At 29.9% G+C, this 249,769-nt stretch overlaps 19 protein-coding genes, 1 long non-coding RNA gene and 1 other non-coding gene across 26 annotated transcripts; 10 read left to right on the forward strand and 11 right to left on the reverse strand.

Moving 5' to 3' along the window:
• The first annotated feature begins 628 nt into the window (after window positions 1-628).
• Window positions 629-23,433, forward strand: LOC8269524. Of its 3 annotated transcripts, XM_048375179.1 has the most exons (35): window positions 633-948; window positions 1,448-1,538; window positions 2,313-2,407; window positions 2,508-3,022; window positions 3,147-3,357; window positions 3,466-3,777; window positions 4,080-4,230; window positions 4,361-4,498; window positions 5,631-5,712; window positions 7,053-7,336; window positions 7,453-7,566; window positions 8,504-8,751; window positions 9,493-9,741; window positions 9,842-9,994; window positions 10,573-10,710; window positions 10,835-11,074; window positions 11,552-11,679; window positions 12,098-12,221; window positions 13,181-13,342; window positions 13,466-13,613; window positions 13,715-13,815; window positions 14,306-14,467; window positions 15,668-15,715; window positions 16,020-16,127; window positions 17,291-17,365; window positions 17,796-17,846; window positions 18,660-18,803; window positions 18,889-19,019; window positions 19,808-19,895; window positions 20,277-20,336; window positions 20,404-20,629; window positions 21,539-21,690; window positions 21,809-21,879; window positions 22,466-22,622; window positions 22,946-23,433. In XM_048375179.1, the coding sequence occupies exons 1-35, from the start codon at window positions 784-786 to the stop codon at window positions 23,108-23,110; spliced, it is 5,487 nt and encodes a 1,828-aa protein (XP_048231136.1). In that variant the 5' UTR covers window positions 633-783; the 3' UTR covers window positions 23,111-23,433. The 3 variants fall into 3 exon arrangements, 2 of the variants coding, with proteins under 2 accessions (XP_048231136.1, XP_048231137.1); XM_048375180.1 differs by lacking the exon at window positions 633-948 and having other exon boundaries at window positions 2,084-2,407; XR_007216190.1 differs by lacking the exons at window positions 21,809-21,879; window positions 22,466-22,622; window positions 22,946-23,433 and having other exon boundaries at window positions 629-948; window positions 20,496-20,629; window positions 21,539-21,675.
• A 247-nt stretch (window positions 23,434-23,680) lies between these two features.
• LOC8283229 (subtilisin-like protease SBT2.6) lies at window positions 23,681-27,944 on the forward strand. Its single transcript, XM_002524314.4, has 9 exons — window positions 23,681-24,113; window positions 24,191-24,338; window positions 24,470-24,864; window positions 25,069-25,164; window positions 25,292-25,361; window positions 25,505-25,787; window positions 25,950-26,281; window positions 26,526-26,793; window positions 27,106-27,944. Exons 1-9 carry the CDS (start codon window positions 23,974-23,976, stop codon window positions 27,786-27,788), a joined length of 2,415 nt encoding a protein of 804 aa, XP_002524360.2. The 5' UTR covers window positions 23,681-23,973; the 3' UTR covers window positions 27,789-27,944.
• A 92-nt stretch (window positions 27,945-28,036) lies between these two features.
• On the reverse strand, window positions 28,037-29,645 carry LOC8283230. Of its 2 annotated transcripts, none has more exons than XM_002524315.4 (4): window positions 29,557-29,645; window positions 29,115-29,438; window positions 28,356-28,526; window positions 28,037-28,271 (listed from the first exon to the last, which is right to left on the reverse strand). In XM_002524315.4, exons 1-4 carry the CDS (start codon window positions 29,578-29,580, stop codon window positions 28,212-28,214), a joined length of 579 nt encoding a protein of 192 aa, XP_002524361.1. In that variant the 5' UTR covers window positions 29,581-29,645; the 3' UTR covers window positions 28,037-28,211. The 2 variants fall into 2 exon arrangements, with proteins under 2 accessions (XP_002524361.1, XP_048231138.1); XM_048375181.1 differs by lacking the exon at window positions 29,557-29,645 and having other exon boundaries at window positions 29,115-29,205; window positions 29,295-29,417.
• Window positions 29,646-33,467: 3,822 nt separating this feature from the next.
• On the forward strand, window positions 33,468-37,593 carry LOC8283231 (glutamate dehydrogenase 2). The gene is made up of 9 exons (XM_048373683.1): window positions 33,468-34,469; window positions 34,560-34,673; window positions 35,717-35,938; window positions 36,040-36,114; window positions 36,197-36,313; window positions 36,409-36,659; window positions 36,769-36,844; window positions 36,916-37,002; window positions 37,209-37,593. Exons 1-9 carry the CDS (start codon window positions 34,362-34,364, stop codon window positions 37,392-37,394), a joined length of 1,236 nt encoding a protein of 411 aa, XP_048229640.1. The 5' UTR covers window positions 33,468-34,361; the 3' UTR covers window positions 37,395-37,593.
• Window positions 37,594-39,591: 1,998 nt separating this feature from the next.
• LOC8283232 (light-harvesting complex-like protein 3 isotype 2, chloroplastic) lies at window positions 39,592-41,908 on the reverse strand. The gene is made up of 3 exons (XM_002524317.4): window positions 41,405-41,908; window positions 40,101-40,238; window positions 39,592-39,991 (listed from the first exon to the last, which is right to left on the reverse strand). The coding sequence occupies exons 1-3, from the start codon at window positions 41,793-41,795 to the stop codon at window positions 39,741-39,743; spliced, it is 780 nt and encodes a 259-aa protein (XP_002524363.1). The 5' UTR covers window positions 41,796-41,908; the 3' UTR covers window positions 39,592-39,740.
• An 8,020-nt stretch (window positions 41,909-49,928) lies between these two features.
• LOC107261664 lies at window positions 49,929-52,010 on the reverse strand. Its single transcript, XR_001535577.3, has 3 exons — window positions 51,433-52,010; window positions 50,997-51,041; window positions 49,929-50,158 (listed from the first exon to the last, which is right to left on the reverse strand). It is a non-coding gene; the product is annotated as an uncharacterized LOC107261664 (long non-coding RNA).
• Window positions 52,011-56,097: 4,087 nt separating this feature from the next.
• LOC8283234 (polygalacturonase) lies at window positions 56,098-57,971 on the forward strand. Its single transcript, XM_015722506.2, has 4 exons — window positions 56,098-56,769; window positions 56,903-57,192; window positions 57,323-57,551; window positions 57,656-57,971. Exons 1-4 carry the CDS (start codon window positions 56,344-56,346, stop codon window positions 57,872-57,874), a joined length of 1,164 nt encoding a protein of 387 aa, XP_015577992.1. The 5' UTR covers window positions 56,098-56,343; the 3' UTR covers window positions 57,875-57,971.
• Window positions 57,972-61,925: 3,954 nt separating this feature from the next.
• On the forward strand, window positions 61,926-63,955 carry LOC107260743 (polygalacturonase-like). The gene is made up of 4 exons (XM_048374677.1): window positions 61,926-62,795; window positions 62,907-63,196; window positions 63,295-63,523; window positions 63,623-63,955. The coding sequence occupies exons 1-4, from the start codon at window positions 62,364-62,366 to the stop codon at window positions 63,839-63,841; spliced, it is 1,170 nt and encodes a 389-aa protein (XP_048230634.1). The 5' UTR covers window positions 61,926-62,363; the 3' UTR covers window positions 63,842-63,955.
• A 2,901-nt stretch (window positions 63,956-66,856) lies between these two features.
• Window positions 66,857-67,621, reverse strand: LOC8283236. The gene is made up of 2 exons (XM_048373731.1): window positions 67,236-67,621; window positions 66,857-67,100 (listed from the first exon to the last, which is right to left on the reverse strand). Exons 1-2 carry the CDS (start codon window positions 67,552-67,554, stop codon window positions 67,084-67,086), a joined length of 336 nt encoding a protein of 111 aa, XP_048229688.1. The 5' UTR covers window positions 67,555-67,621; the 3' UTR covers window positions 66,857-67,083.
• An 8,285-nt stretch (window positions 67,622-75,906) lies between these two features.
• LOC8259403 lies at window positions 75,907-76,584 on the reverse strand. Its single transcript, XM_002524322.4, has 2 exons — window positions 76,229-76,584; window positions 75,907-76,141 (listed from the first exon to the last, which is right to left on the reverse strand). The coding sequence occupies exons 1-2, from the start codon at window positions 76,548-76,550 to the stop codon at window positions 76,125-76,127; spliced, it is 339 nt and encodes a 112-aa protein (XP_002524368.2). The 5' UTR covers window positions 76,551-76,584; the 3' UTR covers window positions 75,907-76,124.
• A 5,955-nt stretch (window positions 76,585-82,539) lies between these two features.
• LOC8269478 lies at window positions 82,540-89,790 on the forward strand. The gene is made up of 13 exons (XM_048373927.1): window positions 82,540-82,785; window positions 83,240-83,604; window positions 83,813-83,879; window positions 84,084-84,488; window positions 86,138-86,268; window positions 86,381-86,489; window positions 86,631-86,776; window positions 86,943-87,016; window positions 87,134-87,251; window positions 87,367-87,569; window positions 87,709-88,898; window positions 89,013-89,283; window positions 89,419-89,790. Exons 1-12 carry the CDS (start codon window positions 82,777-82,779, stop codon window positions 89,262-89,264), a joined length of 3,069 nt encoding a protein of 1,022 aa, XP_048229884.1. The 5' UTR covers window positions 82,540-82,776; the 3' UTR covers window positions 89,265-89,283; window positions 89,419-89,790.
• Window positions 89,791-90,195: 405 nt separating this feature from the next.
• LOC8269479 (DExH-box ATP-dependent RNA helicase DExH18, mitochondrial) lies at window positions 90,196-96,105 on the reverse strand. Of its 2 annotated transcripts, none has more exons than XM_002524324.4 (3): window positions 93,440-96,105; window positions 92,554-92,655; window positions 90,196-90,640 (listed from the first exon to the last, which is right to left on the reverse strand). In XM_002524324.4, exons 1-2 carry the CDS (start codon window positions 95,845-95,847, stop codon window positions 92,601-92,603), a joined length of 2,463 nt encoding a protein of 820 aa, XP_002524370.3. In that variant the 5' UTR covers window positions 95,848-96,105; the 3' UTR covers window positions 90,196-90,640; window positions 92,554-92,600. The 2 variants fall into 2 exon arrangements, with proteins under 2 accessions (XP_002524370.3, XP_025014072.1); XM_025158304.2 differs by having other exon boundaries at window positions 90,196-90,664; window positions 93,440-96,104.
• A 1,034-nt stretch (window positions 96,106-97,139) lies between these two features.
• Window positions 97,140-103,399, reverse strand: LOC8269480 (protease Do-like 8, chloroplastic). Its single transcript, XM_002524325.4, has 13 exons — window positions 103,087-103,399; window positions 102,555-102,682; window positions 101,796-101,878; window positions 101,589-101,687; window positions 101,338-101,404; window positions 100,881-100,956; window positions 100,686-100,752; window positions 99,576-99,793; window positions 98,592-98,659; window positions 98,271-98,350; window positions 98,046-98,132; window positions 97,801-97,908; window positions 97,140-97,444 (listed from the first exon to the last, which is right to left on the reverse strand). The coding sequence occupies exons 1-13, from the start codon at window positions 103,245-103,247 to the stop codon at window positions 97,316-97,318; spliced, it is 1,371 nt and encodes a 456-aa protein (XP_002524371.2). The 5' UTR covers window positions 103,248-103,399; the 3' UTR covers window positions 97,140-97,315.
• Window positions 103,400-115,042: 11,643 nt separating this feature from the next.
• LOC8280798 (protein FEZ) lies at window positions 115,043-117,060 on the forward strand. The gene is made up of 3 exons (XM_025160008.2): window positions 115,043-115,672; window positions 115,810-116,111; window positions 116,195-117,060. The coding sequence occupies exons 1-3, from the start codon at window positions 115,489-115,491 to the stop codon at window positions 116,906-116,908; spliced, it is 1,200 nt and encodes a 399-aa protein (XP_025015776.1). The 5' UTR covers window positions 115,043-115,488; the 3' UTR covers window positions 116,909-117,060.
• A 15,039-nt stretch (window positions 117,061-132,099) lies between these two features.
• Window positions 132,100-134,088, reverse strand: LOC8283500 (3-ketoacyl-CoA synthase 11). Its single transcript, XM_002536078.4, has 2 exons — window positions 133,251-134,088; window positions 132,100-133,035 (listed from the first exon to the last, which is right to left on the reverse strand). The coding sequence occupies exons 1-2, from the start codon at window positions 134,034-134,036 to the stop codon at window positions 132,253-132,255; spliced, it is 1,569 nt and encodes a 522-aa protein (XP_002536124.3). The 5' UTR covers window positions 134,037-134,088; the 3' UTR covers window positions 132,100-132,252.
• A 5,311-nt stretch (window positions 134,089-139,399) lies between these two features.
• TRNAL-CAG lies at window positions 139,400-139,480 on the forward strand. The gene has a single exon. It is a non-coding gene; the product is annotated as a tRNA-Leu (tRNA).
• A 6,489-nt stretch (window positions 139,481-145,969) lies between these two features.
• On the reverse strand, window positions 145,970-147,808 carry LOC8278105 (60S ribosomal protein L34). Its single transcript, XM_002534012.3, has 4 exons — window positions 147,561-147,808; window positions 147,390-147,469; window positions 146,379-146,488; window positions 145,970-146,283 (listed from the first exon to the last, which is right to left on the reverse strand). The coding sequence occupies exons 1-4, from the start codon at window positions 147,637-147,639 to the stop codon at window positions 146,190-146,192; spliced, it is 363 nt and encodes a 120-aa protein (XP_002534058.1). The 5' UTR covers window positions 147,640-147,808; the 3' UTR covers window positions 145,970-146,189.
• A 1,021-nt stretch (window positions 147,809-148,829) lies between these two features.
• LOC8278104 (golgin subfamily A member 6-like protein 22) lies at window positions 148,830-152,998 on the reverse strand. 2 transcript variants are annotated; one of them, XM_025159931.2, is made up of 5 exons: window positions 152,347-152,996; window positions 150,995-152,259; window positions 149,677-150,090; window positions 149,351-149,589; window positions 148,830-149,245 (listed from the first exon to the last, which is right to left on the reverse strand). In XM_025159931.2, exons 1-5 carry the CDS (start codon window positions 152,463-152,465, stop codon window positions 148,988-148,990), a joined length of 2,295 nt encoding a protein of 764 aa, XP_025015699.1. In that variant the 5' UTR covers window positions 152,466-152,996; the 3' UTR covers window positions 148,830-148,987. The 2 variants fall into 2 exon arrangements, with proteins under 2 accessions (XP_025015699.1, XP_015583798.1); XM_015728312.3 differs by lacking the exon at window positions 149,677-150,090 and having other exon boundaries at window positions 152,347-152,998.
• Window positions 152,999-174,542: 21,544 nt separating this feature from the next.
• On the forward strand, window positions 174,543-176,645 carry LOC125369979 (myb-related protein 306-like). The gene is made up of 3 exons (XM_048373502.1): window positions 174,543-174,977; window positions 175,155-175,284; window positions 175,547-176,645. Exons 1-3 carry the CDS (start codon window positions 174,845-174,847, stop codon window positions 176,328-176,330), a joined length of 1,047 nt encoding a protein of 348 aa, XP_048229459.1. The 5' UTR covers window positions 174,543-174,844; the 3' UTR covers window positions 176,331-176,645.
• Window positions 176,646-198,889: 22,244 nt separating this feature from the next.
• LOC8258904 (mini zinc finger protein 2) lies at window positions 198,890-199,811 on the forward strand. Its single transcript, XM_015728286.2, has one exon. It carries the CDS (start codon window positions 199,106-199,108, stop codon window positions 199,400-199,402), a length of 297 nt encoding a protein of 98 aa, XP_015583772.1. The 5' UTR covers window positions 198,890-199,105; the 3' UTR covers window positions 199,403-199,811.
• A 24,369-nt stretch (window positions 199,812-224,180) lies between these two features.
• Window positions 224,181-226,018, reverse strand: LOC8258905 (zinc-finger homeodomain protein 9). The gene has a single exon (XM_002533966.4). It carries the CDS (start codon window positions 225,540-225,542, stop codon window positions 224,535-224,537), a length of 1,008 nt encoding a protein of 335 aa, XP_002534012.1. The 5' UTR covers window positions 225,543-226,018; the 3' UTR covers window positions 224,181-224,534.
• Between the last annotated feature and the right edge of the window lie 23,751 nt (window positions 226,019-249,769).

Below are 249,769 nucleotides of genomic sequence, written 5' to 3' on the forward strand. Positions count from 1 at the left end.
GTTAGTTTTATTAAAATTTAAGGAGATTTTAATGTAATTAAAAATGCATAAACTGAATTATATATTATACCAAACTTGAGGAGATAAATAATATTTAATTTTTTTTCAGAAAGTAAGTTTGTATTTTCATTTCTAAAAATTATAACTTTTCTTTTTAAATAAAACAAGATTAATAATCTGATGAGAATATAATAAATGTGCTATTTTTAGAATTAGAGTTAATGTTTATTTAAAAATATAAGTTAAAAATCAATAAATTAATAGAAAAAATTATAAAATTACACGTGTCAAAAATAAATGTACATATCAAGATAAAAAATTTATATGACATGTCAAAAAAGTTTAAATTTTAATTATTAATTAGTGTCGCAATGATCCCAAATATCAAATTAGAAATGGATAACATTCTTTTATGAATTTAACGAGAAAATTAAAAATTGAAATTTTCTCATATCTATTTTTTTTAAAGATTTTTTATTGAATTATTCCTTTTGTTCTGCACTTCTTTCAAGTTATAGCAAATATCTATCAAAATGCTAATTGTTTATTTATTTATTTTAGATGAGCATAAGTACATAAAATTTGATAAATATATGGGCATAAACAAAATAAGACAAACTTAAGGGGGTATGACAGCAAAATTTACGAACCCAGTGGCAACTAGGGTTTAACCAAACATTGAATACCAATGAAGAAAAAAGAAAAACCCTAGCCAGGGTTTATAATGTGAATCAATTCAAACTTCTTTACAATTGGATTAATAAGGGACTGGTTTTGTAAAGAATGAGCTTAACGGAGAGCAATACAATGGACACGTTAATCTCTTCTCTATCAAGAAGCTTTAAAAAAGTCCCTTTATCAGCTATACCAGCAATTCTTGATTGCATTTTAGCATCAACAGGCTTATCTCCATCTTCACTTTTTGATTCTTTCCTTCATGTTACTAAGGTAAATTTTATCACTTCATCTTTCAATTTATGTTAGGAAAGGGTTTTTCTTTTTTTGGGTTGATTTTTATTTGTGCCTTGTCTCAAGATTGTTGCTGCTGCTGGTTTTTTAAGGGATTTTTGGTTAATAAGGTATTTAGCTTAAAATGATGAAGTTTTCAGTTCAATGTCTTTATGGAAACCTTTGAAGATTATTGTATCTTGGTAGTTGTAAAACAGGAAATGAAATGATTGCTATTTTGTGTTCTATGGAATTTCAATTTGTTATGCACTTTCAAGTTGCCAGGGAATGTAAGTAATTGTAATGAACTAGGATTATAGTTTTAAGATTGTAGGTTCAATTGAGTTTATTTCCCTCACTCAAAAGACTTTCTGGTTGGCTTTTAAAAAGTTGGTTTGCCCTTTCTTCCTTTTTCTTTTTATTGCTTCTTAATTATTTTATCAAGGTAATCTTAGTTTTGGAGTTTTAAGTTCACACCCCAACTCTGTGTTTTTCATAGGAGTTTATCAAGGAGGAAAAGTTGGACTATAGTCATTGTGACTATCTTATATCAATGGTGGGTGCACTTTGTCATCTTTTGAAAAAGCCTGGTGAGTTTTGGCCCTTGGTCTAGCTTAAAATACGACTTTTTCTTTTTCTGTTTCTTTTCGATTTTGTTTATCCAAATTCTATGACTTCTTAGTAAAATATTTACCTTTACTATTAGTTTTCTTCACTTACCCCAAAACTTCATGTAGTAGCTTTTATTTCATAAATGTGCTAGCAATCTTTGTAAAAGCCACTTAACCACAGCTTGTCACAGAATTTAGTGTGCTTTTCCTTTTTTCTTGATGCTCTGCATAAAATGTTTCATATGAACTTTTGTACCTAATTGGTAGGGGTAAACCGTCACTCAGCCCAATAAAGGTGCCCAACATGGCATCAAATTCCAACTGATGTGACCCCTTTTATTCTTGAAATAACAATGAATTTATAGATAATGCAAAAAAATAAAAATAAAAATAAAAATAAAAGATAATTATCAAGAAGAGGTAAGGCATCCTTTTCTAAGTAGTAAAAGAGATAAATAAAATGACATAATTATTGACCAAAAAAGAAATGACGGAAATAAGATACTAAAACTCTCTGTTTATAGTGGTTATCTACCAGAGATACCTTTTCAAATTCTCGATGTAGGATGGCGCGGAGGAGGTAGAAAAAGGATTTGTCCCACGTTAGCTGCTGAAGCAGTTTCTGATCCTGAAATAAATTAGCAGTATCTCTAATCAACTGCAAAAATTTGCTGCAAATATAGCAGTACACAGATAAGTAGTGCACAGTAGTTAAGCATATCTATCTTATTACTGATCAACGCATATCTTCAGGGGCTGATCCTGATAGCATGCAATCACTTATCTGGAAATGTTTCATTCCATTGATGAAGATGGCTCATGCACTTGAACGTGAGATGCTTAACCAGGTAAAATAATCTGTTGTTGTCATGTTTATTGGATTCACGATCTCATCTGTATGTACTTGTTGCTAACTGCTTATTTTGTTGCATGCTTTTCTGAATTCAGATTGCAGAGTCATTCTTTGACGTTGTGAATGTGACTAATTCGTGGGATGTATTAGAAGCAACTTTGGTTCCTTTTTTCCTAAGATCAGCTGGTCTTGCAATGGATATGCTTCAAAATGAAGAATCGGATATCTTTGAATGGGCTCAACATTCAGTTTTGTTAAGTGGCCTGATAGATGATTCCAATTTGGATAAAGAGTTCATGCTGTCTCTTTCTGGGTCTTTTCCATTGCCAATATCATGTCATGTCTTAGCCATAATACTGGATTCTACTTTACAAAGTTGCAATGCTGCATCAAGGACAGAATCAATGGTGGAAAATGGGTCTTCTTATGCACAAAAGCTGTTCTATAAATTACTTTGGGATCTATGTAACATGAGTGAGCGATTGCTTTTGCAAAGTTTGGAACACCGGTCCTGTGCTACTGGCTTTCTTCTCCCAGTCCTTTTTAAAGCATTTGTTTCTCATCACTCTTTGGAAATCTCAGTTCGGGGGAGGATTTGTATTCTTTCTAGGTGATCATTTACATTCTTCTTCTTTCATTTGCAAGAGTCTTAACTGTTTTGTACTTTATTTTATTCCATGCACATTCTATTTCTTTATTTGTTTCTTTAGTGAGTAACTTTGAATGGAATGCAGAAACCTTTTCTTTAGGAAAATGTGGAAATGCTGCAGATTACTCTTTCCTGTAGGACCTTTAGAGAGAAGAGATGCCTATTCTGTAATCTCTCTATATTTTACCTTTTTCTCTTGTACGGAAGGGTGTGAAAATGCTGGTGGAAGTGTTAGAGCAGAAGAATTTGATGTTAGAGCTGAAAAAGAGTTTTGGGATGAAATAAGAAAAGGCCTGGTACTTAGCAGAACTTCTCCCAGTTTGTCTCACTATAATATGCCAGTAAACACAAAAGTCGTGATCATACCGACTTATCTTTATTTATATTTGACATGGTCTTCCCAGGTTGATGCTGAAAGCTTGGTCAGGAAGCAATCATTACATATATTGAAAAGAGTACTACAGTTAGGTGCTGGAACCCAGTCCAATTCTCCTAATACAGAGAAGAAATCGCAGGAGAAATATTCAATTCCTAATGGTATGACAAAGAGGGCAATATGGGCTGACAAGGAAGCTAAATCACTGGGTGTAGGGAAACTTTGTAACTCCATGGATTCTCCTTTAGATGGTCGGCAGCAGTGGGAGGCATTTATTCTTCTCTATGAAATGCTTGAGGAGTATGGTACTCATTTAGTTGAAGCTGCTTGGGAGCACCAGGTGTTTAATCAACTTCTCATATTCTTCATGTCAATAATTGGTTCACTTTGAATCTTTTATCTCAATATATTTGTTTCTTTAAACGTCACAAGATCCTTATTCTTAATTTTCCTAAAGAAAACAGAAAAGAAAAGAACAAACCCCTGAGTTGGATACCATGTCAAAGCATTTTTGTCATTGGCTAATCTATGAAGAATAACCTTAACGAAACAACAAAAAGAAAGCATTGGGTCATTGCTGCAGCTTTCAGTAAACAGCTATTCAATATTGTATCTGCTAACTGCTAATGGTTTTCTTTTCAGGTAACCTTGTTGCTTCAGTTTTCAGTTTCATATGATAATTTTGCAAACTCTATCTGTGGAATTCAGCAAAATCAGACTGCAGTTTTAGGTGAAGTCTTTAGTTGGTTAACGATTTTATGGCAACTGGGTTTTCGTCATGACAATCCGCAAGGTACATGACTTGTTAGCATAACCTTGGGGACAGATCATCAATCAATTCTGTCTGGAGACTTATTTTTCTTAGTGCTTTATACAACTATTCCCTGATTCCAGGGTTAATTTGCTTTTTGTCTGAAATGCAGTTAGGTGCTTAATAATGCAATCATTCTTGGGAATCGAGTGGATGAAGTATCATGATGCTGCAAAATCAGTACCTGAAAGTTTTATTCTTGGTTCATTTGTTGAAGGATTAAATGATCCCGTGCACCACAAAGATTTTGGTGTGCTCCAACTTTAATTGCGCATGCATGTGATTTTCATATATAAGCATTAACTTGAATAGCTTATGGTTTTATTTACCACCAGCACCTTACAGAATTATAGAGTATTCTCTTAAATCATATAGGCTCTTTCTTTAAGATTTGATATGCTGGGATCACATTGAAGACATTTGGAGCCAAATAATACAATATGTGACAATGATTGGTTTTCTATTAATTTCAACTACTATTTTGGTATATTCCACATGCAAATTTTGTAGTTCATAAAATCTGCGGTCTAGTTAGTGAGATTGTAACTTTTCTGGGTTGGGAGTATTTCCGCTTTGCACTAGCTCGGAATGGTTCATGTACTGGAGTGGACGGAAATATTAATCCTGCTCTTTTCATTAGGTTGTTTGTGCTTGTATTAAATTGTTCTCTCCCATTTCCTTACTATAACTGTTTTCAAAGGAAGGACAAGGAAATTTATAGGGTATGGATAGCAAGTGGTTTGAGCATTTTGTTAGTAGGATATCTTATCCATCAATTTGTAATATTTGGTGTTTCCTCTTCATAGAATTTCCTAGTTTTTCATACAAATAGAAAAGGAAAAGCAAAAATAATTAAAAGATAAGAACTAAGATGGAGACGCACTATGGTGAACGGCTGTGCTATTAAAGGAATTATTCAGAAATAAAATTCTGAAGATCCTACATTGATGGGAGATAGAAAGAGTGCTGAAACCTTGTTATGCCTTCATTAGGAGAGAGAAGATTTTTCTCTTTAGACTCTTCATGGTGCCTGTTCAATCATTTATCCTCTCTGACCTTTCAGTCAGTTCCCTAGATAGGAAAATAGCTTATGAGTTAATTCTTATAGTTGAGGCCGCCTGATGTAATTCATTTTATAGTTATGCCTGTTTATTTTTATATGGAACTCTAATAAACGTACTATTAGTACTACCCATAGTTGAAGTTGCAGTTGTCCTTTGATTCTCAATACTGAGCCATTCAATATGCCTTTAAAACAGTATCATTTTAATCAATGCTTCTCTGCACTCCTAATAATTTCATTAGCAAAAAGAAGAGTTGGGATATATCATCTTTCACTGAATTGGCTTCTAATATGTTCTGTTTTTTTTTTTTCTCGTCAGGTGTAAAAGGAGTTTACACTTCAAGGACCATTGAAGCTGCAGCCAGGTTTCTATGTCAATATACAAGATACCTGAATGCAAGGTATCTTTTCACATGCTATATGAGTTATAATCTATGCTAGAGATGGCAAGGGGCTGGTTGGATTTTGCTTCTTTCACATCTCATCACCATCCTCTATCCTGGCAAGCAAAAAGCTTTTTCCTTGTTATATCTTGCTGCTACCTCAACATTTTCTTTTTTTGAGTCCATAATATTATTTATATATGCATATGTTACATTGTTATACTCTAAAAACTATATCAAAATATCTTGAAACTCAAAGGCATTTTTATGCATAATCCAAAATAATATCTTTACATAGTTCCAGATTATCTTTTAGCTGCTGCATAATAGCTGCAAAAATAGTCCTTGTAACCTGTGGCAGAGACACAGCAGGGGCAGTGGGGGTAAGTGCTCTCCACTGTTTCCTCTTAATCCCTTTTTACATATTTAGTACAATTGAGATCTGCCCTGCTCAATTTTTAATGAATGCCCCCTTTTTCTTATTGAGTTGCATTTGCCTCCATCCATATCTTAGAAATCCCCACTAAGTATATATTTAGAATTAATTTAAATTCTAGAGTTTCTTACTGAAAATGGTACAGTCTACCCATAAGAAACTGCGCCAGATGGGTTAATTTTGTTCTCAAATACTCTATTTAACTATATTTTGTTTAATTAAAAAAATCCAATTAATTTGCTTTAATTAGAATTAGAATTTATCATTTAATAATAGAGAATAGGAAAAAAAATACTCTTCTAACTTTGTACATTGTTTTTTTTAATTTAAGTTCCTACATATTTTAAGAGCTATCCCGTTGTATTATCATTCTTAGTTTTTTATTTACATCACTTTAACATCCAGGGTAGCTTATTTGATTCGCAAAGTTTGATTTTCACAATTTTTTTTTCTTTGTGAATTCATTAATCTTGATATAATAGTCTTATAAATGTGAATTTGATAATGTGCATCACATGATTATTAAACTCTTGTGTTGATGGAACAATTTTGCATGGGTTTTATATTTAGAAGCATACAATCTTCTTGTAAACTGATTCTAGAAAACTGTCATTTTGAGTGCCTTTTAGCAGATTTTAAATCTACTGCATAAAAGAGAAGGGTTAAACAAATGGGATAATTATATGAGTGGGATTTATTTTTGGAAGGATTATAATCTTCTTATAAATTAATTCTATAGCTGTCAGTTTCAATACCTCCTAATGGACTTTAAATCTACTGGACTCATGGTGTGGAAGTATGGACACTGGAAGAAAAAAGAACCTACTTTGTGGAATTAGTCAGAGTGATTTTTATTTATAGGAAAAAAATTCTTCTTTAGAAAGAAGAGGGCTGATATATGTGATTTCTTGTTTGATTACAGGAAAGAAATTGTCTTTTTGCATAGTTTAGCATCAGTTGCTAAACATCAATCTTTTGGTAGAGCTGGATTAATGGGTCTTGCTGAATGTATTGCTTCAGCTGCTTGTGGGGTAGGATTGCGTGATGGAAATGAAGCTGAATGGACTAAAGATGCTTTGTGTGATGAGGTCTGGCTGGATTCTTCTTCAAAAAAGGTTCATATTAACAAAACAGACTTGTTGGATGTTTTGAGATATGTCATCGAAAGCAGCAAACAACATTTCAACCCTAAATATCGTTTTCGAGGTCTCTAATCACTAATCTGGTTAGATTATAAGATATATTCATGTGATTTATGTTTTACACTGCAACATCCAAAGTCCTTAATACAATTATTGTTATACCCTTTGTGATATTTGCAGTTTGTGAGAAAGTTCTGGGGGCTGCTACTTCAGTTGTCAGTACTGTTGATGTGCCACTTGAGGTTCTCCTGCATTTCGTCTCAACCTTGCCACGAGAATTTACTGATTATGGGGGTAAGAGAGCAGCTATACATCAGAACTGCCTCCAGTTTTGTTCCTCTGATAGATGTTGTCCTTTGTTGAGCTGTTTTGATATTTGTTGCTGTTTTTAATCTCTCCCATCATCTTTTCCTACTTATATTATGTTACTATTTCACATGCGTGGCTTGGTACGGTACAAAATTTCTGTATTAATGTAGTTTTTGTTTGATTGGAATGTTTTCCTTCTATCTTAATCTGTCATGAGGACCACTTTAAAAATGAAAAATATATCGGTCAATAAGACTAATATTTCTTTTAGAACAAAGTTGATTTATTTTTTTGAGAAGCAAACTGTGTCATATGTACTCCTTAACGGAAAAGCTTGCTTATGTTTTCTTAATGCATGCATGGCGTTTTGTAATTCTTTTGCTGTATGCTACTGAAGGAAAATGCTTGTTGATTAGGGCCGGTGTCTTATAATGAGATGTGTAACTTCCTTTTGATCATTTCAATGGGCTAGGTATTCACTCTTCAAAGAACAGAATAGTTATGTTTACAAAGTAACTGAATTATATTTGATGAAATATCAGGTCATCAATCCAAATTCCTTTTCAGTATTTGTGTTTATAAGGTCGAATTGTCTAGTATATATTTTATGAGGTTATCAAGTAATTGCAATATTTTTTTGTGCTTTGAAGAAATGATATGGAAGCATGCAATGTGGATAAACACTCATTTGTAGTGGCGTTGAGAAATCAAGTTATTTCTTTATGTAAACTGCAAACTTTGCAACTACATTCTATTTTGTCAAATTTCACTAGCACTCGAGTTTTTATCGTTATGGCATACGCTAGAACTTTGCCACATCAGAATTATGTTCAGTTCATTTAATCATCTCCTTTCTGTATCATATTTGCCATGCTATCTATGTCTTTCTTATGAATCTCTCGTCTCTGTCTCTCTATTTTAGGTCCCTTAAGAGTGAAAATGCAAGAATGGCTTTTGGGGGTTGATAAGAAACATTTCAGTTCTGAGATTCAGCTTCTGAAAAGTCTTCAGGAATTCCCGGAAAGGTTTACAAGTTCTCAACATATGGTTGATGCTTTTGTTAGTTTTGATGATGAAGACTTGGATGCATGGGATTCTGAAGTGAAAAGATGGGCAAGGGTGCTTTTTCTTGTAATCAAGGAGGAAAACCATCTCGTACCTATATTCAAGGTTTGCTGTCACCTGCTAATGCTTTCTACTAATGATTGCCTTGTGTGGTATACTCCGCATATATTTTAATATTGCGGCTAGGAAAATTGTTAATTTTTTTTTAGGCATTTTATTTTATCAGTAAGCATACTGTTACTTCTATGTTTACGCTATCATGTCAATGTGGAATCCTGTGAGTATTGGGGTTTGTGTGGGTATTGGGGGTTTATAGAGGGACAAGACCCTATTTTCCAGAAAGTGGAATTTGGTTCTTACTTTCTGATGAGACCCTAACTAATAATATTAGAAAAAAAGGAAAATTCTATTATTTAGGCTTCTCATTCTATTGTTTACCAACTTCCTCTTTATATAGAAAATGATGGCATTTCTATCTGTCTTTAAGATGTGTCTTCTCAGATTGTTAAAGACATTATTTGCTGCATTTTTTATCAAGAATATAGTTTTCCATTTGAGAACATAGTTTTCCATATGAGGTAGTTTTTCATATGAGGCTACTGATGCTATGGCAATCTCTTGATGGGTTTCATTTCTAAGGGCAGAAATTTACCTTTTTATAAGGAAAGGAGCATCTGGTTTAACAAATCAGTACAAATATGTCCTACGTTTTCAATTGGCCTGTGACCTAATGGTTCTTATTATGTAGACCATTGAGAATGTATCATGATGTGACATTGACCTCATGGTGAAAACATGACCTTTGTTATATATCTATTCTGATTCGCTTTTGTATTATCTGTCCAGTTTCTTCGCAATTGTGGAGTTGACATCTGCAAACAATGCAAGCATGCTGGGTGGTCACCTGTAAAGTTTCTTGTCCTTACTGTGAACCTGATTGCAGAGATTCGAATATTGTGGGAGAGAGAAGTTGAACGTGGTTTCAAAATTAGATCTAATTCAGAAAATAGCTTGCTTGGGACTATAGATCAGTTGGGTTCTGAAGAAGCTTCTGCAATTAATGAAAAATTTTCTGATCTTTTTCTGTCTATACTGGTACTGGCAAGCTGAACTAGTGTACTCAGTTTATGGTTCTATATGCCTTAATATTGACGGTACTGGATCCTTTTTTTTCTCTTGTTGTCACGGGTTGCAGGAGGAGCTGGTCTCTTTTGCTAGTACGTCTTGTTCTATATTCTGGACTAGTTTTGTGAAGGACACAGATCTTCCTAGTTCAGTGAGAGGAAAACTTGGAGGCCCTAGTCAAAGACGGTTGTCATCTTCTACTGCTACTGCTGTGTTGGAAGCTGTATGTTCTCTTCCTTGTATAATTTCTTTTTAATATTGTTTCTCTTGTTATTTTGTTTTCTTATAAAAAGACTTGTTTAATTTTAGTAGGTTTTTTTCCTTCTTTACATCCTTTTGTGGATTTTGCGGTTCCACCACCAAGCTGACTAGTTAACTATTAACTCTTCATTGTTTCTGCATTCTCTTATGTTTATTATATTTTGGTTAGATCATCTGTTAGATATATTAAAGATATCTGGATTCTGTTCAGCTCAGTAGCTCCACTTATAACTTCAAGAATTTACTTAAAATATTTTGCCAAGCTTGTCCTTTTATTTTTCTTTTTTCCTTTTTTTTTTTCTCTCTTTTTATCAGTTGTCTTTTTGAGCATCAATGACTATTTGTCTCTAGCAGTATGATTTTTACATATTCTTAGGTGATTCAATTTTCCATGTGTTCTTTTAATTCCTTCTCTTTTTTTGTTTGCTTACTTGAACTTTTTGTATTTCTGCCTCATCTTTTTTTTTTTTTATTAATTGTAGACCCATTGTTAATTGAAGCATGCATTATTGGTAATGTTTTCTTTCTGTGGATGAATAGATAACATCAATGCGAGCAGTTGCATCTGTCACATCCTGGTGTTCACTTTTTAAAAATGATGTTCAGCTCAAGTTTGCTTGGTCTTTTATGTGGAAATTCTTTTTGAAGACCAATTCATCTCTAACATATGATACTGAGGTGTGTTGTAATTTGAGGATCTTAGCAAAATGTTTTCAGTTTGATCAATTTTTTGCTTTTGCATGTTTTATTAGTTTATTTTGATTTGGTTGTACTAATTGATGATGTAAGTGTGTGAAATCAGAGTGGAGCAGAAGTTTGTCTTGCAGCATATGAAGCATTAGCTCCAGTACTGAGAGCATTAGTTTTCACATTCTCTCCACTCGCTTTGGATCTTATTAGAGATAGTGATAAATCATCATCATCTGCAGAAGAAAAGGCTTGGTTAGATCAGTTGGTTCTTTCTTTCCTTCAGAATATCAATAACCTTATAGCAGTTGGAGTTCTGGTGCGATCACGAAGGGCGGTTTTGCTGAACTGGAAGGTGATCAATCTGTAATTCTTATATTCCAGTTCAAGTTGTTGGTTGGTGTTAGGATAACAAATTTGTGTTGGAGTCCCACACTGGAAAGATATAGGTCAAGTGAGGGACATGTAAGTGGGAGGAGCCCAAAAACGCATTGCCTCAGGGTTTGAGTTGAGCTCTGATGCTCATGAGTATGATATCTCACAAGGCCCTTGAAGATTCTTCCCACTGTTTTGGGCACCCCACTTCCTAACAATCTTGATACTAGATGAGGGAATTGCAATTTTGAGTAGGCTCTATTACATTCAATGAATGTGCTCCATTATGCCCTTTTTGATTGGCTATCAACCTATTATTTTGTGCTTTAGCATGATTGATGTGATCATAATGGTATGATTCTTTGCTTTCCAATGACAAGTGTCAATCTACTCCAATATGAACTTCAATAATTGGTTAATTGAGAGAGTCCTAATTGATATATTTTTACTGATACAGTGGCTTTGCCTAGAATCTCTGCTGTCAATTCCTCACTATGCTTTTGAGAATGGGCCTCATTTAGTGGACAACAGATTATTCTTCTCAGAAGCAGCAATCAGATTAATTTTTAGTGATCTTGTTGAGAGGTAAAAAGCAAGATGGCTACTAATACTAATTTGTTGGATATGTTATCATTTTCATTAGACAAGTGCAACTTTTATATGCCAGTGTTGATCGTGGTCTAGGTCGTGCTTTAGGGCTTTCCAATGATTTGTGGTTATTCTTCTTACAAAGTCAAAATTCCTTTTATCAGTTTGTTTGTTTAATTATTAATAGAAAAAATCAATGCTCGTGGTCTTTGTCATCCTCTTTCTCTCTCTCTCTCTCCCTCTCTCATAATGAGATTTGTGATATTTTTACCAATTGGCCTTTAATAAGGGAGTCAATGCATGCTGATATGAGTTATGCCTTTATGAATTCCAAATTGGGCCTGTATTATGATAAAAGTAATGCTCAAATAATATATTGTTTTCTCTTGTAAAATTTCTCTCAAATTACTTGCAGTCTTGAGAATGCTGGGGAAGGTTCTGTTTTGCCAATGCTGAGATCTATCAGGTTGACCTTTGGGCTTTTGGCCTCTGGAAATTCAGGTTCACTTGTTTCCTCATGCAACGGTGTGGATGCCCAGGTTGGCGTTGTACTGGTCTTTCGTCTTTGTTATATATAAATTGGGAGTATGTTGTGTATATAACTGTGCCTGATGCAAGCTATCAAATGGTTGTGAATTGTGATGGTGTAGGCAGGTTGATGTTCAAATCACTCCATAAATTTACATGCGAAGTTAAAATTCAGTAAAAAGGTAATAGGGATAAGACACTTTAGAGCATGAAAACTAAAAAGGTGTATGTGGGAAGTCCCAACTCCATGACAAACTTTGTACTTTTACCAGTATCACATTGACAGGCCTGGCACATGGAGCAATGACAATAACAAAACAATAATAAAATATATACAATGATTTGCAAGCTTATGTGATATTTTAGACCTTTAAGCCGAAAGTTTAATCTAGTAGATATATAGGTTCTTGCGGCATATAAGGCTATACTGATTTTTGTATTTAACAGTATCATTATCTGCCTTGGTTTAACTCTCCCTCAAGTGAATTTAATAGGTCTATGAAGGCAATTTAGGAAACATAAAACTTTTTTTTTTACTTGTAAACATAATGGTCATTTGGATGCAATTGAATTCTAGTTTCTAATGTACAACAACCATCTTCATTTTCTTGCTAGTGAACTATATTAGAGAATTCAATTTTCAAGTAAAATGACTTCTTTTACAATTGTCTCCAGATGGAATGCTATTGCATTTCTCTGATGAATCATTTCACGTCTCAGCGAGCTTTCCCAACATTTAATGCTGATTCTTTCAAAAGAAAAGTTATCTTGTGTTTTTAATTTGGCATGCCAGCCAACCTAAGCTGTTTGGAATTAAATGTTTATCATAAATGAAATCCGGCTTGATGTCTGAAACAAACTGCTATTCTCCACTATTGGTCCACAAATTTTGTCTTATGTTTTGTTTTACTCAAATGACTAAGCTGAACTTTTTTATTTTGACTTATTATTAAATGGCTCCTAAATGTAGATGATGTGGCATTTGGTTCGTTCCTCTTGGATGCTGCATGTCAGCAACAACAAGCGGAGGGTTGCAGCTATTGCTGCATTATTGTCTTCTGTTTTGCATGCTTCTGTATTTGCTGACGAGGCCATGCATACAAATAACAATGGACCTGGACCTTTAAAGTGGGTACGTGATCCCTCTGTTTATTTCTGCGAATACAACTGACAGTTTAGCCCTGTGGACCTACATATGTTCCACTTCATGGTGATGGTTAACAGTTACTGTTATCTGTTGATATCATTGTTGCAGTTTGTTGAAAATATTCTTGTGGAAGGTACAAAAAGTCCTCGTACTATTCGTCTTGTAGCGTTGCATTTAACAGGGTTGTGGCTTTCACAACCAAGGATGATGAAGTACTACATAAAAGAACTAAAGCTGCTCACACTCTATGGTTCTGGTGTGTAACATACATCTTGTCTTTAATCATAATATGAGTAGTTTTCTTCTTTGCTTCTTTTGTATGTAAAGTACTTCAATCTGAGAACTTGTGTGGAACAGTTGCATTTGATGAAGATTTTGAAGCTGAATTAGCTGAAAATCGTGATGCAAGGACTGAAGTTTCATTATTGGCTAAATGCCCAGATTCTGAGCTGACTGAAGTAAGCTATATATCGATTTATTTTTCTTGCATAATCTGGTTACTTCATACAGATTTCATTTATGATGTTAATTGTTTCTTGCCTTTAGAATCATAGATAGTCAGACTGAAATGAGACCTTCCAGTCCTGGTGCGGCTTGCTATTATCCAATAGTTTCTTATCCAATTTGTAGGGATAAGTTGACTGCACTAGAGTTCACAACTGCTTAATGGTTGTCAAGCTCTTCTACTTAAATTATTATACATGTCTCTTTTGTCTAGCTATCTTTGAATGGTTCAACACTTTTAAGGATAAGACTTATTCATATCTTTATTGGCTTCATGAATATCTCCTAATTCACCTTTGTTTTTTCAATGTGTTCATGGAAACAGCATGCTGAGCAGTAGAGTAATAATTTTTCCATTATAATCAAATTGCATGGCATGTGCCACTCGGGATTGCTAGATGCAGCTATGAAATATGTTGTTCTGATTCATGACTTCTCTCATAGGCATTTATCAATACAGAATTGTATGCACGTGTATCTGTTGCAGTTCTACTCAACAACCTGGCTGATTTGGCCAATTTGGTGGGATCAGCAAATGAAAATGAAGATTGTTCTGCTGCTCTTGAATCTGGCAAGATATTTCTGCTAGAGCTTCTTGATTCCGCGGTACTGATTAGATTTATTACTCAAATTATGGAGTATATTTATTGGATAAGTTAATCTTTTTGAATAAAGAATGCCTTGTACTGTTCGATATTCATTCAGAGATCTTATGCTATTGGTCCTGTGTCCTGGCAGTAGATATCCTATTTCTTGCAGGCAATTATGCATGATTCTTAGTCTTTTTCATCAGAGTATAATATGCAATGAAAGAAATAATTAAAAATTTTAATTTAATCTGTAACTTCATAAATTGGTAGGTTGATATGTCAAATAGGAGAGGCTTAATTAATAATTATTAGTTGGTCAGTCAGTGTACTATTGATCGTTACAAAACCAGTTGAGCTAAGAACTTAAGCTTAAAGGTGCAGGGTTCCCCCTCATGCGAAGGAACCATTGGAATTCAATATGTCAAGCTGGAGAGGCATAGGCCCATCTGTAACTTATGTTGGAATTTAGTTAATAAGAATGGATCGATAAGACTCAGAATATGGACTACTTAGGCAATGACGTCATGACACCATAACAGAAAATCATTCATTGCAAATCTTTAACCTTGCAGGACCCCATAATTTGCTCTAATTTTCCTAACTGTTTGATGGGAAAACACAGATCCTTGCTTTAGGGAGTATATAAATTATGACTTATGGTTAAGATGGATTAAACATGTCTGGAACTGTAGTTGTATATCAGGTTTTTCCCTTTTTTTTGTGCATGAAGAAAAGATTGAACTGTATAGCAAATAAACGGATGTGGAGGGAATGGATACTTGAATATAATTAGTGAATGCTTGGACCTTCTTTTCAATTTATTCTCTCTGGTTAAATGGTTGATCAAATTAAACCAAAAGTTAATTTTTTCAACTATGATCAGCCAATAGCAAAATAAACTATTTTAAGGTTATGAAACTTTTGCTCTATGGGCTACCAGGTAGCTGGTGCACCATTATTGATCTTACAAGCTCCATGGGTTGGAAAGCATATTGCTGATGCTGATGCATTTTTCAAATTTTTTGTGTTTCTAAGTTTAATCTTTGTTCTTTGTGTTTCTAAGCCTTCTTATCCTATGTTAGCCTAAAACTGTCACAGCCCATGTTGTCACACTTTTAAATTCATTCTTTAGATTGGTAAAAAGGCTTCATAAGTAATATTCTCATATTTCTTTATATAATTGGAAAATGGTCTTGACTTCCTAATTTTAATGCAGGTAAATGACAAGGATCTAGCAAAAGAGTTGTATAAAAAGTATAGTGGGGTGAGTAATGATAAGTTCTGTGCATGGTTGAAAATTCAAAACCATGAATATTGGGAACCGTTTTACTGATATTTAAGAATATGTGAAATAAATTGAAACCATTATAGTGATAACTATGGTTCATATAAGTGGAAATGCAGTTAGTGAATTTCATCATATATAAGAATGTGTAAGCAAAAAAAGTTGTCAATAGTTGTCGCATCAGAAAATTGAAAAAGAATTTCAATCTTAGTTAGATTATATCATTTACTTTTAAGTTACTTGCTTTATGCTGTACTGATTATTTGCACGTTTGTTTTGACAGATCCATAGGCGTAAAATTCGTGTCTGGCAAATGATATGTGTTTTGTCGAGATTTGTCACTGACGATATAGTTGGGAAAGTTACATGTAGCCTGCACATTGCCCTTTATGTAAGTGTTGTTAAATACTAGGTTAAAATCTGCTAGTCTTCTCCCTACAAATAATTTAAATATGAAGTGTGAATTTAATTTAATCAGAGAAAGTGGCCATGCATATGGGAAGACTTGTTTCAGTATTCTCTTTAATAACTTTAGAATGTCAATTCTGCATGATTGTAAAGGCTAAGTTGACATTGTTTTTGAAAAGATTTGTGCAATAGCCATTCTTAAATTTGTGCTCTATCTCTCTCTCTCTCTCTCTCACATACAGAGAGACAAAATATTCATAGAAACACTATATGTAGCATTTTATTTGTAGATATAGCTTTTATCCAAAACCTTGTGAAACTGATCATCTATGATGAATCTTATACTAGAATAAAAGCCTTGATTCTCTGATATAGCACATTATTGTTGTTTGTCTTGTTTGGAACTTTAGGTAGGATGCAGAGGATAGAACTCAAAATAGGTAATATTTTTTCATGACTGGTGACTTGTAGATTTGTGTGTTTGGAAATGAACAAATTGAAAACAAAGGTATAATTCGCACAAGTATCCATCCGAGGCTACTGTGTAGTTTCATTCTTGCTTCTTCAAATAATAAATCTCATTTGTATGCTATTGTCTGCTTAAGGGAGGAAAATTGTAGAGATTTGATTGATACTAATGTCTATTTACCAGAAAAATGTCAAGGTCATATTACTAGTTCTTGAAAGAGGAAGGATGACAGGGTATAGGGGAGGGGGTGGGGATGGAAATTAATGATACCTGAAAGCAGTAACCCTGAGAACCCTAGCAATTAATGGTCATTCCTTCACCAAACACCCCTTTCTCCTTCGTTATCATCTTTTGTGGTGGTATGGCATCTATGGTTAGAGTGCATTGCTGTTATCCTCAAGAATCACCATTTCTCACCAAATTATTTCAGGAAGTTTGAAAATATAGTTCTGCTAAAAGCCATGACCTCCAAAATGACAGCATTAGCAGCTATGATAAATTGTTCAGTTATTATTTATTTGACTTTGGAGTTTGGGATTGGTATTTTTATTTTGTGAACATTTCTTTTGCTTTCTTGAACCTTGTTCGGATGCAACAATCAAATATATTTTTTTTAAATTTTTTGTTTCATTTTTTTACTTTATGGAAGCTCAATGATGTGCTTTGTCCTTTTTCAGAGAAACAACTTACCTGCAGTTCGGCAATACCTGGAGACATTTGCAATTAATATTTACTTGAAGTTTCCGACATTGGTAAGAAATGTTATGTTAGTTTAGGGAAATTTATGAGCATTGTACAGAACTTCTGGTGACAATGTAACAAGCTGAATTGATACCCAGGAAAGGCACATTTAACCACCATAATCACTAGACACGTGCATGTAAATTGTGGTAATTGGCCAACAACAAATGCTTAAACTTTGGCCTGCACATTAAAGGTAAGGTGGACTATGAACCATGTAAAAAGGCCTCCACCAGAGGTCAAATTTGGAAATTGAGGTAAGATGGATGCCTCAACAGTTTTTTTGTGTGCATAATGATATGCTTTGCATAATTTTAATAGAAACTGGAACTGGTAATAGTGTGTGTTTGAATTTTTATTATTATACTTTATTTTTTATATTCTCTTTTATTGGCTGTGCCTCTCTTCTAATCCAATTTGTTTGCTTTGTTCTCATCTCAGGTTGGGGAACAACTAGTTCCTATATTACGAGATTATGACATGAGGCCACAGGTAAATATAACATCAGTGTCCTCTCTTCTTATTTCATAATTGGTATTAGGTAGGTAATGGAACCTACAATTGGATACTAGTGAATTGATACTCATACAGGAATTTTAAGCGACTGTCTAGCCCCAGAACAACGAACTTTATCATGGAGCCCATTGCAATCAGTGGATACTTCCTGAAGAATTTTTCTGTTTTTTTTTTTGTCTAAACTTAGTAACCTTCTTTGCAGGCTTTCTTAACTATCTTAAATTCATATGAATATAAGGATTTGGAAAGAGGATAACAAATCTATCAGATTGCAATTGGTTCTCTGGTCTGTTTACTTGTAAATACATGTCTACAATGTCAACCTCATGCCGTAGGTTGCTCACTCCTTGGTGTTGTGTATATCCATGCCTGACATGGGCAGATTGTCTCTCTCTCATGTAAATTTTTTCCATATATTTTGGAGGATTTTATCCATGTAACTATATCCATTTTCACTGTCCAATATGTGTCTGAATATTGATAGTTCAGAGGGTTGGGTTGAATCTCATAGTTTTTTAATTAATATTCTCCTCCATTTGGTTGGTGCTATATGATAAGAATTAATATTGGCATGAGAATAGATGATTGACCTTTCTATACCTAATGGTTGAATTAATTGGACTGCATTGGGTGACATGAATTTTGTTTTATTGTTTTCTTAATTCTTACCATAGATGCATCATCTTGTTAACGATTTTTTTAAATTTAGTTTTTGCACGAGGTGCCAATGCCTCAGTGCCTTTTATTTGGTTCTTAATACATTTACAAGTCTCAGAATGTCAAATGCAGGCACTATCTTCTTATGTGTTCATAGCAGCAAATATCATTCTCCATACATCTAAAGCATTTCAATCCAGGCATTTGGATGAATTACTTCCTCCTATACTTCCATTATTGACCTCTCATCACCACAGCTTGCGAGGTTTTACTCAGGTCCTGATTGCCACAATGAATTTTCTCATTGATGTAAGCCCTATGGCTGTCAGTACGTAATACATCTTCCTGCTGTCTTTTGCAGTTGCTTGTGTACCAAGTTTTATCTAAAATTTTATCTCCACTGGACTGCGGAGCCTCTGAAACTACGGATTTGGAGAAAAGGTGCTTTGAAGATTTGAAATCATACCTGGCAAAGAACCCTGATTGTAGGCGGTATGGTATTTATAAACATTATCAGATATGATATTTGAAACATTTTACTATCCTACAATTTTTAATTGCTATAAACCATTTATGTAGCTTCCATTTTCTGTAGAAGCTCAAATACAAGAAATATCTTTGATGCTTTTGTCAATTGCATTTGTAAGTCTTATTTTAATATGAAGAAAAATCTTCTTCTCTAGGCCGTATGTTGAACAGGGTGCATCACCAAGAGGATTTGAGTTTATTTAGCACATAATCTTCAGCATGCCTATATGTTTGAAAACTTCATAACAGTGCATTAGTACTTGTGGCGTTCTTTTTATATGGCCTTGTGTGTGTGCGTATTCCAAAGATCAATTTATAGAGTCGGCGGAAGTCCTGCATATGAATACTTTCCTAGACCAGTTTCATTTGTCTTCAATGAGTTTTACAACTTAGTTCTAATTGATCAGAGAGTTGAATTATGATGTTTCCCTGTGTTTAATTCTGAGATTCTAATTGTTAAACACTTCATTCGGATGGCAGCCTTAAAGTTTCTGAGAAGTTATTTTGTTATTTTCTGACAAGCTTAACTATTATCCTACTTACAGGATAGCTAGCAACATTATGTTGCTCGTGTTATTCCTGCCTGATGGCAGAAAAGTATAAAATCATAAGCTCCTTCTACTTTTATGTGTGTACCATTGAAAGTAACGTATGCAATCTGAATTAAGGGGTATCTACAGTTACATCCTGTTCAGGTTTTGGTGGTTGTACATTTGAGTTAGTTTGATTAACCTGTCTTTTATCTCTTTCAGCTTACGAGCATCAATGGAAGGATATCTTGATGCCTATAATCCAATTGTCTCTGGTACTCCAACTGGAATTTTTATCAACCGGGTTGAGGTCAGGGATATTTTGCATCTGATTGATTTCATATTAGGCTTGAATAAATAGAATTACTCTGGAACTTTATGTGGTGACTTTCAACTATAATTTTGATCTTGGTATATTTTGAATGTCTGGATGCTATTTCATTCTATTTATTCCTTTCCTATCTCTCCGTCAATAGTTTAATTCATCTCTGTATATAGTACTAGTAATTTTTTTATTAATTTTTTGTTCTTATATCCTCAGAAATTGGATTCTGATTTCCTAGATGATATCTAACTTGTGGAGATATTTCCCGTTTTTTATTTTTATTTTTTCCATGTGAAATGTTCTAGATGAATCAGCATCCATATATAATGTTTAGGCTTCTGAATACTACACTTTTGCACATTGAAGGAACTTGAATTTGAATGCGTCCCAACATCCCTCTTGGAGGAGGTCCTCAGCTTTCTAAATGTAAGCTCGCTATCATTTATTAAGGATTTTTCTTCTGTTGCTGGCATCTTACATTTCAGAGTTGCAGGATGTTAGGGAGGACCTCAGATGTTCAATGGCAAAGGATGTTATAACTATAAAAAATGAGAGCTTCAAAATTGATGAAAACCCTACCTGCAGGAGAACATTACCTAAGGAACTCCTTGAAGAAGCATCATTGGATTTTCAGAAAAAAATTACTCCAAGTAAACATGAGAAAAAAGATGCTGATTCCAGCTCCATTTTGGGAAGCAATGCGTACAAACAACTTTTAGGTATGTACACTTTGAAGTTAATGTTAAATTCTCTCAGTCCAAACATCTCAGGAAAGTGTGGCTCAAAATTCTCGTCAAACAACATGGGCTTTTATTATTTTGTTATTGGACTTAGCTTTGCCCCCAATATTTTATGCTCCTAATGGTCATTCTCATCCACCAGTGTGGGATTCTTTTGCTTTCCTCCCTTTTCTTCTTTTCTTTCATTTCATTTGTTATTCTTTTCATTTCAAACAGTTAATTTAGGGCATGGAAAAATATATGTTTGAGTTCTACATATTGCAGTTGTAGATGATCTCTTACTAGATGTGTCTTGTGGGGTGGGCCTTTTTCTTTGAGACTCTGTTTGCATTTTTCTCCTTCACCAGCAATTTATGGCTTTTTTGTCCTTCTAATTTTATAATACAACTTAAAGATCTAGTTTTTTGGCTCTCTCCCCAGAAATGATTGGAAGTAGAAAAGGGGATTTCTTTCTGCGATTATGAGATGAATTATACAAAGTTTTTTGTTGGTCTTGTCTACCTTGTATTTGGGTAACAATGTTACTTAACTTTCAGTTCTGCACGCTCTCTTTACCAAGACTCTTAACAACATACTCACTTGCTAGGGCCGTTAGTTCGAGTGATCTGTAATTCATTCCTTAAGAGCAGAACAAGAAACCTGAAATAAGAGGCTGCGAAATACTTTCTACTAGGGAGTTGTAAATATTGCTGATTAAATGGAATGGAGGAATGGTATCAGGATATAGCCAAAATAGTTCATAAATAAGGCATGATGACTGATACTCTTAAAAAGCCTAGACTTTTTGGAAACATCCCAAAAAGGCATTTTAAGGACCTAAACTTTTTAATAGATTCTTCTACTGAATATTGTGATAGCTATATATAGTTTCCTCTATGTTGAATGCAGAAATGGAAAAGGAAGATGAACTTCTTGACCAGTCATTACAATCTAGAATTTTGACCATGGAAAGAATAAGAGCAAGTCGACAACATCTTATCCTTGTGGCATCATTCCTTGATCGAGTACCCAACCTTGCTGGCTTGGCACGGACATGTGAGGTATATTTTAGATGCTCATACTAGTACTTACATAAAGCTTGGCGGCTAATTGTTGCATTTCCTTTTAAGCATTTAGCATTCTTTATCTTCTCTTCATGCCAGTTATTCTTTCTTGCAGGTATTTAGGGCATCAGGTTTAGCCATTGCAGATAAGAGCATACTACATGACAAGCAATTCCAGCTCATCAGGTTCTAATGATGACTACCATTTTTTTGTCTTCAAGTCTTGTCTTTCATTGTAGATGCTTCACTCTGTTCTGCAGTCCATCCATTTTTCTAGAACAATACCAATGGTATGCAGTATGCACAGTAAGCCATAGTTGTGTACATGCCTACAGACCTGCAGGCTGCATGCATCAACTTTTGGTTAGACTTCTTTCCCTAAGACGTTAAGTACCTCGGGAATTAAAATTCACCCCAAATTGGGCTTCTGCAACTGTGAATATGGGTGTCTATTTACGAAAAAGAAAGCAAACTAACTGGCTCTGATTGGTTGGGGTAATACAAATATGGAGTTGAGGAGTCTGAATTATATTGGGAATTCATGGGATTATAGTCTGCAACTCATATTAATCATGGTTAAGATTTTGATTACCTCTATTTATGATTGAGGATGGACCGACTGCCTTTTGTTGCCAATCTGTCTTACAGCACTGAATGACTGGATGACTTTAATGACAGCAGTTGGGCTCTTTTAACTTTTGCAAATTTTTTCTCGCAAATTGATTTTGGCAGTTTTTATTCATCAATCATTTGCATGCATTTTGTTTTGTAGTGTAACAGCAGAGAAGTGGGTTCCCATTATAGAAGTTCCAGTAAATAGTGTGAAGCAGTTCCTTGAGAAAAAGAAACAAGAAGGCTACTCTATCTTGGGATTGGAGCAAACAGCCAATAGTGTGTCCCTCGATCAGTTTGCCTTTCCTAAAAAGACGGTGAGTCACTTTAAAAGTTAACTTTCAGTTCTTTGCGTGAGGGTCAGGGGAAATAACTTTCTTAAGCAGCCCATGCCTATGTAAGAACTAAACTAAAGAAATCTTTTTCTTTTGGAAAGAAAACTAAAGAAATCTTACCATCTTAATAATTAAGAGTAAGAACATTTCCACCGTATATTTGTTGAAAAGGTGGGTTGGGGTTGAGTGGGGGGAAAGGCATGATGTTCCCACTACAACGTTTTGGTACAGTGAAATTTTTCATATAGTTTTTTTATTCTTTCATGAAATCTATAGGAAGTTTGCTTAGTATATTGTTTTGCTAGGTCCTGGTGCTTGGGCGTGAAAAGGAGGGTGTTCCTGTTGATATTATCCATATACTGGATGCTTGCATCGAGATTCCTCAACTGGGAGTGGTCAGGTCGCTCAATGTTCATGTTAGTGGAGCTATTGCTCTTTGGGAGTATACTCGACAGCAAAGATCTCAATAATTCTTCAACTTTGATGTGATCTTCTTTTAAAGATATTTTAAGAAGCACATCTACTCGACATCTTCAGTGCTAACTAGAGGGTGACTTTACTGTTGTAATTTTTTGTTTACTATTTGTCCAGTTCCAAGGTTGTAATGTCAGATTAGTCCGTCTTCTAATTGTTGCCCTTGTATGGAAGGCTGCTGAAGAAAAATTGCATTAAATTCTAGTAACTTGAAATCTGAGACATGTTGAGTTCTTTGTAAAATCAAACTCCAAGTGGTGAGAAAATTATATGGACTTTTAAGAGGATAAGAACAACCTGATATTCCTTGGTGGATTAATTGGCCTATGATGTATTTGATTTGGTTTTATAAATGGGAAAAACCAGCATAACCATGCTCATCTGCCGAAACCAACGGTCGTGGGTTTTTGGTAAAACATATGTTAAGGACCCTTAGGACCAGAACGATATGAGAATGGCCTCTATTGTATTTATTCTTTTTTCTTTCTAATTTTATTTTTTGTGTGCTTTTCTTGCTTTTATACTCCCTCAGACACACTATGATCAGGATTATAGAGCAGTATCATGTTGTCTGCATTTTCGAGGTAGACCTCTTTGGGGACTTTCAATTCCCATTATCAAGAGAGTGGAAGGGAGGAGATGTGTTAAAGCACATGAATTAGAGTTGTTAGAAAATGAGAAAGACATGCATTGCTTATCTGTGCAACAGGAAAGAGTTTGATAGAGGTAAAGAAGCTGCATGGTTTCGATCCATCACCTAAAGTAACTCCCATCAAATCCGAAGCCCAGAGTTACTTTATACTTTTACCCCACAGGTTAAGTTGAAGGTTTATCTCCCTCGGAAGTGTTAGCCATCTCAATGGCTTCAACTATCACCTTTGCTTTCTTCATTTTTGTCGTCAAATTTTTTGAGCTTCTACAGATTGAAGCTAAAGTTTTCATGATTTTAATGGATGAGGAACCTGTTTTCGCTTTCAAATCCAAGTACACTAATCCCAGGTTTAACCCGTTTCTTTGTTTTCTTTTTTTCCTTTTATGCCGGTCAATATGCATCTGATTGTATCAGGTTTGTGTAGGATCGAGGAGGTTATGGATTACAAAGAGAGTTTGAGTAATAGCCATGACTTATTTTTGGAATCTCTTCTCCAGAAAGGCACTTATACTAAACTCTATAGCTACACTCATTTGCTGAATGGAGTTGCAGTACACGTTGAGTCAGAGGAGGTAAATCCATGGTCCAAAGAACTTTACTTGATCCTGTAATATCTAAACATGTTTGCAGTTTCCACTGCCAAATTTAGAACCATTTTTATAAGCCTGAATTGGGGTGACAAACTATAAATGACATTTTGCAGGTGTCTAGCATTCTGAAGAATGCAAGAGGAGTCAGAGCCATCCATGAAGATACCAAAATGGAGAAGCTTACAACACATACGCCTGACTTTCTTGGGATTCCTGCTGGTATTTGGCCAAGTTTGGGAGGACCAGAGAGATCTGGTGAGGGGGTAGTAATAGGTATGATTGACACCGGAATAAATCCGTACCATCCTAGTTTTACAAATATGTCAATGGGGTCTATAAATAGTACCAAATTCAGAGGGCAATGTGCCACTGGAGAGAATTTCCCCCTAACAGCATGCAATGGAAAGATAGTAGGGGCGCAATATTTTGCTCGTGCAGCCATTGCTGCTGGTGATTTTATCACTAGTCGTGATTTTGCATCCCCTTTTGATGCTGATGGTCATGGAAGGTAAGTAACTTGATATCTATATCTTACGATGTAAGGTTCTATTTGTACTTCCGGGCTGGCAGTTTTTTCATTTTACTATTAATGGGGACCTAGAAATTGAAAATTGCTAGTGTAGCATTTAAGCTTCACTTAGTTTATAATCTGCATTGTTCTACTATCTGTTTCCAATAATTTAAGTTCATTGTCTCAAACCCATGCCTACAGCCACACAGCATCTACTGCTGCTGGAAACCACCAAATACCAGTGATTGCTAATGACTTCAACTATGGAAATGCAAGTGGCATGGCTCCTGGAGCAAGGTAAAAGAAGAACTTAAGCTTCTGTTTTGCAAGCCTACTATTTCTAACTCAAAATTACAATTCCATCATGAATTTCAAGTAGATTTTTTGCTAATTTATTTATTATTTTTTCTTGTTTCTGAAATAGGATTGCTGTGTACAAAGCACTGTATACTTTTGGAGGTTATATGTCAGATGTTGTGGCTGCTGTTGAAAAGGTTTGGTAACTACACATGAATCAATTTAATAACGATCTTGAAATCAATCTTGACAGAATTTAGTATAATGACAATGGATCTTTATATTTCATTGAAGTAGCTTAAATGTTTAAAAAATTGGTTTACAACATCAATGAATCCAGGCAGTGGAAGATGGTGTTGATATACTAAGCCTTTCCATAGGGCCATCTAGTGTCCCTCCTGGTCCTTCTGCTTTCCTCAATGTGCTAGAAATGGAGCTCTTATTTGCTACAAAAGCTGGCATTTTTGTTGTTCAAGCTGCTGGCAATGGTGGCCCTTCTTCCAGTTCAGTCCTTTCTTTTAGTCCCTGGATCACCAGTGCTGCTGCCTCCATCACTGATCGCAAATATAACAATACAATCATTCTAGGCAATGGAAAAAGCTTCTCGGGCACTGGCCTTGCCCGTAATCTTTCAACTCTTATATGCTGTTCTAATTCACTAAACATTGAATAATGCAAAAGCCAATTTTGTTTGTTGCAGTTGAAAGTTTTCTCTTACTAATCATTAAAATAAACAATAATTAGCATCCCAACTCTTAGAACTGTTTTGGTTATATATTGTGCAGCTCCAACATCGGGAGAAGTTCCCTTCCTATTAGCTGCAGCAGCTGATGTCTCTCATGGGAATGTAACCAGTGTCGTAGAAGTTGAGAGCTGTCAACATCCAGAACACTTTATCAAGTCGTTGGTATGGGAAAAGTTAATCATTTGTACATATACCTTCGACTTTGAATATGAGGATGCGAGCATTGCAACTGTTGAAGACACTATACAGCAGATAGGAGCTGCAGGCTTTATAATCACAATGGATCCTGACATTAGTTCTGAGCAGATCAAGGGTACCACAATGACCATGCGAGTTCCTGCAATTATCCTGAACACCATGCAAGCTTCCTCGGTATAATCAGTATTATTCAACTCATTTTCTATAAACAAAAACAAAATTAGCCTCGTGCCATTATATATAAGGACAGGGACTTAGAAAGGGTTTCCAAAATCAATCTTGTATATATCTGCTGAGAAATCAAATGCTAATCTTTCTATCATTTTATGATCCATCAATCACTCTAGGTGGGTAGGCTAACTGATGGTATTTCTCAATAATGCCAATAGCCATGAGTCTTTTTAAAATCACTTTGCAGGCTTTATGGGAGTATTACAACTCTAATACAATCAGGAGCAGGAGTGGACAAGCAGTGGCTTTTTCTGCAACAGCAAGAATTCTGGATGGAAGGCAAGCATTCTTTACTGGACAGGCACCAATAGTAGCATCCTATTCCTCTAGAGGTCCTGATGTGAACAATGCACTTTTGCAAACTGCTGATGTCCTCAAGCCAAATATAATGGCTCCAGGATCCTCTATTTGGGCTGCATGGAGCCCGGACAGTGAGGGAGATCCTTACGTCAAAGGTAAAGATACAAACACCTTTTAGGGCTGCCTGTTTGAAGTGCAAGCAGTGAAATTAATGTCCTGGGACTAGAGGAGTCGGAGAAGAAAATACCTTCCCAGCGACTTGGGAATTAAATCCTGATCAAGAATATAAGAAGCAGATCCACTTGACAACTTAGCCAACACTCTGGTTTAAGCAGTACTGTTATAAACTAACATGTCAACCAGATATAGCTGCTACATAACTTCAAATGCATCATATGTTCTTCAGCCTAATGAACTGTTGCTGTTCCTAAGAAATAGCTAATTTTGTCAATTTTCATTCCTCTCAGGGCAGAACTTTGCGCTTGTGTCTGGTACTAGCATGGCTACTCCTCATATAGCTGGTGTTGCAGCTTTGATCAAGCAAAAACACCCCAAGTGGAGTCCTGCAGCTATCACCTCAGCAATGATGACAACTGCAGATACAACTGATTGCTTTGGCTCCCCCATTTTAGCACAGTCGTCTAACCAGCTAGCACCTGCTACCCCATTTGATTTTGGTGCTGGATCCATTAACCCAGCTAGAGCCATTGATCCAGGACTTATATTTGATGCCCGTTTTGAGCACTTTGTCCAATTTCTTTGTGCTGTTCCTGGTGTTGATGATGAATCTGTAAGACGAGCTGTAGGAATAGGTTGCCCTATCAGAGGAAGGGCATGGTGTTCAGATTTGAACACAGCAAGCGTGACAATTTCCAATCTAGTTGGGTCACGAAAGGTAATTCGACGAGTAACAAATGTGAGTCGAAGAAATGAAGTCTACAGAGTGACTGTGAGGGAACCACTAGGTGTAAATGTTACTGTCAAACCACAAGTTTTCTGGGTAAGAGGTAATGCTTCAAGGCATTTTAGGATTTTGTTAAAAGCAAGGAAGGCAATGAGAACTTACACATTTGGAGAGATAATATTGTATGGAAGTAGAAATCATGTTATTAGAGTTCCGATTGCTGTTTATGTTAGCACCACTTTATAGTATTGAATTCCTTATATTTACAAGCCTCTTGAAAGTTCTGGGACACAGATCATCTTCAGTCATAGTTTAACAGTCCTGTAGTTCTCTCTTGCCCTCTCTTAATTTGTGAATTAGAGATCTCCAGATGTATAATATCTTTGCTTTATTTCTTCATAAGTCTAGACAAAAGAGAACATAAATCATGTTAGCTAGAAGGGAAACATAGTCATGAGAGTTTGCTTTTTTTTTTTTTTATAAAAAAAAAAAAGAAATAAAAAAAAAAAGAAAGAAAGAAAATTGCCCTTCATTGCCCATCATGATGTGTTCAAATAATTAAACAAAAGAAAAATGAATTTTAGATTTTGTATTCATCCTTGAAGCAATGTTTCCCTCAATGTATATATATCTTCCTGAGGACTATCTCATTGAAGCCCTACTGAAGCTTTATCTGCGCTTTTGCAGCACTGCTAAAAACTTTGATATAAAACCTCTCTTCTTTTGCACCTGAAGCAATAGGAACATAACTAACATTTGATCTGCCATATCAATAAAGTAAAAAAATAAGAAACTGCATCTCACTTATCTCACCTTTAGGTTATTCATCACAGCATTGCTTGTAGAACCAGAGTGCTTTGTCTTCTTATCGTTCTTGATTTGGACACGTGTCAAGGATCTGCAGAACTTGAATTTCGAGATTTTCCACTTGCCTAAGCAAGCAGGAGTGTTGTCATACTTTGGCTTTCTTTGGACAACGGCAATCTACCATAGGAAACAATCAACAAGTAAATTTTCATTATCATCATTTTTCCTTTTTGTGGAAATATCTATTCATGCTCAATCTCTCTCTTACCAAAAAAATGAGACCTGAATCAACAGAATATCTCTTTTCCTAGAAAAGTTAAAGTAATGCAACCCAGGAATAAATGGTGCCAATCTCATGAAAATAAATACATTCGAGGACTAAAGATGAGGCAGTTCAAAATATTAAATGAAGAAAAATAAAAGATGTGGGTAATTCTCTTTCTCACTACCTTGTTTAGAATAAATCATGTGCAAGAACTCAGTTTTTTTGTTACTTTGAAATTGACAGAAGAAAAAGAAAAGGACACAGATAAAGAATTAAATTACATCCGAACTGTCCAAACATGATATTGAATAAAGAGAATTGAATTCTAGTATTTTTAGAAAATACAGTCATAAAATAAGAAGCTATAGAAAAGGTTTTCCCTCTAATACTTAACATTTTTATGTGGTAAAATAAATATCATATATACCAAGCGAAACAGTTTTTCTTCTTTTAGTTGAATCGTGTATTATATATATGAACAGAGAGGTATAGTTGAGTACATTTTCTGTAGGCTGCATGACATTAGAAGAGATCGGCTTTGGAATTGGATCCAAGTGAGATGATTCCACAGGACGATGATCAGCCGACTCCCTGAGACGTTGAGAGTAGAGAAGAAGCTGAGCTCTTCTGCTGAACCCTTTACCAGCATTAATACTGTCACCATATTTGTTTGCAGTTACCTCTTGTTTGATATTCTGATGATTATAATAGTGGCAATGGTGGTGGTGGTGGTGATGACGGTGACTTTTTGATGTAACCTTTCTCTTTGTTGGCTTCTCCACATAGACACTAATTACTACAACCTTTTTCTTGCACAACTTGGCCTGAAACTTGAAATTGTCAGCTATATATTCATTTCTCTCTTTTTTTTCTTTTTCTTGTTGCCACATAAACACAAACACAAGACATAAACATAGACAGAGAACGAGAAAGATGATTTACCATTTCCTTCGGCATGATCATCATCGTGTCTTAGAAGAAAGTTTTCCTGCAGTGGGTTTTAGATTAAAAGAAACATATTTAAGTATAAGTGTGTGTATATATAAAGGGACACCATAGCTAATGCTACCTTATTTGTTGATATCATTAATTATTATAATTTTTTAAAATCTAAGAAGACCGTGGAATATTAATTTTTATTTCAAAATAAAATAATTATTGATTTACATTCGATCGTAAATATAATATTATAAATTACTCAAGCTCAGTCTTTTTTTTTATTCAAAAAAATTAAACGTGTTAAATTACTTAATTTAATTAAAAAATCAAAAAAATTTAAAAGTATATTATATAATAATCTCTTATAGTTGACGGTTTTATTAAAACTTAAAAATAACTTAAAACTCTTTCATCTTATATATGATATTTACAGAAAGAACTGAACTCGATTAGAATTTAATTATTATATCATTTTCCTAATTCATAACTTGTGTCGTAGGAATGCATTTATGTTATTGAAATCATCAAAATAAAAATCAAAGCGAGAATGCTGTGTTGGAGAAGCGGATGGAGATGCTATGCCAAACCGAGAATGCCAAAGCAAAGTCTTTGGTTGCATCGATCATCTCGAGAAATTGTTATGTCTTAAAGCTTCCAAATTTCCAAACTTAAAAGATTGAATTGCTTGATGCAACCTATCTTACAAGTATTCTCGACTCTTTATAGATATTTTCTTGATCACCCACTTCAAACTTCTTCATGAAAAACACATTTGTCAATTTAGAAATTTAAATTATCATGTGATGCAGTTCAAACATTATAAAAGAATTTGGAATAGAGTTTAATTTGCCCTTTGAACTTTGCACTCAGGTTGAAATTGATCCTTTTTTATTTCTATGATCAACCCAATTTCTAATTTTTTTTCAAATAGATTCAATTTCTTCCTTTTTAAAATGAGTCAATTAAGCACGTTATAGTAAAAGCATGAAAAAAGTACCAAATTGATTATGAACAATAAGTTTGAATTTCAAATTGAACCAAGTGATCATTAAGGGGTCAAATTAAACGTTATTCTATTTTTAAGTTAAAAATTAAAATAATAAATTTAACTTTTTCTAAAAAATTATTACAGATCCATTAAACCCATCAAGATAAACTCGCTACCGCCATTAATATATTTCCACCACTACCACCAATACCTTTAGCAAATACCTTTAAATTATCAAAAGTAAAACATAGATGAATATTTACAATCTAACACTGCTATTATCCCCTTTTTATCAGCCTTTATACCATTACCTCTACCCACTAATTTAAAAATAATATATGCACAATCTCATCAACACTCACAAACACATAACCTATTATTACAGAGGAATGAACACAATTTCAAAAATCAAAGTTCTTAGCAGCACCAGCATCAAAATCACACCACCACTAATTTCTTTATTTGCTCAACCACCAAATTCAATTAGATAACTAATCAATAATTATTAATTTTTTTTAAAGGATCAAATTGAGACAGCACAAAAGAAATTGAATGCCCAAATTGAGCTGGCCTTAAATGTCAGGTGGTCAAATTGGATTATATAGCACATGCAATTCACTCTCTCAAGAAATGGTCGAATTCGACCTATTCAAAAAGTCAGGAGCTAAATTGGTTATAAAAGAGTGAAAACAAATATTAAATTGGGCCTGACCGTATAAAGATAAAATTGAAGCTTATTCCAAAAGTGTCATTGACAAAAATAAAAGTAGATGTTAATCCGCAAGTCATAAGTTCTTTGTCACTGAGCCATGTAACACTTATCAGAAACGATAAGATGCAAGATTCAATTGATAGTAAGTCTCAATCGCCTCCACCACGTCTCCCGAATTGGCTCTTCATCTTCCTCTTTAGAAACAAAATCTGAAAGTCTCTTCTTGAGGTCGTTGTTGCTTCCATGGCTGGCAGCAGCCTCCAAATTTATTTATTTTTTCTTTATCTGTTTCTTCTTTTGGCTAATGAAAGAGTCTGATTTCTTGAATCCAGGATCTTTCCACCATTGATCTTAAGATTTTACTCTTTTTTGTGCTAGTTCGGTTGTTTTATTGAAAACCTTTAGTTTATTCTCTCTTAAAGAGGTGTTATTATCTCCCGTGGTGGAGCTTTCTTCTGACCATCTTCTCTACGAGAAGGATTTTTCAAGAGTCAACACCACGCATATGATTCAAAAAAAAAAAAAAAAAGGGAGTAGTTGATGTGCTGAGGGAGCATTTTGGGTGTTTGATTTTCTTTATTTTATGTTCATATCTCAGTCTCAAATTTACTATATATTGAGTTGTTGGTGGGTAGATTTACCGGCACAACCTTTTTATGCCGGAAGTGAAGCTTTGAAAAGTGATGTCGATCGCACGCGGGAATCATGAAGGCTTTCATTGTCGCAGCTGTTGGTTGCTGATATAACTATTGTTGCAGTTGAATATCTCTGGTCTAGGGTTTCATTAGCTTAGAGAGGACATTATAGTTTAGGTTGGTCCCTTAAAAGAACTGGAGTGAAGATTTTATTTTTCTACAATACAACATTGGATCAAAGGAAGAAAGGAGAGAAGGATTCGTTTAGTTGTTACAGGCATTAGATAATTTGGCAATATGCTCTCATCATCAAAAGTTTGACTACATCTCTAGCATTTTAAGTATTTCCCACCTCGGAAATTGATGGTGTATTTATTAATTAGTAGTCAACTGCCTATTTATTGCCAGAGTTGTTGATGCTATTTTTATTATAAAAATTTTAAAATTTAATTTTTAATATAATTAGCAAACTTTCATAAGTTTATGATTTAATAGATTTTTATTTCTTTTTATAAATTAAAATTCTATTTTAAAAATTTCAATAATAATATTTCGTACAATCCTCTCATATGTCATTAGTAAGCTTATTTTTTTATTACAGTATATATAATTATTGCACAAACTCACAATTTTTCTCTTTTTGGAAAATACTAAATAGCATTGGGAAGTTTTAAAAAGACAAAAGGAATAAATTATATAATATATATATATATATATATATATACACGTCGTGAAATATGATGAATTTAATACTTCTTCGTCCTAAAAAGATGGCCTCTTATTCTTTTTTGCTCCGTCGCAAATCACAGTTAACTTTCCTTTTCGAATTCTTAGTTTAGTAAGTAATTGTTTAAAATGACTTTCATTAGTTTACATAGATATTATTATAAATAATTGATTTTATATTTTTATACTTTGAAATTTCAACTTATATATATATAAGAAAAAGTGATAAAATTAATTAATGACTTTAATTAAGAAATTTATGTTTCGTAATTCAGGTGTAAATTAAAAGTGAATTATCTTTTTAGAAAAAAGAGGATATAATAATACTTATTATGCCCTATTTCAGAATAAATGCTAAGGTTAAACTATCTTCTAAGATTTGACTTTAGAAACACTTTAGTCTCATGTGTTTCTAATTAAGCAAGTGTGGTCTTTAGAACATTTGTAATGCCTTTTATTTTAAAAAATATCATTGACACAATACTATTTTAAATTTTTTTAAAACATTAAAGATATATATTTTTTTAAAATCTAATACACTTTTTATATTTTTTTCTTTTTAGTTTAATGTTTTTCATAGATTTTTATAATTACAATTTCTTATTTATTTTTTTTACAAATTTTACTAATAGAAAAAAATTAATCATATCAATTAATAAAGCGTACAAAGATTTATTATATATTTAGTAAAATTAAAATAAAGAGTAAAATTTAACTCTTTAAATTTGTGAATCCAACTTTTATTATTCACTAAAAAAAATAGAGATTGTAGTCTTATTTATAAAATAATTATTTTATAATAATAATAAATAATTTGATGCATATATTATAAAAATATTCTTTAAAAGTGCATGATAATAAATGAGTAAATTTGCCAACACCGACTATAAATTCTTTTATAATTTGTTATTGGATAATTAATTTATATTTAATTATTTAAATTAATTTAATGTATAAAGAAATTTTTAAATAATCTGAAGCCTTGAGAATATCAAAATAGTAGAGACTGTTCCTGAGGTCAAACCTAAGAGGAAATGACCCTTCAGAAGGAAGGAGAGGAAAAAACAAAAACAGAAAGAAAGAAGAGAGCTGCGTAGATGCTAAAGAAGAAGAAAGAAAGAAAGAAAGAAAAAGATTCTGGGTAGCGGTTAGATTGAATAGATTTTTGGCAGGCAGAAAGAAATGAAGGGTTTAGATCATATATCATAATAAAAGAGTATGGACACAAAATCCCAAGAAAAGAAAAAAACCATAAAAGGCAAGGGAATAGTAACTGCAACATACACGCGTCTCCAAATTCCACAAACCATTTCATGGAATTCCAATCCTTTTCTTACAGTCATTAGAAACACCTTCTCAAGAGCCTCAAATCCACTTGTCCGTTTTTAATTTTTTTCACCTCAAAGTTTCCTCCTCAAATGCAACCGGACCAGATAATTAATTATATATATAATTTCCGTAATTCAATTCAACCATTGCGTTTAATACAACCCAAAAGCAGCCAAGAAAAATCTTGCCAAACCCTATTATTAGCTGAAGTAGAGAATACACTCCTTCTCCCTCTCTCTCTCTCTGGCTCTTAACTCTTTCCTGTCTTTTTCTCATATATTTCACTACTTATAACCCCCCTACACTACCTCTCTCTGTTTCATTGCATCTTTTCTTTTCTTGATTTCCGTCCTTCTGCTTTTAGTTTCACTTTCTGTTTCTTGGGTTGTTACTGTTTTTTGTTTTCTTTAAGGCAACAATGAATGCTCTTGCAGCTACCAACAGGAACTTCCGCCATGCAGCTCGTATACTTGGTTTGGATTCTAAGCTTGAAAAGAGCCTTTTGATCCCTTTTAGAGAAATAAAAGTAAAAGAAAAAGATCGTGTTCATGTTTTCCTTTTTTTTTTTGTTCTTGTTTAAAGGATTTTATTATTTCGAGCTGATGTGTTTTTGCAGGTAGAATGCACTATCCCAAAAGATGATGGTAGTCTGGTTTCTTATGTTGGATTTAGAATTCAACATGACAACGCTCGTGGCCCTATGAAAGGCGGTATCAGATACCATCCTGAGGTGATGTTTGTGTATATATATAAATGATCTTTTCTTTTTCATATAACCTAATTCCATGAATTCTAATTGCAAGACAGATATAGAGATATTACTCTAAAATTTCGGGTCATTTTTGCGTTCTTTTTCTGTAAAAAGGAAAAAGGAAACATTTTGATTTTTGATCATAGATCAACCTCAAAACGATTTGTTATAACCTGGATATATGTTTACTGTTATGATGGAATTATTGGACATTTGGTTTCATGAGATCATGCCTCTCTCTTTATTGAAATGTCTGGGTGCATGATATGTCTGTTTGCAAGTTTTGATGATGATTTGTCAATCTCATGGTGGATCATTTGTCAATTACCAAATCACCTAAACAAGTTGGTGGTGGTGAGGGGGAAAATAGAGAAGAAAAAACCATTTATAGTTGCTATATTTCTCATCTGGATAGATCTATAAGTTATTAAATTTCAATCGAATTTGTTTAATTAGATAATTATTTCGACACCGACAAAAATTAGTTATTATACGTTTATATGTTTATTTCGATACCGACAAAAATTAGTTATATATATTTATATGTTTATTTCGATATCAACAAAAATTAGTTATTATATGTTATTAATGTTAAAAAGATTTCAGATAACGCAATTATATAATTAAAATAATTATTTCTACAGAAAAAATTTAGTCTTTATATGTCTATATATATTAAAATAGTTTTTTTTTTTTTTAGATTACGTAATCTTGAAATTATGCAAAAAATTTGGTACATATACGTCTTATTTTGTCGTTTTTTTTTAAGTGCAAAGTTATTACTTATATTTATTGTTTTAGATTTTAAATTAAATGCTAAAATGTGCACCATTATAGCCGTACTTCTTAACGAATGAATCTAATGTTACACTTGGAAGGCTAAATGTGCATAACTTGGCACTGTTGTTTGTGGCTTTGATTGCTCATATCAGTCTTTTCAACTCTATGAAGGTTTTACTTTTGGTCTTTGGCTGCCTTTCTAATTTTACACTTTTCTCTGCTGCTTTTTGGTTATGTTCTAGGTTGATCCTGATGAGGTTAATGCTTTGGCCCAACTAATGACATGGAAAACAGCAGTAGCAGACATTCCCTATGGTGGTGCTAAGGGAGGAATTGGCTGTGAGCCCAGGGAATTAAGCGTAAGTGAATTAGAACGGCTTACTCGTGTTTTCACTCAGAAGATCCATGATCTTATTGGAGCCCACAGGGATGTTCCTGCTCCTGATATGGGAACTAATTCACAGGTATTCTTTCCAATTCATGCCTAATGAATTTGTGCTGTGACCTCTTTTTTCAGACCCCATATTTATTTTCATGCTTGTTCCTTTATCTCAACATCGAACAGACAATGGCCTGGATTCTGGATGAGTACTCAAAGTTTCATGGTCACTCACCTGCTGTTGTTACTGGCAAGCCAATTGTAAGCACACTTAATTGACAAGAAACTACACAGAAGGAATTGGAAGGAAAGCAATATTCTTTTTAATAATATGCCATTGCAGGATCTTGGAGGATCATTAGGAAGGGAGGAAGCAACTGGTCTTGGGGTGGTATTTGCAACACAGGCTCTACTAGCTGTGTATGGAAAATCAATCTCTAATCTGAAGTTTGCTATCCAGGTTTGTTGCTGATCAAGATTAAAAAATCTTGCTATATCCACCTATATTAATTGATGGTCTAGTTCATTTAAACGTGAAAATATTTTGTCATCTAGGGCTTCGGAAATGTGGGGTCTTGGGCTGCCAAGTATATCCATGAGAATGGGGGCAAGATTGTTGCTGTCAGTGACATCACTGGTGCAGTTAAAAATCCAAATGGACTTGATATCCCAAATCTACTGAAGCATAGGAAGAGCACACGAAGCTTGAAGAATTTCCAAGGTGGAGATGCTATGGATCCGGATGAGTTGCTTGTTTGTGACTGTGATGTTCTCATGCCTAGCGCATTGGGTGGAGTTCTCAACAAGTATGCACCCCACTAGTTCTTCTCTTTGCAATTCCTTTGACTTGTTTCATTTTGGGAAGTATTTAATAAACATATTTGAGCTTCGCTTCTGCATGCTTCCGTATTGAAGGGGAAATGCTGCTCATGTGAAGGCAAAATTTGTGATTGAAGCTGCAAACCATCCCACTGATCCAGAAGCAGATGAGGTAAATTTAGCACAATGACATTGCTTAATTATGCCAAGACACTTGGAAAAAACAAGTCCTTTTTACTGCAGATTTTATTCAAGAGAGGAATAGTTGTGCTTCCTGACATCTATGCAAATTCTGGTGGTGTGACAGTGAGCTACTTTGAGTGGGTCCAGGTAACAAGCTTGCTCAGTTTTGATTTTTTCCACTTGTATTTATTACGACGGCTACCCTAAACCCTAATATATTTTCATCATAATCATATTGAATACCCATCAATGTTAATATTCTAAGCGAAAATAATCAACCCTGCCAATTGGGCTTTTTCAGTTTCGAATTGTATTCTGTTCATAATTAGATTACTTTGTACATACTGGTGCAGAATATACAAGGGTTCATGTGGGATGAGGAGAAAGTGAAGTGTGAGCTGAAGAAGTATATGATGACATCTTTCAAACACATCCAAGCAATGTGCAAAACTCATGACTGCAGCCTCCGAATGGGAGCGTTCGCTCTCGGGGTTAATCGTGTTGCTCGCGCTACTCTCCTCCGGGGTTGGGAAGCTTGATCATCCTCTTATCTATCTCTTTCACCTCCAATGGAATCTCCATAGAGCTAAGTTTTCTTTTTTTCTTTTTTTAAGTTTTTGCTCAGACATGAATTGCTGTGTGGCTATTCAACAGCTGTAAGCTTTTAATTAAGGAGGTGATTATGGAAGACATAACAATTCAACTTATTGGATTATATTATTATGCTTCTTTGTTTCATTTCATAAGAATTGATAGGTTAAAATGGATTATATTTTTATTTTTGAACACTGAAATTTTTCAGAAACTTTTTAATACATTTCAGAAATTTCAAAATAAATATTTTATTATTTTTATACTTTTTATTCATTTTCAGAAACTTTGTAACGAAGGACTTTCCATTTAACTGGATCCTTTAGGAGTTTTAATTTTTTTTTCATTTATTTTACTTTCTATATATAGATAATTATTAACTTTTTTCTATTATATAATTTTTTTATTATATTAATATTTTTAATTCTTACTTATTTTATATCTAAAAATTTTCATATATACATATGTACTTTTTATATATTATTCTTCTATTAGTTTATATTAAATAGTTTTTTTTTATTTGTAGTAAAAACTATTTTTAAAAATTAGTAAATATTAGTTAGTAATTTAGTAGATAAATCACATACTGTAATATTTAATATGCACCAACATGGCTAATTATATTATTTATACCTAATTTTTGTCTTTTATAATGACAAAGATGATGATATAATAAAAATTTAGAATAATTATTTATTATTTTTTATATTTTAATTTTACATAAATAATTATTATTTATTTATTTTTAAAAAATATTTTATATATATATATATATATTTTCGAACATTTCGTTTTTTAATTTTTTAAAAATTTTATATTTTTATATTGGATTATCTAGCGTCACGTTTTCGGTTGCACAATAATTTTTGAAATAATTATATATTTTTATTTTATATCGTGTGGTATCACATTTTTTGTTTCTATTTTCTTCCAACCTAAGTAATAATTTTTTTAAATTTTTCTTGCAACCTAAATAATAATAGACATTCCATCACTTTATACTATGATTGCAGTCCATATCTAATATGAGAACTTGAATGATATATCTATATATATAAAAAATTTTGAAATCTAAATTTTTTTTAATACGTGTCATAAGATTTTTTTTTCTGACATCTGTACTATTTTTGATATATAGGATTCAAGTTTATGTGTAATTTTTATTTTTCTCTATTGATTTATTAATTAATAAGTTATATTCCTAATTAAAAACTCATTCTAATCCTAAAAAACAACATATTACTAATAAATTAGTTTTCTAATTAGATAATGATTATTCTAAAAGATAACATATTAATTATATTTTAATATGATATTAACTAACAAATTAACTTTCCGATTAGATAATAATTCTAATTATAAAAAATAATATTTTTAAATATTATATTCACTAATAAATTAATTTTAATAATACAATAATTTTTTATTTTTTAAAAATAGTAATATCAATTATATTGATAGTATTAATTTATATAACATTAGAGTTAATAAATAAATATTATAAAAATAATTTATTGATAGTATTAATTTAAAGATAATATTAATAAATAAATATTTTATTAATGTAATAATATAAATAAGATTTAAAAAAATTAAAAACATTTAATAATAGTTAGTTTGCTATTATTTTTAAAATTATTATAAATCAATATTAAATATTTACTAATTAATCAAATTATGTTTATAAATTTAATTTTATAATTGAAATAATAATGACATCCGGACAATGCATGAGTAGACTAGTTAATCTAATTAATTTTGCACTTCCTATTAAAAAGTCACTTTTAATTGAATTATAATACAACCAATATCCAATAACTTGAATGCAAATAACTATATCATTGGCCTCTTTAACTTTCACAATGTAGATAACTTGTATTTTTGTCAAATTAGCTCATTCCTATAAAATATTCATGATACATTTTTTTTAATGCTCTTATTATAATTTTTATACCTATTGAATAACTCTCCAACCATATTTAATTTATATATTTTCAAAGCCCAATTACTTCAAATATGTTATATATTATAAAATATTCAATCTAACAAATCAAAGATGCAATATAAATCTAACAAAGTGCATCGGAACCTGACTTTTCTCCTGAGGATTCAAGAGTTTCTGGGTTTAGTCCTAAGCAACTCCCATTTTTGAACTAAGGATCAGCTTTGCATTCACTCCAAAGAGAATCTAATTAATCAATGCATATAAGATTACACTGCAAATGCACAATTACAACAACATAAACAAAAGCTGAATACAACAATTAATGATTGCCATGCAAAACAACTTCTAGCTACTCTGTTTTGGAACTGCTAGGGGTCTCATCCTGCCAGGTTGCCTGCCATTGCTTGTCATAAAAGGTTGTCTCATCCACCAACTTTTTTAGAGTTTCTATATCCTCATTCTTTCGGATCAAAAGTACTCCTGCGACGGCTATAAACAATAGTGTCTTGCAGAAAAAGTTGCCCATTTGATCAACTAGACCAACACCAGTCAAGCTATCCACGAAGTAGGCCATAAAGAATCCGACCATTGCAGCACGTCCTGCGCAAAACTCATAAAAATTACGTTAGTTAAGAACTTAAAATTATATGTGTAGAAGATCACAATTCCCTGATGCGCACAGCAGAAACAGAGGACGATATAAACGAACCATTAAGTAGTTCTGCCTCAGGTAGATGGAACCTTTTCATCCACGCCCACCATGGGATGATTGAGGTGTCAAAAACTACAGGGTCATCATTGGTGGAAGATTCCGGATTGCTCTCGAGCCATTTTCTCCTCCTTACCTCTGGAAAAGATAAACTAAGAAAAACTGTTAGAAAATAATTAATCCACCAAGAGATATAAGAAATAAAAAGAATATCAAGAAACAATTACACATGAATCTCAAAGTTCTCGTTGAAAATAGATGAAAAGCCTTGACAGTGAATTGGAGGCTTTTAAATCCCACTAACATGTTGGCTATCCCAAATACAAGGAACAATCTAGTTTCAAACAATGCAATAAATAAGTTTCCATCTGATAAAGCTTGTCTTATTCTTTGAGGAAAACAGAAAATGATGAATAGGCTCTACAATGTCTTTAGATAATAATAACTCGAACACTATATCCAGGTTGTTAATGCCCCCAGAAAATATAGAATTTGCAACTTTTGAGGAAAATTATGAAGAGCTTGCACGCGTGTGCACATAAATTGGAAGAAAGAAAAAGAAGTTTGGAATTTAAATGAGATGCTACAGCCATAACCCAGAAGGGGGAACTCATTGGTGGATCAAGATTATGCACAACCAACAGCAATGTTATTGCATTCTCTCTTCTAATAGCAATTATTCAAAAACCAGACCATTTACCCAGCCATCATAACATGGTAACAAGCTGAAAACAATGTACCACGCAACACCAAGCCCCAGTTACACAGCCACTCTCCCTCTTCTGAACAAATATATCCACAAAGAAACCTTACAAGAGGGCCATGACAGACAAATTAACTTAGTTGCCTAATACATGTCCAATTTAATGGTTACAAGACAATGCAAATTATGGTTAAGAGCTGAAAGATACTAAAAATTGCTTTTACTCCCTTTTCTCCTCTTCCCTACAACCCCAAACCACAAATTGATGATCGCCTATTGCAAGTCTATTACAGCACAATTGAATTTCACTCAATTAATCATAGATCAAGATATTTTACTTTGATGAACTAATAATAACATCTGGAGTAAATTTTTCAGTCTCTATTACCCTCTTTCCAATCATTTCTTTACAGTTTTCACTGATAATTTGTACTTAGTAAAGTTAGTAACTTCAATCTTCACAATCAATTAACTTATTTTTAAAAACTACAATACATAGTTCTTCTTCTTCTTCATTCACAGTAACTAACTATAATCAACAAAATGAAAACATAAGTAAAATAAATTAATCAAAACAAAGAAACCAAATCAAAAACCTCACCAGCATCAATAACAGAGTCCCAATCAGTGCTTCCATCTTTCTGAAACTGTTTCAAGTCCCAAGTCCCACCAATCCATCTAGGGTCCACAAATTTGCTTTCTAACTTGACTTCTGCGTCCTTCACCGCACCATTACTGCCTAAAGAACTCTCTACGGCAGCCGGAGACGGTTCAGCAGCCTTAGGCTCGGCTTCTTTCGGCTCCTCTACAGCAGCAGCAGCAGCTGAAATTCCAGCACCATTATCAGTGGAGGCTTTTGGAGCAGAGAAAAGAAAGGGTGGGTTTATGGGTGTGAGAAAGGAAGTGGGTTTGGTAAGGAGATGGGGTTTAGAAGAAAGGGATCGGAGGAATTGGGTTGGTGGCGGAGAGAACAAAGCCATTGAAATTGACATGGGTTTTTGTTAATGGGCAGAGGAAGAGTAGTGATTGTGGGTAGTATTCAAGTGTTAGAAGCGTCTGTCAGTTCATGGCTGTGTTTAATTCAGTTATCCTCAGCCTCAGAAAATGAGTCCTTTTTAATGTTTGGACTTACTACACTACAATAATGAATTTTTATTCAATTATTTAAAAAAGAAAAAAGAAAAATAAGAGAATGGTAGGAACTTGGAACATTTGATAGACAATTTAAAATGAGGAAAAGGAAAATGACACCAAATGTTAAAACATTTAAAATGATACTTTTGTGACTCAATTATGTAATTTTGGAATTAGTAATTATTTCAACCATTAGTCTTTAATTACTGGAATGAATCAAACTCAAAATGAAAAAGCTCATACAACTCGTAGGAAATTGTTTTTTTATTTTTTTATTTTTATCTTTTTAAGAAAAAAAGTTATATTCTTTTGGCTTTCAATGGATGAAAAAGCCATTAAGACAACTCAGGACACTCGCGGGGATCAGACCTATTCATGGGCTGGGCCTGGGCGGGCTCGGGCTGGTCTGATCGGGCCTGATTGGATTTTGGACAAGTCCGAGCCCGTCTAGGCTCGAGAATTTTTTAATATTTCTGAATCTAAGCTTGAGTCTGAACTTTTTTAAAAATTTGGTCCGACCCAGCCTGGTCCGGCCAATTATTAAACCTGCCTTAAATTGCAGTTACATTTAGATTTATAGTTTTGTTTTGTTTAATATATTATTAATAATAATAAAATTATAAACATAAATAATAATTAACTAAGTGGTATATAGTACGGGCCGGGTGGGTACCCAGATCCATGAACAGGTCTAGCGGGGACAAAAGAAAACACTTATCGGACGATAAGAAGAGAACCCATAAATATGTTACTCCATTTAATGTTAACTAGTACCAGTAATGGCAAACATATTTTGGGGCTACTTGTAAGAAAGAAAAAGTTTCATGCCATTTAATGTATTTTCTAGTTTAACATGACTTATAATTTTCACAATGTTAAGTACCAACTTTTCAGTTTTTACAATTTAAAATACCATTTAAATATTTAATATTAATATATATATATAAAAGTTGAAATGACATTTATTAATTTATTTATAAATATTAATTCATAATAATTACTCTCTTTTTCTTACAATGTATAATTTTAACATTAACAACTTTCAATATTAAATTTGTATTTACAATTCTTATGGAATTATTTTTAATTATTTTGCTTTCATATTTTATTTTCTATTGCTCCAGCTATATATCACTATATTACAAAAGTGTGCTTGACAATATAATTATTCATTTGATTTTTTTTTTTTTTTTTTTAAGAAGATACTATCCTTTGATTATCATTTTTGTTTTATGAATTTTGTACTCTCTTTTTGTCTTCATAATTTAGTTACTTATATATTTACTTGTGTCTTTATTCATATCTGAAAATTTCATTCATCCACTTACCTTTCAATTTTATTTTTTTTTAATAATTGCAAAAGGTTCAAATAAGTAACGCTATACATCTTTCTATTATTATATAATTAATCGCTTCAATTTTATTTTTTCATATACTATATGCTTCCATACTTTAATTTTAGTTTTATTTTAAAATTTAGTTACTAATACTATATATTTATGTGTAAATTTTAATATTCAAGCAATTTACAATTTGGATAAATAAATTAACATTATGGTCATTGGCCTCTTTCTATTTAAATTTAAAGTACAAATAGTTAACCATGTAACAATTAAATGTAATTTTTCCAATGTATTTTGCCAGAACCAACAGTAAATTTCAACCTTTAAACATTTCATGATATACTTATTTATCTTACTACAAAATTTTATTCTTATAAATATATTATAATATTGTGTGAGATGCAATATCTATTTTTGCGCATCTTAAATAGTTATGTTATTTATGTTTGAGATATAGAAAGTATTTAACACATATGTATCTATTAATTATTGAGTTTAAGTTATAAAATATAATAATCTTATACATATTAATTATTGAGTTTAAGTTATGAATAAAATAATTTAAATAAGAGTTGGCTAATATATATTAATTTTTACTATATAAAGTATAGTAATTTTAGATATTAAATATGAAAAAATCAATTTATAAAAGAAACATATATAAAATGCATACTAAAGGATAATTGATCAAGTTCTGCAGAAGGCGCAGGCATTAGATTAATTTACTTGGTTAATTTACTATAATCTTTATGGTACGACACTGGAATTAGCTGAACTAGAAGGCGTCAAGATTCCATCTTTATCTAATTACAAAAGTTATAGTAAAATATATGGTAAAAATATTAACATATTAGATGATTGTATAATTAAATTCTAAATTTTAAAATAAAAATAAATATTTTATAATAAATGCTTATGATATTTTTATTAAACAAAATACATATTAAATTTATATTACATATGATATATTATATAAATAATTTATAAAGATTAATTTATATATATTATAAGTCACTTGATAATATAATACATAATCACCTTCAATTATAATTATCATAATAGCATAATCTGAAAACAAGAAATGCAATTCAAGATGCATGTATTAATAGCACAACTTCAAACTATTAAATTAAATTCAATATATATTTATTAACACGTTTAATTATAAAATATCAACTTAGAAAAGATATTTAGTATGTATTGTTGAAGAAATCGTGAATCGCCCCTTCATTGATATGTTTTTGTCATATATATAATACAGAAAGAATAGAAAATAGGAAACTAGAAATGAGAAAACTAAAGCTGTAATTCTAATCTAAGTCCTAAACTTACGCTTAACCATATCAAAAGAATATATCTCAATAATATCTCAATATCCCCCTCAAGGTGGAGCATGAGGATCATAAATGCTCAACTTGGAAAGCAAAAACTGAAATTGTCGTGTTCCCAAAGGCTTGGTAAAAATGTCGACAAGCTGAATCGTGGTAGGAACATATGAAGGAAGAATAGTTCCATCCTGGATTGCATCACGAACAAAGTGACAATCAACTTCAATGTGCTTTGTCCGTTCATGGAAGACAGGATTCTGTGCAATATGTAAAGTCGATTGGCTATCACAATAAAGACTAATAGCAGTAGTATGTTGAATCCCCAAGCTAAGGAGAAGACCCTTCAACCATTTCAATTCACAAGTAAGAGAAGCCATAGATCGATATTCGGCCTCTGCTGAAGAACGTGCCATAGTAGGTTGTTTCTTAGTTTTCTAAGAAATCGGGGAATGACCAAGAAACACAAGCCAGCCAGTTAGAGAGCGACGAGTAAGAGGACAAGCTGCCCAATTAGAATCACACCATCCTGTCAAAGAGATAGAGCTATTAGCTCGAAGCAAAATGCCTTGTCCAGGAGAACCCTTCAGATAGTGAACAACGCGCAAAGCAGCCTCCCAATGTTCATGTCGCGGTTCTTGTAGAAACTGGGATAAAACGTGTACAGAGTATGCCAAATCAGGACGCGTGACCGTTAAGTAAATCAAACGTCCAACCAAACGATGATAAGGTTCGAGATTAGATAAAGAGTCTCCTGAAGCATGAGCAAGCCGATGGTTTTGCTCAATGGGAAAAGATGCTGGCTTGGCACCTAGAAGACCAGTCTGAGAAATAATGTCAAGAGAATACTTTCGTTGATAAAGAAATATATCATCAGTACTTCGTGCCACCTCAATCCCAAGGAAATATTTAAGAACCCCTAGATCCTTCATATGAAAATACGTGCTTAAGTATTTCTTAAAGGCTCTTAAAGCAGCAAAATTATTCTCAGAAATAATTAAACCATTAACATATACCATAACATTAATTTGAATATCACCCTTAGTTTTAAGTAAAGAGAGAATAATTAGCATAGGATTGAAGAAAACTAAACTCTTTTAAAGCAGTAACAAGTTTGGTAAACCAACACCTCAGTGCTTGTTTCAAGCCATATAATGACTTTCGAAGACGATAAACCATATCAAGTTGAGAAGACCCAAAACTAGGAGGAAGCTTCATATAGACTTCCTCATTGAGGTCCCCGTGCAAAAAGGCATTATGCACATCCATCTGATGCAATTCCCAATTTTTAGATGCTGCAATGGCTAAGAAAGCACGAACTGTGACCATCTTTGCAACGGGCGCAAAAGTCTCATTATAATCAATCCCGGCAATTTGATGATTACCAAAAACAACCAAACGAGCTTTAAGCCGTTCAATACTGCCATCAGAGTTATACTTGATTTTATAGACCCATTGACTACCAAGAGCACGTTTACCAGGTGGTAATTTTTTCATAATCCAAGTACCATTATCCTCTAAAGCACGAATTTCTGTTTGCATATCATGACGCCATCCTACATCTCTTATAGCCTCTTTAAATGATTTCGGTTCACAACCTATAGTAATAGCGGTAAGAAATTGCCGATGGCTAATAGAAAATTTTGCACAATTAATATAATGTGTTATAGGAAAGGGCGTACCTGAGGAAGCAGATGTCGCGGGTGAACTTGGAGAAAGAGTAGATGGACTTTTTGTGAGAACAGTGTTAGTAACATAGTCACGAAGTCGAATGGATGGAACTTTTTCACGGAATCCACGTCCTATGTTAGGTTCATCGGTAGCATCCAGAGCAACTCCTTCGGCCCCCCTGATATGGGTGTAACTGGACTTTGTTCAACATTCTATCCAGACTGTGATTCGTTGGCTGCTAGAGGAATAGTGGGAGCAGGCTCTAAAGTGGTAGTTGTTGGGCTTTGGGTGGTGATATGTAGTGGGGAGGATTCATTTGTAGGCTCAAATTCATCAGACAATGATTCAGGTTCTCCCAAAATATCAAAATCATCATCACCCAAATTCATGCTTCTAAAATTATATTTAGAACGAATAGTAGCAGGAGCATTTTCAGTAAATGGAAATTGATTTTCAAAGAACTTAACATCTCTAGAAATAAAAAAAAAAATTTCTAGATAAAAAAGTCTCCACCCTTTCTTACCAAAAGGATACCCAACAAAGACACATTTTCGACTTCGACTTGTAAATTTATCACTCTTAGCTCGTTGATTATGGACATAACATAAAGAACCAAATACTCGTTGTTCACTAAAAACTGGCAAAGTATTAAATAGAATCTCATAAGGTGTTTAATTGTGAAGAACACTCGAAGGTGTTCGATTGATCAAATGAGAAGCTACTAAGACACATTCACCCCAAAAATAAAGAGGAAGGTGACTTTGAAAACGCAAGGCCCTTGCCACTGTTAAAATATGACGGTGCTTACGTTCAACTCTGCCATTCTGTTGTAGATTCCTCATACAAGAGGTTTGAAATAAAATCCCACTTGAAAAAAAAAATAATCTGTCAAACAATTAAAATCCGTCCCATTATCACTCCGAACAATCTTAAACTTTTGTCCAACTTGTCGATCAACCATAGCCAAAAATGACATAAACATTTTAAATACCTCTAATTTATCAATCAATAAATAAATCCATATAGCTCGAGAAAAATCATCCACAATAATTAAAAAATAACGAGCCCCACAAGAAGCAACTGTATTGTATGGACCCCATAAATCACAATGAACCAATTCAAAAATTCGGGAGGCCTTATGATCACTAAGAGAAAGAATTACGAGATTGTTTGGCACGAGGGCACACATCACATGCCTTATTCAATTTATCACTAGAATTACGTAAGAAAGGTAAGGACTTTACTACTTTCTCTAAAGGATGTCCAAGACATTGATGCCAAAGTTCCAATAAAGATGAAGAACCATCCACTGAGATAGCTTGTACTGTAGACGATTGTCTGAAGTAATAAAGTCCATCTCTCCGTTCACCCATTCCAATGAGCTTCCTCGTATGACGGTCCTGTATAACACACATATTAGAAGCAAATTATGCAAAACAGTGCATGTCATCAATGAGTTGTGTAACCGAAATTAAGTTGCAGTGCAATCCGTCCAAGAGCCTCACACTTCCCTTTTTAGTAGCAATAATCTTTTGGCCATCGGGAGTCCAACAGGACATGCGGCAATATCATGAACATCAAACAAATATGATTCATCCCCTGTCACATGATTAGAAGCACCGGTATCAATAATCCAAGAAATCTTAGAAAACTCACCATGTAAACGATCGGTAGAGGATTGAGTATTACCAAACATAGTTGCTATAGTCTGACATTGTTCTGTAGTCAAATTATAAAGAGAAGTATGAGTGTTTGACGTGCTGGCTGTATTTCTTTGCCCATTGACCGAAGCTCCAACCATCGCGTTGCAGCCATCTACCGCCACCGCTCACATAGTGGTTCCTCTACCACGACCAGTCACAGGTGAGTCTGTACCACGACCACCACCTCCTTTGCCGCGAGCATGAGTCACTCCTTGAGTGCGAGGTCTATCAACCCACCATTCTGGATACCCAAGAAGTCGAAAACAAGTAACAATGTCATGTCCAGATCGATGACAGTGAGAATACAGTAGCCCAGATTTGTCAATCTTATCTGGTTTCGCTCGGCCACACCTTTCTGGACGAACAACAAATCCTACCACTTCTGGTAGAGATTCTCGAGCATGAATAATTCCACAAACACGTTCTTCTTGAGTAATTTGTTGATAGGCACGATCAAGAGAAGGTAAAGGTTCTTGAGACAGCAAAGTAGTACGTAGTTGGGCATAATAATCAGAATTTAAACCCATCAAAAATTGATGAAAACGCTTGTTACTTCGTCATTTTTCATGTTCCTTACCTAAATTACATTCACATTTTCTACACTTACATGTAATAATAGGTTCATGATTAGCCAATTCATCCCACAAAACCTTAGCTTTCCAAAATATGTAGAAACATACATGATCTTGGATTGCTCACACTTAGCTAAATCAGTTTTTAACTGTTGAATTCGGGGTCTATTAACAATAGAGAAGCGAACCCACAATTCATTCCACAAAAGTTTAGCGTCATCATAAAAGGAAACAATAGACTTAACCTCTTGATCAATAGTGTTCATTAGCCAGGAAACAAGCATTGAGTGAATGGTAAGCCAATCTTCCATTGTGAAAGGTGCTTTGGGTTCCAAAATCGTGCCATCAACGAAGCCGTATTTTCGGCGGGATAGTAAAGCAAGACGCATAGACCTTGCCCATTCATCATAATTGTCGTGTCGAAGACGAACCAGAGTGATGAGATCTCCAGGTCTGTCTTGTTAGCCAAGAAGAAAAGGAGACGTATGGTCATTTCGAGAAGATATAAGTGAAGGTGGAGTCTTTGTCGTATCATTACCGTCAGCCATTGCCAGACGTGTATCTTAGCCGTGTGGCTCTGATACCATGAAGAAATCGTGAATCGCCCCTTCATTGATATGTTTTTGTCATATATATAATACAGAAAGAATAGAAAATAGGAAACTAGAAATGAGGAAACTAAAGCTGTAATTCTAATCTAAGTCCTAAACTTACGCTTAATCATATCAAAAGAATATATCTCAATAATATCTCAATAGTTGCTTTATCAAAAACTGAAAATCAAAATAGAACAAAATAAAATAATTGTAGGATTTATTTATAATCTAAAAAAAAGGAACAATTAAATCTCAGTACAAACACTTTTATCAGTTAATAATTTGATTAATTACAATAAAATTATATATAAAGATAATCCATTAGTAATTTTATTTATTATAAAATGAATAAAATTATTAATAGGTAAAGAGTTCAATTAATTATAAAATTATCAATTACACTCGTTAAAGAATATGAATAAAAAATGAATTATTTTATAAAGAACAAGAAACAATGACTATATAAATATAAAACTAAACACTTGCATACCAAATAACAAAGGGAGAAAAAAACATAAGTAAAAAGAATTTGGTCTATGTTTTGTTAACTACTAGTTAGTTTATTAATTTAATTAATTAATTAATAATTATTAATCGAAATATTTGCTATACTATGAGAATAAATAAATATTAAAATATTTAGTTATACTTAATTAGTTAAAAGAAATTAATTAATGTCACGATCCGATTTGCGGATCCATGACCGTGACTAGAGAAGGGGTAGGCTTAAAGCCACATCACGGTAAGCCTTACTGACCAATAATTCAAAAAAATACTAATAAAATATCATTAATCACGACTGACATGCCATAAATAATTCTAACTAGTCTTTATAACATCCCACGTTCATCATGGACCAAGATAATCACTATAAATTAAAAGTACTCTACTGTGGAAGGTCCAAAGTATAAAATAACTAAAAATATAAAAGTACAGATTATTTACAATAAACCCGATGAAAAAAAAGTTGGACTGTCACAATGCAGGACGGTGATGAACGCTAACTGTCACCTGAAAAATAAAATTGAGACGGTCAGTCTCGGGAGTGAGTTAAGATCAAATAATCTTGTGACTATTATAGTCTTCTCAGTAAAATAATATTTATTACCTCAGTATAACATGCCATTGTACATCAAATATGAGTCATACCATAATCATACCATAAACTTAAAAATAAAATACATCGTAACACTTATGGGACGAGTAGCTCAGTAGAACTCTAACCCTAGTTACTAGCAGTCTTTCGGCTCTCTTAATTCTAACAGGTCTGGCGCGCAGAGAGCAAAGCTCAACCAGGGTCCTTACATCCAGCCTGAACACTTGATTCCCAACTAAGTCAGTGCCCAGAGAGCATTGCTTGACTAGGAACCTTTCTCCGGCAGTCAACTTTCACAGCCTAGAGAGTTATACTCGACGAGGGCAAAAATCTATAATAACCTTGTTATATGTCTCTAATCATTACCGGGGCGCATGCGGTCCTGATGTAACCCATTAGGTGGCATGTTCTACTATAGCCTCATCCCAATATCACAATCAACACATATATATTAATCATGGTCTAGCATAATCATTCAACAAATACCGAAATAAAAATTTAGAAATTCGGAGAAAGCAAACATGCAATTTGTGTATAGGAATAATAATAATTGTATTAATATAACATTAAGTATGATATCAAAATAACGATATAATATCGCCGATAATAATATTAAAATTATTCTTAGTAATTAATAATTAAATGAAATTATTTATATTGCGATATTGATAATCATATTAAATATAAATTACTAAAGTATCATATTAAATTTGGACTTGAGAATAGTGCAGAGATTATGTGACTTTAACTCACAGTTCTGACGTGCTCTGCAGTCCGCTCCTATGCCATCGGGTGGAGCTGGCGAGAAAGATTGATTATCAATTCACAAAAACACTCAATTAATAAACATTCTTAAATTTTTTCTAAGCCTAGACCCTTAGATTAGACTGCCTGAAATTAATTTAGACTCGAGAAATCTATCGAAAATTCGCTAGAACTTTTCCTAAATTACGGATATTTATCCCCTATAAAACGGGTACAGAACCTGCCAAAGACACATCAAATATACTACGATTAAATAACAGGAGTCGAGCCACCAGAACTGCATTATTTTTTTCGACTCCACAACACACCATAACATAATTAATTAAATTCAATTAATTTCTAAATTACTCATCACATGCGATTAATAGCCATAATATTTTTCTAAAATTACAACATAATTTTTAGAGTCTAAATAAAATTATACTGAGTCGAAATTGTAATATTTTGCGTATTCGGAAAACACCGAAGTCCGGAAGCTGGTCCTGCCACCGGTGTCGGAAATCAAATCCGAAAGCGCCTACATGAAGCTCAAGTTATGGGAGTCCGAAAGTACAAGAATTCCGGCTAGAAAGTGACTGGAAGGCACTGGATCAGGGCCGGAAAGATGCTGCTCTGATGACGCTTCCCGAGGCTGTCGGCGGAGATTTTTGCGTCAAGGGAGGTCGTTTCCGGGGCTTTTCGAAGGTGGACAGTTCGAATCCAGCGTCGGATCGCTGAAAGGACGCCGACAGAAGGTTGAACCGATGATGGCAACCTCCTCTCTTGACAGCGCCGACGGGAAAGAGGGAGGGGGAGAGAGAGCTGCTGGAAGACAACAGCGAGGTGGGTAGCACGCTGGCGGTACCGGTGATGGCTTGAACAACGTGCACAGAGAGAGGAAGGGAGAGGCAGTCGACAGAGAGAGGGAGAAAGAAGGAGGAAGGAAGAGAGAGGGGAGAGGGAGGAAAGGGAGAAGGGAAGGAAAGAAAAAGGGATAGGGAGAGGGAGAGAAGGAAAAAAAAGGAAAGGAGAAAAATTTTATTTTATTTTATTTATTTATTTCTTTTTAAAAAACACTAAGTATTACAATTAATTAGTTTGTTGTCATACTACTTTAAAAATAGTTAATTTATTCCTATAACCTAAAGTGCTATCACCATAACCTTTTTTTAAGTAAGAAATTATATGAAGAAAAAATTCTAACACTAAAAATTTATATTGTGGAAATAACATTTACTTTTAAAATAATAAAAGATAAAAAAAATATTATTACGTATATAGAAATCCAAATGTCTTTTGCTAATTATTAATTTAATCCTTTTCATAATTTTTATATTAATTAAAATTTTGAGTACACAACATTTAATTGGTTAAGAGACATATTAATTAATTTATTATCTTACTAACTTACATAGAGTAAATGATGAAAAAGAAATAGAAAATTAGAGAATTAGATGAACCAATATTAACATAATCTTAATATTTTAATTCTTGATTGTAATTTTTACGTTTAGATCAATTTAAAATAAAATTTAAAGTTAAAAGAAAACTATCAAATTCTTATTTTCTTGACAACCAAGTTTCATAAATATAAGGTATAAGCAATTGATTCAGTATGAAAATTTTATTTCTATATTTATTTTTTTTAAAATTTGAGTAAAACTAATTGATAAAAATAATATATGGAACCATATCATTTTAAATAGTGATATCATAATCTTTAAGAAGAGTCATTGGACTTTCGATTAATCTATTTAACTAAATTTTTCTAATTTTTTTAAAACGATTATAACAATTCATAAACAATTGAAACTTAAAATTCATATACATATCAAGTAAGCAAGCATAAATGAAAAGAATTGCATAAAAAGTAATTCAACCAAAAATAATAATAAAAGAAAGAGAATACATTTATAATATTTCAATTGACTTAATATAAAAAATATAATACAAATACTACTTCATTCAATATCTTATTTGACTTAATATAAAACATATAATAAAAATATTATTCCACTCTAAATAGGAGCAAATGCCCTATATAATTAAATTTTAATATTAATTATTTAACTCAATAGTATTTATTTTCCTACAATCTTTTAAATGGAAGAGTATGTGTTTAGTTTTTTTTTTTTTTTAATAAAAGACATTTTTCTTTTGTAATATATAATTTATTGGTTTACATACATGGCTTGTTTTCAAGATACTAATCCCATATCATTTTTAGTTTTCGTTGTTCATATAAAGAGTCAATGTAATACTTTTTTTGATACACAAATATATATATATTATGTTATAGACTTTGCATCTAAAACATTGATTTGCGAGCAATAAATTCTAGATTGAGGCGTGAGAATTCGTATCTCAGCCATAACAATATGGTAATACACAAATTTTTTACTTAAATTATGCTTTAGTGATATTTATTCTGCTGTAAAGAAATTAAATTTCTGTATCCTTTGGCTCATGCATCAGCTCATTTTTAATATATGAGATACAGATACGTAGTATTTACTATTTTAGTATTCTTTCTTTCTATATATGTATATATATGGTGTAATAAAAAAAGAAAGAAAGAAGTAAATCTACCATATAGGGTATTTTTATAATCTTCCAATATAAGGAGGATATTTTTGTTTTTGGTCTTCCTATATAGTAGTATTGATAGTTCCAAATTATATATAGATATTTAAGATATTTTAATAAGTGACCTGATATTTTACCATTTTTACTATAAAAACGACTCGTGCACTTGTGAGTACTAACTTAGACACAGGAAATATAGTTATGCTTTCTCTCTATATATGAGATATTCCGAGAGAAAAATTTAACAATATTATATCTAATTCCTTTTCTTAATTACTGGCTTTAGAGAGGCAAGCAATCTTATCAAACAATTGTTGGTGCAATTGTTGGTGCAACAATGGATCGTGAAAGCGTTTGTTCAAACCAACAAGTATCAAATCAGAAGTCATCAAAATCGGAAAAGAAGCAAGAAGAAAGGGGTGCAACATCGTCAGGATCTCAAAATAAGGCACAAGTGAAAAAACAGGACGTTTTCACATACGATGGCAAGACTCAGAAATTCGACAAGACAACATATTCTTATATTGATTAATAGACAAAACTTAACGCTTATAATATTTATGTGAGTGCCCTATTTTAAGGCATTACCAATCTATTATCATGGAATAAGACGAATATTTTATTTTATTTATTTCTTTTTTATTGTTTCTTTCTCCCTCAAAGCTAAAATTTACACTTATTTATCTCATGGTTGCTTTAGCTGAATTTGGCTTCTTTACTAGACTGATAATGAGATTTCTTAATCGATTAAAAGAAAAGAATGGTAGAATTTTTGTTAATAAATGGTTTTATGAAAGAATGGTAGAAACTAGGAACATTTGATAGACAATTTAAAATAAAAATGAATAAATAAAAGACAGGCATATTTCCAATTCATATTTATAATCTACTTATTAATAATGATTTTTAAACAAATGATTAGATCTCTTAACTTTTTTCTTAATATGTTATTTTAGTGTTAACTTAACAAATTTTTTTTTTGTTTTGAAAGATGTAACTTTCTTTTTCAAACATAGTAATTTCATTGAAAATAAGAAAATGGAAAGACTTTTTACATCATGAAAGTTTTAAATCCTAAACGAAGACCGCTAATTATAACTAATGCAATATAATCATATTTAAATAATCATAATCCTCGTCATTATGATCAATATTTAACTTGAAAACATGGTCTTAGTTGATTTAAAAGTTAGATCTTAATATATTGGATAAAAAGATATAAACCATTCATTTTAAATTAAATGGTTAAGATTTTATAATGTAATTTAATATTTTTATTAAGAATATAGAAGATTTTAATTTTTTTTATTTATAAAATACTTAGGATTCAAGAATTTTATTCTAATTGGAGACTATTTTAAAATTTGCATTTCTTATGTTTACTTTCTTAAAGATTTAAATTCTTATCTTAAATTGTTTAAAGAACAGTAAACTTCAATTAAATTCTCATTCCTTATGATTCCAACTTTATTTTTCTATTATAACAGAATTAAACCCTAAAGAAATTTAAAAAATAATAATTAAATACCTTATAAGGAAAAGATTTTTTTTTTTTTTAACAGACATGAAGGAAACTCTTAAAGCAAATTACATGTGAAAAATATATATATTTATAATTATAAATTGGGTTTTATCAAAATTTTAGGGGGCCAAGCTCTAGCTTATACTTTAAAAACTCAAGTTTAGCCAAGCCTGACTCAAACTTGGCTCGACCATAATTTGAATAACCTCTATTTTTCAATGATGAGGATGATCCGTCTTGGTCCCAAGTGGCTCACCGTGACTTAAGTTTTCCGTAGTATTATTATCGTCTTTTACTTTTGCCAATCTATCTATAGATTAATTTACGAACCCTAAATTTTAATCCAACATTATTTATGATTGCAAATGAGATAATATAAGTCATTAATAGAAAGTTTAGGGACGGATTAGACTAAAAAGGTTATTTTAGGTTAAATTGAACATCAGGAAAATAAATAGTTTAGGCCACATTAACCCTTAGCCTAAAAAGCATCATAAATTTTTTTTAATGATAAGTGTAACTTTTAACTTTTGGAAGCTTTTGGCCTAACAGGTCGTGAGAAAAAGGGCTATATAAATTGGACTGCTTGGCCATGCACTCATATTTGGTAGAAAGAAAAAGAGAGAGAAAGAGAAATAGCTAGGCATGAATAATTGGTTATGCCAAGTTATAATTGCAGCTTGTTTAAAATAATAAAACTTTTTACCTCAAACTAGAAAAATCATTTAAGTAATTCTATAGATTAACAATTTGGATAATGAATACAGAAATAAAATTAATGATAATAATAATAATAATAATTGTGAGGCAAGAAATCATCGGGTCATGGCAGGGGGCCAAATGGTCTTAATTAATCACCTATTTGTATAGCCAGCCAATCATGCAGTCAGGAAAGCCATATAAAAGTTTGTGTGAATTGAAGAGCAAGCAAATACGGTGTATTAATTAATGTATAATAGGTGTGCTTTGCATCACATCACTGCGCAGCTTTCTTTGCAAAGTTTCTCTTCATCTTCACTCTATTCCTCTTTATCCATAACCCTTCCTTTCTAATTCTTAATATTTTGTTCTTATAAATACCCTTTTAAACCTCCTCCAACTTCCCATCATCAGAACTGATCATCTTTCAAACTTCCCGCTACTTACTGATCAATAACTCATATTATTAAACCCCATTCTTAATTATAGTTTCTCAGCTTCTGCTTATTTTCTCCTTTCTTATTCAGAAAAATTAATTTGTAAGCACATATGGCAAGTTTATTCTTCTTGATTTTCTTTGCCTTGTACGTTAACTCATCATTTGCCACTGATAACTATAACGTGTTGAGTTATGGAGCTAAACCGAATGGTATAACTGATTCCACAAAGGCCTTTCTCGATGCATGGGCTGCTGCCTGTGGCTCTACTGATTCCACCATGATTTATGTACCCAAAGGAAGATATTTGCTGGGCTCTATGTCCTTTAAAGGTGGCTGCAAAAGTCATTCTATCACCATTCGGATTGATGGCACTCTTGTAGCGCCAGAGGACTATCTCATTCTTGGTAAAGCTACCAGTTGGCTTAGCTTTGAAGGAGTCGATGGCGTTTCCATTATTGGTGGGGCACTTGATGCTAAGGGTTCAACCTTGTGGGATTGCAAAGCTAAAGGCACCGACTGCCCTACTGGAGCTACGGTACTATATTTCTGCATTTCCACCCCATTTCTTTTCCCATTGTGTGTGTGTGTGTGTGTGTGTGTGTAAGATCATACTATTTAATATTAGAATTAGAATAATGGCTGTTGAATTCATTCTTATTTTGTTGCAGACACTAAGGTTTACCAACTCAAACAACATAAGGATTAATGGCTTACTGTCATTAAACAGCCAAATGTTCCACATTGCCATCAATGGCTGTCAAGATGTGCACGTTGAAGGTCTCAAAGTAATAGCTTCCAGGGACAGCCCAAATACAGATGGTTTCCACGTTCAATCATCCAACAATGTTGTGATAATGAACTCTGTAATAAAAACCGGCGATGACTGTATCTCCATTGGCCCTGGCACTAAGAATTTATGGATCGAAGGGGTCAAATGCGGTCCTGGTCATGGTATCAGGTAAGATATTCATTCTAGACCCGTAATGAATTTGATCATGAGTCATCACCATTTATATAGGCCATATATATATATATTTATAAAATTCATTTACCATAACTTAAACTTTTCTTAATGCATGGATTTGCAGTATTGGAAGCTTAGCTTGGACCTTAGACGAAGAAGGGGTTCAAAATGTGACAGTCAAAAGAACCATTTTTGCAGACACCCAAAATGGATTCAGGATAAAGTCCTGGGCTAGACACAGCAACGGTTTTGTTCAGAGGGTTCGATTCATGGGTGCTATTATGCGTAATGTTCAGAATCCCATAATTATTGATCAACATTATTGTCCTCACAATATAAATTGTCCTAATGAGGTACTCAAATGGATTAATTTAAATAATCATTTGTTAGTAAATGGTTATGAGAAATAATATGATGGGTTTCTAATTACTGACTTATTTCACATGAATATTTACAGGTATCAGGCATAAAAATTGGTGATGTGATATATCAAGGCATTCGAGGAACGTCGGCTACACCAGTTGCTATAAAGTTTGATTGCAGTTCCAAGTATCCCTGCAGCGGCATAAAATTGCACAATGTAAATTTGACATATTCGAATCAAGTGGCTCAATCATTTTGTGCCAATGTGGTTGGAAGGACAATTGGCCTAGTCCAACCTGATGGTTGTTTGTAAATAGAAAATCCAACTTTTGTATTTAAATATTTTTTATACCATTCATTTAACATCATGGGTAGATGTACAAATATTTAAAAAAAAAATATTTATTCATTTATTTAAATATTCTTATAGGCCTCTAACTATGCTTTTTTCAGTGTATTTTGGTCCTCTCTATCTTTCGAATTCATTATTTTAGCTTGAGATATTCGGAGCATAATATGTGTTTGGAAGGAGAGAAAATGGAAGGAAAAAGGAGAAAAGAGAGAAAAACTGAATGTTTGTTGTTGATAATTGATGATCAATACAATCCTTGTTGTCTCATCTATTTAAGCATATAAGAAGGCCAGCTAACTAAACTCACACCTAAGTAACGGAATTTGGAGCCTAAACTAACCAACACAATGTTGACAATTCAGCTATAATGTAACTAATCCAGGAATTGATCCCCTGTTACACAATTAGAACGTATACTTTGCTCCTCCTTCCACTTGCCTTGAATCCTTGATCATAACATTTATATATATTATATATATTACATCCTTGTTAATATCTCTTAATTTCTTTGCTTCAGCAAAAAAAAAAAAAAAAAGAAGAATTATTTAGAACATCTCCAACAGTGCTCTTTATTTTAAAAGTATTATTTCTATAATAAATAGCATCTTAAGAAATATTTAAATATAAAGAGTTAAATATTTTATTTATATCTTATTTTTTATTTCTATGACCATAAAATGTTTTAATATCTCTCTCATTTTCTTCTTACATTTTAGCAATAGAAAAACAGAAATTACAAATATCAATTAATTATGTGCATAGAAATTTATGTATTAATAAAGAGTGAAATTTGACTCTCCATATATAGAGAGTCAAATTGACTTTTTATTTTATATTTAAAAAATAAAGAGTTACAGTGGAGTATCATTTTATGACATGATTCTTTAGAATAAAAAATTTACCATATATAAAAAGTATATTAGAAATGCTCTTAGACTATCTTTTAGTGGAAGCAGCAAGCTGTTAGCAAACTTACTCTATATATGCCCATAGAGGATATAAGACGCTAAGAAGAAATTAATATTTTACGGATAGCTTTATCCTTCAAATATCTTTGGATAATTTTATATGCACTTTTCTACCTATTTTTTATTATATCATTTATAGATAAAATTAATTGTACAATAATTATATATTTTTATATTTATATTGATTGATTTTTAATTATTAGTAATTAATGGTATAAATAAATTAAATAATATAAATATAATACTTAATAAATAAATTACATGTCAATATTTAATTTAATTTAATTTATCTATAGTTAACGTATCTTACTTAAAAACTTTAGAAATAGTAGTGTTGAACCATAAATGTTTAGGATGACTTAGTTCATCACTAAAAACTTTTACCATCAGCTGGCAGTAGCGTAATTGGTTATTAGTTGAAGACACCGTTCATTGGCGTCTTATTTAAAGACGATTGGAAATTATGTTCTTAATTGATGAGGTCATTTACTGTAAGCAATTGTCGCTAGATTTTAGTTGCTAGACCGTCGATAATAATCTCAATAATTTTTGCATAAAAGCCATTGATAAACTGCCAAATTTACTCATTAATTGATTTCTGTTTGCAATTATTGTCGCTAAACTGAATGTTTTATAGTGAAAAAAAAAAAAAAAAAATAATTATCCTATATATAATTCCACCTTTGAACTTTTGCCTGATTAGTCTATGATATTCCTCGACTGCCATTTTAAGTTTTAACTCATGAAACATCTTAAATCTTATTTATAATCTCTTTTGCTCTTTTATGGCATTTTAATTAACTCGCATGTATTAAACTTGGATTGACAGGGATATATCAGGGTCACATGTATTAATCAAATCAACCCATCTGGATTTATTTAATCCACTTCAAATAAATAAAAAAATTATTATGCATCTATTTAATTTAATTCAGTCAAAAAGTCTGATTCACCATCTTATGGATTGATTTTAGCTTTCATATCTAATAGAATCAAGAATTTTGGTTCGTATATTGTTTAAGAATATGAAAACACAGAACTAAATATTGCATAAAAAATAATATTTTATTTTCTTATTTTAGTATATAAAGTTAATGGAAAATGTTACTTTGAAACTCATTACAAAAAGAAAAACAAAAGATCATACTACTGTGACCTGTTAATTTCATCTCATCATATTTCAATTTCTTTAAACTTTTTGTTAAGAGTACTTAACTTATCATGACAGATCTTTTACAAAATAAAAATATATTTTTTCTTTTAATAAATTAAATGTGATGTATTTCTTACACAGAAAAAAAAAAAAAGGTTTGATTTCTATGGGATATAAATTTATTTAGTTTGCTCATATTATATATTTGTCCAATTATATACATTCTTAATGTTTTAAAATTATCAAATTAGATAAATAATATAAACCGACCAAATTGATTCGAAGCCAAACTCACATGGTTTTATAGTTTGATTAAACTTTACCATTACTTTGGTTTGACTAAAATTGTCTGTCACGTACCAACCAAATCAAACTATGAATACTTCTAATTACATAAATAAAATTATTAAATTGTAAATTTAAGAAAAAAAGGTGAAAAAATAACTTTATTAAATGCAAAAGATCCCTAAATCACAACTTCCTTTATGCTCAAAATCAACCAAAACCTAATATCTTCAGTATTTGTTGCTGCCATCGTCGAAATGAAGATAGGAAGTGAAAGGTTTGTTTTTTGATTGAAGTAAAGCAAGTTTGGATTGAATAAAGCAAGCAAAAAATTAGCGTGAACAAACAAAAATAAAATAAAATAAGTAAAAAGAAAAATTAAAAAAAAAAAGACTTTTGAGTTCAAAACCGTAGCTTATTGACAACCATGAATAATAGTATACCTAATAGGAGTGATAATGTTATAAATGGTCACTAAAATTTACATTTAATTTTATTTTAATTGTAAAATTTTAATTTGTTTCATTTCGGTTATTTAATTTTAATTTTATTTCAATTCAATTATTTTGAAAATAAAAGATTGATACATGGCAAAAACAACTAATAAGAAAAGTTTAATTAAGTAAGAAAAATATGACATGTCAATGTTTTATTGATAAGGTGACTATATTACAATCAAAATTAAAATTAAATTATTAAAATAAATTAAATTTAAATTTTGTAATCAAAATATAAAATTTACTGACTATTTATATTATTATCCTAGTAATAGAATAAGAAAGAAAAGAATCATCCTATTACAATATATGGTATGAATCTGAAAGTGTTTCAATATACAAACAGAAATAAATACAAATTTGAGTTTTATGAACAAAACTGGCAGCTATACATAATTATGAAAATGATGCAATTTTTTATAGGTTGTTTTTTCTTTCTAAAAAGATTAAGAAATTCTCCATTATTTTTAACTATTTTATTACTAAAATACTTTTAATAGACTTTTTAATACTTGCAGGATAGTCTAAATATTAGTAGATTTATCAAACTATTTATAATTTTTGAGATTTAAATAAAAAAGATTTATTGAATAATTTACAATTTTAAGATTAAATAAGTGGAACTAATTATAAGTGTTGAAATTCATATTAATCAATTATGGGTATTTTAGACTTTTAATTATATTAAACTAACAACTGGAAAAAGAAAATTGAGCTAACCTGTTAAAGTTGGACGGAAGGAATAATGATTAAACCAATTTTTCCATTGTCAGAATTCCCACATAATAAATGGTTTATCACTTATTATTAATATATGCTTTTATTAAAAAAGAATATTATTGCAATATGTTTAGTCTATTAAAACACATAAAAAGAAGCTAGATTAAGGAGTACAAACTAAGGAGTACGGACCTTAAGAATGAGGAAATATACACCTGAAAAGATAAGAATTAAAAGAAATGACAATTCTTGAAAGTCCGAAAGGGATATAATTATATCATACATGTAATCTATAGGGGAAATGAAATTAAAGAAATTCTATGTTTAATCCATTAATGTTCAAGCAACCAGCCTGCTTAAATTAAGATTAATAGGTTGACGATTAGGATTAAGAATTAAAAAGAAATTATTATCATCAAGTTGGTGGCTGGCTGTGCCAAATATATATATATATACTCTTCATTATCATCACCTGTGCTGACTTCTCTTGTATATAATGGTCTACTATTAACTTAAAAATTATAGCCAAAAATTATGATTGCAGTCAACTAGAGAGCAAGCAATACATGTATGTTTCTCTGTATTTTGGGCGCACCTTTCTTTGATTTTCCATTTTAGGTCTAAGCTCTCTTCTGCCTTACTCTATTCCTCTTTTTCCTTTGAAATAACCGTTTCTATAAATACCCTTTTAATTATAAACTTCCACAACATCAAATTAACTCACCTTCTTAACTTCCCACTACTTGTTCAATCATTTAACCACCTTCTTAATTGTTAGCTTCTTCCCTTCTTTTTTTCTTTTTTCTTTTTTCACTTTAAAAATTAACATGGCAACGCCAATCTTCTTCTTCATTTTCTTTGCCTTGCACATGTCCATCTCCTCGTTTGCCACCACAAGCTACAATGTGTTAAGTTATGGAGCAAAACCGAATGGCTTAACTGATTCCACTAAGGCCTTCCTCGATGCTTGGGCTGCTGCCTGTGCCTCTACAGATTCGACGATGATTTATGTACCTAAAGGAAGGTATTTGCTTGGGTCTATGTCCTTCAAAGGTGGCTGCAAAAGCCGTTCTATCACCATTCGAATTGATGGCACTCTTGTAGCACCAGGGGACTATCGCATTCTAGGTAAAGCTAGCAACTGGCTTAGTTTTGAAGGCGTTAGTGGCGTTTCTATTGTTGGTGGAGCACTTGATGCTAAAGGATCAACCTTGTGGGCTTGCAAAGCCAAAGGCACGAACTGCCCTTCTGGAGCTACGGTACTGTATTTTGCACTATCATGCAGCCTCTTTCTTGGCTTTTTTTTTTTTCTTCTATTATTTATATTCTTAGTAATCGGAAGTTAACTGAATTCTTGTGTATTGGTGCAGACACTGAGCTTTACCAACTCAGACAACATAAAGATCAAAGGCTTATTGTCACTAAACAGCCAAATGTTCCATATCGTAATTTATAGATGTGAAAATGTGAATATTGAAGGGATCAAAGTGATAGCTGCTGGAGACAGCCCAAATACAGATGGTATCCATGTCCAATTATCCAACAATGTTGTGATCATGAACTCTGTAATTAAAACTGGGGATGACTGCATCTCCATTGGCCCTGGCACTAAGAACTTGTGGATTGAAGGGGTCAGATGTGGTCCTGGCCATGGAATCAGGTCAGATACTGGCACAAATAAAAACCATAATTCATTATCAGTTCAATTCTCGCATAAACTAATAATATTAACGGCTTCCGTTTTGCTTAATGATGCAGCATCGGAAGCTTAGCAAAGGACACGGAAGAAGAAGGGGTGCAAAACGTGACAGTTAAAAGGACTATTTTTGCAGACACCCAAAACGGTTTTAGAATAAAATCATGGGCAAGACATAGCAATGGATTTGTTAAAAGAATTCGATTTATAGGTGCGATTATGAGTAATGTCCAAAACCCAATTATCATCGACCAACACTACTGTCCTCACAACATAAATTGTCCCAATCAGGTACCTATTTTAGTTTCGTAATTATTAGTTGATTACTTAGAATTCAAATGATTGGTTCTTAATTATTTGAAATTTGTTCATCTATATATACACATACAGGTATCAGGTATAAAAATCAATGATGTGATATATCAAGGCATTCGAGGAACATCAGCTACACCGGTTGCTATAAAGTTTGATTGCAGCTCCAAATTTCCATGCGGTGGAATCAGGCTACATAATGTAAACTTGACCTACTCAAATCAAGCAGCTCAAACATTTTGTGTCAATGTGATTGGAAAACGAATCGGCCACGTTCGTCCTGATGGCTGTTTGTGAAAAGAAAAGAAAACTCAACTTATGTGTATTCACAGTTTGTTTGTGTCAATTTGCCATCGAAAAAGATGTATAAAATTAATTTGTATTCTTTAATCCAAAAAATATTATATTCGTTATTCATCCATTTAATTTTCTTGTGGCAATCATGTATAATATTTTAAATATATAGACATTTAAGTAATCTAATTTTCTTCATTAATAAATATATATAAAGAAAAAAAACATAATAACCAGTGTATTGAACACTAAGAAACCAAATAAGAATAATTAATGATCAGGCCAAACTGGGTTCATCTGTTGACATCTCTACAATGGTCAGCGAGTGCACATTGCAAATCAAGCACTTTATATTTGGCACCAAAACCCTCATTCGTAATAACTCTTACCATTATTGGCTTGATTATTTCCTTCCTTACCGAGTCAATATTTTCCTATACAGTTTAGTGCTGTAAATATTATGTACATTTTCCTGTATCAGAGATACGATCTTATATATTCTTACATATATATTCCTATATAGTACTCGTGCATATAATTGTGTTTTGCTATAAAAGGGGTTTCAAAGAAAAGCAATTTGTGTTTGGGAATTTGCAGCCATGGCAGACAAAATGCTTGATCACACGGCATAAAAACATCTAACGTTTTACTATGTCGGAAAGGGCACAGGTTCATATCATCAAGGTGCAGACCAGGGCGCAGGTTCGAGTCAGCAAGGTGCAGGTCAACAAAACTCAACCCAGAATCAATAAGAAGAAGAAAGCAAATTTCCATTGAAGAAACAAAGTGATCTACAGATATGATGGCAAGAAATTACGCCAGAGAACAGTTTATTATGCTGAAAGATTTCTTTTGGAAGGTTTATTATGTATGGGCGGGACTATATAATTAATAAAGACAGTTTATTCATGTCTGCTGCGAGTTTAACAACCAAGTGCAGGGCTTAGGATACTGCTAAAAGGGAAATCATTTTTTGATTAAATTAAATGCAATGAATCAAGGAAATAATCTATAGTATGGGCAGATTAATAAAAAAGAAAAAGAAAATGATAGGTTGAATTGAAGATTTAGTGATACTGTAAAGATTAATTAAATTTATTCCTCCTGCGTATAAATTGAACTTCTTGCAAAAGAATTTAGGACTTCTTGCATTCATTTAATCTTATCACAGGTGAACAATCTATTGGTATCTCTTATATAAATTAGTATAAATGTTTTAATTAGAAAAATTATGATTCTGCGAAAATATGGAAGATTTTATGTGAATGATACAAAACAAGTTGGCTAAAGTAACAGAAAAAATATATAATTTTCTTATGATCACAAAAAATTATCTTACAAAAATGACAATCTATTTATACTTTGTCATAATTAAAATGATTTTTCTCAACCCTTTTAATTATGAAAATATAATTTGACAAAACTATTGATTGATTTTGAGTAAATTAACAACTTATTAAGAAGTTGTTAAGCTAATGGATATAGCTTTCCTTAATCACAAAAATTATTATTGTTCACAGAAATGATAATCTCTTTTTTCAGAAATCAAATTAATTTCTCAGATTGTTAATTAAAAAAAAAGGATATAATTTTACAAGAAGATGATTGATTTGCGTAACTCGGGAAAAAGTTGCTTAGTTAACATGAAGTATAATTTTTCTTAATCTAAAAAAGAAATTGATATTTTACTAAAAATGATAATTTTACTTATACTTTTCCATAAACTAAAATTATTTTTCATAAGGTTTTTAGTTGTGTAAATTTTCAATACTAAGTCATTTTAGTGTCTCCTTTTCAACTAGTAATCTGTAATTAAATGTTAATATAATTGTAGTATATTTTAATATCTTTTAATGACATGTGGAATTCCTAGTGATCTCTTAAAAAAAGTTAATCATTTTATTTTAAAATAATAAAATTATAATTAATATAATATTTCTAGTGTCGTACTTATTAAATTTTAAAATTTTTTCAAATTAAAACTTAAGAGTCGTGAATTTAAATTTTTAAACTAGTAAACTGAGATGCTATTGATGCTTCTATTTCAGTGGAATATGGCACGACAGTTATGAAAATAGTTTTGCGAGATAATTTGAGAAGATTGGTTTTATATGTATCTAAGAATGTCATTGGTGTCTTTTCTTATCGAGCTGTCGAAGTTTTTTGCTTTAAAAAAGTACTTAATTGAATAAAGAAATTGCTGGCTTTCAGAATGTTGGTCGAATCGGATTCGAAAATGGTTTTCCTTGATTTTTCTGAGCTTGAGATTATTCCCCAATCTTATAGAGCCATTTTTAGAGAGGCCAAAGTGGTGGCTGTTTACTTTGCTCGGAGACAAGCCAATGGAGTTGCTAATGCTTTGGCAAGATCAGCTCATCTTAATCCTTACAATGTAACATTTACTCTTTTTTTTTTTTTCTTTCAGTAATCGAAAACCCAAAAATTTCAATGTTTAACTGCTTCACATACCAATTCCAGTCCATAATATGGAGACAGATTTTTTCTTATTTTCAATAATTTTAGCTATTGATATTCAAGGCCCATAAAAGCCCATTCAACATATGATTGATATTCAAGGCCCATGTCATCATTCTAATAAATCATCTCTTTCTGTTTTAACTTTTGACTCTTTGGGAGTTTCTAATGCAGCCGCGAAAGGTAAAAAATACTACAAAGCAGCTGGGATGGACTGTATCCTAAAAGAAAATTCTTTTTTTACAGGTTGTTAAATCTATTCATCTATCCACTAAATTGGTTTATTAATTTTAAATAATAAATTATATATAAAATATTTATACATATCATTTTTTTTATTAATTATAGTGTATAAAAAATTTGAAATTATTCCAATTGATACTCCATATCATAATTTATTTTCAGTGGTTGCTTTGTATAAGGTCTAAACAAGCACTTGTATTAATCATACTAATTGGGTCATCTGCTAAATAGATTCACTCACACTTAATTGCTTATTTTAGAGTTAAAAAAATAAAAAGAAAAAGAAAGATAATACTGGGATTTAAAATACTAATGCACCATATTTTAACTGAACAAGATAAGTTTGGCTAAGAAGCCAGCCAGATTACATGTGATACAATCAAGAACTTATTCAGATTTCTTTTTTCTTTTTTAAGTTATACTAGATGTACTACTACACTTCCTTCAATTTGACCCATCTTCTCCAACCGCTGACGCTAAATTAAAGAAGCAATTAAACAGAAATTAAACCATAACAAGTTCAGTTTTCATGGAGTTGTGATACCTGCAAAAAGAGAGGACAAGAAAGAGAAACAGATGAGCAAAAGTGAAAAAAAAAAGAAAAAAGTACAGAAAGATTAAACTAACTAAAGATCCGCCTGCAAAAATCTCATGTGTATGGGAGGAGGAGACAGCTTACTTCCGCACTTGAAATGGCGAGGAACCCTTCTGCCACAACCTTCAATGACTCGAATGGCGCGGTTAACATCAATAAGAGCAGCCAATTTAGGGGTGACAACAGGGCAAACGCATTCTATATGTGTAACCCTTATGCGCTGACAACACTGAGGCGATGGTGGCCTACCATACACAACTGGCTTGCAAGCATTAAGCCCAAGCCTCCTTTCTTCTTTGCACTGAGCAGCGCTAGGAGCTGCATTAGCTGTCTTCACCTCTACTATGCTCAACACTGCAACTAGCAACACAAACAAGGAAACTAATCTCCTGGTTGCCTTCATGTTTTCTATATTATTCTTTTTCTTTTTTTCCTCTCTTCTATGGTATAACCTTGATCACCTAAGCATTTATATAATATGGTAAAGAAAGACTTATTTGTCCTTACGTATTTCTTTGACTTTCACTGTGTTGTAGGAGCTGACAACGTCAACATGTTAAGTCCTTTTCATTTGTAAATGGAGTATATACATATATACGTATTGAACCCATGAGCATTACATTGGTATTAGTTGATAAATAATTCTAGTTTTTAAAAGAAAGTGTTCTCTTTCATTATCAATTCAGATTAAATGGCATATCAGAGCATATATATATATATATTTTAATTTCGAATAATGTGCAAGCTGATTCAACTCAGCAGTTAGATTAAAGAAGTACAATTAATTATTGAGGTCCTCAGCTATTTCCCACAATATATACCAATGTCAACTATGAATTTGCAGCTAGAACTAAGTAGAGGGAAACTTTACAAGGAAAAGGGTGGTTAACCCAAGGGAAGGGACCTCTCTGCTTATGGCTAACCCAAGGGTAGGGAGAGACCTCTCTCTATACTTAATAGGTAATTGGTTCCAAAAATATGTTACTTTCGACTGGCTGGCTATATACACATGTATATGTTATCAAATGATCGCGAAAACTAAGTGCATAAGCAATACCACTGAATTGAAAGCAATAAAAATTACTATCATATGATTTCCTAAAAAAAAAACTAATGATTCATTGGTCTAACTAGTCGGATAATATATTTTAGCTCTTCTTAAAAAAATATAATAAATCAGTTGAATAGACAGATTCAACTACAACCGATTCATTCAATTAACTATAAATTTTATTTTAATTTAATTGGCAATTCTGATTTTAAATTTTAAGCGGACTAAACTAATTATTGATACTCCAATTATATTGGTTCAATAAGCCAGTCTAGTCCGACTAGAAAAATGTGCTGCTTGTCGAATACAATCATCATATATAATTGAAAAAGTGCAAGAAAAAAGAAAGGAAAATAAAGAATAAACAACTTTAATCATGAATAATTTATGACTAAAGTGCAATGGAAAGCACATATATATATATATATATATATATATATATATATATATATATACAGTATCTAACACCCTGCATTTCACACTAACGTAAATCGAGAGAAGAAATCTTTTGAGAATCAAAAAGAAATTATACCAATTTATCTTATTTAGGTATCTAAATTAAAAACAAAAGGAAAAATGAGCAAATGTAGGAATTGCAATTTCCGTCCAATTCGGGGAGAAAGTGATCTAAAAAATAGAATTACTAATATTTCTTACTTTCTTAAAAGTCATCGGTGAAAATAACAATTAATGCATCAAAATGAGGTATTATAATTACTAGCATCTCCTTACTTGACTAAAAATCTGAATAAGAAAGATTAGGATTAAAAGAACTATGGAAGGTTGAAACTTATGGGATATATGTTGAAGAAAGATAATATAATTTACTTTCGGGGTTGGCTAACCATAAACCAGCCATTGTTCTATTAGCATCTTTGATGCCAACTTTATAAATAATTTGAAAAATTAAATTTCAATTCTGACCTGTCTTTTCTACCTATTTTTCATTTTTTAATGCCTGCAATTGGTTGCCCCCATTCATCACAAGTCCATATTCCTAAATAAATATATTAATTAGTTCCTTCTGCTTTGCAAATTAGAACTCGACCATTGACTTGACCCCGTAAAAGAAGTTTACGCGGAAAGGGAAATACTTAAAAGATGGTGAAAATAAATTAAAATGTTTTGCAGATCAGAATTGGTGATCTTATTATGGGATAATTGATGCTTATAAGATGTGTCAGTTTAGGTTTGGTGCAAACATAAATTTAAGGAAGGAAATTGACAGATATATAATATATATGTTCCAAAGGAATATATGGAAGATAAATAGGCTGCTTTAGCTGTTTTTGTTTTTGTTGAATTTTTGTTTCCCAAGTTCAACTTTGTGGTGACTACGATGATAAGAATTTTTGAACGTTCACATTTTGGCATGTTAGGTGGCCATTGACTTTCATGGATCATAGTGTCTTTTTTCTTAATAATTTATCGACATAATTAAATACTAAATTAGATAATTATATATAGTACTTAATTATTAATCAACCAAGTACATTATTTTTATTTATTAAATATTTATATATATTTTTAAAATTTAGTTATTATACATGATAACTCTGGTCAAGTATTGCTTTCTATGCACCGGATTTATTGAAAATTAAGTGACTAGACTGGAGTTAAGGATCATGGTTGAGAGCCGAAAGGCTGCCAGTATTGAGGTCAGGGTTCTAATGAGGTACTCGTCCCATAAACATTTAAATTGTATTTTTCTGAATTATGGCATGACACATATTTGATATAATATGATATTTTATTATGATTAAACAAATATTTTACTGAGATTGTTGTATTTATTTTAGGATTATATGATTTTAACTCACTCTCGAGGCTCACAGTCTCAATTTTAATTTTCAGGTGACAGCTAGATTCTCCGTTGTCTTTCTCTTGACAGTCTCACTTCCTTCTCCTTCGAGCCTATTGTAATTAAATTCTAATTTTTGTATTTGAGACTATTTAAATTTTATACATGATAACTGTAAAATTTACTATATAATTTTAATTTATATAAATAATTAAAAATTATATATAAATTTATTGACTATCTAAATTATTAAAAAATATATAAAACTAATAAATTCTTTAAAACATAGCCAATTCATTCATGAGTGTCCACAACTAAAAAAAGAATAGATTTATAATGATAGAATACCATAATAGTAAAATCATATTAATGTGACCAATCATTTTGTAAGTAAAATATATTTAAGAAAAAATAGCTCATCAATTTTTGTGAATTGAGATTTCTAGCTGCATTTTGTTCAGCCATTGTTTTAGAGACCTTATCATGGATGCAACTAAAATTTAATGTGTAGGGTTAAATTTGAATTATGTTGGAATAAGAATATCCTTTTAATAATACTAGAGAGGACCAAAATATAAATTTAATGTGTGTGTTTAATTTAAAAAACTTGTTGACGCTATACCTTCTGGCTGTGTAATTATTGTTTTGCCTACAAATTCATCAAATGAGATTAATGCATATTCAATTAGAGACAATGATATGCTAAAAGAAATTGTCTTATATTCAACTGTAATATAATAAGTTATATTTATATTAATTTTTAATTATTAAATTCAAAATTTTAATAAAATTTCAACTATTTAATTTATAATTGAAAATAAAAATTATATTAAACATAAACAAATCTTAACCCAAAAGAAATCTATATTTCTTCGTTTCTATTTACTTTAGTATTTATTTTTCTATTGCTTCTTTTTCATTGTTGTTCTATGGGATCAAATGGGTTACATTTTTTACCCTCACAATAATTTTAGAAAATATAACAAAAAGTAAAAGGATTAGTATTAGAAAATTTCTCTCAATTGTCTCCACAAAATATATATAAAGAAATAAAAAAAAAGAGGGAAAAATAATAATAATAAAATAAATAAATAAATAAAAATGACATAGAATAGCCTTGATTCCAAATGAACAAATTCTTTATTGGTTTTGATCGCCCAGTATCATAAATGTAAATGGCTCGGCTAATATATATTATTTTTAAGATCTAAATTTTATTGATATATATACTTAGATTTAATATATATTTTGTTATATGATATTTGTATTTTTGTTTAATATATGAAATTCAAATTTATATGTAAGACATCTATTTTTTTTAATTATTGTTATTTTTAAAATGTTATAAATAAATATTAAAAATAAAATAATTTATCAAATATTGTCTATAAATTTAATTTTATAATCAAAATAATAACAACGGTGGTATAATACATGGATAAACAATTAGTTCAATATTATGTTGAAAAAATATGAACTCAATAAAATAATATCGTTGCTTTATGTACCTTCGGACTTTACTTCTCAAGTAATAAATAATCACCATAATTTTAGTATATAAATTTTTTTATTTAATTAAATCCAATTGGAGTTGGACCTAAAAAGAATTATAACTTTAACATTATTTTTTAGTTGAAATTTTTGAAAAAAGTTATTTTATTGGAGAGAAAAAAACATAATAGAGAAAGTAAAATAAAAATAATGAAGTTAAAAAGATATTTTAAGGCTATAAAATATATTAACTCACCAATATAAAATTCATTTAAAATTTTATTTATTTTGTTAGAATTTAATTTGACTATAATTAATTTTATAAATTTAATTATTTTAAATTTTAATCTAATCTTAATAAAAACATATAAATTTTAAATTTATAAATAAAGTTAAACCAACTGTAATATAAAATTGAATTATAACATATCATTATCATTATTGTACTCATTCCATAGATAATAATTATCAGAATTAGGGGAGAAGTGAGGAAGTTATAATCTCTTTGTTTAATTAATCTATTAATGCTTAAAGAAATGCACGTATGAAACCCGGACTTTGATTGAGGCAGCCTTTGACTTGACTCGATCAATTAAGGCAAAACAAAATGCATTTTGGACTTAGATTAGAAACATTTTCTCTCTTTGTTAGGTGAAATGCATTTTGGACTTCTACAAGTGTGCCACAGTCTGAGTTGTTTTAGATTTTTAGCCAACAGACAAAATCATTACTGGTTTGAAGAAAATAGCAATCTTTTACCCATATGTACCTGTCATCAATATGTATATATATTTTTTTTATCTTGTTTTATAATTTAATTTTTATATATTTTGTCTGGTATGGAAGAGATCTTTTTGAAATTTTGTGACAACATTTTTATTTGAAAGAAAAAAAAATATGGAAAGATGAAAAAAGAAAAAAGAAAGTGGAAAGAAAAGATAAGAAACTGACAGAAAAAATAAGAGAAAATGGGAAAAATGATGGAAAGAAATGTTGGATTATAGATGGAAAATTGACGTATTTATTTTTACTATTATAATAAAGTAATTATTTTTAGAATGATAGTAATAAAAAATAAAAATAAATATGTAATAATAATAGTAAAAATAATGTTGATAAAAAATATAGAAGATCGTATAAATAAATAATATTTGTTGTGTTATGTGTGCTCTTAATATTTCTAGTATCTAAAATTAGATAATCATCTATTAGATAATAAATTTTAACCATAAATTTTGAATTTAATGCTTAAGATTGTAAAATATGAAATATCATTTACAACTTGAAACATGAGAGAACCTTAATATTTAATGGATTGATAAAGAAGACGTGGTTGACGAATAATGGTGAATTGAGATTGTAATACCCTAAAATAAAATAATAATAATAATAAATTAATAAATAAAACTTTTTTTTTCTCTTTTCCTTCTTCCTCCTCCCTCTTCCTCCCCCCCATCACCTCCCCCTCCTCCTTCACCTCCCTTTCTTTTTTTTTCGCCGCCTACCACCTCTTTCAATTGCCGCAGCTTCCTCCCCACTCATATTTCTAGCCGGCTGTTGTCTCTCTCTCCCTTCCTCTCGCTGCAACAAGGAGGAAAAGTCGACTCACCTTGTTGCCGCCATGAAAACAACCTCCTGTCAGTGTCTCTTTGAAGATCTAATGCCAGAAACGAGCTCTCCGCTGTCGAGAACCCTCGAGTTGAGATCCCTAGCCGTTTTTCCTCCGCTGGAAGCAGTGTATAGCCTCGCTGGAGCCAAAATTTTCCGGCCTCAATCCGATGGCTTCCAACGAGTTTCCGACAAAAGCATTTGCATTTTCAGACTCCTCGCAATTCAAGCTTCACGTATGCGCTTCCGGATTCGAAATCTGACACTGTTGGCGATACCGGTTTTCAGATTCCAGTGTTTTTGGACGCGCAGAATTTCAGATTTTTTACTCGATATAATTTTATTCGGACCTTAAAAATTATTTTATAATTTTAGAAAATATTATTACTATTAATTGTCAATTATAAATAATTTAATTAAATTAGATTTAATTAATTATAACTTAGTTATAAATATTAAAGATTAATTAGTATGATTAATTATTATTCTGATTTGTGATAGATGTGGTTGGGTATAATTAGTTTAAATACCAGCAAATTGCTTATGGGTTGGTTGAGAATTAAATGTTTATGTCGGGCAGATAAATAATTTTGTGGTTTGAATTGCGTTGCGGAGTCGGGAAGAATAATGCAGTTTTGATGGCCCGACTCCCGTTGAATAATTGCGGAATACTAGAAGTGTTTCTAGTAGGTTTTGAACCCATTTTTTAGGGATAAATATCCATATTTTAGGAGAGATTCTACCGAATTTTCGGTAGAAGTTCCGAGTTAGAATTTCTTAGGCAGTCTAATCTAAGAGTCTAGGCCTAGGAAAAATTAAGAATATCTTATTAACTAAGTTATTTTCATGAATAGATAATTTGTCCGTCCAGCCAGCTCCATCCGAGGCATAGAAGCAGACTACAGAGCGCGACAGAACTGTGAGTTAAAGTCATTTAGTCAACTGCACTTGTGTCATGTTTAAATTAAATACAATGCTAATGGGTTTATAAGTACTATGATTATTATTAGCATTATTATTATTATTAATTTTATTTAATTAATAATTATTACGAATATTAGTAGTATTATTATTATAATTTTTTTTATTTTCAATATCCTTATTGTTATTTATTATTATTATTATTATTGGCTATTATCTTATTTTTATTTTATTATTATTATTATTACATATAATTTTCATGTCTGCTATAATTGTAACTTTGGGATGAGACGACAGTAGAATTGCATCAGAACCGTGTGCGCACCGATATTGATCAGAGACACGTAGTAAAAGATTATTTTTGGGATTTACCCTGGTCGAATACAACTCTCTGGGCTGTGAGAATTTGACTACTAGAGAAAAATTCTCTAGTCGAGCATTGCTCTCTAGGTACCGGATTTATTGAGAATTAAGTGACCATACTGGAGTTAAGGATCCTGGTTGAGAGCCGAAAGGCTGCCAGTATTGAGGTTAGGGTTCTGCTGAGGTACTCGTCCCATAAATGTTTAAATTGCATTTTTCTGAATTATGGCATGACACGTATTTAGATATAATATGATATTTTATTATGATTAAACAAATATTTTACTGAGATGGTTGTATTTATTTTAGGATTATATGATTTTGACTCACTCTCGAGACTCACAGTCTCAATTTTAATTTTCAGATGACAGCTAGATTCTCCGTCGTCTTACTCTTGACAGTCTCACTTTCTTCTCCTTCGGTCCTATTGTAATTAATTTATAATTTTTGTATTTGAAACTATTTAAATTTTAGACTCTCTGCAGTAGCGTACCTGGTATATTATGTTTGAATTTGGTCTGTAATAAATTATGGAACATTGCTAGTATCCAACTGGAGGATTAATCTAATTATGTATAGATTTATGAATGAAATGTTGGGTTGTTTAATAGTATATATATATATATATATATATATTTTTTTTTTTTTTTTTTTTGAATTGTCAATTAATTAGGCTTACTATGAATTTTGGTGGCCTTAAGCCTATCTATTCCCTAGTACCGGTCACGGTCCACAAATTGGATCTTGGCAGAGATACTCTCACGTTCAACTTCAACATCACCTATCATATTTGTTGTTTTATGTGTGCTTTTAATGTTTCTAGTGTTTTAAAATTAAAAATTATTTATTAGATAATAAATCTCAACCATTAATCTTGAATGATGTTCAAGATTATAGGAATATGGGATATCTTTTATAAGTTAAAACATGAGAGAATCTTAATGCATATTGTATCGATCAAGAAGTCATGGTTGAACAAGAATCATGAATTGAAATTATCTCATATTCAACTTCAACATCACCCATTATATTTATATTGTGTATGTGCCCTTAATGTTTTTATTGTTCAAAATCGAAAAATCAATTATAGGATAAGAGATCTCAACCATTGATCTTGAAATTAATGTTCAAGATTGTAGAAAATGTGAGATATCTTTTAAAAGTTGAAACATGAAAGGATCTTAATCTATATTATATTGATGAAGAAGTTATGATTGACAAGAAGAATCATGAATTAAGATCCTATCATATTTGTAATATGTGCATCTCCATTTTAGATAGAATAGCTAAGATTTTAATAGAAATTTGAATTAAACCCTTACTTATGAAATTAATAATGAATGTTATTTAAACGTATGAAGGATTTAATCCAAAATGAATTGGTGATATGTTATATTTTCTTAGTTGGCTCATAACATGCTTTTATTATCCCTAGAAAAGAAAAGACAACGAATAAAAAGTTAAAAACGACTATGAACTTTGATATTCATCTTGATAACCAGATTTATTGGGAAATTATATTAATTAAAAATGAGAAACAGATTTATTGGGTGAGATGTACGAGTACATAACAGGAAGTTAAACCTTGTGATGATTCATTCTTCCAATCTCATCAAGAAAATAATGGTCTTTGTTGACCTTACATCACATAAAACATCGATATCATAGTCTATCCTCTTTATTTCTCTGATATTAGTCACAAAATCCCACCAAACTTGGGAAGGAAATGAAACAGCTCTTAAGGGAAATTTAGACCTGCAATCAGAAAAGAAAACCAAATAAATACAAAAATTAATCCACAAGCAGCAAGGAGAAAAGATGGTTGCTAGAAGGAATTCTTACTTCCACACTGGAAGTGACGAGGAACTTTTCTTCCACAATCTTGAAGGAGTTTAATTGCTTGTTTAACATTGATAAGAGAAGCCAATTTAGGAGTGATAGCAGGGCATATGCATTCGACATGGCTAACCCGAACACGACCGCAACAAGCTGGGGATGGTGCCTTCCCCAGCAGGATATCCCTGCATGCATTCACACCTAGGGTTTGCTCCTGCTTGCATTGGCTAGGGCTTAACCCAGCTCCTTGGACCATTCTAGCTTCATAAACCATCACTGCCACTAAAACAATGGACATCAATAAAGAACCACCTCCCATTCTTGCCATTTTCTTTCTACTTTCCTTGTACTATGCAAAATGGATTGGCCTGAGGAATATAAATAGGCACTTGTCTGTATGTATGGCAACTTGGCAAGTTGTCCAAAGGATAGAGGCTGTTGCCTACACATTGACTGAGAAGTCCACTGACATTTGGATTTATCCCCCGATTTGTCAATGCAGGTGTGCTGTGAAATTCCTGAAATAAGTGGGAAAGGCCAAATGTTTTTCCAAACGGTGGGTCGGAAAACTTTGTTAAAGTTATCTTTGCAGGTTTCCTTTCACGTTTCCTGGCATATAATGTGAATAGAAAATTAGACAATAGAAAGTATTCTTTTTAATATTTTTAAAAAACCAATCAAAGAGAAATGATTTTTTTTTAAAATTAATAAATTGAAATATTCCAGAGGACATCTTCAATAAAAGTATACATAGAAATGTTTTTGTATTATTAATTATTTAGCTATTCAAATGATCATCATATTTATACTTTAGATTTCATCTGTTAGGAAATTACTAATGGCATTGGGATAATCTTTCAAAATTTAATTGTTATTTCTATAATTTATTATGAAAGTTACAGTTTCATATGAATTTTATATATATATATATATATATATAGAGAGAGAGAGAGAGAAGCAAGATTTTGAATATGTATTTTTTTTATACAGTTTTTATTTTTATTTTTTAAGATATTTTATTTGTGGTACACAATTTTGTGGAATCTTGGAATTCTAAAAACTAAAACTAATGAATAGCCTGTTGATTGCTTCCACTTGGCCCACTAGGAACACGGATTATTGGTCAACGGGTTTGGCACTCCAATAACTGAAAGCTGGTCGGCCGGGTAAAGAAATTAGGTGTCTTACTGACGTATTAGTATATTTATATGAATTATTGTTGTAGATTATCTCCTTTTTCTCATTTTTTTTTAAAATAAAGTATTTAAAAGATTTTATTTCACCTAAATAAATTTTTATTTTATTTTATGATACTTATATATATATATATATATATATAAATACATATGAATATATAAAAATATATGAATATAAATATATTTTATGATCCAAATGTGAATTTTTATTTTTTTACTATTTTATGAATTATATATATATATATATATTATAAAATATATATTTTATTAAAAAATAATAAAATTTATTATTGATATGGTATCTTTACTAATTATTATACTTTATTATAATCTATTTAAGAATATTATAATCTTATATTTAAATAAATAAAAAATATTATATTCATTATTAGTATTATTTAAGATCATATTAATTTTTTATAAATATTTATAAGTTAATATTTTTATGAATATGTCATATATCATTTTCTCATTGAAAAATAATATGACATGGCTTCATAAAATTTTGCCATGTAGAAACTCATGAGAACACTTAGTATATTTTACATATATCATATAGATTTTATTTTAACTCTTATTCTCTTATTTCTAAAAAAAATAAAAAAAATTAATTCTCATATTTCATTTATTATTTTTTCTCTTTTTACTATTTTTTTTATTTTATTTTATTCACAAACTACCACCATCTTCTTCAACTGAATTTTTTCATTATTTTTATATCTTTTATAGATTTTTTTCTACGAACAAATAAATTTATCTTTTTTGCTCTTTTTTATGCTAGATTAGTTAAATTTAAATCAATAGTCTCTTTAAATAAAAAATAATATTTTAAAAGACGTTTTTTCTTTTCTAAATATATATATTTTTATTTTCTAAAGTTATTTTTATGCATTTTGATATATTTTAAAAAAATTTATCACATATTTTAATATAATTTCTTTTAGATAGCACTTTTTTTATTATTTTTTGAGGGCATTTGTATATTTTTTAATATGTTATTTTTTCTTTTTCTCTTAATGATATATTAATAGATGTCTAAAAATATTTTTATGTCAAAATTAAATATATATATATATATGATAATCTAATAAAAAAGTAATATATGAAAAAATAGAATAAAGTTTCTTTTAAAAGAATTACTCACTAACTATTTATAAAAGAAAACAAACTGCCTATTAAATATACACTTTTTTACGTGTTAATATTTTATTAGGTAATCATTTTCCATCAGCAATATATATATATGTATATAGCTTTTTGAAATTATGACCAATAGAACAACTGACTAGTTGGCAAAACATAGTTGTTAGATTAAGAAGTCCGTCAATGGGCTTCAAACATGTGAAGATTGTCTTGGATATGGTCTATCCGCTGAAGCCCATGAGTTAATAAAGTGTCTTGCTGTGCAGCACTCCTTTGTTGTTCTTGTTGCTATTGTTTATGACATCTATGCTATGCTACAGCTAGAACCCAACACATAGGATTCAAACATCCCCAACTGTGCCGAAATATCTAATTAAAAAAATATATACAATAATGAATCTCATTTAATTGTGGTTTCAAATCTACATCCACTTATGATATAAGCATTGTATTTTTGTCAAGAATAATATTTTTCTTTTTCAAATAAGGAAATGGTCATAATACAACTTGAATCCAATCAAACCACCAAGCCTATTTCATACTCATTATAATAAGATTTGATCTGTTAAAACTGGCAATTTTGAACCCGCAGCTTCCCTATTAATAGAGCGGTGCTTCGACTACTGGAACTAAAATCTCTAAAAAATTCAATACAATAAAATGTATAACATATATATTTTTATGATTTCTATTTTAAATTAAAATAACCATATTGTGTGTAACAGAAAAGGATACACATTTTAGTGTTAAAAAAATAAAATACGTAAAACAACAACAATCATTTCTGATGAATAAAATTAATTATTTAAATAGTATTTTTAATAAAATTTATAAATTATACAACAGCATTATTTGCTTAAAACAATCATTAAAAAGTACTATTAGACTCTTCATAAGAAAATTATATTTCTTATTAGGATCCATTTAAAAAATTAAATTAATTAATTTTTTATCAATCAATTTTTTTTTTGTATTATGAGTTCACAGAAATATTGTTAATTAATAGTGTATAAGAATGATGATTATCTAAATAGTCATTCAAAATATGTAAGAATTTTATCTATAAAAGTCTATAACTTTCTAAGGAGTAATTACTGATATAAACTTTACAAAAGTTGTAATTGACTATCTCTATATTCAATGACTTTTAATAATTTTTAAAAGTTCGTATCAAATACAACCTAGTTTTTCAGAGTCTATTTAAAATAATTAGTGAATATATCTTGACATTTCAATTCCATCAAATTCTTTGGGCTCCCTAATCCAATACACTCCTCTAAAATTTCCATTAAGTATTGAAAAAAACAATAATCCCGTTCTTAATTGGTACTAATTTCGTAACAAAACAATGGAAACTATCAAAATAAATACTTAATCGATCAGAACTGAAGAAAAGAAAACAAAAATAAATATATACAATTAATAATTAGAAGCAATTATAAATTTAGAAAGAAAGTACAAGATAAAAAGAATAAAAATATGAGTAGTCCACAAAGTGTTTTTAATAAGAGAAAATAGGAGTAGTAATAAGTAGGAAAAAGAAAATAGAGGACAAAGTTTAATTAAATAAAGAAAAAGTTGTAAAAAAAGAGATTAGAGAATTTATGATCCATTATTTATATATATTAAATTCTTTATTTTTAGAAGTTATTATAAGATAACATTTCAATAGATTTATTTTTTAAAAATAGATTTTTTAATTTTTAAATATAAAATAGAAAATTTGTCTAACTCTTTACAGTTGAAGAGTCATAACTTCATTTTATATTTTAAATTTAATAAATATATTATAAATTTTTATATAATTTTATTATAAAAATTTTTTTAAAAAAAAAAGAAAAGAGAAATTTAAGCTATTAATATTTATGAAAGAACTATACTAATTGAATTTAAAGGAGAGAAGTTATATAGTTTATCCATTCTATACTAATTGAATTTCTTCCAAATTAGTAAAATTTTAATTATTGGTCATTTTTATATATTCAATACAAGATTAATTTTTTGTACTAATTTTATTTATAATTAATTTTTAAAAATTCTATAAGTTTATAAGAAAAGTGCAAGAAATTTTAAAAATGTCTATAGAACAGTAAATTAGTTTCTTTTAACTATTTTATTTCTCTACAATTGAATCTATTAAATCCTTTTTAATTTAAGTGAAATACTAATAATGTCAACTAATATGGAATGAAGAGAGAAAAAGATAAAAATAAAGCTCATAAAAGAAAAACAAAATTCTTAAAATATAAAAATCCAAAATCTTGAAATGGTATACTAGAAAGTTAATAAAAATGTGCAATTTTCTTTTCTCCGGAAGACCAATACGCGGCATGGAAGATTAAGGGAATTTCTCAAAAATATTTTAACAAAAAATATTATTTTTACATAATTTAAAAAAAACACTATTTTAGATTATTTTTTTTCAAATTTATGATGTGATTTTTTTATTTTTAAATTATTTTTCAGTTATTTATTAGCTATTTTCAGTTATTTTACTAAAAAACAATGAAAGAGAAATTAAGAATTAATAAAAACAGTAATTTTGAAAAAATTAGAAAATTATATTTTTAATATTTTAGTGTAGTAAAAGTAAAAAGTACAATAAATTTAATAAAAAAATCAAACACATACGTAATTTTTATATTTTTCCAAAGATAAAAGCTAAAAGGAAGCCAACTCAAATACAAGAGGTCCAATTATAGAAAAGCCCATAAAACAAAACATACATTGCATGTGATTTATATTTTGCATGTTAAAACTTTTTTCAATAATCTCTTGTATTCTTAGGGCAAATAAGCCACAGACTACAAAATAGAGATAATTATTCTTTTTACACTCGTGGTAAAGATCAAAACTCACTTAGTGCATACTCTTTTACCACTTGAGCTTATCACCTGAGCTGGGCTAATCAAATGGTTCAGTGGTTGCGCCCTATATCCTAGTAAAGTTCAAACCGTTTCCAGAAATCATTGGATAGACTTACGACTTGTCTTGTATTTCTATTTCGCGGGAATGGAATTTTTGGCTAGCAGAACTAGCAGTGGTGCTGACTTGGATCTCGGGTGATGGAATAAGGCGGTCAATTCTAGATGAGGGATCACCTGTAGGAATGATATTAGGCTAATTCATGTTCCACATGGCCTTCTCTTATGAGATTTATAGTTATTTTGAAAACCAACCTAAGGATATAGCTAAAGAAATACCTACATCTGGCTTGACTTCGAACTTAACTAACCCCGAAGGAGCGAAACTTTTCATCCTTTATTGGCTAGACAATCAGTCTCTTCCTTCAGATGTTCTCACTTGAACAGGGGCATTATATCCTTTGCTTGCTGGGAGAGAGAGAGAGAGAGAAAGCTTCCAGATCTATTACGCTTTCTTCAAGGATGGCTGCTTCTAAGTCCACCTCTCGTTGTCACTGCTTGATGCATGGAATGGTGGCGTTGGATGATGAAATTTTAACTTCCTGGTAGATTGGATAATAGGGCTGTTATACTCGTTATTAAATTTTTTAGCATGAATAGAGGCACCAGAGTCGAGGATCCAGGAGGGCTCCAATTCAAACCGGCCTAGTGGATCGTGGAATGGGGCAAGACAAAAGTCTTCCTCTACTTCAAATACAACATAGCTTTGCCAAAGTTAATAATCAACAAATAGAATAATTTTTGAAATAAAAAAACAAATAGAATGATTTTAAAGAAGACCAGTAGTCGCTAGGCACCTCTGCAATTCCTAGAGAACACGTGTCAATACTCCGTTGATAGTTTTCCACTTGTAAAAGTTCTTTTATCATTTTATTCCAGAAACAACCCTCCTCATTATCAGTACCTCCAAATGTCCAGCCGTAAAATTTGATAACTCTCAAGGGTGTTTCAGCCCATAGAAAAAATGGACACTTGAGAACATACTTAAATCCAGTTCATTAACTGCACTAAAATCCGATCATATAAATATCTCCACGCCCTCCCTATCAACTTTCAACTCATTTTCTCTGTACCAGTCTTTGTTCGACTAGAAACCCACAAAAAAAGAAAACTGCTATTCTTTTGTTATTTCTTCGACAGCGATAGAGATTTGGTTCTGAAAGCGAGGGTTTTGATAATTCTTTTTCTTGTTTTTCTCTAGCTTTCCATGAATGATTATGATAGAGTTTTGGCACTGAAAGTGGCTGCATTGTGGTTGATTTCGAGCTCAAATTAGGGATTTCTTTTGGAGATGGATCTGGTGCGAGAAACCTTAATCTCAAGCCTTGATAAACATAATTACTGTTTGATTTTGAATGGACATTTGTCACATCTTTGCTTCTATAATCCTTCACAAGTTTATCACAAGAGCTTATTAGAAAACGATTTCTTTTAGCGCTGTTATGTTTTAAAATGTTAGGCTACTGACTTCAGCTTTGATTTATACTTGAAAATGCTTCACATTTTGGTGTCTATTCTACTATTCCTTAATTCTACAACTTTTCCAATAATTTTCTCGAGGAAATTTTCTGTATTAAAAGCTTATAAAGCAATTTTTGCTCATGATTTTTGTGTTAAACTACTATTTTTACTCTGTTCTTTATTTATCTTCTGCGAAAAGATTTTCAGAGGAAAATAATTAGGCATGTTAGCTTGTTTTGTGTTTCATGAATGGCTTGAAGGTTCTGAAACTTCTTCTGCTTAAAAAATTGCAGGAAATGCTAGAATGCGTCAATAATGACTTAGAAACAAAACTCATCAAAGCAATCATACAAGACGACAAGTCGCAGCTCTTTTCTCTTTCAACAACCTCTAACAATACCTCTCCAATTAGTATCTCCAAACTCCTCCACCTCTGTTGCTCCTTCGATTCAGTCAACTGCGCCACGTCACTAGTCAACGGATCCCCGACGTCGGTGAACGAGGTAGACGCTTCCGGTACATCGCCGCTGCACGCGGCAGCAGAAGCTCACGCATCTCGTTGCGTAGAGATGCTGTTGAGAAAACGCGCCCGTACGGACCTGAAGACTAGAGATGGACACGGATTGCTTCCTCTGGAGCTGTCATTGTACAGAACCAGGTAGGCTATGTTTTCGAAAAAAAAAAAAATACAAAAAACGCATCCTTTTCGTTTTTTTGTGGACAGGAAAAAGGAAAAGGTAAAAAGTTATAGCTATCTTTATGTTGTATACCTCTGCATAGAGAGCTGTGCTTTATTTTGGGAATGTTGGTTATTCTATTTTCATCATTTGATTCTATAACCTTTTTCTCGTTCATTGTTCCTGTAGAATGGATGTGATTTGGGATCCAGATAATCACTCTATTGAAGAGTTACTTGTTCAGCTTAATGAAAAGGTAATAATAATATTATTTAATATACCATGGTGTTAATGGAATGAAAAGATACGTTATCCTTGTTAGGTTTACTTCTATATCATCTTGAAAAGTGTTTTGAATATCAGGTCGGATGGAATCAAATAATTGTATAATTTTATTTTCCTCTATTGAATTTCTAAATTAATTAACCAAACAATAATTTTCTTTTCTTTTCGTTTACAGGATTTGACGACTATACAACTTCTGAGTGAGAAGACTAAGGAAATCGATGACGTGGCATATGCATGCGCCGTTGGCGGGCGTGTAGTGGATTTAGCTGCTTTGTTAGTTGTGGCGCCGCAGAAAATGAATGAGTTGATTTTGGAGTTGCATGATGCTGATTCAAATTCCAAACTGAAAACCACCATTTATCAGTGTGTAATTAGAGAGGCATTGAGCTGCAGTACTACTGCGACGACTACATCGTTAAGTGCCGCCAAGCGGAAGTGCTCTCCGACAAAAAGCGAGAGCGACGGGAAACGGAAGCTTCTCCTATGCCAGATCGAGTTGCTTCAGCTATTCGGCGCCGTTGCCCAAATCACTTGTACGGACAAGAAGATGATGTCGCCCTTAATCGTGGCGTCTCAGGTGATATTACATTTTCCTTTCGCCATTTCTTGATTTTTATTTTCTGAAAAAGAAAAAGAGAAATGGGAACAATCCTCAAAAGATAAATTATCTTACCCTATCTTTTGATTTGGAGGGCAGAGAAATTTTATATTTGGTTAAGATAAGGAAGGGAAAAAGAAAAAAAGGAATGAAATTAGAGTAAAATATGTCAATTACAATCTTCTCTCAATTTGGAGAGGAAAATCAATAGAAAATTTTCATAATTTTACTAATATGTTATTCTTTTAAAAAATGTATCACAAGTGTTTTCTAAAAAGTTTATTAATAAATTTATATTAATTAGTGATTTATCCACACTTTACAGCACTGTTATTATGATTTTTTACTATAAATAATAATTTTATATATAAGTATTTTTATTATAAATAATAATATAAAATGAGTTTATAATCACATTTAACAGAATTTTAATATTTTATAATTATTTATTTATTTAAAGAATTAATAATAATTTAAAATATAAAAATATTCTTAAAAAGTATTTTGAGAAAGTAATTGTAATTAATATAAATTTAGAAATATAATTAAAATACTGTATTTTAAATTAGGGTTATGAAAAGGTAACTTATTAGTTAATAATTTAATGCAAAAAATTATTAAATTATACATTATCTTGAAATTTTATATGACATGTGAAAAATATTTTGTCTAATAGCAGGGAGAAAACAAATAAGAGAAATTATTTTCTATTCCTTTTCAAGTAGCAAACCAAACATGGGTAGAGAAACACAATTTTTTGTGTGTGTCATCTCCTTTCTCAGTTCTATTTTTCCTTTCACCATTAGTGCCGCAAACAAAGGGAAAAGATAAATGATTTCTTTGAAAAGATGTTCTGTTCATTTGGATAATTTTACGAAGGAATTTGTAAATTCATGGGCCCACCACGATATCCGACTCTTTTTGGATTTATTTGCATTAACGAACCTGAAGGGATTATAAATAATAGCTTCGGGAATAACGTGTACTAGAAAGGGCAAAATGGTACAAGCCTATGGGAATAGCTTTGCTGGTCCCATACGATCTTTTGACATGGACAATGCAGCATAAACAAAAACAATTCTTAGCTTGTCTCTTTCCTCTAAAGTGATTTTCATATTAAAGAAAAAATGTATTACTCTAATAATATTGGTGGATTAATCTTTTCAAGCTACAGAATCTGGACCCTAATATTGTTGCCTCTAATGAGACTAGAAGAAATTCTACCAACTGTAATGTATCGAAATGGGTTGGGACTCATTAAAATAATACAACTTTGTCACTTATAGCTGTCCTTATACTGCTATATGAACTTAAAATATTTATTTTCCTTGTTCCTGATTTGTCATCTTTGTCACAATTGTATAGAACTTGAGCTTAATTGCATTCTGTTAGGCAGCACTCTGTTTTTCAATATTATTCCTTATGTTTGTACCTTTGAACTTGAATTCTTGTTGTTTTCAAGAAAATCACATAACATAATCCTAGATAGTGTCATATAAAGATTGCAGTAGAATAAATTATTAACGGATAGTCCTCACAATACTAACTGTCGAATGCATAGGAATTTTTCTTTTCTTTCAGTCTTTTTCCATTTTAGTATTAACCAGAAACTTTCGTCATTCTCATAGGCTGGAGATGAAGCCATTATTGAACTGCTTCTGAAGACTAACATAGACATTAATGACGTGGATGCCGAAGGGAACTCTGCTCTGCATTGGTGCCTCAGGACATCTAAAGGATCATGTTCAAAGCAGATTAAGTTCTTTCTCTTTCTCCCTCCCTCGTACACACCAAGCACATACATACAGATGTGTGATAGACTCATAAAGGCCTCCTTCATTTATATTTTTAATATATATTTATTTTCTTAGGATTATGTGGCTGCTACTGAAGCATGGTGCTCAAGTAAGCCAAAAAAATAAATTGGGACTAACTGCAGTCCACATTGCTTCTGGTAATGGTAATACACAGGCCCTTAAGGTACATGCATATTTAAATAAAAATTTGTCAGGCTTTCTTTTCCAAGATTATTCTTTTGGCCTTTCACGCTTGGCAATATATAATAGAATTTCATTATGAGAATCATATATCCTTGACATTTCTGTGATGCTGAGCTTATAGATCCTTCTATTGGAGGACCCGGATAGCGTCAACTCTAAAACAGAAACAAAAGAAACCCCACTGTTTTTTGCAGTGAAGAATGACTGTAAGGACTGTGCTGAGCTTCTTTTGCACTGGGGAGCAAGCACAGAAGTCTTTAATTTGCGGTGAGAAATTATTATATCTTTTTACTTATAGTCCATCAATTGTCTTTTTAACAGCTGTAAAGCCTCTCTCTTATTTTGATAAGATAGAATAGGTTGGCCCTTCTGTCTAACACAAATTGCTAACATCTTTTTTTGTAATGTTTTTGTACAAATTCATAATTTGCAGCAAACAAAGACCCGTAGACTTGGCACAGTCACAAGACATGCGTTTCTTGCTTAACCCAACAAATATCAGCCTCAGTAAGTTGAAATCCTAACGACAATCAGAGATCCTAAAGACATACAAAGATGTGAATAAATATGAAAAGAATCTATATTTACTATACGCAATCTAATGTGCTTCTTTATAAAATGCAGCAAATTCTTCTCTTCCTATTCGACAGAGATATACAGCATGGTTACAAGGAGATGAGGTGATCTCAGAGACATGTGAAGAGCTATTGACCATGAAAAATGAAAGCAACACCGCTGACAGGTGACCTTGGTTGAACCTCGTAAAACTTGAATAATATAGCTATGAGACCAAAAATTTACATGAATATGTTGTGTCCTCCGATCTCATAGTTTATTTTATCACTTCTGTTTAATAGAACTTGCTCCAATATGAAGACAGCAATCTGCAAATACTTTGAATCTCCCACTGGATGTGTTAGAGGCAGTAAATGCTTTTATGCGCATGCTGGGGAGGAGCTTAGGCAGATGAAGGAGAGAACAGATACGATTCATTCGCCTCCTGCATGGGACCTGGAACGGAAAATTTTTGTAGGAGGCCTACCTCCTTCAGTTAATTCTGGTTAGGAACACATCAGAATTCTTTTAAGTTACATTTACAGTCTTAACACCCTAGGTATTGGATGATGATTGAAGAAACCAAAGAGCTTCCGTTTGTTTCTATATTATGGTGGTAATTCTTCTTTGGATTTGTGAAACAGATTTATTGCAGAAATTATTTGGGGAAAAATTTGGTTCAGTGGATGATGCTATAGTTATTGGAGTTCAAGCAGGAGACAAAATACAGTCTCGAGGGTTTGGTTTTGTCACCTTTAAACACAAAGAATCTGTTTCAAAAGCTGTTGAAGAACACTATGTTGCTATTATGGGAAAGCAAATTGAGATCAAAAGTGCTATTCCCAAGTATCTTTTACTAGCTGAGCTTCAAAAATCACCAAGACAACGTGAACAAGGACAGACTGACCAGCATCTACTACAAGAACAGATGCTCGGGGAGAATAATACAAAGGGGATGGTCGACTGGCTGATATTTGGTGGAAAGGCAGAAGTGGACTTGCTCAGTGGGCAAATGCCCAATGAGAAGACTGAAAAGAACATGCCTAGTTATAAGACCATAGAGGAGGCTAAATCAAGGCAAATTTCTTGGGTTGATACATTAGTCAGTGGTCAACCAAAGGTAGACTTGAATAAATCTAAAATCCATAAAGAAAACATACCAAAATGGCTCAGAACTTTCAAGAAGTGGCTCCCCGACTTCTTACAACAGGTTGCTAAGAGGGATGGAGAATATGCTCTCTCATCTCTGAAAGCCGATTTCAGGAGTGCTTTTGGCCTAGAATTGGATCATGCTTCTCTTGGGTTCTCAAAGCTTAGCGATTTCATGAGATCTTTCCCAGACCTTTGTCGCATTATGTTTGTAGCTATAGGCAGACATAAACCTGCCAATCACATGATACTTCTGCCTAACCTTCCCAAGTCTCATTCTCAGCGACTTCAACCTCTAAAGATGCCAAGGGCTTCCAGTAGTGATGGTAAATCTGAAGATGCCAAGGGCTTCCAAGACCAAGATGTTCCATTGGTTTCAAATAAGAATGATCACTTGACTGATTGCAGCTCTAAGCTACCTCATCAGATGCCTCAAGAAAATCCAGGGGACACAGATAAATCCACGTTTCTTCAATTTTTGAAAACAGACTTGATCTTTCATGCACGATCTTGGCTTTTTGGTGAATGTGATCGAAGCACAGATGCTGTTGAGGGAGAAGAACAAATGGAGACTTTCAAGGGACCGAGAGCCAGGCCTCAAGAGCGACACATGGTTTTGGAGGCCCTTGCCAGAAAAAGGAAGAGTTCATCTGTGTTCTTTCTTCGCGAGTTTGACTTTTATTTTGTGAGTATCAAATGAAGCTGACATTTGTGCCATTTTTAGATTTTGCAATACAATTATTATGGTTATGGTAACGTTGCATGTAATAAGAATGTTGCGTCTGGGTGGTGCATGCAGAAGCACAGGGCAAGCGTCGTCCAGAGCAGGTGCTTTGGGTGCAATAGGCGTACAGTGCTCTGGGCCAACTTTCCGTGCCAGCACTTGCTGTGGTGTGCTAACTGCAGACTTGAAATCATACTGGCAGCCAGTGGTTTTGAGCACAAGTGTGTAGTATGTGATATCATAGTGCAGAAAATAGGCCTGATCTCACCGACCGAATACCATCAACCACATGTGACGGAGCCCAGATCGATTAACTCCCTCCTCTAGATCCTAATTACATGTGGAAGTAAGGCCCTATCAAACACAACCTCTTCCTGACGCTCGTTCATTTTTAGAATTTTTTGCTTCAGTTATTAGAACCAAAACAATGCATCTCTCGTTTCTTTTAGCTCTTGCTGACAAGAGAGCTCTTCATTGACAGGTAATTGTCAAATTTGTTGAAGCTATTGTCTGTAAAAATAGTGGGCAAAAGGTGCAGGTCATTAGTAACTTGGTACGCTTGACCTGCTGACTGCTGCACCTCAGAAATAGGAAAAGGCTTATGGTTGATTTCCCCGCAAAAATTTATACAAACTGATTTCTTCATGAAACCCCAGGAATACTTTTGTGGTGAAAGTGGCTGCCTGACATTGTAAGTATACCTACCTTTGGCCAACTGTCGACCCCTTCCACCAATATACAGAGTGTACAGTTCTATACTTGTTTCTGACATTTAGGGACGATCAACCCACCACTCAAAATTCGTGAAGTGAACTATTCATTTTGAGTAATAACAAATTTTTTGCTTTAGCCATATTAGAATTAGTTTAAAGTTCTAAATCATGGCTAGAGTCCCTAGATCAATTATGAGTGCTAAATCTGCTTTATTACTATCTCCCTTTTCTGTCAGCTTTATTTGCAACTTCTGATTATGGAGCTAGTACAGTTAGCACACAAATACTTGGTGCCTTTTCTTTCGCTTTACATGGTCGCCATGCCTTGGATACAATGTCTTCAATACCCACTCTCCTTGCAAATATTCAGTCTGCTCAGTTTTAGTGTGCTAGAAAATACCAGCCTTGAGTGCGAAGAGTACTTGAGAATTTGTTAATTGTAACTCGCTTTCTGTATTTCAAATACAAGGTAGGCTGTTGATCATCCTATTCCTTCCACGGGGTAGCAATAGCAAATTACCAATATTGCTCTACTTGGTCAAAAGTTAGATCTATATGGCCCTCAAATAAAAATTATGGGCCTCTTTATTTGAAAAGTTCAAACCTGACCCTTGAAACAAGTTCAAGGGGTGAATTGACTGTTTCTCCGTTAGTTGTCTGCTAGCTGATTGAAAAGCTGTCTAGAACATATAATGTGGTAATCAGAAAATCTTACATAATATTGATCCTCAATTTTTTCTCGTAAAACCTGTGAATAGAGATTGATGTTACTTCTTAGGTTCACAGTTGAGAACAGGAATTGATACCATATCAACGAGGAGCTCTTCCTGAAGTGCAGGTACAAGGGCGAGAAAAGATTTCTCTTCACAGTTTATAAGCCATAGGTTGCTGATCACCCCCTGTGACCCTCTCTGACTATTCATTAGATTTCCAAGTTCAGTTTCGTATTTTCCTTGTTAAGAACCCTGGCATCATCACATGTAGGGCCATCTGCCATATAATGGAAGTTGAGACCTGCATACATCAATTTGGACTTTGAATTGAAAGCTACCAGATATGCAGGTTGGCATTGGAAGCTACTGGATAATCGTCAAACAACAGTAGCTAATCAGACAAGTATCAAAATCTTAATCGAGTGCATGAGAGGCCAAATAGAGAATCACCTGGATATTAAGTTTCAATTACATCAATTCTTCACAAGTCTTAAGACCCAACCAGTGTCGACTGTCTGGCTGGGCAACTGATCTACAATATGATACCTTCTAATGGAGCAAACTAAAATATATGATAATCCAAAACAAGTATTCTTAAGGACCAGCAACTAGCAAAGTTTTACATAAGAGGATAAATGATCCCTAATGTTTTGTGAAGTATACAATTGAATTCTCAACCGAAGACCCTCAAATTTACTACACTTTAATCTGTCAATTCCTAACTAACTTTATGTGACCGTCTAAACTCAATTGTCAGTAGGCTGTACAATGAAAACAGTATAAGTTTACAAATTAAAAGGCTATTCCATTCAAAAGTTAAATGCCCATTTTATTGGCATATTTAAGGCTTAAGGAATTAGAGAAGTGAAGGATACTTGCCAGTTGCCACAATAAAATACTTTAGAAATGTATGCAAGTATCCTGCACCCTTAAAGGTGAACCAAATACCTTACATATCTAACATAAGCATTCAATTGACTGAATAATTGGTAAATGTAAAACAAAATGGGTTAAATATTATTTATCCTTCATGGTTTGGTCTAATATATGAACTGGTTCTTGCATTTCTTTATTACATTAAAATCTCTTTGAGTTTTAATAAAACTATCTACTACCACCTTCATTGTTAGTGGACGAACTACACTGGTAATTTTAAAATTACAATTTGATCCTTAAACTTATATAAAGTATCAAATTCGTCCAAAATTAATTTTATCATCAAATTAGAGTAAAATCTTATTTTTAGCACAAATTAGTTTTAATGTCTAATTAAAATAATAAATCTTAATATTTTTTTTCTTGCTCTAATTTTTTATTTTTAAACAATTTAATTCAAGCCAATTTAAACATTTTAAAACTACTTATATTTGCAATAATATTACTAAAGTACTATATAATTTAATTTTAGTTATTAATATAAAATAAATATTTTTAGTCATTCTATTGTTATTTTTATTATATATTATAGTTAAACTATATAAAAATTAAGAACTAAATTAAATAATCATGTTTTAATCTAGTAAAATAATCTAGACAACAAATTGACAAGTTCACTATCAATAAAGAAGATAATGATAATGTTGTATATTAAAAATGAAGCTTTTTATCAACCATTCAAATGAAATCAATATAAGTAAAGTTTTTATTTTTAATATAGTTTAATTTAGTGTCTAATAAAAATAATAAATTTTAACTATTTATTTTATTTAAGAATTTAAAATTGAACTACATAGTAATTTAATAATATTAAACAAAAAAAAAGTGTTTTTAATATGTCTAAATTTTTTTAGAATTAAATTATGCTAAGAAAATTAAAAGATATAAAAAAAATAAAAAAATTATTAAATTTATTATTTTAATGAGACGCTACAAATTAACTTATGTTAAAAATAACATTTTACTCTAATTTGATAATAAAAGTAATTTTGGACGAGTTTAATACTTGATAATAAGTTCAAGGATCAAATTGTAATTTTAAATTATCAGTTTAATCATTCCAATAACACTCAAGGATAGTAGTTAATTTTATTAAATCTCAAGGGGGTTTTAATATAATAAAAGAAAATGTAGGAACCGACTCATATATTAGATCAAACCACATAGGATAAATAGTATTTAACCGAACAAAAATGTCCGAATAGTAGAGTTGCTAGTATTGCTGAGAAGGTATCAAACAAGAACCAAACTTACCTGCTCCCTCTCGTGACATGTACTGGAACAAGTAGTTGTAAGATTCATTATGCTGCGACCTTCTTTGAGCATTCTTCCGGTGAATGTTTATCTTCCATTGTCCTACAAAACATGAGGAATTCTGGAATTCAATCACAATTTTGTATTTAGAATTAAGCCACAGGCATGAAATCCTTAAATCATCAACGTTGGCCCTACTTAAGCATCATTACTAAACTAAGATTTTGAATCTCCATAATTTCCACCGAATTATACTACACAAACAGCCCGCTCTCATCTATGTCTCAGCAGTCAACAGTGATGTTAAGATCCCATCAGAATCTGTACATCCATCTGCCCTGACAAACTATTTACATCAGATTGAATTTCCTTTATAGCCCTACTTTTTTGCCAACTGATCTATCTGTAATGTCGTTTTACACAGAAATTGTTGAACTTATTTTTTCTACATGGTAAACTTGAACTTAGTTGAATCAAATTTTCACTGCTTTTCGCTATTCATTTACTTCGCAAGCAAGAAATTCTCAGCAGAGATACAATAAAGAAAAGTATCCAGAAATAGGTCATACAAGGAATAGCAGTTGTTAGCTCACGAAAATTATGCATAAGAGAATTTATCATTACAGACAGAGAGATGCAATGCTGATGTTATCCATTTGATTCAGGGAATATATTCTCCTAATTATATATGGCCAGTCACTTAGCATGTTATATGTACCAGAAAGTTGAAGAAGTACACTAATGTCTATTGCTAACAAGCAAAATAGCAGAACTGAGCATAAAACACCAATATATTGAAGATTTGAAGAGAGTTCAGCCAGTATAAGTGAAAATGCTGAGATATTGTCAGTTCAGGGTACAATGAACTCAACTCATGGTAACTTACTCCTTATATCTTTTGATGAGAGAATTAGGCCTCTTGTAACCATCTTTCTGTTGCTTAGCCCTTGCTTTCCCTGCCTGCCTTGATTCCAGTTTCCAGCGAGCTTTGGTGAGAGAATCGCCCAATAAATCAGCAATTTCTGTTGCCATTGCCTCAGCTTTCTTCTTATATGGAAAAGTTTCCTCTTTGAACTGATGAGATAACCATAGATACATGGACAGAACTTGATGTTTAGTTTCAAGATTTAGGAGTTCAGTGTCATTCCGAGCAGATCCTTTTGGCATTCCCATTGCTATACCAACAGGGACCTTCTGACTGTAGGAAGATGCAAACCTTAGAAGATGGTACATTGCTTTCGGGTCTCTAATATTTACAGGAGCAAAACAAAAATTAAAACGATCTTCCAAAGATAAACCCTGAACCTTCTCCAACATATTTGCTACCTTCTTTATGTGATCATGCCGACACAAGAAGTATGACCCATCAAGACGGCAGCTTTCACCGAACTTTTCAAGCATCTGGGGAAACGTAATATTTGGAATTTTCCCAGCAAACAATTCAACCTGCTCAAAGAAAGGGAAGAGGCCCACTTTCTTTACTTCCTCAAAAGGCTGCTTTAAACACTCAATCAAGTAATTTAGGTCATCTAAATGCAGTGTGGTTGTGAGTCCATCTGGATAGCGGCTTCCTCTCCTGCCAGCTCTTCCAGCAATCTGCTTCACCTGTGATGCTGGAACTGATACGATCTTGTCACCATTGTACTTTGAAAGACTATTAAAAACTACCCTTCTAATATTAAGATTCAAACCCATCCCCACAGCATCACTTGCCACCAACACATCGAATTCATTATCTTGATCATTGAATAAGTTAGCTTGCTGTCTACGAGTCTCGGGTGGTAAGGCACCATAAATAACACAACAGCGATGTTTGGTGTGTTTCTCAATTGTCAATTTTACCTCAAAAATTTCTCTTCTTGAAAATGCAACCACACAATCCCCAGAACGTACATTTTTTAGATCTCCCAAAAGGGTTTTGGCTTCAACCACCAATGGTTTGAACCTTCCATAATGGTTTTCAATCAATTCATCCCCAGTTTCTGAACATATCTTTCTAACAATATTCAGAACACTTGGATCTCCACACAAATGAATCTCATCAGCTTTCAGACCAAGCAATGCTCTTGTCCATGCATAACCTCTGAATGCATCTCCCATCATCTGAATCTCATCAATGACAGCCACATCATATAACTCGTCACTTGACACCATTTCCACGGTACAAGCCACATGGTTTGCAAATGGGACAGTTTTCTTCTCTTGACCTGTGTAAAGACTACAGTAGACACCATGGGCATTCACCTTGTCAAATACTTCCATTGCCAAGAGCCTAAGTGGACTGCAATAAACACCCTTCTTAGCTTCCATAAAACGTTGCAATGCATTGTAAGTTTTACCACTGTTTGTCGGGCCGCAGTGATATATAATTTTGCGTTTCATCACCCGTGCAAAAGGAAACCATGTGTGTGGCTTTCTAAGGTCTGCTGACTGTAACATACCCTGAAATCGCTTAATCTCGTCAGGAAACTCTTCAATGCAATATTCAACAAATATAGGAAAAAGGAACCTAACAGCAGCATCAGAAGGACCAATGGAAACCAAGTATAAGGCAAGTTCAGCAGAACTTTTCTTACAGAAGAAGTTCCGAAAATTACGTGCAGCAGTAGGGAAAAAAGACCTGCCAATATAAATTGCAAGAGCCTGATTGGCAGCCCACCCAGAATTGGCAAAGTAATAGAAAATCTCTTGCAGAGTATCCCAATCAGACCGTTTGAGCGTGTCATTCTTTTCAGCATTACGAAGCTCCCGATATAATTCTATAGCGTCACGGAATGCTACATTTTCTTTCCGAACAAGATCGTTGCTATCTTGGTTACCATTTTCATCGTCAACAACTAAAGGATCAGAAAAAGTACTTTCATTAACACAACGATTTTCATTGTCAACAACTAAAGGATCAGAAAAAGTACTTTCATTCACACCATCAGCACCATCTTCCATGGTATTCTCATCAACATTTTCTAAAATATCAACAGTGTCGTTTTCTTCCAATTCTGAATTGGCGCTATTCTTATTATCCCCATCTTGGTCAAATGAAGAAAATGTCCTCCAATTGATGGTAAACTTTGGGTAATTCGAAGAGGGTAACTGAGAATTAATTAAGTCTACAAAACTTGTTGAGAAATGATGACAGGTCACATCAAAAGGAGAAAGATGATAACTTTGTAATACCCAGTTGTTAAATTGTCTAAAAGAATGGAAATTTTGATTATACAGAAAGACCCTACACCTCGAAATCTTGCTTTTTGATGCATAGGCTCGAAATAGAGAAGCAACAGGGCCTCTTGCCATTAGAAATTCACAAACACCAAAAAAAATATATGTATGCACGTATGTATGCAAGTCTGTGATTTCAAAGAGAAGATAAAAAAGACGAGCAAAATTTTAGAGAATTATATCGAGCATACCTGAATTAGTATAACAAGAAAGAGAGAGGAAATGGAGGGAAAGTGGTGGACGGGGTTAAGCCACCTTAAACCCTAAACCCATATGTCGGTTCTTCCTTTCTATCCGGTCCTCGGACAAACTTCAATAATGAACCCATTATTTCTCTTTCGGGTTCAAGAAAATAATGGCTATTCTTTCCATTTTTATTTTTTATTTTTAAAAATAATTTTACTAAAATTTGTAAAATATTATATAAAATATTTTTATTTTCTATTTAGATAGCATTTAAATGTAAAGAATTTTAATTTTAAATAAATAAAGTAAAATTTTTATTTTTATTTGAAAACAAGCTACTCTTTATTAAAAAAAATATAATATTATACTTGTATTCTAAAATTAGCTATAATTCAGAAAATATGAGAAATTTTTTTTTATTTACAAAATATTACACAAATAAACATTCATGTGATTTTACTTTCAATTTTTTCTTTATGAGAGATTTACTCTCAAAACTCTAATTAACAATGTGAGAGCATTGATTTGTCTTTAATGTTCTGTAAAGGAAAATCAAAAGAAAATAAATTGGAGAAGTAGGGATTCAGAATTTCAGATTCAACAAATGTGAATTCAAAATAAAGATAAATACTGTTGCTTTTTCTTTCTTACCAAATGATAAATAAAAAATTTACTTTTTTTCTTTTAAAAAGACAGTCTTTTTCTTTATCTATCTTAATTTATATAGTTGATTTTTTCATTTTCGGTTATTATTTAGTAAGTAATTGTAATTAATGTAAATATTATTATATATAATTAGATTTTACATTTAATCTTCATATTTTATTTTTAACATTGTACTTTTTATAGAGAAATTTAGTAAAAGTATTTTTAGAAAAATATATTTAAAATTTAATAACATTGATTGAGAATGAATTTTTGGGACAAGAAGAATACTATTTTATTTGTTTTTCTTCTTTATTTCTTTCGTCTTGATATTTTCTATTTTCTAGACATAGTATAAATCTGCGTTTCAAAAAGAAAATAAAAAGATAAGAGAAAATCAAAATGGATAGGTATTCTATATTTTTCATTTTTATTATTTCTGCTTTTCTAGAGAAGGAAAGAAAAAAAGAAACATGATTTACTATATTTCTCCTAAAATTCAGATTCCGAGAAAGAAAAAAATTAAAAATCAAATATAGATGGAAAAAATGCAATGCCAAATTAACCCTCAGATACTAAAAATTACAAAACCTCATATGCATCAATGGAGCATCTTCTTGACTGGTATTCTGTTTTTCTCATACAAATAATACTTCTTTTCTAACAAATTAACGTGTATATATATACATAATAATAAGATCGGTAATTCCTATCAAGAACTCTTCTCTTCTAGCATAATAGGTAGCTCTAAATTCTCACCTCCTCTCTGAATCTTCAGCATTACTGTGTCCCCCACATTATAGTCATCCAACAATTTGTATAACTCTGCTTTGCTTTTAACCTGATGAAATATAGCATCAAGATATCATCAACAAGTATGCTCTTCGATTTCGAGCCTCTTCAATTAATGAAAAGTAGTTAACTATCTCGTCTTGGTTGATAAGTTGGGTGTGATCTAGAATCAAAAGCCAGAGTCAAATTTTCTCTGAACATAATCTATCAGTTTATTGCACACTAAATTTCTGCAGTACACCTTTTAGGTTTTCTAGTCCAGATTATTTATACAGGTTGATATTGCATGTTTTAAATGGATGCCATGGCACTGGCAGCTTTTAATTGCACCAAGTAAATGATTGATCATGCATTTTAGAAATAAGAGTAGAATCGAAAGACCAATTTCAGCAAGATGGAGCTCACAGGCATGTTATCCACTGCAAGAATAACATCTCCAAGTACAATATTTCCAGCAAAACCCCTTGTAGTTGGAAGTAACCCTGCCTTTGCTGCAAGACTATTGCCTGGAACCTACATCACCATGAAATAAATTTAGGAAAATCATCAATGAAATGAAAGCAAGATGTTAGACTAGATTATGCGGAAGCATATCTAGAAAAAAAGATTAAAAATCTATAGAATAGAAGTATGCATATCCAATGTAATACCTGCAGAATTAGAGCACCATTTCGAACATTAAGTTGGTTTGCAATCAGATCAGGAGCAATTTCCACATTCAAAGCAGCTCGAACAACCTAATGAAAATGAACCTTGATGCTCAGACAAGTGATTATCCTTGATTGGCAGGATTTACTCAGAACAAGCTGTCTATAACAATTGTGAGTGCAAGTGAAGAATCTGATTGTAGCAAATAGTAGCAAGAGAAAACTTACTTTACCAAATTGAATTAATTGAGGCACAATTTTGAGCACTGTTGAGGATGGTATGGCAAAGCCTACACCAGCAGATGTTCCTGCATCACAAAACTTACAATTCAACTTGTTGAAAACACATGGTTCTTATAAGCATAGCCTTTTAACATCAACTCCTTACTCATTCACATCCTTCAACAAAATCACTTAAACCTAAATGTGCCAACTACTGACCAATAATTGAGCATTTCATTTTGCAAATCTCAAGTAACAATTATTTTGCATGTTCTATTCAGATTATGTTATACAAAGAGTACAATGAAAAAGATTTACAAATTATACCTGTCTGAGTAAAAATTGCTGTATTAATTCCAATTAGACTTCCTTTAGAATCCAATAAAGGACCTCCACTGCCATAATAAGAAGAAAAAGGAAAATAGCATCAATGCAAAAGTCAGGAAGCAGTATTGTTTCACTGACACGTAGTAAAGTTTCCACAGTTCCAATGATATCGAGAGCCAGGGAAAACTCTAAAAGAAAAGGAAAGGACAATTAGAGGGAGCCACTTATGGCAGCAATGTGAGAAAAAGTCTTTCATGGTTATATTCATACCAATTTAATTTTACATGTATGCCTTGCCTTGCATTATTTGCAAATATTTACTGGGGACAATTTCCCCATCTTGTGCTTGGTGGTTAATCATTATACTTGAAGGCTAGATTTCTTGTGTTATAAATACATGCATTGGATTGGAGATGGGCGTTCCACAAATGAAGATATAAGGAGTTAGATTGCGGTGCATGTATAAGAGAGAGTTGAGCCTTTTGGCTTATGGTTTGTGTGGGAAACTTTATCTGCATTTTAGGAATATTAGAAAGGGTTACTTTCTAAATTTCAGAAGGACTAATGATGTAGCGCAGCTTGTGCTAGGATTATTTTTCCCATGTGGTGTTGAACTTTGCCCTCAGAGAGAGGAGCGCTCGTAGTGGGAGGAAGAATATTATTGAAGGGCCAGCATATCCTTTGAGGTATATTCTTCTTGTTAGTATGGTAATCGATATGGTTATGCCTATAGAAAATGAGAGGGACATAATATGTTTTATACTATATTTGTGTGAGTGAGGGATTAACAATTTGTCCCTGCAAAATTGTATTCACATTTGTAGTAGTAGATGATGCAGGTCAATTGAGAGACTGGACCTCGTAAAATTCTTGTGTTGTTTGAGTGTTTATTTATTTGTATGTGTGGGTCTATAACATAAATCTGTCAACTTTGAGAATGCCTGTGTTTAACAGGTGTTCAAGTAAGATAAATAAAAAACTAACCTATTTCCCGGATTGATGGCTGCATCTGTTTGAATTCCACCACCAATTGTTACTCCAGTTTGACTAAATATATCTCGATTCAATCCGCTGATTACCCCTACTGTAAGAGTGTGATCAAAGCCAAATGGGTTCCCAATTGCAAGACATTGCTGCCCGACTCTTAGAGAAGAAGACTGCCCCACTTTAATTGGCTTCAACAGATCATCAGATGCTTCTACCTAGAATTTCAAAAATATTGAGAAAACATGCTATAACAGGAAGTCAATCTACAAAATAGAAGCTGCATGTTCAAGACACACTGACCAACCCCCAATGACATTAGAATATGGCTATAGTGCCAATAATTACTTAATAGTTTACTTAATGGTAAGCACTGGGCAGATTTAGTGTATGGGAATTGAAAGGAATCACTCTGCTTAAGACTGGAAAAAACATAGATTTATGGGTGTGCGCAAATGTGTGTGTGTATGTATGTATTTAAGCATCATGTTTCTTTTTAAATTCCAGTGTTCAACCATATCCGATGTGTGAAATATGTATTTGTTTAAACTTGAAATTAAGTTCCCCTATTATCACTGTTTTAAAGACAGTCAGGCTGTACCTAATTACAAGATAAAAATGGAGAAGAAACATATCATACTCAAACATCTTGACAACAACTTCACATAAGCAAAGATCACATGAATCTTAATATTTGTCCCTAAATGTATGGATGAGCTGGAGCAGAGAAAATTCATGGCCACTTGCTAAGCAGCCATGTATGAAATCTGTGTGTCTGCACCGTGAAATTAAGAAGAATATCTGACACATACAACAGCAACAATGTTCTAGGAGGTGCAATGTATGTCAGCATGTAGAATAGGAATTAATGTCAAAGAACAGTAAAGCAACCAACAAATGAATTGACATTAGAAACGCATACTAGAAGCACCAGATATCTCCAGGATATCTCGTTTTGACACAGAATCAATGCTAATGACCAGATTGGTACTCAATCATTTCCATAGGCAGCTAAATTCATTTATTCTAATGTATTTTTATTGCAGAGAAATCTAGAAAATTAGTTGTGTTAAAATTTTTAAAGTTCAAGAGCATAGAGAAAAGAAACACCTTCAAGACAGCAAGGTCCTTAGCACGGTCAGCACCAATCAATTTTCCCTCAAAGTTCTTCTGTACCCTTCTCAAAAACCACAGAAAATTTGTTAGTCACATGCAACAGTAATCATAAATAGATTCTCATCCATGCAAAACATTTTGCACAATGCAGTTAAGTTCACATGTCAAGTCAAAGGGAACTTATCTCACCCTTCTGACGCAAGAATATTAACTCGAGCAACAACTTGCCCAGAACCTGGATTTCTTGAAAGGGCATTGCCTATCACTAGAAATTATGAAGAAACAGAAATTAGCTTCGAAATTTATAATCATGTACTAATCTTAAAAGCTAACCAGTATTTTATCATATCAAATATTTTATTCAGCACATGCATCATTTCGCAAACAAGACTGCTTTTCATACTCGAAAGGTGAAGCAACAAAATTTTAAGAGCCATGTTGAACAGTAATTTGAAAGCTGTCAATTATACAAAGACAACAAAAATAATAGAGAAAACAAGAAAACTAGAACGATCTTATATGCTATTCTGCAATTTCACTCAATGGAATAGATCACTGCAGAAAGGTGCCTATCTATTGTTTCAGGACACCTACTCTCCTAGCAAATTAACTCATACAGCAGAGTATGGTTCTCTGAGATCCTTACCATGATAATTTGTCACAATGTGTCCCTGTCCATCCCAAACTACTCCAGAACCATTTCCTTCAGGAATCTGCAAATGGCGACAAGAACTACTTTTTCACTGAAAGTACTATCTTAACCACTAGGAATGTTGAGAGAATTGATTCTTCCTTAATTAGCAGAAAATCCCATTACTTTACTGTTCCTAGCCTTCTAGATGTATAAGTTTTGTTTGGACTCCAACGAATCAACAAAATTGAAGAGAGAAAAATTACCTCAACTACACCAGTTATGTTTAGTTGCGGGCGCAATGTTACATCAAAAATGTTGACAACAGAGTATGTATTCTTTTCAAAGAGTTGAACAATTCTTTCCTGCCAACAAGGCAAATTGTATAAGCATGCAGAAGTAGGAATGAGAAACTTGCGCTAAATCACTTATGATTAAAACCAAGAAAGTAGCTGATGCAGTTGAAAATGTACCTCAGTAGGGAAGAGAGCGCCAGAAAGAGAAACAGGAGGAGTTACTTCTTCAACTGTCACAGATGGATCCCCTAGTGCTTGAGCTATTCATCAACGATATCATATGTGCAGCAGCAAAGTACTGATAAGTACAGTTACAAACCAGTACAAAGAGAATGACAAAAATAAACAGTTTTACCGAAAAGCTAATTATGATTTTGGAACAAATCAAGTAACATATTATTCATTTAAGGCACATGGAATGTATGGAAATGACCTGGATTCAACTGGATACAAGGAACTAAACCAACTAAACAATTAACAGAGCACAACAAAATTAGTTCCTGTCTTTATTAATTAAAGTAGACTTTATTATGTCCTTCTTCTTAGCATTTCTGGAAGAACAAATGACTCTGCTGGCCAATAATCTACAGAGAATTAAATCCCCCTTATGACACCTGAGGAAATGTTAACATTACCTATGTTCTTCAGCCCATCCCTGTTATCAGAATGAACTTATCAAAATATGATACCATCGTACATGCTATAAATATAATTCACTTATAAGTTGGAGTGACATTGATCATTAGAGTCCTATTAGACCAAAGAAACAAGTAACTACAGGAAATAACGCGAATAAATTTCAAGCACAGAACAATGGTTCCCTATTATTTTCAACAAGCCAAGCTTTTGGAGAAACAAGTAACATATTCAGAATATACAATTCAAGACCTCAAGTAAATACCAAGCTGCGACAAGAAAGCTGAATTGTATGCGAACCTGATAAGTACCTTGTAGGATGATACCCTAAATACATGAACAAACTTGAAAGCAACATTCGACGTGTTGTGCTAGGACTAATTTTGCATTTTTCTTCAGACGCATACTTGCCCTCATCTTTAATAGCCCTACAATCATCAAGAGTAAAATAGCATCACAGCACTACTAATATTTAACAAGAACATACATAACTACTGATTAACAGCTAAATTTCACATCCATTTTTCCATTTTCTTTCCGTAAATAATAATATACTAGATTGAGTATTCTAGAATTTTATATTTCAGCATTTGTTTCCAATATAACAAATCTTATTGTATCTTATACAAATATAAACTAAAAAGCTTACAAATTTCACAATATACACAAAAGGTTTAAAAAAAAAAAAGTTTCTTTCCATAGCCAAAATTGTATAAATATACAAAATGCTTACTGCCCAACAACCAAAAACACCCTTAAAACTAATATGTTCAAAGTTTCGTTAAGAAGAGGGAAAAAATTATCAGAGAATGCAATTATTATTAATGCAGACCTGGAAATGGAGATGGAGTGAGAAGAAAGGACGTCGTTAGAGACACAACACAAAAGACGGCGGCGACCCAAGAAGAAACGTTTCGGGATAATAATGGTTCCATGATGATGAGGTAAAGAATTTTGTAGTGGCCATGAATAATTGCATGCCATCATTTGCATTTTCCAAATATTATCTAAAATTGGATGAATGTAAATAGTGTAAAAATGGAAAATTATAAGAAATAATAAAAAGAAACGGGAAATGGGTTGCAAAAGTTGCAAGGAGTTGAGTGCTGAGCGAGTGCCAACCGCCGAGCAAGAAGATAAGTGTTGAGCTGAGTCTGAGTAATAGCAAGAAACAAAAACGACAGAGTTAAGCTCGTCGGTCTTAATTCACCAAAATATCCCCAACAAATATAATTTCTTGCAAAGGATAATTATAAATTTGGAATTTATATTTTTTATTTTTTTTTATTTTAGTATTTTAATAATTTTTTTATTTAATTAAGTGTTTTTGAACGAAAAGAAAAATATTAATACAGTGTTTTGGTCTGTGTTTGTTGCTTACCTGAATGCTAACTAGGTATTATGAGACTCATTTACTCACTTAAATATCATTGCTACATTATATTGGCAAAAATAAAAAAAAATTGCAAAAAGATAAAAATACCTTGACATATCTTAGCTTTACTTTAATGCTATTTATAATTCTTTTCACTATAAGCTCTCGATCTTCTATTCTAAGCAAAAAAAATTGGGAGATTAAGTTTTGCAATCAAAATTAAAATAAGAAAAATATGATTTAATCAATTCAAAAATTAAAAATATTCGTATAATAAAAAAATTATATAATAGAAAAAATTTAAGAATCATCTATAAATAATAAAAAGTAAAATAAATAGAAAAAATATTAAAATTCTTTGTCAAAGTAGGAAATGTAATTAAATGGAAAAAACCTTTTAAAAAATAATTCTTAAGAGTTTCTAAAAATAAATAAAAAATAAAAAAATAATAGTAAATATTTTTTAAAATTTTTGAAACGTGTCGAAAGAGTTTTCGAAGAGTTTTAATATCTGAAACATATCTAACAAGAAAAACATAGCCCATTTTAGAATTGCTATGCAACCTAGCATAAAACAAATAGCTATAGAAACTTCTTCTTCTCTACCATGCCTCTTAATAGATATGATGTATTCCTTAATTTAGTAGTTTGGACACCTATGATAACTTTACCGGCCATCTCTATATGGCTTTGAACCAACAAGGAATTCTAATCTTCATGGAGAATGCATTAGATAGAAGAGAAGACCTTGCAACAATACTTAAAGCAATTGAAGTATCCATTGTTTATGTTATTGTTTTTTCAAATAATTATGCATCTTCTGTGTGGTGTTTGGATGAACTTGTGAAGATAATTTTCAATGCATGGGGAAAAGATATTAACCAGTTTTCTATAAGGTTGATGTATCAGATGTTGAAAAACAAACTAGAAACTTTGTAGATGTTGAGGAATAAGACCAAAAGCACAACCAGCAAGGACCAACAGTCCAGGACCTCTAGGAAAAACCAACAGACAAAGACTGTTGGTCATGGCCTCAGACTAGATCATCACAGGCAATTAGATCATCACAGGCATCAAAATAAGGAAGAAAGGTCACTTCCACCCTTCCCAAGCTAGAAAGGAACGTTAAGAATAGGATCATAGATAGCAAAAGAACCGTTGCAGTATACTTGTATATAGCATATCACACATGCTCAATAATCTCAGAATTCTTGTGTATTAACAATTCATCAAAGAATAATATCATTCAATATTTCAACATGGTATCAGAGCAGGAGTGATCATGTCATCACTTACCCAAAAAACAATCAAAAAAAAAAATCAACCAACCAAATTTCTCATCATGTCTCAAAACGACCTTACCAAGCTCACCAACATAACTTTAACAGGCAGTCAAAATTATTTTCAATAGTCGAGGGCAGTATACATCAGCTTCAGTGGAAGAAGAAAAATTGGATTTATCATAAGGACTCGAAAGAGACTACAACCAATCAACCCAGATCAACCAACAAAGGAAGAGAATGAGGCTATTGAAGATTGGCAGATGACTGACCACATGGTCATGTCGCTTCTAACCTACACAATCGAGCCTCAGATTGCCAGGCTATGTCTACTACTGGCATCATCACAGGCTATATGGGAGCGACTAAAACAGTTATACGGGCAAGAACAGAACTTTGCGCACATATTCCAATTGAAACAGGAATTGGCACAAATAAAACAAGGAACTCGGTCCAGCGCGAGTTACGCAACCGAAATATTAACTCGGTGGGAGGAGCTACAAAGCTACCTCCCACTCACTACTGATCCAGAAGAAATAAGGCAAAGAGCGGAGCAAGACCTTGTGTTTACTTACCTGGGCGGGCTCGAGTCGAGCTACGAGGCAGTTCGGTCACAGATTTTGCTATCCAGCAAACTCCCCAGACTTGACTCAGTCATCGCTCTTGTGCAACAAGAGGAAACCAGACGTGCCACTATGGGAGCCATGACAAACCAGAATGACACAGAGAATAGGGCCTTCGTCTCTCACCCGCGAGAGTCGGCTCGGGTGCGAGGGACGCCCAATAACGTCACAAGATGTGACCACTGCAAGAAGCAGGGCCACTCTCACGAGTAGTGTTGGCATCTACACCCGCACCTATGCCCGACGCTCAACCGAGGAGAGCGCAAAAGGACTGGAGAAAGAAGGGACATAGACGAGCGAAGAAAAGAAGAAAGGTTTAGCGGTGTGAGTATGCTGAATGCATCTAACCCTAAGGGTTATGATGCGTTCAGCGGGTCGGACGTGGAAAGCGGGTCCGTTTCAGCCCGACCCGCTTCTACTCGACCCGAGCCTTATGCCCAGTATTTGTACATGGGCCAATCAAGGCTCAACCCACTGACCCGGCAATTCATGGGCCAGCACTTCATAGGCCAGTCCAGCCTCCGAGCCTAGCCCATCAAACCGACCTGAGTCCGGCCCATCTGAAAATTCTCAAATTTCCCAACTTCTCTCCCAACTTCAGTCTATTCTCCAACAGTCCCGTGGGACAGGTTTAGTATCTCAAAACTATAAATCTACAAATTGGATTATTGATTCTGGTGCAACTGACCACATGACTTGGGACTCGACACAATTGTACAATTTTGTCCCTATAGATTCCCAACATGTGATAGTTGCAAACGGAAGTCGAGCAGAAATCTCTGGTTTTGGCTCATCAAATTTGTTCCCTAATGTTAATTCTATTCAGGATATCCTTTTATTACCTAACTTTACGTCAAACTTATTATCTGTTGGAAAAATAACTCGTATTTTAAATTGTAATGTTATTTTCTCACCATCTTCTGTAATCTTTCAGGATCGCACCACCGGGAAGATGATTGGTGAAGGATACCTTCACAATGGATTATACTATCTCACCAATCCTACCAATCAGTGTCTTACCTCCACTAAACTTCTCAATCACAGCATTCTCCTACATAGGCGGTTTGAGCATCCGGCTGATATAGTCTTAAAACAGTTATTTTCTCTTAAAATAGATTCTGGTTGTTGTGACACTTGTCAATTTTCAAAACATACTAGATTACCATTTTCTGTGTCCTCTACTTTTTCAACAAAAATGTTTGATCTAATTCATTCTGATGTTTGGGGACCTGCTCCCTGTACCTCTTATAATCATTTTCGTTACTTCGTGGCGTTCATTGATGATTTCTCCCGCATCATTTGGGTCTACCTGTTAAAAGGCAAGAATGAAGTTTTTGAATGTTTTCAAAATTTTTCCAATTTTATTCAAACCCAGTATAATGCCAACATTAGAAGCTTTAGATCTGATAATGGCACCGAATACATCAATAAAAATTTTTCCGACTTCTTTTCCACTAAAGGCATCTTGCATCAAACTACCTACACGTACACTCCCGAACAAAATGGAGATTGTGAAAGAAAAAACCGCCATCTTCTTAACGTCACCAGGTCCCTACTTTTTCAAAACAATGTTCCTCACATCTTCTGGTCTGATGCCTTCCTCACTGCCGCCTATTTCATTAACCGCCTCCCTAGTCCAAAACTCAAAAATCTTAGTCCTTTGGAAATTCTCAAGGGCAGAAAAATTGAACTAGGACACATTAGAGTTTTTGGGTGTACAGCCTTTGTTCATGCTAAACGCTCTCATAAACTGGAACCTAGCTCTGTCAAAACAGTATTCTTAGGGTACTCTTCAACAAAGAAGGGCTATAAATGCTATGACCCGTGCACTCACAAAACCTACATCTCTAGGGACGTGTTTTTTTATGAAGGCACACCCTATTTCACCAATCCTCATCCCCCTCATAGGCCTTCCTTGTTCTTTCCAGATACTAACTCTCCTTTTTTTGACAGTTCAGTTCTCCCACCTCCGTCCAGTGAGGACACAGCTTCCGCAGCAAATCCCGAGACCAACCCTTCAGAGGGAGACAGTATCATTCTCTAGGGGCACTTCTTCAGGGGGAGAAGGATCACCACTTGAAGAAGTCGCCCCATGCAGATCATCTAGACCCATCAGACCCCCAGTCAGACTAAGGGACTATGTGTCCCACAAGGTGATGTATCCTATTCAAAACTTTATTAACTACCATAGCATATCTAGTTCATATAAGACCTACCTAAATAAAATCACCTCCTATACTGAGCCATCCTCCTTCTATGAGGCTAACACCGATCCTAAATGGTGTCAAGCCATGAAGGAGGAGCTTCAGGCACTTGAAAAAAATGACACTTGGAAATTAGTCCCTCTACCTCAAGGAAAAAAACCTGTTGGGTGCAAATGGGTATATAAAATTAAGTATAAACATGATGGAACAGTTGAGCGATACAAGGCTAGATTGGTAGCAAAGGGGTTCACCCAAACATATGGGGTAGATTATCAGGAAACCTTTGCACCTGTAGCAAAAATGAGCACGGTTCGCATTTTATTGTCTATTGCTACCAACTCAGGATGGGGCTTATATCAGATAGATGTAAAAAACGCGTTCCTCCAAGGGACCCTTGAAGAAGAGGTCTACATGACTCTGCCTCCAGGTTATGAGACTACCAACAACCAATCCATGGTATGTAAACTAGAAAAGGCCATCTATGGTTTGAAACAATCTTCGAGAGCATGGTATGCCAAGCTAAGCTTTTTCCTCTTAAAACTCAATTTTATTAAATGTGCATCTGATTCTTCTATGTTTGTCAGACATACTCACTCTTGCACTATCATTATTCTCATTTATGTTGATGACATTATCATAACAGGCAACAACAATGAATAAATTGAGAAAGTAAAACAAAAATTAAAAGAGGAATTTGACATCAAAGATCTCGGACAACTGTCCTACTTTCTTGGAATAGAAATAGCCAAATCCTATAAGGGTCTATTCCTGTCCCAAAGAAAGTACGTTCTGGATCTATTAAAAGAAACAGGAAAACTAGGAGTAAAACCAATAGATTCACCAATGGAGACTAAAACTAAACTTAATCTTGAAGATGGCAATCCTTTAGACAATATAGGGCACTATCAACGATTAGTAGGGAAACTAATCTACCTCACCGTAACCAGACCTGACATCACCTATGCTGTAAGTGTGATAAGTCAATTCATGCATGCACCACGTACTAGTCATTTAGATGCCATCAATAGAATCCTTAGGTATCTCAAGAGAACTCCTGGTCAAGGGATTTTGATGAAAAATAATAATTCATATGACATTATTGGCTTTTCTGATGCAGATTGGGCCGGAAGTTGTAACAGGAAATCAACCTCTGGCTTCTGTACATTTGTGGGTGGCAATCTAGTAACGTGGAAAAGCAAGAAATAAAGCATAGCGCGGATCCGGTAGGCGAATCTGAGCAATGGCATCAACAGCTAGCGAACTAATATGGATCAAGCAAGTTCTTACAGATATGGGGATTAAGATCAAAGAACCAATAAAGATGTACTGTGATAATCAAGCAGCAAGAAATATTACCTCAAACCCCGTTTTTCACGAGCGCACTAAACACATCGAGGTAAATTATCACTTTATAAGGGAAAAAGTTCAATCTGGAGAAATTGAAACTCTATTCATCAGGAGCAATGAACAATTGGCAGATATCTTTACTAAGGCTCTAGACAAATCTCATCATCATAGGCTTCTCACCAAGATGGGTTCCATTAATTTATTTGAACCCACCTTGAGGGGGAGTGTTGAGGAACAAGACCAAAAGCACAACCAGCAAGGACCAACAGTCCAGGACCTCCAGGAAGAACCAACAGACAAAGACTGTTGGTCATGGCCTCAGACTGGATCATCACATGCATCAAAATAGGGAAAAGGAGCAACATTTCTTCCCTAAGGAAGAAAGGTCACTTCCACCCTTTCCAAGCTAGAAAGGAACGTTAGAATAGGATCATAGATAGCAAAAGAACCGTTGCATTATACTTGTATACAACAGATCATACATGCTCAATAATCTCAGAATTCTTGTGTATTAACAATTCATCACAAAATAATATCATTCAATATTTCAACAGTAGATATAGTTGCTAAATATCAAGAATCTATGGAGAATACAGACAAAGTATCAAGATGGAGGACTGTATTGAGAGATGCTCCCCATCTGTCAAGTTGGCATTCAGGTAACCACAGGTAATTCTATATGCTTCTATTATGACTATAACTTGTAATTGTTCTTTTTTTTTTCTTTTTTTGTTTTCCTTTCCCTGTTAGGCCTGAATGTGCCCTTGTTGAAGAAATTTTCAGGTTGTTTTGAAGAAAATAAGGCATTCATGCTCGAGTGATTTTGAAGATCTTATGGGAATAAATTCACAAATCTGATTTTTTTTTTCTTTTTAATACTTTTGGAAAGACAATGTTAAGAGGATGGGTAGAAACTGATAATTGGTAAATGAGAAAAACTTTTGCATCTTATTTGATGTTATAAAAGAGAGTGAGTGATTGTTACTTTACTAGTGTTAAATATATTAAATATATAAGGCTAATTATCTAAAATGAATTTCTTAATTTTTAACTTCTATTTCTAGGGTTAAAAATTATCCCCTTTTGATCAAATCTATCAAGAACAAGTGAAGCATGCGCCCTTTAATAAAACAGTGAACACCACCTTCCAAGAATTCATCAACTCCTGGTAACTTCACCATATAAAAATTCATTAATCTCCCGTTAATATTTTGGCCTCACAACAAAATCAAACACATGTGGAAATATCCAGCCTTTAAATACACTAAAGCACCATCAAAATCAAGAAAAACAGTTCTTTTATTTGGAGAAATCAAAGGCAGCAACTTTTTATTAAAGAAGAGAACTCTACAAATGCTATCCTTTTCCACATCATGTTCTTTCTCCTTTCGATCTTTAATTTCATTTTTCAAAATCTTATAGCCTTTGTAGCAGCTATTAGGTGTGTTGATGAATTAGAGAATATCATAGCGAGATCGTGTTTGCAAGAATAGATAGTTTTGTTAATGAAACAAAGCTGGCATTAGAGGAAGCGCCAATACAATGGGTTTTTATTGGAGTTTTTTTTCTTGAGAGCCTTTGACACCATTTTCCCCTCAACTGTACACATAAAGAGAAAGAAAAAAACATGGACATAAATGAGATTCTAAAAATTGGAAAAGATGTACAAGTATATTCATATTTTTAAAACAATGAGTTTAAATAATAGGATGAGTCAACAAAGTGTTGCTGACTCATCTATTTTTTTTCCACCTAATTATCTAGTCAGCAAAATCAGAGCGAAAGATTTCTGGATTGTATTTTAGAAAGAAAAAAAAAACTTTAATACTTTTTAAGAAAAAATTGTTAATATAAATTAAAATTGTTAAAACCTTAAAAATTAAAAAAAATTTAAGTAATTAACCCAAATATATATCGAGCAGTAGTTAATATATACTAAATATATATTAGTTGCCAATTAGAATATGTAAAATAAATATCAAAAATGCGAAATAAAGATTAAAAGATAGTTTTAGAAACCAAATGTATACTAAATATACAAGTAGATACCAAAACATAATATTAGATATTAGTTTTCAAAACTAGTTATATATATCAAATATTTCCAATACTAGTTATATATTAAATATATATTAAATTTATTAAATTTATAGTAATTATATAACTAGATATTAAAATATGTGAAATAGATATCAAAAGTATAAAATAAATATTGAAATTTAGTTTCAAATACTAAATAAAATAAATACCAAAATATAATTTTATTTATCAAATTCAAATACTAGTTACATATAATAAATATTATGGAATGAATACTAAACATATATTAAACTAATTAATATTTTAAAAGTTATGAAAACATACACCAAATTAATAATAACATATATCTATTTTCTCTAAAAAAATATACTTAACATATATTATTTATTTTCAAAATAAAATTTTAATTTACAGTATTTTTTTTTAAAAAAAATTGTTAACAATAAAACTGATATTTTCGTAAAAATCCCCTTAAAGAAATTATAATTATTTTTTGACTTTGTATTGTCCGACTTAGTTTGCTTCCAAGCCCGGAACACAAAATTGGAATCTTTAACTTCATAATCAAAAGTGACACATATTACCAATTTTTTTTAATTTGCATCCCTTTCTTCATTCAACCACTGGAAGAAACAAACTCAGTGTGTTTCTAAGAAGAAAAAAAATAAAAATTGTCATTATTAGAGTCTGAGATTGAATTGCCAACCATGACTGACCCATAACAGTATTTATTTTGCTCAAGATGGCTACATGGAATTATCTAGTGACATTTCTTGGCTGTTGCCAAGATGATAAGGTTTGAATAGTAACTTATCATATGGGAAAAAAATAACTATACTTTAAACTCTATAAAATTATATACTAAAAGCATGATGCTTTCGAAGAGATTACTCTCATGTCTCAGTAACAGATACATATACCCAATCTATCCCGTCCAAAAAAAAAAAAAGAAAAATTGAAAGCATTACACTGAGATCATCTTGATCCATAAAATTTAATTTATATTTCTTAAATTATTGTTGGTTATCAATTGTATATATGTCATCATCTTGATCCATAATGCTTAATTTGTTTTCTTAAATTATTGTTGGATATCAATTGTATGTCAGTTGTAGGACTTATTTGCTAGGACAGTTGCTATTATTGACCCCTACCTTGACAACATGAATTTTTCTTTTACTTTATATTTTTTTATATTTCTTCAATTGAACCAATATATGAAGGAGTTGATATCTGGGTTGTTAACTTGTTGTGCAAACAAGCACAAGACTTAATTCAAATTAGGTTATTTAATAAATATCCCTAGAGAGAGAAAGAGGTTCAGGACACCAACAAAACAAGAAAAGTAAAATATTATGATAACACATAATTTATGCTTAGGCTTCGATTGACTTGTTCATGACAATCTGCTTAAACTTTTATTATGTGGCTAACTCTGCAGGTCTACTGATTTCTTTTCTGTCAGCTAAAAGCTTAACAAACATGAAAACAATTAGCCTCACATGAGTAAAGAAGATATGAATAGTTGAAGAATACATTCGCCAGTAATGATGAGATAATTGAAGAAAAATTTATGTTAAAAAAGGGGATGGTAGTAGGCTGCTTAGCAGATAACTTTAATGTGGATTTTGTATATTATATGTTTAGGAAGCCAAAACGAAAAGGGTCGGGACAAAAGAGACTAGAAGAGTTTTGAGCACTTTTATTTTTATTTTCTTTTTCCTTTTAACTTGAGTTACACTCATGGGATGCAAACCCTAATGGTTGTAAACAAGGCCAAATACCATTTGGGGAATATCACAAAATTTTGGACTTCTCCTTTGGCATTTTGACCAAATGATGTAACATATTTTAATACTATTGATGGTTATTTAATTTCCTAACTCAATGTAGCAGACATGGTTAGCAAATTTAAGCAGTAATTAGTTTAGTTATTTTAGATAAATTTAGCACAATTTTGATAATTTTCTTACTTCTCTAACTCCAAGGGCAAAGACTAAAACTACCCACAATAAGAAACTCCATAAATTATTAAAAGAAAAATTAGTTACTACAGAACTGTTGATCATAACAAATTATTATTTATTATAATAACTACACTGCATAAGACAAGTTTCAAATAAATTTGTTTCTTAGCATTTGCCACTATCATAATTTGTTTTTCATATACGTATACAGTATTGAATTTACTAGCATTAGACCGGACATGTTCTCTTCCTCTTTTTCTCATACTTAGTCTTACTAGCAGCACAATTTCTTAATGTGGCCTTGCCAGCATTAAACTTATTTTTCCCTGTTTTATATCAGTCCTTGTGATAATATATAAGGCCTGAGCTGACGCTGTAGATATGACTTATAATGTAATTTGGCATTACTTGTCAAACCAGAAATATACAAAAAGTAGTTGAGCTGCTCCTTTCTTACAGTTTGGTGAAGGGTTCTAAATTTAACCCTTCTGAACACAGTCATCTTACTACAACTCCTCTGGTTCTATTACACATCATAATAGTCTCTACATTCATTAATAACGATGATGATTGTAATTCTTATTTTGTTTTCTCCCTTTTTTTTTTTTTTTTACCTCTGATTGAGGTGAGGAGTAAGGGTGTTCATATATAGTCGGGTGTAATAGAGAGTGTGTAAATACATTTCATTATATACACCTATTACGTTCATTTTTATAATGAGAATTTAATAGTCATGGTACGTGTCATAGCTATAACACACGTTATAATGAATTTGAAAAAAGGAAAGAAAGAGTATAATGTGAACTTTAAATTTCTCTCTTTGTCTTGGAATTATATTCTTTTCTAATTCAAATCAATAGTAACATTTTGATTCTAAAGTCTTAGTATTTCCTATCAATTCACACATAAAAGATACTTTGATTTTTATTTTCTCATTATATGAATATTTTAATAGTTTAATAAAATATACTCAATGGTCCAATGTAGAAAATTCTGCATCAAAATTTTTGAGAATTACTCAAATTTTTCATATTCTGGTATTCCTCCAAATAAAAATCATTATTTTACCAAAGTTTATTATTATTGTTTTTTATCATTGTGAAAATAGAAATAGGCCAATCTTTTTTTTGGAATGGAGACAATATTAAATTTATATTTTTTATCAGATAAGAAAAAGTTAAATAATGTACAATAAGAAAAAAAGGTAAATAATTTACAATAAGACTAGAGAGGATTCATAGGAAAGAAAAGCCATATAACTTCAGAGTCTGAGGTATATTTGAAGGCCTATACTTTCACACATTACTCTAATCAATTTAATTAACCATTGGATAGGATCTTTGGTCTCCCATATGATTACAAGTAATTTAATTAATCTTCTAAAGAATCTTCATATATAAAATCCAACAATTAGACACACTGACAAGTCACGTGTCCATATGTGGGCAAGAGAATGGAATAGAAGCTGAAAAGAATGGAATAGAAATTAGAAAGGGCATCTTTAGATCCTAGGAAACCGAAATTGATAATTATATTTTTCTTCCCTCAAAAGGGCTATCAAGGGAATTTTCAAAGTATCTCATAGATTGAATATAAAATCTAATTAAACCTTTTATGTATTGTTGGAAGTTGGTCCATGCAAGTCTCCCCATAACATAATAGTCTACAAGAAACAATTCAAGCAATATAATATATATTAAGTGGAAAATTAAATAGTATGTGACATTGGAAGCTTGGTTTGTCATTTTGTCTTTGATTTAATTTTTTTGAAGAACAAAAGGAAAATCCATTAGAATTGAAGCCTCAGGAAGTGTGAAAACAATTTGTTATGCAAATCCCAAAAAACTGCTAATTTTGTAGTCTCTTGAGATCCTTAAATTGGACTTAAATTAGCTCCTTAATTATAAAATTCAAGAAAGCAAACAGTAGAGCTTCATTGAAAACTACTCTTCTTTCTTGACCTGTGTTCTTTTGTAGCGGTTCTTAAGTGATCTTGGTTTTCCCATAAACACACCCTAATTCAATTACAGTCGCCCTGAAAGGGCGGCCTAAGCTTCGGGGCCAGGCACCTTTTCAGGAAGCATATATCTAAGTTTGCATTAAGTGCGACTGTACTGTGAAAACTAATTTCTCTTCACAGGCTTTTATATATGTTTCAAGAACTTCTTCACTTGCATTAAATTAGTTTCCGATATTTATTACTAGTAGTTTTGGTTTAGTTTATCCAGCAGCTTCGGTTTTCAGGTTTTTCCTGAACACTAGGTCACTACTTCTAAGAGAGGTTACACAGAGTTCCTGTAACTTCTTGCCTCTTCTTCAACTCCCTTTATTCTAGAGTTAGACTTGAAGGATTAAAGAAAGAAAATAAGGGTTTGATAGAGATTGAAGAGAGGATAATATGGAAGAGAAGCATGATGTTGACAAGAATATTGATGATGTGATGTTGCCTGGATTTCGGTTTCATCCAACTGATGAAGAACTTGTTGGTTTTTACCTCAAGAGGAAGATACAGCAGCGGTCTTTGCCTATTGAGTTAATTAAGCAAGTTGATATCTATAAATATGATCCCTGGGATCTTCCAAGTAAGGTTTCTTGTTTCCCTCTGTTATATGAATTCAAAATTTTATTATATGATCTATACTTACTGTTCGCATAAAATCTGTGCCGAGTATTAGTTTTCATGAGCAATTTCTTGAGAGTTTTCCTTTGTTGCAAGAAGAGCTGGCGACTACAGGGGAAAAAGAGTGGTATTTCTACTGTCCAAGAGACAGGAAATACAGGAATAGTGCGAGACCAAATCGAGTTACAGGAGCTGGATTTTGGAAGGCAACTGGAACAGACCGTCCAATTTACTCGTCTGATGGCACCAAATGCATAGGTTTGAAAAAATCCCTTGTTTTCTACAGAGGTAGAGCTGCTAAAGGGATGAAAACTGACTGGATGATGCACGAGTTTCGACTACCTTCTGTTGCAGAACCATCACCCCCGAAGAAATTCCTTGACAAAAGCCTTCCTCCTAATGTATTGGTTATACATTTTTAGCCCTTAATTCTCCCTGATTACTGTTGAAGATGTTTACTAATATGTCATGAATTCTTTGACAGGATGCATGGGCTATTTGTAGGATATTCAAGAAAACCAATTCTATGGCACAAAGAGCTCTAAATCATTCTTGGATAACCCAATTGCCTGAAACCACAGCACCTGATATACTCAACCAAGGAGCAGCAGCAGCAGGACACTGTACTCAGTACAGTTCAGAGAACATTTCTTGCACAACTGAAATTGGATCAGTTTTCCAGATATGCTCAAACACTGACTTACAACAAGCCTCTTCTTCCAACTTCTCTGCTATAGACATATCCTCGTATAAACCTATTAATCCTGCAATCGAAAAGCCATCTCTATTTCCAGTTTCTAATGGAGACCATCATCATCATCTTCCAAACAACAACTTCATGTTTTCGCCGCTCGAAATGTCAGGTCAAAACAAGTGTAGTACCACAATTGATGCTTCTAACTGTATGCTATTGAACCCTGCTTCTGAAAGTATAGACTTTCAGGAGCCAGAACATCATCAGTATAATGGGTTCTCAATTCGTTTGCCACAAGAAACACAAGGTCATATGGATGCAGGAATAGATGAAGCATCAGCATTGAGGAAGAACCAAAGTGGGATTCATCATGATAGCAATCAGTGGGGAAATATGAGATCCATTAGCTTCCCCTTCAATTTGCCAACAAATCTGCCATGGGATTCACCACCATGTCCAAGTGAAATGTCATCTGCTTATTCAACAAACAAATGCTATACTTAAATCCTTTTATCACAGAGGAAATTGGATTTAGATATAGCATTCTGTGTGCAAAATATATGCAGCTTTGGATAATTAGTTGGAGTATAATATATATATATATATGTGTGTGTCATATATGCTTTGTTATTGTACAGTTTTCATAATATTCCAATTATACGCACTTTGTTTAACTTGTTCACTTCCTTACTTCTCTGCCGAATCCTTACTATTTCTGTTCATGGATGAATAACCCAAAGCTCTACAACTTCACCTTTTTTTATTATTATTATTATTATTATTATTATTATTATTATTTAAAATTGTTAAGCAACCTACCGGTAGATATCATCATTTTTAAATAGTCAGTGCCTATTAGGGATTATTAATAGGTGTTTCAGATTTTTTAAAAATTTTAACAATTTATTTTTGTTAAACCTAATTTGAAAAACTACCTTCAAAGCTTCATAAGAGATAGAAAATTAATCCTCCACTTTTGCCTAGTTCTTAATTTATGAAAAATTAACTCTTTCAAATTCGAGATCTCTATCTCCAAGTATAAAAATCTTTATTAATCAAACTAAGTCTTGATTGATTATTATTCATATTTTGTAGTTATTCAATGCTAAAAGTTAATTATTTATTTAAATTTAATAATGTCTTTTATATATATATATATATATATATATATATATATATATATATATATATATATATATATATATATATTTATAAAGGCCTTCAAGTAACTACTGCTGGTATTATTTTTAAAGCTAAAGATTTAAAGATTGTTTTCCCTTTTATAGAAAAACCCAAAAAGAGAAATCTCAATCTTATTAAAGCCCACTCAATTTATAATTTTGAGATAAATGATTTGATCAAAGGAAAACAAACCCAGCTTTCCACTTGAAACAAGATATGGGTTTAAAAAGAATCCAAAATCAAATGCAAAATGATTTCGTCCAAAGAAAAATCTCTGATTTGCAAAAGAAGATTGAAAATGAAGTTTGTTCTGATCTTCCTAATGCTTTTTGGAGACGAAAACAACATATGGTAGATCTACCATATGAAAAAGATTTTTCTGATAAACAAATCCTACCAAAGCAAGACCCATTCAAATGAACGAAACCCTAGAAAGTCATTGTAGATTAGAAATAAAAGACCTAGAGCAGAAAGGTTTGATTACCAAATCTAGATCCCCCTGGTCATGTGCAGCTTTCTATGTCAACAAAAATAGTGAGATAGGAAGAGGAACACCTAGGTTGGTGATTAATTACAAACCTTTGAATAAAGCCCTAAAGTGAATTAGGTAACCAATTCCAAACAAAAAAGATCTTCTTCAAAAGCTTCATTATGCTTTTATTTTTTCAAAGTTTGATATGAAATCAGGATTTTGGCAAATCCAGATTCATCCAAAAGACAGGTACAAAACAGCTTTTACAGTTCCATTTGGCCAGTACGAATGGAATGTAATGCCCTTCGGATTGAAAAATGCTCCTTCTGAATTTCAAAAAATCATGAATGACATTTTCAATCCTTATTCAAAGTTTTGCATTGTCTATATTGATGATGTGTTGATATTTTCAAATTCTCTAGAGCAACATTTTAAACACTTAGAGACATTTTTCTATGTTGTTAAGAAAAATGGTTTAGTAGTTTCAAAATCCAAGATATCCTTATTTCAAACAAAAATTAGATTTCTTGGACACTATATCTCCCGGGGAACTATTACCCCAATTGAAAGTTCTCTAGCCTTTACTTCAAAGTTTCCAGATAAAATTTTGGAAAAAACACAATTACAAAGATTCCTTGGTAGTTTAAATTATGTTATAGATTTTTATCCAAATTTGAACTGTCTTGCAAAGCCCCTTCATGATAGGTTAAAGAAAAACCCCCATGCATAGACCAATGAGCATACAAAGATTGTCCAAAGCATAAAAAAGCAAGTTTCTGAAATACCATATTTACACCTAGCTGATCCATCTGCATTCAAAATTGTTGAAACTGATGCATCAAATCTAGGGTATGGTGGGATTCTTAAGCAAGTTCAAAACAACAAAGAATGTATTGTCCAATTTACTTCTGCACACTGGAATGATACACAAAAAAACTATTCAACTATCAAAAAAGAAATTTTTTCGATAGTTTTGTGCATTTCAAAATTCCAAAGCGATCTTTTAAACTAAAAATTTCTTTTAAGGATTGATTGCAAATCTGCTAAAGAAGTTTTACAAAAAGATGTTCAAAACATAGCTTCCAAACAAATTTTTGCCAGATGACAAGCTATTCTTTCTGTTTTTGACTTTGAAATCGAATACATAAGAGGAGATTCGAATTCAATTCCAGACTTTCTAACTAGAGAATTTCTTCAAAAACAGGAATGAAAATGCCAAGAAAATCAAAAGCAAAAGAAGAAAAGTCGACAGCAAGCTTAAAGCCTGTCCAAAGTCCAAAGAAGGAAATTTTGCCTTCTTCTTCAAAGCCCATCATCATCCTCCTTCAACAAGGGTAAAGGTATACTTTCTATCCTTTTTTCAAAATCTGAGATAGAAATTTTCTCTCAAAACCTATCTCAAAGCTCTAAAAGTATTTCAAAGCCCAACTCTCAAGAAATAGTTTTGTCACAAACAAAATTTTTTAAATCCAACGAATATATAGAAAAGCAAAATTTTTAAAATATTTTAACTATTGAGGAAGGATTCTGTACAGAAAGCCCCTTAAAACTGATTTCAAAGATTTTCCCTCCATGATGGTATTTCAAGCCCTGGAATATTTCAAAGCCTCAATCCTATTACCAGTCTATCCTTTAGGTAACTGGTTCTGCAAAGTTCAAACACTTCAAAAAATACAAAGACCATAAAGACTCTGCATATTCCACATGCACCATACAAAGAATCCATCACCCTACAGATTGGGGAATGGATTTACACTCTTCAAGATCTTTCCCAACTTCCCTCCAAAGAACCTACCCATCAAGCCTAAACACTTCCTTCAACTATTGGGATTACCAATAAGCTTAGTTTAATACCTTTCTTCTTCAAAACGAAGGACAAAGCCATTCTTGGCTTTTCTACTTCGATACAAGCTCAATTCAAACTCTAAAGATCCCCTATTGGTTTAAACAATGGTGGAATTTTTATGGCAATGTTCCTGAGACCATAATTCTAGAAGTTCTACCTCTGTTTAACCTTTTCAAAGCCCACTACAAACCAAACAAAATAAAAAGACGTTTTCCCCCGTTACTTCTATTTTGTTCAAACTTTTTTCTACCCTGGGTATGTGTTTGGTATTTCCATTTCAATCAAGCAGCAGATGGAGAAATCATCCTTACCCGAAGGTTCACAGTCAAATGGTGGGATAAATTTAACCACCAAGATAAATTATCACTAAAGTTTGTACAAGATTTCCTTTCAAAAAATAGCTTGTTGCCACCTCCGAAAGAACAAACCACTTTCTTGGCACAGAAGTCCTTCATAATTTCAAAGCTAGCAGCAGCTCAGACAGAAGAGGATTTCTTACAGTTGATCAAACAATTGTCGGAAACCACTTCTTTCAAAGGAAAATTAAAAGCTTCATTTTCCTCTTCTAGCACCAGCTCGGCAGCAATAGACCTAGATGGTGACTCAAATGAAGATGACTGTTTTGGGATTTTCAAGCCCATTAAATGACACTTCTGTAAAGTCCGTGGGTTGAAAACCAGAAATGGCAGCCCAAAATATTTTGTAATAGGCCAAAGAGGCCCAATAAAAAAAAAAGGAGTCATATAAAGAAAAAGAAAGAAAAGAAAAAAGAAAGAAGACAAAAAGAAAAGCAAAAGATTCTTTTTCAAAGCATGGCCGACAACTTTCTCAAAAGGCGTAAAGCATCTTACTTCATTATCACAAGACTACAAGAACAAGTGGAACCCTCTTTATTCCACTAAGAAGAGTATCCAAAGCTTGAAGGAGAGCATCCAAAGCTTGAAGACCTCTATAAATAGAGGAGTTCCCCTTAGAAGAAGGTAGACTGAAAAATACGAGGAAGAACCTCTTGTATTCTTCAAGTCACACAAAGAAGAAATATAGTGAGAAAAGAGAGAGTATAGTGTGAGAGTGATAGTGAAAAGAAACACTTTCCTCTTATATTCAATTTCTCCTCTTGTAAGTTATATTTCATTTTAAAGCTTTCATTTCTAAAACTTTCAAAGTTTGTATATTTGTTTAAAAGTTTATGTTCAAAGTTTGTGATTATCAATAAAGTTTATCTTCTTAATCTACCATTTTTAAGAGTTAACAAGCGTATGCTCTGTGCTTGCCTCGTCTGAGGATCCTGCACACCAGAAACTTATTGATCTGTTTCTGTTCTTTTTTCTATCTTTACCATTTTTAAGATTTAACAAGCGTATGCTCTGTGCTTGCCTCGTCTGAGGATCCTACACACTAAAAACTTGTTGATCTTTTTATCCTTAGTCTTGTCACGGTAAAAAACAAGGCTCCAGAGTGGAAGGTCGGAGAAAACCAAACCATCCAGTCTGAACATCCTCCCCTTAGGAAGATAACCATTCCTTATGGAGAGAATGAGATAGAGGCTACACCTTACAAATTGATAGGAGAAGATCTTGAGAAGAATGTCAAGAATATTGTTCAGCAAAATAATTTCTCGAATACCTATCTTAACATAATATGCAAGCAGCTTGTTAGGATGGAAAGCCAGATCCAAAAACCTCCTATAGTCTTCACCTCTCCAATCCCCAACACTGAACATCCAAAAGAGACAAGTCAATCGGAAAAGCTCAAAAATTTACAGTCTTTAAACCCTACCAAATCTCAAAGCCTAGCCAAGATCAATTTCAAAAGCAAACTGAGTTTGCTAGAGCAGTCAGAGAACAGCTTAGCAAATTAGCAACTTCTGAGTCCTCTAAAAACCTAGTGCCAGATACTCCTCAAAGCAGCAGGAATATCAGTACAATAGATCAAGCCCAAAGCGATGAATCCAATGATTCAGAGCTTGAAAGTGTCACTGAAAAACCATCCAACATCAACAGATTGGGATGGCAAGCCCCTAGATTAACCTGGCATACTCCTAGGAATACTGCTCCAGATCTAGGAATAGAAAATAGGAACAATATCCTAACCCAATCTAGATTCAATGCCTCCTCCATTTATGAATGGAATATAGATGGAATGTCAGAATACAATATTCTTGGTCTCTTACAACAGATGACCATGGCAGCCAATGCTTACAAAACCCAAAACGGTACCTCTGATAGAGCCATTGCCGAGCTCCTTATAGCTGGATTTTCAGGCCAGCTTAAAGGATGGTGGGATTACCATCTCACACAAGCACAACAGCTCCAAATCCTAGGTGCCATCCAAACCACAATAGAAGGGACCCCCATCTTAGATGAACTAGGAAATCCAATTGAGGATGCTGTGTCAACTCTAATCCTAACGATTTCCCTCCACTTCATAGGAGACCCTTCTCTTCTGAAAGATAAGAATGTTGAACTCCTTAGCAATCTAACCTGTAAAAAGCTTTTTATCAATTTGAAAATATTTTGAAATCATGTTGATTTCTACCTCTAGATTTTGTGTTATTGCAGATGGTGATGGTGAAGAGGGGGTAGAGACGATCTCTATATCCTCATCTTCTTTCTTTGGTTCACGGGGATATTGCTTTGGTAATCAACATTCTGTAGTATATTGTTTGAGCTTGGTATATCAGATGTTGAAAATCTGGGTTGTGTTTGAGATGGAGTTGGTTCTTTGTAAGGAGCATAAATAATAGAAGGTATTTTTGATACCCTTCCAATATCTCTAGTCGATGTTGAAGAATCATCATCAGAAAATCTAGAAGAGGTTGATTTCCTGTTGAAAGTAAGCTTTACTTTTCCATCTGGGAATTGGGTTATATTTTTTAGATTTGTATTTGGTTCTGTTTACTTTGGGGATTCAGGTTGGGTTGCACCTTCAAGAATCCATTCTTTTGGAAGAGTGATGTCTTTCCATTGGATGGTTTTTAGAATTGTTGCGTTGGATTTGGAGAGATCTGTTTGTAGGAATAAGGTTTCTCCTTTTGGTGAATAGAGCTTGTGTTTTGAACCAAAAGCAGAAATCATAGCTTTGTAATGTATTTTGAAAATCAATGCTATTGGAATAGATCCTTCAAGCATTTTGTAGTTATGTGTCTTTATTTAAAGAACAATGCTCTTTAAAATATTTTTATCATTTAATGAAATTGTAATGTTTGGAAAACAATCGAAAGAAATTGGTCCTTTATTGAGGCTCGACTCAACAGTACCTAATAAAGAATCATCAAAATTTGTAAACCTAGCATCTCTAAGGACTGCTAAGATGGAAGTATCTAAACCTTCTCTGGTAAGGGGCTTTATTCCTACCTGGACAAGGCCTATATGGATATACTTATAATCTTTTTCTTTATGCTTCTGGAGGGTCTTTGGATTTAAAAGATAAATTTTTTCAAAAGGCTTTGAAATCTGAATATCCCTTTCTTCAGTTTTGATTGTAAAATCAGTTTTGAACAGAGGAAACTTTGAATACTCATAAATTTGTTTCTTTTGAACTTTGAGTATTTCCCAATCATCAATATGCTTTGTAAAATCTTCAATAGTGATTTCTTCACTATTTACTAAACCTTTATACCTTGAAGATTCAGAGGTAGAAGAGTTTGAAAAGGAAGAAGATCTACAGAAAAATAGTTCTAAATTCATTTTAAAATAAACCAAAATAACTTTCTAAACAAACATGAACCAAGCCACTGACACGGGACTTACTCATGCATAAATGAACAGTGTTTGTTTAGCAGTAATATGATGCAGATTAAAATGAGTTTAAAATCTTTTTTATGCAGATGATGCTTCTTTTCCGGAACCCAATTGGCTCTGATACCAAGATAGAAAAAAGAACAGAAACAGATCAACAAGTTTCTGGTGTGCAGGATCCTCAAACGAGGCAAGCACAGAGCATATGCTTGTTAAATCTTTAAAATGGTAGATAAAGAAGATAAACAAGTTTCTGGTGTGCAGGATCCTCAGACGAGGCAAGCACAGAGCATACGCTTGTTAAATCTTAAAAATGGTAGATAAAGAAGATAAACTTTATTGATAATCACAAACTTTGAACATAAACTTTTAAACAAATATACAAACTTTGAAAGCTTTAGAAATGAAAGCTTTAAAATGAAATATAACTTACAAGAGGAGAAATTGAATATAAGAGGAAAGTGTTTCTTCTCACTATCACTCTCACACTATACTCTCTCTTTTCTCACTATATTTTTTCTTTGTGTGACTTGAAGAATACAAGAGGTTCTTCCTCGTATTTTTCAGTCTGCCTTCTTCTAAAGGGAACTCCTCTATTTATAGAGGTCTTCAAGTTTTGGATGCTCTCCTTCAAGCTTTGGATACTCTTCTTAGTGGAATAAAGAGGGCTCTACTTGTTCTTGTAGTCTTATGATAATGAAGTAAGATGTTTTACGCCTTTTGAGAAAGTTGTCGGTCATGCTTTGAAAAAGAATCTTTTGCTTTTCTTTATATATATATATATATATATATATATATATATATATATATATATTAAGTTCGATACCTAAATTTATTTTGATATATATGCTTAATTTTTATTTTGACATGCATATTTACTTTTAATACATGATATTCAAGTTTTTTGTAATTTTTATAATTTTTTCTATCAATTTATTGATTCATAGATTACGTTCCTAATTAAACATCGACTCTAATTCTAAAAAATAGTATATTAATTATATTTTAATATAATATTAACTAATAAATAATTTTCTAATCAAATAATGATACTAATTCTATACTAAAAAATAGCATATTAATTATATTTTAATATTATAATAATTAATAAATTAGTTTTGTAATTAGATAGATAATTTTAATTCTAAAAAATAACATATTAAATTATATTTTTAATATATTCAATAAAAAATTAATTTTTTAATAATATAATAAATTTTAAACCTAAAAAATAGTAATATCAATTATACTAATATATTAAAAAAATTAATAAATAAGTACTTTTTAGATTAATTTTTATATTATTGCATTAATAAAATATTAGAATCTTAAAATTAAAGATATTTAAAAATAATTAGTTTGCTATTATTTTTTAAAATTTTATAAATTAATATTAAATATTAAAAATTTATTAAACTGTGTCTATCTATTTGATTTTATAATTAAAATAATAATAACAATTATGCAACGCACCGAAAAATAATTAGTTATAAATAAAATCCATGCTACTAGTTTTTTGGAAACTAACTCTTTGCTTTATGGTTCAAGTTATCATACCATATGTGTGGATACTTTTGTCACCACTCTTTAGGTCTCTTTTTTAAATTATAGAAAAATCAATTATAAAATTAGTATTATATAAAAAATTATATATTGAGTAAATGTTTTAAATATTTTATAAAAATTTATTATTTATTCACATGTTGTGCGACTGTCGTAATTATTTTAATTATAAATAATAATAATAAATGAGCTTATGTATCAAATAAAATAGAATTTTAATATTTTATAATTATTTTTAATATTTTTAATAATAAAAATATATAAAATATTTTTATATTTTTCTTAAAAAAATTTATACATAAACTTGAATTCTATATATCAAAAGTAAGTATACGTATTAAAATATAATAACACATGTCAAAAAAATTTTATGTCAAAATAAAATATAAAGTCATTCTTGGTTTTTCTATTTCGACACAAGCACAATTCAAACATCAAAAATCCCATATTGGTTTAAACAATGGTGGAACTATTCGAACTACAATAAAAGGAACCCCCTAGATGAATTAGGAAATCCAATTGAGGATGTTGTGTCAGCTCTAATCCTTACGATTTCCCTTCATTTCATAGGAGATCCATCTCATCTTAAAGATAAGAATGTTGAACTTCTCAACAATCTGACCTATAAAAAACTTAGCAATTTCCAAGCCTATAAAGTTACTTTCCTGACTAGAGTAATGCTCAGAAAAGACTCAAAACAATCTTTCTGGAAAGAAAATTTTTTAACTGGTTTACCTAATATATATATATATATATATATATATATATATATATATATATATATATATATATATATATATATATATATATATAGGTATTAAAATTTAAAAATTAACATAATTGGTAATTTTTTTAATTAGTCGTACTCTAGAGAAATTAAAAATTAATATATTTGATAAATAATAAAATAAATTATTTATTAAAACTTTTATAATATAATTTTTAGGAAGTCTTCATATACTAAAAAAATTACATTATTAGTGTATAAAATTCATTTTTTTGATAAATTAAGAATTTCATCAACAAGTAACTGGTAATTTCATAATCAAAAGTATTACATTTTTATGATGGACATTAATATTCATTATTCATAGAATTGGTTATTGTAATGGTTTTCATTTTTTATTCTATTAATTTCAAATGTTGATTGTTTTAGTAAAGAATATTTATTTATGATATATATGTTTATTAATTTTTCTTGTTAATTTAATAGTTATAACTTATATATACTCGTCATATTATTATAAAATATTATTTTCAGATGAAAATGATGTTAATATTTTAAAAAAATAAGATTCGTTGTTTTTGTGATATATATTAAAATATTTTTATAATTGATATAAACATTCATTATTCATAAATATAATATTTGTTAGTTTATTAATGGATATTCATCATTAATGAAAAAACATCATATTCATTAATTAATTCAAACAGGCACATATAACATAAACATAATATAAATTGTCCTGCAGTTAGTAAAAAAAAAAGTCAAACTAAAGTTATACTACAAATATCTTTTTAATAAAGTAAAATTAATAAATATTTAACATTTAACGTTTAAACAATAAACATTTAATACATATTTTTTATGAATATAAGTTAATAAATATTTAGTATAAATTTAATAAATATAAATTATTTAAAAAATACACATTAAAACTTGAGAAAATTACACCCTATATATTTTTTTAAAAAATAATTACAAAAATACCTCTGATTTTAATTCCTTACATTTTTACTCGTTTCACTTACATTTTTACGCTCTTCTTTATACACCACCACACACACTTGAAAATCTCAACTAAATACCCATAAATCTTCATCACCACCCAACGATTTTATACACACATCACATCATGGATAGTTCATCACTTTATAACAAATAAAGTAAGGCAGAGGCAATGAAGGTGACTGGAATGGCTAGTGTGTTGCATCAAAGGCGAAGGTGGTGGGACTGGTTGGAAAAAGCGGCGTTGCTGGCCAGGGTTGTAAGGCGGAGCTGCTGATTAGAGTTGCAAGATGGTGCTGAGAGTGGATCTTTTTTAATTCTGTTTTTTTTTTTAGATTTGATTTATTTAGTTAAGAATTATTTTGTGATTTTTTGATGGATTTACTAAGTGATTTTCTATGATGTGAAGATGATGTTGATGGAAAATGATGTTTTAAACTTTTCTTTTGCTTGAAAAGAAAACACCAAATGGGTGTTATCTCTTTTTCTCTTACTTTCCTGATTACTAGTTGTCTATTTGATTAACAATGATATTCTTTTCTTTTTTCTCTCCTTAGATCAACAATGAAAGAAAAAGCATGAGAACTAGCTTATGCAATGACCAACTTTCCTGAAGTGCATTTTACTTGACTGGAGAGTAAAATAGAAAAAGAAATTGAACTGTTTCAAATTAGGGAGGGAAAAATAAAAGCATAATATATAGGACCAGATAGCTACAGAGAGACATGAGCAAAGAAAGTTAAATGGCTTTGTATGGGCAAAGGAGAAGAGAAGGAAAAAAAAAAAAAGGGATTTTATTGTACAGTGGTCTAAGTGCAGGCCCTGCAAACAAGGGACACAACTTATGAAGAAACTTTAAAATTTGTTAATTTACATATTTTTTTTTTTAATTTCACGAGAAACTTTTGCTTTCTATCTTGCCTTTCTTCTCACTTTCAGTCCCTAAAATAAGGTTCATAAATCACATTTTCTATTTTTGATTTTTTTTTAAGTGAAGATGCTATGAGACTAATATTCAAATAATTATTAAATTATTAAAATATCCTTAAAGAATTATTATTAAATTAAATAAAAAAATTTAGATATATATATTAGTTAAATGATATTTTATGAGATAATTATATCAATGGACACTTAACTTTCAATTTGGTCTTTTTTTTTTTTTCATTGCAGTCATCTAATCGCTAGAATAATGATATATGTATAAAACATTCATTCTTAGATTAATACATATTTTAAAAAATTGACAAGTCATTATCCTAGTCACTAAACCATTTAACCAAACTATTAACTTAATCCAAATCAAATACAATTTTAGGCTTCAGAAATCCTCTAAACTTTGATAATAAATCTTGGATGTAGTTTTATTTTCATTGTCTTATCATCTTCTATTCTTTTCTTTTATCTATTATTACAACAAAATTTTCTTTTTTCAACTTAATTATTCAATATTAATTACTTTTTTTTATTTTTATCAATATATTATTTTTAAAATAAAAACATAAAATAACAATAACAATAAATAAAAAAGAAAACAAGTGAAAAATAAAAAATAGAAGAGTGTCTAACCACTAAACTAGAAATATTTTTGCATTTTTTTTATTTAAGCTGTCATTTCCTTTATGTTTCTTACAGTCCACATATTTATTTGAAGACGTACGATTAGTTTCTATTTGGTGCAAAAATTTCAATATTAAATAAGTGTCTAACCACCAAATTAATTAAATATAAATGCTAATTACAAAATAACAAATATATAAAACTTACAGTATATAAGAGCATTTTTTCCTAGTTGTCTACGACGCTAGGCCATTGAAATTGATTTTTAAAAATTGGGATTCAATGCTTCGTTCAAAGCTTTAGAATTAGGGATTTCATTTTATTGCATTAGAGATTCTATGTTGTAGATTTAGGAGATTTAGATATTTTATTTTTCTCTTCGATGAATAAATCACCAGATTTTAGACAAATAACCAATTTGTTACCCAATTTAAAATTAAATGACTTTAATGAAATAAAAAAAGTTATATGACCAAAATAAAATTTAGTGTAAGTTAAGTGGCATAATTATTCCAATATTTTATTGATGTCCGGTTGATATTAAAAAGGGTATGATTGGTATGGTTGATATTTAGTTGATTTTCAAATCTATGAATAGTTGTCTTCAGTTATTTTTCTAAAACTATTATTTATTTTTCTTCTCGATATCAATTGTTTTCTCTATTATCTCTATAATTTAAGGTTTTTATTTTATGTTACAATAAACAACAAGAACCCAACTACCTTGAATATATATATATTTTCACAAAAATAACTTTAAGTAATCTTTTTTTTAATACATATACATAAAAATTGAAAATAATAATAATAGATTACAGTGACAAATTTGATCGGTATTTTTTTAATGAAAAAAAAGAAGAGAAATTGATCCAAAAAATATGTTCTAGAAACATGAGGAAAAATAAAATTTAGTACTTTTGTGTTATATAACTAGTTACTTTAAATATTTTTTTGATGTTTAGTTGATGTTTTGGTTTATATTTGTTTGATTTTCAGATCTATGAATAATTATCTTTAATTTCTTTCTTGAATTATTATTATTTTTCTTGTACATCTCAACCTCTCTTTTCTTTTCTTTATTTCTTTCTTTGATCTCTCATTGTAGTTCTTTTTATTGCATAAAACAAAAAAGAAGTATTGTCATCTTGATTTTCTTAAAAAAAATTTTGATTTTGTTTTTCATAAAAAGTTCGACTTTTTAAAACGTTTTGTAAGAAATTATTTTTGTTAATATATATACACGGAGTCTTCTAATTTTTAGACTATATTTATAGTTTTGTTATGAAATTTTTATGCTAAATTTTACGCTTTTTAATCTTTTTATAAGTCATTATGTAATAAAATAATTTTATTGATGTTTGATTGATATTTGGTTGTTGTTTAGTTGAATTTCAGATATATGAAGAAGTGTCTTTAATTTCTTTTCTTGAACTATTATTTACCTGTTGAAGATAATTTAGAATATTAGAAATTAGTTTTTTGCTTGAAAAAATAGTTTTAAGTTCTTTGAACTGTTATTTATATGTTGAAAAAGATTCCAAATATTAGAAATTAGTTTCTTTCTTGAAAAATTATTTTTTAGTATTTAGATTTACTTTGTTTTATGTTTGATTATGGTTGTTTTATATTTGTTTTTGTTGATGTAAAAAATACTTAAAAATAAAAAAGATCAAAATTATGACTACAACTAAAAAGTGATTTATGTAAATTTTTATGCTATAAGATAAAAAAGTAAAATAATAACAAGTAAAGAAATTATAAAATAATATAATTAATTCTATAGTTAATTGAAAAAAAGATTGTAAAGAAGAAAAGTAATAAAAAGAGATTTGTGTAAACAACCCTTAAAACATTGACGCACGAATCCAATATGTGGTCCAGAGACAATGATATAAAGGCCCAACTTTCATAACGAAAAACAAGTCCATAAATTGCAGCCCAAAACTAATTGAAGAAGCCACGTCAGTGCGCTACATTCTTGGCTGGTAGCTTCATCATTTTAGGCCGCTTGCCCACCTAAGTAAATTCACTTGTATCAGATTATAAAATTTAGATGTTTACATATACTTTATTTAGAAAACATATAAAATTTTTATTAGGTGTTTCTTTTTGTATGTTAGTATATTCAATTTTAAGTTATTTTTATATTTATTATTGCAATTATTATTTATTAAAAATGATTTGGTATATGGCTAATAATACGCTATAAAAAGAGGTAAAAAAATGCAAACATACTAAGTCCTAAAGCTCTCATTCTTTTTTATGATTCTCATAATCACTGGAATAATAAGCATCTTTTTACCTGGCAATGTGGCAAACTTCCTTGATAACATTTACGATCGGCCTTTTTAATAAATTATGGATAAATAAATAAAAAATGTCCAAAAATTGATTAAGAAGGTATATGGACTGGACAAGTTTAGCTGACTTTTTTTTATTGGTCGTGTGATATTAAACTATGTTACGGTATCTACATGATTAAATACTTTAAATATTATTAAAATAATAACCATAATTTTTATTTTTACTAGAATTTATTTAATATATGTATGTTTTATTAATTATTAAAATTAAAATTTATATATTTGTATTAGCATTTTCTTAAAAAAAAAAAAAATCTTTAGATTCATATTTATTAATAAAGTTTAAGCTCGATTAAATTTGAATTTAATATAATATATTAGACTTCAGTTTGAGTTAAACTTTCAAATTTAAATTTTAGACTCGTTTGACATATTTGGACTCATTTGAATTCCTTTGCAGCCCTAAGAACAACCGGCAATATTCAAGGCCTCATGTGCGCGGTTGGCAAGCTATTAAATGACAGTGAGCAGATAAATTAATTACAATGTCTCTATAGGCACTTTTACCAGTGAACTCTTAACATCATCTGCTCCGCCCATGATTAATTTGAAGTTTGTGCCTATATATATAAAAGCTGAAACTGTAGTACACCTTGTGAGTATTACAAAATTATTCTCCAACTCTAGGTGAAAATTTCACACGTATATTAAATTAATAAATAAATAATTCTTATTTATTAATTTTAAATAATTAAATATTTATATTATTTAATATTAAAATATAAAATATTTATATATTTTTTATTTTTATTTATTATCATATATATATTTGATGTAGATAAAAATTACTAATCATCCTTTAACAATAGACGTACATGTTTATATGCATATACTCGAAATTCTGTTGCTATTATTTGTCTAGAGATATGCAAGTTTTTATAATTGAAAAAAATTCATATTGTATTTACTCTCAAATTTAACTTTATATATCAACTTGAATAAATTTTCAAATCAAATTTAATCCTCCTCCCTTTATTTGTAACTAGAATAAAAATTCATTTTCACATTAATTAAAAGTAAAATACTCGTGCTCGTGCTTATTTGAACGTTGAGACTCACATATAGGAAAAATAAATCTTCAAATATAATTGGAAATTGCTTGATGAACCCGCCTTTGTTAGTGATTGTCCCTGTCTCATGTGCTCTGTTTAGTTTTGAAAAGATTAATTCACATGTTATGCATTAATTGAGCATTACATGTTTTTCTTTTCTTTTTTTTCCATATTCATGCCTAATATTGGTAAAGAGACACTTGTTTTTCTGCCCAAAAGATGTTCAAATATATAACATACTTAGGAAAAGTTAACCCTAATCAAACTACGCATTAACTTCAAGAAAAGATACATATAAGTGCCGACCCTTGATAAAATAAGGAAAAAAGAAAAGGTACTCAATAAATTATGGGTGTGGATTTAGGTATATGAACAGGAAATTCATTAATTTCATCCACCCAAGGGTTCTTTTCTTTCTCAGGATTGATAGTCCTCAAAGCATGCCAGACTGCACTGTTGCACTTGAACCCTGAACCGAATCCTATTTGCCACACCCTATCACTTCTCTTGATTCCTCTTTTTGCTTCAGTATAAGCCAATTCATACCATAAAGAACTACTTGAAGTGTTACCAAATCTGTAAAGAGTCATTCTTGAAGGCTCCATATACCATGGAGTGAGCTCGAGGTGTTTCTCTATCTCATCCAAAATACCCCGTCCTCCTGCATGAATGCAGATGTGCTCAAATGCCAATTTGAAATCAGGAATGTATGGCTTTATCTTCATTCTAAAGATCTTTTTCGCAACTAAGGTTGCGAAAAACAGTAGTTGTTCGGAGACAGGAAGAACTAATGGCCCGAGAGTGGTGATGTTTGCCTTGACGGCTCCACCAGCAACCGCCATGAGGTCTTTTGATAGGGAGATGCCGAGAAATTGGTTCTCATCTTCTTGTTGCATTACGCAGTTATAAGATTTATCATCAGCAGCTTTATGGGTCCGAACGGTATGGATGAGCTGATACTTTGAACGTTGGCGATCGGATGATCGGTTGGATAAGAGAATGGCAGCTGCTCCTAAACGAAATAGGCAGTTTGTGATAAGCATGGATCGTTCCTTGCCAATGTACCAGTGGCGCGTAGTGTTTTCTGTGCTTACCACCAAAGCATAACAGTTGGGATTTACCTATTATAATATATGATAGCATAGACATATGTTAAATAAATAATGTATAGACCACAAGGGCATGATCAGTGTGAAGTAGCGCTATAACTTATACCCATAAGAAGGACCCAAAGGACAATGCCCTCAGGGCCTTGATGATGCAATTTGCAGTTAGAAAAAAAAGGAGAAAATAAAGAAAAAGAAACCAAAAGAGAGAAGACATTTGATTAACGAACCTGCAAAAGGTGTTTGGCTAGGTCGATAGAAATGAGTCCAGCACTGCAGCCCATACCACCAAGATTATAGCTCGAAATGTTTTCTTTGAGCTTGTACCGATTGACAATTAAAGAGGAAAAAGAAGGACTGGGATTGAACAAACTACTGTTCACAATGAGTATCCCAATCTCTCTAGGGTTAACTCCAGTTTTTGATAAGAGCTCATCAATGGCTCCAAACATCACCATTTCTGACTCACTTCTTGACTCGGCCATGGACGAGTCGTGAGGAATCTTCATCAGGCCTTTAGGTCCATATGTCATTTGACCATAACCTGATTTCTCCAAGATTCTCCTTTGAAAGGCTAAACTCTCTTCTGTGAAGAATCCACATGCTGCAGACAGCTGCAAGAATTGCTCTCTAGTAACCTTATGAGATGGTTCGGGCTTGTAACAAGAAAAATCAACCAAGTAGACTTTCCTTGGCTTGCTCATATAATAGAGAGTGATGATAAAGATCATAGAAGCTGAGCATGTAACTGCTGCTAGGAAATTGAACATCAGATGATTTGATAGCTCAATTAGATCTTCAACACTGAATGTTGAAATTTGAGCTAATAACATGACAAGGAGTGCTATTAACAAGAGATAAATGGCATTGGAGATTAGGTAGTGGTAACCAAGCTTTACATGTTTGAGCTTGATGGACAAAAAGAAGTTAGGCAGGTTGTTCTTCTTTTTGTTATATAGATCTTCATCAGCTAATATTGGTTTGTTTTCTAGGTTTTGATTTGATTTTACTTCCATTTTTTTGTTGGAAGAATTGGGACAACTTAACTTCCTTCAAAATCTATGTCATATCATACTATATATAGAAATAGCTATCAAGAAAAAGTATTCTTAAACAGAAAATGATATTCTATTTCTAATATCTTCATTTATATTATACATACTTATTAGTTTTAAATAATAAAGTATGTGTTAATCATTTAATATCAAAATATAAAATACTCATATATATGTTTTATTTTTCTGTACGTTTTGGTGTATATACCTAATATAGGTAAATATTTCTCATATGAAAATAGCAATCAACTAGCTATGGATGAGCACAGTTCAGTTAGTTAGAGATTCTAGTTTTTTAATTCTTTAACTAAAACTAAACTAAATACTAAGTTAACCATTAGTTCGATTAATTAAAAAAGTATTTCTTTAACTATAATTTTCTGGTTAATAAGAGAAAATAAAGAGATTTATGTTCTCTAATATATTATTAAACAATGAAAATTTCAAGAAGTTAGTTATAAAAATCTTTACTTTTATAAAAAAATATAATATAAATATTTAAAATATATTTTTGAAAGATTATTTAAAAATTATATAAAGAAATCATATAAAAATAATTAATAGTAAAAATATAATCGACCATTTAAATGTTATTATTTTAAATTAAAAATCAAAAACCTATCTATTAACCAAATTTCTAAAAACTAAAATTAAAACCAAAGAGACCAATTTAAAAACTAAATAAAACCAAAGAGACTAATCTACATCTATATATATATATATATATATATATATATGTATTAATTTCTGAAATCTAAATTTTTTTGACACGTGCGTTTAACTTTTGACATATAGAATTTTAATTTTGACATGTATACTATTTTAGACACATAGGATTCAAGCTTATGTGTAATTTTGTAGTTTTTTCTATTAACTTATTGATTAATAAGTTACATTCCTAATTAAACACTCATTTTAATATTAAAAAATAACATATTACTAATAAATTAGTTTTCTAATTAGATAATGATTATTTTAAAAGATGATTATTTTAAAAGATAGCATATTAATTATATCTTAATATTATTCAGTAACAAATTAGTTTCCTAATTAGATAATGATTCTAATTATAAAAAATAATATTCTTAAATATTATATTCATTAATAAATAATTCTTAATTATAAAATAATTTCTAATTTTAAAAAAATAGTAATATCAATTTTATTGATAGTATTAATTTAAAAAAAGTTAGTTTGCTATTATTTTTAAAAGTATTATAAATTAATATTAAATATTAAATAATTGATCAAATTTTATTTATAAACTTAATTTATAATGGAAATAATAATAACAGTTGTGCAGCGCACGGATAAATTACTAGTTTGATTAATTTTTCAGCTATAATCGGTTTTTCGATCATTTTGTTTACTCAATCTTTTCTCTCAACCCTACTATCAAGAGAAAATAAAATACTTTTAACATAAAAGGTATATAAATCCTATTTAGTAAAAATGGCCGTTATTTATAACTTATAATTTTATATTGGATATAGACATTCAAATTAATATTCAAAATTTTAGTAGTATAAGACAAGAATAATAAATTTATTTAGTAAATTAATGTATCAGTTATATTTATAAATTGATAATACAAACAAAATTTATTTATTTTTCTAAGATTAGAAGTATTTGATTGAGAAAGTAACTTATTAATTAATAAATAAGTTATATTTATATATATTATAAAGGAAAATATAATAAATTACTGATTACATATTTCCTACGCTTGGTCAAAAAATTTACATATCTCAAAAAAAGCTTTTATATAATATCAATAAATGAATTATTTTTCATTTAAATGATAATTCTAATTTAAGAAAATATATAATTGTATTATTGATTTATAAAAAAATATAATTAATATATTAACTAATGATTACATAAATTTTACATTAAAATTCACCTTGCAGTCTTTTCCTAAATTTCCATGCATAAAAAGGTCGATGGAGGATCAAATAGATGTGATCTTTTTTCGTCAAAATTGAAAGAAAACATCTTTTTTTCTTTTCAATTTTGTTTTGATAGAGTGTATATATGTCGCCCTTTGTTTTAATGATTTAGGTAAATAAATAAAATTGCAATAAAATTCAAGTGAATTTATCCTTTTATAAAATGACGGATAATTATGGAAGGTGTGTACAATGGGCATAATCAAATAAAACTCTTTCCTCTCTAATTCAGGCATAATCAAATAAGGTTAATGATATGGGAAAGAAAATAAATGGAAAGGCAGCGCTAAATTGACAATGATTTTGAAATTCTAAAATTGTTGAGGTATTTTAGATGCCTATTAATAATGTCTGGAAAAATTACTTTAATTATGAATCCTGCAATATATCCATAGATATCTAAATTTAATTAATTCCCAAGGTTTATATGTTATAAGGTCAATGAATCTACAAATGATTTTCAGAGAAAAAAAGAAGAAGAAGAAGAAGAAGAAGAAGAAGAAGGGGTTAATGAGTATATCTATCATACATTATGATTTTCTTTCATACATATAATAACTATAATTTTTTATTATATAATTTTTGTAACTTGTTTCAACTTATATATATTAATTTTTAAAATCTAAATTTTTTTGATATATGTGTTTAATTTTTTATATATATAATTTTTATTTTGACATGTGTATTTATTTTGACATATGAAATTCGAGCTTATGTGTAATTTTATAATTTTTTAATTAATTTATTAATTAATAAATTTTATTAATAATTAAATATTGATTCTAATCCTAAAAAATAACATATTAGTAATAAATTAATTTTTTAATTAAATAATAATTATTTTAAAAAAATAGTATATATTTTAATATTATATTAACTTATAAATTAATTTTCTAATTAGATAATAATTCTAATTATAGAAAATAATATCTTTAAATATTATATTTACCAGTAAATTAATTTTTAATTGTTTAATAATTTCTAATTCTAAAAAGAAATAGTAATATTAATTATATTAATAGCATTAATTCATATAATATTAAATTTTATTAATTAATATTTTAAAATAATTTTATATTATTATACTAATAAAAATTAAATTTAAAAAATTAAAAATATTTAATTTAAATAATTTATTAAATTATATTTATAAATGTAATTTTATAATCAGACTAATAATACCAATAACGCAGCTAGTAATATCTAACTCTAATAAGTAGTGTATCTTATCTTTACTTACGTGCGACATGCCTACGTGGAGTTCTTTTTGCCTACATTAGCAGTCTATCGTTGGCTAGACAAAAAATTATAATAGAATAATAGTCAATTTGATCCCTAAATTTATTTTATCCATCAAACCCCACCACCGATCGATTCACCAAATCATAAATCACCATCAATTTGATCCTAATTAGGTTTAGTCAGAAAAATGACAAGGACGATGACGGGGTTGGAGAGGGGAGTAATTACTGGTGCGTCTCGGTCTTAGTCTATATTAATAGCGCAGTGGTGGCAAAAGCATTGAAGAAAGAATCAGCATAAAAGTGTTTTCATTTCTCTGATAATAAGAAAAGAGTTTTCAATTTTTATTGTAGCAAACATGAACATCTGAAATTCAACTGGGGATTTGGTTTTCGTTCAGACAGAGAGTCGGATTGAAGATGGTGGTTGAATTAAGAAGGTAGCTTTCTGTTGAGGAACAAATAATGAGAACTGATAGGTCCCATTTTGATATATAAATCTTACTATTATTATTATTATTGCTGGTTTTGCATTTGAAGCTTGTACAACTCCACCTGTACTGTAATCACTTCTCTTTATTCCAATTTTTTGCGTATTAATTGCTCTTTAAGCCTTTTAGTATATCAATTTATAAACAAAGGACATTTGTATGCTTCTGATGTCAATAAATGAAGTGGTTAGAGTGATGGTAGTTATGGTTCTGGTTTGTTGGATGAAATGGTGGTGGCGGATGGTGGATAGGAATTAAATTGATTTTCATTTTGTTAAAAGTTTTGTCTATTCAACACTGTTTATTCTGGTGGAGGAAATGGATCCCACGTGCTCTAAAAAAAATATTTTTTTATTTAAATTTATGTTAAAATATGTATATATTCTAACAACAGTCTATTTTTTTCTTTTTAAATATAGATATTCTATTAATGAGAATAGCTTTTACTATAAGAAAATAAAAATAAATATCAAACATTAAGAAATATATATAAAGATATATTATTTTAAAATTATTGTTCATGAAATAGTAGATTGCAACTTTGGAGGAAGAATGCTCTACTCAGTGGTATTAAGTCACATATTGATTTTATAGATGTTTTTTTATGAGCTTTATTATTCGGATGTCAAATTGAATTTTTTCATTCTCTTTACTGCTCCCATAGAGAAAGAATTCAATACCTCCATAATAGAATACCATAAAACTCACTTAAAAAGAAAATTTAATACCATTATAATGGAGGACTATAAAATGAGAACTTAACGCCACCAGTGGAGTATTTCCAATACACTTTTCATATATATATATCAAACTCTTTATTTTAAAGAATTATATCATAAAATAGCATTCCTATGTTTTCTTTATTTTTTATATATAAGTATGTAGAATCAAATTCCACTCTCTATTCTATAATTAATAAATGCATAACAAATTTCTATGCATTTAATTTAATTAATATTTGTAAATTCTATTTTTCTATTAGTAAAATTTAAAAAAAAAATTAAAACTATTAATGCTTATGGAGATATCCTATAAAATACACTTAACAATTCTCCAACACTAAATCATACGAAATCACCTCTAACATTAATCCAAATTCCATCTCAATTTCAAGCATAACATTGAACAACAAAAAGGCAAATAAGGATATCTCAAGTTTTCATGCAATAATAGAAATTTGAGATGAAGGAATAAAATTTAAAGTGAATGATTTTTATGATTCAACTGATTCAAGGAATAACATGAGGAAACTGATATTCTTTTAAGTGATAGCAAAGATAAAAGAAAATAAATGATATTAAAATATTATTATCTAATTTAGCTATATATTTTTTATATATTAAAATTTTAAATGATTAATATATATTTTATTAATTTTAAATAACTAAATATATATTAATCATCAAATGTTAAAATGTAAACTATTCATATATAATTATTACTCATTTTTACCTTTTACAAAAATGGAGGTAATTCAATGTTATTTTATCCGGTGCCGCAAACCGAATTAAACGAGCTATGAGTTAAGAGATTGAGGTGTAAAATTACCTACGGAAAGAGTGCCACGTCAGCTTAAATATTAGATTAACAGTTGTATTTTAATTTCTATGATATTATGGTAGACTGTAGAGAACTAAACGTGAGTCAAGATGGCCGAGTTGGTCTAAGGCGCCAGTTTCAGGTACTGGTCCGAAAGGGCATGGGTTCGAATCCCATTCTTGACAAACCATTTTATTTTTGTTCGTTTTCTGAAGGCCACAATTTTGTCCTACTTGTGCTGAACCAGCAGGGATATGACTATCGGGACTTAAGTGGCAATTTCCTCGAGCTTTCCTGTATATTTCAAATCTTTCTAAATTAACCAATATATTTGTACAAATTATCAATTAGCTCCAAAATGATGAGAGTCCATTACACAAAAATTGTATTAAAAATAATTAAATATTATCTTAACTTTTCTTTATCAAAAGTTTCTTTTTCTTTTCTAACTATTAGCTTTCTCGGTCACGAATATTCGCCACTTTAACACTTAAAAAATAAAAACATTAAATTTTATATCATAAAATTTTTTAGTATTGAAATAATAAATATTTTGTTATTATAATAAAACTCACAAGTCTATTTACAACTTATGAAATATATATTGATTACTTTTATAGTTAACAATAAATAAATTTAATATTGTAAGAAAAAATTAAAATTTATATTATAAAAATATATTAATTTAATAAAAAATTTAATATTAATAATTTATTTTATTTTAAGAAAATAACATATAGCAAAAACTTTCCAATATTCTTTTATCTTTTTTTTTATATTAAAATATTATAAATTAATATAAAATGACTTAACACGCTTACAATTCAAATTCAACTGTACTCGATTCTAATTCTAATTCACCTAATTACGTATCTAAATTATATTATATAATGCATGAGAATTTTAATAGCTCTAAAATAATAAAAATATATTAATAAAACAACATAATTTTTAATTTGTTATTTCATCTAATTTTTAACTATTTGGTTTTCACTAATCTAATAAAGATTCTGTAAGTTGAATTTACCAAGCGGTAGAGCAAATAAACATTCTTGAGATTAATTCATCACGTATTAAAATAGAATTTTATTATTTTTTATAATCTTTTAGTTTCATATTTTTATACAAATTTTGTCTCTATATACTACTATTTATTATTTCTCTCATTAAATTTTGTAAAAGCCTGAATTCATCATTTTTCACAATACTAATCATAAGGCATTTTTAATAAACCTATCAATCTCCTATTTTAAAAGTTAAAAGTAGACGTGTGCCCGTCTTATAGGTGGGAATTATTTAACTTTTGAATTAGGTAATATTAAGAATTAAAATAAATATTACTTATTATTTTATAAGATCAAAAGATCTTAAAGCAAACTATAGCGTTAGTATTATACAATTGTCTTTCTATTTCTTATCTAATTTTTATATATGATTTCTTTAAAAAAATTTATTATATGCACTCTTGTGACAATACTTCTAATAAAGTGGCTATCCATATTTACTTAAAAAATAAACTTGGCAGTCAAATATGACTAAAGTATAAATAGAAAAATATATGTATTTTTTATCACATTTTAATGCTTCTAACAAAGCGTACAGTTATTTAAAATTGCAAGAGTATTTTTATTTTTGCCAATGATATCTTTCTCTGCTAGTGCTTATTGTCTTAATTTTTCGATTGTTCACTTGATCACTGCAACAATCTAATGTTCACTTTAATAATTTTATAAATTTTTAAAAACTAAATTTTAAAAGTCCTGTTAATATCAATTAATAATGTGCAAGATATCAGTAATGAGATATGTTATGACAATCTTTAGTGATTTTACAATAAATTGATCATCAATGTAAATAGAATGACGTGGAATAATATGATTTTCTTTGTAGCAATTTTTATTCTAAGATATATAGGTTTATGCATCTTGTCTAAAATTGAAAATACTTTTCACGTCATTGAGACTAACATTATAAAACTATCAATCATTTTGATCATAAAAAGGTGACTATTCTCACTTTATGATGAATGTTTTTGAAATAGGTTTTTTTATAGAGGTTAACGATAAAAAATATGATCAATCATGAATTTAAAATTTTGAAAGATATATAAAAAGAGAGTACAGTAACAAATAAATATACATATTAACATAGTTAGGGTCTTTTTTTGATAAAAAAACCTAAATATGTTTGTAATCTCTATCTTTAATTTTAAATCAAATGATTGGAATTTTATTAAAAATTTAAATATAAAATTTAAAAAATAAAAAATTTTAAGATCAATTTTAAAAATAATTAAAAAATAAAACTTACGCGCTTAACCTTACTATGGATATTAGAATTTCTAGATCCTCTATTCATTTTATCTATAACAAATTGTATGTAGGCTAATTGAGAATCCAATAATTAAGATTTCATTTGACATATATAGTTGTGATTATCCATCATATATTTATTTTTGAAGTAACGAACTAAAGGATAGACAACTAAGAGCCTAAACTATATGCCTACCTTCTCATTTATATGACCTCTTTGCAATTAATCCCATGTCTAAATTGAAATAATAAAAAAATTAGTAAAAATAATTTAAATGTACTAGATTAGGAAACAGAAAATGCTCATATTCTCACTTTTACCTATATAGCATTTAAAAAGTTATCATTTAAATATAATTCTAATAAGATTGAAGACAAAAAACCCATAGACACATTACAACTATTACAAAAAAAAAAAAAAAAGAGAAAATATAATCTATGTATTCATGAAATATTAGAAATTAACTGATAAATAAAACTCATTTATTATTATAATTCTCAAAGATATTTTCTAACATAATATTATAATCAAGATTGCTTTTCCTATTCTATTTTATATGAAAAAAATAAACCATAATAAATTGCTGAAAAAAATTTAAGAACCAAATTGTTCTATTTGTGGTTCTCATGATGGTACAAGAGGCTATATCAATATTAAAATGAAACTAACATCTTAATGTTCCTTAAATTACTAATCTAAAATATTTCAAATCCTAACCATATAATGTGGTTTATTTTGAGTTATAGAAAATGAAATCACTTTATACATTAAAATTCATTTATGAGTTCAAGATGTCAAATGTTTTTAATGATTAATTGAGTTTTATCATCAAATATTTTACTGTTTAATACTAAGAAAACTATAAAGAAAGGGATATTACAAGCTTTCCATACTTATTCTTATATTCTATGTCTAGTCTCATTTGTATTCTAGCATTGAAAATAAAATTTAATATCAAAATACTAATAAAATTTAAAAGAAAAGAATAAGCTAGATTGAAAACTTAATGATATTTTTTTAATTCAAGATTCTATCAATCGAATCCTTTCAATAAAAATATACTGATGCAAGATAACTACTTATAAAGATGAACATGTAAGAAAATTCTGAAAGCAGCAACAAAGACAATGCCCTTAAAGTTAAGTCTGAACCTTTCACTTTATACATGTTCTCTTGTATATTTTCTAATAACTCAACAGTCCTTTTCTCCAGCAGCAATGAATTTATTTGCATTCAGTCTAGTCATGTTAATTGATTTTTCAAAAATAAATGAGATAGAGACAAAAGAGAACATGAGTATAAGTCAAGAGATAAAAACTCCAAGTTGGTTAGGTAGGTAATAATAGAAATCATCTAGTTACTCTAATGCCTTAGAATTATTCTAATTTATAAAGTCATATATCTGGTGCAAAGTCAAACTCAATGCGAGCAGCAAAAGAGACCGAGAACGAGAAAGAACAAAGAAAGAAATGAAATGGACAATATTTGTACAAGCCATAAAGAATATATAACAAAAAAGCCATAGAGAATATAAAAAGTATGCTTTACTTAATACCACAATTGAAAATATGCTTGTAATTGAATTTGATATAAATGCTTCTTTAAAATGGAAGCGCTAATAGGTTATAAATTATTACAAGGATCCTATGCAAGGGCTATTAAATTCAAAGAATAACCTAAAAACTAAAAGAAAAGAAACATGAAAATGATTTGCATTTTAAAGAAGTCAAGAAGCAATATTGATATCAATATCACAATGTATGAACATGGCTTAACTCAAGTTAACAATTACAAAATTTAGAAAAGAATGTTTATGAATTTGGATACTACCTTAGCAATTGGTGTTTGCTGCTGCACAAGAGTTGAAGTATTAAAGGGTAAATCTTGTTTATCCTTCAAACTGCTTACTGTGGACATATCAAGAAATTTAAAAATGAGAGAACTTAATTAATTTGATAGCAATAGAGTAACAATATAATTCAAGTAGAGTAAGAGACAACTTATCAATTGTATGCATTTTCTTGTATTTGTTAAAAAGATGGAAAGTCAGAGCCCAATTGAAAATGAAGTCACAAGCTTTGTCTTTGATAAATTTGATGGGAACGTGAATAAATAATAATACAAAAAACTGAAAAATAAATAAATAAACAAATTTTCTAAATACACCACCTTACTACCTTAAAAACACTTTTAATACAATTATCAAGTAGGTGAGAATGTTTTTTCATAAAATAAAAATGCTATAACAGACTAAAACTCGAATAAAAAAAAATTGTGTTATATATATATATATATATATATATATACAATTATCAAGTAGGTGAGAATGTTTTTTCATAAAATAAAAATACTATAACAGACTAAAACTCGAATAAAAAAAAATTGTGTTATATATATATATATGATTGCCAAATTCTCAAATAATATTTTTGAACTTATAATCTTGAATACTTTTAACTAAATATTTCGATCGGCTTATAAATTAGAATCATAAGGATCTATAGGTTTTTAAAAAAATATCATATTTGAATAAAATTGATTTATTATTATTATTATTATTATTATTATTATTATTATTATTATTATTATTACTAAATCATGAAAAGTCAGTAATTTAATGCAAATTATTGATTAAATTTATTTGAATAATATATTTTTATGTTATGTGTCTACATATACAAAACTAAAAATCAATTATCTTATATGTCTTGAATTCTCTTTTATGAAGTTTTTTTTTTTTTTTTTTTTTAATTTAAGCCACAAACAAATGCTAGTTTTGTATGTATTTATTATTGCCCTTATTATATGGTATTCAATTTGTTGGTTTCATAACTCAAATAATTAGGCCAACTATAGTTAGAGATACATTAAAGAGATGACATTAAAATATAAAATAATTAGAAAAATATTAATTATTTTTATTAGATATCTATTAATATATTGATTAATGAGTTACATTCCTAATTAAATATTGATTCTAATCCTAGAAAATAGCATATTATTTATATTCTAATAATATATTAACTAATAAATTAATTTTATAATTAAATAATTGATTATATTCTATCCTAAAAATAGCATACTAACCATTAAATTATGCATGTTCATAAGATCATGCACATATATTCTAATTGTTATTGAATTTATTTTGCTTAATATTGTTTAAGAAAATATTTTACAATTAATGTTGAAATCTAATAGAATTAGACTTCTAGAGTTAGACTTACACTTAATTATTGGTATTTATTATTAATAAAATTAATTAATTGATGTGCTAATTAATTCTGTTAACTAAACAATTAAAAAAACTATTTTAGTAAATCTACTTGTCTTCTCCCTTTTTACACTTTTACATATGTTATGATAGTACTTGGTTTCTTTTTAACATAAAACTGTAATAAAATTATCGAAACGGCGTATGTTTGTTTGTGAAATTTATTAAATTAAAGAAAAAAAAAAACAGAGAGAGAAAGAGTATTTGTATGTGGATGGAGAAAGAGAGACAAGGTACTTATTCATAAGATTATTCATTTTAACTTTTTTCAATTTAAAGTTTTCTTTTAACGGTTGTTGATTCAACTTAGTATTATCATATATGATTTTAATTTTTTCTTTCAATCAGCACATTACTGAAGACCTTATCAATGGGCTAAGTGGCTATTCTTACAAACGTATTGGGTAATTTGACCGAAGTAGTTAACTTGGGACAATGTAGACATGGTTGGAAAATTCAGGGCGCCGGGATATGAGTATTTGAAGTTTCACCCAGCTTAGGATCCATAAAATAGAAACTCAAGTCCCACATGAGTAATGATCTTTACATAATTTCAGTGGTGGGCGAGTGTTTGTCATTTTTGAGGTATTAGAATGGGCATTGCTGGACAGCCCAGGAAGCTATCTCGAGTGCAGACTTCATTATCATGGGATGTATGGGGAAGTGGGTAATACCAGAGGATTATTTTGCTGCCAAGGCACAAACTCGATACCAAATTGATGCAGTCCTCTTCTGAGGGCTGAACTTACAAAAAAGAAGCTGAACATTTCTCCAAGAAACATTGCCAATCCTGTAGAAAATCAACATGCTCAGCTTATAGATTCATTTCAGCAGAACATCAACATTTGAAATGTTGAGTTGGCCAAAAGGGGCGGCTACTTCTTAGAAAGGTGCAACGAGTGCAGCGGCCAGCATTGCAATTATATTCCCATACAACACTGCTGAACTGAATTTCACTAACTGATGGGAGAAGTGGGTTCCAAATATTATTTTAAGGACCACAAGCCATTTCATTCGTAAGTGTACCAAAAATTTGCACGACTATAATCTAGTTGAAGATAAACTACTACAATATCACAAGACAGTATACTCTTAAGTGATCCAAAGCACAGATTACCAAATAAAACAACAGGCGAAGATCTCTTGTCAAAGTGAACCAAAATGTAAGTAAATAATTGAGCATCAAACAAGCTAAAATTGATAGTCTCCAAATTCAGGTCCACGTCTCATTTTCATCAATCATACCAAAATTTCTCCCTAGCACATCTTCTATCTCATAAAAGTTTGATCTCTCATCCTCTCTCAGTTTAGCTCCTTGTAGATTGCTTCTCCTTTGCCTTCTGAATCTTCAAGACCTTTTTCACAATCTTTTGCTCTTCCACCAGAAAAGCTCGGATAATCCTGAGGAGACAATTTAAAAAGAAATTAAACACCTATCATTACATTGAGAATTTGAAAGTAAAGTTCTAGCTAAGATTGACCAAGGCTTGGTATACCTCTCCCTAACAGCACCTCCAGACAATACACCACCATAGGCACGATTGACAGTGCGACGGTTTCTAGACAATCTGGATCTCTTGTACTCAGAAGGTCTCAAGTGAGGAATCTGAAATGTAACAAGTCAGAACCAGCTGGTCAAGTTTTGTGATGATTTCACAAAGACTTAATAACTCTAGTTAGGAAAGAAATGAAATGTGCATAACAACTGTTCAATATTTTTTTATAAAAAAGTACAATGAAAAAACAGGAACTTGCAGCTATTACTACAGTTGACACATCCTAATATATTCCAGCATTGTAAAAGACTCTGCAGGACACAAAAATCCAACACTCAGTCAAATGAGCAATCATGAAATGAGCAGCAGTGAATATTTTCCCAACTAAGAGCAGGTAACAATATTTTGCTAGACACTACAAAATAAAAAGGAAAAAACCTTAAAGAGTCGGACATATCTCATCATTTCAAATCTTAAGAGCACAAATTATAGCATCATTCCGTATATCCATGACGAATCATTCAACAGAACATTTCAACAATTTCAAAGTCACAAATGTACCCTCATTCCTCGAGGACTGTCCAGAAACTTAAGTACCAGAAGTAATCCACTTTTGTGGACAATGTAAAATCCAATGCATATCCGCTATAAATACAATAACCCATTGAGTGTAGAGTATAAAATAGCTTGACTGGTAAAAAAGTCTTATTCAACTAGAGGCCAGCAATTAAAAAACCTAGAGAGATGATTCATTTTCCCAATGATATTAAACAAAACTTTGGTTTGTACCTGTAGAGATCATAGAATGCATATAACATGACAGTCTATAGTGAGAAGCATACAAAATCACATAATTAAGCATTTATTATCAATTATTATATCCTTAAACATTTCACACAAAAAATACAAATTCCAGAATAATGCCATCAACAATACACATTAAGATCCAGAAAATGAAAACACAAACAATCATTAGGAAAAATAAAAAGAAAGAAAGCAAAGAAAACATACTCCTTGAATTCTCTTGCCAGTGACAGGACATTTAGGACCACTAGCTCTCTTTTTGGTGGTCTGATACACCAATTTCCCACCTTCAATTCAGAAAAAAACCTCAATTTAATTAACCCTAATAATTTTATTACTATTAAAAGAATAAGAAAAAAAAAAAAAAAAGAGAGGTACCAGGGGTCTTGACAATGCGATGCTGGTTAGATTTGGTGGCGTAGCTGTGCCTTTTACGGTATGTGAGTCGCTGCACCATTTTCTCCTGCTTAGGCTTCTCGCTTTTGGTGAGTGTTCGAGAGGAGGCGAGACCAAAGGATATGTTACTCTAGAGAATGTTTATAAATAGGGTTCTGGGCGTAGAGAAACCCTAGATCGAACAGGTCTTGTTGTGAGACTGTTTTTGCTATACCGTTGAGATTAGATGAGATCGGACGGATCTTATTCTCAGATACAGTTGGGATTGTTTTCTTTTTAATTTTTCTTATTTTTTTTATCTTGAAAGGTGAAATGTGTTTTCCTAGGCACAAAATGATTTTCCAATTTTTAAAAATGGACCGGGCTGTTAGTCGATGTGACAATTAAGGACATTACCCAAATTTACCTTCGTAGAAAGTAGATTGATGACACAAACATTGTAAAAATAATTAGGGACAAATACAAAAATAATATATAATTTAAGTATGTATTATATTTTTAGAGAAAAAGAAATATGTGGTTGCTGACAGTGACAAAAATAGTATGAATTTAGAATTTAATAGTTTTTAATATTATTTAATCATTAAATTACAATTTAAAAATTAATGATATTTTAAGTTATTAAACTTTAAATTTATATTATGAAATACGAAAAATTATAATAATGATAATTGAACTGAACGAAGGAAATTAAATCATTACCGATCGATACCTTTTAGTAGTAAATACTTCATTTTATTATAAGTTTTAACCAGATATTTTTTTTTATCTCAAAAAAATAACATACTTTAAATTATTAAAGAATGAAACTATAAGTTGTACTTATTCTAAATATTTATGTTATGTGTCACAAATATCACCATTGTTGTTTTGATACATCAATTTGGATTTGAAATTTATTAATTCAAAGTGAAATATATTTTAGATTTTAGTGATGATCTTTTAGTTGAATTTTGATTAAATTTTAAAAATATGATCTCAAATAACATCCGGACAAAAAGTGTTACAAGTAGTTGTTAATTGCCATTTCAGCCTAAGTAAATCCTCATTACAAGTCCATGTGGTTGGTAAGTACAAGAAAAAATTGTTACAAGGTCGAAATTTATAGTCTATATCTTAATATTTAAACACAATATTACCCATTTAAAAGTCCTTAGAAACGTGAAAATATGCAAGTGGTTATCTGAGTGCACATATTTGAGTCTCATTGTCCATCAATTTATATGGAAAAAGAAATAAATCCCTCAGAAATAATATTCAGCATCAATCTGCCTCTTCTTCTTGCAAAGGATTAGTCTACAACTGTAATAATTTTCTAAAAATTCTATCAAAATTCCCTCTGTATAACAAGAATTTAAGGTATGGAAGACGATTTAGTGCGACATTACAAGAGAGCTACATGCCTATCATCAACAGGGGAAGAGCAAAAAAGATGGTTCTACATGTATCTTCCTGCTAACAAAATTGATCTTGTCCAATTTGTTGCTACACCATATCAGCTGATCTGTCGTTATCTTGGACATATTCAGGACCCTTGACACTAACTTCATATCAACCTGAGAGAAGAAATAAAGCACTTGATCTGAACTACTTTCTTCTTGATTCTTTTGGAATTTCTTTAATATACAATTTCCACTCCTCAGCTTTTCCTTGAGCTTCTTCTCCTTCTGCATTCGTTCAAAGAAGAAAAAAAGAAAGCAAAGGGAACTTGAATATCATTGTTCATCATATGCTTGCAGTGCGCTTTTTGAGAATATGGATGGAAAACTAACCTTTTGCAGACTTGTTCGCACTTCTGTCAAAAGCTCTAATTCAGTAGGGTCTTGAGGTTCAATCTGAGTTCCTCTTCGACTCTTCTGAATCACAGTGTGTGCATCTTTATCAGCTCGAACAAATCGCCAGAAAATTCGTATTGATTCTTCCATTATTTCTACTAGTTTATCACTTGTAATTGCATTGTCATCATCCTTTGCAGCAATTCTTCTTGCCCGTTTATCTTTTATGCTGTCTTCTGCAGAACAGTTGAGCTTTATGTCAGTCATTATCTCTTTTAACTTTTTGCTGCTAAATCAAGAAATAAGCATTTATATGTTCCGACCTCTTATGACAGGAACCTGAAGGAGACTACGCAGAACGCAACGGTTTTTTACATAATTTTGTACTCTTGGACCTTCGAAAGGTTCATTTTCTATAAATCTCTGCATAAGAACCTGAAACTGCTGAAATTCGCCAGCAACTTCATTGTAACAACGAATCCCATAAGGGTCAGAATCCCATATCTCTAGCGCCTTCTCATATTGCCAATGAAGGATTTCCCATGAAAGGCACATCTGACCAACATAAATCATTTCCAAATCGCTATGTAATTCTTTAATAAAGCTCATCATTGGATCAGAACTGGATTTTTTGCGCTTGCCTAGCAGGAATTTCTGTGAAAGAAGGGATGTCAATGCTGGAGTTGAGACTTTATTGCTCGAAAGAGATTTAAGTGGATCCTTCGATTGAAGAAAGCCTAAAGTCATTGTCATCCCGCACAAAAATGATAAGTAATAATCAAAGCAGTGACTGTAATTAGCTAACCATACTCTAACCGTAGCTCCAAAATCATTTCATCAGCCATGAACATGCTTAGCCCTTTTTTTTTTTTTTTTCTCAACTATCCTTTTCTCCTATTAAAAATGAACAAATACATATTTAGTTTCAGCTTGTGCAAGATCTCAACTTCGAGTCTCATTCTCCTCATTTGTAACTCAAAAAAGAAAAAGAATGGAGGATTGGTTTAGATGACCAAGAGGATCAAGAGGTAAAGCCATTCTATAATAAGATAAGATGTTTATGCATCCAAACTGAAAGTTAGAGGTAGGTAGGATAGCATTAACGATAATGATATATGCGCCTTCAACTAACTACTAAAATATGGATTTAGGCACAAGAGAAAATTGGGTTAGCTCCAGATGCACAATTTTGATGCCTATTAAATAATCTAACTGATAGAATATTGTATTCCGTCATTCGTCATGCCTTTGCAAAACGTGGGGTGCCTTGTGGCACTCTAGACGCCCTTTCAGTCGTGTATCCTAATCACATATTTGTCTAATGTATGCAAGTCTAGATGGCCAAAGAAAGAACGTTGGTCATCATAGTAGAAAACGTAAGTTTCCTTCCACCTCCTACTTGTGTGTGATTATTACTCTATTCGCGAATTCATGCTTATGTTTAACCAAACTAACTAGATTTGGTGGGACCTTTCTCCTAACTTTTGAAGGACTAGAGAAGGTAGGTTGTGTCATAGATTGAAAGGATTTTATCCGTAATTGTTCTGTTCATCTTTGTAACATGGTTTTGAATAAATCTCAAAGACTTGAGAAGAAAGTAAATGAATGATCAGACATTTGCAGGAATTAAAGGAAACTTACCCAATGCATACATCTTCTGGTAATTCAAGATATCGAATTTCCGCATTCGTTCTCTGTAACTCTTGTAGAACTTGTGAAGCTCGCCCATTCTGTCTTCACGCTGGAACTTCTCATCAATCTTCCATGGCTTCAAGTCTTCCATTATTTTCGGAGACTCATCTTCTTCTAAGATCGTTGGCAGACCAGTAGCTCTGACCTTTTTCAGCTCCATTTTGAGCTGTTCTATCAACTCTTGATGTTCCCACAAACTTTCTAATCCATTTGAATCCTCAGCGTCCCATGCTGATGAATCCTGCGAACCAGACTTCTCAGAATCATCCAAACACTCCTTAGTTTCCTTATCATTGCGATTTGCTTCTTCCTGTTCTAAGTTGTCGTTACCTTGAACATCTTTTTCATCTGAATTCTGCATATTGGAATCTTCTAGATTCTTAAGCTCTTCTAATATATCACTGTCTTCCTCATCAAAATCATCAGGGTCATACCCAGAACTACAATTCTGCAAATTATATATATCATCCAGCTCCATCTCTTCTTCCTCAGTTAGTTCTTCTGCTAACTCTCTTTCCGTACCTTTCAGTGTAACAAATTCAAAGGCATCTTCAAAATTCTTATCCGACAAGAAGCCTTCCCTTATTGAAGGGACAAAACGATTTATAACCTCATGGCTTGAAGTGATGGAATCAGAATCAGAATCAGTATCATAAGGAGCAACAAAGTCCTTCTCTGATAGAAACTTATCATCATCTCTTGAAACTTGATGATCACTCCATGCATTGTTCTTCTCCTCATTAATTGCCATTCCATTTCCCAAATTAGACCCTTCAACGCTTGTTTCAGCCTCAAGCTTCTCTGTCACCTCTTCTTTACTCTCCTCATAAATAAATTCTGTTTCTGCTTTTTCCTCAGGTAAAATTCTATCATCGATAACCTCTTTATTATTGGCAACAGAATCAGCATATAATTCTTTCACTGTAAGGCTATAAACCTCTGGCTTCTCCAAGTAGAGACTAGAACCTTTACTAGACAAGACTGCATACTTATTTGTGGTTGCAGTGGATACAGAATTTGAAACAAATGGCTTATGATTCTCACCATATGTCTGATACTGAAATTTGAAAAAGAATTGCGGTGTTTCTTCTTCCTCTTCTTCTTCTTCTTTCGCCAGAACATCATTTTCTTTTGTATCCTCAAATTCAGTAACATTAGCTTCTTGCTCTGTACAACTCAAGTCGTTTCTTTGAGAAAAGTCATCGTCTTTAACTCTGACAATTAAATAATTGAAATAGTTATTAATCTTGATAAATTAACGAAAAAAGTTTTAAAAAGAACAAAGAGATATAGTCCTGTACCTGCATATAGCTCCACTGAGGAAATGAAACAGAGCGAGAAACAGGGTAGAAACAGAGACCCAGAAAGAATCAACACAAAAAACCAATTTCTTACGGAGAAACACATTAACAGAACCCATGATCAATAATATGAAATGAGTATTGAGCAAAAATTGATTCGGGTAGCCATGAATTTAACCCATAAATCTTTCTTTTCCAAAGTTGAAGCAAAAACAGAGCAGTCATATAAACCCTTGATATCTAGTTTGAAAATATCAAAATAAAGAATCGACTTTTCACCTGCAGGAATAAGAAAAAAATAAGAGAAAATGTCAAAATCAGAGTCTTGTGCATGGTACTCTGATTCAGAGAAGTTGAAATCTGACCTAAATTGGGAGAGATTAAACAGAGTGGGGAGAGGGATAATTGTTAGGCAAGAACTGAGGCGAGAAAAGAACATATCAGCAAACTGAATTTATTTATTTAAAATTATATGTTTTATTATTTGGGTTGAGATTGCTTAGAGCCTTGGGATTCTCGAGACCGTTATGTGAATTGGAATTAGGGAAAGATTTTGTGTTCAGTTGAAGTGTCTGTTTTGTCTTGTGGTTTGTATTGTATGCAAATATTAAAAGGAAGAGAGAAGACTGAATTGGGTTAAATTGAAGTTCTACGTCTTCAATTTTCAACATTGTGTTTTTGTTTAAAATTAAGAGTGGGTTGAAAAGTTTAGGTCGGTTTAAGATTATTGGTCCAAAGAACTTGCAACTTGGGCTCTGTTTGTCTCCGGAAAATTAACTTGTTTTGGAGAAAACTGCTGTCTCCAGAAAATAATGAATCTCTCTGTTTATTTTATATTTTTGAGTTATTCTTTTAAAAAAAAAAAAAATTAAATACAGTAAGCATTTTAATGTTTATCAAAATTTTATAATTTTTCTCAAAAAAAAATTTTATTTTCAATTTAATTATAAATATAAAAATAATTAACTAATTAATTAATCTATAAATTTTTACATTAAAAGAATGAATATGAATGACCTGTATGTTTATATTGTTTTATATAGTCAATCTTGTCTAAGTTTGTAGGATCCGGAAAATAACTTTATTTTTTAATTGAGAAGTTATTTTCTTTCAAAATTTCTTTCATTAGAAAAATATCCAATATACCAAACACCAAAAAATATGAAATATATTATTTTGTTGAACGTTCTGTGAAAACGAAATGAGGCCTTGAATTGATGATGTTTTACTTCTTCTTTTTTATCAGGAAATGTTTTACTGGATATTTGGGAAAATAAATGGAGCTTTGCAGAATGTTTTGGAGCTTCGAACTGGGGAAGAATAGGAATGGAAGCCTAGTTCGATGGCAGTGGGTGGGTGGGAATTTGCTGAACAGAGGGGGTGTGACCAATTAGTTTGTGAACAAGAAAAGAAAGTTGACAATTTGAAGAAAGAAGGAAATAAACAGGAAAGGAGGAGACAGAGGAAGGAGCAAGGCAAAGTTCCCAATGGAAACTCAGTGACCCAATATTTTCCATTCTACAACTTACCTACTACGTTCTTTCATTATATAAATAGTGAATTTTTCATGCATAAAGCATATATAAGAATACAATTTAATCATGGGTAAAAATAAAAATAAATATAATACATAGATATAAAAAAGTTTATACTGATATTAGGACTCAATTGAATTTGTAAGTCAATGTACTATAATGCTAAAGAGTTAACATTTTTATATGATTCATCGATAGAAAATAAATATTTATTATTATGGATTACCTATTTCATATAAACCTAATTAAACTATTAAATGCATGCAAATTAGGAATTAAGATTGACTTAAATCCACAGATATAGAAAGAAGATAGCAAAAGTAACTTTTTCCATGTCCATGTACATATAGAGTATTAATAATTCAAGGTTGAAAAATACCATACTTTGTCGTCAATGCAACCGTGCAAAGACAAAAATGAAAATTAAAGTATTGTACGCGTGGATAGAACAACAATTGTGGGATCAGGGGAGCAGCACAAGTTGAATTGAGTGTCCAAATCTTCTTCTTTTTTTTTTTTAATTAAAGATTTCAGAAAGTTAAAATAAAAAATTCTAAATAAAATATAGAAAACATTTTATGAATTTTAAATTTACATAATTTCTTTTTTTAAATAGGGACCTAAACATTATAAACTTCTTTTTTTTTTAAGGGCTCCTTGGTTTTGCCCTTGTGTGATTCGCTTGAATCTAATGTCCTAATGTAATATTAGAGTGAAACCATTTCAAGTGTGGGTACTATATTTTAGATTTAGTTAAATTTTAAAGAAAATTATTATTATTATTTGGTCGGTTCAAAATTTTTTAAACTTACATAAGTTTTAAATTTTTATATATGAAGTATGTGCAGAATATTATTTTATTTAAGAACTATTTATTTTAACTGAAGCAGCATAAGAAAAAACCTTTTTCAAAAGTAAGTTCAATCAGCCTTGTTTTAACCAAAGATGATCAGATCTATTTGAGGTAAACATAACCTAAGTTAAGAAAATAAGGTGATAATGGGTTTTCAATTTTTGCAAGGAAGACTAATTAAAATTCTAATATAGTAAGTACCTGGAAAGATAATATTAAGGAAATTAAATGAAAGTATATTAATAAAAAAGAAAATTAAGAGATGGGTTAGGATAATTTTTTGGTTAGTGCTTTCTTCTCTGATTGATACAATTAATTAGGTTTAGGCCAGCTTAACTTTTCAAGCACATTCAAGGGGCACTATTTTTCTTGGGAAAAAAAAAAGAAAGAAAAGGAGGCACTACTTTAATTTTATAATTATGTTAAATGACCTTAATATCAATTTTTCAAGCCAATTTAACTTTTGGTCTCTATCAATACTCAACGGATGTTAATTTAAGAACAATGAAACGATTGAGCTTTTAGGAAATGTGAAAGGCTGTTTTATTATTTTAGGTAACATATTTGTATCAAATTTAACATTTAAAAACACGATTTGCCATTTTTGAAGCCTTATTCGATTTTAACTCCACTCAGTAGCTAGAGTTATTTTAGGAAAAGTATAAACTTATTTGTATGTGGAATTTTATATTTCCTCTTCTTTTGCGATTCCATAAAATTTTAAGAAAAAATAAGTTAAAAATTATAACGCCGGATTCGATGCGGTTTTAAAATGATTATATATTTAATTAATGATAATTCATATTAGAAAAATAGGATAATTATTCAATAAGGATAAATTGCATCAAAAAAATGGTTAATATGTTATGCTTATATTATTAAATTTTATATAAGAAATATTTAGTTGTTCTTTTTTAAGAATTTATTAGAGTACCATTTTGACATTTTGTCATTATAAATTTAATTTTTAATTATAAATTATTAATTAATATTATTTTAAATAATTTATTTATTTTATATATTTTTATAAATATAAATTATTAATTAAAAATTATATATAATTTTTAATTATTTATATAAATTAAAATTTTATAGTTATCAAGTACTATTGATTAAATTTTAAAAATAGATAAAAGTTCTAACAAATAAAAATAAAATTCAATTAATTAATAATTAAGTCCTATATAATTATTAATCTAATTTAATTATATTAATAATTATTGAAAATAAATAATATTAATATTTATAGATTTATATGGTAATGTATGTTTATATATTTTTTATTTTAATAATGTATTAATAAATTTATAAATATAATAAATCAAGTACAGCACACATACATAAAAGTTAGCCAATTAAAAAAAAAATGTCCAATTACTAAAAATTAAATTGCAAATGCTCAAGTAGAAAAGAAACAAATAGTAATTAGATGAATGTTGAATTACCATTGTTTAGAAAGAGAAAAAAAAGTTACTGTTGCAATTAGGACAAAGCCGAAAAAGGTCCAATAATAGAATGAGAATGTGTATCATATTCTGCTCACTACTTTTTTTCTTTTTTCCTGGAAATATCAAAACATTAACATATTTTTGGCTTTTCCCTTTTTCTTACCAACTTAAGCTATGGAAAATTGAAATTTATAACCGTGTTAATGAAACAAATGCGGTACCGCATTTCCTCAAAAATTCAACCTAAGAGCTGCAAATGGAGACTTTAGAAGCCAAAAATCAAGACCATAGAATTGCAGTAGTGCATTATGACACCAGCAGACACACAAAGTGCCAAGCTTTTTTTTATTTTTATTTTATTTTCCTGTTGTTGATTACTAATAAAACTGTTTCGATGCATGTTGATTTTATATATCAAATTAATAAATATATTTATTAATTTTAAATAATAAATTATATAATTATTTAATATTAAAATATTAAAATTTTAAATATATATTATTGTAATGCGTACATTAAATTAAAATAAAATTATTTAAAAAAAATAGATTTTGCTTGAAAAGATATGCGTGAAGAGGGAAAAAGAAGTTGAGAAATATTGAGATTACCATGGATTTTAGAACCTTAAGTCCCACGTAAAATCATGTTATGCTTTCCTTGTCCATAATATGATCTCTGTTTGTTAACGACACAAATTTACGAAAACACAATAGAAAAGACAAACTGCAGGCTAATGAATGTTTAACAATTCAGTTCAATAAAAAAAAAACTAACAGCTACTCTGATTGGTTCCATGTTTTAAAATCGAAAATTTGGTTCAAATCCAGGTTTTAACTTTTTGTGGTTAAGTAGGTTGGTTCCATATCTTTCCATTTATCAAAACAATTTAAAATTTAATGATTGAGAATATTTCATTAGAATAATCGAATCAACAGTCCAACTCAATGGCGGAACCCGACCCACCTCTAGCTTTCTAGATTTTTTTTTAGCTCCGTATAATTATTTATTTATTTTTAGCTTTAGATAAAGATATTACATTTTATTTTGTAATCTTTTTTACATTCTTTTGAATAAGTACGACGTCTTATTTATTTATTTTAAATAAATTTTTAAATTTTTTATTGATCTACTTCGAATAGTTAAAACTCAAAATAGATATGATGTCTTATTTATTTTTTTAAATAAATTCTTAAATTCATCATTGGTCTGACTCGAATAGTTAAATTAAATCCGTCATTAATCTAACTCGAATAGTTAAATTAGTAATAAATTATTTATAAATTTCATTACTAATTTGATTTTTAAATTCTAAAAAGACTTAATAGCTGAGATATTTTATTATTTTTTTTTTATTTGTTTTGATATTATAAATTATATATATATACATAAAACATTTTGGGCCTATCTCAAAATTGTATGATTTCAATACCTTAAGAAACAATCAATCATCTTACTTCCATATGCACAACATCAAACCAGTTATTTAATGGAGTAATACAAAAACATCTTATTCAATCATATGTATTATATCTTGATACAAATCGGATAGTCTTATATATAATAGAGGCAATATTAACTATGTCGGCCCAAACGCGATTTCGTGACAAGAAAGAATGAAAAAAGAAAAAATAAATAAATAAATAAAAGAGTAAAATTTAATAATAGAAAACTAAACTACAAAAATCGTAAAAGTAATGGAAGAAAAAGAAAATGGAAGTTTCTTAAAAGAAGTGTTGTGTTGTTACATAGAATAGGAAGAGTCTAATATACATTTTGGGTTTTGCAATTCTGATTGCCTGAGATTGAGACCAGGCGTCTTTTGTTATGTTTTGTAGTGGTAGAAGAAGGAAACTTTGCCACACATACCACTTCTCCAATTATGACCTTTCTCAATACCTAAGAAAATCATGCCCTTACCCCCTCCCTCTCTATTTTTCATCTTAAACACAAAAGATTTCAATTTTTTTATTTATTTTATTAAAATTTTATTTTTTTATTTTTATTAAAGATCTAAATAAAAATAAATATAAATATAAATATTCAATAGAGCAAATAAAATTTCATAAAATATATGTAAAAGATTCTTAATAACACCAAAAATAAAAGTATAAGAGCTCCATAAAAAAATAAAAATTCAATAAAGTCAATAAAATTCATTAAGAAATTTAAGGACACGAGTAACGGATTTTGCTTATTTTTCTTAAGTTTAATGTTTTTCAAAAAGTATGATTCAGCATTTGAGTAGTGTAAAAAAAAAAAAACAAAAACAAAATCAGAAACAAAAATTGGTCATAAAATTATTTTCTTTAACGTAGTTGACTAGGAATTTAAACTCGTTTGAATATGGTTAATTATGGAATGCTTAACTTACATCTAAGACCACTTCTAAATGGCAAGGACCATTTAATGGGCTGTTGAATTAGTGAAATTGTTATTTATTCTATGTGTTAAAAGTAAATATACATATAAAATAAATTTATATATTAAGGAAATTTAGATATAAAAAATTTAACAAAAAAAATATATTTAAAGTTTTTATGGATGTCGTTACAGCTTATTTATATGGATCACTTTATAATGACTAAAAATGCCAGAAGCATGTAGCTCAAAAACACGAGAAATGTATTCAATTAAACTATAAAAAATTTTATACGGATTAAAATAATCTGGATGAATGTGGTATAATCGTCTAAATAAATATATTTTGAATGAATGATATACTAACAATTCAATTTTTTTATATATTTTTGTTAAGAAAATAAATTCTAATTTTACTATAATTGCAATTTATATTGATGATTTAAATATTATTAGAACTCCTGAAGAGTTGACAGATACAATAAATTTTTTAAAAAATAAATTTGAAATAAAAGATTTAGAATTAAAAATGAGTTTGAGATAAAAGATTTAGAGTGAACAAAATTTTATCTCGGTCAGCAAATCAAACATTTATTTGGAGAAATTTTTATTCATCATTGAACTTATGTTAAAAAGATATTAAAATGTTTTAATTTGGATAAATCTTATTCAATAAGTTCTCCTATGAATGTTAGACAATTGGAAGTGAAAAAAGACCTTTTTCGTGATCGGAAAGATGGTGAAGAAATACTTGGTTCAGAAGTACTATATCTTAGTACTATTGAAGCATTAATGCATCTTGCTAATTATATAAGATCTGATATAGGATTTTTCTGTGAATTTGCTTGCAATATATATTTCCTCACCAACTCGAAGACATTGGAATAGTGTGAAATAAGTTTTCTATTATCTACGTGGTACATTAAAATATAGATTTATTTTATTCACAAGACTCGAAGTCAAAATTAATTGGATATGCAGATACTTAATATTTATCTAATCTATGTAAAATTCGATCACATACGAGTTATTATTTACATATGGTGACACTGTTATATCTTGCGTTCTATTAAACAAACTATAACTGCCACATCATCTAATAATGCTAAATTAAAAGAATACATATGGTTGAGATATATAACCCAACATATTAAAAAAATATGTTATCTCCCATTTAATAAAAGAAGTCCAATGGTGCTATATGAAGATAATGTTGCTTGTACAGCATAACTAAAGGAGGATATATTAAAGGAGATAGAACTAAATACATTTCACCAAAATTCTTTTCTACACATAAACTTCAAAAGCAAAGAGTTTTAGATATTCATCAAATTCGATCTATTGATAATTTGACAGAGTTGTTTACAAAAGCACTTCCTACAACAACATTTAAGAAGCTGGTAAATAAAATTGGCATTCATAGATTAAAAGATTCTTGTTAGAAGTCATATTTTCATGCGGAAGATTATTTGATGCATTGTACTCTCTTTTTCTTAACTTAGATTTTGTCCAATTGAGTTTTTCTAGTAAGATTTTTAACGAGGTAGTGTTCCACACAAACTTTTACATGAATAATGTACTCTTTTTTTCTTCACTAAATTTTTGTTCTCATAGAGTTTTATTTTAAGATTTTAACGAGACATATTCATTGTAATAGACATCCAAGAGAGAGTGTTATGATAATATTAAAATATTTGAGTTATATTGGTGTCTATTATTATGTCTATGAATAGATTTTTTTATATAAATAGAGCTCTATCTCTATAATCCTTTACACCTATAAATATGTGTTATAATCAATTGAATGATATACACATATATACACGCGCGCGCGCGCACGCACACACACATATATATTATTATCTCTTCTCTCTTTATTTTCTTTGTTCTTATTTTTTATTTTATAATACTCTATATTTTTCTTATTAATCTTTATTTGACAGTATATACATGTTAAAAAAATTTAAATATAAAAGAATAATAAATATATATATATATATTAATTTTTATGTTTTGTAAAAGAAAGCGAATATAAGTTTATTTCAAGAACAATATGGAGAAGGGGGAATTGGAATTCCTAGTATTTGATTTGCTAGTACTTGATTTGCTACATATCACTCTTTATAAATGGGAATCACTTTATTTTTTTTTTCCTTTTGCGGAATAAACATACTATCCCTTTAATAATCAACTCATACTAATAAGAAATTATTTAAATAATGAAAGTTTATTATAGAGCGTTTAAATTAATAAAATATAATAAAATAAAATTATAAAAATATCTTTTATAAATAAATAATTATAAATATTAAAATGATAGTTTTTAGACTATTTTAATAAATAAATAATATAAAACATTTTTTATAGAATTAATAACTATAAAATTAATGCAAATAATAATTATAAAAAGAAGTTATGATGGCACAAATATTTCAATGGGAAAAACAAATTATAAAATTACTTTGTTACATATAAAATAAATTGATATTATAAAACAACTATATAAATATAAAAATAAAATAAAATAAGATAATCTATGAAAATAAATAGCTTATTTGTAAGACAAATATACTCAAGTATTAAACGAAATTACCGTTTTAAAAAGATAAATATTCTAAAAAAAGTACAGAATAAGAATTTTCCAATGTAGAAATTAAATTTATAAATATTTAGAATTCTTAGAAATCTAACTAAGATTGAAATTATAACATCAGATAATTAATAAATTGAATAATTGTTAGATGTATATAAAAATCACGTATCTTAGTTTTTATTTTTCACTTATTTATTAATATTTAAAAAATTTATATTGATTCTCTTTCCAGTATGTATTTGTAATGAGCAAGGAATAACTTATGCAATAAATTTTATATATATATATATATATATATATATATATATTATTGTCACGACTCCGCGACTAGGAATGGGTAGGCTTAAGGCCACCGAAACCCGTAGTAAGCTGACACTCACTGATTTAAACAAATCTCATCTCAAATTAATATTATTAAAACCACAAATTATCTTAATAGCTACATTCTACATAAATACTTGATGCGCGGGAAAAACTAGGGCGAGACCAAACTCGGAAAATTTACAAACTGATACATTTACTATTACTACCGCGGAGAATCTAAGATTTACCAATTTACATACCAAATCAAATACATCACCCGATGATGAAGGAGTCGGATTCTTGAATAAGAGTCATGGGAGAACTAACGGTCACGAATCTGAAAAACATAAATGGAGGTATGGGTCTAGAGTGAGTTAAAATCAAATAATCTAGGGACTATTGCTTCTTCTCATAAAACATAGATTATTCAAATCATACTATAATCATACCCTACTATTTCCTTCACATAAAATATTAATCATTCGAATCAAAATATCAACCATGCACGTAAATACAAATCACATTATAATCAAATACCATAATAAATAAATAAATAAAAATATATATTTACTTTTAAGGGACGAGTGGCTCGGTAGAACCCTAAACCCCAAAATCTAGTAGCCATTCGGCTCTCTTAATCTAATAAGACTGGCGCCCAGAGAGCAAGCTCGATCAGGGTCCTTACCTCCAACCTGAACACTTGAATTCCAAATAAGCCGGCGCCCAGAGAGCATCGCTCGATCAGGGACCTTAACTCCGGCAATCAACTGAACTCAGCCTAGAGAGCAAGCTCGATCAGGGCAAACAAATCCATAATAACCTTATGTCCATGATCATTACCGGTGCGCACGCGGTCCTGATGTAACCCATCAGGCAGCATGTTCTACAAGCCACATTTCCCAATTCGCAATCATCACATATAATAAATATCATTATCTGATGAACTCAACCAACACATATCGAAATAAAGATTAAAGATTTAAGGTAAAACAACGTGCAATTTGTGAGGGAAAAAATAATAACGCTTATCTTATTATAACATACTAATAATAATATTTATATTATTTCAAATATTAATAATCAAGTGAAATCATTTATCTTGCGATACTAATAATCATATTAAGCACAAATTCTAAATAGCATATTAAAATCAGACTAGCAATAGCGCAAAGATTAAATGACTTTAACTCACAGGATTGCCTCGGTAGGAGCGAGCCGAACAGACAGATCATCTAATCACGGAAAACAATTTATCAAAACGCTGAAACAATCGATCTTTAATCCTAGGTCTAGACTCCTAGGACTGACTGTCTAAGAATCTCGACTCGGGAGAATTCTACCGAAAATCCGGCAGAACCTCCCCTATAACACGAACACTACCCCCCGTAAAAATGGGTCCAAGACCTGCCAAAAAAACACTCCAAATATCCAACAATTTAAACAACGGGAGTCGGGTCCCCAAACTTCACTATTTCCGACTCGCCCACAAAGACAAAATACGACTATGGCAGCTAACCGGACAATTATTTATGACTCACAAAAATCATCAAATACTCAATATAAACCATTAGACACAATTAAACCAAGAATTCCAAAATTAACTGGCCAAAGATAATTACCGAGACGCTCGGTCGCTCGGTCGACTCGCCTCCAGCCGCCGGAGTCCGATCGACGATCCGAACACACCATCGGACTCACAACGACGCGCTGATGACGATCCCCACTTCCGATTTTTCGATCTGACACCCGATCATCCGGAGAAATTTACGGACGATCTCGACCGTCGATTTGCAAATGAAGCCCGATCGCCCGCGAAGCCGGTGCCATCGCGAAGCTTGAGATGAGGAGAGTCGGGATCGCCCTCCGATCGTCCATCCTCCGGCCGGATCTCGCCGGAAAAATCCAAAAACGGCTGCCTCACTTCACGGAACTCTCTCCTCCCGGCCACCAAAACCGACGCCACGCTAAAAGGAAGCTCTCTCAAGGGGAGCCGATCGCCCAGATCGGTAGGAAGGCCAGCCGGAGACGATGCTCGGGCCGGCCACACGTCGCGATTTCCCGCCAGTGCCTCCCGCCACCATCGTGCTCGCCTTCCGAGGTCAGCGCCTCGGCCTCCAGTGTCCGTCCACGCTTCTCCTCCCTTTCTTCTTCTTCCTTCTTTCTTTTCTCTCTCCCCGATTCCATTTCTTTCAATATCGACATTTGACCCCTGAACTTTTCCTTATTGCAATTTGGTCCCTCAACTTTCTTAATTACTTACAATTTCATCCTGCAGAATTTCAATTTAACCCCCAAACTTCTTTTTAGCCTTTCAATTAAGCCCCTAACTATTTAATTTGGGCCAAAACCGAATTACTGAAAATACACAATTACACAAATACCCCTGACCGACATATTTATTTATAAAAATACCAAACTCACAAATTTCCATTAAAACCCCATAAAAATAAAATTATACTTTTAATCCTTATTCCAAAATAATCCTCCAATTAAATCCTATACACAATTAAATTAAATAATCAATTTCCAACTTAAAATTTAATACTACTAATCAATTATAATACCAATTTTCCCAAATTTTTTTTATAAAAACATCCTTTATAATTTCTTCCAAAATTTTCCAATATATAATTTTATTTATATAAATATGCATTTGGGAAAATTTGAATAACCAAAATATAATCATTTATCAAATAGTTTACTTGAATAAAAATAAAGCTAAAATTAACTTAAATAAAAACTCACTATTAAATATATAAAAAAAAATTCCGGGTGTTACAATTATAATGGATGCTAATTTCATTTTCAATTTTAATTCCAATTTTCAGAAATATTCTAGAAAGAGCTAAAAATATCATTTTTACTGTTAAAAGATTTTTCGTTCAAAAGTAATGTTAGTTAGGATTTTATTTCAAAAATATCAAAGATCCACCACGTCTTACACACGTCATGTTAAAGAGCAAAAAATTTGGGTTGGATGACATTCAAATGAATGAAAAATTACAAAAAATTATTTAATTCATTTACATGTTTTCAATTAAAACTCTAAATTAACATTCATTTTTACTATACCATTTCTAACATTAAAAAAACTAACTTTCCATGTGTATAACATGTGACTTATAATATTATGTTAATTATTTATATTAATTTTATTATTCATTAAACTATATATTAATTTTAAAATTATATTATCTATATATATATTTACATGTACTAATATATATATATATACTTCCAACTTTTCTTTTCCGATTTAGAGAGCATTTAGAATAACAAAAGTGTTTTTGTTATTGTGAAATAAAAGCCTTTGTATTTTAATATTGGTATATGTGAGATTTTATCACTTTATAATAAGTGTAAAAAAAATAATTATTTTAATTAATTTTTTTTATAGAAATAACCAAAAAATGATAAATTAGAATATGTTTATATGAAATTATATACAAAATGGTATATATTATAACAAAAAAAATAAAATATATATTTAAAAATATTATGAATCATAAATATTAAGTTACAAATTAACTTTATATGATGTTGAATTTATTAAGAATATAATTTATTATATTTTAAAAAATTAGAGAAAAATGATAAATTCTTTTATTTATTTATTTATAAATATATAGTAAAAAGTATATGTTACATATATATTTAGTATCTTTTACTCAAAATTTAAATTTGTTCAACATATTTTAATTTCAAAATTCTTTTTCTCCAACAACAACGAATAATATACTAGTGTTTATTCAATATAATGAAATATATTCAACTTATATTAATATATATTCCTTATATGTAATATATTTACTACATTTATTTTTAAAAAGTATACAAGCAAAAATTACAGTTAATGGTATACATTTTACATATTTGTGTATATATTCCATATATATTTGGTATACAATTTGTATATAACTGATATATGATTTATTTTACATATATGTCGATTATGCATTAAATTTTTTAAAATGTACAGTAAAAGATATATGTTAAGTATATATTTATAAATTTATAGTATATGTTAGTATTTGATACCTAATTAGTATATGTTTCACATTTTTTGGTATCTAGTAAATATATATTTAGTATATTTATGGTATCTAATTGATAAAAATTTAGTATATCTTGTATATGATGTGCAAAATTCTTAAATTCTTCTAGAATCTTATTATTTAATTTATATAGATAATATATGTACTATTCACATATAACTCTTACAACATAAAAGAATTGAAACAAAAAAAATAAATTAAAAAAATAAATCTTGAAATTTTATGCATGCTAATAAATAAGGAAGGAGGTAGTAGACTATTCCTCAAAGTGCAACTGTGCACTGTATGATAATAATATAAAATAAATAATTAAATGGTCTACAAAACTTATTTAGTGTAATACTTCTAATGATAATAATAAATAAATAAATAAATAATAAAATTATTATAATTATTATGAATAGATCAAGCTTAAAGCATAAAGATAATGAGCTTGATAAAGAAGACCAACAAACAAGGAAGGCCAGGATTGTCAATAGTGGATTGAACTTGCTACAAGGTCCAATAACAAGGTCTAGAGCTAAGAAGTTACAACAAGCCTTAAATGGCTTCTTCCAAGCATGGGCCAACAAAGAAAGTCCATTAAAAGGTCCAAGGTCCACAACTATTGAAGAGCATCAAGATTGGACCTTATACAATCTTATTAATATCCAAATCCAAAGAGAATAAGGTAAGGCCGAAATCCATGGTTCATGAACTTAAAAATAGAATAAATTTTGTTTAGTGAAAGGATATTTTAGTCTTTTCATGTTTAAGTTATCTTTTAAGGTTTTGTTTTAGTCTATAAAAATAAACCCTAGTCGAATTGATTGAGGAATGATAATTAAATTGATGTTTGTTTATTCAATCTTGCTTGAATTCTTGTATTCTTGTTGAATATATTTAACACTTATCAAAGATTTTATCCATCTTTGTTGCGTGCTAGGATTAGGGTTTAAAGGCTTGATTTCCTTTAAGTTATAATTCCTAATTGATCATTCATAATCTGATTTAAAGTTGATCTTAAGGTTTGAATTTAATTTGCTATAGGGTTTGTATGTTAGTGTTATACGGGTTCGTAATTGAAAAAGGGTTCGTATAATTTATTCATATAGGTTCATAACATTTGGTATCAGATTTGGGCTTCCAATTAGATTGCTTATCCTTATTTTCATGTTCTTTCATTAGTTTGTTGTTCTTATTCATTGAGTTTCAAATTTTGGTTTCTATAAAAAAAAGGAAAAGAAAAGGAAAAGAGAAATCTGAAATCTTGAACAAATTATAATATCTTGTTCGCTTTCTTGAAGTTCTTATAGTTGAATCCGAATTTGTGAGTGTTTGATTACTGATTTTTGTTTATGCAAGTAAAGTAGAATGTTTCTAGGCTAAAATCAAGGGAACCCCTATTTTTAGGGGTTATTAGTTGGCAAATGAGGTTAAGATTTGGATTTCTTAATCTAAAAGGGATTTGGATTGATTTTGAGACTGTTTTAAGAGATATAATTAAGGAATACGAATTTGAAAGAGATTAACACCATATATATTCCATTCAAATCAGATTTAATCATTCAAAACCTAATTATTATCCATCTTTATCTTGTTCCTCTCTTACAAGTGTTCTCGGGCATATTTTAAGCAATTCGGCGCACATAAAGCATACTCAATCCTAGAACGAATTTTGTTATTACAATTGATTGCCAAACTAATCTATCATTGGTGATACCCCATTATCCTTTGGATTCACTAACCCCATCCTCTCCAGGTCAAATTCCATCGCTTACTAAGATTTTGGCTACTTTTGTGTTTTCGGTATACTTTTCTTTTATCTTTGAGCTGTTTCAGGTTTATTCTTCATATGTCCTTTGTTCTTTAGTTATTTTCTAGGTGTTTTAAAGTAATATAAGTAGTTTTTGTATTTTTTTATTGCTGGTCACGTTGCTTCTTACCTTTTTATTGTTTCTTTTAATATTAATTTTTGCATCTAGTTGTTTTCTTTCACTTGTCCTTTAATTCCCTTTGAGTTTTTATTCATTGACTTCTGATTTTCTTTCAAAGCGCACCATATACTTGCAATTTCTTCAATATATATGGTTTTGCCTTAATTAAGTGTTTGAATTTTGATTCTAGTGTGTTGCAACGACTGTGATTAGATTTTTTTTGTGGTGTTATTTGATTTAATCATAATACTTGAAAACAAGCTTGAGTGTTGTGAGGTTAACCTGTGAGTGTATTCATTGTTTGTGTGAAATACGAGTAATCATCTTCATTTTTGAGAGCAAACACGTGAGGGAGTGTGTGTGAGGTCCATTAAATTTGTATTTTCTTATATTTTCTAACCCTTGTTGCATGTATGTCATTCGGTTCTAATACTCATGAAGAAACTAGAATAACACATGATGATATTCCATTACCACAAATGCAAGCTAATGAGGGGACACAAAAGAACATTGCAAACCTTAATGACCGAATGGAAAGATTAGAGGTAGAGTTGCACAATAAAACTAAGAAAATTAAAGATGGTATGACTAGAACTTTGGAAGCTAATCAAAAAGCTTTGCGAGAACAATTTGCGGCATTGAATAAAGACATCGGGAATAGGCAAGATGATAGGGCTGAAGTACCAAATATGGGTGTGAATGAATAAAATTTAGGTGTGCACAATCATGGACAGCCCCAACACATGCGACACAATAAGTACAACAATGATATGTGGATCGAAATTTAGGTAGCATCAACTTTATTGTTTCGAACTTTGCTGGTAGAACTGAGCCTCAAGCCTATCTAGAATGGGAGAAAATGGTAAATCTCATATTTGATTGCCATAATTTTTCTGATGAAAAGCAACTGAAGTTAGTGGTTAGCCATTTTACAAAATATGCAATTTTATGGTATGACTAGATAGTAGCGAGTATGAGAAGAAATAGGGAAGAGCCTATCAATAGTTGGGTGGCTTTTAAGTTTGTCATGAAAAGGAGGTTTGTACCTCTGCATCACCAAATGAAGTTGCACTAAAAACTTCAATACTAGAGACAAGGTACAAAAAAACATAAAGGATTATTTCAAGGAGATGGAGATGTTGATGGCTAAATTAGATTTACAGGAAGAGATGGAAGCCAAAATGTCATACTTTCTTAGGGGTATGAATAAGGAGATTGATGATCGCGTTGAGTTACAAAATTATATGGAGATTGATGAGATGGTACACCTTGCTATAAAGGTGGAAAGATAACTGAAAACAAGGCGAAGAGCAAAGAGAAAGTCTAATGTGCCAAGATCATTAAATTAAATAAATAATAAAAATTTAAAATTTAAAATGAGTGAGATTAAAATAATAAATAATAAGTAAATAAAATTAAAATTATGAGGAATGATTTAGAAATATTATAAGGAATGAATTATTAGTAAGAAAAGTTTATTCTGAAAAGGAAAATCAAAATTTAAAGAACAAAATGGTTATTTATTAGAAAAAGTCCACCTCGTTACTATTATTGAAAGTAAAGAAAATGAAATTTTCGTATAAATAAAAATGTATAAAAATAAAATAACAGTATAAACAATATATTTAAAAAAATATATAAAAAATAATGTAATTTCCTCAAAACTAAGCATCAATCTTGTTGCTAAATTTTGGCCATATAATTGTGGGTTTCTGACGGATGTTCTCTTGAAGCCCAGAAAAAATGCTGTCCAATCATCTAGAAGGATGCACTCATTTTTGTCATAACAAAACTGTCATGGAATAATTAATACATGTTTCTACATTTTTTCATATTATAGTATTTATTTCTTATATCCAAATATTTATATTTTTTCATCTCTTAGTCTTATAATTTTATATTAAATGTTGTTGTTAAATTTTTTGCTCAAGAACCGTTAAATTGACTGACCTAAATATTGTCTACTTCTAATCATATAAGTTAGCTTTTATGTTTTATCTATTATACTAAAATATTTTGCAATTTTAATAATATTAACTGCTATTATTTTCATCAATTCTAATTTTTTTCTAATATGATCTGATAATAGTAATAATAATAATCTTAGCTAAAATTTTAATTTTATCTGGATATATTCTAAAATTAAATTATTTAAAAATTTAGAATATTGCTAGAAATAACTACTTCTTAGAATATCTTAATTTTATTTGAATCAAATCAAAGCTAAAATTTAAAACAATTAAAGTAATTAATTTTCATTAAAAATAAAATAATACCTCAATTTTAGATGCATTTAATATTTTAAAATAAATTTAAGGATTGAATCTAATTTTTAATAAATTTATTATCTTAACTATTTTAATTTTAGAGGAAAAAGTGATAGCTAGTTCCACTAAAATATGAAATATTGATGGCTTAATTGTCATAAAAAACTAAACAACAATAAAAAGGATGAATTCAGTTATCACCTTCACGATTAAAATATTATTATTTAAGCATATAAAATTAATAATACTTCAAAATTAAAAAAAAAAAATTTTACGTACTTAAATAATAATACTTTAGTAATGGAACGAATCAACAACTCTAATATTGACTAAATTTTTTGTTATTATTGAAATTCATGTCAAATTAGCAGATATGACAGATAATTTTATTAGATGCTAAAATTGAAATCAATATTAAAATATGGTATTAAAATTGAAAATTTAAAAAGTACGTGCTAGATTTAATAACAATTGCAGATTTTATAATTTTTCGACAATTAAGCCAATATTGCTAATATAAATGTTTTAAACTATTTAAAATTTATTTGAGCTGAATTATGCTAAAACTTGAAATAAGTAAAAAACTGACTAATCTATTTAACGAATTTTTAACAGAAGAGGATATTTAGTAAGGAATTGTAAAATAAAGAGATGATAATATATAATTTTTAAATATGAAAAAGTAAATGGTATAATGTAAAGGAAAATGATAAATAGGAATTATCCCGATTGTTATTTGCTACTACGGACATCAAAGTTACCACTAGTTCTACTATCTTCCTTCTATTATTAAGATCCAATGGCTATAACGGTACTATGTTATTTATTAATTAAAATATTAATAATTTATTAAGTAAGAGTCTAACTCTAGGATATCAATTCTGTTAGAATTTTAATTTAAAAATGATTCTAATCTTTAAAAAAATATTTTAATATTATATTATATATTCTCTTATCAATGATATAATTAATTAAAAAGTACCTATAATTTTAATTTATGCTTATAAAATAATCGAATAGGAAACAAAAAGAAATTTGCCACGTGGACAAGAGAAAAAGTCTATAAGAAAAAATAAAAATAAATATTTAAATTTATTTTAAAAATAACCAAACAGATATAATTATAATTTATTGTTAATAATTTATATTGAATCTAAATTAGTTCTTCAAATAGTTTTTTACGTTTTGATTTATCATCATTTAAATATAACTATTTTATCTATAATTTTTTAGAATTTTTATTTCTATACAAATTATATTTTTATACTACTATTTATTATTTTTATTAATTTAGTTATTTATTAATTAAATTTATCAACAAATAATATAAGATATTTATTAAATATATTTTAAAAGTTCAGCCCTAAAGGGAGAGAAGAAAATGAACCAAACCATGTATTTGTTGAGTTTGTTTCTCGATGTTCTTACCAATCAATTTTGTTGTAATAAACTTTTAATTGCAAAAATTGATGAAAAAAATAGCTTAACATTCATAGAACCAGCAGTGAGCTTAACAAATTTAAATTAAAAAAATGTAACTACGAGCCTCTTAAAATGCTGATTTAAATTTGTGAGACTATTTGAATAATGTTTGGAATAATTTGAGACTCTAATGGATTAAAAGTATTATAGATTGGTCAACCATCATGAATCCTTTTTAATTGCTTGGTATCAAACTTAATTTTTTTATTGATTTTATTTTAATATTAAATTTCTCTAATATTTAATGTATTATAAAAATAAATTTATTGATTGTTTAGTTAATTAAATCGTTTATTAATTAATATTATTAATAAAATATTAATAACTTATTAAATATAAATCCGACTCTATTGAAATAAATAAAGTAAAACAATACACATAATTAATTGATAATCTTAATGTCATCTTATTATAAGTTATAATTATTATTAACTAGTATATACATGTATTAGAAATATAATTAGTTTATATTAATAAAAATATAATTATCCAAAAAAATCTATTGTTATTATTACCGCAATATAGTGTGACTATGTTCCTCCAATGAGAAAATTTAAATTCATAATAGTTTCTTCACATACATCATATGAAAAGAAATTTACAAAAAAAATACATTTGAAAAGAATTAATATTTTTCTAATATTTTAATGTATCATTAAAATAACTTTGTTGATTGTTAATAAATTGATTGAGTTAATTAAATTACTTATTAATTAATTTTATTAATAAAATATTAAAAATACGTCTGACTCTATTAAAATAATAAACTAAAACAGTGAACATGACCAATTTATAACCTTAATACTAGTAAGTTAGAAACAAACTTGAGTTCATACAAAAACACAAAATATGCCGTCTAAGAGAACAATGAAAAATAATTCACGAAATGTTTATATTAAATTATATATATATTTTCAGGAGATTAGTAATTATATTTAAACAGTAATTTATAATTAAAAAATAGTTAGGATATTATAAATATCCAGCGTATATTTATATTTATATTTATTTTAATTATTTTAAAATTTTATTTTTATTAAATAAATAAAAATGAGTTTAGATATTAAATTTTTATAAAATAATAATATTTACTAAAATTAAAAAAATTAAAAGCTACAATCTGAAAATAAATGTAATTTATTTGACTATTAAAGCGTTTGGAATTTGCCAAGGTTGGCAATTGAAGAAAGAGGGTGGCTGACTGATCCATCAGAATGAAGTTAAGCCGTACGATCTCAGTAATGATGTTTTAAGTGGCGAGGCCCATAGATCAACTGAGGTTATTATGGGTCATAATGTCAAACATTTAAAGCCCATTTATGGGAGTAATGGTCCTTTCTTAATACATTGCATGGAGAATATCAAGATTTTAACACATAAGCCTTTTCACATACCTCTAATTATACAAGTGATTATTTAATTATGCACTAAGTTTCAATTTGGTCGTTTAATTTTAATTTATTTTATAAAATATACTTAATTTTAATTTGAGTTATATAATAGTCACTGTAGTTTATATTTTAATTTGTTTTACACCCCTGTCATCGTTAAATTCAGGATATCTAATTTTTACCGTTCTACTTATACCATTTTCTTTAACTTTAAATTTTTCACTTTGTGCGGTACTCTCATTTAAAATTATTTTATTTTTATTGCTATTATCTAGAATATATTTTTCAAAGTTGACAGACTTCTCAAAAAGTAAACCACCATCATCAGAAACTAATACATAATGAGTATAATATATCAAATATGTGTGATTCACTTTTTAAGAAATCTATTGATATAGATATTGAGAAAGATATTTTAAAAGTAGTAATAAGAACAAAATAACTTTAAATGAGAATGTTGAGAAAAGTTAAAAATATAATAAAAATAAAAAAATAATGTGAATAGAAAGGTAAAATTAAATATATTGAATTTGATACTGATAGGGATATGAAATAAATTGAAATCAAAACTAAAATGATTATTATGCAACTCAAATTAAAGTGGCAATCTCCAGGAATCAAATTAAATTAAATAAGTACAATGTAATCTAAATTAAGATTAAGTGATTTTTATAAAACAATTAAATTAATGATTAAATTAAAATTAAGTATATAATTAGATAACCACTTGTATAATTATTATTTTTTACACTGTGCTGAGTATATTATACACAATAATTAGACGAGCACCACTTATAAAATAGATTAAAACTTAAATTATGTGCCACTTTGTTTATTTAAGTGTAGAACACTCAAACAACTAATAAGCTATATATCAATCAACTAATGCAATGAGATCAAGTATACTAAAAGTAGCCAAAACTTTCCAATTAAATTAGTATTCAGTAAATAAATAATTTCAGCTTAAACAACTACAAGCTGATTTTATAAGCTCTGAAATGGATAATTTCGATAGAAAAAGGACGCATGCATGCATAGTGATCAATCAATCAAAATATGATGGCAGCTTCAACTTGAAATATTTAATTATTTTGGTATTTTAACTTTCGATAATGTAATAAGTATAATAAATTATATTTTATATCTCTTGAATATTTTTAATTACATAACAAATATTTAATTTTTTTTAAAGAAACAAATATTTAAATTTTATTTTTATGATATTGAAATATCTACACCTAATACACTGGATATATTAACTCAATTCGCACTTTAAAATGTATTTAATTTTTTTCTAAAAGTCTAACAAGTTGTTCATGTGTATCTCACTTAGCAGTTGATGAGAATAGAGCTAAACTTTACTATTATAACAAATCAATACTTTGATAATTTTTGTTTGAAGCCGAAGAAAGGAAATATAACCATGCGATCTACCCAAAAGATGTATTTCAATACCTTATTCCTTTGGAACAGATTCTGATAGACCTCAACCTAATAGCAGTGGTACTGATCATCATTTCTTATCACCATTATCATAATTTTATGCAGCACATATATTAATGTGTTACAGATTGAAACAGGAAAACATATCACCAAAATCTAACAAATTAGCATCATATCTATCATCATTTATGTGCCCAGAAGGACATCACTCTGGTCAAGGCAGTGCATATAAATAACTCTCTTTCTCTCTCAAAAATAATTTCTATTCAGAGACTTCAGTAATAGTCAATGGACAAGGGTTTTACTTGCTTTTGACAGAGTAGGGTCAGGTTAGCTCAAATTATACACCCTTCTTTATTTATATTAACTTTCTTGACACCCACACTCCCATATATATATATATATCAAGAAACTAATAGCATGATATAAAATTAATACTGTTTTTTTTTTCCTCCTTTCCTTTTACTGATTTATGTGCAAGCCCACATTGAATGTCCCGCGGCTTTGTGTATTGGCACAGCTGACTTTGGCTTGCCTCAAGAGTAAATGCGTTTGCTGTCATCTTTTGACTCTTTTTCCATTTCTGAGGTACCGTTTACTGCTTATTTTAGGTCAGCTCATCTCTCTCTTTAGCTTCTCTTTTTCTATATATGCAGACCAAGATAGCTACCTCGGCCTTACATGATTGTCCTTTCTTTGCAAAAGATAAGTGGTCAAGTTTATTAAGAGAAGATCAAGAAGCAAGAGTCGAGTGTTCTCACTTTGAAAGCCTTAGAAAAGGAAAAAAAGAAAGAAAGTTTCTCAAGATTCATTTCGAGTGAGCAAGGAAAGGAAAAGGAAAGAAAAAATTCATTATGGGTAGACCACCTTGCTGTGATAAGATTGGAGTGAAGAAAGGGCCATGGACTCCTGAAGAAGATATCATGTTAGTTTCTTACATTCAAGAGCATGGTCCAGGAAATTGGAGAGCTGTACCCACTAACACAGGTTAGCTCGTTATGTATATATATTTCTCTTTATTGCTGTTTTGATAATTAGGGAAACGCAATTAAAAGAACCATATGTACTTATGTTTTTGAAATGGGCTGTTGGCTAGTTAGGGCTTGATGATCTAATTAGTTTTTGTCTTTCTCTGTTGGATATCTTTTCTTTTCTTCTTTTCAGGATTGCTTAGATGCAGTAAAAGTTGCAGGCTTAGATGGACTAACTACCTCAGACCAGGGATCAAACGTGGTAATTTTACTGATCATGAAGAGAAGATGATAATCCACCTTCAGGCCCTTTTAGGAAACAGGTGAAAATTCAAGATTGATGTTCTCAATGTTCCCATTTGTTTGCTTTACTCATCATTTAATTTCTTGCTATTTTCACTTCATGTAAATAATTATGTCTCTCATACTAATCGCAATACGCAACAGCTAAATTTAGTGTTATTGATTGGACTACAGAAACAAGTTAATTAGGATGATATCTATTTTGAGTTAGGGTGAATTTTATTTTTAAATTTTTTATATGATAAATTAAATTAATGGGGTAAAGCATTGATTATGTTGTAGATGGGCAGCCATAGCTTCATACCTTCCACAAAGAACAGATAATGACATCAAAAACTATTGGAATACACATTTGAAGAAGAAACTTAAAAAGCTTCAAACAGGAAACGAAGGTCACTGTAAAGATCATGGGTTATCGTCATCATCAACAGTATCAACAGTTTCCGCAGCAATTTCTAGAGGACGATGGGAAAGAAGGCTTCAAACTGATATTCATACAGCTAGACAAGCTCTATACGAGGCATTATCACCAGAGAAATGGCAAAGCAACAGCAGCATCTGCTTAACTGATCAGTTGACAAAGCTTTCTAGTGGAAGCAACAATTCTTCTTCTTGTGAAAAAACAGCATCAAGTACTTATGCATCGAGTACTGAAAATATAGCTAAGCTGCTAAAAGGGTGGATGAGAAATGGACCTAAGAATAGCAGTAAGAAGTTATATGGCCAAACAACATCAGCAACTACTCAGAATTCTCTCAACAATATTATGGCAGCAGGGACTACTACTGATTCTTTATCAAGTGAAGAAGGAATTCGAAGTAAAGCAGATAAAAATAATGGGGTTGAATTAGCAGAGACGTTCGAGTCATTGTTTGGTTTTGAATCTTTTGATTCTTCAAATTCCGATTTCTCTCAGACTATGTCACCTGATGAAGCTAGTCTTTTTCAAGATGAAAGCAAGCCAAATTCTAGTGCCCAAATGCCACCACTTTCATTGCTTGAGAAATGGCTCTTCGATGAAGGAGCAAACCAAGTCACATTAGATGATGAAACTGATCTTTTCTAGAGGGGAATTAATCTTTTTCTATTTCCTAAGGGGAGATATTTAATTTGGGGACTACTTTTAATTTAATTTGAGTAATGTGCTACTAATTTTTTTTTTTAATCTGAAGGGTTTCTATTTAATATGTTTTTGGGTAATCTAGGAAACCTTCTGATACAGTGATTTTTAGATTATGGTTTAGTTCTTCAAGTGATACAGATTCGGTGGCCTCAGCAGCGAAAGGTATTCACCCCTTCAGTGCTAGAACACAGAAAATGTAAATCTCAATTTATTATGTCATTACATGTTTTCTAATGAGAATAACAGTCCTTTTCTTTATTTAATTCGCCTTAAGGTTATTTACAAATTACAAAAGGATGGATGGGCATACACGGTTTAGCTTTTTCACCACTTGAATCTTGTTTAATTCTTTTTTCTTAATTGCCAATTTAATTTTGTATTTTGGACTTTTCTCTAATTTAGTACGGCCTTTTTTTTTATTTCTTACTCTTTTCTTCATGTTTGTTATTTGTTGTAATGGTTGAAAGCATTTGAAGGCTTAAATTTCTATAATTTCAAGCAGAAATAAAAAAAAATAATAATTGTGAAATGTCTAAAGATGAGTTTGCAATTTCAATATTGACTCAAATCTTTGTTTTCTTCACTAAATTTTGAATGATAATTTTACTGAAAATTAAAATTAAAATTAAATATTAAAATATATTATTAATATTAAAAAAATTAAAAATTACATAATAAATTTGAAAACATACGTAAAATACAAAATTTATATTAAAATTAAGTCTTTTTATTTTATATACCAAAAGCTAGTACGTACAAACACAAATACCTTAAGTAAAGGGAACAGGAGCTATCTAGTTCTTATAAATTGTAGAATAATTAAAGTGATAATCGACCACAAACATCCCTATCAAAATATCCGAGGAAACAAATAATTAGTTGTGTAAACAACCAAAGAAGTAGATAAGTAGCCATACTTACTCTCCAAGCATTCTCACACCACCGAGCAATCAATTCGAGCAGCATCTTCGGTACAATACAAAATTGAAATATTTCTATTTATACGTTAAATTGATAAATAATTTACATATTTTTTAATTTTAAATTATATATATATATATATATATATATATATATATATATATATATTAACTGATAAAAGACAACTTTTTAAAAGATATATTGTGACAATATTGAAAAGAAATAAACTATTTTTAAAATTGTTTTATCAATTTATTCAGTTATAATTATCACAGTAACTTTAAATCTCTTTCGCATATTCTTTTTCATTGTCGATATTTTAATTTAGATTTTCAATGGCGGTCGTCCGACGGTAAATGAATCTCACTTTCTCGGTTCGAGTCCATTATCATGACCGAAACAACCTATAATTGGAACAGCTAGCTTGTGATCATAAAGGATGCCCAGTTCTCTCGTGAACTTGTTGTGCATGTCAACTTGACAAAGAAGGGAGAAGTCAACCACCAGAAAACCTTGCAGAATTACAGGGTAATGGTGCTGCAATTTGAGAGTTAAAAGAGACTTAACTAAACCAAAGAAAATTCTGATATTCCTTTGCATCTATAAAAAAAAAAAAAAAATCAATTAAAAGAGGAAATAATTCTATGAGAATTTGAGGACTCAGCCCTCAATTGTGATTTTGGTAGGTGCATACGCTGTTAAGGTCAAATCACAATGGTTTCTATGAATGGTAATCCAAATGAATTTGCTTCTTAATTTGTTATCAAATTCAGTGTAAAAGTAAAATTTAAAACAATATGTTCAGGGTGAGTACCTTTGATATTTCTTTCAAAAGTAAAGTAATTATAAATAAAATTAGTCCCACTAATTGTTTTTTTCTTTTAAGAAAAGAAGATATCAAGACATGAATTCCATGACCAACTCCCTGTTTTTACCAGTCATTTTTTTGTTCTCTTTTTGCTTTTTCTTTCTAGAACAGTTGAAAGAATTTGAAGAGGCAAGCAGTGTCTTGGAAAATTTGCAGACTAGTATTTAATGCACATGTGAGTGGGATTTGCTAACATACCTTTTCTTTTTTTCCCTTTCTTTTTTATAACAAGTAGACTAAATTCGATATTGGCCATGCAAGTAACCCAATAGTTCCATACTGTAAAGGCATGGGAACAAGCATAAGCACCTCATGAATATTTAATAGCATTAGAAAAATTTGCAACAAAAAAGAGAAACAAGCCTTATCTACCACTTAAATATAGTCATAAATACACTGCCTGCTGTTCTTATTTGTATCATCTAATAGTGGAATTGGAGGGTCGGATCTAAACCCAAAAAAAAAAAAAAAAAAAAAGATTAGATAAGAAAGTCAAGATAATTATGGTTTGAAAGGGAAGCCTTCTATCAGACATCATTTAGTGCAATTTTACGCGTGGCGGAAGGACTTCTTTGTAATGGTGTCAAGCTGGCTGCTGGCTTATTATATGTCATTACTGAAACTAGGGTTGGGTTTTAAAACAGTTGATATTTCTGAGTCCAGAACATGTGAATCGTTGTTAAAGAAAAATGTCCTGGTATATACTATCTTGGAACAATATATATTTATCATTTTTAAATTCTTGTGGTCATGCGGGTTCTGGAAATCTTATAGTTGGGTAAGTTCAAAGATAAATAATATATAAATTTCTTTTTTTTTTTTTTTAAAAAAAACCCTCATTTTTGTTGATATTTCTTAATTATTGGATTGAAGCCCAATGATTAGAGTCTAGAGATAATGCTTCTTTTAAAATAGATAAGATACATTGAATTGCATGCACCTAAGTATAACAGGATTATATATTTCTCAATGAGGTGCAATTTTAAATGATTTTCTTTTTCTTTTTTTTAATCCACAGCAGCTATCGGAGAAGAAAAATCTTACAGTATATAACTCATTATAACGGGAATTTGATGGAGAAAGCATATTGTTATTGTGTAGCTAACCATATTATAATTAAAAGCAATAGAAATAAATTTACCATTTCTTATACTAAGTTCAAATTACTTTTAGTATGTCTCCATGGATTGAATTCCTATGTCGTATCATAAATAACAGTTCACAGATTGAAAAAGAAGACAAAGTGAGAGAAAAACTAATTACTGAAATTTGGTTTATAAATTTTATACATTGTTTAATAAATTAAATTATTTGATAAAATTTAAAAGAATTAACAGTTAATTGCTTTTTAATTCTATCAGTTTTATTTTTAGAATTTTTACTTGTCAAAGGATAATTATTTTAATTTACTTTATATTAATTTCATGTAACTATTTATATAATTTTTAATAAATAATAATTATTTTAAGATTATAATTAACACTTAACCATTGTATTACCCATAATTATAGTTTTTGAAATCATAGACTTTTCATTGTTAGAATTTATTGTAATCCCTATTTTTTAAATTATTTCTATGACTATTTTTAATAATAAATAAATTAGATTAAAATAATTAATCTTTATGCTAGATTCATATTATGTATATATAATTAAAATATTTTAGTAATTTATTGATATTTTATATATATATATATATAATATGTAGAAATATGTGCTATTTACCTCACTTTAGTCTTTTTGTCTGATTTCAAGTGATAATATCCAAAAAGGAAAAATATGAGCCAAAAAAATGCATAAATGAGTTTTAATTAGACTACGGCAGTGAAAGACTTGGAATAAAGATACGTGGATTACCAAGATTGCAGGCTTGACCGAATTATCAAGGTCCACGAAGGGAGAGTTACATTGTTATGATGTAATTAAAAATAATTATCTTTTAAGTTGTTTATCTTATTTAGGACATTTAAGAGAATAACCATAGGGGTGTTATGCCGAGAGAATAATTCTGAAAAAGAAATTTCTACAATAAGTAGATGTCAATTAAACAAGATGGAGGATATATTATTCTTCTCTCCATGAACTCCTAACAATTCATCTTCTATAACATTTAGTTAGTCTTTGCATTGTTCTTCCAAGAATCATAGAAGCTTTTCAGGACCTGGAGATTGAGAATCAATCTTTTTTATTTCTTGAAGAGCTTCTCAATTTTGAAGGAGTTTTAATTTTTTGTTTTATATATTTTATATCATTCTATTTAATTACAATGACCATTTGATTAAATATGTCAAACTAAGTTCCATAAACGTTTAGTTGCCTTTTTATTTATGTATGAACCTTATATATTATAAGTTTAATGAATGATTTCTTTACCTTCATACATGTATTAGTTTCATTTATTATTATTGGTTGATTATCATATCAATTTAATAGTAATATTTGTTCTTACCAATCAAATTAAATATTAAATTCAAAAAAAATTTAATATTTAAAATTTTATTAATTTATAATTTTTATAGTCATAAATTTTATTTAATAATAAATATTTATAAAAAATTTCAAACCTAAGAAATATATAAAAATTTATTTTTCATGATCATTGTTTGCAGAGAAATATATATATATATATATATATATATATATATATATATATATATATATTTTTTTTTTTTAAATTTAAATTTTTTGACACATGTGCTTAATTTTTAACACGTAGAACTTTTATTTTGACATGTGCATTATTTTTGAAACATAGAATTCAAATTTATGTGTAATTTTATGATTTTTTATTAATTTATTGATTAATAAGTTATATTCTTAATTAAATACTTATTCTAATTCTAAAAAATAACATATTACTAATAAATAAATTAGATAATAATTATTTTAAAAGATATCTTATAAATTATATTAACTAACAGAATAGCATTTTAATTAGATAATAATTTTAATTATAAAAATTAATATTTTTAAATATATATTTACTAATAAATTGATTTTTAATTATATAATAATTATTTATTTTAAAAATATAATATAATTATAATAATATTATTAATTAATATAATATTAAAATTAATAAAATAAATATTTTTAAAATAATTTATTGATAGTATTAATTCAAAAATAATATTAATAAATATTTTATTAATATAATAATATAAATTAAATATAAAAAATTATAAAAATATTTATAAATAATTAATTTATTATTTTAAAATTATTATAAAATAATATTATATTATAAATAAATAATTTAATTATATTTATAAATTTAATTTTATAATTAAAATAATAATAACCACCTAATTCTAAAGACTAAAGAATATCAGCTGAATCACATGTCCACCGAGTTGAATAAGCTAAGGTTGAAAGTACATTTGATTAGGTAAAGCATTGGGGGGAGGGGTCCACTTGAAATTAACTTGTATACGACGTGTTGAGCAAGCATTGGATGTTGTAATAGAGTGTTGATGGCGAATCTGAGCTGTACATTTTAATTGATAGAGCCGATCCCAACACATAAATTCCGAAACAAACAAGTAACTCAATTAAGAAAAACAAAACGACCTTATAAGAATTGACATCGTATAACATAAAATCTATTATTATAAAAGGAGAAATTTTGTGGTACATGCTACTTATATTGAGGATTGAAATTTATAGTTTAAAATATCTGTTTTTTAAATAAATTATACAATTTTCTTTTTCAGTCTTTCAACTCGATAAAGGAACATGCTAATTATATTTCCTACTAAAAAAAAAAAGAATTTTAAAAAACGTTCTAATCAATGAACTAGTACGTGGCGTTTTGTTTTATTGATGACCAATTAAAATTGGACCACCTAGTCATTCCAAGTGCAGCAAAGAAAGACAGAATCATGTGCCACCTCATGTAAGCCCAGTAGCCCACTCCCATGTTGCATTTAAGACCAGCATGTGGGTTTCTTTGCAATACCCCCTCTTTCTATTATTATTATTTCTCTTTTTGTTCTTTTCTTCTTTAATTTAACATGGTCGGATTGAATGCAATTCCGGTGTTTCCGCACTTCCTTAACATCTATAACTTCGAATCACATAACGATACACATAACTGACTTTATCTTCATAGATTTATGCTTTAATTATTCAATAAATTATCTATCTTAGTAAACTTATTTTTATATTTACTTTGTACTTTTTAATTTACCAATATATCTTGTATTTAATTTTAATTTTAATTTCTGATGAAATTATTAACTAAAATTTATTGATCCAAATGCAATTCTCACAGTAATAATAATAAAAATAAATTAGCGTTAGAATGTTGACTCATCCAATTAAAAAAGATTTAGAATTGTTGACTCATCCAATTAAAAAAGATTTAGAATTGTTGACTCGTCCATTAAAAAATGACATCATTAAAGTAAATAAATAGAGGATTTAACAATATATATCTTTTTAATATATATATATATATATATATATATATATTTTATAATTTAGAAAAGTTAAAATCTAACTTTATATTTATCCATTTAACAATCTAAATATGTCATATGTTCATATATATAATGGGGTATTTTAGTGTTTCAAAAGTATGTTTTATATACATAATATATATTTATTACTTTATTTTAGTTTTATTGTCCAATTTTAAGTATCATTAGCGAAAAAAATATAGAGCTAAATACTATCAAGTGAGCTTAAATAGAGTTGTTGCTACCAAAATCCATAATTAAGACTTGTATAATATTATTTTCACATGCCTAACCAAATAATACAAGACCCACAAAGAAGAATTAATTAGTTCTTTTGTAATTATAGACTATTATTAGTTATTTGTTTTATTTACAATAACTAAAAGTAGTTAGAAGATAATTCTCAGAAGTCTTGTATTTAAAGAAGAACTCTGCAAGAAAAAATCTCTAAAAATATTGAAAATTAAATACATAATAGAATATACATAGTCTGTTTATGTCCATTATATCATTTCTCTGTAATTCTCTACGGTTCATCTTCCACAAACACTTTACTTTTAATTTTATCATTCTTTCAAGATCTAAGAAGCTTTTTAAGAAGTGGAGAATGAGGACCAATCATCTTTATACCTTGAAGAATTATTAATTTCGAGATAGCCTTTATTTTCTGTTTTGTTTAAATGCCTTTCTATTTAATTACAATGATAGTTGGATTAAATATGCCAGGCCAGTCTTCTTAACTGTTTAGTTTAATTTTTTTTAATTATGTAAACTTATTATATTTTTATTTAATGAATGACTTCTTTACTTGCATATATTTATTAGTTTAAGTTATTATTATTGATTGACCATCATATCAATTTAATAATAGTGTTATGAAAATTTTTAAGTTGAATGCATTAGAAACATTTTCTTTATTTCAATCTATGATGATAGAAGAAACTTTAGTTGCATTATTAGCTTGAGTAATTAAAGAAGAAAAGATATCATCGTCTCATTCATTAGATATAAGCATAATGTTAAGATAAAGGAATTACAAAATAATTGGTTAGGATAAATACTGTTTTTATTATATAGTTTTCATTAATCATATCATTTGTATTTTAACTTTATAGTTTTTTTTATTTCTTTTATGAATATTATACTTTTTTAAATACTGGTTTAGAGTGTTTATATTTATTTTTAGCGTTTTTATATGATTGTTACTTTATATAATAGTGACTCTACAATTCAGTGAGAGATCGACCTCGAAGTGAATTTACTCTTATTATAAGAACACTTTATGCACTTGCGAATACAAACTTATAAACATCAATTTATTTATTTATTTGAGTCACAGATTAAATGGATCAATACGTTTTATTTGTTTTTACCATAAACAAGTTAACGCATTTACGACATGAATATATTTATTCCAAAATTAAACTCTTTTAAGTATATGTTGTGTCATATTATTTAATTGAATCATATAAAAGATAAGTAGGCAATTTGTGCCCTATTCGTGTGGGTACCCATCCAAACATTACCTAATCAAACTCGGTAATATTCGAGTTTACTGGATAATAGGTACGGTTAACCTATCTAAAAAATTGCATTGGGTATAAATAGGATGTGGATACTATACTAACCCTATCCATACTCGTACCTATATCCTACTCGAAATATTTCTTTTTAAGTTGGATGCAGAATATTAGAAATTTTATAATTGAACTTGTTAATTTTAATTATCTAATATGTACCCATAACCATATCACATAAGATATTGTCCGCTTTGGCCCCCATCGACACATGAGATATTGTTCGCTTTGGCCCCCACTGGCCTCACGGTTTTGTCCCTTTGGCGGGTTCGAGAACTTTCCAGGAGGTCCTCCATCCTGGAATTTCTCTGAACCAAGCACGTTTAACTTTGGAGTTACTACAACTCCACGGCCAAACAACCAAAAGATGCCTCATGTGATTAGTTCCAACTCTTTACATATATGTTATCAACCATTCTCCATCACATTTCGATATGCAATTCGATTCATTCATGTACCCCTGTACCTTAGAGTGCTGCCATCCTAGAAGCTTACCAGAAGCCGCTCCTTATTTACACATCCTATTTTTACCCCGCGTCCACTTTCCAACCTTGTCAGATCACTTCCCTAGGTCAGACTGTTACATGCCCACTAGCTTCCACCTGGTTCGTCATCAAGCTACACATCTACCAGAAGGGTCCTCCTCTGATACCATTTCTAACGATCCGGAACCAGATCACATGAGATATTGTCCGCTTTGACCCCCACTGGCTTCACGGTTTTTTCCATTTGGCAGGTTCGAGAACTTCCTAGGAAGTCCCCCATCTTGGAATTCTATGAACCAAACACATTTAACTTTGGAGTTCCTACAACTCCACGACCAAACAACCAAAATACACCTTATGTGATTAGTTCCAACTCTTTACATATATGTTATCAACCATTCCCCATCCCATTTCGATATGCAATTTGATTCATTCATGTACCCCTATACCTTAAAGTGCTACCATCCTAGAACCTTGTCAGAAGCCGTTCCTTATTTAGGCATCCTATTTTTGCCCCGACGTCCACTTCCCGCCCTCGTCGGACTGCTTCTTTAGGTCAGGCTGTCACATGATCTGGTTCTAGGTCGTTACAAATGGTTCAGAGATATTGTCCGCTTTGGCCCCCAACTGGCCTCACAGTTTTTCCCTTTGGCGAGTTCGAGAACTTCCTAGGAGGTCTTCTATCCTGGAATTTCTCTGAACCAAGCATATTTAATTTTGGAGTTCCTATAACTCCACGGTCAAACAACCAAAATACGTCTCATATGATTAGTTCTAATTCTTTACATATATGTTATCAACCATTCCCCATCCCATTTTGATATGCAATTCGATTCATTCATGTACTCTCGTACCTTAAAGTGCTGTCATCCTAGAAGCCTGCCAGAAGCACTCCTTATCCAAGCATCATATTTTTGCCCTGGCGTCCACTTCCCGCCCTCGTCGGACCGCTTCTCTAAGTCAATCTGTCACATAATATATTGTATTTAAGGAATTAGACAAACTATTTAATTATTTAGTTATTTAATATTTTAATATTTTTTATTTTTATTATTTTAATATAGCCTATTTGAATATATTATATATTATTTTAGTTAAATAAAATTATAATTTAAAAAATTATATATTCAATGTGTAACACCCGGAATTTTTTTTATATATTTAATAGTGAGTTTTTATTTAAGTTAATTTTAGCTTTATTATTATTCAAGTAAATTATTTGAGAAATGATTATATTTTGGTTATTCAAAAATTTTTTTTTCCAAATGCATATTTATATAAATAAAATTATATATTGGAAAATTTTGGAAGAAATTATAAAGGATGTTTTAATAAAAGAATTTTGGGAAAATTGGTATTATAATTGATGAGTAGTATTAAATTTTAAGTTGGAATTTGATTATTTAATTTAATTGTGTATTTTCAATAATTCGGATTTGGCCCAAATTAAATAGTTAGGGGCTTAATTGAAAGGCTAAAAAGAAGTTTGGGGGTCAAATTGGAATTCTGCAGGATAAAATTGTAAGTAATTAAGGAAGTTGAGGGACCAAATTGTAATAAGAAAAAGTTCGGGGGCCTAATGTCGATATTGAAAGAAATGGAATCGGGGAGAGAGAAAGGAGATCGGGAGAGAGAGAGAGGGCGATGGCCGAAGAAGAAGGGAAGGAAGGCGGCGGCGTGCGGCGTCGGTGACGAGCTCCGGGGGCGCGGAGCGGCGTGCGCTGGCGAGCGCAGCGGCGGCGGCAGCAGCGGCTCCAGCGGTAGCGTGAGGCGGCGAGAATCGCGCGTGTGGCAGCGGCTTCCAGGCGTGTTTCCGGCCGTTTCCGGCGTTGTTGGCGGCCGAGTTGGGTGGCGATCGGCTCCTCTCGGCGAGAGCTTTCTTTTGGCAGCAGCGGCGACGCCTGTGGTGGCCGGAGACGGAAGATCCGGTGGAGAGAGATAATGGTGGCGGCCGGCGTTTTTGGGCTTTTCCGGCGAGCTCGGGCGGAGGATGGATGATCGGAGGACATATCCCGACTCTCCTCTGCTCAAGCTTCGCGATGGCACTAGTTTCGTGGCGATCGGACTTCGTTTGCGAATCGACGGTCGAGATCGTCCGCAAATCTCTCCGGACGATCGAGTGTCAGATCGGAAAATCAGAAGCGGGGATCGTCATCAGCGCGTCGTTATGTGTCCGATGGTGTGTTCGGATCGTCGATCGGACTCCGGCGGCTGGAGGCGTGTCGACCGAGCGACCGAGCATCTCGGTAATTTTCTTTGGCCTGTTAATTTTAGAAATTCTTGGTTTAATTGTGTCTATTGGGTTATATTGAGTATTTGATGATTTTGTGAGTCAAAAATAATTGTCTGTCAGTTGCCTGCCTTGTATTTTTGTGCTGTGTGGCGGAGTCGGGAAATAGTGAAGTTTGGGGACCCGACTCCTATTGTTTGAATCGTTAAGTATTTGGAGTGTTTTTCTGGCAGGTCCTGGACCCGTTTTTACGGGGGGTAATGTTCGTGTTGTCGGGGAGGTTCTGCCGAATTTTCGGTAGTTCCCGAGTCGAGATTCTTAGACAGTCAGTCCTAGGAGTCTAGACCTAGGATTAATGATCGATTGTCTCAGCGTATTGATAAATTGTTTTCCGTGATTAGATGATCGCCCAACCGAGGCACCGGAGCAGAGCTAGGAGGTCGCCCAATCCTGTGAGTTAAAGTCATTTAATCTTTGCGCTATTGCTAGTCTGATTTTAATATGCTATTTAGAATTTGTGCTTAATATGATTATTAGTATCGCAAAATAAATGATTTCACTTGATTATTAATATTTGAAATAATATAAATATTATTATTAGTATGTTATAATAAGACAAACGTTATTATTTTTTTTCCCTCACAAATTGCACGTCGTTTTATCTTAAATCTTTAATCTTTATTTCGATATGTGTTGGATGAGTTCATCAGATAATAATATTTATTAAATGTGGTGATTGCGATTTGGGAAATGTGGCTTGTAGAACATGCCGCCTGATGGGTTACATCAGATCGCGCACTTAATGATCCCTGGATATAAGGTTATTATGGATTTGTTTGCCCCGATCGAGCATTGCTCTGCGCTAGGAGTTAAGGTCCCTAATCGAGCGATGCTCTCTGGGCGCCGGCTTATTTGGAATTCAAGTGTTCAGGCTGGAGGTAAGGACCCTGATCGAGCGTGCTCTCTGGGCGCCAGACCTGTTGGATTAAGAGAGCCGAAAGACTATTAGAATTTGGGGTTAGGGTTCTATTGAGCCACTCGTCCCGTAAAAGTAAAAATATATTTTTATTTATTCATTTATTTATTTATTATGGTATGATTATAATATGGATTGTATTTACGTGCATGGTTGATATTTTGATTCGAATGATTAATATTTTATGTGAAGGAAATAGTAGGGTACGATTACAGTATAGTTTGATATACTGATTTGAATAATCTATGTTTTCTGAGAAGAAGCAATAGTCCCTAGATTATTTGATTTTAACTCACTCTAGACCGGTCTCATTTTTATTTTGATTTGTTAGTTCTCCCGCGACTCTTATTCAGTAACCCGACTCCTTCATCATCGGGTGATGTATTTGATTTGGTATGTAAATTGGTAAATCTTAGATTCTCCGCAGTAGTAATTAGTAGATGTATCAGTTGTAAATTTTCTGAGCTTCGGGTCTCGCCTAGTTTTTATGGTAGACCGAAGTAATTTTGTAAAGTGTAACTATTAAGATAATTTATGGTTTTAATAATATTAATTTGAGATGAGATTTGTTTAAATCAGTGAGTGTCAGGCTTACTACGGGTTTCGGTGGCCTTAAGCCTACCCATTCCCTAGTGCCGGTCACGGGCCCACGGATGGGGTCGTGACACAATGTTTGAGTTTACTCATGTATATATATATATAATTAATAAATTAATAAACTCCATTATGTACTTAAATCTCTTAATCTCGACTCGGGTTAATGTACTAAATAAATAATCTCGCTTGATGCATAAAAATTCATCTGGCCTATATATATTATCTCTATTGTTTATGTATAAAATGATGATCTTTAAATTTTAAGAATACTAATTTTTTATCATATATATTTTTTCAACTTATAAATAAATCCTAATATGAATACATAAATAAGTAATTAATATACAAAATCTTTTAAATTCATAAAATTATGTATCAATAATTTAATAAAATATTCATTGATAAATAAATAATTTTTATGAAAATAATATTTTTGTAGTCACAATAACATTATTTTAAATTTTTATTATTATTTTGATAATTATTTAAAATATGAGTTATCTATAAGTTATTTTATAAAATTATTTATCGATAATTTAATAAAATATTCATTAATAAATAAATAATATTTATGAAAATGATATTTTCTTAGTCATAATAACATTATTTTAAATTCTTATTATTATTTTGATAACTAATTAAAAAGATGAGTTATCTATAAATTATTCTAAACCTTATGAATGTAGAAATGACTTTAATATTATTTATTACTCAAATAAATATGAATAGACATACAAAAAGAACATAATACTACTCTTAGCCATTACTATTTGTCGTCAAAGACTGTTAGAATTATTCATATCCGGACGTTTAAGAGAGTTTTCACGACAACAATCAAATATTAGAATTGTTCAACTATGGAAATCTTTTTACCAAATACGTCTTTGAGAAGGTCTTACCAGTTTCATTATATTATTGATCACTTTGTCATATTCATTATCTTAGCCGTTTTGAACAAAATATAATGATTATGCCACCTTGTATCATATTTATATATATATTTTTCTTCAATTAGATTAAACTTTTCTAAATTAGAAATGAAAAGATTATAATCATGCTAATAAGACAAACTGGGTATATGTAATCACTTAAAATATAATGTTTTTGAATTATGATTTATTAGTTTAGCATGTCTAATATAATTTTATCGCAAAGAATAAAGTGAAGTTTGTTGTCAGCAGTTGATTAGCTAATTAATCCACGCTCACTTAGAAGGAAATAAACTTCAATTGTTGATAACGGTTGAAAATCTAAACGGCTCTTGATATGATCAATTCCTCTTTGGAGGTATTCTGAGAATCAACCATATAAAAAAAATCAAATATCGACGGTTGAGAAATATTTATTAATTTTGTGATTTAGGATAATATGTATATAATAATTCGCATTTTATAAATAGAGCAAATTAAAAAGAAACAAAGTTATAAACAAGAAACATGAGTGGCCAATATGTCAAATCAACCTAAAGTATTTTCATATAACAATTATTTGTCAAGATATAAATTTTCTTAATACTGGCTGATTACCCACCAATAACCTTTCACTAAATTGTGGGTTTTGCTACGTGGAATCAGCATTATCATATGTGAAAAGGGGAAGAAAAAGAAATGTCTCTTATTAATTATGTGACACTGAAATCTTTCAAGATTAGAAACGTAATTAAGATCCTTTTATATAATATTATCCTAAGTTTTGAAATATATTATGATGGGAGATTTTGTCACCACTTAAAAGATGTGATTAAGAGCTATTATTATGAACAATAATTAAAAAGAAATGTAATGCCATATAATTTTTTTTATCTTATTTTCTGTCCATCTGATATGGTTTTTAATATTATTATAATTTTTTTAATGTTTTAAAATCAAAAGATATTTTTATAAAAATAGTGAATGCCATTTCAGATAGACAAGAAGTGAAATAAAAAAAAATATAATTTGAAAAAAATTAAAAACCAAATAAAGAAAAATCTTTTTTATTTTTCTTTTCCGAAAGAAAAGAAGATGGCATTAAAAAGGATTAACAACCCAACAAGAGTACAAGTGATAGACAGAGAGCAAAATATAAGAAGCCTAGCAACTATATACAACAAAGGGCTTAAAGTTGAAAAGGACATGCGTGCCTCTCAGAATATCTCATTCAATGTGCAGGAGCCTAACATTGGTGCTTCAAGAAGCACTACTGCTGCGATCGAAGGCCGACTGACTAGGCCAGAAAAGAACATTTTACCTTGTGGATCTGTTAACCAACACCACCAAACATTGAAAAGTTATTCATTAAGCACGAGAGATGAGGGGAATACAAAAGCTTGCTTATGCCGGTCTAGATTTTATGACGGGCAATACAAGTGCCTCCCATTACAGGCAAAATTGACAATGAATTCGGTCGATGCCATAGCATCATCCATTTCACCAGCAATTTTTTTTTTTTTTTTCAATTTCTATAGCTACTACCGTCGAGTGACGACGTCCCATAGGATAGTTGCTCCTAGAGGTTCCAGATAATGGCCGTACTAGATGGAGGCCAACTGAATGTAGCTTCGAATTAAATAACTAGCTTACCATAGAGGATATAGAAACTAGAAACAATACTAGCATTATTATTATAAAAGTAAAATCACACCCAGAATATAAAGATCAAACAAACAATAAGCAAAACAACAATATTCATAAGGTGAACCTAACGAGAGGGTACTAATAGCCGCAGGAGGAAGGAACTTTCTAGACAGAGAAATTAATATTAATAATAACAATAATTCTGATAGATACAACCAATTTAATTACAAAAAATTTATCAACTTTTTGTTTGTTTTTTATTTTTTATTTTTAAATATATTAGATATTGTTATATGTTTATAAATAATTCTCTTTCTATCATAATGCACCGAAAAGAATATGGTAATTAAATTAAAATTTTTATTATTTTTATAGTTTATGATTTATTACTTTTATTCACAATTAATTTAAATATTATCTGATTCGATTGGGTGAAATTCACGTAAATATTTATAGATAAAATCATAAATTTTCATTTTTATGAGCTGGATAATATACCAGTTTGCACTATAATGGACTCAGTTTTTATATTATTTTCTTAGTTTTACTTCATATTTTGCTCAATTTTTCCAAAATCAATTCCCAAAATGTGGTTACAGAAAAATATTAGAAGAAATGGGAAATAAAAAGATAGTTGCAAAAAGTAATGTTAAAGATGACTCGTCTATACTGACATTAAAGCACCGGGTAAAATTAAAATAATATATTATCTAAATTGTTAAAAGTTAAGAAATTAATTTGATTAACTGTACTTATAAAATTATCCCTGAGAAACTATTCACAAGCAACATTGCATAATTTAATTGGTGTTAGTTTATAAGGTAAAAGTTCGGCAAAAAAAGTAAAGTAAAAATAGTTGAGAATATAGAGAGCAAAATTATATCTGTATACAGATATGTTTTATATGTATATTTGACTGTGTCCATGTGATAAATTAGTTAACTTTTACTCTCATTAACCAATAAGAAAATAACACGTTATGTTTTGATTGACACACATTTAATTATTTAAAATTAATAAATAATGTATTAATTAATTATTAATTTGATATATAAATTATGATATGAATAAATAAAGATTTTTCAATAAATATATGCACAAATATTTTGTGGTCCAAACAGAAAAGGACATGTAGCAGAAATTAGAAAGCAGATTTTTCTTTTTAGCATAAGAAATTGACATGTCCATTGACAGTTTTTTTTTGTTTTTGTTTTTTTTGGGATGATAAGAGTCCTGTTCCTCCTCCTGCTCCTTTAGGTAATGTTGCATCAATCAACACCAACTTTCCTTATTTAATTGAAGCATTTATGTGTATAATCTGCTTCATTGTTCATCTTGATTAGTGAGTTGTTGCTGTTGCTCATTTGTCTTTAATTTATTATGAAATTGAATCACCAAGTTTGAAAAGGAAAATTTGTGGTTTAGAAGCCTAAGATGCTTTTATCCAAAGAGACCCAAAAGCCGAAATCAAATAGCCTTTTACTGTGGACATCACTGGTTTGGGTTGGGTTGGTGAGTAGCAAAAGGCCTCATCATTCACTATCTTCTCAAAAACACAATCATACTTAAGTCTCTATCAATCCCACAAATCTAAACTTACTAACCTAACTTCTTTTCTTTTTCTTTTTTAAAGAATCTCTCCCTCTGTCTCTCTCTGCTACACCCTTATTTCTATAGTTCTTTTTCAGCCTCTAAAATCTTCCTCTTTTGTCCAGGCTTGGGACCAACTCGATAATTTCTAAGTAGAGTTAACAATCACATTTCATCCTAAATAAAATATAACCACAATAATAATAATGATATTACATTATTAGATCCAAAAAGAATTCATCAATCCAGAAGCTATGCACCTAGTCAAACAAATTCCAAATTTTTTGTCACTGGTTACCAATATTTTATTAGTATTTACTTGCATAAATTCTCAGGATTTAATGTCCATATTGTATTGTTTCAAAGTATTTTAATTACAAATGATGCAAGATACCTCAAACTTGAGACTTTATTCAAGTTGATATATGTATTTACTACAAGATTAAGCGTGTGAGTGTCGAATTGCTTCCAAATTAGAACATCGAATATACTTATTCTCCATAAACATGAATTTGGACATGAAATTATTGTCATTTTCAAAATTCTAATATGAGAACATTTGATTTTGGTACGGGATGAATAGATTCACTTAGTGTGCTTAGAGCTAAATGAAAAGAAATTATAATCTTGTTAGTTCTTGTCTATTACTTTTAGTAGTGTTGGACACTTTAGTTGGCATCAAATTCAATACCCACCAACGAAAATTAGTATCCCAAAAGAACCTATATAGCACTAGAATCATTGCATTCAAAATCTGAAAGGAAATATTGCCAAAGCAGTGAATTTATCTTTCATTCTATGCTATGCTTAAGCTCAACCACATGTTTCCAAAAAGTTTCAAGAATTGGTATTTAGCTTCTGCCATCAATATGCACTAAAAGAGGGATTGTTTTAGCACTTTTTATTGATGCTCTACAGCTGATTCTGGAGTATAATTAGCAGGTGTTTATAAAATTGAGCAAAGTAATGGGGTAGCTACTTTGATGACCGAAAATGGCAAAAATGTTGACCCACATGCCTATTTTAGTCTCACATCAGTGTCACCCACCGGCATTTTACCTATTCAAATGTTTATAAGGTTTACAAATAATATATATATTTTAGGGACAGTTTTGGATAACTATGGCATCAAAAGCATCTCCTGGTCTTGCAAGCCCAAAGCAATTGCTAGCTGCAGCCTTTAATAATTACAAATTTCCTCCTGTAGGGACAATTTGTTGGGCACAAATGACCAAAAAGATAATTGTATAGACACATATTTATATAAATTGAAAGGATTTAAAGGAACACAAGGATTAGATGTTTTATCATGTTTTTTATATGTGAGTTTATAGTTACATAGTCAAATATTATATTTCTAACCAGGAAAAGAATAAAAAATTAATAAAGGGATTAAATGTTTTAAGGTTCTTCTACTCACGTGATTAATTATAATTATTTTGTTCATGGTTGAATACCAAGCTTAGAAAGATTCAATTCTATATTAATTTAAACTATTATTGATGGGTTCTCCATTCTTTCGTATAATTTTCGCCTTTTCAATTTAATTGTTTGCTATAGTATAAGAGGTTACTTGACATTTATTTTAAATAACACTTTGATGCACTTGAAATAAAGTATTATAGAAATAAAAGCCCAAAAATATAAAATTGGTAAAGAGCTTATTGTAATAATTTTTTTTATCTTATTTAGATGTGGTTCAGTAATTTAATATTTACTGCTGACAAGTATATTTCATGTATACTATAAAATACAAATGCTGAGTTGTTAAAAAGAAACCAAAGAATATAGACTCTTATTGTTTCAAAAACAAACCAAAACCTATATATTCTGAAATAAAAAATAATAATTTCTTGCAAAATATAAATCATACATAAATAAATAAATAAAAACATAAAATCTTGCTTGTTAGAAACTTTAATACTCTTCATTCTACTTCAAATTTATATCATATAATTTTTTCAGATTTCTAACAACATATTTTTTTTCCTTATTTTATCGAAATCAACTGAAATATCATTATTTAATATTAAAAATATTAACTTTCTTAATATTTATAAAAATTCAACAAATTCAATAAGACTATAGTAAAAAGATAAAAAGAATAACAAGTTCAAATAGAAGACGAATTATAGATCCAAATGATGGAAAAAATTGCAAAAAGAATAAGTTCGAATGAATAAGAGAAAAAAAAGAGGCAAATAATATATATCATGCAAAATGATATATGACACTAGTAAATCATATATACCATCTAATATATATACACCAACCGATCAAAATGAAAAAAAAAAATCGAAATCTCAAAAAAATCCAATAAATAAAACGTAAAAAGAAAAAAGAAAAAGTACTACCGTAAAAAGGAATAAAAAAATCCCTTAGAAAAGAAAAAACTAAAAAATTTCTGTATATTTCTTAAAGTTTTTACGTACAATTTTGGTAGGTAAAAAGTCATTGGGATACGAGTAAACTATTATTTCCTCTCAGAGTTTTCACCTCAATTACATTTCATTCTTTTTATTTAAAAAGTAAATAAAATTATTTTTTATTTTTTACTTTTAACAGACTTTAGTCCCTTATTAAAATAATATATAATTTCATTCCTAGTCCAAATAATATTTTAGCCTTTAAATTTGTAAAATAATAACCTTTTAATCGGTTAAAATTTACAAATGAAAGATTAAAATTTTATTTTATCCAAAGTATGAGAAATTATTTTTTGAAATCTTGATTAAGTTGCTATTCGGAATGAGATATTTTAAATTTGAGCGCTCTCTTCTCCACTCAATGAATTATGACAAACTAAGATGTAAATTTATTTTAAAAGTGATGAAAAATATAATATGATAACATGAGGACTTAATAAATATACATATATATATTAAAAATCAAGAGTGATTTCATTCATTTTCCAAATAAGAGGATTAAGATGTAATTAAGATAAAAAAATTAGTGAGTTTCTCTTAAGATAGCTTTAAGTTTTTCTATTTTCGTTAATATTTGGTTAACTAATTAAAAGGAATATTTTTCCCAAAGGCAAAAATGAAAACTTAGAAGAAGTCCAGTGTCTAATTAGAGTCGACAAAGTAACAAAAGAAATACATTAGCGCATGAATTTCAGTTTAAACATACTGATACTTCGATCTCAAATTTTAATTGATGTCAAAAGATTTATTTAATAATATTTAAAGAAGATTCTTTTTATTGCATATAAATATAAATTTCAACTTGCTTATTATCTTTTGAATAATATTAATAATATAATACCTATAACAATAATAATAATAATAATAATTCAAATCTTATAATAAAGTAAATTCAAGTTTTGTTTTGTTTTGCTTTTTGCTTTTTGCTTTTCCTGCTCAAGAGTAATTAATACTAATAATTTTTAACAACTGAACAATTTAATTTGATTGTAGATAATATGAATTTCTGTAAGATTTTATCTTAATGAGGACCAAAAAGATAATCCTTGAGACTCTAAGATTCCAAATCATGGTTCGGTAAAGATAGTTAAGCAAATACATGACCACGTGAGTTGGTGTACAATTGTTGATTTGTTATAGACAACATTTGACAGCTAAATCCTTAAAATTCACAAAACCTTAACCTTTTCATTAACCTCCTCAATCAATTAATTATATACCCAAAGTAATCTCATTATCTTTGTGTCTAATCAAAAATTTATAATTCTTTTTCCTCTGAAAAATAAATAAAAGATTGATAATGTTAAAGGCATTAGAGTATTAACATTCTTCTTTTTTTCCCTAAAAAATGTGGTTCAAATTATTTTATCAAGGGAACTTGTTTTCCTAATTTTTAAAAGATGTCATTGAGTTATTGAATTATAATTGAGCAGAGCATTATTACTGTTGTTGCAAGTGCAATTAGGAATGTAATTCTTCTCTTCCTTCTCTTAATTAACTAAGTAATCCTATTAGAAATTTGAGCAAGAAGTTAAGAGAATTAAGGTCTTATATAGAATGCAAACTTAAAAGCAAATAAAAGAACTTCAAGCACAAAGAAAGAAAGAAAACTATGAATTGCATATAAAAGTCTAACTATAATTTTATAGCACGTGTCTTATTAATTTCACAAGTATTACAAATATCTAGAAATTACAAAAAAATTTAATGTGCAAATGAAATGAAATTGTTTGAGATGAATTCTCTTTTATTTTTGAATTTATGATATTAGAGCAATAATTTATAATTAAAAGATCTATAAATTCAATCATTGAACATAAGATAAAGTAGGTGTGCCCTTATTCCCGCTTTAGACACAATAGGCATTTGCATTTAAAGGTGTATCATAGATATAAAATTAATTTTTGAGACTTTACCTGACAACACTCTTTTTCAAAAACAATTAATTAATATATGATAATAGCTGATGATCAAATTTTAGAAATTTTTGATAAAATAAACTCAATTCAACTGAAAATTTATATTATTAGGTGGGACTTTAAAAATAGTTTTATATATCCTGCATACGAGTATCCATTAAGTTTGAAGTGTAAATTAATTAAATTTATTTTATTTTGCACAGAACATTTAATTATTAAGATATGGCTGGTAAAAATCAAACTCTAAATTCTTTCTTTATTATAAATACTTTAATTTTTAAAGACTTATGCATTAGAAAATTTAAATTATTAGATAAGACTCTAAAAATGATTTACATCTATAATAGAAACTATAATGTAAAATTTTATTAAGTCCGTCTCACGCAGAATGCATTCAAGTACAAAAACATATATTTCTCTCTTTATACAGATATAGTGTGCATGAGCATATGTCTATTGTGGGGAGACCAATTTAATAAAAGAACCCATATTAAATATTTTCTGATAAATTATTTTGACAGTTTACAAATTATTACATCCATTCGATTCATATTAGAAATATAATAGTAACACAATTTCCAGATTTTAAATAAAAATATGTTATTTTAAAATAAAGAAGTTTAATTAATAAATAATTAGATATTATATAAAAGTAAATTTATAACAAATCACTAAAACATTTACATGAACTTCTTTAGGATAAAGAAGAATTGTCTGGTTAGGAAATTAATCATTTATTACAAATTAAAAGAGGTATGTTCACAAATAAATCAATAAAAAGAAGAAATTATTTTAATTAAGAATAATTACACGATTAGATTGAAAATATTTGATATGCAGTATAATTAGACAACATAAAGATAAAAATATCTTAAAAATATATTTTACCTCATCCATATAAGATATCTCGATTTATATTTTATTTTCTATATTAAAATAATAATAATAATGCTTACAGTATATGATGATGTTTATATCAGTATACATTTGATTTCTCATTGCTATTTTAATTTGTGATACTAAAGTTTTAATTATTGTAATTATGTTTTAATTATTAATATTATCAGTTAACATTACATACATGTAATATGGGATTCCTAATGGGTCTTATATAATATAAAAGTACGAAGTATATCATAAGAAAAGTAGTATATATAAAGCTTGATGATGTAGTAAGGAGTTTCTTAAAAGGAAAAGTAAAAAAAGAAAAGTAAAAATTGAAAAATATTTTAACTAAGTTTTGGTTATTTGACCCAAAACTATCAAATTGTTTACCAAACAAAAAATTACATGCGAAGTTAAACTGAGACGGAAGAATGAGAGAAGAGATGAAGAAATGTTCCCGAACAGGTTTGGCAATCTCAAAGAACAACTCATGTAATTAGGTCAAGCTCTAGACAAATGTTGTTGGCATCGTATCAATGCACCCCACAAAACTTCCTTTTTAGCATCATCAGCAGTTCAGTGGCAATAGTATAAATTAGGTCTTAAAAAGATAAACTGGTCCTTCTATATTTAATTAAAGTAATAATCACTATTTAAAGTTAAAAAGTAACTATGTATATATATATATATATATATACACAATCAGGGTTAAAAGATATGAAAAGTAAAGCTTCCTCATCATTTTGGGTTAATTTCACCTTATTTGTAAAAGGAAATTCCTTTTCTTTTCGTATTCTATTATATTAATGGGTTGTTAAGGCAGTTGGTTCATCACTTCACAACTACTATTCTAGGGTTTACTGGTAGAAAAGCATATTCATTATAGTCATAATAATTATACAGTAATAATAATAACAAAAGGTAAATAGTAAGCTACAACTATGGTTAATTAAATTAACAGCAAGAAAGACCAGGTACGCATATGTATACAGCTTTACATGCTATAAATATACCCTTTTCTAGGGTTAGGGCTTGAAATGAGAACCTAAAAGAAAGCTCTTTGCTTCAATTCACTCTCTGCCTTCCCCTTTCCTTCTCTTATTTTTGCTAGAATTATAGCCTAGTTAAGTGAGAATAATTCGACAATTATTAAGCCATACCCTTTGAAAAGATTAAGAGAAAGAATTGAAAAGGGCAGCTAGAGAGAAGGCAGGATAGGGAGTTGCAAAATGAGGAAGAGACAAGTAGTGGTGAGAAGAGAAGAACCATCAAGGAGTTCATCCACTACCTCAGCTTTCACGGTCCGAAGTGTTAGATACGGAGAGTGTCAAAAGAATCATGCTGCTAATGTTGGAGGTTATGCTGTCGATGGTTGCAGAGAGTTCATGGCTAGTAATGGTGAAGAAGGTACAACTGCTGCACTCACTTGTGCTGCTTGTGGCTGCCACAGGAACTTCCACAGAAGGGAAGTTGAAACTGAGCAGGTAGTTTGCGATTGTTCTTCACCCTCTTCAAACGGGAATTGAATACCAATTTCAATCTCTCTTCTCTATAAATTTATAAGTATGGAGGTTCTTGATTGTGTGTAGTATTTTGACTTCTAATTTTCTTGCTTGATTGGGTTTGAAATTATGGGTGTTGTATTCGTATAGTTTCTAGGGTTAATCGAACATGATAAAACCTTTTGAATCGTGTATGAAGGAAGCAAAGAGGAAATCGTGAGAGTGTGGTGTGTAATTTATGACTGAATTAAGAACACCATAGGACAAATTGGTGGACTAGCTTATATTAAGCTTCATAAAATTTGAGAAAATAAGCTTTGTGTTCCAGCATCTTCTGCTGTTTTTAATTTTATATATGATTTCTTTTGAAAGAGTTCTCCAGTGATGAGAGTTGAGAATTTGATTATGAATATCAGATAATATTACTTCTCTACTTTGTGTGAATTTTTTATTAGTTATTTTAATTAGTGTGTGATGTGAGAATCATTTACCTTCATGTAAGTAAGATGTATTAGTTGCTTCCTGTAATTAATTGTATGATTAAGTGATGAACCAGGCCTTCAGAACATTCTTCTTTTTGTTAATTTTGCTTCAGCATAACAAGATGCATTTCATTAGTTTAATTATTAATTAAGAACTAATTAATGCAAGAAATTCAACAAGACTAGATCGACAAAATAGGATTACATTTCATCTTGAAGCCTAATAATTGAAATTGACATAAGCCATCAATGGTTGGTTCTTGATGTAAATTCATCAACAATTTTGCAGTATTATTTTTTGAGGCTCAGATAAAAAATCTGTGGAATAATTTCCAAATGCGGTAGTCATATCTGTATGGTAATATCACTTTGTATTTAAGGTTACAGGCCCACATATCTAATCATGTTGGTTGTTATGATGGAAGTTTTACTTAGCAGCGTACTTAAAAGGCAATTAAAGCTAATACAAACCCATAACTCATTCTCTCTCCTTCTTCTTTTTCAGTTTGGTCAATAAAATTAATTCATTAATTAGTTGAAATTCCAAAAGAATAATTAAAGAATACGAAAGGGAGTCCAAACCAGCAGCCACTTGCTGCACGATTATCAAACTTTTGTGCAACGTATTTATTAACATGTGTACCATTGACATTATTGTTATAAATTAATGACCTCAAGAATACTTATTATTTTTATGCCTATGTCTATTTGCTTAAAAATATCTTGAATGTGAAAATATTGTATCTATCTATCGGTTTTTGTAGATGTTTGCAATTTGAAAAACTTGTTTATTTTCTTGTCTGTTTGCCCTGAAAAAGGAAAATGCAAACTCAGTAGCATTGTTTAGATGTTTTCCTTGTGAGATGTATAAGCAAAAATGTTGAAGTTAGGCACCTTATGAATATGGAGAGGGAACCAACATTTCGGTATATGTTTTATTTGAATTGGGTGGCTGTCAATTTCAGAAAATATCACAAGTTCTTAGACCATATTGGAGAGGAATGCTGGCAGCATCCAAAGGAAAATTTTAAAAATATTTTGTCAGACTCTGCAATTGGCTTACAATTTTGCATAAGGTGGTCATGAATGATTTTCATCCTGGATTTGGAAGTTCTTCCGAAATATGCTATCTTTTGTGGGTGTAACTTAACATCTTGTACACACTATCTTTCCTATTTTCTCATATTTCTATTCTACATATATATGCATGGAGAGAATGTACTCGTTTGTCTTCATTTCAAAAGACCTAAAAAGTATTTGTTTTAATGAAAATGATCAAATATCTATGAGTTTCTTCACAGCACAAGTTACAGAATTAAACCTTATAAATCTACAATGCCCTAAATTTGAGAAGGAAGATTATGAACATAATAAAAATTTTATACTAAATGTAAACAAAAGTCCAATGTATTTTAAAAGTTTGACCCGAAATTCATTAAACTCAAAATTGGACTTGAATCAAGAGAAACCGATAAATTTTCAGTTCCAACCCAATTGAAACTGCAACTTTTAATTCCAGTTCAAGAACCAACAACTCCAGTTTCAACCTGAGAAATTAGAATTTTAATTCATTTGATTTTTTATTTTTTTTTTGCATTAGTTCTGTTAAAGATAGTGAAATTTTCTTTACAAAATATATATATTTAGTTAAGAAATAGCTTAAATCAATAAGTATTTTTAGTATAAAATGAATTACAGGAATAGTTTTAGAAATAGTAATCTTTGTTACTCATTCTAAAAAACTTTTTTGTTGTTCTTTATCATTTTTTATTCTCATAATTAGAGAATTGTAATTATTTTGTTTAATAAATTTTTATTTTTAGTTGCGGAATATTACTTCACCCCTTTAATTCTTAACAATGATATTAGAGCCAATATGCTATGAATGAGCCCAAGTTATTTGTGTCCAAAGAAAATTATAGCGACCAACATGGCAACAAAATTTAAAATTATAAAATTTAACGAGAATAATTTTTCATTATAGAAGATAAAGATTAAAACAAGGGTTAAATACTATTAACTCATTGAGATTTAGTCTAATATATGACCCAGTTTCTATATTTTTTTATTACATTAAAACTCCCTTCACTTTTAATAAAATTATCTACTACTCTTTCCATGTTAATCCAAGAGCTAAATTGGAAATTTAAGATTTAAACTTATTATCGAATATCAAACTTGTCTAAAATTAATTTTATTATCAAATTAGAGTAACATCTTCTTTTTAGCACAAATTAATTTTAGTGTCTAATTAAGAAAATAAATTTAATATTTCTTTTACTTGTTTATAAATTTTATCTTTTAGCAATAATTTAATCCAAAAAAATTTAAACATTTTAAAAACACTTTTTTTTGTTTAAAACTATTAAATTACTATGTAGTTAAATTGTTAAATAAAATAAATTGTTTAAATATATTTTAAAATTAAAATATATTAAAAATAAAAATACTCGTATTAATCTTATTTGAATGGTTGATAAAATGTTTCACTTTTAACATACAAGATTACCATGATCTTCTTTATTGACAGTGAGTTATCAACTTGGTGTCTAAATTATTTCAATAGATTAAAATATGATTGTTTAATTTAACTTTTACCTCTTATATGATTTAACTATAATATATAATAAAATAATAATAGAATAATATTGTTTAACTAGAAATATTAATTTTATATTAATAACTAAAATTAAATTATATAGTGATTTAATAATTTATTATAAATATAAATAGTTTTAAAATTTTTAAATTTGCTTGACTTAAATTGTATTAAAAAAATAGAGCACGAAGAAGAATATTAAATTTATTATTTTAGTTAAACAATAAAACTAACTTGTACTGTATGTATATAGAATTTTGTTTTAATTTGATAATAGCATTAATTCTGGACGAGTTTGATACTTAAAAATAAGTTTAATAGACAAATTATAATATTAGATTATCAGTTTAGTCCTAACATAGAATAGGGTAATAGTTAGTTTTATTAAAACTGAATGAGGTTTTAATGTAATAAGAAAATACAGAAACTGACTGATATATTATATCAAACCATATGGGGTAAATAGTATTTAACCCTTAAAATAGTTTAAAAGAAAAAAGCTAATTGCTTAGTAGCAATTGGTGACACATTAGTTGAATTCATTGAAGACAATAAATAGGAAGAAATGCAAGTAACATAATTGCAAATTTATATTTGATACTTGGAGATGGAGTTCTTTCAAATATTTCTAAAGGAAGACAATAAAGAAGATACTGGATCATCTCATAAAATTAAATGAGGCCAAATCACTTCACAATTAAGTTTTCCTCAAAAGTAATCTAATAATCTATACACTTTATGAATGTTAGAACCTACTTCCGTAAGAGAGCACATCAATTCCTTGAATACTATTTTCTCAACTCACTTTGTTAGAGTATAGAATATATACAAGTGAACATATTAAACTTCTAGTTCAAAGTCTACTTGTTTCATATGATCAACTCATTATTAATCTGTCAAATACTTTAAATTCCTAAACTTTGATGTTGCAACTAGCATTCTAGAAGAAAAAAATCAACACAAGACTAAGAAGACAGGTTAGTTAGTTCGCAACAAGTAGAGGTACTAGTGGTGATGAGATGGAGAATAACAGAACGTGACAAAAGTTGGAGTCAAAATTATGGTAAATCTAAAGCAAAAAGTAATAAGAACCTGAAGTTCTACCATTATGGCAAAAGGAATCACTTGAAACAGAGTTTTTAGAATTTAAATAAGAAAAATTCTAATTCTCACGAAAATATAGCAAGTACCGTAAACGAGAGCGACTCTTTGAGGTGTGAAGCAACAAACTGATGAAAGCATAAAAATGTCTACGATGATTGGTTCATTGACTCAGGAGCCACATTTCACATGATCTCTCACTACAAAAAACTTCCAGTTTATCGACGAAATTTATTGACAGAAGCCTTTTTGTCGCTAAAACAAACTACTTACTCACGAACTACCGACATAATATGAAAATTTTGTTCGTTTTAATTTACTAATAGAATATCGAGAAATTATCAATAATTTTTTATGGACAGAAAATTTCATCGCTAGATTAAGCACCCAAATATGGCGCCACCTTTAGGGACGAAAATCTTTATTGCCAAAATAAAATTATTTTATTATTTTATTTTTGATATTTACTAATGCATTAATTCTATCGGTAAAAATTAATATATGAAAAATAAAATCTTATTTATTAAATATCAACGAATTATTTCCATCGATAAATTAGAACTAATAATTTTTATTTTAATAAAAATTTAAAAAGAAATCTCCCTCCAAATTTTTGCTAAATATTTTAATTTTAAATTTTTAAAAATTACCAATGGAAATTTTGTTGATAATCCTTCAGTGATTGAAAATTTTGGAGGAAAATCTTCCTAAGATTTTTGGGAAAAAAAATTAATGCCAACAGAATTTTCGTCAGTAAATTACAAAAAGAAGGTAAATTATAAAAGGTTATCCCTTTTATTAATGCCAACAGAAATCTCCCTTTCTTATTTTTTTCTCACTTTCTATCTTTTTCTCATACTTCCTTTCTCTCTTTCTTACTTATTTTATTTTTTTAACTTATTTATCTACTTATTATTTATTAATTTTTATGTATGCTCATACTTTTTCTTATTTTATTTCTTATATTTCTCCAAATCCATCAACAAAACAAAGGTACTAAATTTATTTCAATTTTCTTATATTTAGCTTGTTATATTTTTATATTTTATCTTTAATATTTATATTTCCTTACCCTAGTTATATTAATGTGACTTGAAAAAGAATAACTAAATTTTTTAGTATTAATTTCTTAAACATTTTTCTTGCATATATTTTCTTATGTCACTAAATTTTCTGACTCTTATACATATACTTATTTCTTTCCTTTAATTTTTTCTTTTTTAGTTTTGATGTTCAATTTATTTTCTTTAGTTTTGCAATCTAATTTTGATCTATTAAATGCTAATCATTTTGAATACTTTTTTAATCTCTTATATATCTTGTTTTTCTTTAATTTTTATATCTATGCTAATAATTTTTAATTTTTTCAATAAGAAATTTATTAATACAACTTTACCAATAATTACCAACGAAATTTAATTTTTGAAAATATTTAAAAATTACCAACAGTTTTAGAATTTTTTTAGAAAAAGAGTTAAATAAAAATTTACCAACATATTACCAATGATTTTTTTAATTCCGTAAAAAATGTTAAAAGTTTTACTGATAGATTTTTTTATTTTTTAAAATACTTATAAAATTATCCACGATTAACCTATGATTTTTTTTTAATTCTAAAATATTAAAATTTTATCCATGAATGTTTTGTCACTCAATTATTTATTTTTTAAAAAGATTACAATAACTTTACCGACAACTAAATAACGATTTACCAACAAAAAGTCTGTTGGTAATTACCTAAGCTTTGCTTTTCCTTCTGTAAATATTTTACCAATAATCATATTACCAATTGATTGTGGTTGCCGGTAATCCGTTGGTAGATAGAAATATCGACGGATTTGTTGAGTTTACCAACGGAAAGTTTTATTGGCAAATTGTTAATTTTTTTTAGTGTCTCAAAGAACATGGTTCCACCATTACGAATATGCATCTAAAGAACATGTTAATAGTTGTAATGATTAAGGCTTATAGATTATCAGTATTGGAACCATCAAGATAAAGTTCCAAATGGTCCTGATTCAACAAAAGCGACATATGGAAGGCTTAAGAAAAAACTTATTGTCATGAAGGCTTAAGAAAAAACTTATTGTCATGAAGGTGATTCGAGATGTGCTTGTACTAATGAAGGGAGAAAAAATTAACTGCTAACTTATATAAGTCAAAGGAGAGACTTTACAAGAAGGAGAAGCATCACTTGCTTTTATTCCAAGTGAAAGATCTGAGCATATATCCGAGGAAGGAATAAAAATTCTTGCGGAGCAAAATCTACTTCCTAGTCTCACGAAGGTGGCCTTACCCTTCTATGAGCATTATATTATAAGTAAGTAGCACAGTTAATGTTTAACACATCGAATTCTAGGAGTAAAGAAAATTTTGAATTACTTTACTTTAATGTATGGAAGCATAGTTATATCTTTAGAATGAGCAAAGTATTTTATGTTCTTCATAAATGATTACTCCATAAGATGTTGGGTGTATCCTATAAAATGGAAGACATATATGTTTTTAGTCTTCAAAGTATTCAAAGTGCATGTAAAACTTGAATCTAACAAAAGGATCAAGTGTTTAAAGACATATAATAGATGAGAATATTAGTAATGAGTTTATTGCATATTGTGATCAGGAAGGCATCAAAAGACAGTTCACGGCAGCATATTGATGGGTGCTAATCGTGTTAGCTACAATCTAAGACAGTGTACCTATCGATGCAGTTGAAACTCCAGCTTTCAAATTGGAAGAGCCCCTAGAGCATCATGACTACGTGCAAATATATGAGGAGCGAGTCTTGCCCATCATACTGACAGCTTGCTTGACTGTCGGGAAGAGGAAGTTGACGATTATCCCTCTAAGCGGATATTTGAAGCCATTTGCTTGGAAGAAGGATGGATGGTCGCCAATCCCCAACGTTTGCTTTTCACCATGAGTCCATCTAAGAAGACTCATCACATCAAAAAGAAGCGCTTTTGGGAGGCACCCCAAATTTTATCTTTAATCTTTAATCTTTTAACCTTTTGTTTTGAAACATTTTATTAGTTTTAGTTTTCATATTTTCAGTTTCGATTTTATTTCTTTATTTTATTATTTTCAGATTCTACCGAGGAGGCACTGAATTTCCACAACATCAGCCTCGATGGATGATCAGGGCAGTCCCCTAGATTTTTTTTATTTTTCTGCATTTATTTACTTTATTTTTCATACATGTCATGCACTTGGATTGTATTGCCTTTGTTCTCTTAGTTGAGCATTCCATGCGGGGTATCCATAACATTTTACACTGAGGACAGTGTGTTCTTCAAGTGTCGGGTGCTTATGGGTAAACCTTAATCTCTCATATGGATTTTTAATATATCTGAAATTGCTATGGCTAGGTGTTGTGTATTTTTAGGGATGTTAAGACCGTGTTTTTATGCACTTGAGTATGCTATTTTTGAGCTGATTGATGACTTGATTTATAGAATTGTAGTTACTTTTCTTTGTTGTTCATTGTCCTTAGAAAACAATTTTTGGTGTTTTACACATCAACCCTGCCGGGTTAAACCGGTGTTATTTAATTATTTTTTTGAATTATCGAATTTTAACTTAGAACGTTGATAATATCATATGCATGTGTTTCTTAAGTAATGATTCAATTAATGATGTTGTGAACCAACTGCACCTAATACCACACCTGAAAGTGAGATTTTGAGCCAGTTGAGCATTTATTATACTTATGCTCTTTATATTTCTTGTTTGAGTGTGCATTGTACTTAACTTTGCTTCTAGAACTTGCTTTGTAATGCGTGTTGAAGTTACATGAATATTGTGAATACCATGATTTGGGCGATTTAGGATTCACCACATTTGACCAAAGGCCTATCACCTTATGTTTCCATTAGTTAGCCAGTTTTTGAGCCTTAACCTTTTCTTCATAATCTACACCTATACACTTTAATTATACCATTCTTTACATTTATCTTTCCTTTACCCTTATGCTGGAATTTCTTTCTGTGATTTATTCAACTTTATGTGGGATTAAAATGCTAGTTGCTATGTTGGTAAATTCACTAAATCTTTTTGATATTTTAAATGCTCCCTTTGATCCAATTTGTATTTGTTATTCTTTATGTTTATTCGAGTTGTATGCGGTAATAAGGTTGCTAGTTCATTATTATTCAAAAAAAAAAGAGAAAAAAAAAAGAAGAAGAAGAAAAAAAAAGAATATATAATAAACAAATCTCTTCAATTATTTATCTTTTTATTGGATTTAGAGCATTTACGAGCGTTATTCTATGAAGTAGGAATTTTAGTGAATGATTCTTTTTGTGATCTTAGGCATTTAATCCTTTGAGCATATACTATTGTTTATCGCACGAATTCTAGCACTTTTACACTTCTATCCAAATCTCCGTACCTTTACCTTAGCCCCATTTCAACCTTGGTAAAGACCCTTTGATTTTGGTATTTACTTATTCACAGTAGCGAAGATATGATTTATGAGCAAGCTTATGGTGAGCGGGTCTTGTGCATTTGCTTTGAGGGATTTGTTATTCACCTAATATACACTTTGAGCGACTTGAGTGATCCCTGTGAGGCATTGGTTCATGATGTTTGTGTTGAGTTTTCATTTAAGTTACTCATGCATTAATATTATTTCCATTCTTAGTTAATGATTTGTAATTTGATTTATGATTGAGTATCCTTTGAGATGTGTTGAATAATCTCTGTTGTGGACTAGGGGCATAAACTGAAAGGAATTGCTAACTGTAGTTTTATGGGTTGAGTTGTTAATTGCTTGAGGACAAGCAATAGCTTAAGTGTGGGGCAATTTGATGAGCATAGTTTTACACATATTTGCTTGCATATTATTGCGTATGTTCTTAGCAATTATTGTGCTTTTATTCCCAGATCACCCGTGTTTTGTGTTCTTTTACATTTCAGGAACATTTATAGGACCATCATCTGTGTTTAAGCAATTATAGATCAATATGTGCGGAAACGGATGAGAATTCATTAAGATCGGACAAGAGCCCGCGTTGCACACATTGAGCACGACCTGAGTCAAGGCCGTGCTGACCATCACGGCCTGGACTCTAGCCGTGACCAACCATCGAAACTTGGTCTTCAAAATAATGGTTTGAGCACAGTTTCCGTAGCCACCACGGCCTCCAGCACGGGCCGTGGTGGCCAACACGGGGAGCAACACGGTCATGGGGAAACCCTAGTTGGTGAGATCCACAGTTTCAACACGGCATGGACTCCGGCCGTGCTGACCAGCACGGCCTTGACCACGGCCGTGCTGAGTTAAATATATAAGAAAAATGAATTTTTCTTACAAAAAGGAGAAGAGAGAGAGAAAAAAAGAGTGACATAGAGCCCTGGCGGCTGGTTCGGTTTCTGCACTGTATTGAGTGCGAGAGAGAGTTGCGGGGAGTAAGAATCCCGGAATCACAAGGTTCCGAGTGCAAAACCGCAGTGGAAGCAATTCAAGAGGCAGTTTGGGAGATTAATCAAAGTGTAGATCCAGATTTGGAGCTGTTCATCCAATTCGAGAGAAAAGGGTGTACATGTTTTATTTTCATTATTCCTTCATTGTAATTGATTTTCTAGATTGTTTTAAACATGAATATGTTTAGCTAGACTGATTTAATCCATTGGGATTTCTTTACTATGTTGGCTTGATATTATATTGTTGGATTGTTTGAGTTGGTTTTGTATTCTTCTTGTTTTCAGTATTAATAAGATGATGCATTATTCATGAGACGTTGTGAATTGTGATATTTAGATTGCTTTATGAGATTGAGAAATCCGTTTAGCAATTGGAATTTTAAATAACAAGTTGGGCAATTTCTTCAGGAGTGTTGATGGTTTTCTTCAGTCCTTGGCTTGGTTCACTTGCTAGGAGAAACTCGAGCTCCTCCAAGACTTCTTCATTGGATAACTCGTGCTCATCTTCCATCGTCGAAGGGACTTGTGGAAAATCTACCAACAATTCCTCTAACTGCAACGCAGCATCATTAACTGTACATTCCTGTTGATAGTCTTTCAGAGGAATTATGTTCGCCTCTTCCTTTTCTGGTTCCATCTCCATGTTCAAGAAATCATCCTGCACAGAAGCATTATCGTCAAACATAGTAGATAAACCAGAAAAATTCTCACCTGAACGCAAAGTGATGGCGCTCAAATGCTCCTCGGATTCAGTAGCGTTTGATGGAGTTTCCCATTGTTCTACCGCTAGTAACTGAAAGATCAAGCCTACTTGATGCTCTATGTTCTTAATTGAGGCTTGTTGACCTTATAGTACCCTCTCTGTTTGTTGGAATCTTTTCTCAAGACTTGTCATGAACCTCATGATCAGCTCCTCTGACACTAACTCTTCATCTTGAGTTGAAGGTGCAAGATTAGGCTGCTGATGTAGTTGCTGAATTCGTAGTGGTTCTTGGTCATCTAAGCTCCATCCAAAGGGTGAATAAGTGCTCCACTCTTGATTGTAAGTGCTTCCATACGAGTCATTTGGCCAACTTCCCGTATAATTCACCTGTTCACAGTTATAAGAACAATGAGCAACATCACTATACAATGGACAATCATTACACACATGTAAACCACAACAAAATTCACAAAAGACTTGAGATGAAAGGATTGGAGAAGAGAGTTGATCGGTAGCCCTGCAAAACGATTCCACTCGAGCATCTAAAGATGCACGGGCATCCCAATTTTTAGCACTCTCTTGGTTCCTGATCCCATTTTCCAATGTGTCATACAAAGAGTTTGAATTTAACATTGAACCTCCTTATCATTCACTATCTGAATCATAAACTTAAACTAAATAAATATGTACAAATAAAATAAAATAATTAAACAAATAAAAATAAAAATCATAAAATAATAAGAAAGAAAAAAAAATGGCTAAATTAACAAATAGCAAATTTCACTCTAGTTTTCAAACATTCCCGTAGCGGCGCCAAAAACTTGATGGGTGCTAATCGTGTTAGCTACAATCTAAAGTGTACCTATCGATGCGATCTAGCACTAATGGCGAGTATCAAGGTCGTATTCCTCGGAAAGTGAAAGCCCGAGTTACTCCTTTGTTCTTTGTTATATTAACCTAAAATCGATAATGAATAATTTCTAAACTAACTATTAACTACAAGCTAAGTTCCGAGGGAGATGCAGGAGTAATTGATAAATGAAATAATCAAGACTAGAAGACAAACCCAAAGGGAATCTAAACTAGTTGGCAACCGAACAAAAGATAAAGGATCGGTGAGTCTAATTATGCTACCCGTGGGCCGAATTCTTAGCGAATTCGGTTTCTCTCTCGAGATAACCGAATTCCTAAACCTAATAACCTAAAGTTGGAATCTCTTCCTAACGATTGATTCTTAAATTAGCATTAAGCTTTAATCCGCCTCTATTAAGCTTTGTTAATTCTTAATCCGGCTAGTTAATTATCCTTATCTCTAAGCGATTATTAACCAGTTCTTGTTATTCAAAATTTTAATTGCCAAACGGATTTCTCAATCTCATAAAGCAATCTAAACATCACAATTCACAACGTCTCATGAATAATGCATAATCTTATTAATACTGAAAACAAGAAGAATACAAAACCAACTCAAACAATCCAACAATATAATATCAAGCCAACATAGTAAAGAAATTCCAATGGATTAAATCAGTCTAGCTAAACATATTCATGTTTAAAACAATCTAGGAAATCAACTACAATGAAAGAATAATGAAAATAAAACATGTACACCCTTTTCTCTCGAATTGGATAAACAGCTCCAAATCTGGATCTACACTTTGATTAATCTCTCAAACTGCCTCTTGAATTGCTTCCACTACGATTTTGCACTCGGAACCTTGCGATTCCGGGATTCTTACTCCCTACAACTCTCTCTCTCTGCAAACCGGGCTCTATGTCACTCTTTTTTTCTCTCTCTCTTCTCCTTTTTCTAAGAAAAATTCATTTTTCTTATATATTTAACTCAGCACGGCCGTGGTCAAGGCCGTGCTGAAACTGTGGATCTCACCAACTAGGGTTTCACCATGACCGTGTTGCTCCCCGTGCTGGCTACCACGGGCCGTGCTGGAGGCCGTGGCGGCTACGGAAACCGTGCTCAAACCATTATTTTGAAGACCAAGTTTCGATGGTTGGTCACGGCTAGAGTTCAGGCCGTGATGGTCGACGGCCTTGACTCAGCCGTGCTCAATGTGTGCAACGCGGGCTCTTGTCCGATCTTGATGAATTCTCATCCGTTTCCGCACATATTGATCTATAATTGCTTAAACACCAATGATGGTCCTATAAATGTTCCTGAAATGCAAAAGAACACAAAACACGGGTGATCTGGGAATAAAAGCACAATAATTGCTAAGAACATACGCAATAATATGCAAGCAAATATGTGTAAAACTATGCTCATCACATATACTCCTTAATAGAATGGAATAGCAAAGTTAATAGACAAATACTTGTAAGAAAGAACAAGAGTAATGTTTGGAGCTGCATGCTTAGAAAATATTTTTTAGGAGAAGCAGTCAATAATGTATGTTATATGATAAATTCGGCCTCAACAACAATTAAGTTGAAGAAACTGATGAAGATGTGGACTTGGAAGAAACCTGATTATTCAAACCTCCATAGATATGAAATCTAGTATATGTGATATATAATGCCTAGGAAACTACAAAGCTATTTTCAAGATCTATGCCTATTCTTAAGGTATGCTGATAAAGTAAAGGGGTATCATCTCTGGGATCCTATTGCTTGCAAGGCTTTAATCAACAATGATGTTATCTTCATAGAAGATAAAATATCAAAGAAAGAAAGTGATCATATCATGATAACAAAAGCTCAGAGACTATAATGGTAAATGTAATTTTCTGAATTTTTAGATTTTAATCTCATTAGCTTCTTTTATGGGCATTTTGATAAATAAGTATTTTCAGCATTAAATTCGAGCAATTTATTTATTTATTTTACTAACTAATTATCTTAATAGCTACTAAATACTAATTTTCACAAAAAAATTATGTTGAGTTGAATTTGGTAATTTTATAACTTTACTTTGTGATTTTAAAAGTAAATTTTATTTTATTTTATTTTAATTAATTAACTGTGTTATATTTTTATTCCAGTGGGTGATTGGGCATAAGCTCATATGAATAAATAAGTATAGAAGTATATGTATGTGTGTACTTATACAAATAAAGGAAGGGAGAAAATATGCAACTACTTAGATTGGGGGACTTTTCTTTAGTTAGGTATGGTTGAGGGGCCAAAAGAGCAATTTTTTCTTTAAGAAAATTACCCAATCAGCCCCTCCCCTCTCCTTCTTTTTCTTCCACCCGTATGACAGTCCCATACCACTATTTTTCTCAATTTTTATCGTCCATATCACCAACCAACTGCCCCTTTCTTTTTTTAAACGGCGACCCATTCCCCCTCATTTTCTTACCGGAATATCGTTGGAGCAAGGGAGAACGAGGACACCACCTACTGCCCATGTTGTTTCAGCCTTTTGCCGGCATTTTCGATCTAAACCGACGCCGAATTTGGACTCTCCACCACATAACACCTTAAGACCAACCCTTCCCTAGCAATTATTCTTGCCGGCAGCCGCAGTTTCATGTCACTGGAGTAGATTCTTTTCCACCACGATTTGGCATTTTCCATAAGATTTAGGCTGCATTTTTAGTATATTTGGATTCTATGCCTCTCAAGTTTCAAGTAGGCATCTTCGGACTAGGATTTTAACACCGTTAACTGTATCAGTTTTTGGACTCCGATATTTTTCGAGCGCGAGAAATTTTGAGTTTTTGGTTCGGTATAATTTATTTGGACCTGAAAAATTATTTAAAAGTTATTACAGACATTTAATCCATTAATTATTAATTATAAATAACTAATGAATTTAATTTAATTAATTAATAGCTTAATTATAAAATACTATGGGTTAACTATAGTGATTAATAATTATTCGACTTTGTGTTAGATAATTAGCTGTAAATAGTTAAATTAAATGATGAAAAATTACTTTGAGTTGATTTGTGATTGATAATTAAGCCGGTTTAATTTATTACTAAATACAGTATTGTGATATGTTGCAAAGTCGGAAAAATAATGCAGATATAGGTGACCCGACTCCTATGAAATATTTAATGATTATTAAAATTACTTTTAGCATATGTTCTGAACTCGTTTTGCGGAGGTAAACATTCATATTTTATCAGAGGTTCTACCAAATTTTCGATAAAATGTATACATAGGGGACAATCGAGATTTTAGGCGGTTTAAATCTAGGAGTCTAGCCTAGGATCAGTTACAAATATGCTATTAATTAAATTATTTCCATGATTAGATAATTCGGCGGTTTAGCCAGCTCCGCCAAAGGCGTAGGAGCAGCTTGAGAGTTGACAGAACTGTAAGTTAAAGTCATATAATCTACGGTGCATGTGTTATGTCATTATTTAAATATAATGTTATTTAATTGTTATTATTATTAATTTTATTTCATTATTATTAATATTATTATAATCTTATTTGCCATTATTTTTACTATTGTTATTATTATGAATAACGCTTTTCATTTTTTTTAAATCCGCGATAATTGATGCTATTTAATTTTTCAGATGACAGCTAGGTTTATGCAGTTTTTTTTTTTATTTTGGAAGCCCAACTTCCTCCTTCCTTGGGCTTGATATAATTACTTTTCAATGTATTCTTAACTATTTGAATTTCTAGATACTCTGCAGTATTTTCCCTAAAACTTATTATTTCGTAATAAATGGGTTTACAAGATCATGCTTGATAACGATGATCAAGTAGGAATATTTCCTTCAATTTTCCAAATTACCATAGTTTGAGTAATCTTGGCTATATGTGCTATATTTGACCTATATCTAGAATAGTTAGAGGTGAAAATTGTTTTCCTTCACAGAGATTTTAAAGAAGAAATTTACATATGATCCAACCTAAAAGTTTTGAAGAAAACGGAAAGGAAAACTTGGTTTGTAGATTAAATAAATCTTTGTACGGTCTCAAGTAGGCACTTAGATATTAGTACAACATATCTCATTCCTTCATTATAAGCTTTCATTACAATAGACTTAATGCAAACCCTTATGCATATTTTAAAAGGTTTGTTGAAAATAATTTCGTCATTTTGCTATTGTACATAGATGTGATGTTGGTAGCAGAGAATTTGAAATGAAGTACTTGAGATCAGAAAACAAGATTCTAAGAATGCAAATCCACTGAGACAGAGATAATAGGAAGATATGTCTATCTCAAAAGAGTTATTTGATTAAGATCTTGCGACGCTTCAATATGCAAGATTATAAGCTAATTTCTATTCCACTTCTTGTTAATTTCAAGTTATCATCCAAATGTATCCAAGCAATGAATTAGAGAGGATGAAAATGTCTTGAATACTATATGCATCAGCGGTAAGAAGTTTAATACTCATTATGATCTGTACTAAATCAGATATTGCACAAGGAGTGGGAGCATTTAGTTGATATATAGCAAAACCACGAGAAAAATATTAGAATATTGTTAAGAAGATCCTAAGATACATAAAGGGTACTTTAGATATCGTATTATGTTATATGGAGTTAGAGTTTATCGTTAAGAGTTATGTATACTTTAATTTTGCAAGAGACTTTGATATAAAAAAAAATCTACAACTAGTTATGTATTTACACATGCAGAAAGAATTATAAGTTAATTTTAAAATACAATCGATTGCGACATTATTAATAAAAAAAAGGCAAAATATATGGCACCTATGCTAGCTTGTAAAGTAATCTGAATTAAATAATTGTTAGAAGAAATATTAGTTGTCCATTCTAGAACTAAACATAAGAGTTCAATATTATTTTTATTTTTATTTGTCCATTTTTATTTTTCTTCGTTATACATTTTAATCTCTTTTTTTCTTGATCTCTTCCATTTTTCTCATTTATTTTCTTTTTTTTTTCTTTTTTTATTATCTCTATTATTATTTCTCTCTTTATCCCTCTTTATTTTCTTTAGCTTTTTCCTTTTGTTTCTTATATATTTTATTATCAGTTATATCATTATCATTTCTTTCTTCTTTCTTTCATTATTATTATTATTAAAAAATTATTAGACATTAACATTCAAATAAAAACTCAAAGATAATTAATTTATTAAATAATTAATTGAAAATAAGATAAAATAAAACATTAGATAATCAATTTAATTTTCTTAAAATAGTTAAACTTACTTTAACGATAGATTAGTAGCGAATTGTTTATTTTAAAAAAAAATAAGTAATTTAAGGACGAATAATTTATCATCTCTAGAGTTAACGAGGCACTGTTTGTAGTTTGAATTATTAGGAAATAATCAATTTGTTGCTAATAGAGTGACTCTTGCATCTGAATTTAGCAACATGGAGTCTGCCGCTAAACAAAAAATTCATTATTAAATTAATGACAGATAAAAATAATCGATTGCTAAAACATTCACCATAAACGTTTTGGCAAGAGACAATTTTCTATTGCTAATCCATCGCTAATAATCTTTAGCAACAGATATTCATGCTTCAGCAACGATTTTTCTATCGTTAGAAAAACAACATATTTTGTAGTGGCTCAGGTTGGTGTTGAACCTCTTTTAGTATTAGAGAATTAAATATCTTTTGAATAAAGGAAACAAACTTTAGGATTTGATTTGATTGTATATTTGGATGGTTACTTTGCATGTCATTCATTTATCATGTCATGTTTTTAATTCTAAATGGAGAAGATTATTAACAAAATAAAAGGATTTTTTCAAACTCTAATTGATACTTTTCATTTATAGAAAAGAAATAAAAAATTATTACTTTTATAATCAAAGATATATAATAGAGATATTTTATCCGTATTGTCTAATTCACAATTTATAATTAAAAGAAAAAAGAAAAAAAATAAAAAAAAAAACAGCCATCGGATTAGTCTATTATGATCGACCATCATAAGGACCGATTATGTTTCACATAAATAAGTGAACTGTGAAGAAAAAAAAAAGAAAAAAAAAAAAGAGCTGGCCGAAACTAATAGTAATACCAGAGCATTGAATTTAATAAATTTACCTAAATTTTGACTGTTAATTGATATGGACCACAAGACATAAAAGGAGTAGCAACTATTCTATGTAGTAAGAAAACCTGCAGGACCTGGTTTCCAAAATCTCAAATCAAGATTTCAGGACCCAGTTTTACCATAAGTTTTTTGGATAATCATTACATGATATTAGTAAGAGTAATATCACCAAATCTCTCCAAATATTTTACAAAATTATATGTTTATTAATCACAAAACTGAATATTATTTTTACTTGGAATAAGATCTTACACTATAACAACTTTATCTTTAATCTCCAAAAAAGGTTAACAAATAAGAAATTAAAATGTTGTTTTTTATCTCAAAATATGAGTACCCAAAATATGATTTCACTTTTAAACTGAGGATTTCTGGGATGTTTATTTTTTAGGCATTTGAAATATGGATTTCGAAAGGTTGGTGGGATTTTGTTAAGATCCATTATTTGTTAAGGAAAATTGGATGAATTCTTTAAACTTTGTTCAAAATCTTCTACTGAGTTCCTCTCGTAAATGTACAGTTTGGAACAAAAGCTGCATCTTAAGAAGTATTATTTGACCACATTCTCTTAAAAGGAATATAGAAAAATGTACCACCCATCAAGCATCTCCTTCATCAATGATATTAGATATTGAATTAATTATTTTTTCTTGCTTTTATGTTTGGATAAAAAAAAAAAAAAAGAATTCTTTTGAATTTCGTGTTGGTGAATGGTGAGACAGAAATGATATATGTCTTTTAAAGTAAGATAGTAATTAGCTAATAAATAGTAGTTTTTTCCTCTCATTTTGGAGAGAAAATAAAGAAGGTAAAGTCTAAATTATTTTTTTTTCTCTAACTTCCAAACTACAATCATTATTTTTTTCCTTCTTTTTATTTATTTATTTTTCTCCAATCCAAACATAGGGTCTATCATATGATATGGCTATAACTAAAAACTTGTTCATTTTGTGGCAGCATGTGCTGAAACTTGAAAGAAAATTGACAGGCTTTTGGACCCTTTGATCTGTTTCAGTCGAGTCTCTTCTTCTTGATTTGGACCTGTCAGAAGTAAAACCTTTTATTTTATAGATTATGAAAACCGAGCCCACAAAAATAAACTTGCGTTTTATGTTCGGCCCAAGTACCATCCAAGCCCTGCTTCAGCTTAGATTAATTGGAATTGTTGCTGTATATAATATAATTGATAGTTCATTTGGAATTTCGTGATGTGAAATAAAATTAAAAAAATGAGGGTCTAAAAGCAAAAATAGTTGAACCCAACAATCAGGTAGAAGATTATCTTCTCAGGGGTCATATACATAATAAACAGAATCTAGAATTCCAGAATTAATGGATTTTTACACATGAAAAAATATATTACTTCAAATATTTTAATACAAATATATATATTCAACACTCGAGCTCATCGATTTTGAGTAATAAAATGAAATGTTAGTCACTAATAAGCAGCGATGATAAAACAATCCTTGGTAACGTTTTGACAAAGATACAATGTCTTCTCAAATTCCTTAAAACTTAAACCTTCTTAAAGATGGATCAGGTTGGGATTTTGCCAGATTCTTCTCATAAAAATGCAGCTCATGGGTCAATTATACAGTTACAGGGTCTCAATCACCTGCATTAGTGAGTGGCCTGCATGTGAACTGTGTACTATCTGTTTTCCAATTTGGGTCAGACAAATTGGGCTCTTTCCTCTCTGTTTTCACATCCCATCAATTCCACCAGCTTGTTTTTGTTGTTGTTTTTTTATTAAAAAAGAAAAGTATTTTTAAATTTTTACATCCTTCGTCAACCACATCTTCTTGAATTTCATGTATAGCACTCGAGATAGAATGCGAAATGTCTTCTAATCTTATACACAAGAATTAAAATATGCCACGATTTTATCATTCTTTTCTTTATTACAGAGATTAGGAGTTTGAATTTAAGCTATTCATCCATAAATCAGATTGAATAGCTACAATACAAATTAAAAATTAGAGAACTTAAATATGCAATTATTTACAATTTCATTATAATCGCATGCTGATAGATTAATTATGTAATTTTATAGGCTAATCAAACATATTTTTTCCAATTCCAATTCCAATTTAAAACCAAATCTATCTTTATCTATATATTTTTATGTTCATGGTTAAATTAACTGAAACATAATTCATCTCTAATGACATTCATGTAGCAGTGATTCTTACTGCATGAAGAATGTGTCAGTATTAAAACTGAAAATATTTCTCAACTATCACCGACTATATATATAAAAAGTAAAAGTGGAAAAGGATGAGTTTGACGTCTAGATAAAAGAAGAAGATTAGATCAAAATATTCATACAAGTTGAAGTTCGGAGCTGAAAGGAGTGTAGGATATATAACCCATTTGTCCTAAAAGATGAAAATTTAGTGGCTGTAAACCTAATTCCAAAAAATAAAAAACACAAGAGAATATCAAACAATAAGATTAAAAGAGGCATATGGATTGATAATTGTTTGGACCACAATATAAAGTGCACTAATCTTTATGCTTCAAATAATCTTTTGTGGTCCTCCATTGACTCCTTATTACAAGTTTTTTTTCTTTCAACTTATGTTTAAATGCTCCTTTCCTTTTCTTGAATTAGGTGTTCAGATCCATTTAAATGTTTACATATTTTATTTTCTTCTTTCTGTTATACACTAGAACCTTCATCTTTTATTGAGTTGTAATGTAAATAGTACACAATGGAGCTCGAGTAGAAAGTATTGATTTATTTCTTAGGAGCAAAAATCTAGGATTAGCCCTAATCAATAAGTTGGTACAACTTCATAAGTATATTTTCAATATCGAAATAGAAAGAATCCAATTCTAGCAAGTTTCAAAGTCCAAGAATAAGGTTTGTTCGAATTGACCAAATTCTTTTAATTAAAAAAGTATATCATACAGTAATTAATTGTAGTATGATTCTTTAATAAAAAGAAATCACAAAAAGTAGTACGTTATTATCATTTTGAAATAATTAAAGATCACTAAAGTAATATCTAAACCTAATGATTCAAGACAAAGATAAAGAATCCTTAAATAAGGAAATACCGTTTCAATTATCTTAACAATTAGATCAAAATGAAGAATAAAAATACATTAAAAAATAAAAGAAAGAAACAAAAAAAAAAAGGGCATTAAAGACCACTTAATATAAAAAATGAAACGCCTAAGGAGTTCCCTTTAAGCTATTTGAAAGTTATCCAACTTGAGTTAGAATGGTACATATGCTTTTTTTTTTTTTCTGTTTACCAAAAAGAGAAAATATAAATATATATATATATATATATATATATATATATATATATATATATATATATATATATATATATATATATATATATATATACATATATATGATAATGAGTATCTTACATTTGCATATCCTTTTCTTACGAAAAAAATAAATAAATTTGGCCCTCAAAAACTTTGGAGTTTCCATAATTTTCCTGCATGTTTAAAACATGTGAATTGTGTAATTATGCAATTTTTGTTAAGGTATATAAACTTGCAAATCCGTAAGGAATGATTCTTTTCTCACTTAATTTAGGCCTTATTTGTTGTCAACTTGTTGCTAGATATTTTGGTTTAGATTAGGTATCCAATTTTGCAATTTGTAGTCTTACTCTTTCTTTTCTTTTCTCTTTTTCCCTTTTGTCTTATAAATATTTTAAAATGTTTAAATCGAATGGCTCTATGATAAATAAATAAATAAAAAAGCAAAAGAAATTAAAAAAAAAAATCAAATACTAATTGCTCTCATTTATTGAATAAATTCCAAGATAGAATAAAGGTGTGGATGGATGAATATTAGTTTGTTTATCCTTCTTCTCTCGTGAGCCACTCTATAGTTAATAAAGTAGAATGGCCAACTGGTTAGCCTTCGTGGGGACGTAAGTTCCGAAATGGGTAACTTTATCAGAATAGAATTTGAAACTTGTTTGTTGCATTACAGCAAAACCCATGTGTGTTGATACAAAAGCAACTCTTTCTTCTAATTAGCACAATCTTAATGTGGCTAAACACATTTGAGAAAGAATCAAAACTACAAGAATAATTACAAGAATTGGATACACCAAACAAGCACAAGATAAGACGCACACATAAATATATATACATAACATGTTCAATCACTATTTTAAATTCTCTACTCTGATGGGGCAAATTCTCTTGATACAAAAGGATCAGTAATTTACGAATTTAGAAAAAATTACTTGTACTATTTAATTATTACTACGTTTAAAATTTACAGTTAAAACTTCAGCTAATTAAATTGAGATAGTAATGAAAATGATCGTATTTGATTATTTAAAGTTTAATAATTGTGTTATCAGACACAGGCTTAATCTGATAGTAAATATATTTATCAACTTGATAAAGGTCTCTGAAATTAGAGTCTCTCTCATTTGTAACTCATGTATGATTAGACTATAAAGATTATGTAATTTAGGTGTTGTGCCCCCATTGTGTAGAAACTTCAAACTAGTTCAATCTTGAACCTAATATGAAAAGGGAGAATTAGCACAAAGGTAGCTTTAAAGAAAGCTCCAATTAATAAGGAAGGCCTGCCTATTCCCCCTTTTTTTATTCATCTAATATTACTATGGGATTCTACCATAACAGTTTGCTACTTATAGCAGAAGCATTATTACAACCACACTTGCACTATTCAACATTCAAAAATTCTTTTACATTATATTTTCAAATGCCTAGAAATGAATTGATGCTATTACATTATTGCTAGTACAAAAAGGACTTGCGATAGAAATGAATGACAATTTAATTCATTCTTTCATGTCTTTGCAATTATTATGGACATATATACAATCCGATTTAAGTGGCAGGTCCCAAAATATTAGGTTTCAAGTTCAATTCTCATGGATTTTTAGTTTAGTATTACGTCCATTTATTTTAATTATTTCAGTTTCTTTATAATAATATGGTTTTATTTTTAATTTATTAGATTAAAGAGAAAATTACTTTGAGTTGAAAGCTATCCAAATTAATAGACTCTACTCTTATATATCGAAAAAAATTTCTGTAAAACTCAAATATAAGTGAAATAACTATCGGCGGAAGCACATCAATAATTATTATAGAAAATAAATAAAAATATATTTAAATTTTTAAATTTTTATTATTTTAATTTATTTTATTATAATATTTAAATATTTTTGTAATGTATGATTTCATTCAATATGTTAATATATATATATATTATAAATAAAATAAAATTTAAATATTTGCTAAGTTAAATGAAAAATTAAAGATGATTGACAAGTTAACAAAAAAAATAACAATTCTCGCAGGCTTTAATAGAAAGCTGAGATATTATCAAAATAATTAAATGATCGATTTCAATTGTTTAAGCATTTAAGGGGAGAGAGAGAGAGAGAGAGAGGCAAAGGGTTAAAGAAGGGAAGAGGGCACACGTGCAGAAAAGAGGAGAATATTATGGGGCACAAGCTGGTCCATACGCTACTAAATCTTGAGAGGATGGGCTTAATATAAAATTTGAATACACATTGGTTTAAACTTCAAAAAGTCGAACCACTAATCACATAACATAAATATTAATTAATAGATGGTAACGGTAATGGTCTCACAAACTCCATCCAAATAGAGTTTTGTAGGGACAGTAACCAAAGGTTAACTCCCTTATTAAGCTATTGTAAATCATTAGTTATTGTAAGTACCATTAGGTCCACTAGGTAGATACAAACATGACTTAACATTCTCCTGTCCTATGCTTCTAAATCTCTATTATTGCACACATAGTACTTTCCTTTTTCTTTTTTCTTTTTTAGCATTTTTTAAATTATTAAGCTGGTTGATTGTTTGAATAGTTTTAATGTAAACAAATGGCTTTTTCTGCCCATAAAAATTTAAACGCTACAGCTGAAAACAAACAGAAGTAAAGAATTACTTTTTCTATTATTTTAATATGCGAACTCTAGTCCTCTACAGTATAAACAGAGGTACGTTTCTCCTTTTCTTTTTCTTTATTTACTTTTTTAATTGATTGTCAACGAAATTCCATCAATATTGCCTCACAAGCAGTCGAGCACCGTGGGTCACATAAATCTAGACATGAAATTCAAAACCTAACTCTATTAAATAATCTCTGACAAATCAAATAATAATAATAAAATTAAAAATTATGAAGATTTAAAGCACCAAAAATAGTTTATATCTTACTCCCCATGAATTAGTTACATGGATTATAAATTCAAGTCCACCCTACTTCATCATTTATACACTGTGCACTCCTTGATTTAAGCGTTCTTCTTTGTATTCCAAATTGTAGTTACATCAATTTATAGAGGCATGCTATTTAGGGTTATATATGGACCCATACGGTTGAGCAATTGGGTCCTTTTCTCAGCTCAGCCACCATAATAAGTGCCCCCACAAAACAAGATTACTGATGACTTAAGAGTTAAGACCAAAACTAACCCATAACCCTAAAGATAGAAATGCAAATTATGCAAAGACAAGACACTTCTCCACAATCAACATTTAAGTAATACCCACTTTTGTCACCTTCTTCCATTTTAATAATAATAATAATAAAATACCAGTATAAATCTAATCATGCATGATTCCATCTTCCCTTATAAGGAAAGTGAAAACAAGGTTTTTTTTTAAAAAAAAACAATAATAATTGCCTTAAAAGTTGAGATTAGATGTTATCCTTGCCTTTTTCTAATCTCATTACTCTTAAAAAATACAAATGAGATTAACTTAAAAACTATTGGACTTTTATCTAAAAGCGCATTTAATATAATATCCACAAAACACAAAACAACAAAAGCTATTGCATAAATCTGAGCTAAATGCTTTTATGCACTTTAATTATGAGAACATTTTATTAAAAAATGGAAAAGGAGCATTGCTAGCATAAGCATATATTTGTTTAATAACACAATGGGCTTATCATAACCACTAATAAGCATTATATTAAAATGGCTAACACAGAATCTGATTAAAAATTAGCACTTGCTGATCATTGCGGGGCAGAGATTACATAAACCACACTCTCATCCTTCTTTTTGGCATTTAAATAAAGAAAGGGTTCTGAAATCAAAAAAGAAAAAGTAAAGAGCTATAAGATCTATAAAATCAAATTCTGTATTAGCAAAATCCTAAACTATAATATAAAGACAATAAGATATGTTAGAATAATATGTAACCGCCATTAATCTATGTGACACCACTTTTTGCTTCTTTCTTTCAGACAGAAGATAAGAAGAATCTCTCTCTCTCTCTCTCTCTCTCTCTCTCTCTCTCTTTCTCTATTGCATTTGCCTCTGCTTCTTCTCTAATTATAGAAGAGGCATTAGATTCAACAAACTGAAATTGAGAAAGATTAATGTTCGCATTAAATCAACTGAGTAAAGTTTTATGCTACCCACAGCACAAGATAAGCTCTTTCACTAAATTAACACTATAAACAACAACAACAAAAAAAAAAAAAGTCATAATAAAATAAAATAAAAAGAGCAAATGAAGCTAAAACCAAAATGAATACTAACAAGAAAACAACTAAGCACAGTAATGGAACTCACTCTCAAGAACCCACCAAAAAAAAAAAGAGAAAGAAAGAAAGAAAGAATTTTTTTCCCTTTGCATCAAATATCTCCCATGTTACCCCCTGAACAAAGTGAAGATCATCATTAATTAATTAAACTAAAAAGAAGAAGAAAACAAAATCAGAGAAGAGATTAAGAACTGAAAAGAAATGAAAAACAACTACTACAATGCTTACTCTTCTATTCTAGCTAACATTTTTCTTTTTTTATTATTATGATAATGATCATCACCATCATCATCATCGATCGATCGCCCCCAAATCAAAAGATCAAGAAGATGAAGAAGACCCATTAGTAGCAACATGAGCAACACTGTCATTCTCAAAATGTTGATGGTGATGACGGTGATTCACATTCTCACTGCTGTTGTTATTGTTGTCGTGGATATCTTGATCAAGATTGCTTCTGTCAATGCTATTCCCATTGTGCCCATTAGCATCTCTCCTAGCAAAAGTGTTCTTGTTATTATGCATCCATACTTTCAACACACCTTTGTCAACACCAACTTCGTTGCAAAATTCCTGAACCAATTCTTCATCCCTTTTCTGCATCTTCCATCCAACTCGCTCCGCGAACTCATGCATTCTTTCTTTCTGGGTCTGGCTAAACTTTGTTCTGAATCTTTTCCTCCCCGAAGAACCACCACCACCACCACCTATATGCAGACCTGAATTTTCATTCACGCCTCCTGAGAGCGCCAGCAGCATGTGGGGTGCAGATGGATATGAAGACGAGATCGGTGGTGGAGAAGCTGAATTGGGGCTTCGATATGGTTGCGCTGCTTGCGGAGGTGGAGGTGGAGGGTGGTGACGGTGGTGTGGCTGGTACTCAATTGTTGTGGTGGTATTAACTGGATGATGATGAGGATGAGGATGATGAGGAGGGGGAGAATCTTCCGGCTCCCGGCGGTGAAAATTCCTATGACAACCGCAGGCAGCGCACTTTAAAGAAGTTGGGTCGGTGTGAGTAGCTGTAGGCGAAGGCATGAACTCTCCGCAACCATCTAGAGCATGACCACCTAAAGTAGCTGCGTGGTTCTTGAGACATTCTTTGTAGGTTATGACAACAGGAGGTGGAGCCGAAAGGTGGTGATGGTGGTGGTGGTGGTGGTGATGCCGCTTGAGGACACCGTTTGTGAAAGATAAAGGCTTTGGTGGTTGGATCCGAGTTGGAGTTTCAGTTTCTTGGTCAGGTGATTTTGTAGTTGGAGTATTTGTGTTGGTGTTGATGTTGGTGTTGGTGTTGGTGGTGGAAGTTGTTGTTGGGGCTATGTCCATGGCTCAAACATTTAATTTTTCAAGTTAATGAAAAAAGCAAGTTCTTTTCCTTTTGTTTTTTTTTTTTTTAAAAAAAAAAAACTAAAAGAAAAGAAAGACAGAGTTATGAAGCTTGTGCAGTTAGGGTTTTGTAGAGGTTGTTGTTGTTGTTGTTGGTGATGTATTTAGCCATAGAAGTGATGGATTTGGTGGTGGGGTTTCAATTAAGGGGAAAATGGATGATGGTTTCCTTTTCCTATTCTTTTTTTTTTTTTTCTTTCTTTCTTTGGGGTTTGAGGTGGAGAGAGAGAGATGCAGATAGAGAAGGAGGAGGAGGTGGAGAAGGAGGGAGGAGGGTGGAGGAGGAGAATGATTGATGATGATGATGATGATGAGCAGTGATGACTGTTGATAATAAAAATCTGTGTTTTTGTGGTTGTCCTTCTTAACCTTAACCCAATTGTGTTTTCTTCTTTTTTTATTTTCTTTTTCCATTTGATTTTTCAACCCTAGTTCTAATATCTATGGTTAAGTCACTTGACCCCACTTTGGGTTAGATGTTATGTATGTAATAAATATGCCCTATATAGCCATTGACCCTATTGTACAAACAGTTGTATTTCTTGTTTTGCTACCTCTATATTTACAGACTACACAAACAAGACCCACACCCTCCACCCCCTTCTGTATGTATATTCATATATTTTTCACAATCTCTTCTTCACCTTTGATTTGACTCACTACTTCTTTTTTCAATAATTCTCCGAGTAATTAGGCTTTTGGCCAGTGGTTTTTATCCCTTAATAATCCAATTTAGTGTGCTCTAACTAGTGTTTATTCAGCTCTTAACGAGTTGATCACCTGCTAATAGTGGGCTGTTAAATTTAATTCACGAGTATAATGATTTTCATATAAATTATAAGAGAGCAAGTTAAGACTTCAATTTTCATTTAAACCCTTTGTTTTGAAAAAAAAAAAAAAAAAAAACACGGAGTGATAAACAAGTGAAAAATAAATGATGGCAGGAGAGAACTTTACTGCAATTTTCTGAGACATTCTGTTACCACCCCTTCTTAATTTTGTCAACTTGCAATGACTATGGCCTGGACCGCTTTGTTAAATATTTTTTTTCTTTTTTCCCGTTAAAAGAAAAACCTTTCGTCTATACTTGATTTTGCCACCCAAATAGTAAGATCCCAAGTCTGCCCCTTCTTATTTCCTAGACTGTTATTACAAGAATAGGAAGGGAGCAGAGATGGGTCGGGGTTAATTCTGTCTTTTCGGGTCAAGTTTTATTTTAAAGTCCAGGGTGTTTCAGGACACCACAACCTTAGAATTAAAGGCATCGTTGTCGGCTTTGGGAGAATTTTAGGACGTTGTTGTAGGGCGTTTGTCTTAAACATTCAAAAGAAAGACAATACTTTTTCATCTACAGATAAACGGTACCGTTTGTCTGGTATCCGCTCTAAATTACATAACCGTAATCCAGTCTTGGGTTCCAGCAGTATAATCACAGCTTCATATTGTTTTAAATGACGAAAATGACCTCGGGTGATCACGTGAAACAATTACAAACCCATGCCATTACTGATCGATCAACTGCTTTGGAGCTTAGTGCCTGAGAAAGGAGAAGAAATACTTTTGGGTCATATAACTTACAAAATTATGTAAGTGTTAGTTTAATCATTTTGGTTTTTTCGTATCAAAAGATAGATCATGTTCATCTATATGAGAAAGCCACACCAAATTACATCATTTAGCTACATATTTTGCTGGTAATTTTAATCATATATTAGCGACGAATATTAGTGGCTGACAACTATTTATGCCGCTAAAATTTGATGTATCCTAGGTGCTAAAATAATCAAAAAAATTATTGATAATAAATGTTTAGTTTAATTCCTTAATTTATGAAAAATATCAAACTCAATTAAATTATTATTTTTTTGAATTGTAATAGAAGTTTTACTTTTAGTATAATTTGGTCCTAGTATCTAAAAGAATAATAATAATAAATAATATTCTTTTGTCTATTGTAATTATTTGTATTTCATCAAAATGAAAAAGTTAAGCATTTTGGAGAAACTCATATTTATACCAATATAATTAAATTTATTTATATAGAGATTCATTAGTGTATGGATCAAACCTCATGGATTTACATTAATTACTTAATTAATCATGACTAATGAATTATTACTATACCATGGATGAAATATTTTATATCAGTATTTAACATAAAATGACAATTTAATGAAACACTAACAACTTAATAAGGAAGTTAACTTCTCACTAACTATTTACTTTTTCATATATTGAGAGTTACTTCAATTATAATTTCATATTAAAGATACTAACATAAAGAACTCGATCCATACAATAATTTTCGATCTACGTCAACATATATTATGGAAGAACAAAAAAGTATAAAAGATTATTACCGAAAGATAGTTGGCAATTCTCTTTCTCTAAATTCCTTTTTTCGTGCCTTCTTTAATGGCTACCGGAGTTAATGTTTAGTGGATTGTTTTGTGTATTGTTTTAGTGCATTATTTACCTCCGAATATTTTTGTCAATGGAATTAGCTTCGCTGTTTATTCGCGTGTTGTATTAAATGTTATTATTTATTATTTTAAATATTTTTATTAATTTAATTTTTAATCTCATAATTTTTTCGAATTATATATATATATATATATATATATATATATATATATATATATATATATATATATATATATATATATATATATATAAGAAGATGATAATTTTTAAAAAATATTTACTTTTACTGGATTTTGACTCCATATTTTGGTACGAAGGACAAGGAATATTTAGAAATGCACAAAAAGAGAAGATTCCGATTAATCCATAAACAAGACAAAGAAAACATAAAGCAAATAAAAGTAAAAATAAGAAAATCGGAAAATTACAAAATTGCAAAATTGAAAACTGAAAATAAAGAAGAGAAAAAGAGAGAGAGGGAACTACTAATACCGTCGGTCGATTGATTGACACATATGAGAAACACACATGTGCGGCAATTCTGAATTTATTAGCTACTACGTAAGGATTATAAAAATAAAGTTTAAAAAAGTATTTCATATTTAACCACCAATCGTCAGATATTTAATATCCAAAATTAAGATTCGAAATTTAAAACTCTTTTCGCTATAAATATTTAGTTTATTTTATTATTTTAAAGAAAAACTCCTTGCTAATAAACCTCAATATAATCATATTTTGAGTTAGAACAAAATTTATAACTATAAAAATATTATAATTAAATAAAAATTTGAATATTAATTTTTTTTTAGTTTTACTAATATTTAGTATTGTTGGTAAAATAGTAAATACTAGTGATAAAATTTATAAATATCTTATCATATTTAAAAATAAGATTGAAAAAATAAAATAATACTAGAATAGATAAAAATAACATACTATATATATTTTAAATTATATAGTTAAATATTACTATATAGAAAAATATTTTTAGATATGAGACTTAAAAAATATATAATTCATTACAATAAAAAATTTATTTTTATTTATAACTGGCTCAAATTGAAACCATAATTTTTATAATTATATAAATATTATTTTTATATAAAATATCATAAAAAAATTTTATTGTATTAATATTTCAATCATGTCTATTGATAGGATAAAAAGTGCTTTATATTTTATTTTATTTTTAATAAATTTTCTTTCCAAGGTTGTTTAAAGTCAAAATTCCTGATAATTATAGTGTAAGCTTGAAGCAATTAAAAAATAAACAAATTTCAAAAGGCCTACCTATTATCCTATAAATCTGCTTGCTGTTTATTGATTAAGTTGCTTTATATTCTTTTTTCTTTTGTTCTGCGTTTAATTAGTGATTAGTATATTATAAAAATATATATTCTTTCAGATCAATTTTAAATTAATAGAGTGTTTCTTTTCTTAATCTATATTTTTAATCCTTTATTTAATAATTAAATATTTAAAATATTTTCTATTGATTAATATAAATATCAACATTCATATTTTGTTTTCACTGATTAACTTTCAAATCACAAATTTCTTTGAGTTGCAATGTAAAAAAAAAAAAAATCATTTGAAGAATTATTACAAATGAGTTGATAAATCCGTCAACATTTAAATTATTGTGCAACATATTAAAAAATCTATCAATATATTATTTTCTCTATCCAATTTTGATAAGTCATTTTTAATTTATACAAGAGTTAAGAAATTTAATTTTTTTAATTAATGGCACTATTTTAACTATTTCTTACTAAAATACTATTAATGGACTGTTAAATATAATATAGAAATAATCTAAATATTGTTGGACCTATCAGTTTATTTATAATTTTTGAGATTAAAATTAAAAAAGTTATAATAAGACTCAAAAATAATAATATAAAAATTTAAAATTTCAAAGTCAAGCAAGTGAAATTAGTTATAGTAACTTATATTTATGTTAACTAATGAAAGAAATTTTAGATATTTAATTATTAAATAAATAATTAAAAAAGTAACATATATTTTTGGATGGAATAAAACTCATATAGAAAGACTGAGAATTTTAATAAATGTATTTTTGTAAAAGAAATGATTAAAAATAATAATATTAATTGAAAAAAATTGAATTTCTCAATTTTTATAAAAATTAAAAATAACCTATGAAAGTTGAACGGAGCAAATATAAAGATTCATGTATTAAAAGAAAAGGTAAATTTAATTCTTATTTTTTGTAAAAATAAAAACAAAAAATTTAGATTTTCTTATTTTATATAGCATTAAAGTATTTTAGATATTGAAAATATCAAGAGTTTTTTATAAAGATTATTCTTAACTAGATACAAACTTAATTTGAATAACTTTTTTATCAAAATTAAATTATTTATATGAACTTGATTCATTGTATCATTAAAATACTCATTCGATAAAATTATAATACAATATTTTTATTTTTTATATAAACTTAATCTTAAAAAAAATTAACTATCTTGTTAATTTTGTAACTGTTTTATTAATTTTAGAGATAAGACTAATATATAAAAGTGAAATTAAATATTACCATTTCAGTAGATGAGTCTGGATTAATACTATATAATAATTTCTCTAATTATATACCATCAAAATAAATAAATTTGATAATTTAACAAACAATTTTAGCCTTACAGACAAATATTTTTAAAAATTACATCATCGAAAAGTTTAATATAAAAAATCTAGTGTTGAGATGATATGATAATATTTTATTTTTTTACAAAAATCATGAACACTTAATTCATCAAATAATAAGACTGCATCTTTCTCAATTATAAAAATGAAACTTATTATAATTAAAGAGTATAGAAAGAAATCTCATTTAGGTACTGAAGATTTGTACGTACTCTTTCTAAATTGCATTAGTATCATTTTTAAAGGTCTAATCACTAATAATATTAAAAAATGATTATAGTTTTGGCAAAGAGAAAAAGAATTACTTTTCAAATTTGAAAGGCACTGATTTTGTTACCAAATAAAAATTGATACTTTGAATAGCAATATAAAAATATTAAAAAGAAAGAAAAAAAGAAGAGGAATTAAAGGGAGATGACGGAAGCAGACCAATGATAGAGGAGCTAAGGTTTAATCATGGAAGCGTGTGACAAACCTAACCGTTGCATTGAAACTCACAATCCTCTGTAAGAATTTATTAGTGTAAGACTTCCTTAATTTTGTACTCAACCCTCTCTTTGTTTCTTTTCTTCTTCATTTTTTATTCATTATAGAATAACACAAAAACCGTACCATTTCCTTTTTCAACTAAGTTTCTATTCATATTAGTAACAAGGATAAAAGTAACAATTTTAAATTCAATATTTATATGCAGCCGTAGTTGCTAAAGTAAATTTACACTCCACATGTTTTTTTTTTCTTAATACTAAATATTTTATTTTTATTTATTTCGACCTATATAATATTTTATTAAAATATTCTTTAATATCTTGAAGTTAAAAAATTGTAATTATTTCTTTCATTCAATTTTGATATATTATTTTTAATTTATACAATAATTGAAAATTTTAAAAATTTAATTAATACCACTATTTTAAACCATTTGCTTACTAAAATACTCTTAACATATTTTTTTAATATAATACAATGTAATCTAAATATTGATGGACCTACAATCTATGGTAAATTTTTAAAATTTCAAATAAAAAATTATATGTTTGAACTCAAGAATTTGTGTAGTACTCTATTCATTGCATGCTAACTATTACTTTTTGGTAGTTTTTTTAAACTAAGAAGGTATTTAGTATGTTTAATTATAAAGAAAAACTAGTTAAATTAGACTAATTATTCTTCCGTAGATATTACAAAATCTATTACATCTATGTCAATAGAAGGATAAAATATTAAAAAAAAATATTAATGTTGCATAAGATATATAAAAACGACAGATAATTGCAATTCATTTGATTTGAAAAGAGATAATTAATATGTAATATAATGAGTAATTTACAATTTTAGAGATATTGATATTTATGTTAGCTAATAAAAGATTTAATTATTAAACTGACAAACTAAAAGGAGAAAATCACATATATTTTGTGATACACTATAAAGAAAATTTGATCTATTAAAATTAGTCGAACATAATAATTCTTATATTTTTAATTTTATCATTATATTTTAACATTGAATTTTAAACTTAGCTTCCAGTGAAATCATCAATCAAATATATTTGATGTAGTATGAATTTTAACAATAAAAAAAGTCGAGTCGTACTTACATTACTAAAATTATATTATATATTTAAATAATAAGATGAGTTAATAATTCTAATACGATGTTTTAGTATTGGTGTACTTGGCACCGTGTCAACAAAGTATGATTTTGATGTTTCTTAAGTTTGGAGTAAAAATAATTGAATCGTTGGACAATAAATTAGTTGTATCAATTTATCAAAATAAACGTAAAATGTTTGTTTAATTGTGTAGCTCTTCATCTTTCCCTTTTGTATTTCTTTAATTATATTTACTTATAGCTTTTTTCATGTCTGATTAAATCCGACATCTCAAGTTTGGAGAATTAGAATCTTCTTTTCTTTAAATCTATTATAACATTAAGAAAAGAAAGTTAGTACTATAGCATATTATTCTACTTAATCATAGAACATTAATGGTTACATCTCTCCCCTAAGAACATCAGAACATTTTTCAGGAATGTAACTCTGGTCGCCAATAAAGATTAAATTATAAAGAAAGAAAATATCAAATAATTTTGTCATATTATATGTATTACCACCCCAATTAAGTCAAGTAAAAGATTATTAAAAAGACTTGACTCACTCATTCACTTAGTTCCAAAATAAAATAATAAATACATAATGTGACAATATTTAAAAGATTTTCTATTGTTTTACCAAAGTTCATTCAGCCTTTTATTCAATTAATTATTAATTATAAAGCATTTTTTATTTAGTTTTTAATTAAAGTGAGTGTTTGATTTTATTTTTATTATTGTCTAAATCTTAAATGTGACTGAAATTGTCCTAGTTACTTTTCGGGACATGGTGAATGAAAGTATTATAGGTCGGCTAGAAACATATTAAAATTAAATTTTATGAAATGATTAGAAAAAAATAGCTCTGGAAAATCAGTTAAATATTTTTATTGTAATTAATAAAACTAAAATTCTAACACTATAATTGACATATATTTTTAGTATATCTTATTAAATTTTCATTAGTTCATCAAATTAATCATTTATTATAACTAATGAAAACAAATAAATAAGATTTGATCAAAAATATATAAGTAAGTAGAAAGTTATAAATAAAATGTAATTCTTACTAATTGATTAGGAATTATTGGCCAATAAAGATATATTAATATTCAATTACATACAAGAAATCTATTTTAGATCTTTTAGAAGTCACATACGTAACACAAAAATGTAAATAATAAAAATAAACATAAGATATAAACCCAAATATGAAACTACATCATTAGTATCAACTTATAATACTTTTTATTTGATTAATTTCTAATGTTTAAATATACAATGTAACTCATAAAAGCGTCAAACTATACGATGCTTTTGAATTTTATCCTTAATTAAATATAGAATCAATAGATATATATAGAATAGTAGAATTCTATTTTAATTTGGAGTATTTAATAATATAAATAATAATAATAATATTAAATTTTCTCATATTTAATTTAATTCAAAAATCTCTACATATTAAAAACATAAACTAACACTTTTCTCCTTCACTAGATTACTACTTGCATTAGAGATTTGAATAAAATACCAAAATATAAAAAGCTAAAATTATTTAATAATAAAATGAAAATGACAACCAAAATTGAAGAAATCAAGATAACAAAAGGATATAATTATTTATAGTTATAATCATCTTTTTTTATCTAAAGATAGTTAATTATTCTTCCGACATATTTATTATTTCAAATCACTAATAATAGTAAAACTGTGAATGAAAGCAATAGAAAGTGCAAAATTATTCAAAAATCTTATCTTATGGAAATTATATTTACTACTCCCTCAATCTAAATTTAATAATTATATTAAAAATTATAAATTTGATATTTTAATTTTCTCATTATGGTTTTAAACTATTTTTTAATTAAGTATTTGAACTTGCTAAAAATGTTCAATATGTGTTTTTAGTCGGTTTTACAGACTAAAGTGTTCATTTCTCTTATTCCAAATAGTAAATTGATTTAATTACCCTTTCTTAAAACAATCACATATTCTCTTTATTTCTTTTTATTTTTTTACCAATTTCCAATATAAATTTTTAAATTTATATTTTTTATCAAGTTATAAAAAAATAAAAAATAAAACTCTTTTTTTCCTTTTTCCAAATAAAAAAAATTAAACGCTATCTTTAATATTTTTATTTCTTACATTCACTTCAAAAAAAATAAAAATAAAAAATATCATTTCATCTTAAAACAATAAAAAACAGAAAAAATACCACATTTTAAAAAATAACTTTTAGAAATAAAAAATAAAAAGTTATTTTCAGAAAATGAATAAATAATATTTTTGGATTTTTAGTGGTAAAGGAAAAATCAGTAAAAATAGAAAAAAGGGATAAAAATAAAAGAAAAGAAGAAAAAGTAAGAAAGATTATAAGTAATGAATAGTAAAGATATTTAAGTGTAAAATGTGTTAAATATTAATTTAGTCTGTAAAATAATCATAATATATATGAATTATCAAATTCTGATATTGATTGGACAAAAAGATAGTTTAAATATTGAAATTAAAAAATAAAAAATAATAAAAATATTAAATTACAAAAAATAAAAATATTTTCTCATGTAAAATTTAACGAATCTAAATATTATTAATATAAAAAAGACGAATATAAGATAAGAAAAACCCTAAACATCTAAATTTGTGTTTTCTCTTTTTTTCTGAGCTTATCAGCTTACTTATTGGATTGTGAGAATCATTGTGTCGGTCTCTTCGCCGATAATATCAAATCACTTACTGTTGTCTTGCAGAAACAAACTATATCACATATCTATAGAATAAAAGTCATTAATTAGGCATGCAAATATAAAATTGCATGCATTTTGATTTGTGAAGAGAAAAGATTCCCCTTACTAACTATTGATTTTATTGAATTGACTTCTTTGAAAAACTCAACCAGAACATAAGTTATTAACTTGAGGCAAACTTGCATCTCAAATTTGACATAGGATTTTTGGTTCTTTGAATCTCAAGATCCAATATAAATGGTTTTTTTTTTTTTTTTAAGATTATTCAGTTCAATTCTTTATCTAATGATGATATCATAGATTAAATTTCAGGAATTTTTGGCATGCAATATTATGTTATATTTCTATTTCAAAATTAATTTAAGTTAAAATATTCCCTTAAGCGTTTCTTTAAAACAAAATTACATTTTTTAGGTTTGATAAAATTACATTTGGGGCATAAAATATTTTAAAATTTTAAAATTACATTTGGAGCATAAAATATTAAATTGATGAACATAAATTTAAAATCCCCATTTCGAAATGTTAATTAATAATAAGAAGATAGAAAATTTGAAATTTCAATCAATTAAAAGAAGGTGGTGAGGGGCAGAATTTGAAAATTTAAACATTAAAATATTGACTCAATAGTGAATACAAGACAACACATTATTGACCTAGAAAATATCTTCAAAGTGAAACAGTAAAAATTATTTTTTCCCAACTTTTTAACCATCCTATCCAATCCCAACAATTTTTGAAGGTCCTGAACCCCTCTAATCCCTTTACTCTTCTGCTGGTCCACATCACTCTTCTTGTCTTTGTCTTGCATTTTCTTTACCCAACTCTGAAATTTTTATTTTTCCATTCATTCATTTATCATCATCTGCATATCAAATTTAGCGTATGGTTTGGCACCCTTTTCAATTTCCCTATTTCAAATCCTCTAAATTTTTGAAATTCAGAGCTTTTTTAAGAAAAGGAATCAAATTTTCAACTCCTACTTTAAACTAATACCTGTAGTAATATGCAGTATTGAGAAATTAGACTTTATCATTTAATGTATTGCCTTTATACAATTTATAGTAAAAGAAAATTCAATAAACAAAAAATTAAAAAAAAAATCAATTAAAAATAGGTATGAATGATCCTCGCTTGTAAAATGACAAAAATCTTAAATTCACTATTTACGAGTCTATTATTCTGCAGTCCACAGTTATTAAATTAAAAATAATTAATGAAATATTCTTCAACCTGTTATTTTACAGTAATGTTAATATTGGCATATGATTCTTTTTCTTTTCTTTTCTTTTTCCTATACAAAAATGAATTATTAAGATGTAATAATTAATGTGATTCATATATTAAATCACCCATCAATTATTAAGTCTACTTTCTACCAAATTATAGAGATTTTTCTCAAAGTAATGAAGGAGACATGTATACTGTATATTTCTACAGTTGAAACAATGTCAAAGTTGAAAATTTAGAGGTCATAATCTAGATTTCTACCAAGAGAATTTATAAATTCAGAGTGCCTATATACATATAGACTACAATCAAAATGTTTAGGGCTGAACTGTATATATATATATTGGGTCCCAAAAGTTTCAGAATGTGGGGTCATGATGCTGAAGATTGCTGTGGATATGATATGATATAATGTGTTTTATATAAGGACTGAGTAACTTCTTGCACCTAAAGGCTATCTTTGCTCATTCTTAGGGACAAGGTTATATATATATATATATATATTTCTGCTTTTTAGACCCATAGGATGTTATAAGAAAACTACTTCCACTCTTTTCTATTTAAAGAATAAATTTATTGTTTGTGAGGTAAGCTAATTCCATTATTTTTCTTATTTGGTTGGATGGGATAAAAATATTGTTTGCTGTACCATAAACATCTAAGGGATGATTAGTCACTAATCAGCAATCACAAATGTAGATTTTTACCATATTCATTCCAATTTCTAAGCAATCACACTATGAAAATTTAAAATCTTTGTCAATAATATAAATAATAAAAATGATAGTTGAATTTTATATTTGGTTTCACTTTATAATTATAAAATTTTAATTTGTTTCGTTTCAATCGTTCAATTTTAATTTATTCTCTTCACAAATAAAATATTAAGATTTACACGTGTCAAAAATAGTCCATAAGAAAAAAGTAATTAAGAAAAGAAAATATGACATGTCAATTTTTTACTAGTAAAATAATTAAATTATAACTAAAATGAAAATTAAATGATTGAAAGGAAATGAATCAAAGTTTTGTAATTAAAATAAAATTAAATATAAAATTTGGTGACTATTTACTCATTTGGGAAATGAATCTTTTTTTTTCCAACTTATTGAATAAAGTTTAAATCTTGAAATCTAATTATGAAAATGTCATCTTTTATTTATCTATAAATTTTGAAAGTTGAAACATTATGCATTAGATCCACACTCACCATACTAATTGACAATTTTAGCTTTAGAATTCTTTCAGGTCGACTCTATAAGACAACAAATAATAAGTAGAAAGTGTCAACAAATAGATCGCTGCATTCACTCTAAAAATTAAATTAGATAGAAGAAGAAAAGAAATAATATTATGGTTGAAAAATAAGTAACTTAAGATTAAATCTTATTTATTATGTTTTTTATATGTAAGAGTAAATAAGATTTTCAAGAGATTTACTGATTGATTCCACTTTATTATCTTATTGGTTCCTTTATTGTAAAGGATACCTTTTATTGGCTACACATAACATGTTGTATATTAATATTTGCCATCTCTCAAGACCTTATTTTTTATTCACCAAGTTAGATCATAGGTGACTTGATAAGTCTCGTAGATATATAGCACCAACAGCTCTTCCCATTGATTGATTTTAGTAGTGGCACACTTAATATATAGGCTTATTATGTCTTATAACTTACTGCCTAGTCGTCGTGTACGACCAAACTTGGCTTCTCTAGAGATCAATCGATGGAAACCGATACTAACCTTCTTGATTAGAAAAAAAGACATTTCATCAATGAAATAAATTTAATATGATATATAAAACTAGCCCACTATATAATTTGCCTATTGAGAATAAATTTGGATTCGTATTTGATGAATGATAATTATTGCCCTAGCAAAAGTAGAAACAAGAGGAGCGCGAGGAAAAGTTATGTACATTTGCAAAATTACTTATTACTTTGCCTAACTTAATTTAGCATGGACCTACTCCAATTAACTAATTACTCTCTATTACCCAAGATAAACAGTGATGATATGATGAAGAAACAAGTACAAAAGTAACTGATGGTTAAATATATGTCCTCTCCACATAAGAGTGTTAATTTAAATGTATATTATATATAAATATAGGGGTACTAAGTGGACACTATATATAAGAGATTAGATGAGAAGCATAATTCATTGTCTCCCTAAATTAAATAATGGAAGTGTTAGTCAAGGCAACAACCAGCATTACTTTTTTCTTTTGCAATAATGGGGTGGTTTTATTTCCTTTTTTTTTTTTTTTTAATTTATTTTCTTCTGTATAGTGGAGCATGTCCTACAAAAGGCCTAATTTGGGATTTCAAATAGGGCAATTGGGATATAGTTGTGAAGGTCATATTAGTGGATAAATTAGAACTTGAATCTTATGGTGCAGAATGGTCCATATAGAGGAAAATAGAGAGAAGGGTTCCTAAAGGAAGAGGAGGATAAGGCTCTTTAATATATATATTTTATCATATCATCTTCATATAAATCACTTGCTAGTTCCTTTTGTGGTCAAAAGTTACATGTGTGAGTAAATGTTGTCTTTAATGAAGAAAATAAGGGAGGACAAGTGCATGTACATTGTACAGGCCCCCTCCCTTCTCTTTTCCCTAATATTTTTAATTATATCTCTTAAGTAAACTGCAATGGAGGTAAACATCTACAAGTAACTTCATTTGCACAATTGATGCATTAAAGTGATACATATTATTTAAAAAATAAATAAAAACAGGCCCTTCTATCATTTTTTTTTTTTTTTTTGCTTAAGAAAAAGAACAAACAAAGCATTTGTATAAACAAGGAATAGGAATTGAAACTCATGTTTAGCTTGCCGTAGAGGAACTCAAAATTCATTGTAATAAGGACAAAATGGAAGAAGATAGTTGCAGTGGTGGGTATGGGTTATCTTATAATTAGACACTGATAAGGAATTTGAAAAATTAAAAGGTTATTTCCATCAACATGACAGGCCTTTTGGAGCATGAAAATGATCAATCTTTCAATAAAATTGGGTTGGATCTCCACCTTAGTACATATTGTATGGTGGAGTTAATTTATGGTAGTGGGCAAAAGTCACATCTCTAGTAGCTAATTCATGTCTAGACTTCATTTGGATGTCTCAATTAAGAGTTATAATTAAGTACAAATCTCCTTTAAATATACCACTAAAAAAGCATCTAAATCTACTTCAACATAAATGGTGTCCTAAATTAATTGATAAACCAAAAAATCATAATAATTCCAGAAAAATGCATTTTTCTAACTCAAGTAAGGTCACATCATAAGGGCTATTTTAGCCATAAATGAGGATGGCCAAATTGCGGTTCCACACAATCCCAATTTTCATAAATCGGTAAATAAGGAGCATCTAGTAGGATTTGTATTTCATTTGATTTTATTTTTAACCATAATTAGATATTCCTTTCATATTCCATTACACTAATCCTTGATATGGTTTTAGAGTTTTGCATTTTATGCATAATTAATTGGAGAATATATATTTATTCTATTTATCATTCTCACTCGTATAAAAAATAAATATGACTGATAGATCCAACCAAATATAGTAATAAAAATAGACATTGAATTTCAATAATTCTACTTCGATCTCTACAAGCTATTACGAAAAATAAAAAATACTACATTTAAGTTAAGAATGAAAATAAAACCTTATACATAATAAGATTTTACATGATTTATTAACAGGATTTTGAAATGAGAATGCTCGATGACTCTTGGTTAATAGGATTTATAAAATTAAAAGGAGAAGAGGTAGTTAGAGTAGATGTTGAATTTCAATGATCCAACTTCGATGTTTAAATCATACTATAATAGAAAAATCATTTTGTTTTTGAAATTACATAATTAAAAAAAAGTCTATACCGTTTATATATTAAATTTGTATGTCTTATTTGTAAAAGTTTTATATTACCTTTTAGTATAATATTAGATTTGAATTTTATAGATAATCTACCATCCATAAATTTAGATTTATTTTCTTAATTTTTATTATAATTTTAAATTTTATCAAAATTCGATCTTTTAAACTAATTGAAGTATGACTTTTTTTAGGCTAGCTAAGGTCCGATCTCTAAATTAAGTGATTTCTACTCATTCTACCGATGATGATTTTAGTAATTTTTAATTATCTATAGCTGTAATATTATTAAGTTTAGAGCTTATAAAAAGTTGTCTTCTATGGATAGCGGGAATTAGGTAAAAAGTTATGTCACTAGTTTGCGGTCGCTATAGCCAATTTGTGAAAGTAAATACAGTGAACCGTTGGATGTAGGGCCTGAAGGGTTTAAGGAAGTCAGATTGGGCCCATCTTAAACTCTTTTCTTGACCTTTGGTCCACTGCTTAGGACCTCACAAATATCATCCAGCCCACTTACAGCTACTATTCATGGGGTCCACTCAAAGTCCTTCGTGGGCCCCGACATTTTTTTTTTAAAGAAGAATTCAAATAATTAATGAGCAAATCTATCATATAATTAAAATTTATAAGAAAAGAGGAAGAAAAAAGAGCTCAAAGTTGTTTCCAAATCTGATTTCGCCCGTGCATGACATTTTCTTTATTAATATGCAAGTATGAAAGTCCGATAACATAATTGAATATAAAATTTTATTCAAATTAAAATATGAATTTATCGCCTGATTAAATATGTAAATACAAATTATATGATTTTTCATTTAATAAAAACAAATCACTTTTGTTGTGAGAAATACTAATCCAAAACTCTAAATAATTCAAAAGAAATCAACCTACATATGGTATTATATCTTGAGAAATCATGTGCCGGACACGTGTTTTAAACATGTCTACAATTGTAATATAACTTTTGTTTTAAAAGAAATTGCAAGATTATATCTAACCAAATACAGAAAGAGGAAAGATTCGAAACTTACTGAAGATCAAGAGCACCCACCAATTGATGACTCACAAAACTAACCTAGAATGTACTTAAGACTTGAAATTATTTTCTTAAGAAAGAAACAAAGAAGGGCCAATAATTGCTTCTAATGGTCCATTGTATATGATTCTAGAATAGTGTTTAATTTTCTAGAAGAAGATGGATGGAGAGAGCAGAATCATTATTACTTAAATAAGGTATTTATTTAGTATTTTAAAGAAGAAGATGAAGGAGATACTGGTTAACATGTGGAGAAGTAGTGGAGCCTACATACAATGTTAAGCAATGGTAAAGCACCAAATGGATTGTAATTATAGAGGAATGCTTATAATCACAGCAGCATAAAATGAAATGTCATTAGCACAGCTAGCAGGCCATCTCTTAAGGGTGCACAAAATTATCATCATTCATATTCATGCATTTTCATTTTCATATTGTTTTTTTGGTCTTTTGGGTTTTGTTGTGGCTTAACAACCTAAATTATTTGACTGTTTGTAGGCCTATCTTTGCACGTGGTAGGTATTAACTATTAAGAGTACCATAAAAGAGAAAACAGGTTCAATAAATAAAAATTGTAATTCATACTAACTCATACCAGAATTAATGCTAACATACATAGCATCTCTCTCTCTCTCTCTCTTTTCCCTCTCTATTATTGTTATTGCATATGAAACGATGGATGGTTTTGTAATTATTTCAAATGATTATCTACTTTCATTTTTCTTTTTCTTGCACTTATCCTTGTTCACAATGTGGTAAACTAGTTTTAAAAATTGCATTCGTAATTAGTTTGTACTGATCATTAATTTAAAAATGAGATTTTTAGAAAAATTTCTGCATTTTTATTTACAGTAAAAAGTTTGAAATAAAATGTTTTCTTGTATTTTCCTTTTCCTGTATGAGGTTTTTTAATGTGAATGCGCTAAATTTGAATCGAATTAATGAATTAAACATTAATTTATTTGACAGTTTTACTAGTGCAAAAAATTCATACTCGAGTATGTTAGTTCATTTTATTGTATCTTACATGTATATGTATAGTATCTTTATAGTTGATTATATTATTATAAATTTAATAATTTATTAATTAACCGGATACCTAATCAACCAGTCGCACAAATAACTATTTACTAGTTGCATGCTATCTCTCTTTCTCTCTCTATAAATATATCTATTTACATCGAACTCATCTGATTAACACACATGAAACAATAAAAAAAAAAAAAAAAAAAAACTCGGGTTACATCATTAAAAAAATGAATCAACACATATGTTAATTTCAATTGCATTATAAAATCAACCCGCGTTTTTGTGCTAGATAGAATTGCTGCTCTGCTCAGGTATGAACTGAACAATATTAATGAGCTGCAATACTCAATTTTGGACGGTCAATATATAGGTAAAAGAATTGAAATCATTGAATCTAGTCAATTTTTGAAGTAATTTAATCAAGTTGAAATTGCAAGCTATCTCAAAAGTTTGTTTAATCAGTGTATCCTAGCTTCAAAACTAAAAGGCCCGATCATATTACATTAGTTGAGCAATGATTATAGCTAAGCAGTTTTGGTGTTTTTGGTCTTGCTCGCAATCACACTTTTCTTTTATCTTTTTCCTCTATTTATAGCTCTAAACCTTTTCTCTCTATACTTTGGGATTCTTTCACATGATTTCGAATTGCGTAGCAATTGACAACTCTATTAGCTAAGAGCAGCCTGCAACTCAAAATCATATTTTTCTCCATTTTAATTAATAAGAATAAAATATTATTAATGGTAGACATGGAGTAAGATCTAACTCAAACATGAGGAGATTATTGTCCAGAGGATCCTAATGATGAAGAAGATGAAATTTTCTGCTAAAATAATGTATGATTTGGTCTCATAGATTTTTGTTTCAATTGATGTAATAGAGGAAATAGGACTATTTTGAACTGCAAAGGTTATTGTTTTCTTCTTCTTTTTCTTTTTAAAGAAAAAAACTTCATTGATAAAATAGTTGAATATTTATGTCATCCTATCGTCAACCAAACTAAATAAAAAAATACTGATTTAATTAGTAAATTTATTAATATGTCACATGTTGCGGGTTATAATTAGATGTTAGATTAGTACTTAGTTATCAATTAAAAAATATATTATTTTTTTGAATATTTAGTCGGTGATATTGACAATTATAATTTTATCGATATAATTTTGACTATATAATTAATTAAAAATTATATATAACAAACTAAATTAGTAAAATGATATATAAAATTTATAAATTAATGAAAAAAATGCCGATCAATTATCCTTAATTAACGAATATAGTCCAACAAATCCCATCAACTAGGATATTGGAAAATAAGAAAGCTAGATCTCCATTTCGAATCCAATATCACTTTCTCAAAATAAAATATCTCACAATTAATGACAGTCTAAATTAATTATTATTATTATTTTATTACTACCTATACTGTGAGAGTAAAAAGATAGCATTGGGTGCCTTATTCAAAAGTAGAAAGAATTTGTAAAAGAGATCTCTACTTTTGTTGTAAATTTGGTACAACCAATTCCCTAAGCTGTCCTTCAAGTTGTGGTGAAAGTAAAGTTTCTATATGACAATCATGAAATCTTGCCGTTTAGCTCAGTTGACAAATCCCTAAAATCTTGGGTTGGTTAACACTTCGCTCCCTCCATCAAAAGGAAAAAAGAGTACTCTTTTCATCTTCCTTCTAACTTCCAAGAACAGTGAAAATTGAGTTGAGGTTGAGGTGGATATACAAATTGGATAGAGATTCTTTCATGTTATTATTAACATGATAGATTACGTTTATATAATTTTAATTATTAAATTTATGATTAATGGTTAAGATTTTATTACTCGATAAATAATAATTTCATTTTTAAATTTAAATATAAATTCTTAATGTAATTTTAACCGTTCAATTAATATAAAAAATAAATAGTACAAACATGATAAGGTATGTTCTAATTGAATATGAAAGGATCTCAATCTGTATAAATTCAAATAGGCTATATATGTTTTAAAATACCTTTTGAATAAGTTTGGATTCACAATTTTAAATTTGATTTGCTAGTTGTTGAATTCATTACACAAACGTATCATTTTTAATTATTTGAAACCATTGAATAACATAGAATAAAAACTAAAAACCCTATTTGAGTAAGCCGTGGAGAAGGAAACTTTTATTGCCTTTAACCCATCAATCTTTATATTCAATTCTATTTTTTTGGAAATAGTGGAAAAGAAAAAGGAAATATGGTACATTTATTAAATTTGAATAAATTTTTAAGTCAAAATCGGATTACTTTCTTTTTTTTTTTTTCAAAAAAAGATAAAATTAATAAGCACTTGCTAAAGTGCTTTATTGGGCTAAGATTATAAGCACTTGCTAAAGTGCATGTTGGATGGAATCCAAATTGTTCAACTTTTTGAAGGTGAGTTGTGGAGTCCAATGTGTTCAACACATAAATAGCCAATGAAAATTAATAAATTTCACAAATTATAGAATGGAAAAAAGAGAAAATCAATGTAATAGTTGAAAATCACACACAAATATCAAAATCAAAATCATTTTCTATGAATAATTCGGTTGAATGATTCTAATTATATTTTATTTACAATTAGATAAAAAGAAAAATATAGTTACACAATTTGTATGTTAGAAATTACGAGTACAATCAATGCATTTTTGGGCCATACCATTTGAGAACCCAAAAAAGTTAAATGGACTCTAGGGCCTTTTTTAATCTTTCACTTATAAGGAGGCCCAAATCACTAGTTCATTCCAAAAGGCCACATAGATCCAGGACTCATGGGTCAAATTTTTTATAGTTTTGAATAAAATGCTTGAAGGTATAAACTCCTTTTGGTTTTCATTAGATACTGATAATTAAGGTAAAAGGCAGAAAAAAGTCCAACTATTTAGAATAAGTTAACTAAATATTTCTTTTTGTCTCAGTTACACCCTAAACCCTTTAAAAATATCCAATTAAACCCAAAATAGCTAACACCATTAATTTTTCTGTTAATATGATGCGTAGCAAAATTTTGCAACCAATCATAAAAAAACACTCAATACTAATACCTTGTTTATATCTTTACAAAAAATATAAATAAAATTTTAAAATTAATTAAATAAACCAATTGAAAGATAAAAAAAAAAAGAAAAAAGAAAAACAAGCTACAGCAGAAGAAATCGTGGATATGGAGTTTTGAGAAGATAATGGACATAATCAACAAAATTTAAAAAGAAGAAACCTATTTGGAGTGGTGATTGATGCAGATCCTATTATCATAACACAGTCACAATCAATAAGATCAAAATCAACAAAACTTATGTTTTCTTTTCTGTGATGCAATGCGAATGAAGATGCGGACGACACCAACGGCGAACAATGAACGATAATGATTACAAATGGCGAAGCTTGTCGAACGACAACAATAGTGCAACTGCAACGAACAATGATGGCAATAATAATGCATGATAATTTTATAAATTTCTTGTTGATATGTGTGATTTGTTTAGATTTGAGAGATATTTGGAGAAGATAGGTATTAGGGAGAAAGAGAGAGTGAACTTGAATAGTTTCACTTGATTTTAATTATTTTTATTTGACCTTATTGTCATTAATTTTTTTTTAAATAGTATTATTAATACATGCCTCCTTCTATTATCGGTGTAAATTTGAATGGATCCTATTACTAATGAAAATTTTAATAGAGTTGGCAATTTGAATTTAAGTAGATATTTTTAAAAAGATTTAAGAGTCTAACTAAAAACAAAAAAAACAAAGAATAGATACTTAATTGACTTTTACTAAATAATGGAAAGAGTTTGTTACACCTTTTGTGGAAAACTGACGGTCTATTTACTTAGAGAAAACTATCTCAATTTTTTTAAAAAATTTCAAATAAAAACAAAAAATAGAATCTGTGTTTATTTATGGTATTTTTCTAAAATAAAAATTGAAAGTAATTTTTTATGTTTTCAAAATTATAATTAAACTTTTAAAAATAAATTTAACATATTTTCTATATATATATTTTTTTAGAATAAGTCGCTTGTTTTCAAATAAAAACAATGAGTTTTTACTTCGTTTATTCCAAATATACATTTAATACTTAAAATATTATCTAAATAAAAATAAAATATTTTCTATAAAATAAACATGTTTTATAATTTTTTTTTTCAAAAACTAGAAAAAAAAAAAGGAAAAAAATAAATTCTCAACTCAAACTTCTCTCCCTCTTAAACACCTGTGACCTGATTCGATCTCCAAGCTAATAGGATCTTGTGTAAATTTTGGGCTCATGCGAATATGGTTTTAAACAAATATAATAACTTAACTTTAAATATCAGTTGGGTAAATGATGAAATAATGTAAAATAGATAGCTCTCTAGCAATGACTGAACTTAATCTAATTTTAATGGAACAAAAAGAAGCTGTAAGACCCTTTCTTTTATATTTTCTTTTTTTGAAACTTAAGATATTTAATGGTCAGTTTACATCAGTCAAGATCAAGTCTCTCTCTAAATGATTTTAGGGACATACATCTCATAACAGTCAAATATATTCAGAGAGAATCATTTATTTTCTTTATTTTTCAGTTTTAGGAATTTAATCACTTTGAATGATTCATAGGATTAGCTTTTAATACAGAAGGAAAACAATTATAATATACAGAGATAGAATATTGTCATAATCTTGCAAACATTCCAGCTCATAAATTAATGCCTTCAGATTCTTCATTTAAAAAAAAAAAAAAAAAGCTTAAATACAAAACTTGGTTCGTTTATAATTAATTTAATCAATTCATTCATTGGTATGGCTAGCGAACTCAATTATTTCATGTGGGTAACATGGTTGCTGTTTCCTTTTACATCTGTCCCACGAAAACCCATCAAAATGCACCGACGTTTTACATGTATTTCATATTTATTTATATATTTTCTTTTTTGGGAAAAAAAAAAAAGGAACTAAAAACTGGTCCAATATTCAAGTCATATGGTATGTTTATCCACTCACATTTTTGGTCTATGCTGTCTCAGTTCTCCACCGCTTCTCTACATTTTATCTTTTCTCTTTATCACCGGAAAGAGAGTCGGAGGGGGCAATGGACGTTGTGTTCTAATTGGCCTTCGAATTATCAGGTTCGTAATTTGAGATAAATTAAACAGATTATTAATAATAATATAAATAGTCTACATTGCAATGGAACGATATTTATACTTCACTTAAATTAGCTCAACAATTGTGTTATAATTATTTAGTAAATTGGAAACGCATAACTAGTCTAGATTCTAACGACAATACTAAACGAGTTTTATGTTATTTTTAGGATTTTTTTTAATGAAATATAATTAGTTGTTAGTGGTAGAGATAATGTGAGATTTTTAATGATCACTATAGATTTTATATTTTTTTAAGAATTTATTCTATAGAGAATTAATCCACAAATTTAAAATTGAAACTTCTATCTTTAAAGCAAGAGCTCTTACCAATTCATAATCTGTTATAAATTTAGGACATCTGAAAAGGGATTATCTATTATAAATTTAGGTCATCTGAAAAGGGATTTTGGGGGATCTTGAAATTTTGGGTCTTGATGTTAGGTCAGGACGTCATCATTCAATCCTTGTCTTCTAATACAAATATCTCTTCTAAGACTCGATCTCTTGTTTTAGTCCAAAATCGGTAGTTTGACCTTTCTTTCTTGTTGCTATCCTATCAAAGTATAAACGAAGAACAGAATTAAAAGGGTTGAAGCATAAGCAAGTGGGCATTGATTATTCATGTCGCTAAAGATATAATAGGGAAAGAATGATGATGCACTTTGTGATAAAAACTTTTAAAACCCATGTGCACACACATGCAATACCATCATGAGTACCTTATCGTCCTTTTGTTTTGGTCCTTGGCCGTGCTATTGCACAACCCACATTAACCCATTACTTCATATTTACTTCAACATCATACATATAATTTTCATGCAATTAAACTCTTTCCTTTTCTTCTTTCTTTTTTGGCTTCTTTTTAAATGTAATTGGAGTTTATTGTCTAACCCATTGTTGGTCTCTGTCATTGATGCAAAATAATGGTGCTAGCAGTCAAGTTGGTGGCTGATCTAAGTTTGCTTGGCGGGGGCATGTGGGTATATTAACTACTTTCACATGCATCTCTCAATCTATTTACTATTTCACGCAAGATTGAATAGGTCTATTACCTCACTATCTTTATCAGATTTGCTAATTGGGTTAACTGTATTCATTTCACTTCTTTTTGCTACATAAGGTATTTTGCTTGTTTTCTTAAACAAAGAAAGATATCTTTGCTTGTCAATATTATCACAAAATATTTGTCTGGGGATTGGTGTATGTTTCTACTTACATATTAAATTAATAAATAATTGATACATATTTATTAGTTTTAAATAATGAAATATGTGTTAATTATCAAATATTCACGTGTAAAACACTCATACATACATGTCACTCTTCTATTAATTATAGTGTATACATTAAGTTTATGTAAAAATATATCTACCTATAATTAATCGATGCCGCGTGTATTTATTTATTTAAAAAATTAATTAATACACATGGCAAGCTTAAGGGCTCTTCGAAAAAATAGAGGCGATTCTTGTTGTTTAAAATTTATATATTATGAATTCTTATGTTACCCTTAATGTAAAATACAAAAATTTTGAGAGATTAAAGTATTATAAACTGTCAAAAATGGAATAAATTATAAAAGTAAACTGAGAAATCACTAAACATAGAATTAGTAACAAGTATCCGGGATAAAAAATAATTAATTATGAGACGATAAAAATTAAAGTGATTTTAGGGTAAATGTCATTGCAGTTTAGACCATTAAAGTTCTTGAAGAAAAGTAAAGATGCTAAGTATTAGATTTATGATTATGACCTGATGAGACATGCACTTATAATTAGCTATTAATTCAATGGCTTTGTTTTTTAAGGTAAAATTTCTAATCTATGGTTTTTAAGAATAAAAATAGAATAATACCTACTCCACTATATTAGCTTTATGAAAAAAAAAAGAAAAAAATATATAAAATAAAATAAAATAAAAATGATAAAGTAAAAAAAATATTTTAGTATTATAAAATATATTAATTTATTTATGTGAAATTCATATAAAATTTTTATCTAGTTTATTAGAATTTAATTTAGCTATAACTAATATCATACAAATTTGATTATATAGAAAATTAAATTAATTTTTACTTTATTTAAAGGTTATAAATTTTAAATTTATAAATAAATTGTATAAATTTTAACCAAATATTATGTAAGTAATCTCTTATTTTTTTATGAGAATGTTCATGAAATATGAGATAAAAACAAATTTCAGTTTCTTACGAAAACCATAACAAACTGTACAACTTCAAGAGATTTGAAAATGCACAAATCAAACATACAGCAAAATGTATGGCATAAATATGCTGAATTCCCAACACGGGCTCTAAAAAAGTGTTAATTTGAAAGCCAAGTTGTAGATCAGAATAAAGTTCAATAATTTGTAAATAATTGAAAA

The sequence above is a fragment of the Ricinus communis genome, chromosome 5, assembly GCF_019578655.1.
Source record: "Ricinus communis isolate WT05 ecotype wild-type chromosome 5, ASM1957865v1, whole genome shotgun sequence".
Taxonomy (NCBI): Eukaryota; Viridiplantae; Streptophyta; class Magnoliopsida; order Malpighiales; family Euphorbiaceae; genus Ricinus; species Ricinus communis.

What these genes read in the sequence shown, in the direction of transcription:
- LOC8269479 (XM_002524324.4), bottom strand. Translation starts at nt 95,847, where the DNA reads ATGGCAAGAGGCCCTGTTGCTTCTCTATTTCGAGCCTATGCATCAAAA. An exon ending in CTCATCAAAAGATATAAGGA is followed by an intron (nt 92,656 to 93,439) that starts GTAAGTTACCAT and finishes CATGTTTTGTAG; the next exon opens with GACAATGGAAGATAAACATT.
- LOC8283234 (XM_015722506.2), top strand. Translation starts at nt 56,344, where the DNA reads ATGGCAAGTTTATTCTTCTTGATTTTCTTTGCCTTGTACGTTAACTCA. An exon ending in ACTGCCCTACTGGAGCTACG is followed by an intron (nt 56,770 to 56,902) that starts GTACTATATTTC and finishes ATTTTGTTGCAG; the next exon opens with ACACTAAGGTTTACCAACTC. An exon ending in GGTCCTGGTCATGGTATCAG is followed by an intron (nt 57,193 to 57,322) that starts GTAAGATATTCA and finishes ATGGATTTGCAG; the next exon opens with TATTGGAAGCTTAGCTTGGA.
- LOC8278105 (XM_002534012.3), bottom strand. Translation starts at nt 147,639, where the DNA reads ATGGTGCAGCGACTCACATACCGTAAAAGGCACAGCTACGCCACCAAA. An exon ending in TCGCATTGTCAAGACCCCTG is followed by an intron (nt 147,470 to 147,560) that starts GTACCTCTCTTT and finishes TCTGAATTGAAG; the next exon opens with GTGGGAAATTGGTGTATCAG. An exon ending in CTGGCAAGAGAATTCAAGGA is followed by an intron (nt 146,489 to 147,389) that starts GTATGTTTTCTT and finishes GTTACATTTCAG; the next exon opens with ATTCCTCACTTGAGACCTTC.
- LOC107260743 (XM_048374677.1), top strand. Translation starts at nt 62,364, where the DNA reads ATGGCAACGCCAATCTTCTTCTTCATTTTCTTTGCCTTGCACATGTCC. An exon ending in GGTCCTGGCCATGGAATCAG is followed by an intron (nt 63,197 to 63,294) that starts GTCAGATACTGG and finishes TTAATGATGCAG; the next exon opens with CATCGGAAGCTTAGCAAAGG. An exon ending in ACATAAATTGTCCCAATCAG is followed by an intron (nt 63,524 to 63,622) that starts GTACCTATTTTA and finishes ATACACATACAG; the next exon opens with GTATCAGGTATAAAAATCAA.
- LOC8258904 (XM_015728286.2), top strand. Translation starts at nt 199,106, where the DNA reads ATGAGGAAGAGACAAGTAGTGGTGAGAAGAGAAGAACCATCAAGGAGT.
- LOC8283236 (XM_048373731.1), bottom strand. Translation starts at nt 67,554, where the DNA reads ATGAAGGCAACCAGGAGATTAGTTTCCTTGTTTGTGTTGCTAGTTGCA.
- LOC8283230 (XM_002524315.4), bottom strand. Translation starts at nt 29,580, where the DNA reads ATGATGATCATGCCGAAGGAAATG. An exon ending in TCATGCAGCCTACAGAAAAT is followed by an intron (nt 28,527 to 29,114) that starts GTACTCAACTAT and finishes TTCCTATGGTAG; the next exon opens with ATTGCCGTTGTCCAAAGAAA. An exon ending in CTGTGATGAATAACCTAAAG is followed by an intron (nt 28,272 to 28,355) that starts GTGAGATAAGTG and finishes CTATTGCTTCAG; the next exon opens with GTGCAAAAGAAGAGAGGTTT.
- LOC8278104 (XM_025159931.2), bottom strand. Translation starts at nt 152,465, where the DNA reads ATGGGTTCTGTTAATGTGTTTCTCCGTAAGAAATTGGTTTTTTGTGTT. An exon ending in CCAGAAGATGTATGCATTGG is followed by an intron (nt 150,091 to 150,994) that starts GTAAGTTTCCTT and finishes CAATGACTTTAG; the next exon opens with GCTTTCTTCAATCGAAGGAT. An exon ending in TCAGGTTCCTGTCATAAGAG is followed by an intron (nt 149,590 to 149,676) that starts GTCGGAACATAT and finishes ACTGTTCTGCAG; the next exon opens with AAGACAGCATAAAAGATAAA.
- LOC8283229 (XM_002524314.4), top strand. Translation starts at nt 23,974, where the DNA reads ATGGCTTCAACTATCACCTTTGCTTTCTTCATTTTTGTCGTCAAATTT. An exon ending in TCCAAGTACACTAATCCCAG is followed by an intron (nt 24,114 to 24,190) that starts GTTTAACCCGTT and finishes AGGTTTGTGTAG; the next exon opens with GATCGAGGAGGTTATGGATT. An exon ending in TTGTGGCTGCTGTTGAAAAG is followed by an intron (nt 25,362 to 25,504) that starts GTTTGGTAACTA and finishes CAATGAATCCAG; the next exon opens with GCAGTGGAAGATGGTGTTGA.
- LOC8280798 (XM_025160008.2), top strand. Translation starts at nt 115,489, where the DNA reads ATGGAAGAGAAGCATGATGTTGACAAGAATATTGATGATGTGATGTTG. An exon ending in TGATCCCTGGGATCTTCCAA is followed by an intron (nt 115,673 to 115,809) that starts GTAAGGTTTCTT and finishes TGTTGCAAGAAG; the next exon opens with AGCTGGCGACTACAGGGGAA. An exon ending in ACAAAAGCCTTCCTCCTAAT is followed by an intron (nt 116,112 to 116,194) that starts GTATTGGTTATA and finishes ATTCTTTGACAG; the next exon opens with GATGCATGGGCTATTTGTAG.
- LOC8269478 (XM_048373927.1), top strand. An exon ending in TTGTTCAGCTTAATGAAAAG is followed by an intron (nt 83,880 to 84,083) that starts GTAATAATAATA and finishes TTTCGTTTACAG; the next exon opens with GATTTGACGACTATACAACT. An exon ending in ACCTCCTTCAGTTAATTCTG is followed by an intron (nt 87,570 to 87,708) that starts GTTAGGAACACA and finishes TTTGTGAAACAG; the next exon opens with ATTTATTGCAGAAATTATTT.
- LOC8283231 (XM_048373683.1), top strand. Translation starts at nt 34,362, where the DNA reads ATGAATGCTCTTGCAGCTACCAACAGGAACTTCCGCCATGCAGCTCGT. An exon ending in TTGTTACTGGCAAGCCAATT is followed by an intron (nt 36,115 to 36,196) that starts GTAAGCACACTT and finishes ATGCCATTGCAG; the next exon opens with GATCTTGGAGGATCATTAGG. An exon ending in CTGATCCAGAAGCAGATGAG is followed by an intron (nt 36,845 to 36,915) that starts GTAAATTTAGCA and finishes TTTTTACTGCAG; the next exon opens with ATTTTATTCAAGAGAGGAAT.
- LOC8283500 (XM_002536078.4), bottom strand. Translation starts at nt 134,036, where the DNA reads ATGGAAGTAAAATCAAATCAAAACCTAGAAAACAAACCAATATTAGCT. An exon ending in TAGCCAAACACCTTTTGCAG is followed by an intron (nt 133,036 to 133,250) that starts GTTCGTTAATCA and finishes ATATTATAATAG; the next exon opens with GTAAATCCCAACTGTTATGC.
- LOC8258905 (XM_002533966.4), bottom strand. Translation starts at nt 225,542, where the DNA reads ATGGACATAGCCCCAACAACAACTTCCACCACCAACACCAACACCAAC.
- LOC8283232 (XM_002524317.4), bottom strand. Translation starts at nt 41,795, where the DNA reads ATGTCAATTTCAATGGCTTTGTTCTCTCCGCCACCAACCCAATTCCTC. An exon ending in GGACTCTGTTATTGATGCTG is followed by an intron (nt 40,239 to 41,404) that starts GTGAGGTTTTTG and finishes TATCTTTTCCAG; the next exon opens with AGGTAAGGAGGAGAAAATGG. An exon ending in TGAGGCAGAACTACTTAATG is followed by an intron (nt 39,992 to 40,100) that starts GTTCGTTTATAT and finishes AGTTTTGCGCAG; the next exon opens with GACGTGCTGCAATGGTCGGA.
- LOC8269524 (XM_048375179.1), top strand. Translation starts at nt 784, where the DNA reads ATGAGCTTAACGGAGAGCAATACAATGGACACGTTAATCTCTTCTCTA. An exon ending in CGTGCACCACAAAGATTTTG is followed by an intron (nt 4,499 to 5,630) that starts GTGTGCTCCAAC and finishes TTTTCTCGTCAG; the next exon opens with GTGTAAAAGGAGTTTACACT. An exon ending in AAGCAATTCCAGCTCATCAG is followed by an intron (nt 21,880 to 22,465) that starts GTTCTAATGATG and finishes TTTGTTTTGTAG; the next exon opens with TGTAACAGCAGAGAAGTGGG.
- LOC8269480 (XM_002524325.4), bottom strand. Translation starts at nt 103,247, where the DNA reads ATGCAAATGATGGCATGCAATTATTCATGGCCACTACAAAATTCTTTA. An exon ending in CATTGTGACAAATTATCATG is followed by an intron (nt 100,957 to 101,337) that starts GTAAGGATCTCA and finishes CATAATTTCTAG; the next exon opens with TGATAGGCAATGCCCTTTCA. An exon ending in ATGGTGCTCTAATTCTGCAG is followed by an intron (nt 97,909 to 98,045) that starts GTATTACATTGG and finishes ATGGTGATGTAG; the next exon opens with GTTCCAGGCAATAGTCTTGC.
- LOC8259403 (XM_002524322.4), bottom strand. Translation starts at nt 76,550, where the DNA reads ATGGCAAGAATGGGAGGTGGTTCTTTATTGATGTCCATTGTTTTAGTG.
- LOC125369979 (XM_048373502.1), top strand. Translation starts at nt 174,845, where the DNA reads ATGGGTAGACCACCTTGCTGTGATAAGATTGGAGTGAAGAAAGGGCCA. An exon ending in AGCTGTACCCACTAACACAG is followed by an intron (nt 174,978 to 175,154) that starts GTTAGCTCGTTA and finishes TCTTCTTTTCAG; the next exon opens with GATTGCTTAGATGCAGTAAA. An exon ending in CAGGCCCTTTTAGGAAACAG is followed by an intron (nt 175,285 to 175,546) that starts GTGAAAATTCAA and finishes ATTATGTTGTAG; the next exon opens with ATGGGCAGCCATAGCTTCAT.